The sequence below is a fragment of the Salvelinus fontinalis genome, chromosome 13 (assembly GCF_029448725.1).
Source record: "Salvelinus fontinalis isolate EN_2023a chromosome 13, ASM2944872v1, whole genome shotgun sequence".
In the NCBI taxonomy this organism is placed as follows: domain Eukaryota; kingdom Metazoa; phylum Chordata; class Actinopteri; order Salmoniformes; family Salmonidae; genus Salvelinus; species Salvelinus fontinalis.
In genome coordinates this window covers 27,459,555-27,747,912 of record NC_074677.1, presented here as the reverse complement: position 1 = coordinate 27,747,912, position 288,358 = coordinate 27,459,555, and the positions used below count along the sequence as shown (strand labels likewise).

Sequence of the window (288,358 nt, the reverse complement as noted above, 5' to 3'; positions counted from 1 at the left end):
CCCTTTCCTGTTTCAGCATGACAACGCCCCCTTGCACAAAGTGAGGTCCATACAGAAATGGTTTGTTGAGATCGGTGTGGTAGAACTTGACTGGCCTCCACAGAGCCCTGACCTCAACCCCATCAAACACCTTTGGGATGAATTGGAACGCAGACTGCGAGCCAGGCCTAATTGCCAAACATCAGTGCCTGACCTCACTAATGTTCTTGTGGCTTAATGGAAGCAAGTCCCCACAGACATTGTTCCAATATCTAGTGGAAAGCCTTCCCAGAAGAGTGGAAGCTGTTATAGCAGCAAAAGGGGGACCAACTCCATATTAATGCCCATGATTTTGGAATGAGATGTTCGACGAGCACGTGTCCACATACTTTTGGTCATGTAGTGTATTTGCTGAAATGCCTGATGGAAAGGACCCACGCTTCACCATCACCAGTGATGTTACGTCACATGATCTCATCCCCAGCTACATTTGAGCTTTAGCAGAAATACTCTGTTACAGTTGCTGTTGCACCATTCACGTCAATCCTGAAAACAAATAACCACGCCATTGTCATCAGTGTGAAATTGAATGTAGTGTTCAGGCTAGCCTGACTGCTGATTGTGACCAATGGTGTTATTTTAATTGTGTTCATGTGATTTTGTGGTGGCATTTTGTCTGTGTTTGGTAACATTTTGAATGTGTTGATGATTTGATTGTTGGGTGGTACAGTATTTTCATTCTGTTAGTGATTTAATTGTTTGGTGCCATTTTGATTGGGATTGATAGGATTGTGATGTTATGATGGTGATGGTTTGAAGTTGTTATGGTGTGCACTTTCTGATATTCCTCCAGATGGCGATGATGAAGGGAGCTTAGATCACAGTATGGGAACGTCCTCAACGCCAATCCCCAAAATAGTCACCACACCCATCCAGGAGGCGGAGGATGACAGCCGGAATGAGTGGGGTAAGATTAGGCAGAGTTGGGTAATACTGGGGTAAGCCTGAGGGTCTTATGAGGACTTAAATCCTTGAATTCTGTTTGATTATGTTGCTATAGGCTACTTTGTACATGGCTAATGTTAGCATTGAAAGTCATTGAGAGCACTTACTCTGTTGGATATCATTCATCCCAGACAAACAAAGACAGCGGGCACACATTCACAAGCATTTTTATTTTGTCTTAATATTAACAACATTTGAAATATACATTTTGATAGACCAAAGTATCAGCTATTACACCATGTAAAGGAACAACATCCTACTGAGTCAGGTTTGAAGTCCTCCTTGCTCGTACACGCTTTTTCAGTTCTGCCCACAAATGTTCTATGGGATTGAGGTCAGGGCTTTGTGATGGCCACTCCAATGACTTTGTTGTCATGAAGTCATTGTCCATCTGGAAGACCCATTTGTGACCAAGCTTTAACTTCCTGACTGATGTCTTGAGATGTTGCTTCAATATATCCACATCATTTTCCTGCCTCATGATGCCATCTATTTTGTGAAGTGCACCAGTTCCTCCTGCAGCAAAGCACCCCCACAACATGATGCTGCCATTCCCGTCCTTCACGGTTGGGATGGTGTTCTTGTCGCGCTCTTCATAATGAATGGACCAAGGCGCAGCGTGCGTAGAGTTCCACATATTTTAATAAATCGAAACTCGCCAAACAAGCACAAACGAAACGTGACCTTCTGGGCTGCTCACAGGCAGCTACACAAACACAAGATCCCACAAAGCACAAAGGGTAAATGGCTGCCTAAATATGATCCCCAATCAGAGACAACGATAAACAGCTGCCTCTGATTGGGAAACATACCTGGCCAACATAGATGATTAAACACCTAGATAACCCACCCTAGTCATTGTCACGCTCCAACCACCATAGAGAATAAACAGCTCTCTATGGTCAGGGCGTGACAGTTCTTCGGCTTGCATGCCTCCCTCTTTTCCCTCCAAACATAACGATGATCATTATGACCAAACAGTTATATTTTTGTTTCATCAGACCAAAGGACATTTCTCCAAAAAGCACGATCTTTGTCCCCATGTGCAGTTGTAAACCGTAGTCTGGCTTTTTTATGGCCGTTTTGAAGCGGTGGCTTCTTCCTTGCTGAGCGGCCTTTTAGGTTATTTCTATATAGGACTTGTTTTACTGTGGATATAGATACTTTTGTACTGTTGTTCTGGGATTGATTTGCACTTTTCACACCAAAGTACGTTCATCTCTATAGGAGACAGAACGCGTCTCCTTCCTGAGCGGTATGACGGCTGTGTGGTCCCATGGTGTTTATACTTACGTACTATTGTTTGTACAGATGAACATGCTACCTTCAGGCGTTTGGAAATTGCTCTCAAGGATGAACTAGACTTGTTGAGGTCTACAATTTCTTTTCTGAGGTCCTGGCTGATTTCTTTGGATTTTCCCATGATGTCAAGCATGATGAGTTTGAAGGTAGGCCTTGAAATACATCCACAGGTACACCTCCAATTGACTCAAATTATGTCAATTAGCCTATCAGAAGCTTCTAAAGCCATGACATCATTTTCCAAGCTGTTTAAAGGCACAGTCAACTTAGTGTATGCAAACTTTTGACCCACTGGAATTATGATACAGTGAATTATAACTGAAAGAATCTGTCTGTAAACAATTGCTGGAAAAAATGACTTGTGTCATGCACAAAGTAGATAACCTAACCGACTTGCCAAAACTATTGTTTGTCAACAAGAAATGTGTGGAGTGGTTGAAAAACTACTTTTAATGACTCCAACCTAAGTGTATGTACCACTTTAAGCCGTGCCCTCCACAGAGCTGGACTTTATGGAAGAGTGGTCAGAAAAAAAGCCATTGCTTAAAAAAAGAATAAACAAACATGTTTGGTGTTTGCCAAGAGCCAAGTGAGTGACTCCCCAAACATATGGAGGAAGGTACACTGGTCATATGAGACTAAAATTGAGCTTTTTGGCCATCATGTCTGGCGCAAACCCAACACCTTTCATCATCCCGAGAACACCATCCCAGTGAAGCATGGTTTTGGCTGCATCATGCTGTGGAGATGTTTTTCATCGGCAGGGACTGGGAAAGTGGTCAGAATTGAAGGAATGATGGATGGCGCTAAATACAGGGAAATACTTGAAGGAAAGCTGTTGTAGTCTTCCAGAGATTTGAGACTGGGACGGAGGTTCACCTTCCAGCAGGACAGTGACCCTAAGCATACTGCTAAAGCAACACTCGAGTGGTTTAAGGGGAAAACATTTAAATGTCTTGGAATGGCCTAGTCAAAGCTCAGACCTCAATCCAATTGAGAATCTGTGGTATACCTTAAAGATTGCTGTACACCAGCGGAACCCATCCAACTTGAATGAGCTGGAGCAGTTTTGCCTTGAAGAATGGGCAAAAATCCCAGTGGCTAGATGTGCCAAGCTAATAGAGACATATACCCCAAGATACATCAGCTGTAATTGCTGCAAAAGGTGGCTCTACAAAGTTTTTTTGTCTTATTTCTTGTTTGTTTCACAATAAAAAATATCTTGCATCTTCAAAGTGGTAGGCATGTTGTGTAAATCAAATGATACAACCCCCCCCCCCCCCCCCCCCCAAAAGAAATCGATTTTAATTCCAGGTTGTAAGGCAACAAAATAGGAAAAATGCCAAGGGGGTGCATACTTTCGCAAGCCACTGTTTACACAGTAGCAATTTAGTTTTTCCTCAGTTAATTTAGGACTCTAAAACAAAATTAAATGTAACATTTGGGGGCCTCCAAAGCTCATTGGTCCCCTGTCGTGCGTGGGCTGCGGCGGTGTGTGCTATGCCATTGACACGCATGCACACACACACAACCTGGGACTGTGTGTATTTTCCCAGGCCTAATTTGCCTTCATAGATTGCTGGGCTTCCCTTGCTCATGTCTCTAGTCCCCAGTGGCACTCTGGTACTGTGGACAGTGTTAAAGTACACCACCTGAACACCAATGAGTGTAACAGGAACACAACACAAGGGTATCACTGTGTAGGAGTCCATGTGGTGTTGTCTGAAGTTAAAGCTATGTTGTGGACCTAAGAGATCTTGGACTGTAGGTATACTGTAAGAGCATCAATAAACAGTGTGGTCTTTCTATTGCGGCAACGATGTGTAAGTGGAGTTCATAATCTGTGAACTGTGTGACTAGAATAACAGGGCATACTGATGATCTTTTGACTGTTTCGCTTTGTGTCCTATCAGGTCTTATTGATAACAAGTTTTGACTGTTATCAATAACAGTCCCCCTCCCTCTCTCTCTACCTTCCTCCCCTCCAGGTGAGCCCAAGCAACAGCCAGGCCCAGTCCAGGACTCCACCCACACCAAGCCCATTCAGAGCGTGGCACCCCAGACCCGCACAGACTCCAAACCCCCATCTTCTACCCCGGACGACTATGACCCTTTCTCCGGCTTCAGGCCCCTGCCTGCCCCCACCGCCGCAGACCCCCTGGTGGAGATATGGGACAGCAGCCCTGCAACCGGCATCGCCCCCTCTCAGGCCCCACACCCTGGAGGGCAACCCCAGCCCCTGCTGAGCTTTGACGAGATGGGGGATGTACCATTCTGCCCGGGGGGTCCTGAGGGGGTCGAGGAAGAGCCCTCCAGCCTAGTGGATGTGGCCGGGACCCACGATATGACCCTGAGCTACCAGCAAGCACTGCAGCACGCTTCAGATGATACTCAGCTGATGACCAACGGGGAGACCCTGCTCAAAGAAGGGACTCAGGTCAGGAGAGGAGCAGTAGTCATGTTATCTCATATTACAGTATATTGAGCAAAATTACTTGGCAGTACTTTACATGCATGGAGTTGCCCTTATACTTATGCCATTAAGTTGACGTTTTGCCAATACAGCAATACAGCATGTAATTTCTCAGCTGCACAACAACAAAGGTATGTTGTCTGCACTATCTGTATTGTATCATGCCTTATAAAATAATAAGTATTACATTATGTGCCACAAGATGGCAGTAAATGCATTCTACATCAGCACTAGTGGGTGCCACTGGTTACCTGGGAGAGAGAGGATGGAAGTTTGTTCTGTGTTCCTGATCTGGAACAAAGATGAACAACACATTAGCAGATAGTATAGTACTGAATGATCTATGGTACAAATTGAACCCAGATAACCTTGGCTGTACTGTACATGTAGCATTTGTTTGGACAGAGTGGCTCGGTGATATACAGTGCCTTCAGAAAGTATTCACACCCCTTGACCTTTTCCACATGTTGATGTCTTTAAAGACTGAATTTAAAATTGATCAAATTTAGATTTTTGTGATCTACACACAACACCCCATAATGTCAAATTGTAATTTTGTTTTTTGAAATGTTTACAAATTAATTAAAAATGAATGTCTTCAATCAATAAATATTAAACGCCTTTGTTATGGCAAGCTTAAATAAGTTCAGGAGTATAAATGTGCTTAACAAGTCATATACAAAGTTGCATGGAATCACTCTGTGTGCAATAATAGTGTTTAATATGATTTTTAAATGAGTACGCCATATTTGTGCCCTACACATACAAATAAAAGAAAAAATGTCACATGCGCCGAATAAAATAAAGTGTAGACCTTACAGTGAAATTCTTACTTACAAGCCCTTAACCAACAATGCAGTTCAAGAAATAGAGTTCATAAAATATTTAGTAGATATAGTAAAATAAATCAAATCAATCAAAAAGTAACACAATACATTTACATAACAATAACGAGGCTATGTACAGTGAGTACCGGAACCCAGTCAATGTGCGGGGGTGAATTATCTGTAAGGTCCCTCAGTCAAGCAGTGAATTTTAAGCAGAGATTCAACCACAAAGACCAGGGAGCTTTTCCAATGGTTCGCAAAGAGAAAGAGCACACATTGGATATCCCTTTGAGCATGGTGCCGTTAGTAATGGATGGTGTATCAATACATCCAGTCACTGCAAAGCTACAGGCGCCCTTCCCAACGCAGTTGCCGGAGAGGAAGGAAACCACTCAGGGATTTCACCATGAGGCTAATGGTGATTTTAAAACAGTTAGAGTTTAATGGCTGTGATAGGAGATAACTGGGGATGGATCAACAACATTGTAGTCACACTACAATACCAACATAAATAGAGTGAAAAGAAGGAAGCCTGTACATAATAAAAAATATTCCAAAACATGCATGCAGTTTGCAATGAGACACTAAAGTAATACTGCAAAAATGTGGCAAAGATTTTTAAAAAACAACACAATTATTGGATAAAAGGTGTTATGTTTGGGGCAAATCCAACACATCGCTGAGTACGCCTCTTCATATTTTTAAGCATGGGGATGGCTGCATCATGTTATGGGTATGCTCGTCATCGGCAAGGACTAGGGAGTTTTTTAGGATAAAAATAAACTGAATAGTGCTAAGCACAGGCAAAATACTAGAGGAAAACCTGTTTCAGTCTGCTTTCCAACAGATACTGGTAGACAAATTCAGCTTTCAGCAGGATAGTTTCCTTAAACACAAGGCCAAATATATACCGGAGTTTCTTACCAAGACGACATTGTATGTTCCCTTGTGGCTAAGTTACACTTTTGACTTAAATTGGCTTGAAAATCTATGGAAAGACTTGAAAATGGCTGTTTAGCAGTGATCAAAAACCAACTTGACAGAGCTTGAAGACATTTTTTAAGAATAATGTGCAAATATTGTACAATCCACGTGTGAAAAGCTCTTAGAGACTTACTCAGAAAGACTGTAATCAGCTGTAATCACTGCTAAAGGTGACTGTATTGACTCGGGGTTGAATACTTTTCAAATTAAGATATATTAGTATTTTTATTTTAATCAAAAGAATATATATATATATATATTCTACTTTGACATTAGAGTATTGTGTAGATTGTTGACTAAAAATGACAATTAAATAAATTGTAATCCCACTTTGTCACACAACAAAATGTGAAAAAAGTCTAAGGGTGTGATTACTTTCTGAAGGCACTGCAGCAGTAGCATAGTGTGTCTATATGTCTCCATGCATAGAAACAATACTGTTATCAACTAATGTTTCTGCCTGCCTGCCTTCCTGCCTGTCTGTCTGTGCAGGCGAACGAGGGTTACTTCAGCCAATCGCAGGAGGAGGAGAAATGCTCTGCTAAAATGACCCCAACATCAGTGTTTTATAACAAGCCACCAGGTGAGAGAAGGAGAGCAAGAGAGAGAGAGAGAAAGCGTGTCATGTCAGGATTAAACATCAAAATAACCTGTTTGCCTGAAAGCTGTGAGGATTATTCTGTTGGAAATACATCAATATTTGAAAAAGTAGTAACACTGTAAAATAAGGTACCATTTGTAAAGTGTTTGAATAGTTTATAATCACATCATTGAGGGTTATTTAATCATTTCTAAATGCATTATAAACCATTAATAAACACTTATATCGCTTTGGTCTAAATAGAGCAATTAACTGGTCAGTGCTTACCAAAAAGTGAGCCAATATTTACCTTCTGTTATTATCCGTTTACAAATGCACTTATAATATGCACCCTTGTGTATAATCATGCAACCTTATTTTCAATGGTTGCACAGTTAAACAATAGTTATTTTCTCCCTCTTGGGTGTGATGCATTAGTGCTCTCCAGGAACAGAAAAGGTTGGTTTTCAGACCAATGGTCAACATCGCACTATTTTGACCAATGCGTTATAACCCATTAATGAATGGTTTATAGTGCATTTACAAGTAATTTAATAACCATTAACGACATCATTATAAACTCTTTATAAACCCTTTACAAATGGTACCTTAACAATCACCAGCTTGGCTAATCATGTTGTTACTATTTTATTCAAGAACTGCTGTCACACTTATTTTTGAAGACAGTCTGACTTATGCTGCTGATTGTTATAGTATGTGGTTGTTTCTGCCCATTTATTTGACATATTGTAAGACACCCTAGATAAAAAGATTAAAGTTTGTGTGTGTGTTTGTTTTTTCAAACATTGACCAAGTGGATTTATGGATGTTTATCTATGCCCTGTGCGTGTGTACAGAGATTGACATCACATGCTGGGACACAGACCCTGTAATGGAAGACAGCGACTAGACCATGGCGAAGTAGTCCGGTCCGGCGGTGGAAAGCAGAAACAACGCATCATCAACAACCAAACAGACTTTTTTTTAAAGTAATAATAACAACAACAAGTCTTGCATAAAAAAAATCGGTATAATATTCTAGAAGGGGAAAAAACTGATGTTAGCCACATGAAAAGGTTTTTGAGTTATTGTTAAAGATGCTAATGCGTTAATAATGAGCTCTTGGTTTTGTGTTTTTTTCTTTTTCTTTGATTTCTCCTTTTTTTGCTATGCAGAGTAAATAGTGGGGAGTGGGGAATACTTTCTTGAGAATGTATGTGTCTTCTACAGCAGACTAAACACCCTGTACCAGACAGGTAGCCTATTAGAATGTATAGCAACCCTCCCCCTCCGTTCTCCCTCGTTCTGGGTAGCTACAGTAGTTGGGGATCAGAGAGGAGTGGTGCCTAGTGTAATCCTGTAGTCTTTGATGTTTCAGTTTGGCCATGGGGCAATGGGAGGGTGGGGGCAGATAAAGGCGTGGCGAACATCAGACTACAGGCTGGGATAGCAGTACCATTGTACTACCCCATAGTAAAACCCTGATACATTCAAGGGAGGTATAACGAAATACTTGTTTTGTGCTGTACCAAGTCACTTTGAAAAGGAATATCTATTGTAGTTTGTTATCGTTGTGTTGGTTGGCATCTCTCCCAGCAGAAAATCTGACATGGGGAAAATAAGTATGATTTTTCTACCTATTAGAAGTGTTCTATAAATTGACATTCAGGATCTTTGAATCATGGCAATAGCGGTAGTCTCTTGTTTTGTCTAGGCAATGACTGTATCTAGAGCACTCAGATGGGAATGAGGACGTTCATCACACATTGTGGCACTATGAACGGAACAGTGTGTCTTCTAGAGCTGCTGCAGTAGTCTCTGCTTTGTAACACTACACCTTCTTTGCAGTAAATGACACAAATGCACCCTTTTGCTTTCCATGTGTATTTATTTCCCTTGTCCTTCTTTTAAAATTATGTAGTTCACATGCACGTCCCTAGATGGCCTCAGCACCGTTTTGTATACTATTGTAATTCTATTGTTGGACTACCTCTGTGTTGTTTTTGCACAGATATCATTCTCTCACCCAGTTATCTCGTTTCTGATTTCACTGTTAACAGTCTAAATGAGAACCATTCCGGTGGATTAGTTTTGCCAGGTGCTCTTCTAAATGCTTTTGATCATCAAGCCTGGTTTTAAACGGTATTATTGCTCTAATGTTTAGAAACAGGTTCTAGCTTCTTGATGCATCCCTCTCCACATGGCTTATAGACCAGTCTTCCATTATTTCATCTACAGGAGGTTTCTTATCATTACTTTTCAAGGTTATAGTTTCATTCCTGAGATGCCACTCCTTAGATCTGATTCTATATTCTTACCCATAGATATAGAACACTTCTATAGCAGCTATATGTTGTTATAGCTATGTGCTCTTACCACAGAATTCTGAGTGGGAACCAACAAGCAATAAGAAAATTAACCAATCTAGTATTTTGTCCTGTAAATAGCGTTTGTTTTTTAGAAATACACAACTACAACTAATGAACGTCTAACACTTTGTCATTGTGGCCCTTATGATTATGACACTTTGAATTTAGGCTTGTTGTGGGATTGAATGAGATGTTTAAATAAAGTTTCTTTGAAGCGAAATGTGATTCCATATCCCTACCAGCCTTTTTCTGTATATGAGAATCAAAGAATGCTTAGTAAGAGCCGACCAACCTGCATCTTTAGCAATAACTGACACCCTTTCTACATGATTTCAATGTATACTTCTTCACCCTGATAACCTCCTGGGTAGTAATTATTATTCTCTCCCGATCACACTACTAGGAGACTACTACTACTACTCTACTACTACTACCCCTCTTTGCCCCAAAGCAAGGCTTAGCTGTTCCTTGTCTTATCTCTCTTTTCATTTAAAATATATTTTATTTATCTTCCCTCTTTTCCATCCGCTTCTCACACGCTCTGTTTTTTAAATAAGCACAAGATCTTTTGTGACATGCTAAGTGCTGATGTATGTTAATAAAAGACTTAAAAACCTCCAAATGATGACTTCAGAGTGTTTTTGATTTGACAGCTTTTTCTTTTGGCTGTATCACCCCAATCTAATGCATCCTTGAATACTTCAATAGTATGATGAAGTGCTAGCATCATAGAGTTAAATAGAACACTAAAATGAACATTGACATCCTGGCAACATGACTAAAATGACAGCCATCTTGGTCAGAGAATCTCATATCATTATATTGTAGGGTAGAAGTGCACTTTTTATATTGATCATATCATTTATCATCTTGAAGTACTGGATTGCTCCAGGCCGCTCACTGATGCATTTCAAAGCTTTCTCTGCAAAAAAATATCTCAGTCATTCAAAGCAGAAATGAACACAAAACATCCAACAACCTTAAAAGTCTGTCACTGCCACTTGTCATGTTTGTTTTAATCTATATTTTATTCAACTGCATTTTATTCAAGAGATGTTGGCACTGTTGACTTAGTAATAATCCAGGTATGGTCCTGTGTGGCTCAGTTGGCAGAACACGGTGCTAGCAATGCCAGGGTTGTGGGATTGATTCCCACAGGGGACCAGTATGAAATTGTATGCACTCACTACTGTACATTTCTCTGGATAAGAGCATCCGCTAAAATGTGAAATGTTCTGTAAAGACCCTTTCTCCTCACAGGTATACATGGAACACATAGGCTGCATCCCAAAGGCCCCCTATGCCTTCAAAAAGTATTCACACCCCTTGACTTCATCCACATTTTGTTGTGTTATAGCCTGAATTTAAAATGGATTCAACTGAGCTGCTGTGTCACTGGCCTACACACAATGCCCCATAATGTCAAAGTGGAATTGTGCTTTTAGAAATTCCTACAAATTAATAAAACATTTGTCAATAAATATTCAATTAATTTGTTTAACAAGTCACATAAGTTGCATGGACTCACACTGTGTGCAATAATAGTGTTTAACATGATTTTTGAATAACTACCTACATCTCTGTACCTCTGTCACGTGTGCTCCCTCTCCGGCTTCTAGGTCACCAGGCTGCTCTTTATGGCGCACACCTGTCACTATCGTTACGCGCACCTGTGCGTCGTCTGACTCACCTGGACTACATCACTTCCCTGATTACCTTCCCTTTATATGTCACTCCCTTTGGTTCTTTCCCCAGGCATCATTGTTTCTGTTTCATGTCTGTGTGCTGTTAGTGTTTCTTGTTTTGTATTATGTTACATTTATTTGATTAAAACACTCACTCCCTGAACTTGCTTCCCGACTCTCAGTGCACATCGATACAACCTCATACCTACAATTATCTGTAAGGTACCTCAGTTGAGCAGTGACTTTCAAACACAGATTCAGCTACAAAGACCAGCGAGGTTTTTCCAATGCCTGTCACGCTCGTCGTCCTCCTCATCTGAGGAGGAGAAGTTTGAAGGATCGGCGGACCAATATGCAGCGTGGTAAGTGTTCATCTTGATATTTATTAACACAGAGAATGCTTAACGAAACTATACAAAAATAACAAACAACGAACGTGAAGCTAATGAATAATAGTGCTGACACAAAAACACTACACTTAGACAATCACCCACAACCCACAATGACAAAACAGGCTACCTAAATATGGTTCCCAATCAGAGACAACGACTAACACCTGCCTCTGATTGAGAACCATATCAGGCCAAACACAGAAACAGACAAACTAGACATACAACATAGAATGCCCACTCAGATCACACCCTGATCAAACAAAACATATAAACATACAAAGCAAACTATGGTCAGGGCGTGACAATGCCACGCAAAAAAGGGCACCTATTGGTAGATGGATTTTTAAAAAGCAGACATTGAATATCACTTTGAGAATGGTGAAAAAGTTAATATACCCAGTCACTACAATGATACAGGCATCCTTCCTAACTCAGTTGCCGGGATGAAGGAAACCACTCAGTTATTTCACCATGAGGTCAATGGTGTCTTTAAAACAGTTACAGAGTTTCACGGCTGTGATAGGAGAAAACTGAGGATGGATCAACAACATTGTAGTTACTCCACAATACCAACCTAAATGACAAACTGAAAAGAAGGAAGCCTGTACAGAATAAAAATATTACAAAATATGCATCTTGTTTGCAAGGCACTAAAGTAAAACAATATAAATGTGGCAAAGAAATGAACTTTATGTCCTGAATACAAAGCATTATGTTTGGAGCAAATCCAACACAACACATCACTGAGTACCAGTCTTCATATTTTCAAGCATGGTGGTTGCATCATGTTATGGGTATGCTTGTCAATGGCAATGACTAGGGAGTTTTTCAAAAATAAAAATTAACTAAATAGAGCTAAGCACAGGCAAAATCCTAGAGGAAAACCTGTCAGTCTGCTTTCCAACAGACAGTGGGAGATAAATTCACATTTTAGCGAGACAATAACCTAAAACACAAGGCCAAATAAATACCGGAGTTTCTTACCAAGACGACATTGAATGTTCCCGAGTGGTTTAGTTACACTTTTGACTTAAATCGGCTTGAAAATCTATGGAAAGACTTGAAAATGGCTGTTTAACAGTGATCAATAACCAACTTGACAGAGCTTGAAGACATGTTTATAATGTGCAAATAAAGCTGTGACTACTTTGTAGCCTACAGTAGTTACAGCGCTGACTTAAATCGGCTTGAAAAGCTATGGCAAGACTTGAAAATGGCTGTCTAGCAATGATTGACTTGAATATTTTAAGGAATAATGTGCAAATATTGTACAATCCAGGTGTGCAAAGCTCTTAGAGACTTACCCAGACAGACTCACAGCTGCAATCGATGCCAAATTTGCTTCTACAAAGTTTTGAATACTTATGTAGATTTGATATTTCTGTATTTTATTTTCAATACATTTCGAAAAACATGTCTTCACTTTGTCATTATCATGGGGTATTGTGTGTAGATGGGTGAGATTTTATTTCTTTCCTCTGTTTTGAATTAAGGCTGTAACATAACAAATTGTGGAATAAGTCAAGGGGTATGAATACTTTCGGGAGGCACCGTAATGCCTATATGGGCCCTGATCAAAAGCAGTGCACTATATTGGGAATAGAGTGCCATTATTTACACATCCATACAGTACAGTAGTAGCAACAGATGTAGGAGTGACTAACAGAGAACAGCTCCTGCAGTCAGACGTATAGCGAATACTTTGCATGCTACATGTTGTATGTACATTCATTCACAGCAAAACAGTTTGTATATTCACAGTATGTGTGGGATGTCAGTCACTGAGAGTCCATACTATAGCATGGCCATTTCCTGCTTTAGGCTACAGATTGATTTGGCCTATCTGGACAGATATGCTCCCTTGGATGGTATTTGGATATATCCTCAAATTATGGATCTCCCACAGTGATGTCAATCCAATATTGCAGGAACGGTCCACTCCATCAGGGCATTTTATCGATTTCCTCAAAATGGCTGTCACATTGACAGCTAGACAGAAAGTTCCAGTTCCAACTGTGTTTAGCGAGCCCTGGGATGGGAAACCCTGTGGATGTCAGTCGTCAGACACTACTGACAGTCCCAGCCCTACACTAGTAGATAAGGGCCATGTATCCTAGCCATGTGCACCATCCCCAATGTGCTCTGAATGAGTATGCTCTGACTGGCCACACAGCTGATGTTCCCTTGCATTCTAAACAGACTCTAGCTAGTGCTCTGGCCTGGTGGTTACCTAGCAACACGTATGCCACTGGAGGATGGAGGACAGTGGCATACACCTCTGTCTTTTCCTTCTCCTGTTGCGGGGGAGAGGAAAGACAGAACATAAAAACAGCACAAACAAAACAACCGTGGTACAATGAAATAAACTGGAATCAATGCATGACAACTCAGGGAGGCAATTGTCAGTTAATCAAGAGTACTGTATGTGACAAGTTGTGTGATTAAACAGACAAAACCTTTGTCAAAATAATATTCAACATTACTTCAAGCATGGATAGAAACACATCAAATTAAATAGTGTTCATTTTCAGTTACACTTAAAACATGAATTAGTACATTCAGGAGCCATGATAATCAGCTTCACTTGTTTGTTTTGATTGTTCTGAAAAAGAAAAGCCTGTAAGTTCTTCAAATGGTTGTCTCAATGCAATTTTCTATATAGAACCAGGGTCAGCGCAATCTCAAACGTTGTTTTTTGTCATCATTGTAAGCCTGATACACACACTATACGATACATTTATTAAACATAAGAATGAGTGTGAGTTTGTCACAACACGGCTCATAGGAAGTGACAAAGAGCTCTTATAGGACCAGGGCACAAATAATAATATAATAATAATTAATCATTTTGCTCTTTACTTAGCCATCTGACATATTCACAATTTTTTATGAACATATAAGGTTTTATAACTCACCACAGGTTAATGAGAAGGGTGTGCTTGAAAGGATGCACATAACTCTGCAATGTTGGATTGTATTGGAGAGAGTCTCAGGCTTTTTCCACACATAGTCTGTGCCTGTATTTAGTTTTCATGCTAGTGAGGGCCGAAAAGCCAATCTCACATGTACATGGTTGCAAAGGGCATTAATGTCTTAACAGTGTGATTTGCCAAGGCAGAATACTCTGAGTGCAGTCCAATCCAGAAATCTGGCAGTGGCTTCTGATTCTATTCAATTTTCACAGAACCGCTTGTTGCATTTTCGATGAGGCTCTCTTGTTCAGATATCGGTAAGTGGACTGGAGGCAGGGCATGAAAGGGATAATGAATCTAGTTGTTTGTGTCATCCATTTCGGGAAAGTACCTGCGTAATTGTGCACCTAACTCACTCAGGTGCTTCGCTATATCAAATTTGACATTGTCTGTAAACTTGAGTTCATTTGCACACAAAAAATCATACAATGATGGAAAGACCTGTGTGTTGTCCTTGTTAATGCAGACAGAGAAGAGCTCCAACTTCTTAATCATAGCCTCAATTTTGTCCCGCACATTGATTATAGTTGCGGAAAGTTCCTGTAATCCTAGATTCAGATCATTCAGGCGAGAAAAAACATCACCTAGATAGGCCAGTCCTGTGAGAATGCAAGTGGTCAGACAAGTGAAAATTATGGTCAGTAAAGAAAACTTTAAGCTTGTCTCTCAATTCAAAAAAACGTGTCAATAGTTTGCCCCTTGATAACCAGTGCACTTCTGTATGTTGTAAAAGCGTTATATGGTCGCTGCCCATATAATTGCAGAAAATACATAAGAGTTCAGGGGCCTTGCTTAAACAAAGTTAACCATTTTCACTGTAGTGTCCAAAACGTATTTCAAGCTGTCAGGCATTCCCTTGGCAGCAAGAGCCTCTCGGTGGATGCTGCATTGTATCCAAGTGGCGATGGGAGCCACTGTTTGCACGCGCATTACCACTCCACTATGTCTCCCTGTCATAGCTTTTGCGCCATCATTACAGATACACATCTCGACCACCAAAGTCCATTTGTGTCACAAAGCTGTCCAGTACTTTAAGAATATCCTCTCCTGTTGTCCTGATTTACAGTGGTTGGCAGAAGAGGATATCTTCCTTTATTGAACCCCCATAAACGTAACGGACACATACCAGGAGCTGTGCCAGGCCCGCCACGTCTGTTGACTCATCCAGCTGTAATGCATAGAATTCACTGGTTTGTATGCAAAGCAGTAATTATTTCAGAACATCTCCTGCCATGTCACTGATGTGTCGTGAAACAGTGTTGTTTGATGAAGACCTTGTCTCTATAGTTTTTTGGGCCTTTTCCCCCAGAATTGTCCCAGCCATATCTGCGGCAGCAGGAAGAATTAAGTCTTCCACAATAGTATGGGGCTTGCCTGTCCTAGCCACTCGGTAGCTCACCATTTAAGATGCTTCTAGCCCCTTCTTATTAATGGTATCTGTTGCTTTTATACATGTCTTACTACTTAAAAGTCATCTTAATTCTCGCTCAAAAAACTCCTGTGGCTTATTTTTAAAATTGGCATGTTTTGTTTCTTAATGTCTGCGCAAGAGTGAAGGTTTAATCGAGTTGTGAGATAGTACTTTTGCACATATAACCCACTGTGGCTACTCTCAATATAAGTGAACCCCAAATCAATGTAGTTCTCATCATATTTGCACCTCTTTGATGGTCCAACGTCCAACTGTTGTTCGGTGCTTTCCCGGGTAAGGGGACAGTAGCTCTTCGGCTGCATCAGATTCACAACTGTCAGTGTCCATGCTAGATGGGCTAACAACAAAATGTAGAATGACTGACGCTAGCATTGGATGTGCTTGTGGAAGCCTTACTTTTTTTAACCATTTATACATTTTCGAGCAAACGGAATGAGCAGCAGCTACGTTTGGCTACATACGGACTGTTAGTGGAATTTCCGGGAGAGAGTAATGGTTAATGTGATTAGATGTTAATTATTTGACTAGGCTACCTGTATTTGACATTGTGTTGTTATTTCGCTTAACACTAGATGGTTAAATTTTATTTTTGACAGTGTAACGAGGCTACTCAGGCGATAAAAAAAATAAAAAAACTCACCCAAATATATAGCCAAGTTGGAAAATATAAATGGACTGTTTGAAAATGTGAAGAAAATTGTCTTTTTTAAATGTATTTAAATAGAATGCGAATCACATTTTTATTTGGCGTACCCCCGACAACATTGCCCCAGTTTGGGAATACCTGCTGTAGACTATACTTTTGGTAAAAAATATCTTAAATATCAGCATCCGAAATAAACTTAATGGACCGTCTCAATGCTATGTTACACAGAACAACAAACTACCATAATATTGCAATAGAACCAAGGACAAACTGTGACATTGTCTGTATAGATTCAAACTGAAAAACTTTTTACCTCTCAGTAATAACATTATCTCTATCTGCAGGAATAGCCTCAAGTAGTTCTCTCATTCTCTCTCTCCCTCTCATCTCTCTCTCTCCTGGCATTGGGTACTGTATGTTCCCTATCTCTACATTTATATAAGCTCCTTGAGGACAGCACCTCAGCTTTGCACTGACAAGCTTCCTAATTTGTCCAAGTATCTCAGTACTGCCAAGTAAGCCCAGGCCATCAAATACTCCATTAATTTCAGTGGATTATGTAATGTGATTGAATTGGGTTACATAACAGCTAATAACAATGCGGTGGACCTTGGTGGTAACACTGTTCCTAATAGGCTTACCGGGGTAGTAAGGGAGGTCAGGATTGGATAGATTAATTTCCCTCTGCAAAAGTATTTCATAGCTGAATAAACTTTTTTTTAAATCAGGAAAAGGAACAGAAATCCCATCTCTGCAATTGCTTGGTGCATGGTGATAGCTTTGTTTTTCTACCATGACAGATTACATTTTTTGTGATGGTGTCTGCTATATGTATTGTAGCACCCCCATGGCAATGTGAAGGAGAGTGTCTCACAGTCACATCTAGCCTGATGAGTAGCTTGAGAGGAAGACAGAGGGATAATGACGGAGGGAGAGAAAGAAAGAAATGGATTCACAATCACAATCTTGATAAAACACTTCCCTCGTGGAAAGATAGCAACCACATACACACACACACACAGACAGACACACGCAGGCACACACATATGCACACACGCAGTCGCTGTACACTGAGGAGCAACAATACCCAGCTGGGGGTTATCAAATTGATATTCATAGTCCACTTCATAACATCTTGAAGATATGACAGTAATGCTGAAGAAGAGCTTTTTCAATACAAAACAAAGTTTCCATTGCACATTGCAATGCTCCGAGCAGGGCGATAGTTACTTGGGCTGAATGCACCAACATGTCTTTCTTGGTCCTTCACTATACATACTATACATCAAGAGAAACAGCAACACAGAGCTTGGCATGTTTTCCCCCTCTTTCAACCTGCAGTCATACAAAGAAAGCCTATGAAAATGTCTTTAGAAACTCGACGAGGAGGAGAGGTCACTAGGGGCCCAAGGTGTCATGGGCAACAGACAGTTCCAGGGAGCTATGGCAACAGCAGACTCATATAATAGCTGCTCTGCATCAGGCTGCAATGCTGCAGAGAATAGAGAGATCAATCCAACTAAAGAGATAAAGAGAATAGAAAGAATTGGAGGTAGAGAGAGAGCCAGATAATGGAGGGAGGATGAGAGGAAGGCTGGGAAGAGGGACCATCTTTAGAAAGGGTGTCCCATCTCACTCTGTCAACACCTCTGGCTGCTGGGAGTCTGAAGGATATTTCTCGTCTATCCCCTTCATCATCAGTCCAACTCTACCACCCAGATGCAACTCCTCAAACCCAACCCAACGCTTCTCCACCTCAACCAAGTGTCCTTAGCTCCAGTCTGACCCCCACCTCCAGGAGGGTTAGTCAGGCCTACACGGCTGTACTGCGACCCAGCAGAGGGAAGGCTGTGGGAAAGCCACAGCTCTGCTCTAGCCCCCTGAGCCCATGGATACTTCTCAGCCCCAGCTCTGGGTGTGTGTGAGTCCGGCCTTCGCGGGGTATGGTGACGGTAGCCTGGGCCTGCAGAGAGAGGGGCTCCGTGGGGAGGGTGTTGTGGTTGAGGTCCATTGTGGAGAGCAGGTGACCCAGGGAGTCCCAGCGTCGGGCGGTGGGCAGGCGGATCAAGGAGGAGTAGCCCCGCTCAGAGAACACTGTGACAGGGGGAGTCTTGGAGGTCTCAGGCTCCTGCTGCTCCAGCCTGGAGGTCTGGGGGGTGGGCTTGGTGTAGGTGCCCCCCCGGCTGTCAGCCAGCACCTCACAGTAGGGGGGAGGGGGGTCCTCCATCAGAACAGCCTCCTCGTAGCAGGGGGGCTTCCCAAACACGTCCGTCTCTGGGGAGAAACAGACACTCGTATGTTAGTTCCCCCTTTCCCATCGACACAGTAGACCTAAGGGTTCCTGTGGACAGGGTTGTGTGGGAGATCATCATTGGTAAACTGACCGGCTATTACATAATGTTAATGTAACTCCTTTGACGCCTCAGCCAGCTCAAATGACTGACTTTACATCTGGAGTTACTGATACCATTGCCAAGTCCTACACTTACAGCTTTGCCTTTAAACTGTGAATCAACATAGGTTGAGCGGTGAGCGTTCCATTGATTACTACAGTGGCCTACAGTAAAGGCTTCTTTGATGACTCAATTCGGACAGTTTTTTTATAGTGCTAAATGGCTTCACACACAAGCGTGCACGCGCGCACACACACACACACACGGTGTGAAGAGATTAATGGGATATTTGTCTGACAGGAACACTCAAGCCACAAGTGGGAGGCTAATTTACTGATGTATTAAAACACAATCATCTGTCTTCAATCCCTTTACAGCTCACAGAGAGAAAGCCCAGAGGAACAGAAAAGGTGGGAGTAGAGGAGATTACAAGAGAGCGGGTAGATGGGTAGTGGACGTGCCTGATTCACAATGTAGTGCCGAAGTGAATCAGCCAATACTGTTCGGGGTGCCCCTGCCCTAGAGTGAATCAGACAATACTGTTCGGGGTGCCCCTGCCCTAGAGTGAATCAGACAATACTGTTCGGGGTGCCCCTGCCCTAGAGTGAATCAGACAATACTGTTCGGGGTGCCCCTGCCCTAGAGTGAATCAGCCAATACTGTTCGGGGTGCCCCTGCCCTAGAGTGAATCAGCCAATACTGTTCGGGGTGCCCCTGCCCTAGAGTGAATCAGCCAATACTGTTCGGGGTGCCCCTGCCCTAGAGTGAATCAGACAATACTGTTCGGGGGGTGCCCCTGCCCTAGAGTGAATCAGACAATACTGTTCGGGGGGTGCCCCTGCCCTAGAGTGAATCAGACATTTCTCTTCAGGGGAAACAAATCATGTCGATTGTAATGAATATATCATCAAGAGATGATCTCATTGTTTTGGGCTATTGATCATCTCATATACAGTGCATTTGGAAAGTATTCAGACCCTTTCCCTTTTTCCATATTTTTTTACGTTACAGCCTTATTCTAAAAATGATTAAATTAAATATGTTCCTCATCAATCTACACGCAATACCCCATAATGACTAAGTGAAAACAGGTTTTTAGAAATGTTGGCAAATGTATTACAAATAAAAAACAGATACCTTATTTACATAAGTATTCAGACCCTTTGCTTTCAGACTCTACATTTTGCTCAGGTGCATCCTGTTTCCATTGCTCATCCTTGAGATGTTTCTACAACTTAATTGGAGTCCACCTGTGGTAAATTCAATTGATTGTACATGATTTGGAAAGGCACACACCTGTCTATATAAGGTCCCACAATTGACAGTGCATGTCAGAGCAAAAACCAAGTCATGAGGTCGAAGGAATTTTCCGTAGACAAGCATTTCGCTACACCCACAATAACATCTGCTAAACACGTGTATGAGACAAATAAAATGTGATTTGATTTAGAGCTCCGAGACATGATTGTCTCAGAGCCTCTGACCACACCTGGTACTTCCTCTAGTGTTATCATTTCTCTAGTAATGTGTGAAAACCCAGCCTGGTGTGCGCTTAGACATGGTCATAACATGGATAACACGGTTAATCATAAACTCCATTTCCCAGCCTACATTTCTTTCAAAGCACACCCACAGTCTGTCTATACTACTATTTATTCCAGGCAGTGAGCCATACCACTTTGCACTTGAGTGTTTTTCCACTGGAAGAAATGTTGCTGCTCACTAAAAACACAACAACCAATTGATGTTGAGGATATAGAACATCTGATATGGAAATCCTCCACAGCATGTGTTGGAAGTGTCATCATGGTGGCACTAATGTTAAGATCTGCTGTATGTACATGTCTGCGTATGTCTACATCTCCACAACCAATTACATTAATGTTATGATCCCTTTTTCCACCACATGTTCATAACTCCCTGCTCTGGCCCCCTTTGTAATTTTAGCCCCAGCCTCTATATGGAGAAATAAACACTAAGCAAGCTTCCATACAGTAACAATAGAGGCCCAGAGCACTGGAGCTATTTCCACTGGGAGATGAAAGGAATGTTTCATGAGCCAGGTGGTCATGTTCGTTTCCCGTGTCAGCAATGCCTCTGGACAAAGAGAGGGCCAACAAGTGCAGAGGGGTGGCAGGGCTGTGGAGGGTGGTGGAAGGGGGGACACGGCTCAGGGACAGCCCAGAGCGGAGCCACCTCCCCTAGGGACATGATTGCTAATCTCAGCCTCAGTGGCCCTGGGGCCCACCACTGTCGCCATGGACAGCCCCTATGACGTAAGCACAGCAGCAGCTGCAGGGTGCAGGGTGGGAGGTATTATTGGAACAAGCCCTCTCCAATGCTGGAGGCCGATGGATCTCAGCATGAGAAAATGGCAATTAAAAATGTAAATGAAGCTTGTTCAATTACATTTCTGAACACAAGCTGTGCCTTGAATATCAATCATTTTGTGGCCATTTTATGTCTTGGCGCTATGTCATTTGGGGGAGGGGATCCCAAGTGGCGGAGCGGTCTAAGGCACTGCATCTCAGTGCTAGAGGCATTACTAGAGACCCTGGTTTGATTCCAGACTGTATCACAACCAGCTGTGATTGGGAGTCCCATAGGGGGGCACACAATTGTCCCAGCGTCGTCTGGGTTAGGGTTTGGCTGGGGTAGGCCGTCATTGTAGATAACAATTTGTTCTTAACTTACTTGCCTGGATAAATAAAAATCTACATTTTCTTTCCCTTTATAAGCGGCTGTCTTCCCAATGAGCAGATTCCTCCTACTTTGAGGTGTTCACCTTAACCACCCTGTCCTGCTGCTCTGGTACTGAGTTCCTCTATCTGGCTTTTGTGCTTGCTCGCTCTCTGTCTATTTCAATGGTTGCTTACCTTGCTTACCTTGCTTACCTTTCACTCCACTGACTGACTGCTATGCTGTTGGCGCCTACTAAATGTCGAGCTGCTAGCAGTCTGTCATTGCGCTGGCTGCTGTGCTGCTAACTCTGTCACTGCTCTGCCCACGCACTGCCTATGCTACAGCGCTAACTGTCACCATGTCACCCACAAAGGAACGCAGAAAGCTACAATGAAAGCCTACAGAAAAAAGCGTTTAGAGTCCCTGCTGTCACTGCTGTAGCTTGTAATGTACAGAAAACTGCAGGTGTCTCCTGAGTTATGCTCTTTGTATATTTATGTTGCTTTCATATTGAACTGGAAAGGGACAATATGTGAAAGCTGTAAAGAGTTGCATACACTCTTAGAGAAAAAGGTTCCTTATAGAACCAAAAAGGCTTCTATTGCTTGCTTCATATATGGAACCCATAAAAGTTCTATATTGAACCCTTTAATCTTTGATCAGAACCCTAGAGGTTCTTCTTGACTGAACTAAAATGGTTACATATTGAACCCTGCATGGTGCCCTTTATGAATGACCACTACTATTGAATAGTAATATTTTGAGCTAAGAATATAATTGAATTAACTATTAAATAATGGACAAAAGAGTACCAACATAGTTTTTGGAATTTATTGTCAATATATAGTAGCATAGTTTGGACATATGCACTGGTGGCCAGGGAGGTCTCTGTTTGTTTGAATGATGGCCCACGTCAACTCTGGCTGACTTCTCTACAATACAATGCAATACAATATACTTTGTCCATTAGTTACAGTGAACAACAAAAATGTGTCTCCTGCTCCCATCTCACCCCCCCCAGCAGACCTCAAACATACAGTTGAGATGAGCACAGGTTCAAGCCTTGGATGGAGAGCATGTTGTGGGGTTAAGGGCCTTGCTCAAGGGCCCAATGGTAGGGGAATATTTTGAGGATGTGAACCCAGCAGCCCCTTAGTTGTCAGATCAATTTCTCCTGTTTCTTTCCATCGCCCAGCCCGGGATTCAAACCGGCCACCTTTCGGCAACAGGTCCAACTTCTGCCACAGGTCCAACTCCTTAGCCGCTGGGCTACCTGCTTGGCTGGTTCCATAAATAAGCATGAGTTAATCTGACAAAATGAAGACAAAATGCTATGCAGCCATATAATTATTATGATGTAGAACAGGGGTGTCAAACTCATTCCACGGAGGGCCTTGTGTCTGCAGGTTTTTGGTTTTTCCTTTCAATAAAGCCCTAGACAACCAGGTGTGGGGAGTTCCTAACTAATTAGTGATGTTAATTCATCAATCAAGTACAAGGGAGGAACGAAAACCCGCAGACACTCGGCCCTCCGTGGAATGAGTTTGACACCTGTGATGTAGAAGAACAACTGCCTTTGTTGTCAGCAGCAGCCGAAAGAGAGATCCTCTGCCTCCAATAGTTCTGGGTTACTGCCAGACTGAGAAAAACAGTGTGTTAAATGTCGTGTCCATAGATACAGAACAAAAAGACTGAACGGTTGACAACCGAACCGATAGAACGAACGACCAGCCTTGGGTAGCAACCCTACAGTTGTGCCGGGACTATATCATGTGGTAGGATGAAATAGTGTGAATAAATTAATCAAAATGAAGTTTTAAATTAAAATATGTAAATCATTATTTGAATATGTTGGTAACCTGTTGTGTAAAAGTGATAATGCCCTGGAAGCCGGTGTTTGGACGATATATTGGCACGGTTTGCTAACAACACCAGTGCCAATATACAGTAGCTTCCAAACACCGGCTTCGAGTGCATTATCACTTAAGTGTATGCTTTTATTAAACACATGATTTCCTCTTGCGTTTAGCTAGCAGTTAGTTTGCAACAGCACAGATTTGTATGAACTTTGATGTTTGCCACTCAGACTTCAGCAACAATGTTGTTTATCTTCACCTTGCCATAGAGAGCTAACAGTGTCGGACGTCAGCTAGCCATTCTTCTGACCAGGTGAAATCATGCAACAACATCATTAATATGGATATATACTCACCATCCAGTTTAATAGGTACACCCATCTAGTACCGGGTCGGACCCCCTTTTGCCTCCAGAACCGACTAAATTCTTCAGGTCATTCTACAAAGTGTAGGAAATGTTCCACAGGGATGTTGGTCCATGCTGACGCGATGGCATAATGCAGTTGCTGCAGATTGGAGGGCAGTACATTCATGTTGTGAATAGCCCGTTCCATCTCATATTGGGTTGAGATCTGGGGACTGACCAGGACACTCAAGTAAACTGAACTCGCTGTCATGTTCCAGACAATGTTTTTCCACTCCTCAATTGTCCAGTGTTGGTGATCGCAGGCCCACTGGAGCCGCTTCTTCTTTTTTTTAGCTGATAGGAGTGGAACCCGGTGTGGTCGTCTGCTGCAATAGCCCATCTGTGAAAAGGAGCGACATTCATAGATGCCATTCTGCACACCACTGGAGGTTGGCCGTTTCTGAGATACTGGATCCAGCTCGCCTGGCACCGACGATCATACCACACTCAAAGTAGCGTAGGTCACTCCTTTTCTATATAGAACCTTTTTTTAGTAAAGGGTTTCTTTAATCTTATCCAATATAAAGAACCCCTTTTTTTTAATAAGAGTGTAGGTACACATAAGCAAGAACGAGCCAAAGAATTGAAGGTACTGTAGTCTAATAGCGATCTTACTTTGTCATAGTGTGTGTGTGTGTGTGTGTGTGTGCGTGCGTTCGTGTGATAGAACATTCAAGTAAAAAAGTAGTGTTACAGAATGAGTACCTTACCTTGTGGGGACGCCCAGCTGCCCTCGGGGAGGGATCGGGGAATGTGCAGCGGTGGGGAGAGGGTCAGCGGGGGGCAGAACTGGAGGGGCTCTCTGGATGGAGGGTACCCAGCCAACCCCGCTGTGCCCAGGCACTCCAGTGACTCCATCTCCAGGGCCCTTAGACACTGCTCCCTCAGCCTCTCCTCCCTCCTCCTCTTCAGACGACGCTGGACAAAGCTACAGAAGCAGCACAGCATGACGATGAGAGCCCACACCAACCAGAACCCAGCGAAACAGGCCAGGAAGGTGTACGTGCCCTGGGACATCACCATGGTGATGAGGAACTAGTTGACTTGGAACTACCGAGGTGCGTGAAATGAGGAGCCAACTGGACCTGGGAAGATACGTTAAATCAAATAGCACTGGCTGCCACTGAGGAGACAAGGGAAAACATTCAAGAGAAAGATAGGGCTCCAGTCTCCAGAAGAGTTTGGTTGAATGTGTAGTCTTCTGTTGAGTTGTAATCCTCTTATATCAGTGTGACAGAACAGCCCTGATTCTGTTAAGAGGACCGGGTGTCTAGTGTGCTTACACACACACACAACAACAGCACTGTCTCAGAGGCTCTTCTCTAGTCCAAAGGCCAGGTATGATCAGTTGTTTTCCAGCCTGCAGGTCACTTCAAATCAGATGTCCTGTGGTTCTTCAGAGGTAAAACAAGGTGATCTTCTACATTCTCACTCCAGTCTCACTGCAAAACTCATAGTCTAAATCACATCCACCGTCCAGGTATCCTGAAAAATCACCACTTAAGAAAACTCTGATCACAAAAAAACACAGAGCACTACTCCTCCTTCCCACTGAGGTTGAGGGCCTGCTCCTCTCCCCGCCAGGCAGACTGAGTGGGCCCTCTGAGGGGTGAGGCCTGGATAGGGGTCAGGCAGAGCAGCGCCACGTGACGCGCCAGTCTGTCCCACAGCTGCCTCCTCCAGGACACAGGGCCAGACCCAGGGGTTCCACACACTCAGGCTGAGTTCCGCGAGGTTCCGAGTCCCCCCTCTGGTGCGCTGAACCCCAGATGATGGATTCTAGCACCTTTATGGGGTACTACCGACGTTACGCTGCTCAACAAACAGAGAGAGGAGAGAGGGTGGAGGTGACCATCATTATCAATTATGAAAGAGGCAATATTTTCAAAACACGATATCAGATATCAGCTGCAATATCAGAAACATGGACACGGGCCTGTCTAGTAAGTGATCTCAGCTGTTCAAGCATCATTATGATGGTGACCTCAAGGGGTGAGTATCAGTTTCACACTTCAGAGAGGATGGATCAGAACAGTACATAGATCTCTTTGGGAAAACAGGGCCCTTTATATGGGTGCTAAATGGGACCCAATCCTGCTAATCCTTCACAGATAGCTAGTGCTGAGCGATTAACCAAAATGTTGGTTATTTTTTGTTTAAAAAAAAAAAACGAATTAACCAATGTCGGTTCAATTATTTGAATTCCATTTCATTTAGTCATTTTCTGTGAGCTCGATGCGCACATCGCACAGTTTTTATAGAGATAAAGCAGATCTAGCCTGAACTGTGCGATGTAGTAGAGGGTGTTTTAGTTTCCAACAGGCCAATATTCTTGATAGTTTAGTGCATAAAACGTGGTAATTAACTACAATGACCATAATCCATTGTGCATGTACTTGTCCGGTCTGTGTTTCTTTTATGCCTTCTACTGAAGAGAGAAGAATGCTTGATCATGAGGTGATATAGAAAGGAGCTGTTGCTTCGCGAGATGGCTCTACCTGAAAATACATGATCTAAGTGATTGATAGTTGGTATTCAGCAGTCATAAAACTATGCGTTATTTACTTTAAAGAACTATTAAAATAGTGATTTTGTCAGACAGCATTGGCAGCAGCTCTATAGCGCTGATATGATGACTTGAAATGAAATAAAAGTCATAAAATAAAACAAATGTAATATACACAACAACTTAAATATTTTATTAAAGTAAAATAATGTGAATAAATTATGGTTAAGTGATAAGCAGTAATGGGCAGTCACTACCATCACGGGACTTTTGTTTTATTCTGTGTTTTTACAGCATTCAAACAACATAATGCATAGTCTACTTAATGTTAAAAAAAATATGATATTTCAAAAAATAATCAAACAGAAACTGAACCGACCTCAAAAATCACGAATTGCTCAGCACTTCAGCTAGCACATAACATTTTGAGAACCATATGGTTCTTAGAGCTTGGTGAGAGAGTGGTTGTCCTATGCTTATTTTGCATACAACCTTCCCAAACCTGTTAGCAACGGGTGTGACTGAAATAGCCAAATCCACTCATTTGAAGGTATGTATATATAGTGTAGGTTCCCAATCTCCCAACCCCATAATTGTTATCAAGCCATTTCAGGCTATCAATCCAGTTAGAGTAGCTTGTCCTACTATCTTAGCTAAGATAACCTGTTGAAAAATAGACATAGCTTTTACATAGAATTAGGAACAATGATTGTGGCTCTAGATGGCAGGAAAAAATGTGTTTCGGGTGTTTGAAAAATGCAAAATTCTTCTTATGTGCCCCCACACACACCATCTTCATGTAGCCTTACTACAAGCCCCCTCTAAAATAATGGGTGCATGACGCCCCTGAAACAATACTTATTTCGCATGCGCACCTGATGAATGTCAGGTTGTGAGATACAGCTTCCATTTCCATAACATCTGATCATGAAAATGTGAATGCAACTCGTTGTTTACCTTTGTTGCCAGTGCGTCTCCTTGCGTCCTGATAGGTTATCCTGATGGACTGAACTCAGAGACACGACTCGCTCCGTTCCATTGAAATGGCCTGAAATGGAGCTCACAGTTTATGACAGCAAGAGAAACCGGTGAACCAAGGTGTTTCGGATGTATTTATCAATAAAGTAAATACAGATATCATAAAGTATTTGTTATTTTGCCTTAAGCGCAAATGACTTCCTCTCCATCCCCACAGCATGCAGTCATTCAGTGAGAGATGCTACGCCTCCGTTCCACCCGAACTTCCTCAGGTTCCTTTTTGGTAATGAGTGCTAGAATAATGTAGTCTACGTTCACCTTGGCAACCTGGCTCCTCCCTTTCTAGCTATCATATATTCAATCAATATCCTCCTTTCGCTCCATCGTAATCATCCGCTCCATCGTAATCATCGTGACATTCAAGCGGTGTAGTTTATACGGACACACAATCAATGCAGATAGGGGTTTTCCAAGGACGTTAACTGAGAGGAGCGCAAATACTGTAGCCTGCTCTTGAAAAGGTTGGAATTTCTTTGATAGCAGGGCATGATTATCTCTCTTTTTTGCTTTCTCACATTTTCTTGAATATTATATGCTGTGTCATTATCCAGACTTGCAAATGGTATACATGATATTATATATATTCGAATAGCATGCATCATAATAATTCAAAATATATGAAATGTAATCGATTTACATCCAGGTTCAACTGATCCTGTAACAGGCTGACTACACCGCAGACTTTGCAAAATACCTTTTGAAATCAATATTAATGAATTAATTGCACTCACACTGCGCAAACGAGCGTCTGCGTTGCCAGGGGCTAACATGCTGACCAGACCGGACACGTCTCGTGCGTGAGCGTCGCAAAATAAATTTAGAAATCCACGTTATTCAATTATTGCACCCACACTGCTCTCGCCGCCAACGAGCGTCTGCGACGCCGCAGATCGCGCTGCAAGTCCTGCCTCTCCCATCTCCTCATTGGTTTATAGAAGCAGGTACCCACGTGCCATCTCCTCATTGGTTATACCCACATGGGTGATTGAAAGACGAACTGTTTTGCCGGTAGTCGTGGTAATACAATGAAAGTTTAGATGCGATCACCATATAAGTTAAACTTGACTTTATATAGCGATTGGCAACTTTCATAACTTAGATGCATTACCGCCACTGACCTTGTTCGTCTTTCAGTCACCCACGTGGGTATAACCAATGAGGAGATGGCACGTGGGTACCTGCTTCTATAAACCAATGAGGAGATGGGAGAGGCAGGACTTGCAGCGGGATCTGCGTCAGAAATAGAACTGATTCTATTTCTATTTTAGCCCTTGGCAACGCACATGCTCGTTGGCGCGCACGAGCAGTGTGGGTGCAATAATTGAATAACATAGATTTCTACATTTATTTTGTAACGCGAGCGGTGTGGTCAGCCTGTAAAATAGAAGTCACGCAGATCGCGCTGCAAGTCCTGCATGAAAGATGAATTAGCGGAGTAGAGGACCTTGTGCATTTCAGGTAAAATAACAACTCAATGTTTATGTCCCAGGACAAATTAGCTAGCAACAGCAAGCTAGGTAAATAGGACAAATTAGCTAGCAAATGCAAGCTAGCTAGCTAAATTGCCATAAATGTTTAATGCTTTTCGACCTGTACCCAAATTAATATTTACATTTACATTTTAGTCATTTAGCAGACGCTCTTATCCAGAGCGACTTACAGTAGAGTGCATACATTTTTATTACATTGTTACATACTGAGACAAGGATATCCCTACCGGCCAAACCCTCCCTAACCCGGACGACGCTATGCCAATTGTGCGTCGCCCCACGGACCTACCGGTTGCGGCCGGCTGCGACAGAGCCTGGGCGCGAACCCAGCCCAGCCTGGGCGCGAACCCAGAGACTCTGGTGGCGCAGCTAGCACTGCGATGCAGTGCCCTAGACCACTGCGCCACCCGGGAGGCCCACCCAGGAGGCCCAATATAATTGGTTCAGAGTTTGTTTTGATATTTTAACCTGCGTGTCGTGATCGCGTTTGGTGTAGGGGGACAAAATACATTTATGCACGATGGCGCACGCGCACAGCCGGCTTAGGTTCTGTGTAAGACAAGGTCCCATTTGGGTAATGACACTGTAGCAAGTCCTCAGATCCGCTTGTTCAGAAGAGAGCAGGAAACGCTTGACGACCAATTAGACATAATTTTTACTCCTTTTTCACCTCATTAACACCTGGTTTACTTGACAAAAGACATCTCGATGGGGGGTCCAGGTTAGTCATATAGTACAAGTGTGTGGGGGGGGGGCTTGCCTCTTTTGTTCTCTATTGCTCCTCAAGTTGTTCATCAAGCAAGGAGGGAGGCCGATGACATCACAGATTCCCATCAGAACAACTCCTTTTTTATTTAACTTGGCAAGTCAATTAAAAACAAATTGTTATTTAAAATGACCGCCTACCCCGGCCAAACCCAGACAACACTGGGCCAATTGTGCGTCACCCTATGGGACTCCCAATCACAGCCGGATGTGATTCAGCCTGGATTCAAACCAGGGACTGTAGTGACACCTCAAGCACTGAGATGCAGTGCCTTAGACTGCTGCACCATTCGGGAGCCCACCCTTGAATGTCCTACACCTTGAAATTTGCAGTTGTGTCTAAAAAACACTATTTTAGCTGAAAGTGTGTGTGTAGGCTACTTTACAGTATTTATACAGTAAAAGTAAAAAATATTAGCTGGAGGATGTTTCCCTATTAGGAAAGAGAAGGTAGTAAGTAGCCAACACATGCTCTGTCCAATGACTGTATGGCTTTGTTTTAGGATTGTGTACTTTAGGGAGTTTAAAGACAAAGTTGTGAGCCCAATAAAAAAATAACTTGATATTGCTCATCTGCAATAATGGCACTGCTAACCTGCGTAATTAGCCATTGGAGATTTCCACCTTTGCTCACTGACAGAGAGCCAGCCTGTCACATTGCTCACCATATCCACTCTCTCACAGTACAGCTATTGTGTGTTTATTGATCATTGTTTGACAAGTGAGGGTTAGATTGAGAGATAGACCACACAATACAGCCTCAATAGCCTCAGAACAATACAAAGAATCATCCTTCAATTGTTATTCTTTGTCAATCGTGTTGCCGTAAACTTCTGGCAAAGGGCGGAGGGGAGAGGAGGGTTTGACACGTTGTAGATGGCTCTCTTTCAGAGAGCTGTCTTTTCCTGTGGTCCTGTCAGAAACCAACCTCTGTGGCCTCTTTTCCTTCTTCCCCCCCCCCCCTCCAATCTTGGCAATCCAACATTTGATTTCCTAATAGTCTCCAGCTGTTCTACAGTCCAAAGAGATACTATACACTAGAACTTTTGGCTTCTCCATCATTTGATGCATTTGTTTCCCAAGAAGTGGACTCTTTTCCTAGCTCAATTGGACTATTTTCCTTGCCCCTGGCTACGTTCATTTGAGAAATGCTCACCCATATTTCAATGGGTCGTGTAGCGCTGGCTCTGAAACCTACATGTCAGAAAAGTCTCCAAGACTGTGTTACTGGGTAATTGATTATTAAGGTAATGAGAGAGAGATCATTCTACACAGCCTGCTAAACATTTGAGGCTGACTAAGATTGAACATTGAATGCCAAACGTTGAATCTTCAAAACGGTGAAAATCTTGACTGAAAACAGCATTTTGTCAGATGGTCTGCTGTGCAAACTCAACTTTAAAAGCCACTACACTCTTAGAAGAAAAGGTTCCAAAAGGGATCTTCGGCTCTCCAATGGAATTGACAACTTTTATTCATTTAGCAAATACAGTGTCCATATAAGGACACCCTCAGACACCATACAGATTATATTTCATGCTGTAGCATGTAAAGGATTTATGCATTTCTTACAGGTACAGCTAGGATCTCTCCCCTGTTTAGTGTTCCGTGACTTATGTGTCAGACGAGATCTGTCTGTCACCTAGGCTGCCAAAGCACTGGACGACATATAATGAATATTAATTTACTTAGTGTCCTCTACCACATGTACTGTTGAATGGAATGACTAAGGCCAGAATTCAATCCAGTCATGCTTTGTGGGCAATTCAGCTTTTAAAGGCAATGTCCCCGCGTTCACAGAGACTGTATTCACGGTAAATGCTGCATATGTCGACTCAATTGGAAAATACCTTTTATGTGGTGTATTGTCGACAAAGCGTGATCGTATTGAATCCCTAAATCATTTTGGTCAGAAAGAGACATGTGTTGTTGTTGTTTGAAATGTACCTGGAGTAGACCGCTAGATTCCATTCCAGACCGTTTTATTCCAAAGTTGGGGAAACTGGCTACTATAGCAGTTCTAAACATGGTCAAACAGTTGTCTAGCTCAAGACTAGCATTCTATGATTGGGTGACCTATCACTCGATATTTGGAATCTGTACAACATTATCACCATGAAACAATACAGACATTGCTATGACAACACTCACAGCGGAGGAATATTGTAAAAAATGTAAAATGTATGCAAATGCACTGAATGTAAAATGTATGCACACATGACTAAGTCACTTTGGACAAAAGTGTCTGCTAAATGGCATATAGTATTATATACACTGCTCAAAAAAATAAAGGGGACACTAAAATAACACATGCTAGATCTGAATGAATGAAATATTATTATTAAATACTTTTTTCTTTACATAGTTGAATGTGCTGACAACAAAATCACACAAAAATTATCAATGGAAATCAAATTTATCAACCCATGGAGGTCTGGATTTGGAGTCACACTCAAAATTAAAGTGGAAAACCACACTACAGGCTGATCCAACTTTGATGTAATGTCCTTAAAACAAGTCAAAATGAGGCTCAGTAGTGTGTGTGGCCCCCACGTGCCTGTATGACCTCCCTACAACGCCTGGGCATGCTCCTGATGAGGTGGCGGATGGTCTCCTGAGGGATCTCCTCCCAGACCTGGACTAAAGCAGACATGATGTCCCAGATGTGCTCAATTGGATTCAGGTCTGGGGAACGGGCGGGCCAGTCCATAGCATCAATGCCTTCCTCTTGCAGGAACTGCTGACACACTCCAGCCACATGAGGTCTAGCATTGTCTTGCATTAGGAGGAACCCAGGGCCAACCGCACCAGCATATGGTCTCACAAGGGGTCTGAGGATCTCATCTCGGTACCTAATGGCAGTCAGGCTACCTCTGGCGAGCACATGGAGGGCTGTGCGGCCCCCCAAAGAAATGCCACCCCACACCATGACTGACCCACCGCCAAACCGGTCATGTTGGAGGATGTTGCAGGCAGCAGAACGTTCTCCACGGCGTCTCCAGACTCTGTCACATGTGCTCATGTGCTCAGTGTGAACCTGCTTTCATCTGTGAAGAGCACAGGGCGCCAGTGGCAAATTTTCTAATCTTGGTGTTCTCTGGCAAATGCCAAACGTCCTGCACGGTGTTGGGCTGTAAGCACAACCCCCACCTGTGGACGTCGGGCCCTCATACCACCCTCATGGAGTCTGTTTCTGACCGTTTGAGCAGACACATGCACATTTGTGGCCTGCTGGAGGTCATTTTGCAGGGCTCTGGCAGTGCTCCTCCTTGCACAAAGGCGGAGGTAGCGGTCCTGCTGCTGGGTTGTTGCCCTCCTACGGCCTCCTCCACGTCTCCTGATGTACTGGCCTGTCTCCTGGTAGCGCCTCCATGCTCTGGACACTACGCTGACAGACACAGCAAACCTTCTTGCCACAGCTCGCATTGATGTGCCATCCTGGATGAGTTGCACTCCCTGAGCCACTTGTGTGGGTTGTAGACTCCGTCTCATGCTACCACTAGAGTGAAAGCACCGCCAGCATTCAAAAGTGACCAAAACATCAGTCAGGAAGCATAGGAACTGAGAAGTGGTCTGTGGTCACCACCTGCAGAACCACTCCTTTATTGGGGGTGTCTTGCCAATTGCCTATCATTTCCACCTGTTGTCTATTCCATTTGCACAACAGCATGTGAAATTTATTGTCAATCAGTGTTGCTTCCTAAGTGGACAGTTTGATTTCACAGAAGTGTGATTGACTTGGAGTTACATTGTGTTGTTTAAGTGTTCCCTTTATTTTTTTGAGCAGTGTATATTATATATTCCAGTAAAAAAGGCTGTGAACGATCTCTATCACTTCGCATTTGTTTTTGTGCAATAAGAGATAACAAACATATCAGAGAGCACAAGGGTAGCTAAATATAAACCCTGGCACTCTAACATACTATTGTTCTGTGTTAGTGTTCATCTGAGAAGAAAGCACTGTCTCTTTTCCAAGTTGTGAAGTAAGCCAAGACACATCTTGTTTCTAACAGTTTCTTCAGACAATTTGTTCCATATGCGAGCTGACTTTGTGTTTATAGGTCCCATGCCTAATTTGAACACACACACACAGGTGCGGGAACACACATACACACAGGAACATGCACACACTGGCTCTTACTTAGCTCCTCTGTTGTTCACTTGGGAGGTGCATTGTGCTTGGCGTACATCAATGCCTCTCTTGTTTTTTAGGACACTGGGCTCCTTGAAATTGTATTTTTGTTCTGAGCTGAAAACATGTATTCTTCTTGTCGGCTCTGAGCATCGCATTGCTGAGGGAAACCAGAGTTCACAGGAGAGGCTTGACACTTTCATAAGAGAGGCCTCATTATAAGAGGATACTAAAACAATATAAGCAGTTCATAGATACTTTTGACAAGGCTTATAATGCATTAGGAACACATCATAATGCTTTTTACTGTAACTGTATGCCTTAAATCAAGTGTTATCCAGTATTTTGTTAACACAAACATCTAAATCAGTACAGCACGTTCACAAGGAATCACGACCATCAGCTGCTGAGAGCTATAATTTGTTGCTTCATTCCCATGGGTTTGATAAAGGTGGGTAGTAAGCACGAATCATGGTATAGTGCAACCGAGATAATTCAAAAACACATTTAATCAAAAATAATGATAGTGTCCCATCTCATGTAGAATTACTAGAACAAATCATTAGAAGCTATCATTTGTTCCCTCATCATTCCCTGTGGTGTACTCAAGACCACGAACAAGATGTCGCCGAAAGACATGGTTGCCTTGTTTCTGTAAGGTACTGGGTGTCGGGAGTGTGAAGTCAGGCGCAGGAAAACACAGAGTTCAATATAATGCTCTTTTAATGCATTCACGGTGAACCACGGCCACCCCACTAAACACTGGGTGCTCAAAATAAACTGCCCCAGACACGGGGAACGAAAACAGTCCAGCACTATACACGAACATAAACAAACATGTACGTCTGAAACAAACACCAGGCTTACAATAATCAATCCAGCACAAAGAAACGGGCGGGCCGGCTGACTAATAAAGCCCAACTAATTACAATAAACTCAAAACAGGTGTAATCAATAAACACATAAGGAGGGGGAGAAAAGAATCAGTGGCAGCTACCCTTTCTAAAACAAGCCATACAAAGCTGGTTGCAATTCCAGTTTGATCCTCCAGAAAAGACAGAACAAATATTACAACAAATAATGTTTACATTCAAATATACTAATTGATTAAAAAAAATAAAAATAAAATCTTTGTTAATGAAATTATGAATATGAAAGGTGGAGTTATGCGGTGGTGGAAAAAGTACTAAATTGTCCTACTTGAGTAAAAGTAAAGATACCTTAACAGAAAATGACTCAACTAAAAGTGAAAGTCAACCAATAAAATCCTACTTGAGTAAAAGTCAAAAAGTATTTGGTTTTAAATATACTTAAGTATCAAAAGTAAATGTAATTGCAAGAATATACTTATGTATCAAAAGTAAAAGTAAATGTATAAATCATTTCAAATTCCTTATATTAAGCAAACCAGACAGCACGATTTTCTTGTTTTTTAAATTTACAGATAGCCAAGAGCACACTCCAACATAATTTACAAACAAAGAATTTGTGTTTAGTGAGTCCGCCAGATCAGATACAGTAGGGATGACCAGGAATTTTCTCTTTAAGTGCGTGAATTAGACCATTTTCCTGTCCTGCTAAGCACTCAAAATGTAACGAGTGTTTTGGGTGTCAGGGAAAATGTATGGAGTAGAATTTACATTATTTTCTTTAGGAATGTAGTGGAGTAAAAGTAAAAGTTGTCAAATATATAAATAGTAAAGTAAAGATACCCCAAAAAACTACTTTAAAGTATTTTTACTTAAGTACTTTACACCATTGGAGTTATGTCACATGTGCAGTTAACAATATGTGTCACGTTCTGACCATAGTTCTTTTTGTGTTTTCCTTGTTTTAGTGTTGGTCAGGACGTGAGCTGGATGGGCATTCTATGTTGTGTGTCTAGTTTGTCCGTTTCTATGTATGGCCTGATATGGTTCTCAATCAGAGGCAGGTGTTAGTCATTGTCTCTGATTGGGAACCATATTTAGGTAGCTTGTTTTGTGTTGGGGTTTGTGGGTGGTTGTCTTCTGTCTTTGTGTTCATTGCACCAGATAGGACTGTTTCGGTTTTGCCACATTTGTTATTGTGTATTTGTGTAGTGTTCACGTTATCGTCTTTTATTAAACATGTTGAACACGAACTACGCTGCGTCTTGGTCCGATCCCTGCTACAGGCTGCCGTTACAATATGGAAATATGGCTCTATCCAAAATTACAACCAACTGATTGCAGGATTACCGCAAAAATGTAGGAGGCAAGTGGAAGGGGGAGAAGGTAGGGAACTTGATTGCCTGCCTTTTATTAAAGACCAAAATTGGCATAAATAAAAAATATATATACAGTATATCAGTTTTACTTGAGGACCAAAATGTTGTCTGCGGCGCCATTCAGGTTGCAAAATAGTTGGGAAGAGATTTTCAATATGCTGATTCCGCAAAACAACGCTTGATTCAACACTTACAGCTTTTTTATTTAAATGATTATGCAAAATTCTTGCCACAAACAGATTGTTATGTATATGGGGTATGCAATCATCTCAGCTCTGCAGATTTAGCTAAGATGAGACAGAATCATTAGATCCCTTATTATTATTTTGTAGCTTGTTTCTGGTCACAGGTTCATGAAGGGCTGAAAAATCACATTTATCTAACATTAACCCTACATATAGCACTGTTGGGAGATTTGGAAAACCATTGTCAATCCATTGTCATGGATCCCTCCGGAACTTTCATTACGCACACCTGGCCCCTATTCCCAGTGATTATTAAATGTATAAGTGTGTCCTTGGTTTACCATTGTCCAGTCGATTATTGTTCCCATGTTCGTTGGTGGTGTGAGTATGCGTTGGTGCAGCTGTTATGCTGTGTGCTATATATATATTGTGTATTATGGGTATCGTCCGATGGTGTTCAAAGAGGTTTACCATCGATATTTTGTTGGGTACTGTCACGATCGTGTGGGGGAGAGACGGACCAAAACGCAGCATGTGGAAAATAAGCCATCTTCTTTTTATTATGAAGAAGGAAAAACGAAACAAAACACTTACAAACTAACAAAACAATAAACGACCGTGAAGCTATAAACGTAGTACACACACACAGGCTACAAACGTTCAGCATAGACAATTACCCACAACAAACTAAAGCCTATGGCTACCTTAAATATGGCTCCCAATTAGAGACAACAGAAACCAGCTGTCTCTAATTGGGAACCCATTCAGGCAACCATAGACTTTCCTAGACAACTACACACAACCTTAAACCATCTATACACCTAAACCCTCTAAACCATACAACACCCTATACAATACAAAAACACACAAACTTCCCCATGTCACATCCTGACCTAACTAAAATAATAATGAACACAAAGATATTAAGGCCAGGGTGTGACATAACCCCCCCCTTAAGGTGCGAACTCCGGGCGCACCAGCACACAGTCTAGGGGAGGGTCTGGGTGGGCCTCCGTCCATGGTGGCGGCTCCGGCACTGGTCGTGGTCCCCACCCCACCACAGTCACTACCCGCCTCCGTAGCTTCCTCCAAATGGCCACCCTCCACATTAACCCCACTGGATTAAGGGGCAGTTCCGGACTAAGGGGCAGCTCCGGACTAAGGGGCAGCTCCGGACTAAGGGGCAGCTCCGGACTAAGGGGCAGTACCAGGATAAGGGGCAGCACCAGGATAAGGGGCAGCTCCGGACTGAGGGACGGCAGCTCCGGACTGAGGGACGGCAGCTCCGGACTGAGGGACGGCAGCTCCGGACTGAGGGACGGCAGCTCCGGACTGAGGGACGGCAGCTCCGGACTGAGGGACGGCAGCTCCGGACTGAATGACGGCAGCTCCGGACTGAATGACGGCTCTGGCGGAACCTGGCTGGACGGCTCTGGCAGATCCTGGTTGGATGGCTCATGGTTGGCTGACGGATCTGGCTGCTCATGGCTGGCTGACGGATCTGGCTGCTCATGGCTGGCTGATGGATCTGGCTGCTCATGGCTGGCTGACGGATCTGGCTGCTCATGGCTGGCTGACGGATCTGGCTGCTCATGGCTGGCTGACGGATCTGGCTGCTCATGGCTGGCTGACGGATCTGGCTGCTCATGGCTGGCTGACGGATCTGGCTGCTCATGGCTGGCTGACGGATCTGGCTGCTCATGGCTGGCTGACGGATCTGGCTGCACATGGCTGGCTGGCGGATCTGGCTGCACATGGCTGGCTGGCGGATCTGGCAGATCCTGTCTGGTTGGCGGCTCTGGCAGATCCTGTCTGGTTGGCGGCTCTGGCAGATCCTGTCTGGTTGGCGGCTCTGGCAGATCCTGTCTGACGAATGGCTCTAGCGGCTCCTGACTGACGAACGGCTCTGACGGCTCGGGACAGACGGGCGGCTCTAATGGCTCGGGGCAGACGGATGGCTCAGATGGCGCTGGGTAGACGGATGGCTCAGATGGCGCTGGGTAGACGGATGGCTCAGATGGCGCTTGGCAGACGGGCAGTTCAGGCATCGCTGTGCAGACGGCAGACTCTGGCCGGCTGAGGCGCACTGTAGGCCTGGTGCGTGGTGCCGGAACTGGTGTTACCGGGCTGGGGACACGCATCTCAGGGCTAGTGCGGGGAGAAGGAACAGGGCATACTGGACCCTGGGGACGCACATTAGGCCTAGTGCGTGGTGCCGGAACTGGTGGTACCGGGCTGGGGACACGCATCTCAGGGCTAGTGCGGGGATAAGGAACAGGGCATACTGGACCCTGGGAGCGCACATTAGGCCTAGTGCGTAGTGCCGGAACTGGTGGTACCGGACTGGGGACACGCATCTCAGGGCTAGTGCGGGGAGCAGCAACAGGACGCACAGGACTCTGGGGACACACAGGAGGCTTGTTGCGTGGTTTAGGCACTGGTGGTAATAGGCTGGAGACATGCACCATAGGGCTAGTGCGTGGAGGAGGCACTGGTGGTACTGGGCTGGGGACTGTCACAGGAGAGTTAGTACGTGGGACTGATACAGGAGGTGCAGGACTAGGGAGGCGTACAGGAGGCCTGGTTCGTGGGACTGTCATTCCCAGGCGGTTAGCACGCACATCAGGACGAGCATGGAGAGCTGACTCAGGTAACATCACATCCCGCACACGCTCTGTCGGGTGGATCTTGTGCCTCACGCACCAACACAGCAGCTCCCTCATTTCACTCTCTTTCAACCTCCCCATTAAATCCTTAACAGTCTCTGTATCATTCCCATTGCTCACCTCCAATATCAGCCCGACTGGCTCAGGTTCCTTCTTAGAGTCCTCACGGGTAGCACGGGAAGTTGACGCAGATCTCCCATCTGGACTCGCCACACTCCCCATGAGCCCCTCCCCAAGAAATTTTTGGGTATTACTCACGGGTTTCCAGCCTTGCTTCCGTGCTGCCTCCTCATATCGCCTCCTCTCGGCTTTCGCTGCCTCCAGCTCTTCACGAGGGAGGCGATATTCTCCCGGTTGTGCCCAAGGCCCCTTACCATCCAGTATCTCCTCCCATGTCCATGAATCCTGTGTAGGTGGATCCTGTTGCTGCTTTACATGCCGCTTGGTCCTGCATTGGTGGGTAATTCTGTCACGATCGTGTGGGGGAGAGACGGACCAAAACGCAGCATGTGGAAAATAAGCCATCTTCTTTTTATTATGAAGAAGGAAAAACGAAACAAAACACTTACAAACTAACAAAACAATAAACGACCGTGAAGCTATAAACGTAGTGCACACACACAGGCTACAAACGTTCACCATAGACAATTACCCACAACAAACTAAAGCCTATGGCTACCTTAAATATGGCTCCCAATTAGAGACAACAGAAACCAGCTGTCTCTAATTGGGAACCCATTCAGGCAACCATAGACTTTCCTAGACAACAACACACAACCTTAAACCATCTATACACCTAAACCCTCTAAACCATACAACACCCTATACAATACAAAAACACACAAACTTCCCCATGTCACACCCTGACCTAACTAAAATAATAATGAACACAAAGATATTAAGGCCAGGGTGTGACAGGTACAGCCCAGTGTTTTTGTATACGTGTTTGTTTTGGGTGTATTAAAACCCCTATTGTGTATTCCCGTGCCTATCTCCAAAATCCTTTATACCAGCGTGACATCCATCAACAATATAATACTTTTAGTAAAAATATGTATCTTTAACTTACAATCTGTAGATACTATGCTATTAGACAGGCTCAGAATTTATATGAAACATCACAGCACAGAAAAAAATATATGGCACATGGAAATCATAAGAGGGCAGTTTACGGAGATACTGTAGGTGGGATGGACAGAGAGTAGCTGAGGGGTGGGTTTAAAAGTGCATGTTCTATAATAGTTATGACTGAAATCACAATGTATAATGTATAAGTACTATCTATCTAGATGTAATGTACAGTGCATTCGGAAAGTATTCAGACCCCTTGACTTTTTCCACATTTTGTTAAGTTAAAGCCGTATTCTAAAATTGATTAAATAGTTTTCTTACCTCAATCTTTTTTATTTAATTTGTACATTTATTTTTTATTTAACCAGGTAAGCTAGTTGAGAACAAGTTCTCATTTACAACTGCGACCTGGCCAAGATAAAGCAAAGCAGTGCGACAGAAACAACAACACAGAGTTACAGTTGGAATAAACAACCGTACAGTCAATAACACAATAGAAACAAAGAAAGTCTATATACAGTGTGTGCAAATGGCATTAGGAAGTAAGGCAATAAATAGGCCATAGTAGCTAAGTAATTACAATTTAGCAGATTAACACTAGAGTGATAGATGAGCAGATGATGAGCAGATGATGGTGTGTAAGTAGTGATACTGGTGTGCAAAAGAGCAGCAAAGTAAATAAAAACAATATGGGGATGAGGTAGGTAAATTGGGTGGGCTATTTACAGATGGAATATACAGCTGCAGCGATCAGTTAGCTGCTCAGATAGCTGATGTTTAAAGTTAGTGAGGGAAATGTAAATCTCCAGCTTCAGCGATTTTTGCAATTCGTTCCAGTCACTGGCAGCAGAGAACTGGAAGGAAGGCGGCCAAAGGAGGTGTTGGCTTTGGGATGACCAGTGAGATATACATAACATACCCCATAATAATTTATTTAAAAATAAAAAACTGAAATGTCACATTTACATAAGTATTCAGACCCTTTACTCAGTACTTTGTTGATGCACCTTTGACTTCGATTACAGCCGCGAGTCTTCTTGGGTATGACGCTACAAGCTTGGCATACCTGTATTTGGGGAGTTTCTCCAATTTTTCTCTGCAGATCTTATCAAGAGCTCATCCCTCAAGGACACTCAGAGTCCCGAAGCCACTCATGCGTTGTCTTGGCTGTGTGCTTAGGGTCATTGACCTGTTGGAAGGTGAACCTTCGCCCCAGTCTGAGGTTCTGAGCGCTCTGGAGCAGGTTTTCATCAAGGATCTCTCTGTACTTTGCTCCGTTCATCTTTCCCTCGATTCTGACTAGTCTCCCAGTCCCTGCCGTTGAAAAACATCCCCGGAGCATGATGCTGCCACCACCATGCTTCACTGTAGGGATAGAGCCAGGTTTCCTCCAGATGTGACGCTTGGGATTCAGGACAAAGAGTTCAATCTTGGTTTCATCAGACAAGAGAATCTTGATTCTCGTAGTCTAAGAGTCCTTTAGGTGCCTTTTGGCCATAAAACTCCAAGCAAATTGTCATGTGCCTTTTACTGAGGAGTGGCTTCCGTCTGGCCACTCTTCCATAAAGGCCTGATTGGTGGTGTTGCAGAGATGGTTGTCCTTCTGGAATGTTCTCCCATCTCCTCAGAGGAACTCTGGAGCTCTCTGAATGACCATCGGGTTCTTGGTCACCTCCCTGACCAAGGCCCTTCTCCCCTGATTGCACAGTTTGGCTGGGTGGCCAGCTCTAGGAAGAGTCTTGGTGGTTCCAAACTTCTTCCATTTAAGAATACTGGAGGCCACTGTGTTCTTTGGGACCTTCAATGCTGCAGAAATGTTTTGGTACCCTTCCCCAGATCTGTGCCTCGACACAATTATGTCTCGGAGCTCTACACGAAACTGTCTCGGAGCTCTACGGACAATTCCTTTGACCTCATGGTTTGGTTTTTGCTCTGACATGTAGACCTTATGTAGACAGGTGTGTGCATTTCCAAATCATGTCCAATCAATTGAATTTACCACAGGTGGACTCCAATCAAGTTGTAGAAACATCTCAAGGATGATCAATGGAAACAGGATGCAACTGAGCTCAATTTCGAGTCTCATAGCAAAGGGTCTGAATACTTATGTAAATAAGGTATTTCTGTTTTTTATTGTTAATACATTTGCAAAAATGTCAATAAAACTGTTCACTTTGTCAGTGTGGGTTATTGTCAGGAGATTTATGAGGAAATGATTTAATACATTTTAGAATAATGCTGTAATGTAACAACATGTGGAAAAAGTCAAAGGGTCTGAATGCTTTCCGAATGCACTGTACATTTTAAGAATATATTGGAATTTAACAGACCATTTTTGTTTTTCTTAGAATAAAAACCGTACAGTGTAACAACAGTTTTAGTAAGTAATAAGCTACGGTCCAGTTACAGCTTCTTCTGACAAAGTAGAAACAAAAAAAAGTGTACTTTTTTGAGAGTGCCCACAGAACAGAGGAAGAGCAATTCTTACATTATTGTTCTAAATTCAATCACTCTCTTCTTCATCATCCTCATCATTCAAATTCAATTGTAATATATTTTGTCACTCCCGTTTAACAACTCCAAATCTCTTTTGCATGTGCTGCAAAGGGAACACATGAAATAACATGATAAAGGTTCATTTAATAATCGAAAGGGAAAATGTGATTATTTATTAGCCTAGTGGATATAAGTATTTTAGGCATATCATATGAATTAGGCCTCATGTAAAATCATTGTCAAAAGCGCAAGAGGTACTGTTGCATGACAAACAGGTGCAATAATATTTTTCTGCCCGTTTGGAAGGGTGAACAAAACTAAATACATTTTAGGTAATACAAGAGAGTCTGTTCTAATGGATTTTTTTTAGCCTTTCATGCAGCATACCAAAGTTTAAAAACAGCCCGATTTGTGAAATTGATTTATCTGACATTTTGCGGTTGCATGAGGCTTGGTGATAACAGAATCTGTAGGATATTAAACATACACTCAAATAAAATAAAATAAAATCGTATTTGTCACATGCGCCGAATACAACAGGACCTTACCGTGAAATGTTTACTTACAAGCCCTTAACCAACAATGCAATTTAAGAAATCGACTTATTTATATTTACTAAATAAACTAAAGTAAAAAAAAAAAATCAATCAAAACGTAACACAATAAATGTACATAACAATAACGATAATAAATAGCAAGTAGCATCAGTGTAAAAACAAAAGAGTGGCAATTTGATTATTTGTTCAGCAGTCTTATGGTTTGGCGGTAGAAGCTGTTAAGGAGCCTTTTGAACCTAGACTTGGCGCTCTGGTACCGCTTGCTGTACAGTAGCAAAGAGAACGGTCTATGACTTGGGTGACTGGAATCTTTGACAATTTTTGGGGTCTTCCTCTAAAACCGCCTAGTATATAGGTCCTGGATGTCAGGAAGCTTTGCCCCAGCCTTATGGTCAGATGCCGAGCAGTTGCCATACCAGGCAGTGATGCAACCGGTCAGGATGCTCTCGATGGTGCAGCTGAATAACTTTTTGAGGATCTGGGGACCCATGCCAAATCTTTTCCGTCTCCTGAGGGGGAAAAGGTGTTGTCATGCCCTCTTCTCAACTGTCTTAGTGTGTTTGGATCATGATAGTTTGTTGGTGATGTGGACACCAAGGAACTTAACTCTCGACCCGCTCCACTTCAGTCCCATCGATGTTAATGGGGGCCTGTTCGGCCCTCCTTTTCCTATAGTCCACGATCAGTTCCTTTGTCTTGCTAACATTGAGGGAGAGGTTGTTGTCCTGGCATTACACTGCCAGGTCTCTGACCTCCTCCCTGTAGACTGTCTCATCATTGTCAGTGATCAGACCTACCACTGTTGTGTCATCAGTGGTGTTGGAGTCATTCTTGGACACACAGTCATGGGTGAACAGGGAGTACAGGAGGGGACTAAGCACACACCCTTGAGGATCAGCGTGGCAGATGTGTTGTTGCCTACCCTTACCATCCGGGGGTGGCCCGTAAGGAAGTCCAGAATCCAGTTTCAGAGGGAGGTGTTCAGTCCTAGGGTCCTTAGTTTAGTGGTGAGCTTTGCGGGCGCTATGGTGTTGACCGCTGAGCTGTCGTCAATGAACAGCATTCTCACATAGGTGTTCCTTTTGTCCAGGTGGGAAAGAGCAATGTGGAGTGCGATTGAGAGTGGGTTTATGGTTTCTGGCATGATGGCGTTGATGTGAGCCATGGCCAGCCTCTCAAAGCACTTCATGGCTACCGACGTGAGGGCTACGGGGCGGAAATCATTTAGGTAATAATCTAGGCAGGTTACCTTCACACAGGGACTATGGTGGTCTTTGTGAAACATGTAGGTATTACAGTGTCGGCCAGGGAGAGGTAGAAAATGTCAGTGAAGACACTTGTCAGTTGTTCCGCGCATGCTTTGAGTACACGTCCTGGTAATCCGTCTGGCCCCGCGGCTATGCAGAGTGTGATCACACAGTCGTCCGGAACAGCTGGTGCTCTCATGAATGCTTCAGTGTTGCTTGCCTCGAAGTGAGCATAAAAGGCATTTTGCTCGTTTGGTAGGCTTGCGTCACTGAGCAGCTCGCTGCTGGGTTTCCCTTTATAGTCTGTAATAGTTTTCAAGCCCTGCCACATCTGAAGAGCATCAGAGCCGGTGTAGTAGGATTCAATCTTAGTCTTCTTTTGATGCTTTGCCTGTTTAATGGTTTGTCTGAGGGCATAGCAGGATTTCTTATAAGTGTCCGGATTAGTGTCCCGCTCCCTGAAAGCAGCAACTCTAGCCTTTAGCTCCGTGCGGATGTTGCCAGTAATCCATGGCTTTTGATTGGGAAATGTACTTACGGTCACTGTGGGGATGAAGTCGTTGATGAACTTATTGATGAAGCCAGTGACTGAGGTGGTATACTCCTCAATGCCATTTGATGAATCCCGGAACATATTCCAGTCTGTGCTAGCAAAACTTCCTACTTTAGTTTTTGCTTGTCAGGAGAATATAATTATGGTCAGATTTGCCAAATGGAGGGCGAGGTAGAGCTTTGTATGCGTCTCTGTGTGTGGAGTAAAGGTGGTCTAGAGTTTTGTTTTTTGGTTGCATGTGACATTCTGGCAAAAATTAGGTAAAACGGATTTAAGTTTGCCTGCATTAAAGTCCCCGGCCACTTGGAATGCCGCTTCTGGATGAGCATTTTCTTGTTTGTTTATGGCCTTATACAGCTCGTTGAGTGCAGTCTTAGTGCCAGCATCGGTTTGTGGTGGTAAATAGACTGCTATGAATAATATAAGTGAGAACTTTCTTGGTAGATAGTGTGGTATACAGCTTATCATGAGGAATTATACCTCAGTCGAGCAATACCTTGAGACTTCTTCAATATTAGACATCCCGCACCAGCAGTTGTACAAATATACACACACCCCCGCTCCTCGTCTTACCAGACGTAGCTGCTCTGTCCTGCTGAAACACGGAGAAGCCAGCCAGCTCTATATTATCTGTGTCGTCGTTCAGCCAAGTCTTGGTGAAACAACAGTTTTTAATATCCCGTTGGTAGGATAGTCTTAATCACAGATTGTCCAGTTTATTTTCCAATAATACAAAGGGTAGTGGTGGTTTTCCTTCTCGTCGGCAAATTCTTACAATGCACCACGCCCTCCTCCCCCTTTTTCTCCGTATTTTCTTCACACTGATGATGGGGATTTGGGCCTTGTCTCGACAAAGCAGTATACCCTTCGCGTCGGACTCATTAAAGAAAAAATCTTCATCCAGTTCGAGGTGAGTAATGTTCTGTTCTGATGTCCAGAAGCTATTTTCGGTCAAAAGAGATTGTAGCAGCAACATTATGTACAAAATGAGTTACAAACAATGTGAAAAAATGAGCAAAATAGCACAGTTGGTTAGGAGCCGTAAAACGGCAGCCCTCCCATCTGGCGCCATTACATCTGCATTAAAGGAGCGCCGCTTCTGGATGAAAATGTTCTTGTTCGCCTATGGCCAAATACAGCTCGCTTATGGCCTTATACAGCTTTTTGCTTAAGAAAATGCTCATCAGGAAGCGGCGCTCCTAGTGGCCGGGTTCTTTAATCCGCACGCTTATAAGAATATAGGCAACAGAAGCAAGAACAGAAGTATAAGGCTGAGTGACTCACTCATTCCTGGCTTTCATTCAAAATAAGTTATATTATAATGCAGGGTTAAAGACATGCAGTCTCTCCTCTAGCTACAGCTAATGTCATTTGAATTATTATGTAAATTAATATATTTGTAAGGGTTGATGCATTTTCTGTTAGGGCAAGTCTGGTCTGTGATATTGAGTTAGAAATGTAAAACTTTAGAGTACTTAAGCCTTGAATACATTGCACGTTTGCTCTTTTATGGCCATTAGGCTACAATAGGACTCAACTCTGACTGACCGCAGCATCTATCAGTAGTCTAAACTATGACACGAATTGTGGGATTTTAGGATACTAGGAAAAATAGGATACTTTGAATACTTATGTAAATGTGATGTGTGTGTATATATATATATATATATATACATATATATATGTTTTATACATTTACAAAAAATATAAAAATCTGTTTTTGCTTTGTCATTATGGGGTATTGTGAGTATATTGATGAGGGAATAAAATAAAAAATAAAAAAAGAAGAAGAAGGCTGTAACGTAACAAAATGTCGAAAAAGTCAAGCGGTTTGAATACTTTCCGAATGCGCTGTAAATTAATATCACCCTGTAGCACTCACTCCTGAGCAAGGCAGTTAAGCCACTGTTCCCCGGGCGCCAAAGACGTGGATGTCGATTAAGCCCCCCACACCTCTCTGATTCAGAGGAGTTGGGTTAAATGTGGAAGACACATTTCAGTTCAAGGCATTCAGTTGTACAACTGACTAGGTGTGCCCCTTTTCCTTTCTATCATCATGAAGTGCTTTGAGAGGCTAGTTAAGGATCATATCTCTTACATCTTACCCGATAACTTAGACCCACTACAATTTGCATACCGCCCCAACAGATCAACGGATGAAGCAGATGCAATCGCCATCACGCTGTTCACTGCCCTATCCCATCTGGAGAAGAGGAATACCTATCATAGTGCCCTCCAAGCTCATCACTTAACTTGGGGCCCTGGGTCTGAACCCCGCCCTGTGAAACTGGGTCCTGGACTTCCTGACGGGCCGACCCCAAGTGGCGAAGGTAGGCAACAACACCACCGCCACACTGATCCTCAACACAGGAGCCCCACAAGGGTGCGTGTACAGCCCCCTCCTGTACTCCCTGTTCACCCATGACTGTGTGGCCACGCACGTCTCCAACTCAATCATCAAGTTTGAAGATGACACAACAGTGGTAGGTCTGATTACCTGCAATGACGAGGCCGCCTATAGGGAGGAGGTGAGAGCCCTGGTAGAGTGGTGCCAGGAAAATAGCCAGTCACTCAATGTCAACAAAACGAAGGAGCTGATCGTGGACTTCAGTAGACAGCAGAGAGAGCACGCCCCCATCCACATCGACGGGGCCGCAGTGGAGAGGGTGAAAAGCTTCAAGTTCCTCGGTGTGCACATCACTGACAACAGGAAATGGTCCATTCACACAGACAGTGTGGTGAAGAAAGGGAAAGGGGGATACCTAGTCAGTTATACAACTAAATGCCTTCAACTGAAATGTGTCTTCGGCATTTAACCCAACCCCTCTGAATCAAAAAGGCACAATAGCGCCACTTCAACCTTAGGAGGCGGAATTTTTTGGGGCTTGGCCCCTAAGACCCTCACAAAATTCTACAGATGCTCAACTGTATCACTGCCTGATACGGCAATTGCACTGTCCTCAACCTCAGAGCTCTCCAGAGGGTGGAACAGTCAGACCAACGCATCACCGGGGGCACACTGCCTGCCCTCCAGGACATCTACAGCACCCGGTGTCATAGAAAGGCAAGAAGATCATCAAGGACCTCAGCCACCCGAGCCACGGCCTTTTCAACCCCCCACATCTAGAAGCCGGAGACAGTACAGATGCATCAAAGCTGGGACCGAGAGACTGAAAAATAGCTTCCATCTCCAGGCCATCAGACTATTAAATAGTCACCACTAGCCTGCCTCTGCCCAGTACCCTGCCCTGAACCTTAGTCACTGTTTCTAGCCGGCTACCACCCAGTACTCTACCCTACACTTTATAGACTTTAGTAATGTTTGCATACTGTTTAACCCACTTCATATGTATATACTGTATACTTCTAGTCAAGGCTGATCCTATATAACTACTGCTGTACACACCTTTTCTATTCATATACTGTCCATACTGTCTATTTCACACCATTATACACATATGCTGCATATTTATATTCCGGACTCTGACATAGCTCCTTCTGATATTTCTGATATTTGTGTGTAATGTTTTGTATTGTTAGGTATTACTGCACTGTTGGAGCTAGAAACGTAAGCATTTCGCTGCACCTGCGATAACATCTACAAAATATGTGTACACAACCAATATAATTTGATTTATGTCTATTATTGAGGGGACTGTACAAATCATCAAGGACCCCCCCCCCCCCCCCCCACCCCCCCACATGGATTGTGTTTTGCTAGGCTGACTTACACTGTGGCCTTAGTGGTCGGACGCAGTGTCAGGCTGAGATGAAGGAAACCCATTTCCCACATATTGAGGAGGAGTTATATTTTCATTTCACAGCAGGGGTTAACCATTATGTGTGTGGGAAATCACAGTGCTATGGGACCTAAGCCTGACTAAACATCCATAAAGTGTCCACGCAGCAAACTAGCGACACAGGATATTTCCGGTATCGTCCTATGGGGAATAGGAGAATGTGGCTTGTATGTGTGTGTGTGTGTGACTAACGTGACCTAGTGAGTGAGAGCAATAAAAAAAGTAACTTCCCAGTCAGAGACGCTGATCATGTGCTCACTGGCGTGACATCAAAGTCATTATAACTGTCCATTGTGATTGGTTGTTGTGACTGAGTGTGACTGTGACACGTGGCACATGGAGGTGTAATTCAGATAGATACTATCAGTTTCACAGCAGCATCAGGGAGGCCAGGCTGGGGCACAATGGAAAGCATTGTGTCGTGACGTTGGGTCCTGCTCACTCTCTCCTCCTGAACTTTATTCATGGGTATTTCCTTGGAAGTTGGCTTAGGTGAAGTTCTAATTTCCCAGTAAATGGAGAATACCTCAGGGCACAACATGCGGTCTTCCCGAATGGCACCCTATTACCTATTTAGTGCATTACTTTTGACCAGGGCCCACAGGGTAGGGGCCACTTGGGACGCAGTCATAGAGAGTGACTCAGAAGGCTAATGAAATGTAGTGTCTCTTCCATAGAAATGAAACACTCAGTAGTTTTAGTTTCTTATTATTTATTGGTTGCAAAGAGACTTGATGCACACTAAGTAAATCACACTAAGTGTAATAGTCTGAAGAAGAGTCGCCACCTAGATGCATAGATCTCTAAGACAATCCCTAGCCTTGCCCCGTCCACATGATGGAACACTGTTGGTTTCGGACCGTGCTACCACCCATCCAGGAAGGCAGCATCATCAAGGACCCCACACACCCGCGCCATGAGCTGTTTTCTCCCTTATTGTAGGGCAGACGGTATTGGAGAAGTCTGATACCAACAGGCTCAGAGACCATTTCTATCTACAAGTCATCAAACTGCTGAAGACTTGAACTGGACTGACCACCTGCTTGGATTCTGTGCACCTTAGCACACATGCACTCACTCAAGCACACACCCACACAGACATAGAGATATACAATACATGATCAAAAGTATGTGGACACCTGCTCGTCGAACATCTCATTCCAGTTGTAGATAGCAGATAGCACAATGCAGATTGGTGAAACATTTAAGTGTAAGGAAGGGGGAAAATACTTTTTCACAGCACTGTAGGTGATACAGATGAATGTGATTGAATGGAGACAAAGTTTTGAATTAAAAGGGTTTGTTCAAAAACTTTGTTCAAATGCTGTAAAATCTTTAAGGTCTCTATACCTGAAGGGACCGCAGCTGTGCCTAAATATGGGTTTTGCTGTGCTCAATCACACACTCCCAATAAGCTAATGTCTAAGTAAAAACAATACATTCAACGTCCTTGGTGATCCACAACTGGGAGAGAAAAAGACAAAAACATTGTGTTGCATAGGATCTCTCTCTCTCTCTCTTTCTCTCTCATTCTTTCTTTCTCTCCTGATGCGTACAACACCAGCAACACCCCAGCCTACCCTGATGATACATTCATGCCATAAAGACAGTCTGCACCAGGCCTCCTATTCAACTCTGTGACTCCTTTCAATATTAAAAAACAGAAGTCTATTTCAAGCATTTATTTATTTATTTTAAATCCCTCTTAAAGAGGGTTGCCTGGCAACGGTGGGGAGGCTGATGAGGAGTGAGAGAGAGGAAAAAGAGAGAGGTGTGAGGGAGGGAGGGGCACAGATGATGGTTTGGAGAAGAGGAGAGCCAGACAGATGAAGGCTTTATTAGTACTGTATTGGTGAAAATAAGTGCTGGAACAGAGAAGCTCTCTGGTAGAATAGCATGCAGTGATGTGGGAGCTACACAATACACATCATGATCCTACGTGGAGAAATAGTTCAAATGGACGGTGGGTACCAACACCTGAGCAGCCTGACACTTATAATGTCAGGTGATGCACCTGCTGCACCAATGAAGTGCAGCTTTCCTCCAAATTAATTATCCCTCCAACTTTTCAAGAAAATCTGATGCCCAAAGGAATGCAGGTGCAGCGGAGGTAATTTGCAATCACGCTCTCGTGATTGGTAGCCCTACCTGAGACTCATAAGCCCAATAGTTGCCCTCGGATCAGAGGAATTTTCCTTTGGTCTAATGGTTAAAACTTAATTTTGGTTCTCGAACGAGAGCTACTGGTCACAAATCCCACCTGTTACACAGGCAACTGTCATCTACACTGAACAAAAATATAAACGAAACATGTAAAGTGTTGGCCCCATGTTTCATGTGCTGAAATAAAAGATCACAGAAATTGTTCATATGCACAAAAAGCTTATTACTTTCAAATTTTGTGCAGAAATGTGTTTACACGACTGTTAGTGAGCATTTCTCCTTTGCCAAGATAATCCATCCACTTGACAGGTGTGGCATATCAAGAAGCTGATTAAACAGCATGATCATTACACAGGTGCACCTTGTGCTGGGTACAATACTACTCTAAAATGTGCTGTTTTGTCATACAACAGATGCCTGAAGTTGAGGAAGCGTGCAATTGGCATGCTGTCCAGCCATGATTGCGCCCCTGCCCAGTCATGTGAAATCCATAGATTAGGGCCTAATGAATGTATTTGAATAGACAGATTTTCTTATGAGCTGTAATTGAGTAAAATCGTTGAAATTGTTGCATGTTGCGTTAATATTTTTGTTCGTTTACAAGATTGAATTACACAAGACACGCCAAAGCTAAACAAAAAAAGTTTTATTGAAGTAAAATACTTTGAAACATGGTTTGATTGGCCATGAATAATGTACATTTTCACAGGCACCTACGGAGACAGGTTAGAGGCAGACAGTACGAGTTGATAGAAGGAAAGAAAGAACAAAAGAGCTCAAACAAACATCACATCAGAGTGATACATAGCATGTACATGGCACATGTTCACATCTTCATCATCCTCATTATTATCATCATCATCGAGTCCACTTTCATCATTGTCAACATATGATCATTATCATCACTATCCTCTCGGTTGCTTCCATTTGGCATGTAAACACAGTAGGACAACAGAGACCTACGTAATAGTCTCTAGTGACACACAGCATGACATTTGGCCTTGCAGAAGACAGTGTGGGAAGGCAATGGAGTCAGAGGAAGTTAACATGAATAAAGTCTCCAACCTTCCAGGCTCAGGGAGGTATCACACATGCAACGTAACAAAAGTGGGGACGTGGACTTAGTATTCTTTGTCTGATAAATTGTATCTAAGTGCTTGATTTAATATGGTATTTAAGGGATATATGGACTTTCAGATACTTTTTTCCCCACCTCATTCTCAAACATGTTCTCCAAGTGAAGTGTAACACAAAGTGTGCCTCCAAGGTGTGAGGGCTTAGTGCAGTCTGAACATAGTTGGCAAAATGTCAATGGCAACACACCAAAAACATTTACAGAACACAGAAAGCAGTTAGGAGCGAACACATAGGTAAAAACATTGAGCACATGACAAAAATAAATAACTGAAATAAAATGTAGAACTATTGTACAGGTAGATAAAGATGGCAGGATAATGTTAGGAAAGAAGCACCTTAAAGACACATCCAGTTTGACTGCCTAGCATTAGCATAGCCTAGCATTTCAGTTCAGCACATGGTGCACCAAATAGCTTTTTACAGCTGCTGTAGCTCACCAGAAAGGCTTGTAGAATCACAGAAGGTGTGTAATACAATATAACATAAACGCAGATAAATATTAAAAGCGTAAGTAAATGTCCCTGAACCCTTTAAAGTCAAAGTAAGGTATGTGACACATGAACTGGACAAGGCCATGACTTGACTGTCTGGCACTAACAGACGCTAACTGCCATTTTCACTTCACAGATCGTCTTTTCACATAGGGAACAGCGCTATAGTATTTAACTGACATTCCAAACTTTGAACAAGCATATCTCCTGTCCCGTTTGAGCTTGAATTGTTGTTACTAATTGGCTCAAGGGGGTGCAGCATCATTCGTGGGGAACATGTTTACTGTTGTTTTGATTTACATTTGATTGAGTTGTCAAATAACACAAATTCAATTATAAATCAAAAAATGTAATTTAGGTTAAAACTTGGGTGAAAAAAAATACAGAATTTCAACATTACTGACTTCTTGCAAATCCAATCAGTTTCCACGTTGATTCAACGTCATCACATAGATGTCTTTGTTGTTGTTGAATTCAGTTATTGCCCAGTGGGTCTATTCCATTCTTTACTGAGTTAAAAATTAAGTATATGTTTGGTAAATTGAACTGTTCTCATACCCACTGTCAAAACCTGTTGCTTTGTGCTCTCCTGTTGGGCTTGGAATACTAACAGAGATTTAGACATCCTCCTGATGTTCCCGAGAACATTCCAAGAACTCCCTTGTACAGTAGCACGTTCACTCATCATGACCAGGACAGAGAGTCTAGTACAGGGTTTCTCAAGCTAGGTCCTGGGGATCCCAAGGCATTCTCGTATGGGTTTTTTCCCTTACACTACACAGCTGATTCAAATAATCAACTAATCATCAAGCTTTGATTATTTGAATCAGCTGTGTAATGCTAGGGCAAAAACCAAAACATGTAACCCCGCGGGTCCCCAGGACAGAGTTTGTGAAACACTGGTCTAGTGGTTATGGTAAAATATGGACACACACAAAACATCAGTGCATTGCAAGAAGACCATCCTCTCTCAATGTGTAAGCCTGGCTCAGGAGCACATTGTAAAGACAAGTCATAATAATCAGACTAGAAGTCCTGCTCTAGTATCACGGTGGAGCTGTTGATGTTGTGGTTTTAACTTTACACCGGTTAAAAAAAGTAATATTGCTAAATAAACAAAAGTAGCATAACTTTACACAGTACAGTACGGTATTGACTGGAATGCAGGCAAGTTCATCTGAGAATCACACACAATAAAACACAATTCAATGAGAGATGGGGATGGTAAGAGGAGTTTTGGAAGTCTCTTTCACTTCCGTTGGAGTGCCGAGGTTTTCATGAAGATGGCTTAACCTCTCCGTAACCCCTCCCTTCCCCTTTGACCCCTCTTCCTCAGTCTGATAGAGTCTCTGGTAAGGAGGGTTCAGTGGGGGATACCATAGTCCCATTGTCTGTCAGGGAGCTCAGTCCTATTATAGTCCCACATCCACAAGGAGAATCCCACTGAGTTACATAATGCACAGACACACATCAGCATAGCAAAGGAACACATGAGGTACAACAGCGGCAGAGGAGACAGGAGAGAGAGAGAGGCAGCATGGTCTGAAGCACCTTGAATGGGAAGGACTTAATTATTCAAATATTTTGAGGATTAAAACAAACCAGTTTGGTCATAAATGCACCGCTAAATTAAACTCAGGAGCTGTGACAAAAGTGTAGCAATCTAGAGGATGCCATGGTAGAGGAAACTCCAAGGCCATTCTCGGCTATCCACGTGTTACAAAAAGGTCCCTTTTGGCAATTGAATTACTGTACAATAACGCAGGGCGTTTTTAAAAAATTCCCTTCTCTAGCTCATAATGTGGTTGGGAACTAACATGCTTTTTTACCTAAACCCAGATTCTTAGGAAGACACATTTAGGACTTTAGAGGTCACATATATGATACACTTGTTTGCACTTGTGCACTTACATATGCATCGTTCAGTCATATCTATTTGGCTTACATCAAATTTCTCTAGATAGAACCCTAAAATGTGCATATACCTCATACTAAGAGTTCACCTCAGTCTTCAATTTCCTTTTAAGCCTACACTTCAAACAAATATCCTAATTTGATTGTCTAGAATTGCACAAAGTAAATATTAATAATATATATTTTGAATATACATTTAGAAAAAAAAAAAATTGTAAGCAATCTGAGCCCAGACGGCACTTTTTATAAGACAAAGAAAAGGAGAAAGAGAAAGAAAAGAGGCGTGCGATATTGGCTGAGAACATCAACAGATGAGATGTGGGGGTGACAGTATGGTCACAGCTGTTGTTGCCATGCATGAAAATGTGGACGGATTCTGAATCATGATTACATTTAAATAACATGGACTTTATGGCTATATATTGAAAATATACATTCCAATATTTATATAGAACTATCTTAAAAATACAAATGTGCAAAATTTGTAAACAAATGAGATCCTCAGTGAGGCTGGGAGGAGGGTGCTCAGTCACAGCCTGGTGGGCTCCTCATCGCTGTCGCTGCAGTTCCCACAGCAGTCCTGACAGAGGGCGACAGAGAGCAGGCAATTATCAGGAGGCCCAAAGAGAAGTTCATGAGTACAAGTATTGATAAGGAGACAGGAAACCATTATGTAAGCTTCAGGAGCATGATCTGACAATTCATCTCGATGGTTGACAGTCATCTCAAATAAAACTGTTACTCTGGACCCTGATCACTCTTGACGAACATATCAAGAATATTTCCATATTCCTAACATTGCAAAAATCTGAAACTTTTTGTCCAAAAATAATGCAGAAAAGCTAAGCCATGCTTCTGTCACTTATAGATTAGACTACTGCAATGCTCTACTCTCCAGGCTACCCGGATAAAGCACTAAATAAACTTCAGTTAGTGCTAAACACGGATGCTAGAATCTTGACTAGAACCAAACATTAGCTCATACTACTCCAGTGCTAGCCTCTCTACACTGGCTTCCTGTTAAGGCTAGGGTTGATTTCAAGGTTTTACTGCTAACCTACAAAGCATTACATGGACTGGCTCCTACCCATCTCTCCAATTTGGTCCTGCCATACATACCTACACGTACGCTACGGTCACAAGACGCAGGCCTCATTGTCCCTAGAATTTCTAAGCAAACAGCTGGAGGCAAGGTTCTCCTATAGAGCTCAATTGTTATGGAATGATCTGCCTATCCATGTGAGAGATGCAGACCCGTTCTCGACCTTTCAGTCTTTACTGAATACTCATCTCTTCAGTAGGTCCTTTGATTGAGTGTAATCTGTCCCAGGTGTGCAAAGTTGAGCGGTAAGGCTCTGGAGTGACGAACCGCCCTGCTGTCTCTGCCTTGCCAGCTCCCCTCTCTCCACTGGGATTCTCTGCCTCTGACCTATTACGGGGGCTGCGTCACTGGCTTACTAGTGCTCTTCCATGCCGTCCCTAGGAGTGGTGCATCACGTCGTGCCAGGCTTTTTTCGCTATTCTCGACTTGAGTGGTTGAATCACTGACGTGATCTTCCCGTCGGGTTTTGCGCCCCCTCGGGCTCGTGCGGTGGAGAAGATCTTCGTGGGCTATACTCAGCCTTGTCTCAGGGTAATAAGTTGGTGATCTGTTGATATCCCTCTAGTGGTGTGGGGGCTGTGCTTCGGCAAAGTTGGTGGGGTTATATCCTGCCTGGTTGGCCTTGTCCGAAGGTATCTTCGGAAAGGGACACAGTGACCCCGGAACCCGCCTGTCTCAGCCTCCAGTATCTATGCTACAATAGTCTATGTGCCGGGGGGCTAGGGTCAGTCTGTCCTATTTGGTGAAATGTTCCTGTCTTATCAGGTGTCCTGTGTGAATGTATGTACGCTCTCTCCCTCTTCTCTTCTCTTCTCCTCTCCACCCTTCCACCCCAACTGACATTTACTCCTGAGGTGCTAACCTGTTGCACCCTCTACAACCACTGTGATTATTATTTGACCCTGCTGTTCATCTATGAATGTTTGAACGTCTTGAAGAATGATCTGGCCTTAATGGCCATGTACTCTTATAATTTCCACCCGGCACATCCAGAAGAGGCTTGGCCAACCTTCAGAGCCTGGTTCCTCTAGGTTTCTTCCTAGGTTCCTGCCTTTCTAGGGAGTTTTTCCTAGCCACTGTGCTTCTATATCTGCATTGCTTGCTGTTTGGGGTTTTAGGTTGGGTTTCTGTATAAGCACTTTGTGACATCTGCTGAGGTAAAAAGGGCTATATTTGATATGATGTACTGCAGTACCCATACTGCTCGTTGTGAGATCTTACACAGAGCATTATGGGTGATGTAGTACATCATGCTACAATAGGTGCATTCTGGTGTATCAAAACATACCCATAGTCAATAAGAATCCATACACCTACAGCCCAAAACATACAGAGACCTAACAAATCAAGTATAAAATATAATGTAGAATCTCTGACACACACAACACTGAGGTTTTAGGTTTAATAAGGTTGAGGATCTAACCTGTCTCCCAAAAAGCCTCTGCAGCAGCCCCTGTTTAGGAGCAGGCGAGGGCTGTCCTCTCCAGTCCAGGTCCGGGGGAACTGTCCCATCCGTATGAAACACGTTGAGCTCCTGAAAGCACTCGGACTCAATCATCTGGAACCAGAAAAAAACAATCCGATCACAACCTCAAACCCCAAATCAATAGTTTAACAGCTTCACTGATAAAGAGACATGTCAGGGCAAATAACAGCTTCACTGATAAAGAGACATGTCAGGGCAAATAACAGCTTCACTGATAAAGAGACATGTCAGGGTAAATAACAGCTTCACTGATAAAGAGACATGTCAGGATAAATAACAGCTTCACTGATAAAGAGACATGTCAGGGTAAATAACAGCTTCACTGATAAAGGGACATGTCAGGATAAATAACAGCTTCACTGATAAAGGGACATGTCAGGGTAAAAGACTTTGAGACGGCGTACTAAACGGCACCCTATTACCTACATAGTGCACTACTTGGGCCCTGGTCAAAAGTACTGGACTACATAGGGAATAGGGTGCTTTTTGGGAAGCACACTGAGTATTTTTTGCCAGGATTTTGATCAGAACATCAGTATGATGAAAGTGAAGGCCATCTTGATAGGAAGGGGAAGAGAATGCACTAAAATAGGAGTAATTTGGCCAGTGTCTCTGTCGGCCATAGCTGATGGCAAAATAACTGACTGACACTTTTTGTCTTTGAAATTACTCAAAGTAAATGTGTTTTTTTAAATGGGCTGATGTCAAATCTAACCACATCAGTGATTCAGAAGACTTAATTTGATACTTTCTAAGCCTGTGTCCCAAATGGCCCTATACAGTGCACTACTTTTAACCAGAGCCCTGTGTCTTCTTGGTGCCAAAGCAGCTGTTTTGATACAAATCACAAGTTGCTTTTATAACCCACTGCTATCTCAATTGACCCGGTGTCCGTCTGTCTGTCTGAACTGCTACAGACAGTCGTAGCCTGCAGTATTCTCTGGACTACGACCCCATTAGCCTACAAAAACATACTTTCTGACCTCCTTAGTAAATATGGGTCTTTGTGGCTTGACCTAGTGGCTCTATATTGGGACTTTCCTAAATATTGCTCGGTTGTATGCCTGGGGGATAGTGTCTAGCGTCTGCATACTGAGTGTCTTCATATTGCATGAGACAAGTTACAATTAGTTGACTTGTCCAGGACGTTACGTGATGTGAAACAGGTTCATAGATGAAAAGATTGAGTACAGGTTGCTTCCTTTTGGTGCGTGTGTTATTGTGTGACCTCTGACCTCCATTTGCCAGGGGATGGACACGCTGCCTGTGGACACTTTACAGTAGAATGAGTCATCTTTTGGCTCCAACTCCACCCCCTTGACCGTGGAGAACTGCTCGATGTCCAGCACGTCCTTACAGTAAATGGCCTGGGGCTGGGGAAGCAAACAACAATGTATGTCTGCTGTACATCCTGTGTTGCATGCACTGTACATTTATGTAATCATGTGCTTGTGCTCTGACAATGCCTTCTTAACAACTCTCGAGGGGATTAATCAGGACATATGGCATATAAACACATCCGTGCACATACACTATAACATCAACAAGTGTTTGCAGCTGATTCATCCTATACGAGAAGACTACCATAGAAAGACCAACACGCTAGATGTTTCATGTCATGACAGCGTCACTACACAGTGATATTCTTGGATGTGTCACTCTTGGAATCTATCCAAATGATGCATTAGGGATGATGACATCTGTACAGTAAACAAATTGGATCACACAGTGTGTGTCCTTACATCAGGGGTGAAGGGGGCCTTCAGCCTGCCAGCTTTCAGCCTCTTGAAGTTGATGGATCGGAAGATGGGGTGGGCCTTCACCTCCGTAGCCCCCTCCCCCTGGCAGCCCAGCCTCTCACTGGGCTCTTTGGCCAGCAGCTGGGCAGAGACATGAGAGAGTGACAGCAGTGTTACTAAGCAACAAAGTAAATATGTTATGCTGTTATACTGTTGAATTATGCACTGATCTGCTGTATGTGTTTGGAGTTAGTTTTAAAATCATGACAGATAACCTTCTTTGCTTATGATATAACAAGCCATAGAAAACCTGAATAAAAGCGTCCTTCATGCATGTACGTCATGAATGCAAATCTCTTGAAAACATGACGCTGCCTTCACAAATAAATTATTACCCTAAAGATATATTTTGATATGTAAAGCAAATGCCTGTGCTAATCGACAACAAAGCATGATCCCATGTTGTGTACAATATGAGGAGGTACTGTAGTCAGGTACCATTTTGCAGAGGGACTTGGCGTCCTCTGAGAACTTGTCTGAGTACTCCTCCTCCACGTCTCTGACCAGCCTCTCCACGTCCTCACGTTTGATCTTCTTCTTGCGCTGCTGGAAGGGAGACTGGCCCTCGATCATCTCATACAGCAGACAGCCCAGCGCCCACCAGTCTGGGCTGAATGTGTAGCGCTCATTCTTCACCACCTCTGGAGCTGACACACACATTAGGATGACCGGCACACAGACACACATGCACGTGTATACACACGTAGACACATGTACACCCAGAGACATGATTACAAATAATGAAAGTACCATTTACATTTGTACTGTTCATTATACAGTACAGTAACAGTATTTGAAAAAAAGTGTTGAATATCTTTTGCTGAATGGTGCTTACCCATGTACCCTACAGTGCCCACCCGACCCTTGATGGTCTCTTCCTCGGGAACGTGGACTGCCAAGCCCAGGTCTGATATCCGGATATGACCTAAAGGAACACGGCACAACACGCACCGTTACAGTACACCACGACCTAATGCTGAAACAGTTAACCTTATGTTATATCACATGCTATCCTCACAAAAGATGCATCTCAATCGAGATATCCGAATATGACATGAAACATACATACAGTATCACAAACACATTACATATAACACACCTCAACGCTGTGACACTTAACCTTTTGTCATATGACATGCTATCCCCACAGATTATGCATATCAATGGATATGGCCAATCACGATGCAACAAAACAAGACATAGAGTATTACATATAACACACCTCAACGCTGTGACATTCAACCATATGTCATATAACATGCTATCTCCAGTCTGGAGTCTGGACCACAGACTATGTATATCATGGCATCCTTGAGTAAAGCAGATCTTATGAAAGCCAGATACCTTGGAAACCTTATGTTGTTTGCTAAAGAGCACTACTCAGTGGCCGCAGGCAACACTGACAACTTTGAAAGAAAGCAGGAGCCCTCCGGTCTTGAGAGAGGTCTTTTGATAGACAATGTACTCCCTCTATTGGTGAATTACAGAACAACAGCCTCGGTTCACACATGCAGTAAGGCAGTAGTTACTGTACCAACTCTGGTTACAGAGAGCTATAGTGTGTGTAGGCTTTTGTTCCAGCCCATCACTAACACACCTGATATATTTTTCAATTAATCATCAAGAACTTGATTAGTTTAATCAAGTGTTTTAAAGTAGTGATCGATTGGACCAATAGCATTGTTCCAGGACCATGGGGTGGTCTCCAGGACCAGGGATGGTCCATAAAACATTTATTTACTTGTATAGTGGGCATTCATATTATTTCCATCTCTATCTTTACTCACCATGGTCATCCAATAGTATGTTTTCAGGCTTCAGGTCCCTGGAAAAAAGACAGCAACACCAGGAGTTATAAAACCAATAACTAACTTCTATCTCTTCCATCAGCCTTGTGAGCAGCTGACAGACAGATTTACAAAACTTTGAAAGCTCTCTGCTCTTTGTCTCTCTTTCTCTCTCCCAACGTCTTGCCATCTATCGTTCTCCCAATCACTCACTCCCTCCTATCTATCTCTCTCTCCATCCACTCTGTAAGCTGATAATTGTGTAAACACTAAATATGCTCCATAAAGTTCCTGTAGCCTTGTACGCAGGAAGTCGAGTACCCGCTGAACCAATCAGAACAGCCTTGTGTGTGTGTGTGTGTGCATTTCTGTGTGCGTGTTTGTTCCTGTATGTGTGTGTGTGTGTATTTCTGTGTATGTGTCTGTTCCTGTGTGTGAGTGTGTGTGTGTATGTGTCTGTTCCTGTGTGTGAGTGTGCCTGTGTGTAGCCTCACCTGTAGACGATCCTCTCTCTGTGCAGGTCCTCCAGGCCACAGGCCAGCTCTGCAGAGTAGAACACAGCCCTCTTCTCCTCGAAGCCGGCCTCTCCCATGTGGTAGATGTGGAACTTGAGGTCTCCCCCGTTCATCAGAGTCAGCACTAGACAAAGAGCGTCCTTTGTCTCATACGCGTACGCTAGACTCACCTTCAAGACACAGACAACATGGTCGTATTCATTAGGCACCAAACAGATGAAAACAAAACAAAACTGACTAAAATGTGGAGGGATTACCTGAACTTGTTCAATAAGAAGTGTTTTTTTTTGTATTTCGTTGCGAAATGTTTAGCTCATTCTGCTATGGTGTGCGCTAATGAATAGGACACTTGCCTAAGAGACCAGTTTGAAAATCATATTTCTACTACTTCTAATATACACAATTAACAAAGCTATGAGGTAGGAGAAGGAGAGTAGCATTTGTGGGAAACAGAATTAACATTTGGCCACTTTTGGCTAGCACATTGGACCATTTATTTGAACAACTAAAATATGTCGAAATTATGTGTGGGGTCACTTGAAATGAAAACAAACCCAACTGAATCAAACCCTGATGTTATCTTTTAATTAATAGTGTTCTTCTTATTATTATTATTATTATGATCTGATCTGAGTTATTAGACAGTAGTCTGGAAGAGCCATCTAGACTCAAATGGTCAACATTTTTATTGTTGCAGTCAAAAGCTGAGTTGGGTCAACAGTTTAGTTGTGGTCGACAGTTGAATTCATTGAGTTCAGTCAACTTTACATGTATATAAGGAAAAATGAGTAAGTGGTGCATCATATATGAATGTAGTTCAGTTGAATTACAATACAAAACATTAATAACACCTGCTCTTTCCAAGACAGACTGACCATGTGAATCCAGGGAAAAGCTATGGTCCCTTATTGATGTCACTTGTTAAATCTACTTCAATCAGTGTAGACGAAGAGGAGGAGACGGGTTAAAGAAAGATTTTTAAGCCATGAGACAATTGAGACATGGATTGTGTGTGTGCCATCCAGAGGATGACTGGGCAAGGCAAAAGATTTTAAGTGCCTTTGAACAGGGTATGGTAGCAACTCAATATTAGGAAGGTGTTCTTAATGTTTTGTGCAATCAGTGTATATTACATACAGTACCAGTCAAAAGTTTGGACACACCTACTCATTCAAGGGTTGCTACTTTGAAGAATCTTAAATATCAAATATATTTTGATTTGTTTAACACTTTTTTGGTTACTACATGAATCCAATGTGTTATTTCATAGTTTTGAAATCTTCACTATTATTCTACAATGTAGAAAATTGTAAAAAATAAAGAAAAACCCTTGATTGAGTAGGTGTGTCCAAACTTTTGACTGGTACAGTATACATACAGCTGAAGTCAGAAGTTTACATACACCTTAGACAAATACATTTTTTCACAATTCCTGACATTTAATCCGAGTAAATATTCCCTGTCTGAGGTCAGTAAAATCACCACTTTATGTTAAGAATGTGAAATGTCAGAATAAAAGTAGAGAGAATTATTTATTTCAGCTTTTATTTCTTTCATCACATTCCCAGTGGGTCAGAAGTTTACATACACGCAATTAGTATTTGGTAGCATTGCCTTATAATTGTTTAACTTGGGTCAAACGTTTCAGGTAGCCTTCCACAAGCTTCCCACAATAAGTTGGGTGAATTTTGGCTCATTCCTCCTGACAGAGCTGGTGTAACTAAGTCAGGTTTGTAGGCCTCCTTGCTCGCACACGCTTTTCAGTTCTGCCCACAAACTTTCTATAGGATTGAGGTCAGGGCTTTGTGATGGCCACTCCAATACCTTGACTTTGTTGTCCTTAAGCCATTTTGCCAACTTTAAGCCAACTTTGAAAGTATGCTCGTGGTCATTGTTCTTCGGAAGACCCATTTGCGACCAAGCTTTAACTTCCTGACTGATGTCTTGAGATGTTGATTCAATATATCCACATCATTTTCCTGCCTCATGATGCCATCTATTTTGTGAAGTGCACCAGTCCCTCCTGCAGCAAAGCACCCCCACAACATGATGTTGCCACCCCCGTGCTTCACGGTTGGGATGGTGTTCTTCGGCTTGCAAGCCTCCCCCTTTTTCCTCCAAGCATAACAATGGTCATTATGGCCAAACAGTTCTATTTTTGTTTCATCAGACCAGAGGACATTTCTCCAAAAAGTACGATCTTTGTCCCCATGTGGAGTTGCAAACCGTAGTCTGGCTTTTTTTAATGGCGGTTTTGGAGCAGTGGCTTCTTCCTTGCTGAGCGGCCTTTCAGGTTATGTCGATATAGGACTCGTTTTACTGTGGATATAGATACTTTTGCACCTGTTTCTTCCAGCATCCTCACAAGGTCCTTTGCTGTTGTTCTGGGATTGATTTGCACTTTTCTTACCAAAGTATGTTTATCTCTATGAGACAGAACGCGTCTCCTTCCTGAGCGGTATGACGGCTGCGTGGTCCCATGGTGTTTATACTTGCGTACTATTGTTTGTACAGATGAACGTGGTACCTTCAGGCATTTGGAAATTGCTCCCAAGGATGAACCAGACTTGTGGAGGTCTACATTTAGACTTGTGGATGTCTTGGCTGATTTCTTTTGATTTTCCCATGATGTCAAGCAAAGAGGCACTGAGTTTGAAGGTAGGCCTTGAAATACATCCACAGTTAAACCTCTAATTGACTCAAATGATGTCAATTAGCCTATCAGAAGCTTCTAAAGCCATGACATAATTTTCTGGAATTTTCCAAGCTGTTTAAAGGCACTGTCAACTTAGTGTATGTAAACTTCTGACCCACTGGAATTATGATACAGTGAATTATAAATTAAATAATCTGTCTGTAAACAATTGTTGGAAAAATTACTTTTGTCATGCACAAAGTAGATGTTTGTTAACAAGAAATGTATGGAGTGGTTGAAAAACAAGTTAATGACTCCAACCTAAGTGTATGTAAACTCCCGACTTCAGCTGTACATATAGTATACATAATGTGACACATAGTAGGAGGTAAGTGGGTAGCTCATATACTTACTACAAACCTACTGTTGACTTTCTCTAGAATCTGCTTCTCGTTCAAGGCCATGGACTCTCCTTTCCTCTTCTTGATCCTCTTCTTCTCCAACTTCTTACATGCGTACATCTTCCCTGTGGCACGCACCTGGCACGCACACACCTGACATGAAGAGTGGATGAAAGAGAGACAGAGAGAGAGGGAGAAGATAAATAGAGAAGGCAAGTTAACTGCATATTGTAGGTTTTTCATAGTTGAACACCACAATGTCTACTCTCGCCCAGTAAATACACTGTAATGGAGGCATGACCATGGCTCAGGCCATTTCACATGAGGAGAGCTCAAGAGGACACCAGTTAATGGCACTTGTATTCCAGAAACACACAAAGACACAGTTGATAATTACGTTATGGGCCCATCAAATCACATCCACACTGAGTTCTTTGTTGGTCCTCGTTGATCATTTATAAATTCATCCCTTTAAGGGTCTGATGAGGAAGATTATAAGAGACCACTATCTTTATTTCTTATTATTCACTTGTAAAATATAATTCTAAATGAAAGGAAGCTTTAGTTAAGGAGACATTGAGACAGAGACAGACCTTACCTCACCGAAGCCTCCCTTCCCTAATACCCTGTACTGTCGGAATGTGTTCTTAGTGACTGGCTGCCTGTGAGAACACAGAAAAAGGGTCAACACAATACAAAACAACAACTTTATTGTCCCTTGTGGGAAAATGTGCTCAACTTTATCGACATACATTGATTGTACCGCAGCAATGCATCTGAACATACACATTTGACTTTGTAAGTCACTTTTACAAAATGTTTGCTTTAAAAACACTATTCTGTCAAAGGACAGCAATAGGGAGAATAAAACCCTCTTGTTTAATACGTTCTGTCTTATCTTGTAAATTGACTTGAGTTCGGCCCAACACCAAAGACCAGATAGGACTAGTTTCTTAAGGCCTTTAACAAAGTGTTGGCATATTTACTGTGAGTCAAAGTTACATCCCAAATGGGACACTATTCCCTATATAGTGCACTTCGTTTGACCAGAGCCCTATGGGCCCTGGTCAAAAGTTGCGCACTATAAAAAGGGAATAGGGTGCCATTTGGGATACACACCTTGATGAAAGAGTAAGGTTAAACTTATCTCTTTAGTCACACCGATGACTCTTATAGGAAGACCATTGCATAAGCCTTGCCTCTGCCAGGCTGGAGAGTGGAGACATGTTCTGTTTGCTAATGTATTAAATATAGAGACCAGGACTCATGTATTCACATAAATAAATCTGTTCCCCAAAGGACTTATTTGCATACCATGCATGATAGGCCTGCTGGGATAAAGGTCTTTAAATGACCCATATAGGACACAGCAATGACTATGGATATGAACAAAACCAAAACTGGAATGCGCAATAATGACTGTATAAAATAAATAATTTAAATACTGAGCTATATAGTATGCTCAAAACAATTGGGAAGTTATGCTATTTTATAATAATACAATTTGCTCAGAATTTTTTTTTTTGTGAATTTGTTTAATTAGTCATATTTTTTTCTCAAAAGGTAGGGTTAAAAATGATTGACACCCATAAAGATTCTTATAAATAAAGTAGTCAAAAGTTTAGTATTTGTTCCCATATTCCAAGCACGCAATAACTACATAAAGGTTGCGACTCTACAATCTTGCTGAATGCATTTGCAGTTTGTTTTGGTTGTGTTTCAGATTATGTTGGCCAACAGAAATGAATGGTAAATAATGTAGTGTCATTTTGGAGTCACTTTTATTATAAATAAGAATAGAATATGTTTCTCAACACTTTACATTAATGTGGACACTACCATGATTACGGATATCATGATCAAAGATCATAGCCCCAAGACATACTAACCTCCCAGTTATTGGTAAGCATTGGCGTCAACATGGGCCAGCATCCCTATGGAACGCTTTTGGCACCTTGTAGAGTCCATGCCCCAACACATTTCTTCATGTTTTGTACACTAAGCAGAGTGACCAAAGACACAGCCCCACTAAGTTGTAGAGGGTACAGTGCCTTCGGAAAGTATTCAGACCCCTTGACTTTTTCCACATTTTGTTACGTTACAGCCTTATTCTAAAATTGATTAAATATTATTTTCTCAGCAAATCAAATCAAATGTCATTTGTCACATACCCCGAATACAACAGGTGTAGACCTTACAGTGAAATGCTTACTTACAAGCCCTTAACCAACAATGTTGTTTTAAGAAAAATAAGTGTTAAGAAAGTATTTACAAAAATAAACAGAAGTAATTAAAAAAAATTTTTTTTAATAATGATTAAAGAGCAACAATAATGCTAATAATCCAGGCAGCCATTTGATTAGCCATTCAGGAGTCTTATGGCTTGGGGTAGAAGCTGTTAAGAAGCCTTTTGGACCTCGACTTGGCACTCCGGTACCGCTTGCCGTGCGGTAGCAGAGAGAACAGTCTATTACTAGGGTGGCTGGAGTCTTTGGCAATTTTTAGGGCCTTCCTCTGACACCACCTGATATAGATGTCCTGGATGGCAGAATGCTTATCCCCAGTGATGTACTGGGCCGTACGCACTACCCTCTGTAATCGGAGGCCGAACAGTTGCCATATCAGGCGGTGATGCAACCAGTCAGGATGCTCTCGATGGTGCAGTTGAAGAACTGTTTGAGGATCTGAGGACCCATGCTAAATCGTTTCAGTCTCCTGAGGGGGAATAGGTTTTGTCGTGCCCTCTTCACAACTGTCTTGGTGTGTGTGTGGACCATGATAATTAATTGGTGATGTGGAAACCAAGGAACTTGAAGCTCTCAACCTGCTCCACAACAGCCCCGTCGATGAGAATGGGGGCGTGCTCGGCCCTCCTTTTCCTGTAGTCCACAATCATCTCCTTTGTCTTGATCACATTGAGGGAGAGGTTGTTATCCTGGCACCACACTGCCAGGTCTCTGACCTCCTCCCTATAGCCTGTCTCATCGTTGCCGTGATCAGGCCTACCACTGTTGTGTTGTCGGCAAACTTAATGATGGTGTTGGAGTCATGCTTGACCATGCAGTCATGGGTGAACAGGGAGTATAGGAGGGGACTGAGCACGAACCTCTGAGGGGCCCCCATGTTGAGGATCAGCGTGGCATATTTGTTGTTACCTACCCTTATCACCTGGAGACAGCCCGTCAGGAAGTCCAGGATCCAGTTTCAGAGGGAGGTGTTTAGTCCCAGGGTCCTTAGCTTAGCGATGAGCTTTGAGGGCACTATGATGTTGAACGCTGAACTGTAGTCAATGAAAAGCATTCTCACGTAGGTGTTCCTTTTGTCCAGGTGGGAAAGGGCAGTGTGAAGTACAACAGAGATTGCGTCGTCTGTGGATCTGTTGGGGTGGTATGCAAATTGGAGCGGGTCTAGGGTTTCTGGGATAATGGTGTTGATGTGAGCCATGACCAGCCTTTCAAAGCACTTCATGGCTACAGACGTGAGTGCTATAGGTCAGGATTCATTTAGGCAGATTACCTTAGAGTTCATGGGCACAGGGACTATGGTGGTCTGCTTGAAACATGCTGGTTTTACAGACTCGGTCAGGGACAGGTTGAAAATGTCAGTGAAGACACTTGCCAGTTGGTCACAGTCGTCTGGAACATATTCCAGTCTGTGCTAGCGAAACAGTTCTGTAGCTTAGAATCTGCATCATCTGACCACTTCCGTATTGAGCGGAATCTACACACAATACCCCATAATGACAAAGGGAAAACAGGTTTTTAGAAATGTTTGCAAATGTATTAAAAAAAAACTAAATAGAAATAGCTTATTTACAAAAGTATTCAGACCCTTTGCTATGAGACTCGAAATTGAGCTCAGGTGCATCCTGTTTCCATTGATCATCCTTGAGATATTTCTAGAACTTGATTGGAGTCCACCTGTGGTAAATTCAATTGATTGGACATGATTTTCAAAGGCACACACCTGTCTATATAAGGACCCACAGTTGACAGTGCATGTCAGAGCAAAAACCAAGCCATGAGATCGAAGGAATTGTTTGTAGAGCCCCGCGACATGATTTTGTCGAGGAACAGATCTGAGGAAGGGTACCAAAACATGTCTGCGGCATTGAAGGTCCCCAAGACACAGTGGCCTCCATCATTCTGAAATGGAAGAAGTTTGGAACCACCAAGACTCTTCCTAGAGCTGGCCGCATGGGCAAACTGAGCAATCGGGGGAGAAAGGCCTTGGTCAGGGAGGTGACCAAGAACCCGATGGTCACTGATAGAGCTATAGAGTTCCTCTGTGGAGATGGGAGATTCTTCCAGAATGATAACCATCTCTGCAGCACTCCACCAATCAGGCCTTTATGGTAGTGTCCAGATGGAAGCCACTCATCAGAAAGGCACATGACAGCCCGCTTGGAGTTTGCCAAAAGGCACCTAAAGACTCTCAGACCATGAGAAACAGATTCTCTGGTCTGATGAAACCAAGATTGAACACTTTGGTCTGAATGCCAAACGTCACATCTGGAGGAAACCTGGCACCATCTCTACGGTGAAGCATGGTGGTGGAAGCATCATGCTGTGGGAATGCTTTTCAGCGGCAGGGACTGGGAGACTAGTCAGGATCGAGGGAAAGATGAACGGAGCAAAGTACAGAGAGATCCTTGATGAAAACCTGCTCCAGAGTGCTCAGGACCTCAGACTGGGGTGAAGGTTCACCTTCCAACATGACAAGGACCCTAAGCACACAGCCAAGACAACACAGGAGTGGCTTCGGGACAAGTCTCTGAATGTCCTTGAGGGGCCCAGCCAGAGCTTGGACTTGCACCTGATCGAACATCTCTGGAGAGACCTGAAAATAGCTGTGCAGCAACACTCCCCATCCAACCTGACCGAGCTTGAGAGGATCTGCAGAGAAGAATGGGAGAAACTCCCCAAATACAGGTGTGCCAAGCTTGTAGCGTCATACCCACAAAGACTCAATGCTGTAATCACTGCCAAAGGTGCTTCAACAAAGTACTGAGTAAAGGGTCTGAATACTTATGTAAATGTGATATTTCTGTTTTCAATTTTTTATAAATTAGAAAAACTTTCTACAAACCTGTTTTAGTTCTGTCATTTTGGGGTATTGTGTGTAGATTGATGAGGAGAAAAAACGATTTAGTCAATTTTAGAATAAGACTAACATAACAAAATGTGGAAAAAGTCAAGGGGTCTGACTACTTTCTGAAGGCACTGTATATGGAGGCGGTGTGAAGTAACAGTAACATTTAATCACTTGCGCTGTGTAGGGGTTCTCAGTCTTATCTGTCTGTGTGTCTGTGTGTCTGTGTGTCTGTGTGTCTGTGTGTCTGTGTGTCTGTGTGTCTGTGTGTCTGTGTGTCTGTGTGTCTGTGTGTCTGTGTGTCTGTGTGTCTGTGTGTCTGTGTGTCTGTGTGTCTGTGTGTCTGTGTGTCTGTGTGTCTGTGTGTCTGTGTGTCTGTGTGTCTGTGTGTCTGTGTGTCTGTGTGTCTGTCTGTACCTCTCCAGCCACTTCCACTGCAGGAATCGGTTATAGTACATGCTGTCGATGTAGTCTGCGAAGGGAGCCACACTCAGGTAGTCATGGATCAGTCTAAAACAGAGGACAGAGAGACAGAAGGCAGTCAGAAAACAGACAGCCCACTAAGTGGGCCTCCTTAAGGCCCAGAGTTTTTCCTGGTCAGGTCACATGGTCAAGAAGACCCCCATGCCCTACACATATACCATGCTGCTACGCCATGGGCCCATCTCTGACTACTATACCCCAAACATCAGTTCACATCTAAACATTAATTAACCACAACCAGAGGCAGCAATGACACAAAGGGTCTGTTCAGGGTCGTAGTGTTGTTGGAACAGTTGTGAGAATGTTCCAAAATAGAAACAATGCTGAACGGAATGGCGGGTGATTGAAGTGGCTAAGGGTGATTAATTAGAACAATATTCATCAGCAGCCACATACCCTCAACATGCTATTGACACACCTAGTGTGGACAACTGTTCAGAGGATGTTGCACAATGCAGTAGGCAGTTTATAGGAAATCTCACTGAAAATGACCCTTTATTCTTAACTGACTTCCTTTGTTGAATAATGGTGAAATTATCTTAAAATATCGACCTTTTCTGATCTTGAATACATCCCATATGCTGAGTAAGTACTGTACGTTAGTGTATTCTCTGTTACTGTGTTTCTGTGTTGAGAGACACTCACCTGGTGCACTCATTGAAGAGTTCTTTACAGGGCTCCTGCTCCAGCCTCTCTGTAAACTGACCCACCATGTCCTCCCCCAACTCAGGAATGTGATCCTCTGACTACAGGGCGATGGAACCCAATACAACGTGAATTACGTATATATGACATCATAGGCCCAGATTAAGCCCACTCCTGGATTAAAAAGCATGCTCGATGGAGTATCTCAATTGAAAGTGATTTTTAGTCCAGGAATAGGTTTAGTCTGGTTCTGGGAAACCACACATCAACATTATTGAATATTTGACATCAAATCACTCATTGCCTGAGAATAGGTTATTCTACTGTACCTTTGGGCTGAAGTACTTGTCTAGGAGCTCCTGAGCACACTCCCTCCTCTTCTCATCTGGACTGACCTCATACTCTGCCTGGTGGGGGGAAGAAACAGTAACATACATTATTCAAACAGATGCACAAGCACACACCTGTACAGTGATATCTGCTCCAATAGGTCAGTTCTACCTTTTCCACTATAGCTAGTAGCCTACAATCACAGTACTTTCTGTACAACCTCTAATGGTACTAGGACCACGTTACCAAATCACTGTAGTAGGCATGAAATAGAAAAATACTTTTTGAATCAAAAGAGGTATTACCAATAAGAACATTGTTTATTTCATCATAACATGTTTTGGTTTCATGCCTACTGAATACGACCCAGGCCTACTGTAAGTACCTCCCTAGTACACTACAGCACAGCTCTACAGAGTCACTCACCTGGGTCCCACTCCTAACCACCATTTTGATTCATAGTTCTCTCTGGGTTGTTGATTCCTAAATCTCGCCAAGTACAACAGCATCAGGCCCTTGTGTCATGCCATCCTCCATCAAGCAGCATGAGTTACAGTACGCTAAGAGCCTCACTCTAAAGTGCGTCCGCTGGACTCAGCACAACTTGTCCATAATGGTTAGTGACAGTTCAGACGGTTCAAATCTCATTTGCTCTCTCTCATGTAGCCCAGGCTCTGTGAGAGGCAGGAAGGAGACAGTGCAGTAAAAGGACGTGCTCACTACTTATGAAGTCGGAGAAGACTGTCTGCTATCTCTTATTTCACAAAGTCAGCCATCTATTCATCATTCTACTTCCATTGACTATTTTCGCTGTGCTAGTAGCATCCTCCTATTAAGCCTTTTTCTACTTGTAGGCTTTTGCATTTGTTAATAAACCAGAGGATCTAGCTACAACAACACTCATCAGATCAACATACACGTGTGCCAGTTATAATGTGTTAGAGGGAAGGAGGTAAAGTGGATAGGTCATGACTGAGTGTGTGTGAATGCGTGCATGCAGGAGTGAGTGTGGTGTATGTGTGTATATGTGTGCTCCAGAACAATATATTAGAAGAATGCCACGGTGGTCAGCCAGGGTGGAGATAGGAAGTTCAGGTTTATCATTGAGCCATTAGGAGGGGGCTCTGAACAACAAACACCCTGGTAGGCTACCCCACTCCCCCCTCACCCTCCAACACTGCCCTCCCCTCTACCCCCCCAGGGACTGGGTAGGAAAAACACCACAAATGTGACCTAAACATTCTTCCACAAGAGCGTAGTGCGGGGCACATTCACTGAGAAAGAAGAGGGGGGAGGGGCAGCGGAGGGTGGTATAATGACTTTCTCCCAGAAGTCACGAGTTCCTGTATTCCATTAGCTACTAACCTCCCCTCCGACCCTCCCCTTCTACCCTTCTTTTCAACCCTTCACCTCCCCTCCGACTCTTCCCTCCCCTCCTACCCTTCACCTCCCCTCCGACCCTTCCCTCCCCTTTAACCCTTCACCTCCCCTTTAACCCTTCACCTCCCCTTTAACCCTTCACCTCCCCTTTAACCCTTCACCTCCCCTCCTACCCTTCCCTCCCCTCCTACCCTTCCCTCCTACCCTTCCCTCCCCTCCTACCCTTCCCTCCCCTCCTACCCTTCCCTCCGCTCCTACCCTTCCCTCCGCTCCTACCCTTCCCTTCACCTCCCCTCCTTTCCTTTCCTACCCTTCCCTCCTACACTTTCCCCTAATACTTGAGAACTTGAGATACATCTAGATAAGCCAATTCAGAGTCCTTCTGAAGATGTGCATCTCGAGGAAAAACAAACACAAGCGTTTTAATCCTGCCTGCCTGTCTTTCTTACCACAGCGTCCAGAAATTTGACACAGCGTCTCAGCTCAGCCCGGGTTTCACAGAACTGCCGAAAGAGCGTGCGTCCGATTGGCTGCCGCTCACAAAGGCTGATGTAGTCTTTCTCTGTTGAAGGACACAAGACAAGACATAGAGGGAGTCAATGAGTGCCTCTCTCAAGGTAGAATGAAAACACTCAAGCACAAAAACACACATTAGAAGTCGGGCTGATGTATAGAAATATATACTGTGCATAATACACGTGCTCACGCCTACTCAAATGCATTTGTGCACTTAAACACATTGTATACACACACTCAGAGCATATTAGCAAATGTATGAGTACTATGGTATCAAACTATTCCCATACACCTCTGCCTAACCACTCTCTGTAGGTGGAGAAATGGTAATGAATGAGGCCTAAACATACCCAACACACAGAACAATCTCATCTTCAACTACTTAAACTAAACAGAAATGGTCCATCATCTCCTCACACGTGTAAACAGTAATATATAGAGGTATTGTAACGGCTGTCAATGTCGTTCTCCTCCTCAGACGAGGAGGAGCATGGATCGGACCAAGATGCGGATTGGTAAGAGTTCATATTTTAATGAAACATCAACAAGACACTACAAATTACCAAAACAACAAACGTGACTAACCTGCAACAGTCCTGTGTGGCCCAAACGCTAACACAGGAAACAAACACCCACAAAACACCAGTGAAACCCTGGCTGCCTTAGTATGACTCTCAATCAGAGACAAATGATACACACCTGTCTCTAATTGAGAATCATACCAGGCCGAACACAAAACCCCACATAGAAATAGAAAACATAGACTAACCCACCCAATTCACGCCCTGACCAACTAAAACAAATACATAACAAAGGAAAACAGGTCAGGAACGTGACAGGTATTCTACATGTATGCACGTATCCAAGTTATTAGGCCCCATTTCCTCTTTACCCTATGTGTGTGTGTGTGTGTGTGTGTGTGTGTGTGTGTGTGTGTGTGTGTGTGTGTGTGTGTGTGTGTGTGTGTGTGTGTGTGTGTGTGTGTGTGTGTGTGTGCGTGCGTGTGCGTGCGCGTGCGTGAGTGTCTGGTGAATAACAAATTGCCAGAGGGAAACGGCGATTTGCATCTGTGGCTCAGGTAGACACAAATGATATCCAGGAGGCTGTATGATGGATCCAGGAGGACGTGTGCAGGTGGCCGTTATTGATAGCAACCGTGACTAAATACATTGAGAGCTACTCCAAGCTCGTCTCGGTAACCAGAGAGCAGCTGTAGACACATACCAGCACACGTGCACATGCACACCGCTATAGCTAGCTGTTCATAAAGACGACGGCAGAGAATGTTCCTTTTTCATTCTCTGAATACGCAAAAGGAGAACATCCTTAGATGTTTTTCAGGAGCATACATTGTTTTGGAAGTGTTAGGCCTATATGTGCCGTAAGTTACCTTACATGCTCTCTACTCAAACACAAAAGCTCTACTGTGCCTTAATGAAATTCATTTAAGTTTATTTATAACTTAATTCATTTAGTTTTGTTAGAAGTTAATTCTGTTATGCGATAATACTGTAGAGATGTCCAGTGATGCACCCTAAGGTTTAAATCATGTTGCAGACTAATTTAGCAACACACTTTTCTTATTTGGGTCTACAATGTCTTATTTGTCATCGATCAAATTACAGATTTGCCCTTTAATGCCACTACAACAATAGAACTACCCATGTCTTTCCACTAAATCATTCTGATACATGCTTATGAGCTGTCGGTTGTTGTGGTTCTGTTGTGTATCTATAGGGCCCTATGTGCTCTGTCAGTGTATGCGGTCTCTGATTGGGTTCTGCAATGGAACGGTGAGGAGGACAAAACAAGATTTGACCTCCTAATGGCTGTTTCATAGAGATAATCGCATTAGCCACAATGCAATTTCATTCAGTCCTTGACAGAGGCTCTATTGACAGTAAGATAGTTGGAAGAGATCATGCAGATCCCCCTCTGAACCCTGGACTTTCTCACATCTATTGTTGCTTTCAATGGATGGATGATTTTTGGCCCTGTTACAAGACCACCTGACTCAACCAAAATGTGAGTCAGAAGATTGAGAGGAGAATTGAAGTCAGACAATAAATTCCTCACTGCATTTGATGTCATTTAATAAATTCAACGACTATAAACTTGATTCCACAGGCTTCATGTTTACGTCAATGATGGGCTCTTAAAAACCGTGTAGTGATGTTCCAATTGTGAAATTCATCCCACAAGATCACAGCCATTAAAACAGTAAGCTATTTGGATTCTGCGACATATTGCATTGGGGCTGATAACCTGATACTGCACTCTGCCTTGTTCCATCTTCTCTCTCTGCTTGCTGCTCTGACTATCAATTAGGGGCAATTCTCTGATAACAGAGTAAAATGTATGGAGAGAGGAGGGAGGCAGAGAGTGTGAGCAGCAGTGTGGTAAACCTGAAGCCAGTGCTCATTAACAGTTACAGAGAGTGCACAATGCTTTATTGACTGCCGGACGATTGGATGGTTACTCCAGGCCACCCATGGAGAATAGAGGGTCCCTTATTAGGGCTGAAGCCTGGGAGGAGGAGGGGAGAGGAAGAGGAGCGGAAATGAGAAACGTGATTTCAGTCAGTGTCTCTCGTGTCTCTCTGCCCCGTTGGGTGGTAAAGTGGAAGGACACAAAAATAAACTGGAGATGTGCATGTGTTTTCTCCTGAGGGCATCAGACTCTTTTTCTCTGTCAAGCCTCGCCGGTAAACATGGACGTTGAGGGTTTCCTGAGCCCCTCTCTTGCTCTCTTTCTCTACACTCTGTGCAAACTGCATTGGTAATTGGCCGCCTGTCTGTGTTTATCCCGCACAATCTCAGGGGGAGGTGGCTTTCTCTCTGTCGCTGTGTATCAGACAGCATCTGGTGAGGGTAAACACCAGGGAACAATGAGAGAAATCCACATGTCATCCACTCAGGCCTGTAATTATGCCCTATGCTGTACTGTATGTATTGTGCCTTCAGAAAGTATTCACACGCCTCGACTTTTTCCACATTTTGTTGTGTTACAGACTGAATTTTAAACGGATTAAATTGAGATTTTGTGTTACTGGCCTACACACTATACCCCGTAATGTCAAAGTGGAATTATGTAGATTATTTATTTTTTGACCAATTTATTCTCAATGAAAAGCTAAAATGTCTTGAGTCAATAAGTATTCAACCCCTTTGTTATGGCAAGCCTAAATAAGTTTAGGAGTAAAAATGTGCTTAACAATTCACATAAGAAGCTGCATGGACTCACTCTGTGTGCAATAATAGTGTTTAACTGTACCCCACATATACAATTATCTGTACAATTACCCCACATATACAATTACCCCACATATACACATTTCAAACAAAGATTCAACCACAACGACCACAGAGGTTTTCCAATGCCTCGCATAGAAGGGCTTTGGTATATAGGTAACATGTTTTCACTTTCAAAAATCTATTTAGGCTGTAACACAACAAAATGTGGAATACGTCAAGGGGTATGAATACTTTCTGAGGGCACTGTATGTCTGCAAAGCAACAGTAAATACTACAGTATTCAGTGTAGTGTTTTTGCAGACTTTAGCTGGCAAAAACAATATAGTGAATTAAACAGTAAAGTCTGCAAAAACACTACAGTAAATACTATAGTATTTAACCATCGTATATCATAGTATTTTTTTAATGTGGGTAATCTCTACATTAAAATGGATACTTTGCGATTTTGGCAATGAATCTACTTTCCCAGAGTCTGATGAACTTGTGGATACCATTTTTACGTTCTGCGTGCAGTTTGAAGGAAGTTGCTAACTAGCGTTAGCGCAATTGCTAATTAGCATTAGTGCAATGACTGGAAGTCTATGGTGACTGCTAGCAAGCTAAAAACGACCTTCAACTTCATACTAGATGCAGAGACATAAAAGTGGTATCCATGAGTTCATCTGACTCTGGGGAAGTAGATAAAGGGATTTAAGTGAAACCAAATATTCAGAAATATCCTAAATGCACCATAGAAGAACTTGCATGAAGTGCTGATTTTACTTCCTGATTGAAGGAAGTTGAGCGTCAGCTGAAGTGCTGTACCACTGTACTCCAGTGGAGCACCAAGAGCGTAAGTGAACAATAGACCACTACAGACTCAAGACTACTTCACCCGCATGTTTTCTACCACCACCATTCCCACAATTCAGCACAGCATGGCAAAACTGTCTGACAGCGATGAGATGTAGGCCTAGAAGCCAGCTTGGCCCTGTAGATCTAGCTGCTGTAGCTTGAAAGCACAGCAAAAAAATATATAATAATAATAATTTTTCATGGCCTCAGGGTGACAATATATTTTTTTAAATATTTGAGAACAATCAATGTGTCTATTGTATGTATGGAAGGCCACACTAGGAGCTGGAGTCATAACCTAAAAGGCCCTTGGCCAGGAGCCTCAGCCTAGTGATATGCATCTCAACCTAATCTCCTGCCTTATGGAGGTAAATGACAATAATGAGGAAATCATATGATTTCCTTTAACCTTAATATTTTTTTTCTTTCTTTGTTCACCACCACCTCCCAACCTACTGTTTGACCCTGACCAATGGAGGAAAGTAGCCTATTTTCAGAAATTGGGCTCAAATCCATACAATTGTTCTGCTCTTATGAACAAAATAGGTAAGAACTAGGAAGAGGAGCCACAATCCCACTGTTTGCCCCTAGTTTGACACAGTGAGATTTTGCAGTGAGTCAATAGTGTCAACCTGGTGTTGTAACAATGCCCCAAACTGGGTGTAGGCTAAATACTGTAACGACAGCCTTGAAAACAAGTTTGGGCTTTGAGCTTCCACTTATATTTAATCGTGTTACTTTAATTTAGACTGCATTAGTTTCATACAAAACACAATCTCTTAGAACTGCTGCAGAACAAACACTCAAATATGCAACACTTTTTCCCCTACCATCTACATATTGTAAGACGTTTCAATTATCATTAGTGAGATCTCACAGCAAAACTGTGTGTGTTCTGTGTCTACTTTGTGTTCCAAACCAGTGACCTATAAACATTTGCAGCATGGTTACAATATGTCTGCCTCTGCTTCATGGCTGAAGCCAATGATAAAATGCACTCAGCATTTACAGGTTAAACAGGATTCACTTCATAATCATCCATCTGAAAGAGCGATGGATGAGAGGGATTTATAAACCCTCTCTGTGCCGCTTTAGAGAAGCTGCCGACAATGCCTCTAAACTATCGGAAAAGAGAAAAACTAAAGTTACCACAGCAGCCTATCTTCATCATTCACGTGTTCCACAGGATACAATGCAAGCCCCATGATTACAAAATCCTGTGCAGTTAGCTGATCTGCGTTGGTGTGAATCCATGTTCAGCAACTCCTGACCACCACCAGCAGCACCAGCCACAAATATAAGATTGTCAATCGCCATAAACACAACGCCAATATACTGTATGTTTCTTTGTGCACAAAATAGCCAATAACTAATGTACTTCCTAACAAAATAATGGGATGATTGAATAATGACTCCTGATTACATAATAGGATAACTGACGCATATTATACAGGCCTGCATTCCAACTGTACTAAATTATACATACAGTATGCTTCTTGTCTTGAGGGGATGAGGTGGGGATTTCCTCCACCATTGAAAGTACTGTATGGCCAAGTGCCATCAGACTACTTCATAACATAACACAGTCCGTCATCACCAACCCCAACTTGACTTCTGTCAGACCCAGTGTATGGGCGGCAGGTAGCCTAGCGGTTAAGGGTCATTAACTAAATCCCTGTGCTGGCAAGCTGTAAAAATCTGCCATCCTGCACCTGGGCAAGGCAGTTAACTCCCAACAACTACTGCTCCCTGGGCGCTGATGACGTTGATTAAGGCAGCCCCCCTCACCTCTCTGATTCAGAGGGGTTGGGTTAAAGGCGGAAGAAACTTTTTGGGTTGAATGCAGTCAGTTGTGCAACTGACTTAGTATCCCCCTTCTCAGATCTACAGTGGACAAACTTCAATCTCAGCCTCTAGTTATTGTTTTGTGAGACTTTTCCACCTCTTACAGTGCCCTCATCAAGTATTCATACCCCTTGACCCCTTGGAATATTTGTATTCTGTACAGACTTCCTTCTTTTCACTCTGTCAATTAGGTTAATATTGTGGAGTAACTACAATGATGTTGATCCATCCTCAGTTTTCTCTTGTCACAGCCATTAAACTATGTAACTGTTTTAAAGTCACTGTTGGCCGCATGGTTTGCTTCCTCTCTATCAACTGAGTTAGGAAGGGATGTCTGTATCTTTGTAGTGACTGGGTGTATTGATATGCCATCCAAAGTGTAATTAATAACTTCACCATGCTCAAAGGGATATTCAATTTTTTTTTTTACCCATCTACCAATAGTGATCATTGCTAGCCAACCATTTTCAGGTCTTGCCATAGATTTTCAAGCAGATTTAAGTCAAAACTGTAACTCGGCCACTTGGGAACATTAACTGTCTTCTTGGTAAGCAACTCCACTGTACAGTTGGCCTTGTTTTAGGCCGTGTTTTAGGTTATTGTACTGCTGAAAGGTGAATTAATCTCCCAGTGTCTGGTGGAAAGCAGATTGAACCAGGTTTTCTTCTAGGATTTTGCCTGTGCTAAGCTCCATTTTTGTTAATTTTTTAACCTGAAAACTCCCCAGTCCTTAACGATTAGAATGACATGAATGACCCATAACATGATCCAGCCACTACTGTTCTTGAAAATATGGAGACTCAGTAATGGTACTCAGTAATGTGTTGTATTGGATTTTCCCCAAAGACAACACATTTTTTCAGGACAAAAATGTAATTGCTTTGCCACATTTTTTTACAGTATTACTTTAGTGCCTTGTTGCAAACAAGATGCATGTTTTGGAATATTTTTTTATGTATAGGCTTCCTTCTTTTCACTCTGTCAACTACGTTAGTATTGTGGAGTAACTACAATGTTTTTGATCCATCCTTAATATTCTCCTACACAGCCATTAAACTCTGTAACTGTCTTTAAGTCACCATTGGTCTCATGATGAAATCCCTGAGTGGTTTTCTTCCTCTCCGGCAACTGAGTTAGGAAGGACGCCTGTATCTTTGTAGTGACTGGGTGTATCCAAAGTGTAATCAACTGCTCAAAGTGATATTTCCTGTCTGCTTTTTTCTTTTTTTTAACCTATATACCAATATATACCCTTCTATGCCAGGCATTAGAAAACCTCTATGGTCTTTGTGGTTGAATCTGTGTTTTAAATTCACTGCTCGACTGAGGGACCTTACAATTATCTGTATGTGTGGGGTACAGAGATGAAGTAGTCATTCAAAAATCACGCTAAAAACTATTATTGCACACAGAGTCCATGTAACTTTTTATGTGAGTTGTTTTTACTCCTGAATTTATCTAGGCTTGCCGTAACAATCCATTTTAAATTCAGGCTATAACACAACAAAATGTGAAAAAAGTCAATGGGTGTGAATACTTTCTGAAGGGACTGTATTTGAGTGTGGAATGCAGCTTTTCCCTCTTGTGTTTGGGACTTTTACTAGGAATTTACACTGAACAAAAATATAAACGCAACATGTAAAGTGTTGATCCCATGTTTCATGAGCTGAAATAAAAGATCCCAGAAATGTTCCAAACACGAAAGAAGTTGTGCACTAATTTCTTTACATCCCTGTTAGCGAGAATTTCTCCATTGCAAATATAATCCATCCACCTGAGAGGTGTGGCATATCAAGAAGCTGATTAAACAGCACGGTCATTACACAGGTGCACCTTGTGCTTGGGTCAATAAAAGAATAAAAAGGCCGCTCTAAAATGTTCAGTGTTGTCACACAACACAATGCAACAGATGTCTCAAGTTGAGGGAGCGTGCAATTTGTATTTATATTTGCATTTATTAGGGGTCCCCATTAGCTGCCACGGCAGCAGCTACTCTTCCTGAGGTCCAAACACATTAAGGCACTTACATCACACATAAAACAAAAGATAAAACAGTACATCATTTAAAATCAAATCTTATTTGTCACATGCACAGAATACAACAGGTGTATGTATACCTTACAGTGAAATGCTTACTTACAAGCCCTTAACCAACAATTCTTTAAGAAGTTGAGAAAAAAAAATAGATAAGTAAAAACGAGAAAATAAAAGTAACAAATAATTAAGCAGCAGCAGTAAAATAACAAGCGAGGCTATATGCAGGGGGTACCGGTATAGAGTCAATGTGTGGGGGCACCGGTTAGTCGAGGTAATTGAGGTAATATGTATATGTAGGTAGAGTTAAAGTGACTATGCATAGATTATAAACAGAGAGTAGCAGCAGCGTAAAAGAGGGGTCTGGGTAGCCCTTTGATTAGCTGTTCAGGCTTGGGGGTAGAAGCTGTTAAGGACCTCGACTTGGCGCTCCGGTACCGCTTGCCGTGTGGTAGCAGAGAGAACAGTCTATGACTAGGGTGGCTGGATTCTTTGACAATTTTTAGGGCCTTCCTCTGACACCGCCTGATATAGAGGTCCTGGATGGAGGCCGAGCAGTTGCCATATCAGGCAGGGATGCAACTAGTCAGGATGCTCTCGATGGTGCAGCTGTAGAACCTTTTGAGGATCTGAGGATCCATGCCAAATCAATTCAGTCTCCTGAGGGAGAATAGGCTTTGTCGTGCCCTCTTCACTACTGTCTTAGTGTGTTCGGAACATGATAGTTTGTTGGTGATGTGGACACCAAGGAACTTGAAGCTCTCAACCTGTTCCACTACAGCCCTGTCGCTGAGAATGGGGGTGTGCTCGGTCCTCCTTTTCCTGTAGTCCACAATCATCTCCTTTGTCTTGATCACGTTGAGCATGAGGTTGTTGTCCTGGCACCACACGACCAGGTCTCTGACCTCCTCCCTATAGGCTGTCTCATCGTTGTTGGTGATCAGGCCTACCACTGTTGTGTCATCGGCAAACTTGATGTTGTTGGAGTCGTGCCTGGACATGCAGTCATGAGTGGCGACTGCAGTCATGAGGAGGCGACTGAGCACGCACCCCTGAGGGGCCCCTGTGTTAAGGATCAGTGAAGTGGATGTATTGTTCTCTACCCTTACCACTTGGGGCCCGTCAGGAAGTCCACATCTATAATGCAAAGTAATACAAAAGGGCCTGTAGGACCTGCCTTGTTGATAGTGTTGTTAAGAAGGCAGAGCAGCGCTTTACTATGGACATACTTCTCCCCATCTTAGCTACTGTTAAATCAATATGTTTTGACCATGACAGTTTACGATCCAGGGTTACTCCAAACAGTTTAGTCACCTCAACTTGATCAATTTCCACATTCATTACAAGATTTAGTTGAGGTTTAGTGAATTATTTGTCCCGAATACCAATGCGTTTAGTTTTTGAAACATTTAGGACTAACTTATTCCTTGCCACCCGTTCTGAAACTAACTGCAGCTCTTTGATAAGTGTTGCAGTCATTTCAGTTGCATGCTGACTGCAGGAATGTCCACCAGCCTGTTGCATTTCTTACATTTACATTACATTTAAGTCATTTAGCAGACGCTCTTATCCAGAGCGACTTACAAGTACATACATTCATACTTTTTTGTACTGGTCCCCCGTGGGAATCGAACCCACAGCCCTGGCGTTGCAAGCGCCATGCTCTACCAACTGAGCCACACGGGATCGAGCCGCCTCCAACATCTTTTTAGAGAACTTGGCAGTATGTCCAACAGGCCTCACAACCGCAGACCACATGTATGGCGTTGTTTGGGCGAGTGGTTTGCTGATGGCAACGCTGTGAACAGTGAGTCCCATGGTGGCGACGGGATTATGGTATGGGCAGGCATAAGCTACGAACAAGGAACAAGATTGCATTTTATTGATGGCAATTTGTATGCACAGAGATACCGTGACGAGATCCTGAGGCCCATTGGCGTGCCTTTCATCCTCCGCCATCACCTCTTGTTTTAGCATGATAATGCACAGCCCCATGTCGCATGGATTTGTACACAATTTCTAGAAGCTGAAAATGTCCCAGTTCTTCCATGGCCTGCACACTCACCAGCCATGTCACCCATTGAGCAAGTTTGGGATGCTCTCGATTGGTGTGTATGACAGCGTGTTCCAGTTCCCGCCAATATCCAGCAACTTCACACAGCCATTGAAGAGTGGGACAACATTTCACATGTCACAATCAACAGCCTGATCAACTCTAAGTGAAGGAGATGTGTTGCGCTGCATGAGGCAAATGGTGGTCACACCAGATACTGACCGGTTTTCTGATCCATGCCCCTACCTTTTTTAAGACGCATATCTCTATTCCCAGTCATGTGAAATCCATAGATTAGGGCCTAATGAATTTATTTCAATTGACTGATTTCCTTATATGAACTGTAACTCAGTAAAATTGTTGCATGTTGCGTTTATATTTTTGTTCAGTATATCTATTGTGGCGGGTCAGCCACAATAGATATAATACACAATAATAGATATAGTAAAATTGTTGCATGTTGCGTTTATATTTTTGTTCAGTATATCTATTGTGGCGGGTCAGCCACCAGGGGGAGACTCGTCGAGGCCTGGTAACAGATGGAGTTTATATCACGAGGCAGTGGCTCTATCTGCTGCACGTGCCAGGTCTCGACGGGCTCTCCGAACAGGACTAATTGGGAGCTGGTGAGTAATCAAGGGCAGATTGCTCACCAGCTGTGCAAGGCCCATAAAGCTGCCAGAAGGGCAGCACACAGGGAGAGGACTAGGGGAAGTGAGGTGACTTCCATGTGGTTGGATACGGTTACCCAAGCTAAGCCGAGGGAGTTGAGTTTGTGTGCCCGACAGGATACAGGAAGACCAGGGGCCCAGGAGACGGTATCCCAGAGAGGGTCTCATGAGGGAGACCTGTTCTTTGCTTTTTGACTTATTATTTAATAAACACCCTTGAAACCGAGCTAATCATACTCTGTCTGTGTTTGATCTATGTAAACGTCTTGACCAAAACCCCTGGTCTGCCACAAGTGGTAGAGAATGCGGGCACTCTGATAATGTGGTCAGATCAGGGTTGACGTTTACACAGTACCAGCATGGACGAGTTGATAGCTCAATTCGTCCGGGCCCAACAAGCACAACAGGTGGTTCAGGAACGAACGCTGGAGGAACAGTGACTACAAAAGGTCTGCCTCGTTGAGGAAGTCAGGAAGCTGCAAGGAGGAGCGTCTCCTGGATCACATCCCAACCAGTTTTTAATCAAGCTAACGGAAGACAATGACCTCGAAACCTACCTCTGTATATTTGAACGGACAGCACGACGGGAAGGATGGCCAAGGCTGCAGTGGGCAAGTCTGCTGGCCCCGTTCCTCTCTGGGAATGCCCAAAAGGCGTATTGGGACCTGAATGACGTACAGGCGGATAACTACGACAGACTCAAACGGGAGATACTCAGCCGCTACGGGTACAGTCTGGCCCATCGGGCTCAACGGTTCCACGACTGGAGGTTCATACCCGACACCTCCCCCCCGAGCCCAGATGAGCGACCTACTGCGCGTCACCAGGGCATGGCTCCTCACCGACGTATCCACCCTCGACAAAGTGGTCCTGGATCGCTTCTTACGGGCGCTACCCCATGACATGAAGAGTGCAGCGAGTTTATGCGCACCCCAGACCTTGGAGGGCCTCCTGAAAGCAGTGGAGACGCAGAAGAACACTCGAGTCGGCGACCCGTCCGAAGGGACGGAAGGACAGCCCCACCGCAGTGTACCCCGAACCGACAGTAGGCAGGGCCAAAGGACCGCAAACCGGTGGATAGACGGCGGGGGTAGGGCCGACCCGACACCGACGACCCCAGGTAGAGGGAGACCAAAGTAGGTGTTTTGACTGTGGCGCCCGGAGGCACATTGCCTGGAATTGCCCGGCTCAATTGCCCGGCTCGAGAGGAGTCGATGCCATCAGCTAGCCCCAGAGGCGAGGTGGGTCACGCTGTGAACTATGTCACCTTCTGTTGGGCGCACCACGAGTCAACTGCACCCATGGTCCCGGTGAAGGTTGACGGACACGACACAGAAGAGCTATTAACCACGAGCCTCGTAACCACGAGCCTGCTGAACCAGGAGCATGAACGGGGTAGGGAGATGTCCATTTCCTGTGTTCACGGTGACACAAAACGGTATCCCACCGTATGGACCAACATCTTGACGCCACAAGGGAGCTGTCGGATGATGGTGGGTGCAGTACCAGAGCTGCCGGTACCTCTCCTAGTGGGACGGGATTGTACGCTGTTCGCGGCCCTATGGGGACACGAGTTGAGGAAGAAAGTACGGGCCAGCTGAAGAAGAGAGCGGGGACGACCCATTGCCTGTGCGGCCCGGAAGCCGCCGGTTAACCAACTTGACTCTACGGGTCTGGAGTCGGAGCCGGAACCCGAACCCCCTGGGGAACCACTAGAAGAGGAGCCCAGCCTCCCCCTCCTCAATTTCGAGGAGCCAGTCGAGACCCCCATGGGGGGCCAACTGAGGGGACAATTCGGGACGGCCCAGTGGGAGGATCCAAATTTGAAAGCTGCCACCGCCCAAGTGATAGCGGTGGATGGACAGCTACTTCCGGGGGTGAGTGACTGGCAATACCCCCATTTACAAATTAAGAATAACCTTTTGTATCAGGTGTCGCGCCAACAGGGGGAACTTCGAGGGGTATTGTTGCTTCCCCGACGGTACGTAGGAACCGTTCTTCAGCTGGCCCAAACGCACCTTTTGGGGGTGCACCTGGGAAAGGAGAAGACCTGGGAACGGATCGCCGCCCGGTTCCACTGGCCCGGGATGAGGAGGGCCGTGGAAGACTACTTTTGCAGCTGCCCGGAGTGTCAACTCACTGCCCCAAAAGCACACTTCCGAAACCCTCTGGTCCCCCTGCCAATAATCAGGGTGCCCTTTGAACGCATCGCCATGGACATAGTGGGACCCCTGGTAAAGTCTGCACGAGGACACAGGTACATCTTGGTAATAGTGGACTATGCCACCCGGTATCCCGAGGAATTCCCCTAGGGGCGGCGGTGTCCAAGGGAATCGCCCGGGCGCTGTTCCACCTCTTTAGCCGGGTGGGCAACCAGAACGAGATCCTGACAGACCAAGGTACGGAGTTTATGTCCCGCCTCATGAAAGAGTTGTGTGCCCTCCTGTAGATCAAGCAGATCTGGACCTCCGTTTTTCAAACTCAGATGGATGGGCTCGTCGAGCGCTTTAATAAAACGCTCAAACAGATGCTGCGGAAGGTCATCGAGCAGGACGGGAAGAACTGGGACCAGCTACTACCCCACCTAATGTTCTCAATCCGAGAAGTACCCCAATCCTCCACTGGGTTTCCCCGTTCAAACTCCTCTATGGGAGGAGAACACGCTGCCTACTGGACCTCGCCAAGGAGGTGTGGGAAGCCCAACTGACCCCCTTACGCAGCGTGGTAGAGCACGTGGAGACAATGCGAGAGCGGATGACAGCCATATGGCCAGTCGTGAGGGAACATATGGAGAAGGCCCAACGCGCCCAAGCCCAGGTCTACAATCGGGAGCCCAGCCCTGAGAATTCCAGGTGGGAGAAAGGGTGCTGGTCTTGATCCCCACGGCCGAAAGTAAGTTCCTGGCAACATGGCACAGACCATACGAGGTGATCGAGAAGCTGGGACCTGTCAATTACCGCGTACGGCAACCGGGGAGGCGGAAACCCCAACAGATTTACCACGTGAACCTGTTGAAGAAGTTGCACGAGAGGACAGCCTTGGCCGTGTTATGGTCGGGACAAAGGACGCCAACGGTACCAGTGGAGGTCCAGATTAATGAGGACCTCGACCCGGCCCAGAAGCAAGGGCTCAGGGAGCTCGTCGATCGGAAAACGGCGGTTTTCTCCGAGAAGCCGGGCCGCACGACCCTCATTGAACACCACATCCGTACCCGGCCTGGGGAAACAGTACGAAAGAGGCTATATCGGATTACGGAGGCCCGAAGGAGGCCGTGAAACAGGAAGTGGAGGCTATGCTGAGGATGAAGGTCGTGGAAGAGTCCCACAGTGCATGGTGCAGCCCCATCGTGTTGGTGCCAAAACCGGACCGTAGCCTCCGCTTCTGTAACGATTTCCAGGGGGTGAACGACATCAGCTTGTTCGACGCATATCCCATGCCGAGGGTGGACGAGCTCATCGACCGATTGGGAAAGGCCCGGTACATCAGCACCCTTGACCTGACCAAAGATTATTGGCAGGTACCGTTGGCAGCCTCCTCCCGGGAGAAGACGTCGTTTTCGACACCAGATAGGTTGTATCAGTACCGGGTGCTCCCGTTCGGTCTCCACGGAGCACCGCCCACATTCCAACGGCTGATGAACAGAGTGCTTCGACCCCACCAGCAGTACGCAGCGGCATATCTGGATAATATCCTCATCCACAGCCAAGGTTGGGAAGAGCACCTGACGCGCCTCCAGGCCATGCTGGATGCGCTCAGACAAGCCGGGTTGACCGCAAACCCCAAGAAATGCAAGCTGGGGTTCGAGGAGGTGGAGTACCTGGGGTATTTGATCGGACGGGGGAAGGTCAAGCCCCAGGAGAGGATGGTTCATGCGGTGCGTGACTGGCCCGTTCCACGCACCAAGACACAGGTCAAGTCCATCCTGGGACTGGCAGGATACTATAGCCGGCTATAGGCTCCATCTGCTGGACGTGCCAGGTCTCAACGGGTTCTTCGGACAGGACTAATTGGGGCTGATTGGGAGCTGGTGAGTAATCAAGGGCAGATTGCTCACCAGCTGTGCGAGGCCCATAAAGCTGCCAGAGGGGCAGCACACTGGGAGAGGACTAGGGGAAGTGAGGTGACTTCCATGTGGTTGGATACAGTTACCCGAGCTAAGCCGAGGGAGTTGAGTTTGTGTGCCCGACAGGATACAGGAAGACACGGAGCCCAGGAGACGGTATCCCGGTCTCATGGGGGAAACCTGTTCTTTTCTTTTTGGGTTTATTATTTAATAAACACCCTTGAAACTGAGCTAATCATACTCTGTCCGTGTCTGATCTATGTAAACGTCTTGACCAAACCGCCTGGTCTGCTATCAGTGGGCTAGCAAGTAGAGGAGAGGAGAGGAAGCGTACCTGTAGTTTGCCGGAGCTCCTCACACAGGCTGATGTGGGGAAACTGAAGCATCTGTTTCCATTTCTTGCTTTTTCCTTTTCTGTTTCCACCACCTCCTGCAAAAGAACAGTGGTTGATTAATCAAACAAAGGAAAAATATAACACATGGGAAAACACTAAGTAGCCTTGAGCGGCACATAGAAATACATACAGTCCCTAAAAACACTCAGAATAAAAGTGCTGTTGTAGATTCGTCAAGATAAAGAAGAGGGTCAGGGTGATTAATATAATGGCTGTCCTGGAGTGTGTGTCAAGAAGACAGAGAGGTTATTAAATTGTAGACATAGAAAAAGCAATGTTACTGTATTTTAGTCTACCTCTTTAAATAAAATAAAATAGTTTTGGTCGTGTACACATATTATGCAGATGTTATCGTGAGTTTAGAGAAATGCTTATGTTCCTAGCTCCAACAGTGCAATAATATCTAACAATACACGCAAATCCAAAGAATTTAAAGAAAGGAACTAAGAAATATAGAAATACTAGAACGAGCAGTGTCAAAGTCCACAATATAAATATATATGTATATGATGGTTTTTTATAGACATCATGGACAATATATTAATATAAAAGGTGTACAACAGTAGTTATATAGGATGATCCTTGACTAGAATACAGTATATACATATGAAGTGGATAAAACAGTATGTAAACATTATTAAAGTGACCAGTGTTCAATGATTATGTACATAGGACAGCAATGTCTAAGGTGCAGGGTTGAGTAACCGGGTGGTAGCCGGCTTGTAACAGTGATGAAAGTTCAGGGCAGGGCACTGAGCGGAGGCCGGCTAGTGGTGACTATTTAACCAAAAAAGCCGATACCGATTAATCGGCCGATTTTTGTAAATTGACAATTACAATAATGACAATTACAACAATACTGAATGAACACTTATTTTAACTTAATATAATACATCAATAAAATCAATTTAGCCTCAAATAAATAATGAAACATGTTCAATTTGGTTTAAATAATGCAAAAACAAAGTGTTGGCGAAGAAAGTAAAAGTGCAATATGTGCCATGTAAGAAAGCTAACGTTTAAGTTCCTTGCTCAGAACATGAGAACATATGAAAGCTGGTGGTTCCTTTTAACATGAGTCTTCAATATTCCCAGGTAAGAAGTTTTAGGTTGTAGTTATTATAGGAATTATAGGACTATTTCTCTCTATACCATTTGTATTTCATATACCTTTGACTATTGGATGTTCTTATAGGCACTTTAGTATTGCCAGTGTAACAGTATAGCTTCCATCCCTCTCCTCGCCGCTACCTGGGCTCGAACCAGGAACACATTGACAACAGCCACCCTCGAAGCAGCGTTACCCATGCAGAGCAAGGGGAACAACTACTCCAAGTCTCAGAGCGAGTGGCGTTTGAAACGGTATTAGCGCGCACCCCGCTAACTAGCTAGCCATTTCACATCGGTTACACCAGCCTAATCTCGGGAGTTGATAGGCTTGAATTCATAAACAGCAGAGCTGCTGGCAAAACGCACGAAAGTGCTGTTTGAATGAATGCTTACGAGCCTGCTGCTGCCCACCATCGCTCAGTCAGACTGCTCTATCAAATCATAGACTTAATTATAACATAATAACACACAGAGATATGAGCCTTAGGTCTTTAATATGGTCGAATCCGGAAACTATCATCTCGAAAACAAAACATTCATTCTTTCAGTGAAATACGGAACCGTTCCGTATTTCATCTAACGGGTGGCATCCATCAGTCTAAATATCCCTGTTACATTGCAAAACCTTCAATGTCATGTCATAATTACGTAAAATTCTGGCAAATTAGTTCGCAATGAGCCAGGCGGCCCAAACTGTTGCATATACCCTGACTCTGCGTGCAATGAACGCAAGAGAAGTGACACAATTACACCTGGTTAATATTGCCTGCTAACCTGGATTTCTTTTAGCTAAATATGCAGGTTTAAAAATATATACTTCTGTGAATTGATTTCAAGAAAGGCATGATGTTTATGGTTAGGTACACGTTGGAGCAACGACAGTCCTTTTTCGCGAATGCGCACTGCATCGATTATATGCAACGCAGGACACGCTAGATAAACTAGTAATATCATCAACCATGTGTAGTTATAACTAGTGATTATGATTGATTGATTGTTTTTTATAAGATAAGTTTAATGCTAGCTAGCAACTTACCTTGGCTTCTTACTGCCGTCGCGTAACAGGCGCGTAACAGGCGGGGTCCTCGTGAGGCAGGTGGTTAGAGCGTTGGACTAGTTAACCGTAAGGTTGCAAGATTGAATCCCTGAGCTGACAAGGTAAAAATCTGATGTTCTGCCCCTGAACAAGGCAGTTAACCCACCGTTCCTAGGCCGTCATTGAAAATAAGAATGTGTTCTTAACTGACTTGCCTAGTTAAAAACCTCTACCGAATCACCCTCCCGGATCCGGGATCTTCCTCATCAGAAACGCTGACTAGCATAGCCTAGCCTAGCGCCACAGGGAATATCATATAATATAATTTCATGAAATCACAAGTCGAATACAGCAAATGAAAGATAAACATCTTGTGAATCCAGCCAACATGTCCGATTCTTAAAATGTTTTACAGCGAAAACACAACATATATTTATGTTAGCTCACCACAATAGCGCAACACACAACGGCATTTTTGCACCGCAAAGATAGCTTTCACAAAACCCACAAATAGAGATAAAATTAATCACTAACCTTTGAACAACTTCATCAGATGACAGTCTTATGACATTATGTTATACAATACATTTATGTTTTGTTCGAAAATGTGCATATTAATAGCTATAAATCCTGGTTTTACATTGCAGCCATAGTCACAAATGGCACCAAAACAGCCAGAATAATTACAGAGAGCAACGTGAAATACAGAAATACTCATCATAAGAATCAGAATCATAAAACACGGGACGAGATGTTGAAACTGTCCATTGTGCCAATAGATGGTATGCACTCACATGAGATTTGCCGTGATGTTGACAGAGTGGCATGGGAGGTTTATTTCTTAGACTGGGTTAAGATGTCAATTTTGGGACACATCCTCAGTAGTGTGCCTTCGAATCAGTGGGTGTTTCGGCCTTTAATCACTAAACACCCTCATCAAAGGTGGCCAGCTAAAGGGTGATCAAGCCTTAGCTTGTGTCCCATGCCCAAATAAGATTTCCCATGGGACTATGCAAGGCAGGGGCGTCCTCTTCCCTGAGCCAGCCCTATAGCTGACCGCATACCTCATATGCCCTCCTCAAGTTGGATGGATCTGAATTGGGTTCTCAGGTGGGGGTGGGGGGGGGTCATGAAATTATAGCCCAGCAAGGGTCCTTCCGTTTGATCCAGATCCACTGGCTGCCTCTTTCAGCTGCTTGAGAAACTGCTCTGACGGTCTGCCGCAGAGCCTGTCCATGGATTCCAAGTTCTTTCAGCAACCTGATGGTGGAAGAAGCCACGAATCCTCTGCATCCCACTTCAACTGGCCAGACTTTTGCATTCCAGCCACGCTGAGTTGCGTCTGCTGCCAACTCTGTGTAACGCAGTTTCTTACGCTCGTAGGCCTCTTCAACAGAGTTTTCCCACGGGACTGTGAGCTCTATGATGTACACAGCCTTTCGTGAAGGGGACCAGAGTACCATGTCTGGCCTAAGGTTGGTAGAAGCAATCTCAGGTGGAAAAATGAGTTGCTGGCCAATATCGACAAGCATCTTCCAGTCCCGGGCCATGCCTAGGTGTCCAGTTTCTGGCTTTGTAGGAGGATGCTTGGGCCTTTTCTGTCCCTCCCGGATGAATGTTGTTGTTTTGACGGGATTGCTTGTTTTTGGAGGTAATGAATTGGTTGCACTCCTCTTGGTCAAGTGCTGCAGCCAGGCTCTTGAGGACCTGATTGTGCCTCCAGGTGTAGCGGCCTTGTGAGAGGCTGGTCTTGCAACCTGTCATTATATGCCTGAGAGTCGCTGGAGCTGGGCAGAGGGGGCAGGTCGGGTCCTCGCCATACCATTGATGTAGGTTTTTTGGTGATGGAAGCACATCATAAACAGCTCTTATGATGAAGCTGATGTTGCTTGCCTCCATTTGCCAAAGCTCACTCCAGTTGATCTTTCTCCTCTCCAGGCCTTCCCACCACGTCCATTGCCATTGTTTAGCAAGAGAGACAGCCTTTGCACTTCTTGCAGTCTCCTCCTGTCTGCGCACCTCCTCGACCACCAGCTTCCTGCGTTCAGATGTTGTTGCCTTATGGAACGTTGGTTTGCTTGCTGCCAGGCCAAAGCCTCCTCTTCCATGCTGGATATTCCCCACAATGTCTTGGTGTCTCAGGGCTGATATTGCTTGCTGCACAGCCTTGGATGATGTCCATTTCCGTCCAGTTTGTAGGGGAGGTGCAGCCTTGCTGATGGTCTGGTCTTTGGAGTCCTTCAATGTCATCTGAAGTCTTACTTTAGAGCACTTGTACTCCTCCGTTAGACTTGTAAGAGGTAGTTCAAGGACCCCTTTGCCATAGAGGCCGATGTTACTCAGGCATCGTGGGACACCCAGCCATTTCTTCACGTATGAGGTAATGGTTCGCTCCATCTTCTCCACTGTTGTTATTGGGACCTCATAGACGGTGAGTGGCCACATTACCCGGGGGAGAAGTCCAAACTGTAGGCACCAAAGCTTGAGCTTCCCAGGCAGTAGGGTCTTGTTGATGTTCTCAAGTCCGTCTGCGATGTCCTGTCTTACTTGCTGCACTTGATCTTTATCTCGGAGGCTTTCGTTGTACCATCTACCCAGGCTCTTGACGGGTTGCTCAGACACCGTTGGTATCGGGTCATCTCCAATGCAGAACCTCACATCTTTAAGCTGTCCCTTGACTATGGAGATGCTTCGAGATTTGCTTGGCTTGATTTTCATCCGGGCCCATTTGATGTTATCCTGCAGTTTTGCAAGTAGCCGCCTGGTGCATGCTGCAGTGGTGGTCAGTGTAGTCATGTATGCTCGGATAGGTGGGAGACGGAGCCCTTCCTTAGTTCTCTCACCGCCGACCACCCATCTCGATGCCCTGATGATGACTTCCATGGCCATAGTGAAGGCCAGAGGTGAAATTGTACAGCCTGCCATTATGCCCACTTCCAAGCGCTGCCATGTTGTTGTGAAGTCAGGTGTTGTGAAACACAATTGCAGGTCTTGGAAATAGGCCTTTACCAGCGTAGTGATGGGTTCTGGTATGTGGAAAAAGTTGAAGGATTCCCAGAGGAGTTCATGGGGAACTGAGCCAAAGGCATTGGCCAGGTCGAGGAAGATGACATAGAGGTCTCTCTTGTCTTTCTTAGCTGTTTGGATCTGGTGCCAAATCATACTCGTATGTTCCAGGCAACCAGAGAAACCAGGAATGCCTGCTTTCTGTACAGATGTATCAATGTACTTGTTCCTTTCCAGGTAAGTGGACAGCCTCTGTGCTATTATACTGAAAAAATCTTCCCTTCGACGTTGAGAAGGGAGATTGGTCGGAATTGACTGATGTCTGTCGCATCCTTCTCTTTCGGGATTAGCACACCACCAGCCCTTCGCCATGCCTTGGTATAATTTCCTTCTGCCACACTATCCTCATGAGCCTCCAAAGAAAGGGTAGAACATCCGGGGCGTTCTTGTAGAGCTTATATGGTACTCCATTAGGCCCAGGAGCCGAGGCCGCTCTTGCTCGTCGGACAACGTTCTCTACTTCCTTCCATTTTGGAGGGTCAGTGTCCAGATTGAATTCTGGTGGTTGAATAGGTGGGATGTCATGTGGGATGATTATCTGCTCATGCCTTTTCGTGTCCTGGTGGACCTTTTCCAGATGGTCTTCCAGTTCTGGCTTTGGAGTTTTTAGGATTCCGCACTTTTCCTTTGCGAAGAGGTCTTTGACAAACTTAAAGTTTTTTTTATAGAACCGTGTTCTTGAGTGTTCCTTCTTCCTACGAAGTTTCCTTAAGTTTTCCGCTCTTCGCAAGGTTGCCAGCCGACATTTGATGTCTACTTGGAGTAGCATGAGACCTTCTCTCTCTGCATCAGAGGCCTTCTTCCACTGCTTTCTCAGCTGCCTTCTCTCTCTGACAAGTATCTCGATCTCTTGCTGCCTCCTAGATTTGGCTGGCGCGGGTGGTGTCTTGCCACTTCTCCTTTCGTTTACTCCAAAGCGCTCTTCTCCGTAGTGGTAGATAATGTCTCCCATCCTTTCAAGCTTTTTCTCTGCTGTTCCTACCTGTTGTTCCAAGATTTTTGTCAGGTCGTTGTTGATTGTTTCCCACTCTCTCTTTTCAACAGCTTGGGGCCACTTCACACTCGGTCTGTGCCCTTTGACCTTTTCCTCTTTTAGAGGTCTCTGTGGTTGGGTGAGTTCATCCACCGGCATTTCTGTGCTTGTGTTATCCTCCTCCGTTACAGGGGTGCTGATGCTCTGCGAACTTTGGTTTGCGTCCCATCGCTGTGCTTCATTTGACTGATTTGACTGGCTGCTTCGTAAGAAGTACTGGTCAATGCGAGGTCCCTGTCTCTGCTCTACCAAGCACCTTTTCCTCCCTTGATGGATCCTTAACCCCCTTGCCGATGTTACTCTCTCCCAACCACAGCTGCACACCTGAAGTGTGTGTCCTGCTGCTGTTATGGTTGTCTCATGTGCTGTGTTCCTACTCGTAGTTGTTTCCATTCCTGGGTCCGTAGCCGTGTGATCAGTCGTTGAGCCATCTTGAGCCCCAGCTCTCGCAGGCTCTAGGGGTATGTTCCTTTGTTGACTTTCAGTAGCACTTAGCGGGTGTCTCCAACATACTGAAGCAGCGTCGGAGACTGCCAACATGGGTAGCTAGCCCATTACAGCCCCATTGGGGTCTATTCCCTCCGGTCAGCTGTCTCTCCAAGCTGTCACACACACTTTCCTATGTTGTCAGCTGTCCTTTCACAGCAGTCACTGGACAAGTCCAGATAAAACTTTTATGAAAAATACATGTTGTACAGCAAATGAAAGATAAAAATCTTGTGAATCCAGCCAACATGTCACACCCTGGCCTTTGTTATATTGATTTTCTTTATTAGTTTAGTTAGGTCAGGGTGTGACATGGGGGATGTTTGTGTGTTTTGTCTAGTTTAGGGTGTGTGTATTGTTTAGGGGGTTTTGTAGAATGTATGGGGTTGTGTTCAGTGTAGGTGTTTAGGAAAGTCTATGGTTGCCTGGTTTGGTTCTCAATCAGAGACAGCTGTTTATTGTTGTCTCTGATTGGGAGCCATATTTAAGGCAGCCATAGGCTTTAGGTGTTTGTGGGTAATTGTCTATGTTCTATGTTGCATGTGTGCACTTAGTTCGTTTTAGCTTCACGTTTGTTTTTTGTTCATTTAGTAACTGTTTGTTTTTTCTTCATTAAAAGAAGATGTCTTTTTTCCACGCTGCGCCTTGGTCCACTCATTCGTCTCATAATAATCGTGACAGAATTTCCCACCAACCCAGGACCAAGCAGCGTGATAAGCAGCAACAGGAGCAGCGCATACAGGATTCTTGGACTTGGGAGGAGATACTGGATGGTAAGGGACCTTGGGCACAACCAGGAGAATATCGCCTCCCTCGTGAAGAGCTGGAGGCAGCTAAAGCCAAGAGGAGGCGATATGAGGAGGCAGCACGGAAGCAAGGCTGGAAGCCCGTGAGTAAAACCCAAAAATGTCTTGGGGGAGGCTACAAGGGAGTGTGGCGAAGTCAGGTAGGAGACCTGCGCCAACTCCCTATGCTTACCATGGAGTGCGAGAGTACGGGCAGACACCGTGTTATGCGGTAGAGCGCATGGTGTCTCCTGTACGTGTGCATAGCCCGGTGCGGGTTATTCCACCTCCCCGCACTAGCAGGGCCAGATTGAGTATTGAGCCAGGTGCCATGAAGCCAGCTCAACGCGTCTGGTCTCCAGTGCGTCTCCTCGGGCCGGCATACATGGCACCAGCCTTACGCATGGTGTCCCCGGTTCGCCTACACAGCCCAGTGCGGGTTATTTAACCTCCCCGCATTCGTCGGGCGACGGGGAGCATACAACCAGGTAAGGTTGGGCAGGCTCAGTGCTCAAGGGAGCCAGTACGCCTGCATGGTCCGGTATATCCGGCGCCAACTTCCCGCCCCAGCCCAGTACCACCAGTGCCAACACCACGCACCAGGCTTCCAGTGTGTCTCCAGAGCCCGGTTCCTCCTCCACGCACTCGCCCTATGGTGCGTGTCTCCAGCCCGGTACCACCAGTTCCGGCACCACGCACCAAGCCTCCTGTGCGTCTCCAGAGTCCTGTGCGTCCTGTTGCTGCTCCCCGCACTAGCCTTGAGGTGTTTAGGAAAGTCTATGGTTGCCTGGTTTGGTTCTCAATCAGACAGCTGTTTATTGTTGTCTCTGATTGGGAGCCATATTTAAGGCAGCCATAGGCTTTAGGTGTTTGTGGGTAATTGTCTATGTTCTATGTTGCATGTGTGCACTTAGTTCGTTTTAGCTTCACGTTTGTTTTTTGTTCGTTTAGTAAGTGTTTGTTTTTTCTTCATTAAAAGACGATGTCTCTTTTCCACGCTGCGCCTTGGTCCACTCATTTGTCTCATAATGATCGTGACACAACATGTCCGATTCTTAAAATGTTTTACAGCGAAAACACAACATATATTTATGTTAGCTCACCACAATAGCCCAAAACACAACGCCATTTTTTCACCGCAAAGATAGCTTTCACAAAACCCACAAATAGAGATAAAATTAATCACTAACCTTTGAACAACTTCATCAGATGACAGTCTTATAACATCATGTTATACAATACATTGTATTTATAGCTACAAATCCTCGTTTTACATTGTGAACATGGCGCAAAAATGCTCCAAATTGTCCGGAGAAATTTTGGAGAGTCACGTAATCTAACAGAAACTCATCATAAACTTTGCTGAAAAATACATGTTGGACATATAATTAAAGATACACTGGTTCTTAATGCAACCGCTGTGTTAGATTTAAAAAAATAACTTTAGTAAAAAGCACAGCATACAATAATCTGAGACAGCGCTCAGCCATTCTCCGCCATGTTGGAGTCAACATATTCAACATCATAAATATTCTCTTACCTTTGAACTTTCATCAGAATGCAGTGCCAGGAGTCCTTGTTCCACAATAAATCGTTGTTTTGTTTTAGAATGTCCATTTCTTCTGTCAAATTAGCAACTTTGGCTAGCATAGTGGCGCTCACGTGTCCATGAAAGTTTGACGCATGGAACGAAAAATTCCAAAAGTCATAATAAAAGTTGAATAAACTGGTCAAACTCAGTTGAAAATCCATCTTTAGGATGTTTTTCTCATATGTATCCAATAACGTCCCAGACGGAGCATTTCTTCGTGTCTACCTAACGCATTGCAGAAAACGATATGGTGCTCCCAGGTGCGCAGCAAAATACTGCCAATATGGCTGACCTGTCACTCCAAGCTCTCATTCGGTCCCACATCAGGCTAGACACCTCATTCAACGTTCTACTGCCTGTTGACATCTAGTGGAAGGCGTATGAAGTGCATACATATCCATAAATACAAGGCAATTGAATAGGAGCAGCCCTTCACAGAGACCCATTTCAGAATTTTCACTTCCTGTTTGGAAGTTTGCCTGCCAACTGAGTTCTGTTTTACTCACAGATATAATTCAAACAGTTTTAGAAACATCAGTGTTTTCTATCCAATAGTAATAATAATATGCATATCTATTGATCTAGAACAGAAACTATACTGATTTCCGATTGTTATGGAAACTTGAAATCGGCCCTAATTAATCGGCCATTCTGATTAATCGGTCGACCTCTAGCAACATTGGACCAACACCTTACATGTTGCATTGATATTTTTGTTCAGTATAGTTACAGTACGTTAACAAACAAATTAGCAAGCAGAATAGGCCTAGGCCTGCTACCTACACTGTAAAGTTGCCCATCTTGGTTGGGTGGTGAAACCAATTCTATAAGTGGCATGTGCATGAACTGGATGCCATGCCCAGTAACATTTGCTGTTCAAATAGTGGTTGGAAGTGAACATATTGACAGTATGTCTGGCTAACAATGTTTTATCACAATGGGAAGCGGACAAGATGCAAATGAGACGCTGAGAACATTGTTTATGCCTGGCAAAGAGATGTACAAGTATGACAAATTTGTCATACTTGTACATAGAACTTGTACTAGAAGACTAACTTGTGTTGAAGCCACTGTGCCTCAATCTTGACAATCCCACACTATTGTAAAAAATACTTTGGAAGCTATAGAACATAATTTATTAATGTCTAGATTTGTTTTTGCCACATGCATTCTATTACAAACACCTTTAATGCATACTTTTAAATTATATTATGTGAGCTAAACATACAAATAAAAAAAGATATAAAAACATATTCCTGAAAGTATAATTTTACTAATGTTACTGTTCCTAATACAACAAGAAAATAATTAAATACATGTAATTTTGTATTTGAAACATCGAATTCCATTCATTCCTATGGAGGACTGCTTCTACTGGGGAGTACCAATATGACCGACCCGTGGCTTAAAAGCCTCTCAAATGACAAATATATAGCATCAGCAATCCAGGGTTTATATACTGTACATCACTGCAAATGACAGTGTTATCACTAACTTAGTATTGTTCGATGGAGATATACTCACTGGTGTTGAAAGAATGAGATTACATCCTGCATTAGTGCAAATGCAAAGATAGACAAACCATAAGGAAATAATAGCGCAAACCAGAGAAAGAGACAGCCTCTTATTCTTTCACTCCGCCACCGTTTTCCATCTTGAACTGTTGTTTGTGAGAGAAAGTATTAATGCATTATTACTATTTGATAATAACAGAATTACAGTGTTATTACCACCACCAACAACAAGAGTGGAAACAAATTAGAGGTGCTTAATGTGGATTTCAATGGCAAACAATGTGACCAGAGAGAGGCGACGCGAAAACAGAAGTCTGTGTAATGCCTATGGCAGATTCAATACTTTTCCTCTATCAAACAGAGACACTACACTGAGACTAGATAGAGAGTACAGTATTGATCCTAGCAGAGATGACAATACCATTTTGAACACTGTGTTTTGCTGTAGGCTACCTCTGACATACAGTACAATTGTTTTGGTTAGTTTTCCATTACAACGCATTTCACAAATAAACATCTGATTGGTTGATGGGAAATATACATATTTACAGATCAGTATAATGTTATTTGATGATGATACCGATGTTCCCTCTGGGAAAAATAAAAGTTGTTCTATACTAATTCTCTTTTACTGTATATATCCATAATATGCCATGTGACTGATATGGCCAGAGTGAGGTTCATCAGACTGGGGTCAACCACCCTGTGAATGGAATGAGTCTGTAAACAGTTTGGAGGAAAAACATTCCTGAGTTTTAAAACAAGACCTTTGTTCATTGTGTTAGCACCAATTGATTTAGTATGAAAGAGGTATAACAAATAGATAGATCAAATGTCTTACTTATGTCCCACATGATAGGCGACTTTTACTGTAGTTAGTTCAATACTGTCATTGCTTCCAATGTATCTGATAGTAGGACCACTATCAGATAATCTGTGACTGGGGGATAAAATGATATATACCATGATGCCATTTCTGTTTCAGATGGATACATTATCGGTCTACAGTAATTAGAAAAAAATATCTCGGCTTGTTACATTATCTGCAACAGCTAGATACACCAGCTAGAGTCTATAGCGCTGCATACTCCGTGATCATCTTTATGTTGTTATTTCACAAATTGACATAGGCCTAATGTTGACACCCTACCAACACCACTACAATCCGCTAACATGGAGCGCACTGACATACGCTGTCATTGCCAACTAAAGGTCCACAAATTAATGTCTACTGGCGTTAATTTTGTATGTGTGTAGCTAGCTCTCCATTGCAAATTGAATACGGAATTATGTTCAACATGCTGTTTCGACAACGACAGAAGGATGCTGTAGAATAGAAAGTCGGAAAATCTAATGTCACGCAATTTGATTAACAGTCACATCTTTTCTGTAGCCTACCAATGTCCAAGGTTAAGCTCGAGTAAATATTATGTATTTAGAGAGCATATGGGATGTTAATATAGTTATCTTAACGCTTCAGAGGCTTTGCAAATAATAAAGAGGTCCAGCTCCTATCTCTTATGGCCTGCGCTTCCTGGGGGAATCCCCAGGTTCTGAGCTTGTTCTGGCGGTGAAGAGAGAGGAGCTGTCAAGCTTGTCACCCGTTCCTGCGCTCCGACATCTCTTACCTTCTCTTGCTTTCAACAGGACGGTGTTGGCCACGATATTCTCGAGCTCCATGTTTTCCTGGGTTGCAGGCACCACAGGCCCAATCTCGTCGCCGGGTTGGCAGTAGTATGTCCTCCCCCCCCCCCCCCCCCCCCACCCCCAAGGCAGAATATTTTAACCCTGATGACTCTCCGTACCGTCGTTCGCTCCCGCTCTCCGCCCCGAAGGTTGAGCTGCGTCGATTCTAACCCCACCCGCACGTCAACTATTGATGTATTCTGACATCGCAGGATAGTTTTAGTTTTGTCTTCACCATAACCACGCCCCTTTAACACAAATATGGATCACCATTAATATTCACATTCAATTAGTTATTCAAAATGATGACCTAATTTGGCTCTGTTCACGTAAAAGAGCCGGTATATTTGGTTCCCAAACGGTTCGTCGTTCAAAATGCTTAAAAATCTCCAATGTAAAGACCAAAATGTAGGCTGCCATTATGACCGATCGTGAAATCCGCGTTCAAATACATTTTTACCTGGCCAAATTATTAGATGGCCTGCAAAAAAAATATGGTTATTTTTTTTACGCACTGAAAAAAATCAGCGTGGACCAGATTGACGTGCTCTCCCCACTTTTTTATTTTTACTGCAGTGACGATTCATATGAGGCATTAGACGGGTCTATAGCCCGATTGTAAAATGTAATACTAAACTAACAATTGATAACTCGATGCCGCAGTGGAGCGATTATTGGAAGACTCGAACTGCTCAAGCAACGATAACCGGAAGTGACGACTGCTAAGGAGAGTGGTCGATTGTAAATGCAAACTTCATTTCAAACTTCTTTGGGAGATTCTTGTGTTCAACTTCATCTGGAAAAATCGTACACATTATATTAGGAAATCTGTCGTTATGAACTCATATGAATATGGTGGTCTCAATTTTTTTGATTTTCCTACTTTGAATAATATGTTTAAGATAAATTGGACTAAATATTTTTTTAAGAATCAAACTTCAATTTGGAATTTCATCCCTCATTATATCTTCTCCCGTTTTGGTGGCCTCAATTTTATGTTACTCTGTAACTATAACATTGATAAGATTCCTGCTAAATTATCTGCTTTTCATAGACAAGTATTCATAGCGTGGTCGTTAATATATAAACATAATTTTTTCCCCGCATAGGTATTTCATTTGGAACAATAAAGACATTGTGTATAGAAACAAGTCTTAATTTTTAAAGAACTGGTTCAATAATCATATCCTGCTCGTGAGTCAACTTTTTAATGCAGAAGGACTGTAACTCAATTATGAGGAATTTTTATCTCGTTACAATATCAATGTAACACCTAGAGAGTTCGCCATAGTCTTTAATGCTATTCCATCTGGAACTCTCATGTTGTTTAGAGGTGTAGCCAGACCTCACCTTCTTGACCTACCCTCGCTTAATCCAGTTGACTCTCCAATAGGGAAAATATGTTTCTCCTTGCTCCCTCAGAACAACAGATCTATACGTGCTTTATTTCAAAGGGATATTATATCCATTCCTTATGTCACAAGTTACTGGAATACATTGGTCACTAATATCTGTTGGGAAAAAGTCTGGTTATTACAACACAAATACTTGCTTGTTAACAAGGTCAAAGAGGTCTCTTTCAGAATGATCCATAACTATTACCATGCAAATCATTACCTGAAGAAAAAAGACATTAACATTGATTGTACTTTTTGTGTTGAGCATCCAGAAACAGTTTTACATTTATTTTGGCATTGTCTACATGTAAAACAATTATGGAAAGGTATTCACAGTTTTATAATTGTTAATATTCTTGATGACTTTTGTTTGTTATTGGAGAATGAGCTGCTCGATTTCCTTAACCATAATAAAGAAAAAGAAAAACAATTTTACATCATAAATCTAATTGTGCTAATGGAAAAATGTCATATTCATAAATGTAAATTCACTAATAAAAAAACACACTTCCGTGTTTTCAATAAGGAATTTGAGCAGTACATTAAGACCATTCTACATTCTTCTAATAAGAAAGCTGTTAAAAATATCAATATGTATGTTTCTTTTAAAGTCTTTGTGTAATCTGTAATTTGTTCTACGCCCTAGCATATGTTATCATTGTCTATCCATGTACTTATTGTATGTATACAGACTTTTCTATGTTGGTAATACATTTAAAAAATAATAACATTTAAAAAAAGAGATTCTTGTGGAGTTATAGAATCTGCGGAAACACACACACAGTGCAGTATTTGGTGGATGCCAAGTGTAGAAAGAGAATAAAGAGGCCAAAATATATGCAGTTGAAGTCAGAAGTTTACATACACTTAGGTTGGAGTAATTAAAACTCGTTTTTCAACCACTCCACACATTTCTTGTTAACAAACTATAGTTTTGGCAAGTCGGTTAGGACATCTACTTTGTGCATGACACAAGTAATTTTTCCAACAATTGTTTACAGACAGATTATTTCACTTATAATTCACTGTATCACAATTCCAGTTGGTCAGAAGTTTACATACACTAAGTTGACTGTGCCTTTAAACAGCTTGGAAAATTCGAGAAAATGTCATGGCTTTAGAAGCTTCTGATAGGCTAATTGACATCATTTGAGTCAATTGGAGGTGTACCTGTGGATGTATTTCAAGGCCTACCTGCAAACAGTGCCTCTTTGCTTGACATCATGGGAAAATCAAAAGAAATCAGCCAAGACCTCATAAAAAAAATTGTAGACCTCCACAAGTCCGGTTCATCCTTGGGAGCAATTTCCAAACACCTGAAGGTACCACGTTCATCTGTACAAACAATAGTACGCAAGTATAAACACCATGGGACAACGCAGCCGTCATTCCGCTCAGGAAGGAGATGCGTTCTGTCTCCTAGAGATGAGCATACTTTGGTGCGGAAAGTGCAAATCCTTCCCAGAACAACAGCAAAGGACCTTGCGAAGATGCTGGAGGAAACATGTACAAAAGTATCTATATCCACAGTAAAACGAGTCCTATATCGACATAACCTGAAAGGCCGCTCAGCAAGGAAGAAGCCACTGCTCCAAAACCGCCATAAAAAAGCCAGACTACGGTTTGCAACTGCACATTGGGGACAAAGATCATACTTTTGAGGAGAAATGTCCTCTGGTCTGATGAAACAAAAATAGAGCTGTTTGGCCAGAATGACCATCGTTATGTTTGGAGGAAAAAGGGGGAGGCTTGCAAGCCGAAGAACACCATCCCAACCGTGAAGCACGGGGGTGGCAACATCATGTTGTGGGGGTGCTTTGCTGCAGGAGGGACTGGTGCATTTCACAAAATAGATGGTATCATAAGGCAGGAAAATTATGTGGATATATTGAAGCAACATCTCAAGACATCAGTCAGGAAGTTAAAGCTTGGTCGCTAATGGGTCTTCCAAAGGACAATGACTCCAATCATACTTCCAAAGTTGTGTCAAAATGGCTTAAGGACAACAAAGTCAAGGTATTGGAGTGGCCATCACAAAGCCCTGACCTCAATCCCATAGAAAATTTGCTGGCAAAACTGATCAACAGTGTGCGAGCAAAGAGGCCTACAAACCTGACTCAGTTACACCAGCTCTGTCAGAAGGAATGGGCCAAAATTCACCCAACTTATTGTGGGAAGCTTGTGGAAGGCTACCTGAAACGTTTGACCCAGGTTAAACCATTTAAAGGCAATGCTACCAAATACTAATTGAGTGTATGTAAACTTCTGACCCAATGCGAATGTGATGAAAGAAATAAAAGCTGAAATAAATAATTCTCTCTACTAATATTCTGACATTTCACATTATTAAAATAAAGTGGTGATCCTAAATATATATATATATTTAGCAAAAAAAGAAACGTCCCTTTTTCAGGACCCTGTCTTTCAAAGATTATTCGTAAAAATCCAAATAACTTCACAGATCTTCATTGTAAAGGGTTTAAACACTGTTTCCCATGCTTGTTCAATGAACCATAAACTATTAATGAACATGCACCTGTGGAACGGTTGTTAAGACACTAACAGCTTACAGATGGTAGGCAATTAAGGTCACAGTTATGAAAACGTAGGACACTAAAGAGGCCTTTCTACTGACTCTGAAAAACACTAAAAGAAAGATTCCCAGAGTCCCTGCTCATCTGCGTGAACGTGCCTTAGGCATGCTGCAAGGAGTCATGAGGACTGCAGATGTGGCCAGGGCAATACATTGCAATGTCCGTACTGTGAGACACCTAAGACAGCACTATAGGGAGACAGGATGGACAGCTGATTGTCCTCGCAGTGGCAGACCACATCTAATAACACCTGCACAGGATCAGTACATCCGAACATCACACCTGCGGGACAGGTACAGAATGGCAACAACAACTGCCCAAGTTACACCAGGAACGCACAATCCCTCCATCAGTGCTCAGACTGTCTGCAATAGGCTGAGAGAGGCTGGACAGGGCTTGTAGGCCTGTTGTAAGGCAGGTCCTCACCAGACATCACCGGCAACAACGTCGCCTATGGGCAGAAACCCACCATCGCTGGCAAGTTGTGGTTTTATCTCACCAAGGGTGATGGTCGGATTCGCATTTATTGTCAAAGGAATGAGCATTACACCGAGGCCTGTACTCTGATGCGGGATCGATTTAGAGGTTGGACTGAGGGCTTGTAGGCCTGTTGCAAGGCAGGTCCTCACCAGACATCACTGGCGACAACGTCGCCTATGGGCACAAACCCACCGTCGCTGGACCAGTCAGGACCGGCAAAAAGTGCTCTTCACTAACGAGTCGCGGTTTTGTCTCACCAGGTGTGATGGTCGCGTTTATCGTCGAAGGAATGAGCGTTACACCAAGGCCTGTACTCTGGAGCGGGAACGATTTGGAGGTGGAGGGTCCGTCATGGTCTGGGGGCGGTGTGTCACAGCATCATCGGACTGAGCTTGTTGTCATTGCAGGCAATCTCAAAGCTGTGCGTTACAGGGAATACATCCTCCTCCCTCATGTGGTACCCTTCCTGCAGGCTCATCCAGACATTACCCTCTAGCATGACAATTCCACCAGCCATACTGCTCATTCTGTGCGTGATTTCCTGCAAGACAGGAATGACAGTGTTCTGCCATGGCCAGCGAAGAGCCCGGATCTCAATCCCATTAAGCACGTCTGGGACCTGTTGGATCGGAGGGTGAGGGCTAGGGCCATTCCCCCCAGAAAAGTCTGGGAACTTGCAGATGCCTTGGTGGAAGACTGGGGTAACATCTCACAGCAAGAACTGGCAAATCTGGTGCAGTCCTTGAGGAGGAGATGCACTGCAGTACTTAATGCAGCTGGTGGCCACACCAGATACTGACTGTTACTTTTGACATTATTCAATTTCTGTTAGTCACATGTCTGTGGAACTTGTTCCGTTTATGTCTCAGTTGTTGAATCTTGTTATGTTCATACAAATATTTACACATGTTAAGTTTGCTGAAAATAAACGCAGTTGACAGTGAGAGGACATTTCTTTGTTTTGCTGAGTTTATATAGATACTGTAGCCACAATGGAGCTGAATTGAATGTAATCACTCCAGCTAACAAGTTAGTTTAACTAGCTGCTTTTAGCATACGGCTAACTTGCTAAAGTTAGCTCGTTAGCTAGCTATCTATTAATACCAACGAATTACAATGCTGAACCAATCAACCAAAACATTTAAGCATTTTTAACAGCTTGCGATCACATCAGACCTCATTCTGTCCCCTGGACTAAACTAGCTAGTCATTCCACATTACATAAGCTTCCACTCAACATTCCATTGCAGTCTGAGCCGTAGCTACACATTGTGCCCCTAGCGTCTCCCTCCCTCCACAACAGTCTTCCAAAGAAGTTTGAACTGAAGTTTTCCCTTACCATCGTCCACTCTCTTCCCTTTAGCAGTCGTCTCTTCCGGTTCTCGTTGCATGTGCAGTTTGAGTCTTCCAATAATCACTCTATTGTGGCATTAACTTATCAGTTGTTAGTTTTATATGTTTAATTTTTTTACCCCTTTTTCACCCCAATTTCGTTGTATCAAACAGTCTTGTCCCATCGCTGCAACTCCCATACGGACTCGGGAGAGGTGAAGGTCGAGAGCCGTGTGTCCTCCAAAACACGACCCCGCCAAGATGCACTGCTTCTTGACACAATGCTCGCTTAGCCCATAAGCCAGCCACACCAATATGTCGGCGGAAACGCTATACACCGGGCGACCGTGTCAGTGTGCATTGCGCCCAGCCCGCCACAGGAGTCGCTAGAGCGCGATGGGACAAGGACAGCCCGGCCAGCCAAACCCTCCCCTAACCCGGACGACGCTGGGCCAATTGTGTGCCGCCTCATGGGTCTCCCGGTCGCGGCCAGCTGTGACACAGCCTGGCATCGAACCGGGATCTGTAGTGACGCAGCTAGCACTGTGATGCAGTGCTTTAGACAGCTGCACCACTCGGGAGGCCCCTAGATAATTATTTTGTAACTTATCTGCAGAAATTTTTTATAATTTTTTAGGGAATACAACCACCAACTTTTTCCTCATTGCTCGTATACCTACATAAACTGAGATTCAATTGAGTCCATACGCCATTGAAGTTGACATTGTACATGGGTAAGGTAAGGGTAGGGGTTAGGGTAGGGAGGGACGTCCCAAGGATTCCAGATAGCACAGACTCAATTGAATCTCAGTTTACGTAGTAGCCTACAAGCAACGGGGAAAAAGTTGGTGGTTGTATTCTGTAAAAGTTTTTATTACAAAGTATGTACAGTTTAAACATAGGAACAGGTAAGAATTTTCATAATTTACATTTTTACAAGAATTGACTGATGGTGGCTCAATGTTGTTGCTAGCAAATCCTGCAACCAGTTATCAAAACTCAACTCTGCCTAGAGAATGGAGTTGAGCGTTCTTCAACTAGGTTACAGGGTCCTCTAGAGCAGTGGTTCCCAAACTTTTTTGCTTGCTATCCTAGTACCCTTGGTTGGGAACCACTAATCTAGAGCATAGATAGTGATAGTGCTGACGTCATTCACGTATTGCTCTGGAAAACTCCCAATGGCGCATAAAACCGGAGGTATTTGAATTTGAAGTGTGCCATATAGACAAAGATAGACCACGGCCAGTAGTTTCCAATGGATCACAGTGGGCAGCACAAGCAAGGTGGGTAAAGCCAAGCACGAGCTAGCGAGATCCTATTGTAGAGTTTTAGCATGTATTTGCTTATTTCCGTTTGGGAACGCCTACTCTGTGAAGTGCGCTTGTGCAATAACTAAATTTGCCCTTGCAATCTTTCTAAAGAACGCAGTTTTTAGAAACTTTGGCAAAGGGTAAAGTCTGAAAAACTTAGTCCACTCGATTCGTAACAGATTATAGTTTTGGAAATGGAAAACTGTATTGAATTCAAATGTTTAATCAATGAAAAATGTTGCAGAATGTTGGCCAAAATCCCTTTCGCTCCATCTTCTCCCACTGCCGGCAACTGGGCTTCCTCTCATCACCATATTTGGTAGTGAGTGGAAATGCCAAACCGATACTTCACATTTATACATACAATGAAATATCTGTCTCATTGCTCTATCTAGGATGTAGAGCTCGCCAGCTTGTAGTCCTAAAACCTGGAATTTAGTTACCTCTGGTTCGCTCAGCCATTCCTATGAGGAAAATGAATGGGAAAGAATAGGGTTTTGGGATAAATGCCTAAAATAAGGTCTGAGGTTAATAACACAGGCTTAGGGGATCTTAAGAGAGGATGGCTTAAGAGAGGATGGCGCCGACAGAGGGCTGCCTCGCTTCTAGTCCTTAGGACATTTTGCAGTATTTTGTTTTGTTATGTATTATTTCTTACATTGTTAGCCCATGAAATCTTATGTTATTACAGTGTTATTACATACAGCCGGGAAGAACTATTGGATATCAGAGTGACATCAATTGACCAGCACTACGACCAGGAATATGACTGTCCCGAAGAGGATCCTTTGTCCGAACCACCCAGGGCATTTGAGCTGACTGCAGAGGCTGACCCAAAACAACGCTGCCGGAGAAGAGGTAGACGGAGCGGTCTTCTGGTCAGACTTCGGAGGCGTGCACATCACCCAACGCTTCCGAGTATATTACTCGCTAATGTTCAGTCTCTAGGTAACAAGGTAGATGAAATTAGGGCAAGGGTTGCTTTCCAGAGAGACATCAGGGATTGTAACATACTCTGTTTCACGGAAACATGTCTCTCTCGGGATGTGCTGTCGGAGTCGGTACAGCCACCTGGATTCTTTGTGCATCGCGCCAACGAAAATAAACACCTCTCCGGGAAGAAGGAGGGCGGGGGTGTATGTTTCATGATTAACGACTCATGGTGTAATTGCAACAACATAGAGGAACTCAAGTCCTTTTGTTCACCTGACATAGGATTCCTCACAATCAAATACCGACCGTATTATCTCCTAAGGAAATTCTCATCGGTTATTGTCACAGCCGTGTATATCCACCGTCAAGCCGACACCACGACAGCCCTCAAGGAACTTCACTGGACTTTATGCAAACTGGAAACCATATATCCTGAGGCTGCATTTATTGTAGCTGGTAATTTTAACAAAGCAAATTTGAGAACAATGCTACCTAAATTCTATCAGCATATTGACTGTAGCACTCGTGCTGGTAAAACACTTGATCACTGCTACTCTAACTTCTGTGATGCATACAAGGCCCTCCCCCACCCTCCTTTCGGCAAATCTGACCACTACTCCATTTTGCTTCTCCCTTCCTATAGGCAGAAACTCAAACAGGAAGTACACGTGCTAAGGACTATTCAACGCTGGTCTGACCAATCGGAATCTACACTTCAAGATTGTTTTGATCACGTGGACTTGGACATGTTCCGGGTAGACTCAGAGAATAATATCGACGTATATGCTGATTCGGTGAGTGAGTTTATAAGGAAGTGTACAGGAGATGGTGTACCTATTGTGACTATTAAAACCTAACCTAACCAGAAACCGTGGATAGATGGTGGCATTCACGCAAAACTGAAAGCGTGAACCATCGCATTTAACCATGGAAAGGTGACTGGGAATGTGGCTGAATACAAATAGTGTAGTTATTCCCTCCGCAAGGCAATCAAACAAGCGAAATGTCAGTATAGGGACAAAGTGGAGTCGCAATTCAATGGCTCAGACATGAGACGTATGTGGCAGGGTCTACAGATAATCACAGACTACAAAGGGGAAACCAGCCACGTCATGGACACCGACGTCTAGCTTCCAGACAAACTAAACACCTTTTTTGCCTGCTTTGAGGATAATACAGTGCCATCGACCCGGCCCACTAACAAGGGATGTGGCCTCTCCGCCATGGCTGACGTGAGTAGGACATTTAAAAGTGTTAACCCTCGCAAGGCTGCCGGCCCAGACGCCATCCCTAGCTGTGTCCTCAGAGCATGCGCAGACCAGCTGGCTGGTGTGTTTACGGACATATTCAATCACTCCCTATCCCAGTCTGCTGTCCCAACATGCTTCCAGATGGCCACCATTGTTCCTGCACCCAAGAAAGCAAAGGTAACTGAACTAAATGACTATCGCCCCGTAGCACTCACTTCTGTCATCATGACCCACTTCAATTTGCTTACCGCCCCAATAGGTCTACAGACGATGCAATCGCCATCCCACTGCACACTGCCCTATCCCATCTAGACAAGAGGAATACCAATGTAAGATTGCTGTTCATTGACTATAGCTCAGAATTCAACACCATAGTACCCTTCAAGCTCATCACTCAAAAAACAACCTCAACAAAACAAAGGAGATGATCGTGGACTTCAGGAAACAGCAGAGGGAGCACCCCCCTATCCCCATCGACGGGACAGCGGTGGAAAGTTTTAAGTTCCTCGGCGTACACATCACGGACAAACTGAAATGGTCCACCCACACAGACAGTGCGTTGACCCTCTTCAACCTCAGGAGGCTGAAATTTGGCTTGTCACCTAAATCCCTCCCAGACTAAACCAGATGCACAATTGAGAGCATCCTGCAAGCTGTATCACCGCCTGGTACGGCAACTGCACCGCCCACAACCCCAAGGCTCTCCAGAGGGTGGTGGGGTCTGCACAATGCATCGCCGGGGGCAAACTACCTGACTTCCAAGACACCTACAGCACCCGATGACACAGGAAGACCAAACAGATCATCAAGGACAACAACCACCCGAGCCACTGCCTGTTGCCCCCTAGAAGCACAAGCATTTCGCTACACTCTCAATAACATCTGCTAACCATGTGTATGTGACCAATAAAATGTTATTTTATTTACACGTTTTGTTTTATGCGATAATATCAGTCAGTTAATGTTTAGCTGGGGTAGGCTGTCATTGTAAATAAGAATTTGTTCTTTACTGACTTTCCTTGTTAAATAATAGTTAAATAAAATAAAAGTTAACATTTCCTTTATGAATTATGATGCCTTAATGTGATTTTTTAAATTACATAACTTCTTCAAAATTCATAAAAAGTTATGTTAACTGATGAAGATTAGCTCATATAACAAAACGTATATGATCTCCTAACAGGCTGACTACACCGCTCGCGTCGCTATCGCGAGGGTTGCAAAATAAATTTAGAAATCTATGTTATTCAATTATTGCACCAACACTACTCGCGCGCGCCATTGAGTGTCTGCGTTGCCAAGGGCTAAAATAGAAGTCAGTTCTATTTCTGATGCAGATCGCGCTGCAAGTCCTGCCTCTCCCATCTCCTCATTGGTTTATCAAAGCAGCTACCCACGTGCCATAGGATTTGTAAAACGAACCATTGTAGTGCCTACAATAATAAGTCATTACTATTGCTCTCTATTGCTGAATGTGGTTGAAATGAAAAAGAAAATCGCTAAGGATCATGGTGAAATTTGCCGTAACTAGCAAAGGATCATGGTTGATGGAGTCGTTTTCATCCTGTATGAGATAGTCACCGGGGAGCCTCTTATAGCTCAGTGAAGCTTCTTCCTAGCCCAGTTTGGTCGACAAATTAATATATACCATACGAAACGAGACATATCATACTAAATTAGTTTCCCGGTTTACGTACAGAATAATAAGAAACGCTCTGAGACCAGGTTGCGTACCGTACAGGCCCGTGATTGGTCTGTTTCGGCACGTGGTCCTGTATGACGACAAAAAGTGTAGTCAGAATCGTTCACTATTTAATTAAATATCTCGATTTGTAACGAACTTTAAAATTATTCACTATGGGGATCGAACTTGATCATAATAAACACATTTTAAAGGCCAAAACGACCGTCACATTTATTCAGTTTTGGTGATCGTAATTTACATATACTTTCTAGGGCAGATGGCATCGCTTGGTTGCTACGAAGTAGCCGACCAGCAGAGCTCGTGATTTCAAGCTCCAGACCGGACACTGTAGCTTCCGCTTGAGCGCTTGTCTCTTAGAGTCTGGCACGAAATACTACTTCTCTGAGATTAAAATATAATTGCAAAATGTGTAAAAGAATACAAGAGAGACACTAGATGTGTAATATCATAAATCATGTATAGATGTGTAATATCAGAGATGGCTTACCTGTTGTCCTAGCTTTTATCCCCTGTCTAGTTCACTCTCCTGGTTAGTCTGTTATCATGTTTTGTGTTTCCCTGGTTAGTCTGTCCTTATGTTTAGTGTATGTTTTTTTATACATACTTTCTTATTTTAATGTGATTGCATTGCATTTTTTACTTGCTGATTATCTTGTATGTAAAGTGACTTTGGGTGTCTTGAAAATTGCTTAAAATAAAATGTATTATTATTATTATTATTATTAATATTATATGTGTAAAAACATTGGGTCTGGTTTCTCATATTGGCTCTTGGGTAGACATGCTTTATAAAACTAGATATTGTAGTCTATGCTGAATGGATAGAAAGGAAAAATAAATTGAAACTCTTTCTTTAACACCTGACAAAGGAAAGCACTCTTCTGGATACCTAATTGTTACAGTATATTATGGCTGTGTGTAGGCGGAAAGCCTTATCAGTGTTTGTGGGTTGTTATGGTTGACATAAGACATCTCCTCTGAGAGTAACAGCATCCTCCTCCATTAAGGTGAAGGAAATGGAAACTGAGTCATATACCGAAGTCAATAAGCAGAGTATGAAACTAATCAACACTCTTGAGAAAATACATTAACACAATTGGCAAAAAAAAGTGAGCACTCTCTTTCTCAGCACGGGAGGTGTGCTCTGCCACTCAAACATTTACATTTTAGTAATTTAGCAGACGCTCTTATCCAGAGCATCTTACAGCTAGTGCATTCATCTTAAGATAGCTAGGTGGGACAACCGCATATCTCAGTCATAGTAAGTACATTTTCCCTCAAAGCACCTATCAGCAAAGTCAGCAGAGTGTTAGTTGACGAAAGCATTATTTGTGTGATTATTTAAGATAATGTTTTTGGAATCGGAAGATGGGCAGAGACTCTGCTGTCCTATCTTCAGGGCGAGCTGGTTCCACCATTGGGGTGCCAGTCAGAGAAGAGTTTAGACTGGGCTGAGCGGGAGCTGCCCGCTCGTAGGGGTGGGCAGGCCAAGAAACCAGAGGTGGCAGAACGGTACTCGGGTTGGGGTGTAGGGTTTGAGCATGCACTGAAGGTAGGGAGGGGGCAGTTCCTCTTGCTGCAAGCACCATGGTCTTGTAGTGGATGTGAGCTTCAGCTGGAAGCCAGTGGAGTGTGCAGAGGAGCGGGTTGACATGGGAGAACTTGGGAAGGTAGAAGACCAGACGGGCTGCAGCGTTCTGGATAAGTTCCAACATTCAGCTTGATACTGTCAACTTGGTTACCATGGTTCCCACAAGACAAGGAAGAAAAAATATTGAACACTACAAGCCTCCTTATTTGCCCTGTTCCCCCTCAGAGTGAGATGTAGAAATCCTCTCAGATGTTCATATTTTTTAGGCTATTGTCAACAGGAATAGATTTTGAACAGAGCTGGAGAGCTCTCTCCTCTTCCCATCTCTCTCTTTCTCCCATGCTTCCTGTACATTTTCCTTTCTAATAAAAAATATCTTCTAATGGAAAATAACAAAAACAACCAATTTCAACCTAATTGTTGCTAAAAGTTATTATTGCTATGTTTGTCATTGTCAATCTACAGAAATTAACAGTTTGTGTTTTCATGCAATTCTGGGCTCATGGTTTATAAGGCTTTCAGATTGTTTTTCTTTTTAAGACAAATCATTGCAGCCAGGGATTCCTGACTCATCATCATCCTCGTTCTCATCATCATCATTACCCTTTACCAGTGGCAGCTGCATCAGCATCGCGAGAACCAGAATAAGTGATTATCACACCTTCCCTGTTATCAAATGATGACCCATAATTGAATGTATTTTAATTAGTTCATGATAGTAATGTTATCTGTGATAATTTTACGCTACTACTATAATAATAATAATAAAAAATACTACATAAAGGTCAAAGGTAAATGGGCGTTTATTTAACCCAAGTGACGTCCCCACCGAATTACTTCCTTATTCCTGCATACGTTCCACACGTTTTTCAGAAATAAAAGTTAGCTCGATTTTCAAACAATGCCGAAAGCCAAAAAGAAAAGTAAAATAAACACGTTTGATTACAGTAAAGATAGAAAGAAACTGAAAAAGCAGTTTAAGAAAAGAGAAGCCCCTAGAATTGAGTGGTAAGTCGAATATTGATGATGAATAGCAGTCGATGTTAGCAATGCTAACCTCGTTCTAGTAAGCTGTGATGCTAACGTTAACTCATCTATGTAGTTTTGTCTGTGTGGTTGAACTAGTTAGCCAACCTAGTCATCTAACGTGAGCTAGCTAATGTAACCGATGTGAAATGGCTAGCTAGGTAGCGGTGGTGCGCGCTAGCAGCCTTTCAGTCGGCTTGCTCTGAAACCTTGAAGTAGGTGTTCCCCTTGCTCTGCAAGGGCCGTGGCTTTTGTGGAGCGATGGGTAACGATGCTGCGTGGGTGACTGTTGTTGATGTGTGCAGAGGGTTCCTGGTTCGCGCCCGGGTCGGGGCGAGGGGACGGACTAAAGTTATACTGTTACACTAACTTTACAAGAAAATGTTATCTGGTCTATTCCCGGGTTTATTATCAATGGTTGTCAAACTGGTGAAATAACATAAACTAGTTTGCTAGCTAAAGTTACTTGGTCTGGTCCAGCCAGTGCGTCGTTTGGCTGAACAGCTTTGATTCGTAACATTAATTATTCGGCGTAACATTAATTATTCGGCGTAGTGACAGGCAGCTTCAATATACTTATCTCACCAAAGCAAACATATTGGTAGAGACAGTACTGAAGACCACTTGTCTGTATACGCAAGTTGGCATTTTTTCTTTGTTAACCGCCAGACTAGTTATGGTTGAATTTTTATTTTACCAGGTAAGTTGACTGAAAACATTCTCATTTACAACAACGACCTGGGGAATAGTTAAAAGGGAGAAGCAGGGGGATGAAGCATGCATCTTGGCTGAGCATGTTGCCAGAAGATACCAACCCTACCTTTACACTGAGCTGCACTGGGGTCAGAACGCAATCATGGTTACATTCATATCCCATTTCTGCTTCTCCGATAGAAATCCCTGATCACACTTATATGGGATGTCATGTCGAAGTTGTCTAGCAAAGCTCATGCATAGAAACACGCTGTTGGGTCTAACACTGACCTGCGCATGTGCAGACCGACACTCCTTTAATATAACGTTGTGTTTGACATTTAATTTGACATTTAAACGTGTCACTTTCACGAGGCTGCCTTAATTGACATCCATGCCATCGGCGCCTGGGAAACAGTGGGTTTACTACCTTGATCAGGGGCAGAATGGCTTATTGTTTAACCTTGTCAGCTAGGGAATTCGATCCAGCAACCTTTCGGTTACTGGCCCAACACTCCTATCCGCCAGGCAACCTGCCGCCCCTTTGGAGCAGTGTGGATAAAGGTACATTTTGGAGTACAGTGTAGAGGTTGACCGATTATGATTTTTCAACGGCGATACCGATTATTGGAGGACCAAAAAAAGCCGGTACCGATTAATCGGCGGTTTTATATTTATTTATTTGTAATAATGACAATTACAACAATACTGAATGAACACTTTTATTTTAACTTAATGTAATACATCAATAAAATCAATTTAGCCTCAAATAAATAATAGTGTTCAATTTGGTTTAAATAATGCAAAAACAAAGTGTTGGAGAAGAAAGTAAAAGTGCAATATGTGCCATGTAAAAAAGCTAACGTTTAAGTTCTTTGCTCAGAACATGAGAACATATGAAAGCTGGTGGTTCCTTTTAACATGAGTCTTCAATATTCCCAGGTAAGAAATTTTAGGTTGTAGTTATTATAGGACTATTTCTCTCTATACCATTTGTATTTCATATACCTTTGACTATTGGATGTTCTTATAGGCACTTTAGTATTGCCAGTGTAAAAGTATAGCTTCCGTCCCTCTCCTCGCCCCTACCTGGGCTCGGACCAGGGACACATCGACAACAGCCACCCTCGAAGAATCGTTACCCATTGCTCCACAAAAGCCGCGGCCCTTGCAGAGCAAGGGGAACAACTACTTCAAGGTCTCAGAGCGAGTGACGTCACCGATTGAAACGCTATTAGCGCGCACCCCGCTAACTAGCTAGCCATTTCACATCGGTTACACCAGCCTAATCTCGGGAGTTGATAGGCTTGAAAGCCATAAACAGCTCAATGCTTGAAGCACAGAGAAGAGCTGCTGGCAAACGCACAAAAGTGCTGTTTGAGTGAATGCTTACGAGCCTGCTGCTGCCTACCACCGCTCAGTCAGACTGCTCTATCAAATATTAAATCATAGACTTAATTATAACATAATAACACACAGAAATATGAGCCTTTGGTCATTGTTATGGTCAAATCTGGAAACTATAATTTAGAAAACAAAATGTGTATTCAGTGAAATACGGAACCGTTCTGTATTTTATCTAACGGGTGGCATCCCTAAGTCTAAACATTGCTGTTACATTGCACAACCTTCAATATTATGTCATAGTTATGTACAATTCTGGCAAATGAATTACTGTCTTTGTTAGGAAGAAATGGTCTTCACACAGTTCGCAACGAGCCAGGTGGCCCAAACTGCTGCATATACCCTGACTTTGCTTGCACGGAACGCAAGAGAAGGGACACAATTTCCCTAGTTAAAAGAAATTCATGTTAGCAGGCAATATTAACTAAATATGCAGGTTTAAAAATATGTACTTGTATTGATTTTAAAGAAAGTCATTGCTGTTTATGGTTAGGTACACATTGGTACGACAGTGCTTTTTTCGTGAATGCGCTTGTTAAATCATCACCCGTTTGGCGAAGTAGGCTATGATTCGATGAGAAATGAACAAGCACCGATTCGATTATATGCAACGCAGGACAAGCTAGATAAACTAGTAATATTGTCAACCATGTGTAGTTAACTAGTGATTATGTTAAGATTGATTGTTTTTTATAAGGTAAGTTTAATGCTAGCTAGCAACTTACCTTGGCTTCTTGTTGCACTCGCGTAACAGGTAGTCAGCCTGCCACGCAGTCTCCTCATGGAGTGCAATGTAATCGGCCACAATCGGTGTCTATAACAATCGGTAATCTGCATTTTTGAAAACTTGAAATCGGCCCTAATTGATCGCCGTTCCGATCAATCAGCCGACCTCTAGTACAGTGGCGTATCCCCATCTCTGCATTGAGGTACATTTTCAACTCATATCTCGCACCGGCTCCACAGTGTCTTATTAATGTAACCATTGCATTGTGACCCCAGTGCAGTTCAGTGTAAACAAGCGTAACTATAGGGTCGGTATCTTCTTGCAAATTAGCATGCAGCTCATAGTACAGATCTGACGTGTGTGTGTGTGGAACAAATCAAGTCTTGGCTTAACAAAGTCCTCATGGCATACTTAATAAATACAACACCCACTTATCAGAAATGTATGATCTAGCATGAGTAAATGGCTGTAGTTGTGTAACTGTTTATTTCAAGTCCTCAGATCCGAAATGCCTGGAGTGACAAGAAGTCTGTGGCAAGGAACTTGCGAGACATGGGTCTGGCATTTGACCCTAACCGTGCCCTCCCAATTAAGACACTGACTGTGAGTTTATGCTGTCCATCATGGTGATATACTATACATTCACAAGTTATGGCCTAATCTCTTAGAGTGAATTGTGATTTATAATTGACATGTCTGCAGTTTGCTGCTGTGGAGAGAACTGAAGAAGCTCCCACCCTCAAATTTGTAAGGAAGCCATACGTTCTCAATGGTAAGGAACCATTAATAATTTCTTGTTGGACCTAAATCAACATTTGTTCTTTGTTATTTATAAATATTTTTAAAATGGAACCTTTTTATTTTTCTAGGCAAGTCATTCTTATTTTACAATGACCGCCTTACCTGGGTGACGCTGGGCCAATTGTGTGCCACCCTATGGGACTCCTGATCACGGCCGGTTGTGATACAGCCCGGGATAGAACCAGGGTCTGAAGTGATGCAGTGCCTTAGACCGTTGTGCAACTCGGGTGGCCCTATTAGATTTTATTAGAAGATCTTATCACGTAGACTCATGCATGATGACTTGTTTTCAACAGAACTTGTGGCAGAGGCCAATCTCCCAGAGAAAGACAAAAAGACCTTATCCACAGACTTGATCGAGTACGTGCAGTACGTGATCAGGGAACACAGCGAGAACTACAAGGTAAGTACAGCTGATGAGGAATTTCACCTCGCCTAACTTGATTCTCTGTACAGTAGTATTTCACAAAGGATGGGCTCATATTCCTGTAGTTGCAGTGTATTGCCTTTGGGTCATAGCAATAACTACTGTATGTTCTTATGGTATTGTGAGACCTCGTTTTTTTATTACATTTTTATCCCAACCTAATTTCTGCTTCTGTAGGCTATGGCCAGAGATGAGAAGAACTATTACCAGGACACACCCTCACAGATCAGGAGGAAAGTGGACCAGTATAAATGCTGCCATCCAGAGGAATACTACACCTTTGTGGAGTTTCTCAAAGGTGGGAAACCTGTTTCCATATAACTGGGCCTGTCTGTGGTGATCAAAGATGTTCAATATAGAGAGAGATCATTACTCTTCATCAGTGGAGGCAGTCTGGGAGAGCTGACTCAGAAGTATTTTGTTACTTTGATGGACAGAGGGAGTCATGGTGCACTCAGCAACTCTCCTTCAATCAGAATGGATGGTAAATTGGGATTCTAGAAACTGTAAACATTTTAGAAAAAGACCAGACATTTTCAACATGCATAAAATCAAACACTTTATTATATTTGTTCTTACTTTCCATATGTATCCCAAAAATACAGTTATACAAATTCCATACAGTAAGAACATTTAAGACTGCTTTTGTAATGAAGTGAACATGTATATTTGTAATGAGACTAAGATTTTTCACTTTAAAAAATGCATTCCAAACATAAACCAATGATTGAAAAGTTAAACAAACCATACAACTGTGGAAATTGTTAGAGATACTTTGGGATTTGGGCAATGAGGCCTGTCATACTTCTCCAGAGTCGGATGAATTCGTGAATAACATTGGTGTCTCTGCGTGCGGTTTAAAGGAAGTTGCTAACTAACGCAATTGCAAAGACTTCCATTAATTGCGCTAACGGTAGTTAGCATTGGCTTGTGAAACTACCTCAAATCAAAGTTTATTTGTCACGGGCGCCGAATACAACAGGTGTAGACCTTGCAGTGAAATGCTTACAGGCTCCAACCAATAGTGCAAAAAAAGGTATTAGGTGAACAATGGGTAGACACAGATAAATAAATGGTATCCACAAGTTCATTTGACTCTGGGGAAGTATATAACGGGCCTCACTGCCTAAATCCCTAAATATCCCTAACAATTCACTGGGAATTTTATAAAAACACATTTACTTGAACAGTGCAGATGCAAAGTTTGATAACAGAAGTTTTTGTTAACTTTTCTGTGGAAATTGTTTAAAGTAGTCCTTGTGTATGTACGGTTTAACTTTGCAGTAATTTTTGTTTGGCATGCATTTTAAAGTGGAAATCTTAGTCTCGGCATCACTCTTTTAACGTGGAATTTCCCTAAGCTGTTATCAATGCATTTCCTTTTTTGGATAACATAAGATATATAAACATAGCATCGTTTGTGCAAAAGGTTGCAATGTCACTGCAAAAACAAAATGAAAAATAAGACATTGGAGTTAGTTAAATCTTTAAAGCAGCATAAATATTACAACTGAACACAAAACAGAAATATGAAACATGCTCTAGATTATCAAGAAACAATAGCGATATGAAGGAGTAGGGATGAGCACGGTTAATTGAATATCAGAACGGAAATTAGTATTCTATTTGTGTGTACATTTTTGAAGAGGGGGAAAATAATGACATTAACAAGCTTTGTCAAAATGTAATTATCCATGGGACATTGTTACACAAGGACATACCATGACATTTGAATTTTTTTATTTAATATAACTAAACTTCTGAATGCAGTTTGACAGTGTGAGCTACTGCTGCTTCAAACATATTGTGGCTGACAGAACATTGTAGCTTAGTTTGTTGTGCACTGTAAACGTAGCCTACAGTTGACGCACAAAGTAGTTGTTTAATTTAAGCTCATTTTCTCTCATGTTGCATTTGACATGAAAAAGCATTTTATTTTCATAGCGCATTTAGCTTTCTAGTCAGCCATGACATCGGTAGCCTATGCTATTTTCCCCACTTCAAATAGTGATAACAGGTATGCACCTCCTTGAAGTTCCACAAGGCCTGACACAGATCAATGCAAAACACTCACCAGAACCTTTTTTTTAACAATCTATTCTATCATGGTGAACATCACTTATTTCACTGTTAGACAAAAAACAAAGGACCACTGTCAGCTGTTGTGGTACCTGCATTTGCTTCATTCTGATTGGTCCAGAGATTCAAGAGCAACTTTTGGGGGCGAGGGGAATTTTCAATCCAGAGATCTGGAAAAAAATGCACGATTATTCAAATAGTGAAATAATATCATATGCCCATCCCTATCAAGGAGGGGTTTTCCTCATCTAAAGATACATTTGTTTATGTGCACATCAGGTTTGAATACACAAGTTGGAAATATCGTACATTTATAAGATTATACAATGTACAACATTGTATTGTGACTAGATTTACTGTCCCGGTAAACACAATGTTTTCCACAAATGGGAAATGTCTCCAATAAATCTAGCACTTGGTACATTGGATATTTTTGGTGAGATGTTGGACATGATATTCCATTAGGCTGACCAATAACCCTGAGCATTGCAGTTAAAACACTCCATTTTGAAAGGTTCTTATCAAGACAGTCAGGAAACTGCATTCAGATGTCTTAAGTTCGCCTGTAGTGAAAATACCAACACATTAGCTGACCTATTTCAGTATGCTAGTCCTATCTGTTCTCATCAATTATTTACAATCTCATTTTGGGGAGCAACCAAGTACTTAATTGATGACTATTAAAGCATCTGGAATGCTTCACTGAGTACATACTATTGCCACTATTACGTTACTGTATCTGCTAAACTGAGCAGGTTGTGTTCAAACTAACCTACATTGGCACCTAGTTGGGGAAAAAACATGTCAGATAATGACTGCTCAGCAAAACGACTTCTTGTTTAACCACAATACAAGGTTATATAAGCCTACCTATAGATTTGTTTCCCCCTTAATTGTTTTTGTATCGATTTGTTTGGTCAGAGATGGCTGCAAAATTGTCCTTTTTTCCCCCACCACTGGGTCCTTAAATGGCCTGATTTCTTTAAATCGTAGGTAACGTTATAATTTGAACCACATTTCAGTTTAACAGTCAAACAAAACATCAGGTGGTGCCACTGCAGTAGAAACATGGAGTTACTGGTCATTGATGAGAACGTTGAAGATAAGATTAAAAGGTATGTTTTGAATAAAAGCTGGCTACAAAACTGCCTCCTAAAAGTGAAAACATGCAAATCTTTAAAAATTCCAACGTAGAGCATGAATTTCTCAAAGAACAAGTAATCTTAAAAACTGCACTCAATTTACACCTATTAACATGGACTTGATTACATCTTACCTACAATGGAATGTAACATTCAATCAAATGTCTCCTTTAAAGAGGATAAAATGCCATTTCATTATTGACTGAATTGACACTAGCTGACATTGCCACAATGAGGAGCATTGAAGCTGTATTGTATTGACACTTATGCTACAATAAATGTAACAAGCTTCATGATTGGTAGTTAGATGCATGATCTACACTGAGTATACAAACCATTAAGAAAACCTTTTTCCATGACAGACTGTCACCTGTTAAATCCACTTCGATCAAAGTAGACGAAGGGGAGGAGACGGGTTAAATGATTTTTAAGCCTTGAGACAATTGAGACATAGATTGTGTATGTGTGCCATTCAGAGGATGAATGGGCAAGACAAAATATTTAAGTGCCTTTTGAACAGGGTAAGTAGTAAGTACCACAAGCACCGGTTTGAGTGTCAAGAACTGCAACATTGGGTTTTTCACGCTCAAGTTTGCCATGTTGATGGTGTTCCTAATGTTTGGTATACTTAGTGTATATTGTTACTATTTAAGTGATTCAGTGAAGACTATTTTTGGTCCCTGACTCCCAGAGGGCCCTGAAGGATCTTCTCTAGTTCAAAAGTATTCACACGCAGTCATTGCTACTTGCCACTTGTCCTTACACACGGGCTTACCCATGGGCCTCTCCCCATCCCACCTGCATGGTCAACCCCCCGTTCAACTCATCCTGTCCTAGGGAATCAAACGAGCTGTAGGATCAGGTCCTGGAAGGCCTGCAGATTGCGGGAGACAATCAGGCCATCTGAGCCCAGCTGGGCAGCCAGGAGGAACAGCCTCCTATCGTCAGCCACCGCCCCCAGAGACAGGGCCTCATGAAGCTCCGACACACTCATGGCATTGTGCTTGTCCTGGCGGGGAAGAAGACACACAGGACGGACAGTGAAGTCTACTGCCGAGTCACTCTGGGTTTGATGAGCCTCTGTTGAAATGCCAAATTCTTATTTACAATTTATTTAATCTAAGCATTGATGTATCGCAACATTTGTCATGACAGGTGTAATATCACATTTATAACAGTATGACACATTCTTTATAAACACGGCTCAAGTGAGGTGTTACTAACATTTACTCACTGGAGAACATACATTTATCCATGTCCAAGACACGTTGCCCACAGTATGAACAACAAACGTGTTTCTATAGCAATGGAATAAGATTCCATTCGTTAGGTTTTCTATTTCCAATGTATCTGCCCAAAGACAGTATACGACAGCTCAATAGTCAAGGTCACCTGTTTGTTTCCCAGGACCACCACAGGAAGTTGGGAATCCAGTCTGAGAAGGCGATGCAGCTCAGCCTTGGCCTGTGGGAGACGTTTTCTGTCAGAGGAGTCAACCACGTACACCAGGACATGCGTCTTCCTCATGTACTCGGTCCAGTACGTACGCAAATCCTCACCCCCTCCAACTAGAATACAGCAGACAGAGGTAGGCTGGTTATTTGAGTGTTGCTAGGCAAAAAGGTAGATGTATGAACTTGTGTTGTATACCTTGTTTGTCACAGTACAAAAGGGCTCAATTAATTATTACACTGAAGAAAAAGTAAATGGTGTGTGTTGTTGTCCAAACATGTATGACTGAGTCTAAGCAAAGTCACATGATTATAATGCTTTTGGTAAGGCCACTGGTATTTCAAGGGCCAAACTGATAGCTTACAACGTGACATATTTTAAGGTCATAGAACAGCCTTAAAGCACTCTGCATGGAGTCTTACAGGCCAGTTGAATTGCCCTGCAAGCATTTGCAGAATTCTGGTGGTGTGCAAACTGCACAGCTTACTCTCAAGGAAATCCAGCTGACAGGCAGGGGCACTGAGGCTCATAAAGTTGAAGCCCCTGGTGGGGCGGCAGTTCCCTCTCTTGCCCCCGTCTCCAGCTGTTAGCCCCTGCAGGATACTGCTCTTCCCAGCACCGTCTAGGCCAAGGACGAGCACCTGGCGCTTTCCACGCTCCTCCTGCTCCTGCTCAACACACACAGCAGGAGGTCATCAGAACACCTGTTCTCTCAACATCAGCAACATGAAATTATCTTATCCTATTTTACATTTTTCTCAAGTTACAGGTATAGATAATTGTTACTCCTGTAAAGTGACGAACTGCAATATGTTTTGTTTACATACAACAGCATTTTCACCATCTATCCCTGTAGGATTAACAGTGCACTATAGATAATGCTGCAGTATTTCACAATCACTTGCATTTTTGTGTGTAAAGCAGCTAGCAGCCTCTGTGACCCCCAAATCCCCAATAAGCTGTCTACTTGGCCCACTAACTGCATAAGCTCTTTGACCACTATGTAATGTTGTAATGAAACAATCTTAGTTTCTACAAATGTTAGTTAAATCAGCTCAAAACCATCTCATTGGTTTGTGAGTGGCACTCTATAGGCGAGTGACACAGTAACTGTAGCCTTATATTGTCTCCTTGATTTAATCAATACCTTTGAAGCTCCTGAAAATCTTATTAATCAATTTCAGGTAATGTCCTATGGCCCTATAGGCAATTATTATTATGATAGTGATACTACTTTGGAATGATTTGAATATATAAAACAACAATTTCCTTCAACCATGAAAATGACTATATTTTCTTGTTGCTCTCTTGAACCCTAAACCTGTATGATTCCCATTATGTGCGTCAATCTTTATCACAACCCATCATCATCACCACCATGCAGTCAGATTGTCAGTTTGTGATCAACATGATCTGGGATGAAGGCTCAGCATTCATGTCATATGTATTGTATGGTCTGGAAGACCACATCCACGTCCAGACAGAAGTGATTCGTGAAGTCCTCTCTTTGCGTTCGATGCCACTGGCGTCTATAGAACTTTCACAGCTCTGGCACATAAAAAATCCGGCGATAAACCGTGAAAACTGCGTCTGGCCCACCGATTGCAACAGAGTCATAAACTTATGCCGACGGAACATTCCTAGATGGCAGAGAATAACAGTGTACCTCTTTTATCATGTAATATTCCGCTTCGGGAGACCATATTCGCCTTCTGTATAAATAATTCAGGGCGATAAACAGCGCGGACCCGAAGGCAGCCACCGCGGCGGTTAGGGCGATGGATATGTGCCGAAGCAGAACCATGTGGCACTGCTGGAACGCCGTATAATGTCGTCTTCCTGGACACAGCAACCAAGCGCCAACGATGAACTGACCGAATGATTTCCACTGTAACCAGTGCACGTGATATCTCTTCCTTGTTTGTGTTGAAAAGAGCCCCGCCAGCGCCTTGTACCCTTCAATCCGTTGGATTCGTGACGGCAGTGTATGGGCTGGGCAACAGCTACTTGTGTGATGTGGATGAAGCCTCTGAGTTTCAATGTAATTGCAAAAGGGTATGTCGGTTCCCTTAAAAAAAATTGTTGCTATATAATTGTGCCTAAATATTTCGCATAAAGTGCAATGTACTACACAGATTCTGTTTTACTTTGGACTGGGATGTATCATATTTAACGGCCTATAATGAATAAGACATTTCCAGTTGTGTTTAAAATGATCAAATAAATATTTGTAACCTAGAGTGAACAGTGTCAAAAACTGTCCATGGGAGGGCGTCGTGCACTTGTCTCAGAAGTTTGCCTCATGAAGTAGAACCAACAACACAGAGGAACATTTATCATTTTTCACCAAGCAAAGTATTTAATTGTCTCGTGTGTGTCCGTCATGTTATGACGTAAGAGTTACACATTATTCCACATTTAAAACCAGAAAAAAACATTAATATTGTAGGAAACATTTGGTAGAATAAATGTATGGCACAGGGCAGAGAAGCACCTGTATGACGTCATTCAACAGCATCGCGAGCCTTCACGACCGACCGCGGCAAGCAGTACTATGTAGGAGAGACTGCTGCCCCTTTAAGTAACAAACGATTATAAGTAAACAACTTCAATAAGGATTTATTGGAATTTTGCAGTAACATTTACCGTGAATGTGAAGATAACTGCATCTCAATTCTGTGGAACGGGGTAATTTTTGGATAGCGCACGAGAGGGTTACTTGCTAGCTGACTGGTTAGCATCGTTCTCGCTAACTAAACATGGTGGCCAGTGAACGAAAAGAGCTCTAAAATATTTAAGAAAGCTTATTGTTGAATGGTGAGACATTGTTGTAACCTTTTTACACATACTAAAAACCTTGGCTGGATTTGCAGACTTCAAATGCACTTTTCGGTTAATCTGAATATCCAGAAAGGAGGCAAGCTGCCCCGACTCAATTACCATGCCTTGGACAACCCGCTTGAAAAGTTATAATTAACGTTACGTTTTCGTTATGTTCTACAATATATTCTATATAGACGAACACAAACCTTGAACAACGATTTCAAATGCACATTAGGATTTCTCTCGTGGAACACCACTCTCAATTCCAATGTGACCATGGTTGTAACATTGTTACTGAGCTGAGATAAACGGCTACAGAATACAAAACATTTTTATTCTGCAGAGAAATCATTTGCTCATCTGTGCTGGAAAGATTGTTTCATTAAGGAAATAACCACTGTTTGGCAAACATTTCTACTCGTACTGAGAACATGCACTGCGAGACGTTATGGATTATCACATAGTGCAACACGCACACAAACCAGAATTTGGGAATTGGAACCTAGTGATGGTTTTCAGATTTGGGATTTTAAGATGCTTCAGACAAGACATTGTTTACCTTCAATAGATTTTAGAGGACTTGCAGAGAAAATTACATGGAGACTCGTCTGACATGCCAAGGAAGGAGTTACCACTACCAGAGGGTTGGGAAGAATCCCGGGATTTTGACGGGAAAGTCTACTTCATCGACCACATCAAACACGCTACTAGTTGGATTGATCCAAGAGACAGGTATGGTATTACATTGGGGGGGGATACATTTTTTACAGTTTATTTCTTTGTGAGTTTATCCACTGTTGCTTGATGGAACAGAGATGGACAGTATTTATGTTACATGTTTTTGAACTAAGTTTTTCAATTACTTTAGAGTATTTTGTGTCATTTCTATTTCACTGGCCTGAATGCAATGCATTTTGTAATAAGTTACACAATTTCAAAATGCTTTTCTATACCATTTTTATAGCCGCTATCACCCCAAATTTACTCCATTGGTGTCAGAAGTGTGATGGCACTATGTTGTGATAACATTTGTCATTTAGCAGATGCTTTTATGTTAACATGAACACTTGCAAAGCACACTGGGTATTATTCTAATGATCTTTGTCCCCAAACAAGGTCAAATTTTATTACAATACAAATTATTCGGACAATAAGCATTTGTGCCAATTTTGATTACATTTGGTTCAGTGGGTAGGGAACATAGGGTGGACACCATTTACAGTACAAAGCATGCAGTGCTTAGAAGGGTGTCATGAGAGAGAGATTCATTTGTACAGAAACACACTGTCAACCATAGACTGGAACTAATATCGTTTTAGCAGTTACTTGAGTCTGCCCAGACTTTGACACAATATCTCTTTAAAAGCTTAAATCTGGAATGCTTGAGATTATGGGAGTTTTTATATTTTTATTCTGCTTTGTTTTAGGATAAGGATAGGCTTTAATATTATATTGCAAGATTTGAAAATAGGCTTTGTGTCAAACGCCAGTCCCGTTTTCCCTTGGTGGCTGTCATTATTGCAGTCCTCATTATAAGACCAAGAACATGACAGACACAAAGCCACCAATCTGCCCACCTACCTGGTGAATTGCCACAGGTTGGCTTGGTAGAAGCAAGAACAAGATGGAAAGAACAAGAACAAACCTTAACAGACATTCCTAAAACGCACAGCTGAGGAGGGTTGAGCACAGAGGCTGGTAAAGTAAAGACTGATGATTTAAAATCCCTTTCACTGCTTGCCAAGGTGCACAGGGTCAAAGTGCAGCATGAGGCCCTGAAAACTTGTAACTAGCATGTGGAAACCAGTGTCAGTCAGTACCGGAAGGGATTCATGTATAACCTTTCCATTTCTGGAATCATGCATGCATTTCTTTACAACAACAATGGGAGGTGAGGGGTTAAGTCAAGTGAGGAACATAGACCCTTTACAGTGACAGGCTGTCTTCTGTACTTCATAGGCCCATCTCCTAAACTGTTCACTGGTCTGTTGGGGCACAGTAGAATGAAGCCAGCCCAGAATACTAAATCTGAGATGAGCCAGTCATTCTCAAATTAGTGGACTCGGACTGAAATAACCTTACATCCATACTGGCCCAAAACTGTCATTGGACTTTCACATCTCTTTCCACTGCAGTTAAGCACTGGGACATTACTGTGGCCTTGCTGAGGAACAGCTGATGCAGAGGTCTGATTTCTTATTATTTTTCACCTTTATTTAACTAGGCAAGTCAGTTAAGAACAAATTCTTATTTTCAATGATGGCCTAGGATCCACGGCCTAGGATGACAGCCTAGGATCCTAGGAACAGTGGGTTAACTACCTTGTTCAGGGGCAGAACAACATATTTGTTATACCTTGTCAGCTCAGGGATTCGATCTTGCAATCTTTCAGTTACTAGTCCAACGCTCTAACCAATAGGCTACCTGCCGTCTCCTGATCATGACAATGAATTCCTGTTATACTGGGCAGCCCTATTGGTGAAAAATGTGCTGCCTCAAACTCATTTTGATTGGCTGGGCCTATGAACTGTAACTCAGTGAAATCTTTCTAAATGTTCTATGTTGCGTTTTATATATTTTTTCAGTATGCATGTATACATGCATCTAATGAGCCCCTGCCCTGTCAGTATCTCTTGGCTGCATTCGCATACCTCAGCCAGCCATATTGTTCGTCCACCCTCATGGTGACGCACCCAACCCATTCTGTCAGGTGAATGGAATGTTATCTCCCAGATACTGAGCCGTTGCCAGGGGGGAGCTGAAGCAGCTAGCAGCTCTACTTTATTGTTGGACCTTGAGCGCTATGAAATGTAGGTTGGAGCCTCATAAATTTGACTTGAGGAATGTGTAATGCTTTGACTGAAAGTCTCTGACTCAGTTATGCTCCCGCATGTTTGCATTCGGCTGCCCGCTTTGTCGCTTTGCGTTAGAGCATGGGCCAGGGTGTTTGACTTTGTTTGCGAACCTGCCTATTGTTTTTCACCACCGACATTCACTCAACTAACTTGTAATGCTGCTGCTCACCAGGAAATGCCAGACCCCCGGTCTTTGTGTGAAACACTTAGCTAGAGGTTAAACCTGTAGAATCATCAACTAGGGCCTCAGAAAGCTCTCGCTATATAGGCCCACAACCAGTATTGTAAGGATCTCACACAGTTCAACAAAAACAGAATGTTGATCAACCCTGTCCTCCAGGGGAGTGCTTTCCTAATGTGTGGTTATGGCTGGTCTTTCCTGGATCACACAGTTTATGGAGAAGTCTGTAAAGAAACAGGATTTATTCTATCTTGTGGGTCACAAAAGACAATTATAGCAGTCTTAGGTGGGTCACTCAATACCCAAAAATGTGTTATTTAAGATTCATCACCGGATGAAGAGATGTCTAGCCTGGTGTTGTATTCTTCAGACAGACTGGAAGAGGTCTTTCATTCCAATGAACAACCAGTGAGTGCCTCACGCTATGCTCTGGGCCTATTTAAAGCCCTTTGGTTGGTCGAATGAGACAGTGAGTCAGCACTACTCGGAGGGAAATGATGATGAGTTGGGCCATCAGCTCAGAGTGACTTAAGGGTTGGATTTGTAGGGATGAGAGGACAGCTACAGTGGAATTAATCAAATAATATGATGTCCACACGGTCACTCAAAGGACCCTGCAGCAGCAGCCAGCTTTTGGGGGATATGTGTTTGTTTTCCAAAAAGCCTTTTCCTCTGAGAGATACATTTAGAACGGGGCTAAGGGGGTCTTTGCTGGCCCTTTTAATTATTCATAAAGTGAAAAAGGAACCTGTTCGGTTTCACCCTGAACCAAAGGCTCTGTGAGGATGGTAATATCTTCAGTCTGCAGAACAGAGTTTGAGCAAAAGACTAAGACAAGTTTTCCTACACTCTTAGAAAAAAGGCCTACAAAAGGTGGGTAGAACCCTTCCCTCTGTGGTAGAACCCTTCCCTCTGTGGAAGGGTTCTACCTTGAACCAAAAGGGTTCTACCTAAGGGGACAGCCGAATAACCACTTTAGGTTCTAGATAACACCTATTTTCCTAAAAGTGGACATGTCGGCTGTGCCGCTGATAACTGTCAAAAATGTTAACATTGGCATCATTTGTATTCTGTCCTTTAGCACAGGGTTTTATGACATAGGAGCTATGCTAAGAATTAGGATTCAATTGTGATCCTGGTTGTGCCAAATTAGAGCAGCATGGAAAAGACAACAGTAGCCTATCGAAATCAGCTAATGTAAATACCAGAGAGGCTGATTTTTGGACCGTTACTCAGCAAATAGGCCCCTTCACTTTTTCCGTTGGCACATTGGTCCTGTTGGTGAGTGCTTTGAGGTGCTTAGTGTGTGGTGGCCACTGAGATCCTCCTGGGTCTCCTGTGATCCAGAACTCTGGCCTTGTGTTGGAAGGCCTGGATTGGTTGCCTCAGAAACCTCCAGGCGATGTGTTAACGCTACTTGTGGAATGCCAGGCCCCAGCTTCCGGCTATTGTGCTTTGCAAGCCAGAGGTGAATAGAGACCCATTCTAACTGGACCCCCCCTATTAGAGAGAGAGAGACACACACACACAGACACAGCAATGGTGGTAGCCCTCCGTGACAAATAAATTATCTATCTTGGCATAGACTCTGGATGGCCCACTATCTTGGCATGGTCATCCTGATTTACTTTTAATGTGACACCTCTCCAATTCTTACCATCAATTGGCTGTTTCTTGTGTGTGATTTTCAGGCAGACTAAACCTCTGACATTTGCTGACTGCATTGGCGATGAGCTGCCTGTGGGTTGGGAGGAGGCCTACGACCCCAATGTCGGGGCCTACTATGTGGATCATAACACAAGTGAGTCCAGATATGCAATACTCCATAACTAAAGCTTCCAGCACCCATATTCATCACACATTTGTGGGAAAAACATGGCCGGTCAAATCATGATCCAAAATTGTGATTAGTAAAAAATATTATCGCATCCTTTTCTTATGTTCTGTCTCCCTGTCCTCTCCAGTTGATCTCTGTCTTTCCTCATCTCCCTCTCTTCCCCCATCAGAGAGCACTCAGCTGGAGGACCCGCGGGCCCAGTGGCAGCGGGAGCAGGAGGTCATGCTGCGGGAGTACCTGGACGTGGCCAAGGACGCGCTGAGCGCTCAGAAGGAGATCTACCAGGTGAAGGAGCAGCGCCTGCGCCTGGCCCAGCAAGAGTACCTCCAGCTCAACAACGCCTGGAGGGACAGGTCCACCTCCCAGACCAGCTGTAAGGACCGGGACAAGCCAGGGGAGACAGGGTTATTGGGTGACCGAAGGGGCTAGGTGGCAATGGGGTAGAGGTGGCAATGGGGAAGAGAGGTGCATATAAATTTGATCATAGAATTGCAGCTCATCATAGTTTACTCAAGTTGTCAGTTATAAAACATTTAAAATAAAGTTTTAATACACGCTACAACACTTAACTTGACTTCATTCCTAAGCGTAATCCTCTGTTGTTCCTTAGACTTGAAGTGGTGATTTAAAGTACTTTGATAATACGCAGGGGATTGATGAGAAGGGCCTTGAAGTTGAATAAAGCGATGTAGAGGATTAGATAACGCACCGGCTCACCCTCTCATCTTATCTCCCGCAGTGAATTCCAGATCATCCTCCAGCAGTAAATATGACCCAGAAATCCTCAAAGCCGAGATAGTCACTTCCAAAAGTAGGGTAAGAAACCACTCTTTCAAGTTTGTCACGTTCCACAAGTACAATGAAATGCCTTTCTTGCATGCGCTTTCCCAACAATGCAGTAATCAATATCAGTAGTACTATATAAAAAAAAAAATGTTTTTTACACCGTCTCTGTACTTTATTTATGGCCTGCATTACTTGTGTTCAGACACATTAGGAATGGATGTGTATACCCATATGTTCTTAAGTATTATGTTGGGGCTTAATTCTCATCCCTAAGCAGACATTAGTGCATGAAATAGGCTTAGTCCAACGGGCTGTTGCTAAGTGACTGAGTGTCCAACTCTCTTTCTCATTGTAAAGGAGGAATGTGTGTAAGTGACATCTTTGTCTGAGGACTGCACCCAGGGTTGCGTCCCAAATGGCACCTTATTCCCTATATAGTGTACTACTTTTGACCAGGGACCATAGGACTGGTCAAAAGCAGTGTACTACATAGGGTACCATTTTGGGACACATCCCAGAGCTGCCAGTTGGTGTTGCGTAACAGTAATACACTGTTGGATTATTTGTCGATGTTCCCCCCCCTCCCTCCACATTTCATAAAAGTACAATAAGCAAATGTTTTAATCATATATTTAATCATGTTAGATACGATCATGTGCATTATCAGTTATATCCTCATTCTTTTTCTGCAAGGAGAAAACACGATCGGTTCTATTTGAATCAGCTGTTCCCAAATATAGCCAAATAATAATTTTCTCCGTAATCAATTGTATTGCAACTGGACATTTTTTATTTCAGTAAATGTATACTGTGTGTTTCTCTCGGGTGAATATGCTGAATATTATCATATTCCCAGTAATCAATAGTATTTTTACCTGGACATTTTTCATTTCAGTGAAATAACTATAGTCCTGTGTGTTTGTCTCCTTTAGGTGAATAAGCTGAAGAGAGACCTAGCCTGCATGAAACAAGAGTTGCAGTATAAAGAGCAGGGCTTTGAAACGCTGAAAGAGTAAGTGCAACCCAACCTCGTTACACAATCACACTTCATCGTAGTAGTAGGCTTCTGCTTTTTCCATACAGTTGCAGAAAGATTCCAGTTGTCAACACATCAACAACCTCGAGGCCCTCAACTCTCACTATAGTCAAAATGGCAACTCCCTGCCATTTACATAGACAGTGATTTCAACTGTAATTTCAAGCGTGACCTTCAAAAGGGTCAAATATCCCTGTTTTTGCCTGCGAAACACAATTCTCTTGGAGTGCCTGATGTGCTGCTTCTACAATGCGTGTTGTGGAAAAAGCTGTGTCCTGGCTCATTTCTGTGATGTTTGTTTTTGTAAATGAACGACAAGATACATACTGGTTCTATTGGATTCCAATCCATTCTTCCGTGACCTTCATTTGATATCAAAGACATTTACCAACCCTCATGAAACAATAATAATGTACTAACACAGTAACATCCTATGTCGGTCCTAAACTCTCCTTTCCCAAAGAAAATACCTTAGGGTCTTTATAACATAAGACTGAAATAGAATAAGAGTATCTATTCTAACAGCCAGGTGGAAAAGGCTTACAGAGGCTTCATTTGTTCTAGTTCTCCTTGGCCTCTAATGGAGGAGTGCTGCTCCCCTCCCTCGCATGCACCCTCCCGCCCTCCTTTGCTCTTGGAAGAATGTGGAAAGACCTGTTGTTCCGCTGCACGCATGACTTGCTGATGACTGGCTTTACATATTTTCTGCTGAAGCCACGAATGGATGGTCTCTCTCCCTGTGTCGCTGACAGGCTCTTTCCTCTCTCTACACCTGTGGCCCTTTAAATCCAGTTTGACTCCTGTAATGGATCCATAGTTTCTTATTGTTCACTCCTGTCTTAGATCAGGATGGTTTGAAAGTGGCACAGTAGGATTATCATAGTGGAAATGAAATGTGTTTTTGTAAACAACATCCCTCTTCAACAAACTATAGAATAATAATCTGAGAGCAAAAATGTACAACTCAGATAGCACATCTTCAGGTGCACTATTTAAAGACTGTTTAATAACTCACTCTCTGATTTGTTTCCACCGTGTGCCTCCCTCCAGGATTGACCACAAGGTGTCCAGCGCGCCTTACGGTGTCAAGCTTCACGATGAGCAGGCCATCCTGAACGAGGTCAAGTCCATCCGGGACTCCATCAGCTCCGGGGAGAAGGAGAAACAGGAGCTCATGCAGGTAAGCAGGGACTGTACCACCTGTATATAGCCTCGCTACTGTTATTTTCCCTTTTTTTCCCTTTACCTATCTATTGTTTACCTAATACCTATTTTTTTACTTAAAAATGTAACTGTTGGTTAGGGCTTGTAATTAAGAATTGGCGCACGTGACAAATAAACATTGATTTGATGGGAATAGCGGGGGATGAGGGAGGGAGAGGGGTTGGTGAATGGATAAGATGGGATGGCGGTCAGGTGTTGTGTGCAGAGAGAAACTCAGCAAAAAATGAAACGGGCCCTTTTCAGGACCCTGGCCAAAGATAATTCGTAAAGATCCAAATAACTTCACAATTTCCCATGCTTGTTCAATGAACCATAAACAATGAATGAACATGCACCTGTGGAACGGTCGTTTAGACACTAACAGCTTACAGACGGTAGGCAATTAAGGTCACAGTTATGAAAACTTAGGACACTAAAGAGGCCTTTCTACTCACTCTGAAAAACACCAAAAGAAAGATGCCCAGTGTCCCTGCTCATCTGCGTGAACGTGTCTTAGGCATGTTGCAAGGAGGCATGAGGACTGCAATTGTGGCCAGGGCAATACATTGCAATGTACGTACTGTGAGATGCCTAAGACAGTGCTACAGTGAGGCAGTACGGACAGCTGATCGTCCTCTCTGTGGCAGACCACGTGTAACAACACCTGCACAGGATCGGTACATCTAAACATCACACCTGCGGAACGGGTACAGGATGGCAGCAACAACTGCCCGAGTTACACCAGGAACGCACAATCCCTCGGTCTCTGGTAGACGGGTACTTCTTCGTCTCACACGGCTCAGTTTTCCCTCCGCTGGGGCATCACCCTCCCTCTTTTCCTCTGTCCCCTGCAACCTCTCCGTCTCCCCTCATGTCCCTGCGTCCCCTCGGCTGAGTGACAGACAGACAAACATACTCGTACATATTCCTGCCATGACTTTGCTGCTCAGTCAATGATGCACCAGCAGGCTGAGACTTAGAAGCTGAGACAGAGGAGTGCGTGGGTGGTATTCGCCTGCCTACTCCGCTGAGGAAATGTGGGGTGGGACATGTGTGTGTATATATATATATATATATATATATATATATATATATATACACACACATGCCCCACTTTTAATCTTGGTGGCAGCAGCTGTAGAAAACAACAAACGTGTTTGTTAGTAGGGGCTGGGTTGTGTTTAATAATGCATAGCCCCCATGATTATCTTCCCCCCCACTGGGATGCCTTCCCAGCCTTCTGCCACTGACAGTTCAGTTGTATGTGTGTTGGCTTTGTAGTGTATGTCTGACTGCAGTGTATGAGTACGTTTACATGATCACAAATAATTAGATATTAAACTGATTGTGGCAGTAGACCAATTATTCCATTAGTCATGTAAACACCTTACTTTGCTTATCTTAATCTCGGCGTAAGGTCATATTTTAAGTAAGCATACGCAGATTAAAATACCTGATTTTCTGAGCAGTCTTTCAAATTATTAGGACCTTCAAACGCCTTAATCAGCGTGATAGCGGTGTATTTGATCCGCACGTGTTCTAGCACGAACTTCTTCCTTTTGCGCGACCGAAGTGATTTCAGAAGAACAAAGTGTGCATCTTCGAAATTGGTTTCACATATAAACTTTACACTACATGACCTAAAGTATGTGGAAACCCTTCAAATGAGTGGATTCTGTTATTTCAGCCACATCCCTTACTGACAAGTGTAAAAAGATCGAGCACACAGCCATGCAATCTCCATAGACAAACATTGTCAGTAGAATGGCCTGTACTGAAGAGCTCAGTGGCTTTCAACGTGGCATGGTCATAGGATGCCACCTTTCCAACAAGTCATTTGGTCAAATTTCTGCCCAGCTAGAGCTACCCTGGTCAACTGTAAGTGCTGTTACTGTGAAGTGGAAACGGCTAGGAGTGGGACATCCGAGTGCTGAAGCACAAAGCGTGTAAAAAATCTTCTGTCCTCTGCAACACTCCCTACTGAGTTCCAAACTGCATCTGGAAGCAACGTCAGCACAATAACTTCGTCGGGAGCTTTGTGAAATGGGTTTCCATGCGAAATGCCAAGTGTCGGCTGGAATTGTGTAAAGCTCGCCGCCATTGGCCTCTGGAGCAGTGGAAACACGTTCTCTGAAGTGATTAATTACGGTTCACCATCTGCCAGTCCGACGGACGAATCTGGGTTTGGCGGATGCCAGGAGAACACTACCTGCCCGAAATGCATAGTGCCAACTGTAAAGTTTGGTGAAGGAGGAATAATGCTCTGGGGCTGTTTTTCATGCTTTGGGCTAGGCCCCTTAGTTCCAGTGAAGGGAAATCTAGACGATTCTGTGCTTCCAACTTTGTGGCAATAGTTTAGGGAAGGCCCTTTCCTGTTTCAGCATGACAGTACCCCTGTGCACAAAGCGAGGTACATAAAGAAATGGTTTGTCGAGATCTGTGTGGAAGAACTTGACTGGCCTGCACAGAGCCCTGACCTCAACCCCATCAAACACCTTTGGGATGAAATGGAATTCCGACTGCGAGCCAGGCCTAATCGCCCAACATCAGTGCCCGACCTCACTATGCTTTTGTGGCTGTGTGGAAGCAAGTCCCCACAGCAATGTTCCAACATCTAGTGGAAAGCCTTCCTAGAAGAGTGGAGGCTGTTATGCAGCAAATGGGGGACCAACTACATATTAATGTCCATGATTTTGGATTGAGATGTTCGTCGAGCAGGTGTCCACATACTTCTGGCGATGTAGGGTATACGTTACCTTCGGAAAGTATTCAGACCCCTTTTTCCACATTTTGTTTACGTTACAGCCTTATTCTAAAATGGATTTACATGTTTTTCCTCAGCAATCTACACACAATACCCCATAATGACTAAGCAAAAACTGGTTTGTAGATTTGGAAAGGCACACACCTGTCTAGGTAAGGTCCCACAGTTGACAGTGCATGTCAGAGCAAAAATCAAGCCATGAGGTCAAAGGAATTGTCCGTAGAGCTCTGAGACAAGATTGTGTCGAGGCACAGATCTGGGGAAGGGTACCAAAACATGTCTGCAGCGTTGAAGGTCCCCAAGAACACAGTGGCCTCCATCATTCTTAAATGAAAGTCGTTTGGAACCACCAAGACTCTTCCCAGAGCTGTCTGCCTGGCCAAACTGAGCAATTGGGGGAGAAGGGCCTTGGTCAGGGAGGTGACCAAGAATCTGATGGTCACTGACAGAGCTCTAGAGTTCCTCCTGTGGAGATGGTTGTCCTTCTGGAAGTTTCTCCCATCTCTTCAGCACTCTACCAATCAGGCCTTTAAGGTAGAGTGGCCAGATGGAAGCCACCTCCTCAGTAAAAGACAGCCCGCTTGGAGTTTGCCAAAAAGGCACCTAAAGACTCTCAGACCATGAGAAACAAGATTCTTTAGTCTGATGAAACCAATATTGAACTCTTTGGCCTGTATTCTATGCGTCACATCTGGAGGAAACCAGGCATTATCCCTACGGTGAAGCATGGTGGTGGCAGCATCATGCTGTGGGGATGTTTTTCATCGGCAGGGACTGGGAGACTAGTCCAGGATCGAGGGTAAGTTGAACTGCGCAAAGTACAGAGAGATCCTCGATGAAAACCTGCTCCAGAGCGCTCAGGACCTCCGACTGGAGTGAAGGTTTACGTTCCAACAGGACAACGACCCTAAGCACACAGCCAAGACAACACAGGAGTGGCTTCGGGGCAAGTCTCTGAATGTCCTTGAGTGGCCCAACCAGGGCCCGGACTTGAACCCGATCGAACATCTCTGGAGAGACCTGACAAGTGCTTCAACAAAGTACTGAGTAAAGGGTCTGAATACTTACGCAAATTTGTTATTTCAGTTTTAAATTTGTAATAAATTAGCAAAATGTTCTAAACCTGTTTTTGCTTGTCATTATGGGGTATTGTGTACATTTAATGAGGGGGAAAAAAACAATACATTTTAGAATAAGGCTGTTACAAAATGTGGAAAAGGTTAAGCGGTCTGAATACTTTCCAATGGCACTGTATGTCCAAACTCAGAATGAAAAATACGCGTCACAAACAAACCATGGTCACTGTGGTAGAACGTTTATTTTGATTGGCTATTTTCTGCATTTATCAAAGTCCCGTAAGGTAGACTGATGTTGTGTGTGTATAAATCGATCTATATGGAACAAAAACGCAACATGCAACAATTTAGATTTTTTTTTCTGGGTTACAGTTCATATAAGGAAATCAGACAATTGAAATAAATTTCACATGATTGGGCCGGGGTGCAGCCATGGGTGGGCCTGGGAGGACTGGGGAGCCAGGACCTGCCAATCAAAATGACTTTTTCCCCACAAAAGGGCTTTATTACAGACAGAAATACTCCCTGAGTTTCGTCAGCTGTCTGGGTGACTGGTCTCAGACGATCTTGCCGGTGAAGAAGCCGGCTGTGGAGGTCCTGGGCTGGCGAGGTGGTCTGCGGTTGTGAGGCCGGTTGGACTTTATGCCAAATTCTCTAAATGACGGAGGCAGCTTATGGTAGAGCAACGAACATTCAATTCTCTGGCAACAGCTGTAGTGAACATTCCTGCAGTCAGCATGCCAATTGCACACTCCCTCAACTTGAGTTGTCTGTGGCATTGTATTGTGTGACAAATTTGTACATTTTAGAGTGGCCTTTTCTTGTCCCCAGCACAAGGTTCACCTGTGTAATGATCATGCTGTTTAATCAGCTTCTTGATATGCCACACCTGTCAGGTGGCTGGATTATCTTGACAAAGAAGAAATGCTCACTAAAAGGGATGTAAACAAATTTGTGCACAACCTTTTTTGAGAAATAAGCTTTTTGTGAGTATGGACAAGTTCTGGGATCTTTAATTTTAGCTCATGAGACTAACACTGTTGCATACATGTTGCTTATATTTTTGTTCAGTGTATTATTCTGACCATTCACAATCATATCATTGTGCATGTAACTGTACTGTATGAAGCCTGCCCTACTCAGTCAGCATTGTGTCCAAGGGGAGCCTCAGTGGCCGTCTTCTTTGCTGTTTCTACTTTAAGTGTTTACAATAGTCAAGATGAGGTTTATTCCACTCCATGCTTCAGTGCTGAGCCATGTATGATATCTATCAACAACCTTGAAGATCAGCACAGATTTAACAGTAGGTTACTGTTTTTGGCCACTGTTGCGAAAAGGTTTCACATTTCAAAAACACATCTTCATACAATGTACAGTACTCGTCTACAAGTATCTGCCAAAATATTGAAACGCTTGAGTATTTGGGGGAAACAAAGTATATTGAAAGCAGGTGCTTCCACACAGGTATGGTTCCTGAAATAATAAAGAAATTAACATCCCCTCATGCTTAGGGTCATGTATAAAAATATAGGGCAGGCCATTCTTTTGGGTACCATGGTTATGCCCACATAGCATGACAATGCCCCCATCCACAGGGCACGAGTGGTCACTGAATGGTTTGATAAATATGAAAATGATATATGCCATGTCAGTCACCAGGCTTCAACCCAATCGAACATTTTGAAGTGGCGACTGAGACAGTGTTTTGCACCACCATTAACAAAACACCAAGTTATGGAATGTATTGTGAAAGAATGGTGTCGCATTCCTACAATAGAGTTCCAGACCCTTGTAGAATCTATACCACGGTGCATTGAAACTGTTCTGGTTCATGGTGGCCCAACACCATATTAACCTTTCTAGCGCAGGCGTACTGCTAGCAGAACCCCTCGCCAACATTCTGCTGAAAAGGCAGCGCGGGAAATTAAAAAATATTTTTTTGAGATATGTAACTTTCACACATTAACAAGTCCAATACAGCAAATGGAAGATAAACATCTTGTTTATCTTCCATTTGTCCGATTTCAAAAAGGCTTTACAGCGAAAGCACAACATATGATTATGTTAGTTCAGAGCCAAGTCAAAAAACAGACATTTTCCAGCCAAAGACAGGAGTCACAAAAAGCAGAAATATAGATACAATGAATCACTAACCTTTGATGATCTTCATCAGATGACACTCATAGGACATCATGTTACACAATACATGTATGTTTTGTTCGATAATGTGCATATTTATATCCAAAAATCTCAGTTTACATTGGCGCGTTACGTGCAGTAATGTTTTGATTCCAAAACATCTGGTGATCTTGCAGATAGCCACAGAAATCCCAGAAATACTCATAATAAAAATTGATAAAAGATACAAGTGTTATTCACAGAATTAAAGATAGACTTCTCCTTAATGCAACCGCTGTGTCAGATAAAAAAAATAAAATAAAAAAAACCTTACGGAAAAATCATAATCTGAGTACGGCGCTCAGAGCCCAATCCAGCCAAAGAAATTTCCGCCATGTTGGAGTCAACAGAAGTTAGAAATAACATGATAAATATTCACTTACCTTTGATCTTCATCAGAATGCACTCCCAGGAATCCCAGTTTGACAATAAATGACTGATTTGTTCCATAAAGTCCATCATTTATGTCCAAATAGCCACTAGTTGTTAGCGTGTTCAGCCCAGTAATCCATCTTCATGAGCACTAGGTCCAGAAAAAAACTCAAAGTTCCGTTACAGGTCGTAGAAACATATCAAACGATGTATGGAATCAATCTTTAGGATGTTTTTAACATAAATCATCAATAATGTTCCAACCGGAGAATTCCATCGTCTGTAGCAAAGCATTGGAACGAGAGCTAACTCTGTCGGGAGAGTGCGTCACGAGCCTGAGACACTCTGCCAGACCACTGACTCATTTAGCTCCCATTCCCCCCTTTATAGCAGAAGTCTGAAACAAGTTTCTAAAGACGGTTGACATCGAGTGGAAGCCTTAGGAAGTGCAACTTAACCCCATAGACCCTGTGTATTCGGTAGGCCAAGCTTTGCAAAACTACAAACCTCAGATTTCCCATTTCCTGGTTGGATTTTTCTCAGGTTTTCGCCTGCCATATGAGTTCTGTTATACTCACAGACATCATTCAAACAGTTTTAGAATCTTCAGAGTGTTTTTCTTATCCAATACTACTAATAATATGCATATATTAGCATCTGGGACAGAGTAGCAGGCAGTTTACTCTGGGCACGCATTTCATGCAAAAGTGAAAATGCTGCCCCCTATCCCAAACAGGTTTTAGGACACTTTATGTTGGTGTTTCCTTTTTAGACAGAGACACAGGTAACTGCTTATCTCTGATGATGATATGTGTTATAGATTTAAACCATAGGATAGGAGCTTTGTGAATGTAAGACACACAGCAAAGGTCATAAAACATACTATGCGTGATTCCATTTTGATTTCACTATCTCTGATTTTGTTAAGTCTGTATGTGTTGGTCTCCTCTCCCTGTAGAAACTAGCGGTGCTTAAGGATGGCTTCCAGTTGGACTCAGTGGGTTCTCAGTCTGACCTGTGGGGCAGTAGCCCCTCCCTGGCCAACTCTGAGCTGTCCATCCCTCGCCTCTACTCCGAAACCGGATCCCAGACCAACATACCTGCTGAGGTGAGCGGGGGGGGGGGGGGGTCTGTTCATTTGGCACGGAAGTTAATAGACTGAAATTGTGAGCGAATACCTGGACTTGTCCAATAGGAAATGCTTTGTTTTAATTTTCCGTCTCAAAATGTTTTCCTTTGGTGTGCCCCAATGAACAGGAACAAGGTTACAATGCACAGATACTGGTTGCGTCACTAATTGATCAGAATGTAGCGTTGTCACACACCTTGATTTTTGTTTGATATAGTTTGTGACCAACACCAACAACTTGGCAGAGAAGGTGCGACTGAGCCTGAAGTATGAAGAAGCAAATAGAAGGTAACTTGTGTAACCCAGATGACCCATTCCCATCATTCCCAACCCATCAGTCTATATATAAACTCAGCAAAAAAAGTGACGTCCTCTTACTGTCAGCTGTGTTTATTTTCAGCAAACTTAACATGTGTAAATATTTGTATGAAAATAAGATTCAACAACTGAGACAAATGGAACAAGTTCCAGACATGTGACTAACAGGAATGGAATAATGTGTCCATGACCAAATGGGGGGGGTTAATCAAAAGTAACAGTCAGTATCTGGTGTGGCCACCAGCTGCATTAACTTCTTATGGCTGCGATCCCGTTAACGAGATCGATATGACAACAGCCAGTGAAAAGTGCAGGGCGCCAAATTCAAACAGAAATCTCATAATTAAAATTCCTCAAACATACAAGTATCTTATACCATTTTAAAGGTAATCTTGTTGTTAATCCCACCACAGTGTCCGATTTCAAAAAGGCTTTACAGCGAAAGCACCACAAACGATTATGTTAGGTCACCGCCAAGTCACAGAAAAACACTGCCATTTTTCCAGCCAACGACAGGAGTCACAAAAAGCAGAAATAGAGATAAAATGAATCACTAACCTTTGAGGATCTTCATCAGATGACAGTCATAGGACTTCATGTTACACAATACATGTATGTTTGTTTTGTTCGGTAAAGTTCATATTTATATAAAAAAATCTCATTATACATTGGCACGTTATGTTCAGTAGTTCCAAAAACATCCGGTGATTTTGCAGAAAGCCACATCTTTCCAGAAATACTCATAATAAACGTTGATCAAAGATACAAGTGTTATACATGGAATTTTAGATCCACTTCTTAATGCAACCGCTGTGTCAGATATATATTTTTTAAAAGCTTTACGGAAAAGCAAACCATGCAATAATCTGAGTACGGCGCTCAGAGCCCAAACAAGACAAAGATATCCGCCATATTGTGCAGTCAGAAATAACATTATAAACATTCACTTACTTTTGATGATCTTCATCAGAATGCACTCCCAGGAATCCCAGTTCCACAATAAATGTTTGTTTTGTTCGATAATGTCCATCATTTATGTCTAAATAGCTACTTTTGTTAGCGCGTTTTGTGAACAAATCCAAAGTCACGAAGCGCGTTCACTAGGAGCAGACGAAATGTCAAAAAGTTCCGTTACAGTCCGTAGAAACATGTCAAACGATGTATAGAATCCACCTTTAGGATGTTTTTAACATGCATCTTCAATAATGTTCCAACCGGAGAATTCCTTTGTCTTCAGAAAAGCAAATGGAACAGAGCTCGCTCTCACATGAACGAGTTCAAAGCATTCTGCCAGACCTCTGACTCATACCCCTCTCATTCAGCCCCACCTCACAGTAGAAGCCTCAAACAAGTTTCTAAAGACGTTTGACATCTAGTGGAAGCCTTAGGAAGTGCAACATGACCAATATCCCACTGTATCTTCAGTAGGGGCTGAGTTAAATTGACCAACCTCAGATTTCCCACTTCCTGGTTGGATTTTTTCTCAGGTTTTTGCCTGCCATATGAGTTCTGTTATACTCACAGACATCATTCAAACAGTTTCAGAAACTTCAGAGTGTTTTCTATCCAAATATACTAATAATATGCATATATTAGCAACTGGGACTGAGGAGTAGGCAGTTTACTCTGGGGACCTTATTCATCCAAGCTACTCAATACTGCCCTCAGCCATAAGAAGTTAAGTACTGCAGTGCATCTCCTCCTCATGGACTGCACCAGATTTGCCAGTTCTTGCTGTGAGATGTTACCCCACTTTTACACCAAGGCACCTGCAAGTTCCCAGACTTTTCTGGGTGGAATGGCCCTAGCCCTTACCCTCCGATCCAACAGGTCCCAGACGTGCTCAATGGGATTGAGATCCGGGCTCTTCGCTGGCCATGGCAGAACACTGACATCTCATCCCACATGAGGGAGGAGGATGTCTTCCCTGTAACGCATAGCGTTGAGATTTCCTGCAATGACAACAAGCTCAGTCCGATGATGCTGTGACACACCGCCCCCAGACCATGACGGACCCTCCACCTCCAAATCGTTCCCGCTCCAGAGTACAGGCCTCGGTGTAACGCTCATTCCTTCGACGATAAACGCGACCATCACACCTGGTGAGACAAAACCGCGACTCGTCGGTGAAGAGCACTTTTTGCCGGTCCTGACTGGTCCAGCGACGGTGGGTTTGTGCCCATAGGCGATGTTGTCGCCAGTGATGTCTGGTGAGGACCTGCCTTGCAACAGGCCTACAAGCCCTCAGTCCAGCCTCTCTCAGCTTATTGCGGACAGTCTGAGCATTGGAGGGATTGTGCGTTCCTGGTGTAACCCGGGCAGTTGTTGCCATCCTGTACCTGTCCCGCAGGTGTGATGTTCGGATGTACTGATCCTGTGCAGGTGTTGTTAGATGTAGTCTGTCACTGCGATGACGATCAGCTGTCCATCCTGTCTCCCTATAGTGCTGTCTTAGGTGTCTCACAGTACGGACATTGCAATGTATTGCCCTGGCCACATCTGCAGTCCTCATGCCTCCTTGCAGCATGCCTAAGGCACATTCACACAGATAAGCAGGGACCCTTTCTTTTTGTGTTTTTCAGAGTCAGTAGAAAGGCCTCTTTAGTGTCCTAAGTTTTCACAACTGTTTTTTAAATTTTTATTTCACCTTTATTTAACCAGGTAGGCTAGTTGAGAACAAGTTCTTATTTACAACTGCGACCTGGCCAAGATAAAGCAAAGCAGTGCGACACAAACAACAACACAGAGGTACACATGGAATTAACAAACATTCAGTCAATAACACAATAGAAAAGTCTATACAATGTGTGCAAATAAGGTAAGGCAATTAATAAGCCATAGTGTGGAAATAATTACAATTTAGCAATTTAACACTGGGGTGATAGATGTGCAGAAGATGAATGTGCAAGTAGAGACACTGGGGTGCAAAGGAGCAAAAAAATAAACAACTGTATGGGGATGAGGTAGTTGGATGGGCTATTTGCAGATAGGCTATGTGCAGTGATCTGTGAGCTGCTCTGACAGCTGGTGCTTAAAGTTAGTGAGGGAGATATAAGTCTCCAGTTTCAGGGATTTTTGTAATTCGTTCCAGTCATTGGCAGCAGAGAATTGGAAGGAAAGGCAGCCAAAGGAGGTGTTATGTTTGGGGATGAGCAGTGAAATATACCTGCTGGAGCGCGTGCAACGGGTGGGTGCTGCTATGATGACCAGTGAGCTGAGATAAGGTGGGGCTTTACCTAGCAAAGACTTATAGATGACCTGGAGCCAGTGGGTTTGGCAACGAATATGAAGCGAGGGCCAGCCAACGAGAGCATACAGGTCACAGTGGTGGGTAGTATATGGGGCTTTGGTAACAGATGGCACTGTGATGGACTGCATCAAATTTGCTGAGTAGAGTGTTGGATGTTATTTTGTAAATGACATCGCCGAAATGAAGGATCGGTAGTATAGTCAGTTTTACGGGGGTATGTTTGGCAGCATGAGTGAAGGATGCTTTGTTGCGAAATAGGAAGCCGATTCTTGATTTCATTTTGGATTGGAGATGCTTAATGTGAGTCTGGAAGGAGAGTTTACAATCTAACCAGACACCTAGGTATTTGTAGTAGCCCACATATTCTTAGTCAGAACCGTCCAGAGTAGTGATGCTGGACGGGCGGGCAGGTACGGGCAGCGAACGGTTGAAGAGCATGCATTTAGTTTTACTTGCATTTAAGAGCAGTTGGAGGCCACAGAAGGAGAGTTGTATGGCGTTGAAGATCGTCTGGAAGTTTGTTAACACAGTGTCCGTGCTTCTACACCTGCATTCTAGCTGTTTGGGGTTTTAGGCTGGGTCTCTGTACAGCACTTCGAGATATTAGCTGATGTACGAAGGGCTATATAAAATAAACTTGATTGATTGAGTGTCCGAGGAAGGGCCAGAAGTTTACAGAATGGTGTCGTCTGTGTAGAGGTGGATCAGAGAATCACCAGCAGCAAGAGTGACATCATTGATGTATACAGAGAAAAGAGTCGGCCCGAGAATTGAACCCTGTGGCATCCCCATAGAGACTGCCAGAGGTCCGGACAACAGGCCCTCCGATTTGACACACTGACCTCTATCAGAGAAGTAGTTGGTGAACCAGGCGAGGCAGTAATTTGAGAAACCAAGGCTGTTGAGTCTGCCGATAAGAATGTGGTGATTGACAGAGTCAAGCCTTGGCCAGGTCGATGAATACAGCTGCACAGTATTGTCTCTTATCGATGGGGGTTTTGATATCGTTTAGGACCTTGACCGTGGCTGAGTTGCACCCATGACCCGCTCAGAAACCAGATGGCATAGCGGAGAAGGTACGGTGGGATTCGAAATGGTCGGTGATCTGTTTGGTAACTTGGCTTTCGAAGATTTTAGAAAGGCAGGGTAGGATAGATATAGGTCTGTAACAGTTTGGGTCTAGAGTGTCTCCCCCTTTGAAGAGGGTGATGACCGTGGCAGCTTTCCAATCTTTAGGGATCTCAGATGATACGAAAGAAAGGTTGAACAGGTTAGTAATAAGGGTTGCAACAATTGTGGCGGATAATTTTAGAAAGAGAGGGTCCAGATTGTCTAGCCCAGCTGATTTGTAGGGATCCAGATTTTGCAGCTCTTTCAGAACATCAGCTATGTGGATTTGGGTGAAGGAGAAATGGGGGAGGCTTGGGCAAGTTGCTGTGGGGGGTGCAGAGCTGTTGACCGGGGTAGGGGTAGCCAGGTGGAAAGCATGGCCAGCCGTAGAAAAATGCTTATTGAAATTCTCAATTATTGTGGATTTATCAGTGGTAAGTGTTTCCTTGCCTCAGTGCAGTGGGCAGCTGGGAGGAGGTGCTCTTATTCTCCATGGACTTTAGTGTCCCAGAACTTTTTGTAGTTTGTGCTACAGGATGCACATTTCTGTTTGAAAAAGCTAGCCTTTGCTTTCCTAACTGCCTGTGTATATTGGTTCGTAACTTCCCTGAAAAGTGTGACCTTAATTGCCTACCGTCTGTAAGCTGTTAGTGTCTTAAAGACCGTTCCACAGGTGCATGTTCATGAATTGTTTATGGTTCATTGAATAAGCATGGGAAACAGTGTTGAAACCCTTTACAATGAAGATCTGTGAAGTTATTTGGATCATTACAAATTTTCTTTGAAAGACAGGGTCCTGAAAAAGGTACGTTTCTTTTTTTGCTGAGTTATATAAGTAACAAGTAATTAAAGAGCAGCAGTAAAATAACAATAGCGAGACTATGTACAGTCAATGTGCGGGGGCACCGGTTAGTCGAGGTATTGTGTACATGTAGGTAGAGTTATTAAAGTGACTATGCATAGATAATAACAGAGAGTAGCAGTGGTGTAAAAGAGTAGGGGTGAAATGCAAATAGTGTTGGTAGCCATTTGATTAGCTCATGAGCCCTTATAATGACTTAGAAGCCTAATAAGTCATATGTCTTTTAAACCTTCCCTCCTCCACACAATTAAATAGAACTTAAGTAGCCTTACAAGAAGCCTTGGCTTGTGTGAGCTGGAACGGCTCGTAGGAGCCTGTTTCCTGTTTTTGTAGCATCAGGCAGCTTGATGTACAAGTACACCCCCTGGACTCAAGTCTATTGCAGGGCCTTAGAAAAGGAGAACATATAAATACAACATAATAGAACATTAAATATACACTCTCTGTGCTCTCCTCCCTCCACCTCCAGGATTGCCACCATCGAGGTGCAGATAGCCAAGCTGGACAGTGAGGCATGGCCAGGGCTGCTGGACCCAGAGCGTGACCGCCTCATCCTCATCAATGAGAAGGAGGAGCTACTCAAGGAGCTGCAATACATCAAGCCTTGCAAGAAAGTGCCTGATGACCAGGAGAAGATAGAGACACAGAAGAAAAGGCTTGAGAGAGACCTGCAGGCTGCCAGGGACAACCAGAGCAAGGCCCTGACCGAGAGGTGAGGGGAGAGGATTTATAGCTACTTGGCGGGGTGCAAAGTCGCTGCAAACATTGTGGGCAGCAAACACAAAATTGTTTAATTAGAACAGTGTGAGGCTAAATTGTTTGGGCAGTAAAGGTGGGGGAAACCTTGGTCAACATGGGGCTTGCAGACATATTGAGTGATCATGGCCAGGGAAAGAGGGATAAATGAGAAAGGGAACAGAGCTGCACACCAGGAAAGCATCATGGTCACATACAATAATACAGGAGATGAAATTAGTCACTCTCTCTTCTCAGTGAACTTTTGCCACTTTTTGGAGTTTGTGTTCCATTAGTCAGCACCTCGCAAAAAGAGTGCATTTTTAAATTTGTTTTATACAGCACCTGTTAATGCTAGTGAGGGAACGGGTCAGCGGGGCTGTTGCGTGAAGGAGAGAGGAGGCCATTGAAACCCCGCTGGAACTAGGCTACAGTATATTCACTGACAGGGAATAGATAGGCAGAGCAAGGCCCACTGCCCTGCTGATAACAACCTACTCTACTGTACTTTAACTGCAGTGAAAAGACATGGTGTAAGTAATATGACTGTTACATAAACCCAGAAGGTCTACTCCCTGATGGGGACCTGTTGTTAGATGGGACCCCTTGGCTCTGGGCCTACAGAGAGCTAAACAAATAGTGTTCATTCTGGTTTCTAACTATGGAAAACACATTGACCTCTTGCAGGGTTCAATCAACATTACTGTCAACCAGGTTGAAAAGCACTGCACTCTGTTTACAAAATGTTAGTCTGTCAACCCTGTAAGAGTTAACTCCAAGACACACAACACACGGTTGGTTACCTCTGCTCTTTTTGTTGTGTTGGATGCTTTGATCCGCATAGCCCTTTTTCATGACATTCCTGGTTCATGGTTGTGATTGGATCACAGACCATAGACATTGATAGTGTAGTGTAGAAGTCCCTCCCCCTAGCCTCTTACCTGGAACTAGCCTTCTCTAAGGTCCATACTTAATGTTTAGTTGTTGGAAATCTGCACTCTGGATGGGGTAACCAAGGGGACTACACCAATTAGGCCTATTTTCGCTCTTTCTCTTCTATTTCTCTCTTACTTTCCCATATATCCTCTTTCCTGCTCTAATTTTCTTTCACTCTCCCCCACTCATCTCTCTCTCCCATATGTAACCCAAGCATCACAAACAGGGGATGTAGGGTGGACGCAAAATAGCCTTTTTTAACAAGCTGGTTTAATATCTAAAGTCAGAAGTATCTGCTCGTTGAGGAAGAAAATAACCTTTAGCTCTTATAACTGTTTATAATTCTGTAATTATTTTGTTTGTAAGAACATTGTATTAAGATGTTGTAATTGTATGGTCATGTAGTTGATTGTTTCTTCTGCTTGCTACTACATTATCATTTTTTTTACCTAACATTTCTGGTGTTTTGTCTTTTCTATCAGATTGAGATTGCACTGTAAGAGGAACAAGCTGGTGAGAGAGCTGGAGGAGATGGTTCGCCTGGCCTCATCACTACACACTCAGCTCAAGAGGTACATTTACTCGCCTAAACAACACATTCAGCAACTGTCACCCAGCTGTAACACACCACTACCACGCTGCCAGTTCAGGAGGTACAATCACTTAAATGTATCGACTTAAAATGTAAACTCCTATTGCACAACTGAACTGAATGCGCATATTCCAAATAAATAAGAAGACCTTGGAGACATGGGCAACATTTTAACTGTGGAGGGCTTGGCATTTTAGATTTACCTCACAACCCTGCCTGGTGCCTTGAGCCTACCCACAACCCTTTGAGGGGAAGGAGTGAAACTTCAATCCAGGGTCTTCAAAGGTCTACATTCACCTCATCTTAAACGAATGTCTTTCATTTATAGAGCTCCATAAATTCACATAAGATTCTAGACTACAGTATTTTATCTTCTGAGTGGCTCGTATGATTCATTCAGTTCTATGAGGGACTGTTGGTCTTAAAAGAGAATGAGAGAGGGATATGACATTGCGAATTTAACCTTTACCCTAAAAGCTTAAGATGTGTCCTATACCTATACTATACTGTTTTTGTAAAGTCAATTTGAATTTCAGCTCTGAAACAGGAGTGTGTTTCAAAAATGGACTCTGAAACTGAAGCTGTGTTTTATAAGATGTGATATCTCTGTAAGAGAGTCATATATGTATTAAAGCTTTTTTCAAAAGGTGCTCTTCATACTCTCGTTTAATCAAACAAATAACTTCAACAATAGTGTTAGTCTCTTTCTCTCTCTGTTTTTGTTCCTATCATGTATAATTCATCCTGTTTCTAGCTGATATACATCAAAGGGCTGAGATGCAGAGAAAAACTCCCCTGTGTCTTTCCTAATGAGCTTGCCAAGCTTTAATTACTATGTTTTCTGTCGAGTAGACACTGCATTTGAAGTTACTGAGGGCCAAAAGATGGGGGAACAGAGGAGAACAAAATGAGGAAAATTTGGTTGGAGTACGCTCCTAGCTCTTCTAACACTGTGGTCCTCTCTCTCCCTTTATCCCCCGTCCACTCCGCTTTTCGCTCCCTCCTTTTTGCTGCCCCCAATTTTCTCTCTCTCGCTGCCCTCTTTCTGTATTGTTCTCTCCTCCTCCCCATCCTCTCCTCTGATTTTCTCTCTCCTCTCCATCTCCCCTCTCTATGCCTTCTTTCTGTCAAATTTTCTTTCCATCTTCCTCCTCATCCAACCCTCTCCTCTCTGTCCCTCCCTCCCTCCCTCCCTCCCTCCCTCCCTCCCTGCCTCCCTGCCTCCCTGCCTCCCTGCCTCCCTGCCTCCCTGCCTCTCTGCCTCTCTCTCCTCCCCATCTCTCTTCTTGCAGTCTTTCGGCCAGCACACTGTCGTGTTCCTCAGGCAGCAGCCGTGGCTCTCTGACCTCCAGCCGGGGCTCTTTGGCCACAACGTCATCCCTGGGCTCCACCTCCTCCCTGAGCTTCACAGATATCTACCTGGAGCAGCCTGAGCTGAGAGACCCAGACTTCCAGAACAAATTGGACTCCCTACTGCAGGAGGGTGGCCCAGGGGTCAGCTACCGGCCCTCCAGCTCCATCACCACCATCCACGAACACGAGGTGGTCGCTGGGGGAGAGAGAGCGGGTGACAAGGGGGGTGTTGTCGGTGGGGGAGCAGAGGCCAGAACCAGGCTACAGGCGCTGAGACTATCAGAGACGCCAAGGTCGATCAGTTCACTGTCGCCGAGGTCTTCAATGTCGTCGCTCTCGCCGCCCTGCTCGCCGCTGGTCACGGACTCTATATTCCTCTCCGGGGAGAGGTTTGCGGGACCAGGGGGCCCAGGTGGGGGGCTGGACATGGAGCTGCATAGCAGGCTGACTGAGCTAGGGCTGGGGTTGGACAAGGAGGAGCAGCAGCACCCTGGAGGGGTGGAGCAGGATGCCAATACCATAGCTGGAGAGATGTTTAAAGGTACAGTCACTTTCTGTCTATCTGATATTATTTAAGCTCTCTTTTAATGTCAGGAGAGCGATTGTTTTACCTGCTACTGTAGACTTGTGTAGTGTTGGTGTATAGTGGACTGTATGGTCCTCATGTCCATTGTGAACCGTAAAGAATGAATATGTTTAAGATCCACACAAAACGCATTACAAGTCATAGAAATATCAGTGTCAGCAACACACTAAGATATGAACGTAAATATACACTGAGTGTACAGAACATGCTCTTTCCAAGACATAGACTGACCAGGTGAAAGCTACGATTCCTTATTAATGTCACCTATTAAATACACTTAAATCAGTGTAGATGGAAGGGAGGAGACAGGTTAAAAAATGAGTTTTAAGACTTGATAGTTGAGACATGGATTGTGTGTGTGCCATTCAGAGGGTGAATGGGCAAGACAAGATTTAAGTGCCTTTGAACGGGGTATAGTAGTAAGTGCCAGGTGCACCAATTTTAGTGTCAAGAACTGCAACTCAGCTGGGTTTTTCACACTCAACAGTTTCCCATGTGTATCAAGAACGGTCCACCACCCAAAGGACATCCAGCCAACTTGACACAACTGTGGGAAGCATTGGAGTCAACATCCCAGCATCCCTATTGAATACTTTCGACACCTTGCAGAGTCCATGCCCCGACTAATTGAGACTTCTCTGAGGGCAAAAGGGGGTGCAACTCAATATTAGGAAGGTGTCCCTAATGTTTTGTACACTCAGTGTATATGGGTGTTTCAGTTTACGTCAGGGAGCAGGATATAGGTTTCCTGTAGTAGTAGATGTTTAGTTGCATAATGGCAAGCCTGCACAGTGTGACCTAGAGAGAGAGCTGTATTAGCCTGCACAGTGTGACCCAGAGAGAGAGACAGGGCTGTATTAGCCTGCACAGTGTGACCCAGAGGGGGAGCTGTATTAGCCTGCACAGTGTGACCTAGAGAGAGAGACAGGGCTGTATTAGCCTGCACAGTGTGACCCAGAGAGAGAGACAGGGCTGTATTAGCCTGCACAGTGTGACCCAGAGAGGGAGCTGTATTAGCCTGCACAGTGTGACCTAGAGAGAGAGACAGGGCTGTATTAGCCTGCACAGTGTGACCCAGAGAGAGAGACAGGGCTGTATTAGCCTGCACAGTGTGACCCAGAGCGAGAGACAGGGCTGTATTAGCCTGCACAGTGTGACCCAGAGAGAGAGACAGGGCTGTATTAGCCTGCACAGTGTGACCCAGAGAGGGAGCTGTATTAGCCTGCACAGTGTGACCTAGAGAGAGAGAAATAGCTGTATTAGCCTGCACAGTGTGACCCAGAGAGAGAGACAGGGCTGTATTAGCCTGCACAGTGTGACCCAGAGAGAGAGAGCTGTATTAGCAGGCGCTTGTGATGTAACGCACACCTCCATTCAAGACTAACTTTATTGGACTGAAAGGTCAGGCTTCCACCTCATCCACTGTAGTACAGTGGGGCAAAAAAGTATTTAGTCAGCCACCAGTTGTGCAAGTTCTCCGACTTAAAAAGATGAGAGAGGCCTGTAATGTTCATCCTAGGTACACTTCAACTATGACAGACAAAATGAGAAAAAAAAATCCAGAAAATCACATTGTAGGATTTTTAATGAATTTATTTGCAAATTATGGTGGAAAATAAGTATTTGGTCAATAACAAAAGTTTATCTCAATACTTTGTCATATACCCTTTGTTGGCAATGACAGAGGTCAAACGTTTTCTGTAAGTCTTCACAAGGTTTTCACACACTTGCTGATATTTTGGCCCATTCCTCCATGCAGATCTCCTCTAGAGCAGTGATGTTTTGGGGCTGTTGCTGGGCAACACGGACTTTCATCGCCCTCCAAAGATTTTCTATGGGGTTGAGATCTGGAGACTGGCTAGGCCACTCCAGGACCTTGAAATGCTTCTTACGAAGCCACTCCTTCGTTGGCTGGCGGTGTGTTTGGGATCATTGTCATGCTGAAAGACCCAGCCACGTTTCATCTTCAATGCCCGTGCTGATGGAAGGAGGTTTTCACTCAAAATCTCACGATACATGGCCCCATTCATTCTGTCCTTTACACGGATCAGTCGTCCTGGTCCCTTTGCAGAAAAACAGCCCCAAAGCATGATGTTTCCACCCCCATGCTTCACAGTAAGTATGGTGTTCTTTGGATGCAACTCAGCATTCTTGGTCCTCCAAACACGACGAGTTGAGTTTTTACCAAAAAGTTCTATTTTGGTTTCATCTGACCATATGACATTCTCCCAATCTTCTTCTGGATCATCCAAATGCTCTCTAGCAAACTTCAGACGGGCCTGGACATGTACTGGCTTAAGCAGGGGGCACTGCAGGATTTGAGTCCCTGGCGGCGTAGTGTGTTACTGATGGTAGGCTTTGTTACTTTGGTCCCAGCTCTCTGCAGGTCATTCACTAGGTCCCCCTGTGTGGTTCTGGGATTTTTGCTCACCGTTCTTGTGATCATTTTGACCCCACGGGGTGAGATCTTGCGTGGAGCCCCAGATCGAGGGGGATTATCAGTGGTCTTGTATGTCTTCCATTTCCTAAGGACAGAGGAGCCTCTTAAAGAAGAAGTTACAGGTCTGTGAGAGCCAGAAATCTTGCTTGTTTGTAGGTGACCAAATACGTATTTTCCACCATAATTTGCAAATAAATTCATTAAAAATCCTACAATGTGATTTTCTGGATTTTTTTCTCTCATTTTGTCTGTCATAGTTGAAGTGTACCTATGATGAAAATTACAGGCCTCTCTCATCTTTTTAAGTCGGAGAACTTGCACAACTGGTGGCTGACTAAATACTTTTTTGCCCCACTGTAGGTGTGGGTGTGCACCTCATGTGGAATTCAAGATTGCACCTGAAACCTGATTGCGAGTGGGGGCACACCGGGGTGAGGAGGGAGAGAGAGGGGGTTAAGTTACAGCGCACTGTTAACTGTATGGTTTACTCCAGCTATGCAACTCTGCACCGGTTCCCATGGCCGCCATGGGGGAAAGGTTGTGACAAGGTGTTTCTCTACACTCCTCTTGTCCTCCCTGTTTTCCTCTCCTCCTCCAACCCCCTCTCCCCCTAGATGCCATAGTGCACGCCAGAGGGACGGTGGGGGCGGGGCCTAAGAAGATGGGCGTGACATCAGCAGTGTCTGATGAGTCGGTGGCGGGTGACAGCGGGGTGTACGAGCCCTCAGAGACGAGGTGGGTACTGTAGAAGTCCATTGGGTCACCTGGAGTAGAGGTGTCTACCTAATTGCTTTACTCTGGAGCAAGACTTAAGACCATGTTCAGTAGCCTGAACCTTCACGGATAGTAATGAAAGATGGTGCTTCATTAACACCTCTATCTGATCCACTTAGCATTGCACTAATGTTAGGAGGGCGTGCAGTATATACAGTAATTAAGGTCAAACACGATGTTCTATTTTTGGGGGGATTAGGTCAGGGTACCCAGTAACTTCTAGATGTGTATATAAATGAAGTTATTCAGAAAAGTAGAACTCAAATTGGAGATGTATGATCTAATGGTTTATCTATTCATGTATCTATTACTATTAGAAAGAGACAAGCTGTCTGCAGTACTATGTTTTGTTTGAACTGTTTGACCCTAGAACCTGAGGGCCATAACTGATGGCAACATACATGTCCCTCTCATAACTTACTGTGGTGTTTGAAGTCTGGTAGCCAGATCTGTTCAGACTGATGTCCCCACTAGAATATCAGTGACATGACTTCAAATGGAAGGTTGGTGGCTAATGCACAAACCGGGTTTTGCTTCATGGTACTGTATTTGATAGCAGCTTTGTGGATCTAACCCTGTATGTGTCACTTTTCCCAGGTCAGTCCTCCCTGCAGAGCTGCTGCTGGGCTATGAGGAGAGAGGAGGACCACTAGGCTGTGCCCAGGTCAGACTGGGCCTGAAGTACGAGGTGAAAGACAAGCGCTTCACCGTGTTCGTCACGCAGCTCTCCAATTGCAGCGTCCTCGTACTGCCACCAGACCACAAAATGTATATAGCAAAGTTGCCATTTCTCTTTGCTTTAGGAGTGAATGACTGTCATTACTTGGTTATTTGAAACACCTTTTCACTGACTGTGTGCATATGCTGTGTGTAGATGTCTTTGTTCCCACTTCTCATCAATTAGGTTTGTTTGTATTGAAAGTACTGTATGTTTATTCTGTCCTCAACTGTACACACATCTGTGTGTACATTGTCTTGAGGTGTTTAACTGTGTGTGTTTCCTCCATAGATACATCCGTGTGGCGGTGCTCCCGTGCTCAGAGTCCACCTGCTGCCTCTTCCGGACGCGCGGCTCTCTCCCCCAGGACATTGTGGAGGTCAACGAAGTCTTCGGTGTCCAGATGGCCCACAATGCCCTGCGGCAGAAGACCCTGAGGGTGGACATATGCCACACCAGCCTGTCCGGCCGTGAGGAGTGTCTTGTGAGTGTAACGACTGTCGCTGGTCTGTCACTCATCTCTCAATTCAGTATCAACATAACAAACAGTCCACACCCAGACAGTGCAAACACTTGTATGTGGTGTATTTGCTAAGTATACATTGAAATTCCAATGTATACCTTTTAGCTTTCCATTGTGTTGTCAATGAGTCATATAACAGTGGTTTATTGCTGTTAGTGGATAAGAGCTTTTTGTCCTTCCTAACACTCCGTACTGTCTCAAGCATGAAGTCGGTTACAACAGTGTGTAACATCGTTCAGTACACTGCTTTTTAACTCTTGTACTGCTTCCTGTCCTATGGGCAGGCTGGTGCTCAGATAAGCCTGGCTGATGTCAACACCTCTGGGGAGAGATGTGTCAAGAGCTACAACCTCCTCAGCTACTCCTTCATGCCCCAGATCAATAACAAGGACAAGACTGGGACGACTCTGCAGTCTGAAAGGGTAACATAGACATTCATTCATCATCTATAGCAATGGCCTGCATTTCAAAAGGAAATTGATCTGTTAAGGTGAATCTGTATGGAAGTGTTATGAATGTGTAAACATACTGTATGTAATGAATGCATGTAACAGATGAGTAACAATGTGTGTTCCAGAGCTCTGTCCCCATCACAGAGAGAGTAGCAGGCAGTCTGGAGGGTGCACCAGAGGAGGATGAATGGTGAGCGCTCCCTTCACTAACAGAACCTTTATCCTGTTATTCTCCTCCCCATTATGACCTCTACAGAGGATAGGCCCTTCTTCTGTACTCGTCACGGTCAATGAGGGAGATCTTGTGTCTCACACAGACTCACCTCCCCCAGTTGAATAATTGTTCCCTCCCTTCCCCCTCTCCCACGGGAATAAGCTCAGACATTGAGTGTAGATGTTGAAAGCCCAGAGGCACACTAACCACCCCTCCTCCCCCACAGCCCCTCGCATGTAGAATGGGGAAGGTGAATAACTGACAGGTTGCTCCCTCCCTCTCTCTCCTTACCTCCCTCCCTCTGTCGGTCTGATAGTGTTTCAACCCTCTACAGGCACAGTGAAGAGCTGGAAGGTGAAGTGTTTGAAGACGAGGAAGATGACCACGTAGAGGGGGCGGGACCTCTAGAGGAAGAGGAGGAGCTATATCCTGACGGCAGCCAATGGGAGGGAGAGGTGACAACCAAACCGACTGGAATAGGAACCATGGCTGAGAGGGTATGTGGAGAATCCATTAACTGTTATAAATACTACTGTATATGAATATTATTTTATTTGATATTATTTGACCTATTTCCAGATGATGTTCATGGGAAGTATTTGAGTAAAAACATGTGTGTTCAGTTGATTCAAACTCAACAGTTCTGCAAACTCATTGATATGCAGACTAACAAATGTGCTGTATGACTTGACTATGAATGACTTGATCAGAGTTGGAATTGAACATAACAGTACATTTGTAAGCCCAGATTGACTATGTAAAACATAGCCTTCATTGTAAACTGTTCTCCTGCTCCGTCCCTAGGTGAACAAGGAGACCAGTACCGGCCACCACCACCATGTCTCCTCCTCGGTGGTCCGGCCAAAGGAGCGTCGGCCCCACCATGTTCCCCAGCAGAATGCCTTCTTCCAGGGCAACACCATCATCCGCTCCAAGACCTTCTCCCCTGGGCCCCAGAGCCAGTACATCTGCCGGGTGAGGGCAGCCGCTCTAGTGCATACAATACATAGACATATTTAGTACATATCTAATATATAGTAGTACATATCTATGCTAGATATACATTTATATTTGTACATATCTACTCAAAAACACATTCAGACAAAAACACATTCAGACAAACTGAATTATTTATATAGGCTCTAACTATAGCCTCGTTTTTTTTATGTTATCTGTTACATGACTGAAATGTTAAATACAGTTCACTTTGACTACTGTTTTCAGTTGTGCTTAGCTTTGGAAAGCATCCCAAACCCAACGGAAGCTGTCGTTCATGCCCTTTTTGTTCCAACTTTGTTTTCTTTCTGTTTGTTTTTGTCGTTCTACTGTGTGATGATCAGATCAACCGCAGTGACAGTGACAGCTCCACTCTGTCAAAGAAGTCTCCTTTCGTCAGGAACGCATCAGAGAGACGCAGCATGCGCATGAAGAAGGTAGAAACTACCCACTTAGTATCCATCCCACAAAAGTACATAGATCAGGGGTTGGCAACAGGCGGCTCGTGGGCCAAAACTGGCTTGCGAGTGATTTAATTTTTTTTTATTAGGTGGGAGGCATCCCAAAGTTTAGTGTTTGGTCAGGATTTTCTCTTTTTGTTTTAAAAGAAATCCTGCAAAATCACCAGGAATTCAGCTAAAAAAATGTAATTTAGGAAATCTGTCCCTAAGTATCCCCACAAATAAAAAGAGATGTGATCATGTCTCAATGTAATCAATGATTGAAATTATTGATATTTTCAAATACGTTCTCTTTTTGAGATTAATTGTGGTCAATTTGCAGTGTGCCCCCTGTCCACCCGCTCCGACAAAAATCGACCCGCGGCTGAATCTAGTTCCCTTCCCCTGCTGTAGATCCTATCTATCATTCTTTATTTTTATGCTGCATAAATACCCACTTTGTATTTATCATTTTACACACAATAGAGATCCTGTCTATCGTTCTATGTTTCTATGATATAAATACCAATTTAACTTTCCATTTCTGTCTTGTTAGCCAAGGTTCTTAGTATAACAAGCACTTTTTCTTCCTGTTCTGTCTGTCCCTGTCTGTCTGTCTCTGTCTGTCTTTCTCTCGATCTGTTCCTGTCTGTATGTCTCTTTGTCTCTCTCTCTGTGTTTCTCCGTGTTTCTGTTTCTCTGTGTCTCTCTGTGTGTCTGTCTCTCTGTGTGTCTGTCTCTCTGTGTCTTTCTTGCTCTCTTTCTGTCTGTCTCTCGCTCTCTTTCTTTCTGTCTCTCTGTGTGTCTGTCTCTCTCTCTCTGTGTGTCTGTCTCTCTCTCTCTGTGTCTGTCTCTCTCTCTGTCTCTCTCTCTGTCTGTCTCTCTGTGTCTGTTACTCTCTGTCTCTTTCTGTCTTTGTTTCTCTCACTCTTTGTGTGTGTATGTTCAAACTGACAGTCTAATAGTGCAGTCGAGTCTCAGGCTGTGGCCACATGAGTTATTCTCAAAGGGATACATTTACATTTTTGCTTTCCCAGACCTAGCGAGGCCCGGCCTTCAGTAAAAGTGAGTCTTAATATTTAATGGCTGGTTTAATTTTTAATGCAGCTTGACATTCCCTGGCCTCTAATGCTGGGCCCAGGAGTGAACTCTGTCCAGGACAGGGAGGACTACTGGGAGGAGAGGCCACTGGGGATAAGAATTTGTTCTTAACTGCTTTGTCTCCCTGTACCTCCTTATGTGTGTGAGGAAGAGAGATGTGTGAGAGATCACTAACCCACCATTTCCCCCCAGCCCTCGGTGCCGGTGCGGAGCCTAGACGGGCTGCTGCGGACCAGTCTGGACCTAGAGCTGGACCTGCAGGTGTCCAGGACACGCCACACGCGACTGGCTCAGGAGCTGCGTGTCCTCAGGGAGCTGAAGGAGCAACTGGAGAGGGCACGGCAGCAGGGAACCAGAGATCTCCCCACCTGGGTGCAGGACGACGAGCGCTTTCGTTTGCTTCTCAGACAGGCCGAGAAACAGGTGGGAGAGGGAGATTATTATTTATTTACCTTTATTTAACTTCTTATGGCTGTAATCCCGTTAACGGGCTGATATGACAACAGTCAGTGAAAGTGCAGGGCGCCAAATTCAAACAACAGAAATCTCATTATTAAAATTCCTCAAACATACATGTATCTTATACCATTTTAAAGGTAATCTTGTTGTTAATCCCACCAGTGTCCAATTTCAAATAGGCTTTACAGCGAAAGCACCACAAACGATTATGTTAGGTCACCGCAAAATCACAGACAAACAGTCATTTTTCCAGGCAAAGACAGGAGTCACAAAAAGCAGAAATAGAGATAAAATGAATCACTAACCTTTGATGATCTTCATCAGATGACACTCATAGGACATCATGTTACACAATGCATGTATGTTCGATAATGTGCATATTTATATAAAAAAATCTCAGTTTACATTGGCGCCATGTTCAGAAATGCCTCCAAAATATCCGGAGAAATTGCAGAGCCACATCAAATAACAGAAATACTCATCATAAACTTTGATGAAAGAGATACATGTTTTACATAGAATTAAAGATACACTTGTTCTTAATGCAACCGCTGTGTCAGATTTAAAAAAAACTTTACGGAAAAAGCACACCATGCAATAATCTGAGAAGGCGCTCAGATAGAAATAACATTTCTCCGCAATGTTGGAGTCAACAAATACGAAATTACATCATAAATATTCCCTTACCTTTGATGATCTTCATCAGAATGCACTCCCAGGAATCCTAGTTCCACATTAAATTGTTGTTTTGTTCGATAATGTCCATTATTTATGTCCAAGTAGCTACTTTCGTTAGCACGTTTAGTACACATATCCAAACGCTCGCGCAGATCCATGCGAAAGTCGGATGAAAACTTCAACAAGTTATATTACAAGTCGAATAAACTTGTCAAACTAAGTAGAGAATCAATCTTTAGGATGTTATCATAAATATTCAATAACGTTCCAACCGGAGAATTCCTTTGTGTCTATAGAAGTAATGGAATGCAAGTCGATATCATGTGGAATGCGCGTGACCAGGACCTGGCACTCTGCCAGACCACTGACTCAAACAGTTCCCATCCGGCTCAACATCACAGTATAAGCTTCATTCAACGTTCTACAGACTGTTGACATCTAGTGGAATGCATAGGAATTGCAAACAGATCCATAGCCCACTGGGATTTCAATAGGCGATGAGTTGAAAATCGACCAGCCTCAGAATTCTCACTTCCTGTTTGGATTTTTTCTCAGGTTTTTGCCTGCCATATGAGTTCTGTTATACTCACAGACATCATTCAAACAGTTTTAGAAACTTCAGAGTGTTTTCTATCCAATACGAATAATAATATGCATATGGGACTGAGGGGCAGGCAGTTTACTATGGGCACCTCTGGGCACCTTTCATCCAAGCTACTCAATACTGCCCCTGCAGCCATAAGAAGTTAACTAGGCAAGTCAGTTATGAACAAATTCTTATTCTCAATGACAGCCTAGGAACAGTGAGTTAACTGCCTTGTTCAGGGGCAGAACGGCCAGCTCGGGGATTCGATCTTGCAACCTTTCGGTTACTAGTCCAACACTCTAACCACTAGGCTACCTGCCCAGATGCAATGATCCTCGTGACACTATCACTAATACGTGGTCTATATAGGGAATTGGCTGCAATTTCAATCAAAATAAAACTTTATTTTATTTGTCACGTGCCGAATATCTTGAAATGCTTTCAGATGGAGACTTTATGAGACAGAAGAGTCTCTCACCCAGTAGATACAGTTGAAGTCGGAAGTTTACATACACCTTAGCCAAATACATTTAAACTCAGTTTTTCACAATTCCTGACATTTCATCCTAGTAAACATTCCCTGTCTTAGGTCAGTTATGATCACCACTTTATTTTAAGAATGTGAAATGTCAGAATAATAGTAGAGCGAATTATTTATTTCAGCTTTTATTTCTTTCATCACATTCCCAGTGGGTCAGAAGTTTACATACACTCAATTAGTATTTGGTAGCATTGCCTTTAAATTGTTTCACTTGGGTCAAACGTTTCAGGTAGCCTTCCACAAGCTTCCCACAAGTTGGGTGAATTTTGTCCCATTCCTCCTGACAGAGCTGGTGTAACTGAGTCAGGTTTGTAGGCCTCCTTGCTCGCACAAGCTTTTTCAGTTCTGCCCACAATTTTTCTATAGGATTGAGGTCAGGGCTTTGTGATGGCCACTACAATACCTTGACTTTGTTGTTCTAAAGGCATTTTGCCACAACTTTGGAAGTATGATTGGGGTCATTGTCCATTTGGGAGACCCATTTGCGACCAAGCTTTAACTTCCTGACTGATGTCTTGAGATGTTGATTCAATATATCCACATCATTTTCCTGCCTCATGATGCCATCTATTTTGTGAAGTGCACCAGTCCCTCCTGCAGCAAAGCACCCCCACAACATGTTGCCACCCCCGTGCTTCATGGTTAGGGGGTGGTGTCTTCAGCTTGCAAGCCTCCCCCTTTTTCCTCCAAACATAACAATGGTCATTATGGCCAAACAGTTCTAATTTTGTTTCATCAGACCAGAGGACATTTCTCCAAAAAGTACGATCTTTGGCCCCATGTGCAGTTGCAAACCGTAGTCTGGCTTTTTTATGGCGGTTTTGGAGCAGTGGCTTCTTCCTTGCTGAGCGGCCTTTCAGGTTATGTTGATATAGGACTCGTTTTAGTGTAGATATAGATACTTTTGTACCTGTTTCCTCCAGCATCTTCACAAGGTCCTTTGCTGTTGTTCTGGGATTGATTTGCACTTTTCGCACCAAAGTACATTCATCTTTAGGAGACAGAACACGTCTTCTTTCTGAGCGCTATGACGGCTGCGTGGTCCCATGGTGTTTGTACTTGCGTACTATTGTTTGTTCAGATGAACGTGGTACCTTCAGGCGTTTGGAAATTGCTCCCAAGGATGAACCAGACTTGTGGAGGTCTACAAATGTTTTTCTGAGGTCTTGGCTGATTTCTTTTGATTTTCCCATGATGTCAAGCAAAGAGGCACTGAGTTTGAAGGTAGGCCTTGAAATACATCCACAGGTACACTTGTAATTGACTCAAATGATGTCAATTAGCCTATCAGAAGCATCTAACGCCATGACATCATTTTCTGGAATTTTCCAATCTGTTTAAAGGCATAGTCAACTTAGTGTATGTAAACTTCTGACCCACTGGAATTGTGATACAGTGAAATAATCTGTCTGTAAACAATTGTTGGAAAAATTACTTGTGTCATGCACAAAGTAGATGTCCTAACCAACTTGCCAAAACTATAGTTTGTTAACAAGAAATTTGTGGAGTGGTTGAAAAACTAGTTTTAATGTCTCCAACCTAAGTGTATGTAAACTTCCGACTTCAACTGTATACCTTTTTTTATTATAAATCATTGTTCTAATACACACCTGTGAAATATGAAGTGAGGGGTTAGATGCTGTTCTAGCTGTTGATTGGCCAGGATTTGTTGTTTAGGCCTATTCTCCAACTTCTCTCTGAGCGTCTCTGTGGTGATGTTGTCTGCAGACCCGTGAGGAGCAGCTGCAGGAGCAGAGGGTGGAGAAGATGATGCGTGCTGCGGCCAAGGACGTCCACAAGCTCCGAGGCCAGAGCAGGAAAGAGGTGCCTGAGGTCCAGTCCTTCAGGTCAGTACTGTAGAATACATTACATTACAGGGTACAGCAACAGTATAGTATAACAGACCTCTTGTAAGAGGAGTATGTCCATTAATCCTTGTCTCTTTCACCATGTATTAGATGAATGACAATGTTTAAATTGTATTTAGCTTCTCTCACCCAGGTCTCCAAGCATTAGGTTCAGTTGGATGGACTACGATTTGTCATCCATTCCGTTTGTATACCTGTTAGTCTAGGAATATGAGATTATATGGAATTTTAAATTGGGGAAAATGGCTACGATATGTATTGGATGTTTCTCCATTTTAAATTTCATGACCAATGCTAGTCCTTAGTTGACTGGGATTGAGTAATTGACGCTGGCTCTGGAGCAACTGAAAGACGTTCGCCTCAGTGAACACACATCCTAGCAATGAAAAATAAAGATTTGCTCTGTTCACTGTAGAAAAGTTGTTAGTTGTGTTTTTACGCTCGTGAAGATAAGACTTTTCTCTTCTGATTTCAGAGAGAAGATGGCCTTCTTCACTCGAGCAAAGACCAACATCCCTGATCTGCCTGTCGACGATGTGTAGCGCATTTCAAGTATTCCAGTCTTACCTGCTGTTTCCAAGCAGATGACTCTGACGCAGACTTCTGGTGGTATTATGAAGAATGGAGAATAATAAAATAATAATGTATAGGAAAAAATACCGTCACATTTTTCAGAGTTGCTAATCTGTATAGTTTTTTTTGTGCTAGCAACTAGAGCATTGTTTTCTTCCACTCTCTGTAGCATTATTGTTACTGTTACTAATAAGTGGATGTTGGAAGAGACCGTTAGATGTGTTATGGTAAAACCGTAACTCCAATACACACCAGCCCTTTCTGTGTGGAATTTGAAAAGATAAAAGAGAAATGCTGTTCTGTTCTTTAGCCAGGACCACTTATTTGCTGTAGTCTTAAGATGTGAATATTGACCCCCAGAGGTACTTTACATTATTTATAGCACAACACATCTACAAAATCAATACTGTTATTGTATGATGGTGTACTATGACTGAATGTGTGGTTGTATAGTATACTGAAACCGGCTGTCTGTCCCTAGTCACACTGCACATGGTTCTCATAGTAACCCTCACTGGTGCACACACCATCTCTCAGCATTGTGTAGGAACTGCACTAACTCTCACCTATACTCAGGTAGTTTATTGGATAGTTTGTGCACTTTTAAAATGGTAATCTATAAAAGAGGATGGAGGCGTTGAAGAGGTGGGAGGAGTGCTCCACTTCAGGCTGGAATGATTGTTGAATCACTGCCTAACAAAGCACATGCTTGTGAAAGACAAAAGAAGTGGAGGAGATAACTCTTGTATTTTATGAAGATCATTGGTGGGGATAAACTCCCCATTGACTGTATGATTTAAAACGTTAGTGAAGTGATCCAAAAAACATGGAATAACTGAGGACTAAAGTATATCTTAGCTTAAAGTCTAATCACTTTTCCTGCTCTCATCCCTTTTACCCCCTCCCTTAAATTCCTTGTAACTGGACATTTTGAAGAACCATACAAACAGTATCCCAATTGTTCTTCTGCTATCTTTTTTTGCATCTCTCAACTGGACGTTCTATATGTAAACCTTACCTTATCACACTAACTGGGATATTTGTCGATGAGCCCCCTTCCAAAGAGGATCTTCCCTTCCAGTCTGGGGCAGTACTAGGGACCCCTGTTACACTGGCAAAGCTTTAGTACATACAGAGATTAATAAGATCAGGTCTGTCTCTGTATCCATCCTGCATGGAGCATTGTCACATCAATGACCACAGGAATTGGCGAGACCGCACAAACAGATCTGGGACGAGGCTACACTTCTAGTCTAGCAGCCAAGTTTCCCAATATATCTCTCTGTAAGCAAACATAACAAAGTCCTTCTGAGGATGTAATTTTATCTCTGCATGGTGCTCTCTATGTGCCAGAGGTATCGTTGAACAGGCTTACTGTTGCAAGTACATATCTGGCTCTGATTGATCACGTCTGTGATCTTCACAGGCGACTAGTGGTGTCTGTGTTAATGAAATGTGATAAAGTGAAATGTGTAAGTGGATCAACTGGCAGTACAGGGAGAAATCAGAGGGCTTTAACTAGGCTACTGGAAACAGTACAGGGAGAAAGCTGTAGACTAGATCAGAACAGTCAGCTTGCTACTCTCTCTGTAAACACTTAATAATGGATGGCATTTCAGATGATAGAGATGTCTTGGATGTTGGTTTGAAGGGGTGGTCATAAGGGGATATGTACAAGGGCCCCTGTTCACATGCTGAACCGCGATGCAAATGTCTCTGGAGTGTTTTGGTGATTTTAGATGTTTGAGATTAGATTGGCTTTTCATCAAATCCTACTCTCCCACACCCTTTTTTGTGTTGACCAAACATGATTGTGTGATGCCAATTCTATTAGGCCTGAATTACAATCTACTGATATTGGAGTAGCCAGAAATGTAACCTACTTTTCAACAGAAACATAGCTAGCTTCTTTCCCTCAATAGAGCACTTTTTAGCACCATATGTAGAGAGCACCCCAAGATCTGCTGTACAGTCAGAGACCACTTAAAGCTCAATACAACATTAGGCTAGTTCTAACTCTGTGGTGCTGTAGTGATTTGTCCAATCCACAACAGCCAGGATGACATTGAAACAAGTTCATGCTTCATGAGTTTTCCATAGAATGTTGAGCATAATGACTCTGAATATGGAGAGGAGTCAGAGTGGAATGAAATCACATGCCCAGTATCTCAATTTGTATATTAGCACAAGACCTTAGTCAGATTTTTTTGATGGTCATGAATTCGCACTAATGTTCTGCAAATGATGAGTAGAGATTCACTGGTGTCCAGTGTCTCACCCCAATGGACATTGCTCTGTAGTTTGAATACATTCCATGTTTCATACCCTTTACAGATAGAATAATACCCCAAATTGAATATCAGATATTATTTTCTACTCCACCCCATACTAATAATGTTAGATCAGACAATTGAATTCCTTCACGGCTTTTTTCTTTACTGATAGCATGTGAAGTTCACATGCCATTCCATAATGCACTGGTTGTCTTTGCCGTATCATGGCGTTCGCACATTTTGTTTGCATGCTGCCACATAGTGTGTGGTTAATCACGTTACATGTTTAAAAAAAAAAAAAAAAAAAAAAAAAAGAGAAGGGGGGAAAAGGAACATATTGCACCACCAACTAAAAGGCGCTGCGTGGTCAATCCGATGTCTGCATTGTCCGTGCAGCATTTATGGTGATACGGCCTCTGCAGAAGTCGGGGCATTCATGCTTCGCGGAGCAGTGCAGAGCTGTTGTGAAGGATGTTGTCAAGGAAGTGAGTTTGTGTTTATACAGGACCTCCCGCCATCACCTACCATCAACCAATCATGTCAATGTGGAGCAATACGGAGCCCTCCGCATTGTTACAAAATTGCGTCACACCCTCCGCAATTGCGTCTCACCCTCCATATGAAGCCTCCAACCACATTTTCGGATCAAGCATAAATTGTCTTTAACCCTACATCTATATTCCACAATTTCATAAAAATCATCACCCCATTCCACTACTTTCACCCTAACTGATCCTACACTAGGCCTGGGAGGACGGGACTCTTTTTGCTGCCTCAGCATATGACACCTTCTGTTCTACTTTGACCCTGGCAACCTCAACCGGTCTTTCTTGCACTGGGCAATTCTGATCCCCAGCAACATGGGCACCTCCACAATGGACACTTTTTTTCTCCACTGATACTACACATTCCTTTTGTTACTTGCCCTCCTGCACACTTCTCACATCTCAGAATCTCCCTCCAACACACTGCTGCAATATGACCATAAGCTTGGCATCTGAAACACCTTAATGGGTTCTGCACAAAGGCTCTCACGGGATAGCTGACATATCCTAACATTACTTTATCAGGTGAAAAGGATAGACAGCATCTTCTGAGTTTCACCACGCTCGCTACTGGGTCTGTGTCGCACCAAATGGCGGGCATCACAGACACAGGGAATCTTACATTTCAGTTGCTCCACCTCTAAACTTAACACCACTCTTGTAATCGCTCCACCACGTGTGTTCTGGCTTTGGCCCAACCCATCGGTTTCTAGACCAATCAGACGGCCCCGAAATATGTTGCATTTGGTGAAGTGTCAGGAACGTACTCCGATCCAGACCATAGAGATAGAGGAATCATCTTTATATCTGTGCCATTATAGCGTGTGACAGCATGGGTAGCGCCATTGAGGCGATTTCCATTTTGAAGTAATCGATTTTCTTCTTCATGATTTTGCTGATCTCTCCTGATGACCCGGTTGGACATGGAAGTCCCACCCAGCTGACTACATTAAAATGGTAGAAGTCCTCAATGGCGCTGTCCATGCTAATGCGGCCTTTAGACCACTAGAGGCCTCTATCATTCTCTATGATCCAGACTCATTGCAGAGAATAATCTAATGTCTGTGGTCGTGGCGTAGTGTTTGACTGGAGCAGGTGCCTGGGTAGCCAGGCAAATCAGAGGACACCATCAGACCAACTCCTTGAATACCCTACTCTTAGAAGTTTGCTCAACAAATTGTTTTACCCTTTAGTGTGTGTACTTTAATGTATTTATACTTGGGATATTGCTTTTTAATAGGAAAAGTTACAAAATCGCTGCTGGAGGACGTCTTTAAAATGCACTACATGACCAAAAGTATGTGGACAACTGCTTGTCAAACATCTCATTCCAAAATCATGGACATTAGTATGTAGTTGGTCCCCCCTTTGCTGCTATAATAGCCTCCACTCTTCTGGGAAGGCTCTCCACTAGATATTGGAACATTGCTGCATGGACTAGCTTCCATTCCATTCAGCCATAAGCATTAGGCAATTATGTTGACCGATTGTCATGCTGAAACAGGAAAGGGCCTTCCCCAAACTGTTGGGCACAGAATCGTCTAGAATTCCATTGTATGCTGTAGCATTAAGATTTCCCTTCACTGGAACTAAAGGGCCTAGCACAAACCATGAAAAACAGCCCCAGACTATTATTCCTCCCCCACCAAACTTTAGTTAGATTTTTTTACCTTTTATTTAACTAGGCAAGTCAGTTAAGAACAAATTCTTATTTTCAATGACTGTCTACAAACAGTGGGTTAACTTCCTTGTTCAGGGGCAGAACGACAGCTTTTTACCTTGTCTGCTTGGGGATTCGATCTTGCAACCTTTTGGTTACAAGTCCAACGCTCTAACCACTAGGCTACCTGCCGCATAGTTGTCACTATGCATTGGGGCAGATGGCGTTCTTCTGGCATCTGCCAAACCCAGATTCGTCCATCAGACTGCCAGATGGGGCGGCAAGGTAGCCTAGTGGTTAGAGCATTGGACTTGTAACCGAAAGGTTGCAAGATCGAATCCCTGAGCTGACAAGGTAAAATCTGTTGTTCTGCCCCTGAACAAGGCAGTTAACCCACTGTTCCTAGGCCGTCATTGAAAATAATAATAAGTCCAATGGCGATGAGCTTTACACCACTCCAGCCGACGCTTGACATTGCGCATGGTGATCTTAGGCTGCTCGGCCATGGAGACCCATTTCATAAAGCTCCCGACTAACAGTTCTTGTGCTGACGTTACTTTGAGGCAGTTTGGAACTCTGTAGTGAGTGTTGCATCTGAGAACAAGATTTTCTGTTCTGTGAGCTTGTATTCTACCACTTGGCGGCTTAGCCGTTTTTGCTCTTAGATGTATCCACTTCTCAATAACGGCACTTATAGTTGACTGGGGCAGCTCTAGCAGGGCAGACGTGACAAACTGAGCTGTTTTTCTATGTAGACTGCATGGCTGTGTGCTCAATTTTATACGCCTGTCAGCAACGGGTATGGCTGAAATAGCCGAATTCACTAATTTGAAGGGGTGTCCACATACTTTTGTGTATGTATAAGGTGTTACAAAAAGTTTAGTTTGGACCATTTCTATCCTTTCACATTTTTACAAACTACAATGTTGCACTTCACCACTGTAAAGGAAAGTCACTATTCATGGCACAGCAATTTATTCTACATGAACTGCGTACTGTGAATGGATCCTTTGGAGAGTGTGCCTTTTTAGATTTAAATATGATTTTAACCTGAGGCGAAAATGTGGTCACCATCCAAAAACAGATAACACTACTTTTTGTTGCCTCAAATAACGTGTACTGTTTGCATTTGAATGTGAACTGTTTACTTAAAAAAGTTATCATGATTTACTCCAGTGTAGAGAGAGTAAACCAATCTGAGGTCTTATATTAGGACTTCTTATTGGATTTCAGTGTGGATGGAACAGTGCTATCTATATGTGATTAACTGAAGTTAGCCACGATTGACTAGATGGTTTGTAACTTGGATCTAAAGGCTTAAATGTACTTCTATAACACCACCCAGCATGTATATTGTTGACAGAAGTGGTCAATATAATCAGAAACTAACGATTAAGTATGTCTTACTTCAAGTAATCAAAAACCATCACTGTCAGAAACTTGAGCTGGTAGCATTGAATGATTTGTCGTCATGTAGGATGTGATATAATTCTTGTTTTGAAGTTCAAGTGCATTTTTGTCTTATAAAGTTTTAATCTGTTGTATTAAGGATAGCAAAGAACCTGGTATGTTTATGGAAATAGTTTGAGAAATGTATTTATTGCACTTTCTGATTTGGGTGTGTGATGTTTGTTTCCTTTCTCGTGAGACTCCTGAAAGCTGTGAATTTTATCATGGACACTGTACCATCAACCAGAATTGTAAATATTTCACCAGCACAAAAATGTTTTGTAGTTTCACAACAAGTAAAACAAGTTTTTTTTGTTCTACTCTTGCCTGTGCCTTCTCCTCTGTTTTGTTTATCTGTGGCGTATTCAATGTCAATTTTGAAAGTAATTTGCAGAGCATTGCATTTTTGACAAAAGCTTTGACCAAAAAATGCTTAAAGTAACTTAACATTGTTGACGGTGGTGGAAAAAGTAAAGATACCTTCATAGAAAAATGTCTCAAGTAAAACTGAGTCACCCAGAAGAATACTACTTGAGTAAAAATCTAAAAGTATTTGCTTTTAATTATACTTAAGTATCAAAAGTAAATGTCATTGCAAAATATACTTAAATATCAAAAGTAAATAATTTCAAATTGCTTATAATAAGATCAGATGGTACATTTTTAAAATTTATTTACTGATAGCCAGGGGCACACTACAACACGCAGACATAATTTACAAACAAAGCATTTGTGTTTAGTGAGTCCTCCAGATCAGAGGCAGTAGGGATGACCAGGGATGTTCTCTTGATAAGTGAGTGAATTGGACCACTTTCCTGTACTTTTGGGTGTGAGGGAAATTGTATGGAGTAAAAAGTAGATTATTTTCTTTAGGAATGTAGTGGAGTAAAAGTAGTCAAAAATATGAATAGTGAAGTACAGATACCTAAAAAACGACTTAAGTAGTACTTTAAAGTATTTTTACCTAAGTACTTTACACCACTTTTTGTTGCTTTGTTTTATGAAAGTTAAAGCATAACTTTGTCTGTAGTCCCTGTCGTCAGTGGTAGTACCTTGGGCACCCCAACTAGGGCGGTAAATGGAATTTCCGAAATGTTACGTCATTGCGCCTCCGCCTCATCTAGGTTCAGAAACTCATTTAGTTAGAAACACGCTAATGTACTGTTCTAACGTTATTTTTTTAAACCGAAAATGGGAGCTCCTGTGAGTGAATACTCGTCCCGACTTCAAAAGCAGGTCAGCTCTGACACTTTATAAAGACCTCTTGGTTTGCAATAATGTACTGAAATTAAGAAAATGTTGGTAGCTACGCTAACGTTACTAGCTTACGCGAACGTGGACTCGTTTGACGTAATGTGGCAACTGGTAAGCCAGCTAGCTAGCTAAAGATTGCAGCAGCTTACTAGCTGCCTTGAAATGTGCTACAAAACGTGTGAAGTCTGATGCCAGCTAAGTGTTATCTTTGTTGTATTCTAGCTAGCAGTATTCAGGTTAATTGTTACTGCAAAGACTGACAGGTCTGCTGTCACTCTTGTTGATAATGCAGAAACGGATTCATTGTACGGCCTTTCCCATCTAGACATTTCCTGATAACTATCAATCATAACATACTCTAACGTTAAGGGACAGGTATTAGCTAATTTAGCTAGCTAGCTGAAGCTTTCAGTTTTTTTTCTGACGGGTGTGGCATCATGTGATTTCCTCAATCTGTGCTGATGTCAGTAGCTATGTTTATGAGTTTGAGTCAAAGTCCTGAATGTCATTGCACACTGTATTTCAACCAATCCTGCATTTGTGCTGTTTTCGTGTAGAGGCAGGACATTTTCTTGACCGTGAACCCTTCGTCTGTCTAGGAGCAGGAGATCCATTCCCTGACTGCTGAGATCGAGAGCCTGAAGAACCCACAGAGCCTGGGCTTGTCCTCACACTTGGATGGGCTGAGAGAGGAGAATGCCAAGCTCAAATACCGCCTCAACATCCTCAAAAGGGTGAGTGATCACTTGCATAGGTATTTCCACACTCCCCTCTGGGTACATTAATGTTAGGAGATTGAGCTATCTTATTCACATACAGGAGGTGACTAGATGCTTTGTTTCACATGTTATGTCCGCTTGAGAGAGAGCGAGAGACTTGTTACGGAGTCTAGTTGATAGGTATTCGACTAGCCGGACTGGTCCCCGGGACTCCACGTGTAGGGATTTGTACAATGCTTAACAAGGCTATTGAACTTGACATTGGTGTCTGTCTTTATTCCTTTATCCAACATATCATACTGAAACAAGACTCTCTATAAGTTGTTCCAAGTTTCCCCCAAAGAGCAAGTAGGAGGAGTGAGACCTGAGTAGCTATTTATAGGTTGTCCCCTTTACGTTGTATTGAAGTGCTCTTTGTCTATCCTCCCTCCCCAGAGTCTACAGGAAGAGAGGAGCTAGTGCAGTAAGACCATGATGAACATCAACCAGCGTCTTCAGGAGATCTTTGGTGAGGCCATCCGGGAGGCCTGGCCTGACCTGGAGAACCCTCCCCTGGCCGTCACCCCCAACCAGCAGGCCAAATTTGGGGACTACCAGTGTAACAGCGCTATGGCCATGGCCCAGGTGGTACAATAACACTGATGGATTTTATTCTCTTTGAAGGTTGTTTCTCAGTCTCAAAATGCACATCAGCCGATTCAAATCATGGATGTAGTTGCATGTGATAAAACTCTACATGTTAGCTGTTCCTATTAGATATGCTAACCTAACCAGCTGGGAGTGATTGTTTCCTGTAACAAATTCCACAGCAGCCTATCAAAGATCTTAAACTTTATATCCAATGGTATTTAAAAAAATATATAGGTTTACTTGGATACCAGAAATATGCATTAAACCTCCACCTGACTTTTTTGTTCCACTTGGTCTGTCATATGTCAAGTGTGCCAATATTTCATGACACGTCCTTGACCAGGCTACTAGCTACTAACATTAGACAAAAGGCATGTTTTTGCATTAATGACAAAATCCCACGTTTCACACAACCATGTGTTTTTACGGGAAAAAGATATTCAACATTTGTGACCGATCGCCTTGATTCGGTCTTATGTAGCAACATTTTAAATTGTTTTTACATGGGATAAAATTAGACACTCGGAGCTAGGAAATTGCATATCATTGCATATCATACACTGCAGTTGAGGAACAATGGGAAAGTAATATCTGTTTTGAATGTTGATAAACTTGTAACCCCACTTTTGAGAAAATGGCCCTTGAACATTTTGGTACACCTACTGGAGAGCTTGTCTACACCCATTCAGCATTGTTCACACCCTCTTAAGTCTTAGCCAAACCATCTCTTTAAAACTTCTTCGGGATCGGTGTCCCATCCACAGGATGGTTGCGCTAACGTAGGCTAATGCGATTAGCATGAGGTTGTAAGTAACAAGAAAATTTAGACACATCTGATATTGGCAGAAAGCTTAAATTATTGTTAATATAACTGCACTGTCCAATTTACAGTAGCTATTACAGTGAAATAATATCATGCTATTGTTTGAGGAGTGCACAGTTTTGAACATGGAAAGTTATTAATAAAACAAATTAGGCGCATTTGGGCAGTCTTGATACAAAATGTTGAAAAGAAATGCCTTGGTTCATTGGATCAGTCTAAAATGTTGCACAATTACTGCCACCACCTAGTGGCCAAAATCTAAATTGCAGCTGGGCTGGAATAAGACATTATGGCCTGTCTCTTACATTTCAAAGATGATCGTACAAAAAAATACAAAATATTATTTTTCGTAATACCTTTTACCAGATATATTGTGTTATATTCTCTGAAAGTGTTTCCTTTCAAATGGTACCAAGAATATGCATATCCTTGCTTCAGGGCCTGAGCTACAGGCAGTTAGATATGTCATTTTAGGTGAAATTTGTGGGTTCGATTACAGACTCACTCACTCAGCCTTCATTTCAGAGAACAAGAATAGACTGACGAGTTTCAGAATAAAGTTATTTGTTTCTGGCCATTTTGAGCCTGTAATCGAACCCACAAATGCACCAGATACTCAACTAGTCTAAAGAAGGCCAGTTTTATTTCCTCTTTTTTTTTAACTAGGCAGGTCAGTTAAGAATTCTTAGTATATATATTATATTATATATAATATATATATATATTTATTATTATTATTATTATTTATATATATATATATATATATATATATAATATAAATATAAGAATTCAAATTCTTATTTTCAATGATGGCCTAGGAACAGTGGGTTAACTGCCTTGTTCAGGGGCAGAACGACAGATTTTTACCTTGTCAGCTCGGGGATTCGATCTTGCAACCTTTCGGTTACAAGTCCAACGCTCTAACCACTAGGCTACCTGTTGACCCTTTAATCAGCACAACAGTTTTCAGCTGTGCTAACATAATTGCAAAAGGGTTTTCGAATGATCATTTAGTCTTTTCAAAGGATACATTTGGATTAGCTAACACGACGTGCCATTGGAACACAGGAGTGACGGTTGCTGATAATGGGCCTGTGTACGCCTATGTAGATATTCCATAAGAAATTCTGCCGTTTCCAGCTACAATAGTCAGTCATTTACAACATTTAACAATGTATTTCTGATCAATTTGATATTCTTTTAATGGACAAAAAAAGGAAATTTCTAAGTGACCCCAAACTTTTGAATGGTAGTTTACATCTTGTTTGGCCAGCTTTGTGTCAAGTCATTCTGGTTCACACTGACCGTGGCGCGTGCAGAAAGTAGCCCATCACTTGTTCTTACTGATCTGTCGATAGCGCCTGCTAAATTCAGGACATTAATGTTGTTGAGAAAAGTAGCAACCTTTGTAGTTCTCGATGGCTAACGTTATATCTTTCAAAAACGGTGCTGTAGAAAGGACTGTCAAAACATACTGAACAGCTCACGTTATAGACAGTAGAAAGCTACGTGGCATACCAATCTAAACTAATCTCCTGGCATGTCCAGCCCTTACGTTATCTCGGGCAATCATCGTTATTCAGAACGTTCCTGTATTTTTACATGGCTAAACCAACTAGGCTCTTAATTTAACAATTTTATTTATGGATGTAATACAAATTTGTTATTAAGGCACATGAAAGTTCACATGTTGCAGAAAGCATTTCTGCCCAAAAATATGCATTTTGATTTAAAAAATGATGTTCTAGTGCTGCCCCTGTGAAGTAGTGACGTGCGACATATGCCAAATTTCCTGAAACAAGTCACATTTTAAGGTCATCGTACACCCCCCCCCCCCCCCCAAAATGCCTAATGGTCTTGTCAAGTAGCTGTCATGTAGGTCAATAACTATTGCTGCCAGGTGGCATACTCCGCTAAACCGGTTAACTATGAATCTATGGGGCACGGTAACCTCTTGTTCGAAGCCCCCTCGCATTAACTTTTTTTGTTAAGGATTTTTTTTTCACTGCTTGTCTCGATGCTCAATACAAATAACGCATAACGCCAGCAGCATACCACCCTGCATACAACTACTGGCTTGCTTCTGAAGCTAAGCAGGGTTGGTCCTGGTCAGTCCCTGGATGGGAGACCAGATGCTGCTGGAAGTGGTGTTGGAGGGCCAGTAGGAGGCACTCTTTCCTCTGGTCTAAAAAAATATCCCAATGCCCCAGGGCAGTGATTGGGGACACTCCCCTGTGTAGGGTGCCGTCTTTCGGATGGGACGTTAAACGGGTGTCCTGACTCTCTGAGGTCATTAAAGATCCCATGGCACTTATCGTAAGAGTAGGGGTGTTAACCCCGGTGTCCTGGCTAAATTCCCAATCTGGCCCTCAAACCATCATGGTCACCTAATAATCCCCAGTTTACAATTGGCTCATTCATCCCCCTCCTCTCCCCTGTAACTATTCCCCAGGTCGTTGCTGCAAATGAGAACGTGTTCTCAGTCAACTTACCTGGTAAAATAACGGTAAAAAAAATATATATGTGAGAGTGGATCATTCTAATAGTGCATATAAAACATTGTTACACCTTTGATGGGATATCAAATTCTGTGGCACCTAAAATGTCCCTATTAATTTACCTAGTGGTAATGACCTCCATCTCATCTGGTCCATACTGCAAATCATCTATTTTCTGTGACAAACTTTCTTTATAGATTTAAATAGGGTTTATTTGGAATATTTATGGTTAATTGATGGTTAATTTGGGGACATGGTCAGGCAGTTTGGGAATTTGTCCTGATTCAGCCTGGGGAATTATGGGGTCATGATAGGTGCTGCACCAAATGTTTGATGTATTATAATAATTGATTATGCTTATGTTGTATTAATAGAAGGGGAAGGGCAATAATACCCCTCCTCCACTACATTTATAGGGTCATGGACTACAGATTAGCAATATATATATATATATATATATATATATATATATATATATATATATATATTCATTATAAGGTTTAATATTGTTCCACAGTTCTTTTCTTGTCTCTGCCTCTTATAAGAAACGGTCTGAGAGATGTGTGAGTTATTGCAGTCAAAACAGGAGGTCTGTGAGAAAGCACTTCAAGGCTAAAAGAGATTCATAGACACAGAACCCTGCAGGGGAGTGAAAGAGATAAGAGGCTAGTCAGACATACCAATATAAAGCAACTTGGGGAGTGGAAGATTACTGCTGAGCCCTTAAAACACTGGAACTATTGTCTCTCCTGCAAGTTTGTAAAACTGTATATGCATGGACTTGGTCTCAAGAGTAGGTGTTGACGTAGGCAGTTACATCACTAGGGGTTGACTGCAAGCATATTAAAAGCAACTTGGACTTTTCCTATTTTGCAGAACTCAAGAGACATCGGTTGTATGTTTGATGTTTGACTTCTTTCTACAGCTGTATTTTGATTCAAATTGTTATGATTTATAAGTGCACATTTTTGAGTATTCCTTATTTGTTAAGTAAAAAGCAGAGCCAAGAAAAGTGGAACCAACAGGAACACAAAACATGCACAGTGATGACATGGTTAACAAACAAACACATAAACTAACAGGATATACTGCAGGGCAGGGTGTCAAATAAACGAACTGAAATGTAGGGGTGTGTCTTGATTTAAACCAACTTTTTTCTAATGTTCTAGTGTGGTCTTTTGTTACCTGTTTTGTTATGTGTTGTCTCTGTCCCTGCAAACTCTTTCCCACTAACTCTTTGTCTTTCTGAGTTGGTTTTGCATATAGCCTAAATATCAACAGCTCAACTTTAATTTGAGCAGTTAGGGGGTGAATGAAATGGGTGTCATTGTTTTGGATTTATTGTGTTTCAGATGATGAAATCAAAGGGCCTGAAAGTGAACCCCAGGGAGATCGCTGAGAAGATTCAGCAGAACATTCCAGACAATGAGCTCATTGAGAAGACCGAAATTGCTGGACCAGGTTTGTGAAAATTCACCAACCAAGGAGGTGGGCAGAGCCAAGCACGAGCTAGCAAGATCTTACGTGATGTCCGCCATTGTGCGCACGTTGATTTTGTTTACCCACACCAGAAGCGATCAGGACACACAGGTTGAAATATAAAAACAAACTGAACCAATTATATTAATTTGGGGACAGGTCAAAAAGCGTTAAACATTTATGGCAAGTTAGCTAGCTAGCTTGCTGTTGCTAGCTAATTTGTCCTGGTATATAAACATTGGGTTGTTATTTTACCTGAAATGCACAAGTTCCTCTACTCCAACAATTAATCCACAGATTAAACGGTAAACCTAATTAGTTTCTCATCATCGCTCCTTCCTTCAGGCTTCTTTTTCTTCTTTGGACTTTATATGGCTGTTGGCAACCAACTTTAGAGCATTACTACAACCGACCGGAGAGTGGACCTAAGTTCATCTTTCAATCGTCCACGTGGGTATATGCTCCTAAAAACCAATGAGGAGATGGGAGAGGCCGGACTTTCAATTTTAGTGCTTGGCTACGCAGACGCTCGAGCAGTGTGGGTGCAATGATTGAATAACGTATGTGTAAATTTATTTTGCAAGGCTCGTGCACGTGAAGCGAGCGGTGTGGTCAGCATGTTATTGGTGTGTTTTAGCATGTATTTGCATATTTCTGTTAGGGAATGCCTACTCTGAAGTGCCCATGTGCAAGAATCCATTTGCCCTTGCACTCCTTCTAAACAATGCAAAAGTCTACAAAACTTAGTCTACTGTTCGCAACAGATTATTGTTTTGGGAACAAAACTTGATTGATATTAAATGTTTCATCGATGAGAACATGTGCAGAATGTCGGCCCAGTTCCATCTCGCTCCATACTCCACCACCGGTGGCCACTGGGCTTCCTCTCCTCACAATATTTATTGGCGAGTGAAATTCCAACCGGATACTTTAGATTGATACATCCAGTTAAACTAAGTTGACCACGTGTTCAGGATTATGCGGGACTGTCCCGCATTTTGGCCCTTTGTCCTGCAACCAAACAATCATGTCCCGCATGTTGTCAATAAATTCAAACCCCACTAATATTTTTTGGGGGTTGATTTGTCCCGTGTTTCAAACACTTCTCCAGTCGTTGTTGAGATCTGATATTATATCGTCAACCAGTCACATTTCTCAAATCTTTTCTGATTTAAATTCCAGTTAAACTTGGGGAGGACAGTTAGATCTAATTACTTACAAAATGCAAGTTTCTGAAGAGCTACAAAAGTTAATAGCCATATTAGACAGAAGGATCTAAGGTAATTCTGTAAAACTTAAGGCTGTCCATGCGCATTCAACTCAATCACATTTTAAAAGTATGGATTCCTAACTGTTTTACATTCCCTGAGACCAACCAGAAATGTTTCCTTTGGAAAAATATTCCCAGATTTATGAAACAGCCAACCATGTGGTATCTCGTGTCTGCATCACCAAATTTTTCGCAAGGAATTAGAGTAGGCTACGTGCACAACTAGCTCATTCTGTGTAGGCGTGTAGTGCTGCCGGAGCGTCTCTCTGCCGCTTCTCACAATGTTGCTTGTTTAGTAAAGTTACAACCAAATGTAATAGCATAGTATAACATTACTCTTACACCAAAAACACCACCTAATTTCTTATGAGATTTTAGGATTGTTAGCGGAAATGCCTGGGGTTTTTTCCTCAAGTGGCCAAAATGCAACAGTGTGCGCCACTAGGCAGAATGTGTTTGGTTTGAAACAAAATATAGGAAGGCTATATAGTTTAACAGAAGTTAGGAATGTAACTATGGTTATTCGAATACCTGGAAGACTGTAGGTACAGTTAAAAGTATGGATTATATCCCTTGCGCTCCGCGCAGGTTCAAGCAATAATAATAACAACAAAGTCACGCCGGTTACGTCACAGCGTGGGAGGATGTGTCCCCGCGGTTCATATGAAACAGTGCGTCGTCTGGCGTACGGTCTCAGAATCTTCTCGCCAAAAGATTCAGTGACAGGAAAGTATTGACAGTCTTCCAGATGTTTGTAGAATCATAGTTCAAATTGTATTTGTCACAGGCGCCGAATACAGCAGGTGTAGACCTTACTGTGAAATGCTTACTTACAAGCACATAACCAACAATGCAGTTTAAAAAAAATACCTTAAAGTAACTTTGGTTCTACTTCATACCTTTCAGACGTCAGTACGTTTGAAAGTGTGGATGACCAACAAAGTCACGAGGAATAGCACTACTAACCTAATGCACCAGTGCCACTGGAAGAATGGCAGAGCCCATGGTGTGGCAGGATGCGACGTGATTTGGACAAGAGATTTGCTCGCTCCTCCTCCGCAATCAGGAGGGGAGCAGTAGGCCGCCAGCTCGATGGCTTGATTGATATAAACCTCAGGCAAAAAGGCTGGATTGGGCCATAAGGTCACGCCTAGGTTAATCTGCCTTTCACCGTAGGCAGACCAGGCTCATAGAGAGCGTGTAGTGCTCACTCACACATTTCGCTGATGAAATGGCTAAGAGGAACGCCGTTTTCAGACAACCATTTTATGTCCGGCATCTCTGTAAGCTTGAAAGGAGGTTTCGTCAAAGCCTCCAGTACTAGTGGCAGGTCCCAGGATGCCACGCAGAAGGTCCTGGGGGGATGCAGCTGGCGGACACTTTGCAAGAATTGGCAGATGAGGTAGTGGGCCCCTGCTGATTTTCCATCGATGCATAAATGGTTAGCCGATATGGCTGAGGCGTACACCTTCAAGGTAGAGGCAGAGCGACTGAGTCCAATAGTTTCTGAAGGAAGCTCAGTATAACAGGTACAGAGCAGGACACCGAATCCTCCGCCCTGGTAGAGCACCATTTGGTAAACAGCTTCCAGCGTACATCATCCTGGTCGATGGGGCTCTGGCGTTCTGTAACGTCTCGATAAAAGCAGGATTGCAGCTGGTCAGTAGAGGGTCGGGCTCTTCAGAGGTCACACACATAGCTGTAGTTGGTCTGAGATGCCATATCCTGCCGTCCAACTGTGAGAGCAGGTCCTGTCTGTCAGGGAGCTGCCATGGTTCTCCCTCCAGAAGACTGAGTAGGGTTGGAAACTAGGGTCTCGTTGGCCATCTGGGAGCTACAAGCAGCAGCCTGTGCTGAGCCTGAGATGCAATGTTGCTAAGATCAGTGGGTTGGAAGGAAAGCATACGGTAGGCCCTCTGGCCATGTGTGAGCTAAGGCGTCCATGCCCAGGGGGCTCTTGGACTCTGGTTCTTTCTGGTAGAGGGAGCAGTGGGATGTTCGATCTGAGGTGAACAGTTCCACGTGTGCTGTTCCGAACCGCTGCCATATCTTCGGTACTTCTGGGTGAAGCCTCCATTTCCCCCAGGGGCGGTTTCTGTTGCGACAAATCTGCCACCTCGTTTACCTTGCCTGGGAGATGAAAGGCTCGTTGGGATGCCAGATGTGGTAGGGCCCAAACCAAGAGTTGTTGGGCCACCTGTAGGGACAGTACAGACCTCGTTCCCTCTTGATGGTTGATGTGGAACACTGTCAATGAATTGTCTGATCGTATCAGAATATGTTTGAGAACAGGTAGAAAGGGATTCAGGGTTAGGTCTGAAGTTCTAGCACATTGATGTACGCTTTCCTCTGTCTGGGGCACCACTTCCCCCATACAGACCTGTGTTGCCACTCTGCTCCACCGCCTGTTAGTGAAGCGTCGGTCGTCACTACTTCCCTCCTTTTCGGAATTGATCCGAGAGCGACACCTGTAGTTAGGTAGGCTCTCTTCCTCCACAGCCGCAGAGCAGATTAGCGTTCCCTTGTCACCTGTGTTTTGGTGTTTCTGTCCTCCTTGGGGTCCAAGCAGAGCTCGTTGACCCACACTTGTAGTGGCCTTAAAGAAAGCAGGCCTAATGGTGTCACTGCGGAGGCCACCGCGAGCATGCCCATCAGTTGTTGGAACGTTCGTACCTTCACCAATGCATTCAACTGGAATTGTTTTAGAAGAAGAAGAATGCTGTCCATGCGCTGAGGTGGTATACATGTCCTCATAGTGCGGGAGTTCAGAGCCATACCAATAAAGGTGACCTTTTGGCTTGGCGTTAAGTTACCGTTTGTTCATGGTAAAACCCAGTGCGCTGACATGGGTCAGTGTCAGCGCTGTGCCCTCGGCCGCACACTTGCGAGTGGGGGCATAGATGAGCCAGTCGTCGAGGTAAGGAAGGGGAGAGGGAGAGCCTAAAGGCTAATACCACAAACTGGTATGCATGGCCTTGGAAGGCGAACACAGGAATGTGAAAGTAAGCATCTTTTAAGTCCAAGGACGTGAACCATTCCCCTGCGGCTACGGTTTGGAGAAAGTTGACTGTCCACAACATGTGAAAGGAGGTAACTTTTAGGAAAACATTGAACCGTTTTAAATCCATAACTGGACAGAAGCCTTTCTTCGGAAGCATGAAATAGGTTGCAGACATTCCATTTACTCAATACATTTTTATTTTGTTCGATAAAGTCTCTTTATATCCAAAAACCTCAGTTTTGTTTTGCGCCTTTTCTTCAGTAATCCACAGGCTCAAACGCAGTCAAAACAGGAAGACAAAAAAATTCAAATTGTATCCGTAAAGTTCATAGAAACATGTTAAACGCTGTTTATATTCAACCCTCAGGTTGTTTTTAGCCTAAATAATCGATAATATTTCAACCGAACAATAACGTCGTCAATTTAAAAGGAAAGCAAGAATTGCTCTCTGTCGAGCGCATGAAAAAGCTCTGCGACACTTTAGCGTCCAGTCATTCCGAATGCTCTTATTCCCTCATTTTTCAGAATACAAGCCTGAAACTATTTCTAAAGACTGTTGACATCTAGTGGAAGGCATAGAAACTGCAGTTTGAGTCCTAAGTCAATGGATGCTGTTATGGCATTGAATAGAAAACTACAAAACCAAAAATAAAACTACTTCCTGAATGGATTTTTCTCAGGTTTTTGCCTGCCACATCAGTTCTGTTATACACAGACACTATTTTAACCGTTTTGGAAACTTTAGAGTGTTTTCTATCCAAATCTACCACTTCTATGCAAATCATATCTTCTGGGCCCGAGAAGCAGGCAGTTTAAATTGGGCATGCATTTCATCCAAAATTCCAAATGCTGCCCCCTACCCTAGTGAAGTTAACTGGATGTATCAATCTAAAGCATCCGGTTGGAATTTCAATCGCCACTAAATATTGTGAGGAGAGGAAGCCCAGTGGCCACCGGTGGTAGAGTATGGAGCGAGATGGAACTGGGCCGACATTCTGCACATGTTCTCATCGATGAAACATTTAATATCAATACATTTTTATTGCGCTGTTTTCTACGCTCAATGGCCCGCTCAGCCGCGGGGTCGAAGAGCAGTCCGGGGACCACTGGGAGATTGCTCAGCGCCCCTCTGGAGTCATCGAACATTGGGGCTTGGGCGAGCCAGACCTGGCAACGAGTCACAACAAGGGCGGATATCAGTCTGCCTAGCTCTCTGGTCATGAACGCAAATGCGTCATTCAGGTTGCAGACGTCCAGGTCTGCGTGCTCTGACTGGAGCACCCTGTTCTGTGCTTGCATGAGCACTGAGAGGGAGGTCCCAATGCGGGCCATGTGGGCCGTTAAGTCGTAGGCCCGTGACAGTAGCTCATCTGTGGCCCTGCACTGAGGTCTGGGGCAGCGGGCATCATCCTTCAGTGCTTCATCTGGGAAGAGCATTAGCTCTGCTATGCATTCATCCCATGTTGTTTTGCGTCGTGCATGGCAGATAGCGTCCCACTGTCCTTGCTGTGGTGGGCAAGAGCCCGCGGGTGAGCCCAGCATCTCTGAAGCGCCATAAGAAAAGCTGGTGAAGGTGGCACACTGAACGGTGTAGCTGCCGGGCCTTCTTTTTTTTAAACATTTTTTTTAACATGTTTTTTTTTACGAAAGGATAGATTTGGAGTTAAACTTAGCTTTTTCGGCAGGTACATATGCAGGATGCTACCCTCTACAGCATGGCCTTCGCTCAAACTCCAAACCTACAACCTAATTTTGACCAAAATTAACTGGAGAGATTACTGCTTTCAAGGTAATTTATTTTTCCAAGCTGTGGAGGGTGCTCTAGCCAACAAATAGCAGAGACCTGAGGACACCATTCCAACCTGGAACTGAGTGAGTAGTGTTTGGTCTGATGCTATTTTGAAAGCCATGAAGAAAAATAAATAAATAATAAACTACATTACAATGATATATTTTACTTTATGGGGACTGAATGCTGAGTTAAGGCTCCCAGGCTTGCAAGGACAGGCCAGATACAAATTCAATTAGCACTAAGGTGTGAAATAAAAGGCCTTTGGGCCCAACAAGTGTCAGGAGTCTTTGAAGCGTCCTCTGAAGCCCCCTCCTGCTGTTTAAAGACCAGTCACTGGCATTTTCTACAAGAAATCTGCCTCCAGAAATAAAAGCTTATCCCAAGTGGGTGTGACACCTACTCCCATTGCCTGCTGCACTGCTGCTTGGATTCCAACTGACGATCTGTTCACCATCTGCCCTGGCCTGTCTCCCCCTGTCTGGTCCAGGTACCTCCACCACACTCACCCCTCTCTCCCGATCTTTCGCTCACCTCCAGCACACACGCACTGTTGGGGCGAGTGACTCGGAACTTACAATGGCTAGCCCAAAGTCGTTATATATTTAAAAACATTATTGTCCATTTTGCAATTTGCCTCATGACTCCTGCATACTTTGTTGACTACCAACTTTCTTTACCCAACCGTGGGTCAGACTGTTTGTTCTCGGACTCGGGACTTTGACTCTATTGGTTACACTGACTTTTGGCCTCCCATCTTATTCTAACCACCTCTCGCCGGCTTTGTATTCATGTTACCTGATGAAATTGCTGTACAATATGATCTTGTTGCCATCTGATGCACATTCAGATGTCATAAATCATCACTGCAGAGCTCTCCATGTCCTATGCCGTGCCTTGATTGTATTACTGTTGATGATTTCTGGAAATGTGCATGTACACCCTGGCACACCTCCTGTTGCTAGCCCCAATTCTGACTTGTGCACTGATATCTGCTTCACTGATTTCTGCTCTTGTAAAAGCCTGGGTTTTCTGCATGTTAACACTAGAAGCTTATTACCTAAAATGGATCAGTTGAAAGTGTGGATTCACAGCTCCAGTCCAGATGTGTTGGTCATTACTGAGACGTGGTTAAGAGTGTTTTGAATACTGATGTTGACCTTTCTGGTTATTACCTTTTTCGGCAAGACAGATCTTCCAAAGGTGGGGGAGTGGCAATCTTTACCAAGGATCACCTTCAGTGCTCGGTTGTCTCCAAGTCTGTCCCCAAAGAATTTGAATTGCTGTTTTTAAGCATTAAACTTTCAAATAGCTCTTGACTGTTGCTGGGTGCTATCGTCCTCCATCAACACCGACCTGTACCCTACCTGCCCTAAGCTCTCTCCTGGCCCCTTACACTAAGTCTGAATTTGTCCTGCTAGGTGACCTATACTGGGACATGCTTACACCACCTGACCAGGTTCTAAAGAAATGGGACTCCCTAAATCTTTCTCAGATTATCACCAATCCCACAAGGTATGACTCCAAACACCCAGAAAAGGCTACTCCTCAATGTTATCCTCACAAATAATCCTGATAGGTATCAGTCTGGTGTTTTCTGTAATGATCTTAGTGATCACTGTTTTACAGCCTGTGTTCGTAATGCCTGCTCATGTGAAATGACCTGTCCTGATTTGTCATAGACGCTTGCTAAAAAACTTTAATGACCAAGCCTTCCTTCATGAACTAGCCTCTGTAAAATGGTAAAGAATCAGCTTTATCCCTCTGTCGAAGGCGCTTGGACCTTCTTTTTTAATATTTTCAGTGGTATTGTTAACAAACGCACCCCCATAAAGAAGCCCCTAGTTTCAGCCCTTAGTTCGACCGTGATCTTAGAGTTACTCCACCTCAAGAATTGCATTTGGCGATAGGCTCGGCACACGCATACTCAAGCTGACTGGCTATCGTTCGGGCAAATGAGAAATAAGTGTGCTCAGGCTATCCGGAAGGCCAAAGTTATTTACTTTAAGGAGCAGCTCGCTCTCTCACACTCTCGCTCACACTCTCGCTCGCACTCTCGCTCACACTCTCGCTCACACTCTCGCTCACACTCTCGCTCACACTCTCGCTCACACTCTCGCTCACACTCTCGCTCACACTCTCTCTCACACTCTCTCTCACACTCTCTCTCACACTCTCTCTCACACTCTCTCTCACACTCTCTCTCACTCACTCACTCTCACTCACTCTCTCTCACTCTCTCTCACTCTCTCACTCACTCTCTCACTCGCGCTCTCTCACACTCGCTCGCTCTCGCTCGCTCTCGCTCGCTCACTCGCTCACTCACTCACTCTCGCTCGCTCACTCACTCACTCACTCACTCACGCTCGCTCGCTCACTCACTCACTCGCTCGCTCGCTCACTCGCTCACTCGCTCGCTCACTCACTCACTCACTCACTCACTCACTCACTCACTCACTCACTCTCGCTCGCTCGCTCGCTCGCTCACTCTCTCGCTCGCTCGCTCTCTCTCTCACTCGGTCACTCACTCGCTCTCTCTCGCTCGCTCTCTCTCACACTCGCTCATGCTCTCTCTCACACTCGCTCATTCTCTCTCTCACACTCGCTCACTCTCTCTCTCACACTCGCTCACTCTCTCTCACACTCGCTCACTCTCTCTCACACTCGCTCACTCTCTCTCTCACACTCGCTCACTCTCTCTCTCACACTCGCTCACTCTCTCTCTCACACTCGCTCACTCTCTCTCTCACACTCGCTCACTCTCTCTCACACTCGCTCACTCTCTCTCACACTCGCTCACTCTCTCTCACACTCGCTCACTCTCTCTCACACTCGCTCACTCTCTCTCACACTCGCTCACTCTCTCTCACACTCGCTCACTCTCTCTCACACTCGCTCACTCTCTCTCACACTCGCTCACTCTCTCTCACACTCGCTCACTCTCTCTCACACTCGCTCACTCTCTCTCACACTCGCTCACTCTCTCTCTCACTCTCTCTCTCACACTCGCTCATTCTCTTGCTCACTCGCGCTCTCTCTCTCTCTCTCGCGCTCACTCGCTCTCTCTCTCACTCGCTCTCACTCGCTCACTCACTCACTCTCTCTCGCTCGCTCACTCACTCACTCACTCACTCTCTCTCGCTCGCTCACTCACTCGCTCACTCACTCTCGCTCGCTCGCTCACTCACTCGCTCACTCTCTCACTCGCTCTCGCTCACTCACTCGCTCACTCTCTCTCTCACACTCGCTCACTCTCTCTCACACTCGCTCACACTCGCTCACTCTCTCTCTCACACTCGCTCACTCTCTCTCTCACACTCGCTCACTCTCTCTCTCACACTCGCTCACTCTCTCTCTCACACTCGCTCACTCTCTCTCTCACACTCGCTCACTCTCTCTCTCACACTCGCTCACTCTCTCTCTCACACTCGCTCACTCTCTCTCTCACACTCGCTCACTCTCTCTCTCACACTCGCTCACTCTCTCTCTCACACTCGCTCACTCTCTCTCTCACACTCGCTCACTCTCTCTCTCACACTCGCTCACTCTCTCTCTCACACTCGCTCACTCTCTCTCTCACACTCGCTCACTCTCTCTCTCACACTCGCTCACTCTCTCTCTCACACTCGCTCACTCTCTCTCTCACACTCGCTCACTCTCTCTCTCACACTCGCTCACTCTCTCTCACACTCGCTCACTCTCTCTCACACTCGCTCTCTCTCTCTCTCACACTCGCTCGCTCTCTCTCACACTCGCTCGCTCTCTCTCACACTCGCTCGCTCTCTCTCACACTCGCTCGCTCTCTCTCACACTCGCTCGCTCTCTCGTTCTCGCTCTCTCGTTCTCGCTCTCTCGTTCTCGCTCTCTCGTTCTCGCTCTCTCGTTCTCGCTCTCTCGTTCTCGCTCTCTCGTTCTCACTCTCTCGTTCTCGCTCTCTCGTTCTCACTCTCTCTCTCTCACTTTCTCTCACTCGCTCGCTCTCTCTCGCTCACTCTCTCGCTCACACTCGCTCACTCTCTCGCTCACACTCGCTCACTCTCTCGCTCACACTCGCTCACTCTCTCGCTCACACTCGCTCACTCTCTCGCTCACACTCGCTCACTCTCTCGCTCACACTCGCTCACTCTCTCGCTCACACTCGCTCACTCTCTCGCTCACACTCGCTCACTCTCTCGCTCACACTCGCTCACACTCGCTCACTCTCTCGCTCACACTCGCTCACTCTCTCGCTCACACTCGCTCACTCTCTCGCTCACTCTCTCGCTCACACTCGCTCACTCTCTCGCTCGCTCACTCTCTCGCTCACTCTCTCGCTCACTCTCTCGCTCACTCTCTCGCTCACTCTCTCGCTCACACTCGCTCACTCTCTCGCTCACACTCGCTCACTCTTACTCTTACTCTTACTCTCACACTCACTCAGCGGTCCATGGCTGAGCTCTTTAATCACCACTTCATTAAGTCAGGATTCCTATTTGATTCAGCCATGCCTCCTTGCCCGTCCAACATTTCTAATGCGTCTATCCCTGATGTTTCTCCCTCTTTTTCTCCTCCCCCGCTACGAAGTTTCTCCCTGCAGGCAGTCACTGAGTCCGAGGTGCTAAAGGAGCTCCTTAAACTTGACCCCCAATAAACGTCTGGGTCCAAAGGTTTTAGACCCTTTCTTTTTTAAGGTTGCTGCCCCTATCATCGCTAAGCCTATCTCCAACCTTTTTAACCTGTCTCTCCTTTTTGGGGAGGTTTCCATTGCAGCCACAGTTTGTCCTTTATTTAAAGAGAGAGATCAAACTGATCCTAACTGTTCTAGGCCTATTTCTATTTTGCCCTGTTTATCAAAAGTGTTGGAGAAACTTTCTTGATGTCTAGTATTCTCTCGGGTATGCAATCTGGTTTCCGCTCAGGTTATGGATGTGTCACTGCAACCTTAAAGGTCCTCAATGATGTCACCATTGCCCTTGATTCTAATCAATATTGTGCTGCTATTTTTATTGACTTGGACAAAACTTTTGATACGGTAGACCGTTCCATTCTTGTGGGCCGGTTAAGGAGTATTATTGTCTCTGAGGGTCTTTGGCCTGGTTTGCTAGCTACCTCTCTCAAAGAGTGCAGTGTATAAAGTCAGAAAATCTGCTGTCTCAGCCACTGCCTGTCACTAAGGGAGTACCCCAAGGCTCAATCCTAGGCCCCACGCTTTTCTCAATTTACACCAACAACATAGCTCATGCAGTAGGAAGCTCTCTCATCCATTTTATATGCAGATGATAGTCTTATACTCAGCTGGCCCCTCACCGGATGTTGTGTTAAATGCTCCACAACAAAGCTTTCTTAGTGTCCAACAAGCTTTCTCTACCCTTAACCTTGTTCTGAACACCTCCAAAACAAAGGTCATGTGGTTTGGTAAGAAGAATGTCCGTCTTCCCACAGGTGTTATTACTACCTCTGAGCGTTTAGAGCTTGAGGTAGTCACCTCATACAAGTACTTGGGAGTATGGCTAGACGGTGCACTGTCCTTCTCTCAGCACATATCAAAGCTGCAGGCTAAAGTTAAATCTAGACTTGGTTTCCTCTATTGTAATCACTCCTCTTTCACCCCAGCTGCCAAACTAACCCTGATTCAGATGGCCATCCTACCCATGCTAGATTACAGAGCCATAATTTATAGAGTGCTCTCGAGCGGCTAGATGTTCTTTACCATTCGGTCCATCAGATTTGCCACCAATGCTCCACATCACTGCACTCTATACTCCTCTGTAAACTGTCCATCTCTGTTTACCCATCGCAAGACCCACTGGTTGATGCTTCTTTATAAAACCCTCTTAGTCCTCACTCCCCTCTATCTGAGAGATCTGCTGCAGCCCTCATCCTCCACATACAACACCCGTTCTGCCAGTCACATTCTGTTAAAGGTCTGCAAAGCTCACACATCCCTGGGTTGCTCCTCTTTTCAGTTCGCTGCAGCTTGCGACTGGACAAACACTCAAACTGGACAGTTTTATCGCAATCTCTTCATTCAAAGACTGTCATGGACACTCTTACTGAGAGTGATGGCTGCTTTGTGTGACGTATTGTTGTCTACCTTCTTGACCTTTGTGCTGTTGACTGTGCCCAATAATGTTTGTACCATGTTTTGTGCTGCTACCACGTTATGTTGCTACCATGCTGTGTTGTCATGTGTCGCTGTCTTGCTATGTTGTCTTAGGTCTCTCTTTATGTATTGTTGTTGTCTCGTTGTGATGTGTGTTTTGTCCAATATTTATACTGTATTTTTTTTTTAAATCCCAGGCCCCCGTCCCCGCAGGAGGCCTTTTGGTAGGCCGTCATTGTAAATACGAATTTGTTCTCAACTGACTTGCCTAGTTAATTGAAGGTTAAATAAAAAATACATTCTTAAAGAATGGGTTAGCTGCAGGGGCTGTGGCTTGAGAATTATCAAGCTCTAGCCTAGCTAAGGCCGCGTGCATGACCGCACGTAGTGAGGCAGAGCTTTCTTCAGAGCCTCGGAATGACTCCTCTGACCCATCTTTAGCGTTGAGACTGGATGGATCCACAACAGTGGTTGGCACCTCCTTCACCATATTGGGCGTGTCGTCTTCCTGGTCACTAAAGTGCCGGTTGGATGCCCGAGTGAACAGCAGGTCATCATCCTGACTGAGTCCTCTGTTGCGTCCCACATTCTGTGCTAGAGAGTCCCGACTCAGGGGGCTTGAATCAACGCAAAAGCGTTTTTAGCTGCTCTATTTCAGAAGATAAGGAATTGACCTTTTACCGGGGGGGCGCCATCGGTTTTGTGGGCTTTCCCTCTTTTGGTGGCCCTAGGTGGGTCCTGGCGAACAGCAAAATTATCTGTGAAAACCAGGCCCTCAACTCTGCTAGCTGCACTTCCTTCACAGGCTGGATGGCACAGTTATTGCAGGGGTCAGAAAGGGCCTCACGCTGGTGGCCAATGCCTAGGCAGACGGGGCACCGGTCATGACCATCTTCTACTTGTAGTTCAGCTCCACAAGAGGAGCAGCCATGCATGCACAGCATCAAGGTGATGCGGTGTTCTCTCGTGAAGAAAGTAAATGATAAAATATAAATATAAAACATTTCTTATGCAGTACACTGATTCGTCAATTAACTAATTTAATGATGACTGGAGACTGTATACAACAGCTACCACAATACACAGTAAGGGTAGAGATCTACAATAATGTGTCGGGAGCTGTACAGCACCTGCAAAATAATTTTAGAGCTATGACCACAGGGCTGGAGCAGGAGGCTTATTTATGCAAAACACGCACAAATGCCCGTCGTTTGGTAAGCCATACTGACAACACATTGGCAGCTAGGTGGAGTGGGTAAACTAGCTAGCTTGTAGCATGCTAGTAATACCAATGGATAGGGAATACCAGGGGGAAGTAATCCGAATTCACATTTTATAAGCTGGCTAGGCTAACAATCTTCCTAGATGTGGTTATCTAGGGGATTGACCCGCTCAAGTTTTATATAGTCGAAGGATGACTAGTGCCTGGTGGCCTCGAAAACAAGCACAGCAGTGGAGGATATCTTGACAAGGTTAGCATCGGAGTACGGTGGCCAACACACACTAGCTGGTGGGCATAAGACAAGGAAGCCCGATATCCTCAGATCAAAGGGATAGGTAGGGAAGAGCTGTCACACAGCATTGGAGGGTGAATTTCACACTCTGACCCACAGGTCACAGGCTGTTGGTGACAGACTGACAGTAAACACAACTCAGAGTTTAGCTTACACTACCGGGACTTGGGAAGATGCGATCTGAAAAACGGGAGCCGCGGAGCAGTCAACTTTGCGAGAAGAAATAAGAGGCAATGTGTGGTCTGACGTACAGTTGTATATGAACCGCAGGGCACGTCCTCCCACGTCACGTCACCAGCGTGACTTTTTGGATTTGACTGGTACTGTAAATTCTATAATGATATTCAATAGGCCATATCACAACTGGTACTGACTTTGAGACATGTACATTTACAATTTTATTGCGCTCTGGCACCTAAAAAGTTAGCACTACACCATGAGCGGGAAGATGATTCTTCTTTTGGGGGGGGTTGCCAATATATTTCATTCATATAGGCAAGCTACACTGTCTCGCGGATGTCCTGCAAAATCATTCTCTTGTCCCGCACTTTAAATGTGATCACTCTACGTGAAACGTCTGGCTCCTGTCTTTTGTGTTACATAACTCTTTGTGCTCTCAGGGTTCATCAATGTTCACCTTAAGAGATCGTTTGTGTCCAAACTGCTGACCAACCTGCTACTCAGCGGTGTCCAACCTCCTCCCTTAGAGAGCAAGAAGAAGGTAGGCTAATATCCTGCTTTTATGGACCCAACCGTTGCCCTTTTCCCTTTCTAAATGTGCTTGAATCTGATATGTCCCATGAAAACTATTGGATGAATCTTATGTGGATGTGTGTGTTTTCTAGGTGGTTGTGGATTTCTCATCTCCAAATATGGCTAAGGAGATGCACGTAGGTCACCTGCGCTCCACCATAATCGGGGACAGCATGTGTCGCCTGTTTGAGTTCCTAGGCTACGACGTGTTGAGGTCAGTAAATCAGTCAAAATGTAACAGACATAAATTCAGTTGATTTTTTTTTAATGTGTACTGGTATCACTTTATTTTATGGTACAGAAATGACCAGGTATTTACTTAAAATGTAGTAATTAAACAATAATAACCTATGAATGTATGTAGAGTTTCTGTGTTACCTTATCAAACAGCTGTACCAGTTGTCAGTCAGTAATATACCACGACTAAGCCAAATGAATACCAACAGAGGCAGAGCAACCCCTACATTTCAGTTAGTTTATTTGACTCCCTGCCCTGCAGTATATCCTGTTGTTATATTTTTTGGGGTGTGTGTGTTTGTTTGTTTACCATGTCGTCACTGCATGTGTTTGTGTTGTGTTCCCTAGGCTGAATCACGTGGGGGACTGGGGCACCCAGTTTGGCATGCTTATCGCTCACCTGCAGGACAAGTTCCCAAACTACCTGACCGTGTCCCCTCCCATTGGAGATCTGCAGGCATTCTACAAAGTGAGTCCACCCAAAAAATTGAATAAAATTGACCACTACAGATGAAGGTGGTGGGTTTATAAAAACTTAAAGGGCATGACATCAGAAATGGCATGTCCTTTCCTCTGGGCAAATGTTGAGTTGTGTAGACTGTCCTAGGCATACACTACGTACTGTTCCTCACTAACTGTCATCAAATATGTTACCTATTGTCTCCCCTGATGATATGAGTGATTCCTCCCTGTCTGTCTGTGCCAGGAGTCTAAGAAGCGTTTTGACGAGGAGGAGGACTTTAAGAAGAGGGCCTACCAGTGTGTGGTCAAGCTGCAGAACAAAGACCCAGCCTTCATCAAAGGATGGAACCTCATCTGTGACGTTTCCAGGAATGGTGGGTGCGAGGAATGGATAGATGAAGGGGTGATGAAAGTAAGAAATTATAGTAAAGGCTACGTTTTGTTCAAGGGTTAGTTAGACCTAATGCCAATTACTGTGAAGAGTCGAAAGTAACTAGAGTCCTAAAGACAACATTATCAGAAGTAAATTCACAAAAATATAGGCCTAGTACAGTAGTTCAGCTTTTAATGATAGGTCACAATCAGACAGACAGATGAAGTTGTGGCGTTTGCCATATTAGAGTTATTGACATCGTCAAAATGGGGGGTTCACATGGGGTGATGAGTTTTCATGGTGACTGCTCTATTGTCAGTTCGGTTTCATTGGTGTGTGTGTGTGTGTGTGAGAACGCGTGTGTGGGCGTGTATGATAAGGGCATGGCAGGCCTGAGGTGTCACAGTGCTCCATATTGTGTGATCTCTGGGAGGATTTAAAGCTTGATGTGGCAGACGGGGAGAGCGGGATGAATGAAGGGAGAGAAACTCAATGCCTTCATTAGCCAGCAGTCTTGTCCCCACTGAGACCCAGCTGAGGAAGGGCATTTGGGTTGCTCCATCCTTTTCTTTCTCCTTCATTTCCTCAACGCGTGACTTTACTTTCTCGTGTCTCATCCAAAGACATACGATGTAGTTGGTGTTGATTTCCCCCTAGTGTTGCTACTGAACTCCAACACAGATCCAACTCTTGTCTTTTTGTCTCGTAGAATTGCAGAAGGTCTACAACTGTCTGGACATCCAGATCATCGAGAGAGGAGAGTCCTTCTATCAGGAGAAAATGATCGCCGTGGTCAAAGAGTTTGAGGCCAAAGGTCATAAAGTTTAAATCAAGCAAAACAAAGATAGCTTTACGTTGTCATTCAGTTGATATTAATGTTGTTCATATTAAGATTGTACTCTTCACCTCAGGTGGGTTGCTGTACTGCAGGGATTCCGAGCCAAGGGGGCACAACCCCCATAGGGGGAGACAACTTTTCGTGGGGGGGGGTATGGGACCTTTCTTGGTTTGAGGGGTAAAAAAAGTAAATAAGATTCAGTTGTTTATACCGATCTAAAACAGCACATACATCCGCAAAGCTTTAGGCTAGAAACAAGGTAAAATGCCAGAGGAAGATGCAGCCCTGATGCACATAGGAATATCTTTGGATTGTTTCTCTGACATTCAGAAGTTGAGCTATGACCTTCTAAAGTTGAGGAGTCAAAGAAATGTGACTTTGCTTGGGAAGTCTCATATAATGTCTGACTCTGTCGCTATCAATTGATCTATTCACTTTCTGTATTTAAAAAAAGAAACATTTTACCTTTATTTAACTAGGCAAGTCATAACAAATTCTTATTTGCAATGACGGCCTACCCCGGCCAAACCTGGACGACGCTGGGCCAATTGTGAGCTGCCCTATGGGACTCCCAATCACGGCCGGATGTGATACAACCTGGATTCGAACCAAGGACTCTAGTGACGCCTCTTGCACTGAGATGAGGTGCCTTAGACCGCTGCTCCTCTTGGGAGCCCTAAAAGAAAATATGTATAGCCTACCTAAAATATATCCTGAGTTTTGCTAAACTATGTAGAATTGCAGGAAATTAGCTTCAAAGCAAAACATTTCTAGGTCCCTCAAATTAAACTGGGGAAAAAGGTTGGGAACTCCTGCTGTGTACTGTACAGTGTTTGCTGTAGTGTGTACGTGTCCAGAAGGGGGCACTGTTGACTCAACAATTATTTTTTCTCTCTTTCTCCCTCTCCAGGCCTGGTGGAGATGGACGAGGGACGTAAGATAGTGTTTGCCCCGGGCCAACAGATCCCCCTGACGGTGGTGAAGTCTGACGGGGGCTACACATACGACACTTCAGACCTGGCCGCCCTGCGCCAGCGGCTCTTTGACGAGAAGGCAGACATCATCATCTACGTGACGGACAGCGGCCAGGTGAGGAGGGGGTTGAGGGAGGGAGAGTGCCAATATTATTGCCTGAGTGCTAGTCTGTTTTTTTGCTGTCATGCCAAACATGTTTGGCTTTTACAATGACAGCATTGGAGTTGGCAAGAGTACAAACAGATCTGAGACCAGGCTAGCTCTGTTGTGCCTCTGAGGTCCTCGCTGTGTGACGCCACCGGTGTCACCTGCTGAAAAGGGTCACTCAGGGTCAGTTGTCTGTGTCTTGGTTTCTCTGAGCCGGAGCCGGAGAAGTAAGATACTGTCAGTGACAGGCATGAGTAGAGGACTCCAGAGTACTGCCCTCTCACTGCAGTTCAACACCACAATGATTGGCTTGTCTGTGTGTTCACTCTCATTTTTTGGCTGTAAAATGTTCTACTGGAGTGGATCGTACATGTGAAGTCATTAGGTTCATTTGCAATGTTTTGCAACCATCCTTATTAGCCTGTCAAACTCGGTCTAAACATTTAACTGGTGCCCAATTCATGACTGTAGTTAATTATGCGTATGTTTTTTTTTTCACTACAGGGCACCCACTTCCAGGTGGTGTTTGCAGCGGCTCAGATGATTGGCTGGTACGACCCCAAGGTGACACGAGTGGAGCATGCTGGCTTTGGAGTGGTGCTGGGAGAGGATAAGTGAGTGTCTACAAATTACAGAATTTCTTTTCAGGGTCGTATTCATTAGCGCACAAAAACAAACAAAAGTTTACAGAAAACTAAAATGAGTGCTTCTTATTGGACAAGTCAAATGAGCCCTTCCTGTTTTAGTACGTTTTCTTCCATTTGGTGTCTAATGAACGTGCTCCAGATTCACATACGCCAACAATCACGTAATGGCAACAGACACATGCCTAATTAAGCATTCATAGCGCTGTATACTGTATTGGGCCATTCAAGAGACCACCGATCCACCTGCTGCGTGAGCCTATCAGCATATTGAATTAGCACTCTTAGGTTTTATTTGTCCATTCATTTGCTCTATTGGCCCATTGGTCACACATGATCTAGTTGTGTGTATGACTACTAGGAGTCTAATTACCGAGCAGACAATATCACCCAGTGCATTAATAAAGCATCAAACACAGTCAGAATGGGTTGTGTTGGTCGTAAGAGGCTGGAGGGGTGGTGAGAGGAGCAAGCTAAGTGGTGGTTTGTGGTTAGAGCCTGGTACTCCACTGTTGGGCTGAGAGGGAGCTGAAGCCCTGTTCAAATACTGTTCACTCAGTCAAATACTGGAAAGTGGAATAGCACACATCGTTTCTCATAATAATTAATTGAACATGATTTTACTCATTGAACATGATTGGATAGAGCGATGTAAGACCACCACTTTTTTCACAGATCCAGTTATGTTGGATTAATGGTGAAGGATTGGAAGAGTTCCTGAAGTGTTGAGTGAGTATTGTCCTTCCGTCTGTCTCTTCAGGAAGAAGTTTAAGACTCGGTCTGGGGACACGGTGAGGCTGATGGACCTGCTGGACGAAGGCCTGAAGAGGTCCATGGACAAACTCAAGGAGAAAGACAGAGACAAGGTGAGATAGATGCTGCCTGCGTTTCCATCAATACTGTGTAGCCATTTGTTTCATCCTAGTACCCTCCTGATTCTACTAGTCAACTCTTCTTCAAGGCCTTAATAATCAAAATAAATCCTGCAGGACACACACACATTGTGAGTAGAGTGTAAACACATCATTACTACAGCCTGAACGATGTCTCTATCTAGTCTTTATGTTCCAAAGGCAGAAACGCACGCTGCTTCCACCTGGCATAGCTGTCTGCCTACGTGCCAACTGCAGCCGCCTCTTCTTTTCTTTCAGTCTATGACGCAAGAGGAGGTCTTCTGAATCAGGGTTTCGCTAAGCCTATAATTGTCAAGGATATCGAAAGTTACACATGCTGCATTAAATTATGCAGAAAAGTAAGTAGGCGTATAATCGTCCTGCTCCCTGGGGCGTAATCAATTTAGCAAATGCTGGCGGATGGAGCCAATTCAGATCTATTCTGAGATCTTTGTTTTGTTAGTGCAGTAAGCGTACCCCCGCCCATGCCCTATGTAGTTGGCATCAGTGGCACCACGGGGCAGGCCACCTTCTCGTCCCAACCTAATTTAAATACACCTGCCCGCACTGCACAAAACACACTAATGCACATAAACCCTATACACACACTTACTAAAGAACATAATCCACACACATCCCCACTCTCTCTAGGTGTGAGCCTGTCCATACCTAAGAGGGTATTGGACTCGACGTGGATGTTGGAAGAATTAGACTGTGTCCAGTGGGGAATGTGGGGTTTAAGGCATGAATGACAGGTCAGACTCATAGCAGTACAGTACTTCAACCTGTCCCAGATGCGTTGTGACACACAGAAACAAGTTGTGATCTGTGTCAGATGCCCAGTGGATTGAACACATGCCTGATTGCCTGGAACTCTGATCATGTCTAACTCAGGTGCTGAGCACAGAGGAGCTGACCAAGGCCCAGCACTCGGTGGCGTTCGGCTGCATCAAGTACGCCGACCTGTCTCACAACCGCATCAACGACTACGTGTTCTCCTTCGACAAGATGCTGGATGACCGGGGCAACACGGCCGCCTACCTGCTCTACGCCTTCACCCGCATCAGGTGATCCTTCGCTGGGCCGTTGGGAGCGACAACCAGCCCCTCCCTTTGTTTTCTCTCCCCTCCCCTGAATGTACTATGGGCTCAGTGGCATTGCGCCCAGTCTGTCTCCATTGATCTGCACACAGAGAAGGAGGGGAAAGAGGCGTTTCGCCCAGGATGGTCGATGGTAACACACTGAGTCAATAAAGCACTCACAGGTGGCGGCAGACCCACACTTGGGGGGGACTGGGGTTATACACGTACACACTAGGGGAGTACTTGTTCACCGAACTCTTGGTTCGGTACGTATTGTGGTTTTGGAGTCACGGTTCAGTTTTCGGTACAGTGGGAAAATTAAATGCCAACAGTTACTGTAGTTAATTAAGTTAAAAAAATTATAGACCCGTTCTGAAAGGACCCGAGCACAACAAGACCCGTTTCGTATTGACCTGGTTCGATCCAGACCCGGTCTGATCTGATCCCAGTAAGGGAAGCAGTAGAAAAGTCAATTTGTAAGTTACTTTATTAACCAGAGCTGATAAAGCGCGAGGGAGGGAGCGGTGCCGCTCTAGCAGGCAGAGGGGCCTTGCGGTGTGTGTACTGTGAGCGAGTGACACGGGCAAGGAGGGCTGGAGAGACGGCAACCAACCAAGCCGATTCGCACTAGTAGACTAATTTCTAGCTTGTCGTAGCGAGATTATTTATCATCCATTATGATTACGACTGCAGCAAACCTAGAGAAGCTAGTTAACTAAACTAGCTAGGCTATTTGAGGGTACATGCGGTTTCTCCCTGCCCTACAGTTACAAATAACAACACCACCACCTCCATTCAGATTATTAACTGGCAGCCTACCTGTTAGCTCTTGGTCTTTGTAGCATGTCATATTTAACCTTTAATTACATAATTTTTTTACTTTTTACTGTTTTTATTTCTTACCTTTTGTTCACCTAATACCTCTTTTGCACTGTTGGTTAGAGCCTGTAAGTAAGCATTTCACTGTCAGGTCTACACCTGTTGTAGTCGGCGCACGTGACAAAAAACTTTGATTTGATTTGCCACACATGGCAGTTCTATGACTGTAGTGCTGCTCTGATGATTTGCGATTGACCGACAACAACAAGCTACAGACATGCAGCATCATCCTTTTTTCTCTCTCAGAATCAGCTGCGAAGGGCTGCTTGAATTCAGAGCAGAGACTAAGTTGTTGTCTTTGCGTTTCCATCTTGCTCCGGTGGTAGGAATACTGGCGTAAATATGCCAACATGATTGAGGTGTTGGCAGCTGCATATGCTATTCTCGTTGAGCAGTGGCGAAATACTGTTAACGTTTTGTCCACAACTCTGTCAATCGCCGTTGTAATCTACTGGGAAGCCAAAATGTTCATCAACTGGAGATTTAAACGAGGATGGAAGATCCCCCAATCCTGGTTTATCCACTCCACCACTCCCCATTTTACAGAACTACACAGAACAAAAATATAAATGCAGCATGTAAAGTGTTGGTCCCACATTTCATGAGCTGACATAAAAGATTCCAGACAGTTTCCATCTAGACAAAAAGCTTATTTCTCTAACATAGTGTGCATTTCTCCTTTGACAAGATAATCCATCCACCTGACAGGTGTGGCATATCAATAAGCTAATTAAACAGCATGATCATTACACAGGTGCACCTTATGCTGGTGACCATAAAAGGCGCCACTAAAATGTGCAATTTTGTCTCACAACAGTGCCACAGATGTTTGACGTTTTGAGGGAGCATGCAATTGGCATGCTGACTGCAGGAATGTACACCAGAGCTGTTGCCAGAGAATTGAATGATCATTTCTCAACCATAAGTCGCCTCCAACGTCGTTTTACAGAATTTGGCAGGACGTCCAATTGCCCTCACAACCACAGACCACGTGTATTGCGTCGTATGGGCGAGCGGTTTGCGGATGTCAACATTGTGAACAGCGTGCTCCATGGTGACGGTGGGGTTATGGTATGGGCAGACATAAGCTACGGACAACAAACTCAATTGCATTTTATCGATGGCAATTTGAATTCACAAAAATACCGTGACGAGATACTGAGGCCCATTGTTTTTTTGTTTAAAAAAAAAATAAAGTTATCTGTGACCAATAATCATATCTGTATTCCCAGTCATCTGAAAATCATAGTTTAGGGCCTAAATACACTTATTTCAATTAACTGATTTCCTCATATTAACTGTAACTCAGTAAAATCTATGAAATTGTTGCATGTTGCATTTATATTTTTGTTCAGTATATTTCCCCGCTGCGCCTCACAAAAGGATAGTTTGAAATGTGCCAGTTAAGATATACATTTTTATTACAACGTGCGCATAGGCTGTAGTTGTTTTTATCAGAATAGCATACAATGTTTTTTCAGATCGGTAAGTAAGCATTTCAAATAGTCCACACGAAGCATGTGAGAAATAGAAGTTGATTTGATTTACTCAAGGCGATGGCATACAACACACCGTAGGCTTAAGCCTATAGGCCTAGTGTATATTTTTTATGTATTCATTCAGGTTCACAGAGAGGACTGAACCGAGGTTCCCGTACCGAAAGGTTCGGTACGTGTACTGTTGTTACACCCCTAGTGATTTTTATTTATGTATTTATTATTTTGCTTGATTGAGCATTGTTTGAAACCCCAGGATGCTGCTCATCTTGTAAATCTGTGGTTGTAGATGGCTAATTAGATAACACAAAGGCATTGTTCTGGGATCATTTGATTATACAGATATAGTCTCTTTTGATAGCCATTGATGCTCCAACAGAGCTGAGCTGTCTGGACCAGCAGCATCACCTATTATCTTGTCCATTGTGGTTCCACCTAACAAGTGTTGTTATTATCATGTATTTATATGATAACTGCATAGGCAGGCTATCACAATATACAGTATGCACGTTGTCTGACATTAATATCCTACTAATATCCTACTCAACTTAATATCCCTTCCCCTCCTGTATCTATATCTGAAGGTCCATAGCCCGGCTGGCTAACATCGACGAGGTGGCGCTCCGTAAAGCAGCAGAGACCACGGATGTGCTCCTGCAGCACGACAAGGAGTGGAAGCTGGGCAAGTGTCTCATCCGCTTCCCTGAGATCCTGCAGAAGATCCTGGATGACCTCCTGCTCCACACGCTGTGTGACTACCTGTACGAGCTGGCCACCACCTTCACAGAATTCTACGACAGCTGCTACTGCATCGAGAAGGACCGCCAGACCGGTAGGGAAGAGACCCTGGGGTGGTAGAGAATGAATGTTGTCCATCTTTCTATCAGTCTATTTGTCTGTCTCAATTCATCTATTCATCCATCCATCCAATGATCCATACTAAATGCTGGTTCTATATCTTTGCTGGTTCTAAATCTGAGATATTTCTTGGCTTTGCCAGTTGGTAATTGCTTTCATGCACTGCCCCAGACTTCTGCTATTCTCATATAATCCTAAATAGCCCACCGAGAGGGACAAACACCAGTCAGAGGGGTGGCGTCAGAGAGCAAGCATCGTTGTTAACCGATCCACTAGCATCTGTTAGCATTTACCCTACTGTGGGCCACATCGCTAATGCTAAGTCCTATTACCCAGGGTTTAGTAGATAAAAGTGTATTAGTTTAACATGCTGCTCTCAAGTTAGCGCCCAGGCTAGCCCTCCTCGCCACCAAACTGTGTGAATTCTAGGCCACATTAGCCAAAGCATCACATTAAGTGCTTAAAGTGTATTATAGAACTATACAATTCCGAATTGATCTATGATTTCCCATAACTGTTCTAAATGATCCCAGACAGCCGCTGTAATTACTATTTACAGTAGTATTTTACCCTTTACCTTGTACCCATATCCCGGTTGAAAATGGCAGATTTGAGCACTGATACGCGCCTAAATTGGAGTGCAGTGGCTGTACAGTAACATTATATAAATGATGTCATAGCTCAGGGTCTCCGCTTCACAGCTCTGTATGGGTTTTGACTGACAGCCGTTCTGAACTTGAGCACTGCATGCAACAAGAAGTTGCCCCCATCCTCCCGCTAATTGGGAAACTTTAGCATATTGTTTGTCTGAGTGAGGGAAATGCTGTACATTAAGAGGACTCCAAATGTGCACTTCACATCTCCATATCATAAAACTCATGTCATATACAGTGTCAGTGTTCATGATCACTATGTTTGATGTACAGTTACAAGATGACATGGTGTCATACCTTAGGCTCATTTTGTTCAGAACAACCCATGTTTGTCAATTCTGAAGAAAATTCACAGCGGAAACACGCACCTGAATGCACTCATGACTAGGGTTGCAAAGGAAGGGTATATTATTGGAAACTTTCAAAGTTGACCAGTAATCTTCCAGAAATGATGTATCTTTCAAGGATTTAGTGGCCTTTTGGGGCACTTCAAATTACCACAGGTGTCTGTTATTATCACATGTAAAATAATCAAATAAAAGTATTTTAATATAGAATGACATAGCTTTAAACCTGATCCTAAATATAAACATTCAACTTAGTGAATACCATTTTGTTTATTTTGAGGGTTTCAGCATGACAATTCCATATACATTTGTATACTTATTTTACTATGTCAATATGTAAACTATATATATACGCACGCACGCACGCACGCACGCACGCACGCACGCACGCACGCACGCACGCACGTACAGTACCAGTCAAAAGTTTGTACACACCTACTCATTCCAGGGTTTTTCTTTATTTGTACTAGAATAATAGTGAAGACAACTATGAAATAACACATGGAGTCATGTAGTAACCAATTATTTTATTTTTTTACAAATTAAAATATATTTGAAATTCTTCAAGGTAGCCACCATTTGCCTTGATGACAGCTTTGCACACGCTTGGCATTCTCTCAACCAGCTTCATGAGGATACCTGGAAGGCATTTCAATTTACAGGTGTGCCTTGTTAAAATTGAATTTGTGGAATTTCTTTTTCTTAATGCGTTTCAGCCAATGAGTTGTGTTTTGATTTCCCTTACTCCCAGTGGGAGGGGAAATCATCACGCTACAGCATAAAATGACATTCTGGATTATGCTGTGCTTCCAACTTTGTGGCAACAGTTTGGGGAAAGCCCTTTCCTGTTTCAAATGACAATGCCCCCGTGCCCAAAAACTAGGTCCGTACAGAAAAGGATTGTCTCGATCGGTATGGAAGAACTTGACTGGCCTACACAGAGCCCTGACCTTAATCCCATCGAACACCTTTGGGATGAATTGGAACGCCAGCTGCAAGCCAGGCCTAATTGGCCAACATAATTGTCCGACCTCACTAATGCTCTTGTGGCTGAATGGAAGTCCCAGCAGCAATGTTCCAACATCTTGTGGAAAGCCTTCCCAGAAGAGTGGAGGCTGTTATAGCAGCAAAGGGGGGATCAACTCCATAAGAATGCCCATCATTTTGGAATGAGATGTTAGATGATCAGGTGTCCACATACTGTTGGTCATGTACAGTCATGGCCAAAAGTTGAGAGTGACACAAATATTAATTTTCACAAAGTCTGCTGCCTCAGTGTCTTTAGATATTTGTCAGATGTTACTATGGAATACTGAAGTATAATTACAAGCATTTCATAAGTGTCAATGGCTTTTGACAATTACATTAAGTTGATGCAAAGAGTCAATATTTGTAGAGTTGACCCTTCTTTTTCAAGACCTCTGCAATCTGCCCTGGCATGCTGTCAATTAACTTCTGGGCCACATCCTAACGGATGGCAGCCTATTCTTGCATGATCAATGCTTGGAGTTTGTCAGAATTTGTGGCTTTTTGTTTGTCCACCCGCCTCTTGAGGATTGACCACAAGTTCTCAATGGGATTAAGGTCTGGGGAGTTTCCTACCCGTGGACCCAAAACATCGATGTTTTGTTCCTTGAGCCACTTAGTTATCACTTTTGCCTTATGGCAAGGTGCTCCATCATGCTGGAAAAGGCATTGTTCGTCACCAAACTGTTCCTGGATGGTTGGGAGAAGTTGCTCTCGGAGGATACGTTGGTACCATTCCTTATTCATGGATGTGTTCTTAGGCAAAATTGTGAGTGAGCCCACTCCCTTGGCTGAGAAGCAACCCCACACATGAATGGTCTCAGGATGCTTTACTTGTGGCATGACACAGGACTGATGGTAGCGCTCACCTTGTCTTTTCCGGACAAGCTTTTTTCCGGATGCCCCAAACAATCGGAAAGGGGATTCATCAGAGAAAATTACTTTACCCCAGTCCTCAGCAGTCCAATCCCTGTACCTTTTGCAGAATATCATTCTGTCCCTGATGTTTTTCCTGGAGAGAAGTGGCTTCTTTGCTGCCCTTCTCGACACCAGGCCATCCTCCAAAAGTATTCGCCTCACTGTGTGTGCAGCTGCACTCACACCTGCCTGCTGCCATTCCTGAGCAAGTTCTGTACTGGTGGTGCCCCGATCCCGCAGCTGAATCAACTTTAGGAGACGGTGCTGGCGCTTGCTGAACTTTCTTGGATGCCCTGAAGTCTTCTTCACAACAATTGAACCGCTCTCCTTGAAGTTCTTGATTTAGTTTAGATCCGATAAATGGTTGATTTAGTTGCAATCTTACTGCCACAATATCCTTGCCTGTGAAGCTCTTTTTGTGCAAAGCAATGATGACGGCACGTGTTTCCTTGCAGCTAACCATGGTTGACAGAGGAAGAACAATGATTCCAAGCACTGCCCTCCTTTTGAAGCTTCCAGTCTGCTATTCGAACTCAATCAGCATGACAGAGTGATCTCCAGCCTTGTCCTCGTCAACACTCACACCCATGTTAACGAGAGAATCACTGACATGATGTCAGCTGGTCCTTTTGTGGCAGGGCTGAAATGTAGTGGAAATGTTTTTGGGGGATTCAGTTCACTTGCATGGCAAAGAGGGACTTTGCAATTAATTGCAATTCATCTGATCACTCTTAAAACATTCTGGAGTATATGCAAATTGCCATCATACAAACTGAGGCAGCAGTCTTTGTGAAAATTTATATTTGTGTCATTCTCAACTTTTGGCCACGACTAGTATATTTGTTGTCAAACTGGTGGCAGTTGTGAAAAGTTAATAGTTGGAAGAGTTGTAGAGTTAATTGAACATAATTACACTGATGATTTCATGCTTTTTTTCATTAATTCTGCAATTTTCTCTTGAACCATATGGTCTAGAACAGGGATGGGCAATTGGTGGTCTCAGTCGGGGTCTCAACTTACTGTTGCAAGTTAGAATAGGATAATACACATGGTGCAGTTTTTCTCAGTCACTGATAGTCACTCTGTTAGCCCATGTCAGCTAAAATGTTTAAGATTGGTCAATTTGTCTAGTGGCCAGCTATCTAAACGTATTAATCATGGTCGAATTACCGGCTGGGGTGCCTCCATTGATTTTCTTATTCTGTCACATTCTCCCTATGGAAAAATGTGACATTTGCATGAAATTTGTAGAACTTTGTTAAATCTTCTCTCTGCCCCATGGCAAAATGTGTAGAATTGCAGCAAACTTCCTTTAAAACAGCAACAGATTTTCAGATTTTTATGGCCCCCAACCCCATCAAATTGGACACAGCTATAATAAATGAATAATATATAAGAATACACTTTTTTAAGTTATTGAAGTATAAATTACCAAAGTTACGATAGATTGCCGTAGATTTTCTTTTAATTACCAAAATTAGTGAATATTCCAGTAACGTTGGTAAATTACTAGTAGCTTTGCAACCCAATTCATGACTCCTTTCTATTCGCACCAAAATTACAATCTATTTAATTGAATTGCTTTGTGAAAACACTAATTTCATATTTTATAACTTAGCTAGTCATCTAGGCAATAGAACAAGCTTTCAAATTATGCCAACCTGACCCAGATTGCGAAAAAAAATTGGCAGTTTTGGGATTGCGTAAACAACAATCGTAATTATGATTGCAGGGTTGTGTTCCAAACAAAGTGTGCTTGCTCTAGTTCCTCAGAGGCACAGCTTGGAGAGCTAAAAATAAAAAGGCACCTTATAGTTGACTCATTGACTCATAAAAGCGCATTGAAATTACTTATGAACTGTGTACACTTTATAGTGTTGTGTATGGCCACTTCGAGACACCAGTTAGTCATTTCACTCAAACCCTTGTCATTTTTTTTGTCTTAATGTATGTTGCAGCTACTCCACATTTTACAGGAATATTCTTATGTTACTGAATATATCCAGAGTATTTTCACATTTTTGGGCCAGCAAAAAGTACAGTAAATGTAAAATGCACAAAATCAAAAGTGATGTTTGGATTCAGTCTTGTCAGGTGAACTGTTGTGTTCTCAATTTTGGTTGAATAATTTGCCCATAATATCCGAACTCAAATCACATTGTATTTGTCACATTTGCCGAATACAACAGGTGTCGACCTTACAGTGAAATGCTTTCTTACAAGCTCTTAAATTAACCAACAATGCAGTTTTAAGAAAATAGTAGATAATAAACTGTTCCCTTTTTACTTTTTTATTTATTTATTTATTTAACCTTTATTTAACCAGGTAGGCAAATTGAGAACACGTTCTCATTTACAATTGCGACCTGGCCAAGATAAAGCAAAGCAGTTCGACACATACAACAACACATAGTTACACATGGAGTATAACAAACATACAGTCAATAATACAGTGAAAAATAAGTCTATATACAATGTGAGGTGAGATAAGGGAGGTGAAGGCAAATAAAATATATTAATAAATAAAAATATAAAAAAGGCCATGGTGGCGAAGTAAATACAATATAGCAAGTAAAAAAAGACTGGAATGGTTGGTTTGCAGTGGAAGAAGGTGCAAAGTAGAGATAGAAATAATGGGGTGCAAAGGAGCAAAATAAATAAATACAGTAGGTAAAGAGGTAGTTGTTTGGGCTAAATTATAGATGGGCTATGTACAGGTGCAGTAATCTATGAGCTGCTCTGACAGCTGGTGCTTAAAGCTAGTGAGGGAGATAAGTGTTTCCAGTTTCAGAGATTTTTGTAGTTCGTTCCAGTCATTGGCAGCAGAGAACTGGAAAGAGAGGCGGCCAAAGGAAGAATTGGTTTTGGGGGTGACCAGAGAGATATATATACCTGCTGGAGCGCGTGCTACAGGTAGGTGCTGCTATGGTGACCAGCGAGCTGAGATAAGGGGGGACTTTACCTAGCAGGGTTTTGTAGATGACCTGGAGCCAGTGGGTTTGGCGACGAGTATGAAGCGAGGGCCAGCCAACGAGAGCGTACAGGTCGCAGTGGTGGGTAGTATATGGGGCTTTGGTGACAACCTATGGCACTGTGATAGACTGCATCCAATTTATTGAGTAGGGTTTTGGAGGCTATTTTGTAAATGACATCACCGAAGTCGAGGATTGGTAGGATGGTCAGTTTTACAAGGGTATGTTTGGCAGCATGAGTGAAGGATGCTTTGTTGCGGAATAGGAAGCCGATTCTAGATTTAACTTTGGATTGGAGATGTTTGATGTGAGTCTGGAAGGAGAGTTTACAGTCTAACCAGACACCTAGGTATTTGTAGTTGTCCACATATTCTAAGTCAGAGCCGTCCAGAGTAGTGATGTTGGACAGGCGGGCAGGTGCAGGCAGCGATCGGTTGAAGAGCATGCATTTAGTTTTACTTGTATTTAAGAGCAATTGGAGGCCACGGAAGGAGAGTTGTATGGCATTGAAGCTCGCCTGGAGGGTTGTTAACAGTGTCAAAAGAAGGGCCAGAAGTATACAGAATAGTGTCGTCTGCGTAGAGGTGGATCAGAGACTCACCAGCAGCAAGAGCGACATCATTGATGTATACAGAGAAGAGAGTCGGTCCAAGAATTGAACCCTGTGGCACCCCCATAGAGACTGCCAGAGGTCCGGACAACAGACCCTCCGATTTGACACACTGAACTCGATCAGAGAAGTAGTTGGTGAACCAGGCGAGGCAATCATTAGAGAAACCAAGGCTGTCTAGTCTGCCGATGAGGATGTGGTGATTGACAGAGTCAAAAGCCTTGGCCAGGTCAATGAATATGGCTGCACAGTACTGTTTCCTATCGATAGCGGTTAAGATATCGTTTATGACCTTGAGCGTGGCTGAGGTGCACCCATGACCAGCTCTGAAATCAGATTGCATAGCGGAGAAGGTATGGTGGGATTCGAAATGGTCGGTAATCTGTTTGTTGACTTGGCTTTCGAAGACCTTAGAAAGGCAGGGTAGGATAGATATAGGTCTGTAGCTGTTTGGGTCAAGAGTGTCCCCCCCTTTGAAGAGGGGGATAACCGCAGCTGCTTTCCAATCTTTGGGAATCTCAGACAACACGAAAGAGAGGTTGAAAAGGCTGGTAATAGGGGTGGCAACAATTTCAGCAGATAGTTTTAGAAAGAAAGGGTCCAGATTATCTAGCCCGGCTGATTTGTAAGGGTCCAGATTTTGCAGCTCTTTCAGAACATCAGCTGACTGTATTTGGGAGAAAGAGAAATGGGGAAGGCGTGGGCGAGTAGCAGAGGGGAGGGCAGTGCTGTTGACCGGGGTAGGGGTAGCCAGGTGGAAAGCATGGCCAGCCGTAGAAAAATGCTTGTTGAAATTCTCAATTATAGTGGATTTGTCGGTAGTGACAGTGTTTCCTATCTTCAGTGGAGTTGGAAGCTGGGTGGAGGTGTTCTTATTCTCCATGGACTTTACAGTGTCCCAGAACTTTTTTGAGTTTGTGTTGCAGGAAGCAAATTTCTGCTTGAAAAAGCTAGCCTTGGCTTTTCTAACTGCCTGTGTATACTGGTTTATACTGGTTTCTAGCTTCCCTGAAAAGTTGCATATCACGGGGGCTGTTCGATGCTAATGCAGAACGCCATAGGATGTTTTTCTGTTGGTTAAGGGCAGTCAGGTCAGGAGAGAACCAAGGGCTATATCTGTTCCTGGTTCTAAATTTCTTGAATGGGGCATGCTTATTCAAGATGGTGAGGAAGGCATTTAAAAAAAAATATCCAGGCATCCTCTACTGACGGGATGAGATCAATATCCTTCCAGGATACCTCGGCCAGGTCGATTAGAAAGGCCTGCTCGCTGAAGTGTTTCAGGGAGCGTTTGACAGTGATGAGTGGAGGTCGTTTGATCGCTGACCCATTACGGATACAGGCAATGAGGCAGTGATCGCTGAGATCTTGGTTGAAAACAGCAGAGGTGTATTTGGAGGGCAAGTTGGTTAGGATGATATCTATGAGGGTACCCGTGTTTACGGAATTGGGGTGGTACCTGGTAGGTTCATTGATAATTTGTGTGAGATTGAGGGCATCAAGCTTAGATTGTAGGATGGCTGGGGTGTTAAGCATGTTCCAATTTAGGTCGCCTAGCAGCACAAGCTCTGAAGATAGATGGGGGGCAATCAGTTCACATATGGTGTCCAGAGCACAGCTGGGGGCAGAGGGTGGTCTATAGCAGGCGGCAACAGTGAGAGACTTGTTTTTAGAGAGGTGGATTTTTAAAAGTAGAAGTTCAAATTGTTTGGGAACAGACCTGGATAGTAAAACAGAACTCTGCAGGCAATCCTTGCAGTAGATTGCAACACCGCCCCCTTTGGCCGTTCTATCTTGTCTGAAAATCTTGTAGTTAGGGATGAAAATGTCAGAATTTTTGGTGGTCTTTCTAAGCCACGATTCAGACACGGCTAAAACATCTGGGTTGGCACAGTGTGCTAAAGCAGTGAACAAAACAAACTTAGGGAGGAGGCTTCTAATGTTAACATGCATGAAACCAAGGCTATTACGGTTACAGAAGTCATCAAAAGAGAGCGCCTGGGGAATAGGAGTGGAGCTAGGTACTGCAGGGCCTGGATTCACCTCTACATCACCTGAGGAACAGAGGAGGAGGAGGATAAGGGTACGGCTAAAAGCTATGAGAATTGGTCGTCTAGAACAGAGAGTAAAAGGACGTTTCTGGGGGCGATAAAATAGCTTCAAGGAATAATGTACAGACAAAGGTATGGTAGGATGTGAATACAGTGGAGGTAAACCTAGGTAATGAGTGATGATGAGAGAGATATTGTCTCTAGAAACATCATTGAAACCAGATGATGTCATCGCATATGTGGGTGGTGGAACTGAAAGGTTGGATATATAGTGAGCAGGGCTAGAGGCTCTACAGTGAAATAAGCCAATAAACACTAACCAGAACAGCAATGGACAAGGCATATTTACATTAACCTTTCACGAGCCTCTACCCCGGGTCCGGGAGCACCCCCCCCCCCCCCCCCCCCCCCCACACTGATTAGCATCGCTAGCATAGCGTCACAATTAAACAGTAGCATCTAAATATCATTAAATCACATGTCCAAGACACCTAATGAAAGATACAGATCCTGTGAATAAAGCCACCATTTCAGATTTTTTAAATGTTTTACAGGGAAGACACTATGTAAATCTATTAGCTAAACACGTTAGCAAAAGACACCATTTTTCTTTGTCCACCATTTTCTCTCAACACCAGTAGCTATCACCAATTCGGCTAAAATAAGATATTGATAGGCACTAACCAAGAAAAAAAACCTCATCAGATGACAGTCTGATAACATATTTATGGTATAGGATAGGTTTTGTTAGAAAAATGTGCATATTTCAGGTATAAATCATAGTTTGCCATTGCAGCCACCATCACAAATCTCACCAAAGCTCCTAGAATTACTACAGAGAACAACTTGTATTACCAATTTACTCATCATAAAACATTTCTTAAATACACAGCACATAGCAATGGAAAGACACAGATCTTGTGAATTCAGACAACATTTCAGATTTTCTAAGTGTTTTACGGCGAAAACACAATAAATCGTTATATTAGCATACCACATATGCAAACGTTACCCGAGCACTGATTCAAGCCAAAGAGAGCGATAATATATACATTTTTTCACTAACCTTCTCAGAATTCTTCAGATGACACTCCTGTAACATCATATTACAACATACATATAGAGTTTGTTCGAAAATGTGCATATTTAGCCACCAAAATCATGGTTAGACAATGACAAAAGTAGCCCAGCTGGTCAGAAAATGTCGTGCACCATATTAGACAGTGATCTAGTCTTATACATAAATACTCATAAACTTGACTAAAAAATACAGGGTGGACAGCGATTGATAGACAATTTAATTCTTAATACAATCGCGGAATTACATTTTTTTTAATTATCCTTACTTTTCAATACAGGTTGCGCCAAGCGAAGCTATAGCAAACAAAATGGCGGCATAAGCGTTTAATCATTTTTCGACAAACATGATTTATCATCATAAATTGTTCTTACTATGAGCTGTTCTCTCATCAGAATATTGGGCAATGAATCCTTTCTTGAATCTTCTTTTGGTCGAAAGATGTCCACTTGTCCGTCGAAATGCCCACTAACGTACGACCGGGACCCCGAAACGTGCCCGGAGCTTCAAAGTGTATTACAAAGCAATGCCTCAAAATCGCACTAAACGGATATAAATTGCTATAAAACGGTTTAAATTAACTACCTTATGATGTTTCTAACACCTATAACGAGTAAAAACATGACCGTCGCTATATTACTGGCTAAACCAAGGCTTGGAAAAAGGCCAGTCAGATATCCTTCTTGCGTTGAGCGCAGAGTCCAAAAGAACGGTACTTCCGGTATTTTGTCATTTATAGAGGCCATGATTGCGCAATCGACTCCATTCAAATTGTCACCACTTACTGACATCTAGAGGAAGGCGTGGGCAGTGTTTGTATCCTCATAGGATCTACAGTGGCTTTAAAACTGATCTGGAACCAGAGGCCAAGAGTTCTGAAAACTCACTCACTGGGAGGAAAAGTGCTGTAGAATGAGTTCTGTTCCACTCAGAGACATAATTCAAACGGCTATAGAAACTAGAGTGTTTTCTATCCAATAATAACAACAATATGCATATTGTACGAGCAAGAATTGAGTACTAGGCAGTTTAATCTGTAGAGCAAATTATGCTAATGCGAAACAGCACCCCCTATAGTTGCAAGAAGTTAAGGAGAAGCATGCTTAATCGAGTGATCATAAGGGTCCAGTGATTAGAGGTTGGTTGGGGTCACGGCGATCCAGACAGCTGGCCGGGTAGCTGGCTATCGGTAGCAAGATAACATAGGATGGAGGTCTTTTTTTTGTTTTGTCACCTCGTGCGTTTCTGTCGGTAGATTAGTGGGGTTCCGTGTGGTAGAGGGGATCAATCCAATTGGCAAAATAGATATAGTGACCCAAGAAAAAAAAAAAGAAAAAAAATTGTCCGGTATACTTATTTAGATAGCAGATGGGTATTCAGAAACGTCGCAATGGAAAAGCCTGTTGAAACCACCTCGGACAATTACGTCGGCAGACCAGTCGTGGGGGGGGGGGGGCTCCGTGTCGGCAATAAAGGGTCCAGTCCAATTGGCAAAAGAGGTATTGTAGCCCAAGAATTCGCTTGTAGACCTCTTCGGCTAGCCGGCAGATGGGCCTAGCTCGAGGCTAGCTCAAGGCTAACTGGTGCTTGTTTCGAGACAGAGGTGTTAGCCAGTAGTAGCCACTCGGTTGCAGCTAGCTAGCTACGATGATCCGGTGTAATTGTCCAGAGCTTGCGTCAGGAATCTGGTGATGTGGTAGAGAAGAAGCAGTCCTATATGCTCTGGGTTGATATCGCGCCTGCAGACTGGCAGGTATTGGCCCGAGCTGAAGCTGGCTGGTGTCCGAGTTAAGGGTGAAGACCGCAGCAGTGGCTAACTGACTACTAGCTAGTAGCTAGTTATCTGGCTAGCTTCTGATTGGGGTTACGGTTCTAAAGTATAAAAAATAGCAGATCCGTACCACATTGGGTGAGGCGGGTTGCAGGAATGTATATTCAGTTCCTAGATGGAAAGTGAAATTAAAATATATACGAAATGTATACGAAAAATACGAGGACTATCTACGCGGGACAAGACAAACACACTACTGACTGCTACGCCATCTTGGATATTACTTGCTACCATGTTTATGAATTTCTTCTCTTAGAAACATTTCAATTTAGCCCAATCCATATAGACCAATTCACACAAGTGTTAAGTTAACCTTTTTCGTTTAACATCGTCTTTTGTTATGAATATGGCAGCTTGTTTTCCACCCTTCAGTTAGTAAGTTACAGTACAATGAAGGGCAATTGGGTTTTAGCCATACAAATGTTAGTCTACAGACCAATAGAAATCTTTCATGACTAGTCTATGGGTGGTTCTCAATAACACCCTATATCTTTGCCTTTGTCTACCTTTGCTAAACAGGGTTTAAAAGAGCCAACTGACGGCACTGACCCAATTCCGACAAAACTTGGGTGAATGATACGTCTTTCCGTAGAAAATGTACAAAATGACACTGATTGGCCCAAGGCGGGAGCAATTAGCTGAAATGTGTGAGTCACACCAGAGAGGAAGAGGCAAAGCGAGAGGGGTAACTCTGCCCAAAATCTGTGTTCTCCAGCAGGTGGCTTTTTTTCTGTTTTCACAAAACAAGCATTTTTGGAATGGAGTTCAATGAGAAGTGTTGAATTTGGTTAACAAAATGTAATGGCTTATTTGCTACCCTTGGCTTATTTGATCAAGTAGAAGTTTTGTAATGCTGAGGTGGTTATGAGTGTACTGAAAAGTAGGACATGTGACATCCTGCCAACTGAGAAAAACAACTTTGCGCCTGTTGTTCACAAGAATATCTGGCCTCTCATTGGCTAGAATGGTCCCACCTTATCTTGCCTCCTCCCGACTGCCTTCTAGTCTGAGTACCAGTCTCTTTTTAGCTAACATTCCACTCCTTGTCTTTGCAAAAGAGTCTTTGGCACATGACAGGGAGTGGATTGGCTAAAGAGACTGGTACCTAGGCACTTACATCTATTGTCTTGCCCATTTACCCTCTGAATGGCACACATACACAATCCGTGTCTCAAGGCTTAAAAATCCTTCTTTAACCAGTGTCCTCCCCTTCATCTACACTGATTTGAAGTGGATTTAACAAGTGACATCAATAAGGGATCATATTTTTCAACTGGTCAGTTTGTCATGGAAAGAAGTGTTCATAATGTTTTGTACACTCAGTATGTATTACTTTAACTGACATTTGTTATTCGCACCCGATATCTCATTTGGCCCAAGGGGGGGGGGGGGGGTGCTGCATCATTCGTGGGGGAGGACATGATGCCTTGTTTGATGCCTTGTTTGTTAGTGTAAATAAATGTGGCAATGGTATTGTTTATCAATTACAATGACGTCCATGTCCTTAATGTCCCGTCTGTGTAATTTGCCCTCCCGCTCATTACTATCTTAATTAGGGGTTTAGCAGCAATGCTGGTGAAACCATATTGTATTTGTTGGCTTTCATTATTATTATACCGGGTTCTTCCCCCAAGGAAAATAACATGCAAATTCCCATGATATGGTAAGGCCTAGGACGGCCCAACTTGGCGTGATGATAAAAGCCCATGGGCTACACCCTCTCATGCATTGCCATGCCAATGGTGGCGCTATAAGAAGTGATTGAAAATGGCAACTTTGAAAGCTCACACCCTTCACCCCATTTGAACTAGAGTCCTGAAATGTAGTATGTAGATCTTTCTGCTCACAAGGAACACATTTACCTTAAGGACCCATAAAGTCCGTCATGATGGATTTTCTGCCATTTGGAATTTTTTGAAAAACGCTTAAAACGCTGCTACTCTAGCACAAATGACCGATCTGCACGAAACTTGATATCTGGCATCTATGGACCAAGGTGTCTCAAAGTACTTTTTTCCAGGCTAGTATGTCAAATAACATGGCCTCTATTGACCAATAAACATTCAAATGGGTGTGGTCTCGCCTATAAATCAGTCATGGATATTTGTAGTGTAATTAAACTTGGTACATGTGGCAAACACTGTCAAGATTCAGCATAACTGGGGCCTCGCGGGTGGCGCAGCGGTCTAAGGCACTGCATCGCAGTGAAACCCATGAGGCACAATTGGCCCAGCGTTGTCCGGGTCAGTGGAGGGTTTGGCCTGCCGGGATGTCCTTGTCCCACAAATTGGTGCGGCTGGCTTCCGGGTTAAGCGAGCAGTGTGTCAAGAAGCAGTGCGGCATGGCAGGGTTTTGTTTTGGAGGATGCATGGCTCTCGACCTTCACCTCTCCCGAGTCCGTACGGGAGTTGCAGCGATGGGACAACACTGTAAACACCAATTGGATATCACGAAAAAGGGGTAAAAAAACAACAACAAAGCACCTTTTATATTGACCACACGGTGGCACTATAATGGACACATTTTGATATCTCTTGATCTGTTTGACAGTAATGAAATTCGGAAATTCATGCTCAAGGTTATGAGTCTAGCTAACCTGTAAAGTATGGTTCAGTTTGGCCACATTGTGGAATTGTTGTACAGGGAAAAAAAACAAAAAAAACATGCAAGCTCATTGTCTCATAGCGGCCATATTATTTCAGTTGGCATCTTGGAAACTCGTGTTTTTTTTTGAAGATGTGCATCCATAGATGCTATATTCCAAATATGTTGCCGATCAGTCCAGCGGTTCTGGAGAAGAAGACGTTTAAAGAAGTCAACATCATTGAAACTGGTCCAAAATACATCAAAAGCGTATTCTATTGCATGATCAGTTTGATTTTGAGTTCTGATTTGGTAAGTGTGGTAAACAGTAAAGAAGTTGGTCATCCCAGGGCAATGTGTTCAATTTGTCCTGGCACAATGGGCACAGAGCTGAACTCCATCAACACTGCTTGCAGCTTTAATTTCTATTGGATCTTCTCATCGTGTAGCAATATGCCCCATGGATCGTTGAGTTGTGAATATTGCATAGCATCACATCTATTTAGTGACTGTTCTGTTATTAAGCAATGTTATGTGATTTTAGTGGAATTTGATTGGATGAAATGACCTAAGATCTATGTGTTTACCCATCTCTCTCACTCAACAGGTGAGGTGGTGAAAGTGAACATGTGGAGGATGCTCCTGTGCGATGCCACTGCCGCCATCATGGCTAAAGGCTTCGACATCCTGGGCATCAACCCGGTTTCCAGGATGTGACTTCAGTGACATCACCATGCCCTCCTCCCAACTCCTCAGACTACAAGGGGTGGGGACTCTTCAACCCATTGTCACCTGGGATTTTACTGTATACTAATTAAAATAAACTGCTTGTAAAAAGTTTTTAAAAAATGCACTGGCAACATGCTCATCTTTCTCCATATAAATGTCAGAATACCTACCAAGAGATTGAGGAATGGCTGGAGAGGCTGCCAAAACAGCAATACTGACCTGGGCTACAGCTCAATCATTGCACATGGGGTCCAAGATAGCTGTGTTACATTTTATCTTGGTTTATTGTAGTAAATCAATAAACACTATTTCAGATGAAATACAAGAGAAACATCCAGCACACTGTAGATCGCGAAGGGACATGTCCAAAAAAGAAGCTTAAGTAGCTAAACGTATACATTCGTTCTTGAAGCGTGGCGCTTAAATAGAGCACATTATTTTGACTTTGAGTATCATTTTTGGGACGTTTGCCTTTTGAAGTCGACAGTGAGAAGGTTTTCTGTCGTCTTTGTCCAGCTATCCCATCTGTCATCCAAGTCTATATATTTGAAACCCAGGCACCTGTGTTATTGGTCACTTGAGGACAGAGAGCCAAGTGAAGACTCTTGCTTGTCCTGAAAAAGATTGCGAATCAATGGTGTTTGAATTATACTTTTCAATCCACTTTCATGTCAATACTTAATGCTATATATTTTTGTTAGACTCCATAATTTTCATACAATGGAGATTTAAATGCCTGATTCACACTATATGGCTGACCCAAACCATACTGTGCTGGCTCTATTTTATTTTCAAATTGTCCTTTTCAGCATGGTTCCAACAACAATGGTGTATCCATAACCAGGCCAGCCCAGTACAGCTTGGCTAGGCTCAGTTTTCCCTATAGTGTTTATCCGGCAACAGAGAGACTTGGGGACAACCGCTGTTCTCCCCGGCGACAGTGGTAGTAGCTCCTCACCCTGGTTATTTCCATACATGCCAAGGTTAAATGAACACCAGTGATGTGAATGCCTTGTCCCATCCTGATAATCAGCTGTGTGATTAATGGAATTGATTAGCCCAGCTAAGTGGACCATTGCATATTATTTACTCATTTCACAGGTAGCCGTGGACCCACAGGTATCGATTACACCAGACTGAAGTTCTAAATTACACATGATAACAAGGGGAAGGAGAAATAGCAAGAAGACTTAATTGGTTTGTCTTTCGATGCCAAATAGCCCATGCTGTTATGGTTGGAGCTACATTGTTGGCTAAAATACCATATTTTCTGTGCAGGTTCGATTAACAAGGTGCATCTAAGACTTCGCACAGCTTGTGCCTTAACTGGCTTTACATAGTTGGTACTTTCAGATCCATTGGAGCATAAGGTGTCCATGGCTTTCCACTTCACTCATTACTGTGTGAGGACTTTTGCCCCATGCCAGGGTTTCATTGAGTTTGACACAGCATGTGGTTGCATACTTATTAGACTTGTGGCCTTCAACTATTCTCATTAGCCTCTCAAATGAAGTTGGACTAGCCTGAATAACCCCAAAACCAACTGTTTTCTCTGTCGTCTCTTTCAACTAAGTGTTCTGTGTTAGCAGGCGCACTAAATTAGAGAACAAACTCTTTATAGATGATAAATTATAGATCTCACACTGAGGCAGCCCTCAAGACTTTAATTGTAAGGATGTGTATGCCCATGGGAAAGTTATGCACTGTTGTAGATGAACTTATGCTGTAAAGGATGCCGCGAGGCGAGCAATATAATATTGTTCCAACTCGAGTTGAGCTCATAAACTGCCAAGAGGAAGTCTCTGTGTATGATCCATCACCAGAACGTATTAAATATCCATACTTTATTTGTATTCATCTTTTATCATTTCACTGCATGACTTTATAGCCGCTCCTCAGTGATTCCCAGTGCCTTTATTAAAAATGTATGTCTTCCACAAAATGGGTACTTTGGTGTGCAGGTCCCCGGTTGAAGGACAATATGCTAAAGGAGTTTTGACAGAGGCTTCAGGAGGAAAATGGTTTGCCACGTTGTTTTGGCAACAAGCTTCAATAGCACGTGCATTAACAATAGGAATATAGATCCCTCAGCAGTAGTCTATGGTTTCATCTTATTCTGCCCCTCTGGGTCAGCCAGCCAGGTGACTTCACTACACAAAATTAATGTGTTTTTCCTCAAGTGTCTACTTCAATTTCCATGGACTGTAGTAACATCCCAGTCTTTCGTGCTATACTACTAGGTTACCAAGTGTTAGGTGGTGAGAGGTTAGGCGTCAAGGATCTGTTGTAATATTTCTGGCCTGGTTCCATCATGACCTCTTTTGACCTTTGAGTTAGTCATCAAGTTGTCAAGACACTTCCTGATTGCGCAACCTTATGGAATGGATTTACCCGAACCCAATCTGAAATCTTCGCCACAGTCACTAGCGCTGTTATATGCTATACGTTGCTGTTATTAAAGAATGTTATAGGAATTCCAACAGTCATCTTTTATATCCAGCCTGATTGCCTAACCATGTGAGGTATTTTTACTTCCCATTCTCATGCAGTTATTCAGCATATTCCTGATCTTAGGGGAATGCCTCAGTACTAAGTGTTTTAAAGGGGATTGAATTGTCATCTTGGAGATGACTCAATACGATATGCAAATGAAAATTATGCAAATATGACGCGAGTGGGCAGTTTGACAGCATACATAATTTCCTAAGTGTATTGTAACAGGGAGAGAATGTTTGTCTTTGGAAATGTACATAAGTCCAGACCTGTAAATCTTCTCTGATGGAAGCAGTGTGACACATCTTCCTCTGGCTGTTCGCTATTTCAGGGTCTTCAGAGGGAACAATCAGTGTGACTGGCTGGGATTCAAGCAGGCCATCATCACGACACACACAAAAGCGAGAAGGCTATAGAGAAATCAACATTTTAATCAATTGTCATTATTGATGTATCATTTCAATTCAGCACACTTATTACAAAAAAGGTACGCTGCCATTTTTTTATCTTAAAAAACAATATTTAAATAAATCTCTTACTATTGCTAAATACATATTTTGTTTAATTTTAAGAAATATAAGCCATTTAATAATACATTTAATAAGATAAAGCACACATTTATGAATATGTACATGTATAAACATACTGCGTCATACATTTAAGTTTACAACATTAGACACACTTTAAAACCAGAGCAACACTGAAGTGTCAAGTCAAATACACACATACAAGTAAAATTAAGTAATGATATTTTTTTGACAGTAAAATAATTTACAGAGTACAGTGTCGAGGACCGCAACCTGCCTCGCTGGATATCTGTCACAATGGCACATGTACAAGAGAATCTCCTCAGTTCTCAACTGCAAGACAAGGCTTTCCTAAATCCTTGACTTTGCCCTGCTTGAAAGTGTGACCAACCGAGGGTTTTATTCGCAAAAAGGTATATTTTCTACTGAACTGTCACACAAGGCCCTGTTCCAACTCTCTGCCGGAGGCCCCCCTGCCATGCATTAGGCCTGAAACAGTCACTTAAATGGGATGAGACATTTCATTACGGTGACAGGCTCCCGAGTCACTCTTGATAACGCAAAGCTCTGCCGCCTCCGCCTGAACACTTCATCAGACGACCCCTGCTGTGAGTCCGCTTCTGGAATTCACATCAGGTCTCGGGTTTAAGACAACTTCTCAGCTCCCCCTCCTCTCTTGCCTTCTACTCCCTCTTTCATTTCCTCTGCTACAGCGGTATGCCTGGAGGCTTCTGTCTCTGTTTGTTTGTGTTGTTCTCCTCTTTCGGCTCGACGGCCTGGGCTCTGTCTCGGGACTATGACTCAGATCTTGGTCTCTCTATGGTCAGATCTGAAGGAGTCCCTGATAGCCAACAGGTTGGAAGCCAGTAGGTGTCCACTCACTCTGTTGTGCCACTCCTGGGACCGGCCCCTGGAAACCACACAGGAAAAGGAAGTTAGTACACAGGAAGCATCACCAGGGTTCAGATGAGACAGTCAGAGAAACACAAGGGCCGCATTTCAGGCAGACTACACTGCAGTTGCCTGCCAGACCTAACCATATCAGTCAGTTGGCAGGTTTCCATCGACCCACGTTTATTTTACAAAAGCAATGTAACAAATTATTGCAACATGTGTAATGGAAACGGCAGATGTAGGATACATTTGACATTTTTGTCATTTAGCAGACGCTCTTATACATAACCCTAATTGCTCCTGTAAGTTGCTAAGTGCCTTGCTTGAGCACATCGACAGATTTTTCACCTAGTCGGCTCGGGGATTCGAAACAGCGACCTGGTTACTGGCCCAACGCTTTTAACCTCTAGAAATGTTCTAAAGATCGACAACATTTTTATCTGTTCAACGGGTGTATTTTTTCTTTAGTCTTAAGTGTGTTTTTCGAATAAATTATGATTGTTGAATAATTTTGAAGGTACGCAGGGCACGATGTCATCACGTAACTAACGTAGCTCCACTCCACATGTAATTCTGAAGGTCTACTGCTTGCTAAATATTTTTTTTCAACTATTGAAATGATGTTTCTTTGCAGGACAAGGATTGTCCTGACTCAAGAATTCTTGAATTGTTTCACCTTGCTTTTTGGTTTTGTTGGAAAGTTTCACTATCCAATTATTTCTAATCTACAGGAATGCAAGTTTCACCATGGCATGGACTGTGGCGATATGTTGCCACGTAAGAATGATTATAATTATGGCAAATATTAGTCAATTATTGCAGTCTATCCATGCTGGCTTTCGCAGGCTACCTGAGACATGAAACAGATAGGTGGGAGGGAATAGCCTGTCACCAATTTATTAGGCCTAATGCGCAATTTGCCTAAATAGATCATGGAAACTTCAACCACTTTTTATTTATGGTGGGACGTCATTACGTTCAGCTGTTTTTATCGACACAAAATGGCTAAATGGAAACGCACTGTAGCATGCAATTAACTCATCTATTTTAAAGGCAACCTTTCTAAATATCAACAAAAACTATCGCTGGACAAGTTAATGGATAACTAGTGATGTGACAAGCAACCATTGCTGCATGTAGCAATATAGTCTGCCTGGAACGCAACCAAACCTTGCTGCATGAGACACAGTGACAGACCCTTTCACTTTCAATTTCCTCTATATCCTCTGATTGGATCAGTTTAATTGGCCTTCGCTATTAAGCTTAGCAGACTGAAGACCAGTTCATTTATTATCGATAATAGGAAAACATTTCACTGCACTTATCGGGTGTATGTGACAATTTAAAAAATGGTCTAATGCCACTGGCACTACAAATAAGGCCAATACATTTTAAGCCTGCCAAGCTCTTTTCTATGAGTATTTAAAGAGAGTAGAACAAGGCAGAGATGTTCTCCATTGTTGCTCAGTTCTGATGTAATGAAGTGAAAAAAAACCTGCAGAGATAATCGTGTGAATCTGTCTTGTTGGCAAACCGTCTCGTTCAAATCTCACTATGCTGCCTTACTGAAACTCCTAGTGTGATGAAAGTGTGGCTAAGTGAGTAGTCAACTACTTCCACTGATGCTGGTCTATTGGAGCAGTACAATATATTTCAGTATAAGACACACACTCCCTCTACTTTCCCCTCATTCTCTTTCACAGTCTCTCTTTTGACTTCCCTCTGTCATTCTCTATCTTTTCATTTAATCTCTCTCTCTCTCTGTCTCGGTGTGCTTCTAGACACCTGTTTTCCATTGCCTGGCTTGGTTCATTAAATCAGCTGAAACAAATGGAAACAGCGGGGGTCTACAGAATAACCCAGCAGAAACACGCAGGGAATAAATTGAACATGTAAGAAGCAGAAAATCTAGAGAGAACTTTGAAGAGAGCTAAATCAAGTGTACACGAGGGGTCCCTTCTTTCTGTTCATTTCTTTATTTTCTCTATTTGAGTGTCTATTTTGAGAAGCTGTGATTGCACTTGAGATACTGCAGAGAATACCTCATTACTGAAGGTAAAGAATAAGCTAGTCTCTGGATATCTTTTTTAAAGGCTCTGCATTTTCTAAAGTCTTTCATATTCTCTCACATCCTCCCTCACTTCCTCCTCCCCTCTTACCCTCCCTTCCTCCCTCCCTCCCTTCCTCAGTCTTTCCTACCTTGTATCTGTACGACAGAGGTGTGTAAGTCGGGACCTCTTGGCCCCCAGGGGTTCTACCAGGTAGAGACAAGAGCGGACCTGGGCTCTCACCCCCTCCATGGGTGCCTCACGGTGCTCTGTAGACACAGCCGACACATAAGCAGGGCCAGCCGACAGGTCTGACTGCCAGGTCCTGCATAGGGAAATGATAGGAGATTAAAACAGACTTCAGACTCAAGTGGAGTGAGAAATAGACCCTCAGATATTCAGCTACCATTTGACTGGGTGTTTGAGTAAACAGTCAACAATTCTTTGACCCCAACACTTTAATGTAACTAAACTAAACTAGCTTTTTCATTTTTCATTCACTGTAATGCCAAAATGTAGCACTAGTACAACAACAACAACAGGCACCATGTCAAAACAACTTTAGCCAGAGTGTTCAAGTCCAAGCTAAACTCTGTTTGTCCCTGACTCCTCTGTCCCTTATACTCTTAAGCAGCAGAGTCAGCAGCCTGCCTAAAGACCAATGCAGCGTCGCCCTGGTAACACCTCATTACCTCAGCAGCAGGTGCTCCTGTGGTGGCCGGGATCCCAGGCCTTGCAGGAGGTAGCGGTAGACCTCGGTGTCCTTGGTCAGGGTCTGGACTACTGCAGACTGTTTGAGGGTCTTCTCCCAGTGCCCATGCTCCCTCAGGACCCGCTGGAGGGCCTCTTTCTGGGGAGCATCTACCTCAACAGAGCCCTTCCACAACCGCAGGGGCCAGCCATCATCGACCTGGTATGGGGGGGGGGGGGGGGGGGGGGGGGCGCGGCGCAAGGGGGTGAGACCCAGTGTGAGAACATGATTTTGACCTTTGATAACCCCTCTTACTCGACAAACATCTCAGCTCAAGCTCTGTGTGCTAATGTGTCTGACTCACTGGAGAATGTTTTTATGTTGACTCATACATAATTAACCTTTCATTAGTATGGGCTGTTCTTTATAGGTGTTGTTTTGGTAGTGGCTTGCTGTCAAAAACATTTATTGGTCACTGTATTCATTCATTTTATTTTATTCATGAATTAATTCATTCATTCCATCAGATTCCACCACACACCTTCTTAAAAACCAGGTCCACATTGTCTGGTCCAGAGCAGGACTCCCAGCCTCTACTCTTCTCCCTGGCCTCTCTCAACAGGTGCTGGGTGGTCTGGACCAGTCTGGCCCTCTCATCCTGCTCCTCCTCCCCACCCTGAGAGGGCGAACTCCGACCCCCATCCACCCAGACAGTCTCCTCACTGGGGTTGCTCACACTCTGGCCCGGCCAGAACTCTGGAAGCTGGAAGGATCAGAGAAAGAGAGAGGAAGAGTTAGCTTGACGTTTTCACAAATAGGGCCACATATGACTTCATTTCGACAACCAGAACCAAATATTGCGTGTTAACGTCTGTCACAAGAAACTACATATGACTTCTTGACCATTTGATATACTATTGCATTAAGCGAGGCTATGGTGATTAATAGCCTGTTGGCATTCATGTTCTCATTTTCTGATATTCTTATTCGGTATAATCAAGTCAATAAAATGAACTGACTGAACTGAATAACATAGATGAAGTGCCTCATTTAATTGCCCCTGCAGATGGGTTATGGCTATGAACAATAGGAAAAGTGCCTGTTTGATTTTTGTAACGTACTTTACGTACTACTGCACAGAGAGAGTACACTCAAGAGAGAATGGTGTGTGCGCTGCTGGGTCTTGGCAGTAACACCTACACGCTGTGCATACATGTGATGTGGATTAGTGTGGCTAGAACAGGCTGTACCCTAACTTTACTGTAGTGTGTACCTTGAAGAGGCACAGGGACTCCATCACCATGTGGGCCAGGCCTTGAGTGGCAGCCAGGTTCTCACTAAGGTCCCTTTGGTCAGGCCTACCCAGGCTGTACTTCCTTTGGCTTGACCTAGGTCAGAGAAACAGGAAATGTCATTACATCAGAGTTGAAAATGTATGGAGTAGTTTCTATTGCTACGCTAGGCTTCCATAGACTCATACTATGCAGTTTATTTGTGACCCTTACAAGCAGAAACTGAGAAAAGGGACTGTTATTCAATATAAAAAGCAACGTCAGCATCGACTTCCAAACTAATTAAAATATGTAGCAAAGGAAAACAGCAAAAGATTTACTAACGCCACTGTATCCTAGAAGCACAATGTGCCACAACACAACAGTCCATTGGAGTGGAGTTGATTTGTTCTGGTCATTGTTTCCAGTGTGAGAGTGTGACGTGTATCAAGGCAGAACTCTGTTTCCAGTGATGGGAGACACAGTGCTCTGCTCTTACAGGCTGTGGGGTAATGGCTGAGCCCGCTGGCTCCCCTGGACTGCTGGCCTGGCACAAGGAAGAGGAGGAGGAGGAGGGGGGTGGCCTATTGTCTCTGACCGGCTACATCAGACACAATCAGGCCTGTGCGATATGACATCACTGGGTCCACCACGTGACTTTTCGACGTGAAGTTGGAACTTCTAGACATGCTGTCAGAATACCGGGTAACAGCAGAGTGTGTGCAGCTGAGCTGTGTGTGTGTTTGTGTGTCTATCTTTGCCAACAACTACAGATAACTAGTCTTGTGAGCTGAGCGCCAGACTCAAAAACTAAGTTCATAGACAGATGTGTTTTGAAAAATGAATCATGTACAAATGTGTCTCCCTGTTTCTCACCTGGACCGTCTCTCTCTCTCCCCTCTCTTTCCCTCCACCCCTCTCCCCCCTCTCTTTCCCTCCACCCCTCTCTCCCCTTTTTATCTTTCTCTTGCAGTAACCAGCTGAACAGTATTAAATATATAATATCTTCTCTATCTAAGAGAAATTATGTCCAGATGGGCGATTCATGCAGGGTTACATAAGTCTCTCTCTCTCTGCCTTTAAACTAAACCCATCCGACAGCTATTCATTACCGCACAGGGAAATAGGGTTTTGGCTACATTACTACAGTTGATGTAATCTCTGGGAACTCAAAGAACCAAACTCCACACTTTAACATGAATCTGATGCTGCGTAAGAAGAAGGAAAAACAAACACAACATTTCAAACAGACAAATTAAAACCTGCAGTTGTAGCGATGAATGCAAAGCAATGTGCTCCGGAGTAATCTTATGCAACAAAGTAAGAGGGAGTTCTAACTAGGAATGTGGGACCCAGACCCCCAGACCTCTGCTCGTCTAGAAGTTGCTCTTACGCACAGATCCAGGATCATCTTACACCCCAATCCTAACCTCAACCATTATGGTTGAAAACCCCAAAAGTGATCTTATATCAGCATCTAGGGGTTAACTTTGTCCAGGAGGCAGTGGACTGTACTTGGCTACATTGACCAGCACCCCCCCCCCCCCCAATCCTAAGCTCAACCACTATGGTTAAAATTCTCAAACTGCATAGATCAGCATCTAGAGTAAGACCCTAGAGTCTAGGGGCAACTTGACGTCATCCTCCTCCTCAGGAGACAGAGCACCGTACCTTGCTGTGTTGTCCTCTCTCTTCAGGGTGTTGAGATGGAAGAGGGAGGGGGCCAGACACACAGCGATGTTGGTGGGGGTCATCTGGTTTTCGTCCACGCAGCCCACCACATCTCGGAGGAAGAGGAGGAGTGTCTGCAGGGCCTCACGATTCTCATCAGGCAGGAGGAAGATGGCTGCTTGGGCCGCACAGAACTGCTGCTCTTTGGGGAAGTCTGTGGATGTGGGAGCAAGACATGTAAGTATGTGGATAGAATTGCTTTGTGATTCTCTCATTGTGCTTATACTATAAAAATGTCCAAAACTGGTTTCAATCTGCCTACTTAGCCAGCATTTTAACCTTTCTTGCATGTTTAGCCAATCCAGTCTTTACTGTACTGGCCCAAGCAGTGTTGTAAGTTCTATCCTCTTACATTGGTAGATATGCAGAAAGGACTTGCAGAGCTTGCTGGAGAACACAGGTTCTGGTAGGTCTCTGAAGTACTGCTTCACCAAATCAGCCACGTCAAAAGCTGATTGGCCCTCGTAGGACACGGCCTCTGGGTCCGCCTCCACCATGTCGCGCAGGTACTGGATACGAGACTTCACCCCCGACTTTCGAAACAGACCCACCTGAGAGAACGAGAGGGTTAGGAGTGTGTGCGTGTGGTGTGGATGGCAGGTCAGACTCATGTAGGAGGCTATCCTAAGGCCTGTCGAACTAGGATAACTTCCATTCATCTTTGTAAGTAGGAGATCCCTCTAAAGCACCTCATAACCCACCCTCAACATGGAAGATAAATGAAAGCGGACCTCCCATTCCTCATGCTCATCTGTCTCTGTTCTCAGTATAGGACCCTCCACTGTGTTTAACCATGACTCCAATTTACAGTAGGTCAAGGTGTCAGGGGGGTGTAATTCAACCCAGGTGTTGCGTACGCCATAGTATCAGTGCATGACACCGATGTTAATAGGTTGGAGAGGAATAGCTGATGGCCCAGACCTGGGTGTCCTTCGCAATCTTAAAAGGACAGTTCACCCCATGAATCTAAGTGCCTTGTAAACTGTAGTCCATATTCCATGACATTATGTAGAGAGCCCACTGTAGATGACATGGAATCGGGACTGTAAACTTGACTTTAGACCATTTTCGAGGTATGAAAACATCTAACCAACTTTGATATTGGGTGAACTGTCCCTATAAAGCTAGAATCCTTAGCTGCTACATATATTTACAAATTATTGATATATTGATTCTTGAAGAATATAACTTATCAATGTCTCATGAGCTAAGTTCAACTGTCGTACTCCATCAGAACCCAAAATATAAGCTTGTTTTACACCAATGTTTGTAAACAATATAAATGTAAACACACAACATTGTTAAAACTATAATGTTAATATAATGGATGAATTTGAGAGTGGTTACATTTCCCTCAGCTTTTATCCAAAACGGCTATGTTATTGTTTGTTTCAATTAAGGACTCTGGCTTTAATAATGCATGAGCAGTAATGTATACAGTTGAAGTCGGAAGTTACACTTAGGTTGGAGTCATTAAAACTCGTTTTTCAACCACTCCACAAATTTCTTTTTAACAAACTATAGTTTTGGCAAGTCGGTTAGGACATCTACTTTGTGCATGATACGTCATTTTTCCAACAATTGTTTACAGACAGATTATTTCACTTATACTTCGCTATATCACAATTCCAGTGGGCCAGAAGTTTACATACACTAAGTTGACTCTGCCTTTAAACAGCTTGGAAAATTCCAGAAAATTATGTCCTGGCTTTAGAAGCTTCTGATAGGCGAATTGACGTCATTTGAGTCAATTGGAGGTGTACCTGTGGATGTATTTCAAGGCCTACCTTTAAACTCAGTGCCTCTTTGCTTGACATCAAGGGGAAATCAAAAGAAATCATCCAGGACCTCAGAAGAAAAATTGTAGACCTCCACAAGTCTGATTCATCCCTGGGAGCAATTTCCAAACGCCTGAAGGTACCACATTCATCTGTACAAACAATAGTACGCAAGTATAAACACCATGGGACCACGCAGTCGTCATTCCGCTCAGGAAGGAGATGCGTTCTGTCTCCTGGAGATGAATGTACTTTGGTGCGAAAAGTGCAAATCAATCCCAGAACAACAGCAATGAACCTTGTGAAGATGCTGGAGGAAACGGCTACAAAACTATCTATATCCACAGTTAAACGAGTCCTATATCGACATAACCTGAAAGGCCGCTCAGGGACTGGTGCACTTCACAAAATAGATGGCATCATGAGGCAGGAAAATTATGTGGATATATTGAAGCAACATCTGAAGACATCAGTCAGGAAGTTAAAGATTGTTCGCAAATGCGTTTTCCAAATGGACAATGACCCCAAGCATACCTCCAAAGTTGTGGCAAAATGGCTTAAGGACAACAAAGTCAAGGTATTGGAGTGGCCATCACAAAGCCCTGACCTCAATCCTATAGAACATTTGTGGGCAGAACTGAAAAAGCTTGTGCGAGCAAGGAGGCCTACAAACCTGACTCAGTTACATCAGCTCTGTCAGGAGGAATGGGCCAAAATTCACCCAACTTATTGTGGGAAGCTTGTGGAAGGCTACCTGAAATGTTTTACCCAAGTGAAACAATTTAAAGTCAATGCTACCAAATACTAATTGAGTGAATGTAAACTTCTGATCCACTGGGAATGTGATGAAAGAAATAAAAGCTGAAATAAATCATTCTCTCGACTATTATTCTCGCTACTATTATTCTGTAAACTCCCGACTTCAACTGTATATTGGTGGTACAGGAGGTTAGAGTCCAGTACCTGATCGAGACACTCTGTCCTCAGAAAAATGATGGCCTTGAGGATGCTGGGGGGTAGTGGTTCCCCTGTCTGCTGCACACCGTGGAGGAGGGGTACACCAAACACCCTCCTGCCCTTCAGCTCTGGGGCTTTGGTCTTCCTCGGAGGCTTGGGGAATGTCCTGAGGGGAGACACAAACAATTCAAGATGGAATTCTAGTGTTGCTTTTGAAGGTAAAAATGTTTTTGAAATAGAAGTTATATGAAGAAAGGGCAACTTTATAGAAGTATGACTAAGTTGTTGCATTGTATTTTATTCCTTCTGGATATGTTCTACTTCAAACAACACTGCATTGTATTTTATTCCTTCTGGATATGTTCTACTTCAAACAACACTGCATTGTATTTTATTCCTTCTGGATATGTTCTACTTCAAACAACACTGCATTGTATTTTATTCCTTCTGGATATGTTCTACTTCAAACAACACTGCATTGTATTTTATTCCTTCTGGATATGTTCTACTTCAAACAACACTGCATTGTATTTTATTCCTTCTGGATATGTTCTACTTCAAACAACACTGCATTGTATTTTATTCCTTCTGGATATGTTCTACTTCAAACAACACTGCATTGTATTTTATTCCTTCTGGATATGTTCTACTTCAAACAACACTGCATTGTATTTTATTCCTTCTGGATATGTTCTACTTCAAACAACACTGCATTGTATTTTATTCCTTCTGGATATGTTCTACTTCAAACAACACTGCATTGTATTTTATTCCTTCTGGATATGTTCTACTTCAAACAACACTGCATTGTATTTTATTCCTTCTGGATATGTTCTACTTCAAACAACACTGCATTGTATTTTATTCCTTCTGGATATGTTCTACTTCAAACAACACTGCATTGTATTTTTGTACAATATGTAAGAACCCACTACACACAAACTGGTTGAATCAACATTGTTTCCATGTCATCTCAGAAACAAAATGATATGTAATGACGGTGAATCAATGTGGCAAACTGATTGTATTAGCAAAAAGTCATCAATGTAAGGGAATCTTTTTCACACAACTTTTAACCTAAATCCAATGTTTTGTAGATTTTGATTTGTTGAATTCGCCTTAGTTGACAACTCAACCAAATGTAAATCAAAAATAGACGTTGATCTCACATCTGTGTCCAGTGGGAGCCTACATAGGGATCTGACCAAGACTCACACATGCACTTAGCAGAGGGCTTTGTGTACGACTCTGACGGGATATTTCTTTTAAAGCCCAGCAAGTGTTTTCATAAGCCAGCAAGTGAGTGCCATGGTAACGGCCAGTGTAGCCAAGAAGATAACACGAAGACAATTTAAATCCTCCCTCTCAAAGTTCAGGCACCTTGAGATAGCTAGCTTCAGAGCCAATCAAATGTATGATGAGTCGACTGGAATTAGATTCACAAATGTTCATACAGCATGCTTCTCTTTGATAGTGCTCTCTCCCATTACGGACTGCATTTCCATTCTAGTCTTCAGCTGTTCAATTAAAACATATCTTCTGCGTCCACCTCATTTCATTAGCTTAATGGTGTTCTGCTCAGGATTTCATGTAATTGTGTGAATGAGTGAGTGAGGGAGAGAGGTAATAACCACATGTAGATATTGTTCATTAGAGACAAAGCCAAGGGGAAAGGTGTTTGGCCACAGCAAATAAGACAACAGTTATCTGGAATGAAACTTGTACAGAATACTGAAGCTCAGGATCAATGGGAAAGCGATGAGAGGCAGAAGTAGGTTATTTATTTTGTAGTTAGCTCAATGATTGTTAAAACAAATAGCCCAATTACTCTGCTCTCAAAAAGTCAATTACCCTGTCCGTTTGCCTTAAAGGGGAACTCAGCAGATGCTACATCAATTGCTACATCAAAATTAATTATATGTAGAAATTGATTCTTGAAGAATATTTACATTTACATTTAAGTCATTTAGCAGACGCTCTTATCCAGAGCGACTTACAAATTGTATAATAATAAATATAACTTATAAATACCTTCTTGAGCTTATTTGAACTGTCGTACCCCAACACTCCAATGTTTGTCAACAAAGTAAATGTAAACAAACACTATATAGCCTCAAAGCATGGTTATAATTTTGATATAATGGATGGCCAGTCCTTGCATCCATAGCCCTGTCTAGGAATTTGAGAGTGGTTCCATTTCTCCAGCCCCATCCCTAAGCTTTTTACCGAAACATGGCTGGGGAGACTCTTTGTTATTGATTCTACTGCTGATTGCCGCTTTAAGCAATCACTCTTACTCCAGTTCACTACACAAATGAATAATGTCAAACACTTTATTAATTGATCCGTGGGGGATCCAAAGTTAGGAGATCAGATTTCGAAACACGGGTGAGGAAATAGCTACAAACAATGAAAGCAAAATCTCATTCTGACAGATTAGGATGTGTTGACTTCCCATCATAGAGATAGATAGAGGACTCATCATGGATATAACCCATTTTAGTATGGACGTTGCCATTGAGGGCTTCCGCCATTTTAAAGTAGTCAACTGGGTGGGGATTCCTATGAGTTGGGAGCAATCAGCCAATGAAAAATAAGAAAATGGACCACTTTAAAATGGAGATAACCTCAATGGCGCTGTCAGGGACGCTATAATGGGAGAGATATGAAGATGTGTCCTCTATCAAATCTAATTTTATTTGTCACATGCACCGAATACAACAGGTGTAGACCTTACAGTGAAATACTTACTGTAAGGTCTACAGCTGTTGTATTCGGGCGCATGTTACATCTATGGTTCCCATGCATCATTACGTGTTTCCTGTGTAACGCTATTTGAGGTCACTGCCGTTAACCACCAAGAGGAAAGGTTCCTAGCCACTATGTTTGAGTTAACATTCCACTATATCTTTCATTAATGTACTCTATAGGCCATAGGTCTTCACCCTGCACTGGAAATACTTCAACCAATTCTAGCAGATGGTGAGCACATGCCTGCCTCTTTCAAATCAATAACAAACTAAAAACGCAGAGAAACTTTGGGATGTGTAAGCACTTCACTTTTCCCAAATGTAAACCCATGTTTTGCCAGAAAGTAAAATTGTTTGGGATCCAAGCTCCCTTTAATTAAATAAGAGAGAGAGGCCTGGCCAATGCCAGAAAAGTTACCTAGACACACCCCTCTAAGAGCCAGATGGGAGTGTACACCACAGACCTTAACCAAAAAGGAATAAAGAGAAGCTGTCTATAATTTCCCCACAAATCTAAGCTGAAGGTTATACTTTGTCATTTCTTTCAGACGCTGATTTTTTTAAATATTCTTTTTTGGCAGGGGGGTTTATTGCTCTTGAAGCATTCTGTGTTTTGTCTTGTGAGAGGCACAGCAAGGTTGCAGCTTCACATAAATAATAAATGAACCTCTGAACAAGCTGCCTCTAATCTTCCTTCTCCCCCTCTTCCCCACCTCTCCCTCATTGCTCTCCTCCTCATTTTTGTCATTCATCCCCTCCCTCCTTCTTTCTCCACAGCCTTCCCAATACCATTCCATCTCTCCCTCTCCCCCTCCCTCTCCCCTTCCCATTCCTTACCAGTTCCAGCCCTGCTTGCTAGATGGGGAGTACTTGTCCATGAGAGCAGTGAGTTTAAGCAGGGAGAGTTTCTGCAGAAGGTGAAGTTGAGAAACAGACTGGGCCTCGACTCCTGAGCTGCTGGGGGTAACTGATGGAAGACTCTGCTCGCTGGACCAGTGGTGCTGGCTCCGTCTGCATACATACACAATAGACAACAGAATGGCAGCCATATTAATGTGGGCTCAGAGAGGGGGTGATAGAGTAATAAAGACTTTTTAATGAGTACTCAGACCAGCTGACATTGCTCTCACCTGATACTACATGGTGGTGACTGTGCCTCAGGATCATCTCCATCCGCAGACTCCTTCTCTAGGCTCTCCTCGTCCCCTTCACCCTCCCCCTCCATGTCTCCTGGCCCCAAATCCTCTGCCTCCTCGACCTCCAGGTGGATGTGATTGGAGGAGGATGAGGGGCAGGGCGAGGGTGTGGAGCGGCGGTTAGACTCCGATTCACCGTTCTCCAACAGTTTGTCTGTCCAGGTGTTGACGAGCTGCTGCAGGCCGATGATACGCTCCATCACGCTGTCCAGCGCGGAGAAGACATCATCGTTTTCACTGATCTCCCCCGTCTCCGCCTCCCCGTGATGCTCCACCTCCTGGCCAATCACCTGGCCTATCGGTACGTTGTCATAGATACTGGCCCGGTGGTCCAATGAGGCTAGGGAGATGCAGCAGGTGGAATCCTTGTCCTTGGCCGCTGCACATCCCCTGCTCCGTCTCCCGCGGTACCCGTGGAAACTCCCAGTCCTCCAGTTGATGGAGGTGTTGTCTATGGGCAACAGGAAGTTGTTGTGGGTGAGGGCTGTGGGGAATGTGCCTGGCTTGTGCCCCTGGGGGATCTGGAAGACCAGGCTCTCATGGTTATTTCTGTCGTTCGTGTAGTCCTGGTGCTCTCGGACGGGGTTTCTGTGGAGTCCCCCCTGGTGCTGTTCTCGGACCCGGCAGTTGCTGCGTACTCTGGTGATGGGGCTGGGGGTGCTGACAGTACTGCTGCTCTCTGAAGGGCTGGGGCTGCTGCTGCCTGAGTGGGGGGAGGAAGGTGAGGAGGAGGCCTGGCTGCCTGGACGGTCCCTATCCCTGTGTTGCAGGGTGGAGATGTCCAGACACTGAAGCCGTCTCAGCCTGTGTTCAACATCCAGGCTATCCTGGAGCATGGGGCCAGAGATGACCAGCCTGGCCCTGCTGAGGCAACTGTGGGCGGGGGAGTGGAGGTTGGATGTGCCCCTCAGACGCAGTTTTTCCATCTTCTTCAGCAAACTGGGGCCATTCTTCCTGGGGGGCTTGTCAAGGAAGCGCTCCTCAGCGCTGCTAAAACTGGGCGTCTCACCCCCTGGGGAGGGGGGCCCACTAAATGAAGTGTCTAGGGATGGGATCTTGTTGATGGAGCAGCGAGAAGAGCTCCCGCTGGTCTCCTGGTCGTCAATGGCGGTCTTGGGGCTCTCACAGCCCTCGCTCTCTGTGCTGCTGGTGCTATGAAGGGAGTAGACCTCGTGGCGGTCGTTGGCGTCACACAGGGACATGCCCTGGCTGTCCGGTGAATGGAGGAAGCCCATTCCCTCCAGGCGACGCCAGCGCCTTGTCCGCCTCTCATAGGCCCATTTTGTGCTGATGGCACAGGGCTCCTCGTCCTCTGACCCCTCCCCCTGAGAATCACAAGCAGACAATCAAGATGCTGTATAAGAAGCCATGTAGCAACAAAAAAACAAGGCCATCTATTTCTTGACATCGTGTAACTCTTTGGAGACGTCTTTCACAAAGACAACTACATTCTGAGATAACTAGACTGAGAAAATTATTATGCAACATTATTAATTCTAGATGAGTTTTTGCCCTAATTCTTTTCGCTTTCGCCTCACTTTCTCAAACAGAGACTAATGAAGTTAGCTCCACCAACCCTCAAAACTCCTCTATCTATCCAGCCATCAATATCAGTGGAAATCAAAGCGATAAATGCTAACGAGGAGCTTTTCCTCTGGGACCTGCGGTGGCTCTGACAGAGTTGCCATGTTGGTGTTCCATGGCGTTCACTCTCACTCACCCGTCTTTTTGATCTGCCCAGCTCCAGCCTCAGCTCCACACATTTGTTTAAAGTGTTTAATCTCCTGGAAGCAGAGAAGCATGGCGGTTAAACAAACACAGCAGCATGGGACCCACTGCCAACACTGACTCTCTCTCTCTCTCTTTCTATTTTTCTCCCACACACTCTCTCTCTATGAGGAGGTGAGGAGAGAGTGGATGGAAAGTCTAGCTTCTCACCTGCAGAGGGAATCTAGCGCGTCCTTATCCAGGAAACCATGATCACTCTTTACCCAGTCTATAGCAATGGGGAACCTGCAATCTGAAAGGTAAACAAGGCAAATGAATGTGTGATATGACACTGTTTGCTATGGATGAGCAAACATGTGGATGTGGTTTGTACTGTAATAGATTGTGCTTGATGGCTTGAGAGAATTCATATTTAGTATTTACCTTTGTATAATTGCACGTACTGGGGGAAGCCGGCCGCTCTCAGCCAATCGCAAGCCTCCTTTGCTTCGATCTCTGCAAACAAAAACAATATTCAAATTAAATTAAAGTTATTAGTCTCCCAAGTGGCGCAGCGGTCTAAGGCACTGATCAGTGCTAGAGATGTCACTACAGATCCAGGTTCGATCCCGGGCTGTGTTGCAGTGTCGCAGCCGGCCACGATGGCGAACAATTGGCCCAGCGTCGTCAGGGTTAGGGGAGGGTTTGGCCGGCTAGGATGTCCTTGTCCCATCGCGCTCTAGTGACTCGTTATGGCGGCTGGGTGCATGCACGCTGGCTTCGGTCGCCAGCTGTACGCTGTTTCCTCCGACAAATTTGTGCGGCTGGCTTCCGGGTTAAGCGAGCAGTGTGTCAAGAAGCAGTGCTGCTTGGCACAGTCGTGTTTTGGAAGACGCATGGCTCTCGACCTTCGCCTCTCCCGATTCCGCACAGGAGTTGCAGCGATGGGACAAGACTGTAACTACCAATTGGATATCACGAACATTGGGGAGAAAAAGGGGTAAAAAAAAATATATATATATAGTCATTTCTGGTCGGTCCATTTTAATAAGAGGGCAAATATATTAAGCAAGCTGTTTTGCACTTTACTTACATTCGCAAAAATATTGCGGACAAAAATAGAAGCAACACTCATGTTGCTCTCATCTCTGAGAGGGTATTCATTAAAGCTGGAATCCTTAATAGTGAAACTGCCATACCCGTTTGAGATATTACAACAACAAAGAAGTTACTGCAAGCAACAAATACTGTTTTCCTTCTGACATAATTGCACGCACAATTTCTTCCCTTGATGCGCAGAGCTCCCCCAAAGCTCCCCACCTCTGCTTGTCAAAAAAACAAAACAATAACAACGGCGTGGAGCGGACAGTGGTGCAGTTTTGCCCTACTGCGGATTCCATATTTAAGTGGCTTTTTGGGAGAGGCCAGCCTAGTTGCTCCTAACGGTGGTGTATGCGTGTCAAACACAGAAACGGCAGGTAAGCATTCGTCAGAAGTGGCTTAAGTACCTTCTGCCCCACACAGCCTTTCATGCCCCCCTGTTCAGGTTCCAACCATCTGCTAACTCCCACCATTAACACATCATCTGCTAACACAGCATCTGCTAACTCCCACCATTAACACAGCATTTGCTAACTCCTACCATTAACACAGCACCTGCTAACTCCCACCATTAACACAGCATCTGCCTACACAGCATCTGCTAACTCCCACCATTAACACATCATCTGCTAACACAGCATCTGCTAACTCCCACCATTAACACAGCATTTGCTAACTCCTACCATTAACACAGCACCTGCTAACTCCCACCATTAACACAGCATCTGCCTACACAGCATCTGCTAATTCCCACCATTAACACATCATCTGCTAACACAGCATCTGCTAACTCCCACCATTAACACAGCATCTGCTAACTCCTACCATTAACACAGCACCTGCTAACTCCCACCATTAACACAGCATCTGCCTACACAGCATCTGCTAACTCCCACCATTAACACATCATCTGCTAACACAGCATCTGCTGACTCCTACCATTAACACAGCATCTGCTAACTCCTACCATTAACACAGCACCTGCTAACTCCCACCATTAACACAGCATCTGCTAACACAGCATCAGCTAACTCCCACCATTAACACAGCACCTGCTAACTCCCACCATTAACACAGCATCTGCTAACACAGCATCAGCTAACTCCCACCATTAACACAGCACCTGCTAACTCCCACCATTAACACAGCATCTGCTAACACAGCATCTGCTAACTCCCACCATTAACACAGCATCTGCTAACACAGCATCTGCTAACTCCCACCATTAACACAGCACCTGCTAACTCCCACCATTAACACAGCATCTGCTAACACAGCATCAGCTAACTCCCACCATTAACACAGCACCTGCTAACTCCCACCATTAACACAGCATCTGCTAACACAGCATCTGCTAACTCCCACCATTAACACAGCATCTGCTAACACAGCATCTGCTAACTCCCACCATTAACACAGCATTGTCAGCGACAGATGAAGGAACGAAGCACACTCTTTCTTTGAACTCGCTGGTATTCCATGAAACCCAGAGAGCGAATGAGAAAATTAAAGAGAACAAGAGAGAATGATAAAGAGAGTGATAAAACGAAAATAAAGAACAAGAGAGAGTTCTTGGAATAAGGTGTCTTTTTCCCAGGCCGTGGGGGTCAGGGGAAGACAGCTGGAGGTTGAGCTACACAGAGCAGATGGCTGAGATATGTAAACAGGGGGAAAATGAACTGCGAACATCAGTCATCACAAGACCCCTCTGACGCAGGGAATAAGAACTCTACTGGTCGGACTAGGGTTCATCATATCAACAGCTAGGACAGATCACTAACTGTTAGTGTTAGAGGATGATGACTTCTGTTCCTGTCTCAGTGTGGGGTTGGAAGGGGATGAGGTGGGGTGACTTTTGCGAGGGGATCAGCTGTACCTGCTGAAGTATCACATAGTTTCAAATAACTGACTGAGGCTCTAAATCCAGGGGTATCTGAATGTGCCTGTCAGGCAGGTCAAATTAAGCCTATGGTGGGATATGTTGTTACCTCCCTATTCATAACATCCTGCACTGAAATGTAACTATACTGTTAGCTACCCAAACAAGTGGTCAGAATGACATCACAGGGCTGAAAAAGGCCTAAGACTGTTGGCCAAAAAGTTAAATTATGGCCAAAAAGAGTGTTTTGGCGTACGGGATTTTACCAGGGAATTCATGCACTCATCACCGTTCCACCACTGTATGCGCTGTGCATGACTGTTATACAATCATGGTTATATCAGACTTCCAATTTTAATAAGGCCAAGCAGACAAATACCTCAGGCCGCGTTGGAGGAAGTTGTGCTTTTGGGCTCTGGGTTCTGATAAGAGATGTATGCTCTCAATTAGACCCCTCCCTCCCTCGCAGTGCCAGTAAGTCGGAGGAACATGTTTCAGGGGTCTGAGAGGACCGGGATAATGGTGCTACGTTCTCTGCAGGTGTGTGTGTGCACAAGTGCGACGTGTGTGTGATGTGTGCAGGTAGCAACGGCTGCAGTATAGTGATTAAGGGGTCTTCACCTCAGGCCAGCCTTGACTCAGCCTTCAAGCTGCCTCCCAGAGTGGCGTCCCAGCACACACCCAACACACACTACACACAGTCACTCAATGCCTGGAGTCACCTTATAAAGTGCTACTACTGTGTGGCCCTCCAGGCCTAGAGGCCTAGCTGTCCTTCTCCAGAATCCCAACGCCTATATGAATTGATAGACACAAGAAAAGCATCTCGAAGCCGTTGTGTGGTATGAGAACATCTCTCTGCTCTGACAGCTTACATGGTTCTGATCTTCAATGTCCCTCCAGAGATCGTAGACTTAGATTCGACAGTCTCAGTGGAATGCAAATACAGCAGTCCTCTGCTTTTAACTGGGATGGCAAGTGGCAAGTGAGGCGTAAAAGTGTTTTGAAAACCTCAAATGTCTATGAACTTGAGTTGAGATCTGTAACTTTGAGTGCTAGGGATGTGGCCTGGTTAGATTTTTAACCATGTCAGAGATGAATGTACAGTATGTATATGTTCTGATATATGACCAACATTTGACCTTTGAATGTAAACCGGAAGCTTGTTTGCTGAAGACCTCATAAGTCATGGAACAGATAGAAAATAACAAAACAAAACAGAATGGACAGACGCTGGCTATTTTACGTAAATTCTCAGAACCTTTGTCGTTAGTTCTAACCAGCAACGTAAATTCTCTTTTTAATTCTCCTTTGTTGTTATGACGCAACCAGCAGTCTGGTCTCAGAGAAAGTAGTATAATAATGTAAGCCCTCCAGGATGTTTGATAGGTTACGTCTTCCAATTCGTATGATATTGTACAACTGGGTAAGATGTATGATACTATACGTCCTCTAATTCGTGTGATATTGTACAACCCACTCTGTAAATTTGATGCACTTTTAGAGTATATTATTCCAAACAATGTCTTAAAATGAACAAAATCAAAAAGGGTATGCATATGAATATTTTTAGGGTTTCATAAATTAATGTAAAAATGTGTATTTCAGAATCCAGACATACTCCATATGTTAGAGCACACTATAAGGAGTATAATGACATCAAGATGCTGTCTGTATCATGTGCACAGATCATAGAGTCTTACAGGAGACATGTATAGGTCTAAAAAAGGGCCTACAATTGCCACTTTCATTATGACTTTCTCAAAAATGGTTTGTGATATAAATGTAAAAAGCATGTCAAACATCCTTCCTCCCAATGAAGTTTCTATATGAGAATTGTAGGAACAATCTGAGATACCAAAAATAATTTCTGCTTTTGCTGGAGTGGAATCGCCCATAGATTCACAAATTCCCACAAATTCACTTAGCAGTTATATCCAACCGTTGATCATTCCCATCATGTTTGGGTCCAGTTAGCTCTCCCATGTACTGTATGACACAAACTGAGTGTATGACACAAAATCTGAGTTCATATGGAAAAAGTAACAATGACTTTAATGTAAAAAATGGCTAGTGATTGTCACACAATAACTAATCCCACTTAACATTTTGAGTGAGCAAAACAGCTAGAGTGTCAAGTTAGTCACACAGCTCCACAGTGCTGCCTAATCATTCCATCCACACCAGCCCTGGCTAGGCTTAGCTCGTTGCATTACTCCCCTGCCAAAGTTGGTATAATTGTCCCTGCGCTCGCCTATGCTCTGTTGCTTCTGGTTGCTAACAACAGTCCATGTGATCCACTCATGCCAATGGAAAGAGAGTCCGAGGGATTTTCACTGCTAAAGTTAGAGAACTGTAACTACTCAGAATACAGAAAATATAATTAGTGGAAAAAAGTATTCTAAGAAATACTAGACACAAATGAACAGGTAAATCTCAACGGAACCTTTCCAGAGGACCATCTGCAAATGAGCCAAACTTATGTCTGAGTCTGCCTTCCATCACTATGAATCATGTTGACTGGGTGGAAATACTTGGCTTCTAATCGTCAAGTAGAACTATGCAAATGACAAGAAGACAAATCTTAAATGGTGAAATACAACAGTTACTTGATTTAGAGACCAAATACTCTAATCCATTGTAATGACTGAATGTCTGGTTCCTCTGAAAAGCTAACACCATGGGAAAAAACAGAGGTGCTAAGCCTTTTATCTCTGATTTCAAAGTAGCTGGTTTTCTATCATATCTCCTAGTTCATCAAATGTATTAACTACAATTTGTACGCAGATAATGTGATATAACAAAAGATTTGTTGGTGTCCATTACTGGGCGTTACAGGGAAGCCACATACAAACCGCCGCCGTAGATGTTTTAACTAACCTGTTCTTGGCAATACTTTCTTCATTCTCGATTCTGTGAAAAAGTATCTTAGAAATGTCATTTTTCAGTTGCAGGTGGGTCTATAACAACCATTGAAAATTCAGGAAGATATTAAATTCATGTTTTGGTAACACTGTGTGATGCTCTGTCATCTACTTCTACAGATGGCCATGGCCGCGTCGCATAGAAACGACTAGTTCCTGGTAAAATGCTGGGAAATGCTAGATGTGCGGCAGCTAAGAGGGAGAGGAACCTCCTGGGGCGGTACAAAACATGGATTTAATATCTTTCTGAATTTTCGCTGGTGTTTGTAGAACCACCTGCAACTGACATTACTATAATACGAAGAAAGTATTGCCAAGAACAGGTTAGATGAATAATCTATGGCGGCGGTGTGTGTGGTGCTTTCCTGTAACGCCCAGTAACAGACACCAACAAATCTTTGGTTATATCACATTATCTGGCGTACAATCTGTATCTACTAATTTTGCAGCCTGAACCATTTAGACCTTAGTGCTAGGAATATGTATGCAGCAGGCAACAAATCCATTATATTTCATACTCTAACATTATAACTGACATTAATTTAAACAATTTATAGGCACCTGCATGAAGAATACAATAAAACACTCTCCCACATAACATTTAAACCTTCAGGCCAGAAATAAAATATTACATTTGTACTCTGTAGGTCTACATTCTTAAGATGTCATTTGAATATTTTATGTTGACCTTCTTTATAGTATACATTTTCTTAATTTTAGAGTAAACAGAAACATACGTTTTGAATCTATGCCAAAACAGTCAACATTTTTCATTTAAATAAGTATATTTCAAAAGCCTGTTGCAAAACTATATAGGCTTCCATATGTATTAGACGAGACGGATGCTCATGTGGTGGTCCGTTACGCCTCATATCATCTAACTCCTTACCTCATCTTGAGCATCAGCCTCATGAACCTCACAGCTGACATCCTATTAGGCTAGTGGCTCTCTGAATATGTTAATACATCTACATTGATATTTGTCACTGTCCTAGAATTTGTTATGCTATTACTGAAGTAAACACAATAAAAGTTGTTACTTACTTGTAATCAACATGGTGCTGTAATGTTGTATTTAACTCTTTTAAAGAATGAGGAAACTACTCACTCAAAAATAAATACAAAATATACAAATCAAATCTTAAACCAATATTGAAGATAAGTCCAGTTCTCTTGGTCATTTAGGGCATCATAGTGAAATCAGTAAAGCGTTTCAACTTTCCAGCCGCCTTTTCCCTTCCCTGCCTGGACCATACCAACTCCACTTAACGCTCACCCGAGGGGGAAGGTTTCAAAATTATATCATGGATGACCAAGGCTGTTGACTTTGAAGCATGCCATGGTATTCATAATTTATTTAACACACTGTGACAACTAGTAGAAATGTAACATCTGATATAAAATATTCATTTTAAATTAGCTAAAGTATCCCCTCCCCCTTAAGAGAGTGTGGTTGATCCCATGACGTTGCCCTGTAGGTACTAAGCTAGAGTGACCCTGGTTTTAATCTCTATGGAGTGACCAGACAGAGTTTTCCAAACCTCAGACTCCGGTCATGAGGGGATATTTTCCCTGTATAGTCAGACTTGATAGTTAAAATTAGATGTAGCAGACATTAATCAGCCCATCAAGGTAAACAATGAAAAACTCTAAGACAGTTAGGCCTCAACCAAGAACATGGTGAATTTCCCTCCCCGCAGGCTACATATGAGCATGTATTTTTATGTAATACTGAACAATGTGTGCTTTATGCTATTCCCTCCAATATCCAGATGCCGCATTTCCTACACATTAATGCCCTCACTTTCCTTGACAAAATTATTAATATTGATACTGTATTTTCTGATCCTACTACAAAAACAATCAACCCATTTTTGTCATTAGAGCTCACTCAGGCACACATTCAGACATTTTACAATAAATGTACCTTGAAAGTCTAATTATTCCCTTATGGTACCTATCTCTAAAACACCAACAAACACCATGTGGTCCGACCCTCTCCTGAAGCTCCTATCACATCATCTTGTAAAAGGCGGCCATTGTTTCAAAGCAGCAATGGAACAATGAGAACTCTAAAGATGACCCTTAAAGCACCATGGAGGATGACAGGAACCTGCGGTGCTAATAGTACTCCACTCCAAGGCTTCATCAGGATTCATTCCTAGGTAAGTCATTAGTAGTAATAGGTTCCATTTACAGTGTAGGTGTTTGATTAGGATCTTTTCAATGTGAAAACCCTTGGAGAGGTCCACCGCTTCGCTGCATTAATTCACAGTTGAACGAAAGATGGAAAGAAATGTCAACAGCTAATGACTTTCACACAAGAGCGAAGATACAGGACTCATGGTCCCCTTAGCAACCTTCCTGGAGCGCTTAGCTTTATAATAAAACCTGGGTCCTGAGGGTACTGCAGCACCCCCTGTAAAATCGGACTTAATAAAAAATGATTCACAAAGGTAGTGCACTGGGCCTTTACAAGTCCTGCATTAGTGGGCCGATATAGCCTTCGGCAAACCCCCCACCCCCAACTATCTTAAAGCGGCTATGTGTCATAGTCTATCACAACGCAGACTTAAGTTTAGTTTTAGTTTTAAAGGGTAACACTTTACTTGACACCCAGTGTCCTAAGACGTTATGACACGGTTATAACCATGTCATATGTCATAACAGCTGACATAACATGTCAATCTGTTATAAAATGGCCATAACACTGTCATAACACATATTTACACCTGTTGTGACATATGTTGTGTTATTTTAGGGCTGGTTATGATGCCTACATAAGAGTGTCAAAACCAACAAAACCTACCACAGGAGACAAAACCTTCCATTACACCATAGCCTACCTGGGAAAAAAATATTTGAATAAATGTGGCGTTTGACACGCTTATGTAGTTGTCATAACCAGCCATAAAATAACACAATATATGTCACAACAGGTGTAAATATGTGTCATGTGTCAATATGTGTCATAACCTGATCATATTATGTCCAGGTTATGACAAGTTACATCAGCTAAAGTGTTATGACACTAGGTGTCAAGTGAAGTGTTACCTAATAAAGTAATTGCATGGAAGTACCATTCATAATACATGATTGGGGTGTGCACTGCAGCCCTTCTCCCATCACACAATCTGTTTTAATTCTACACCTAATACACTATATTAAACCTATTTGCTGCTCTTGAATAGTTTGAGTTCTGTGGATGTTTTGAAGCTTGCTGTTATGTAAGAGATATTATGACATCTGGCCTTTCTTCCTGATGACCACAACTCCTACATACTGAAGTGATAGGGATTAACAAGGATGAAAGGATTGCTGCTGCTGATATTAAAGTCTCTCTCTCTCCCATCAAATCAAACATAACCATGACGACAGTCTGATCTTACTGAAGTCAAGTAGCACCTTGACAACGCAGATCTTTTTCTAAATACACTATGTACAGTCAGCTTGCCTTACAATAAATGCACATCACAGAGGAATTGGCATATTGAGACATGGAACCAGTCTGGAACTAAAGAAACCACACTGAATACTACTACAAAGAAGATCATTCCACATCTTCTCACTTTACGATATGAGCTTGGACAGGTTGGGTGAAAATGACCAGGCTACAACCATTATGGGTCTATACTGTATATCAAAGACACACATCCAGAGGTCCAATAGCATCTTTCTCCAAGCCATCATTCCTAGAAATGACGTACTCAGCATTAGAATCTTTGGGTTGATGAAATTATGTTACTCCAACAGCTGTGGCAGACCGGCCAGCAGCCAAACCGCTCTGTTCTGTTGTCTGGTTTTTATTACAGCTCTGAAGTATTTACAATGACTGTGATTATGGATAATAGCTCAGCCTCTGTATTGGAAACTGTTAGATCCATCCATGAGACTGCTCTAAAGCAACACTAGTGACATGTAGGTAGGTTTAATACAAAGTGACATACAGTATGTCCTAGTGTCCTCTGTGAGAAGGACAAAAGGACGTGTGTGTGTGTGGTTACTGCATGTGAAAGTTAGAGGACAAGTTACCCTGTCCTCTTTTGTGTGCCTGGCCATAAAACTGAGAGGCTCAGTAGGCCTGACGTCTGCGTTTGGCAGCTGCTCAACTGTTTACCCCTGGTCACTGTTTTCTAAGATTACACAAGAACACACTTCCTTTTCCCAAGCAAGTTGAGGAGGGCGTCAGAATAGGAAGAATTCAGCCCCGCTCCCAGGGGAGTGTGTGTGTGTGTGTGTGTGGTTATGAGAGTGTTTACTCTCATGAGCTTTGTTTTTTATTTGTGTTTACTGTGTGCACTTTTGATTGATGTGTTTTGATTTGTGTGTGTGTGAGTCTGCATGTGTGTATTTCTGTCTGTAATCTGAGTTGAGCCTCTGATCTTAAGGCTGGTATTTCCGATGCTGCAGGAAGCGCTCTCTCTGTCTGTAGAACTGTGTCCCCTTCCACTCACCACCCTCTTCACTGACTGTACGGCAGCTCCAGTGGTGCCCAGGTCCCTATTTCTTCATCTAGCCTCTGTGTACAAATCAACTTATCCTGAACACACTGGGCGCCTCTTCACTGGAACCAGCAAGCACGGAGCACACTCACTGACAACCCCCTCCTTTCTAAAAATAACTTCTAACTTTAGCAGAAATGTTTTATCAAAAGCTTTGATAATAATAATAAAAATACAATATTTTTGCCTCTTTGTATACCCTTCAGGGACAGGGGTGGCGGTGTGGAATGAAGCCTGTGAAAAGAATTATAGCATTTGACATGGAAACTGGAAACTGCATAGATGACCTCCATAAAGGTAATACCAAACTCATGAAAGGCCCTGGTCTACCCTGCATTGCCCTGCCATGGTCTGAATGTTATTGTATAATAGTGGTGAGTTTTCAGGGCCTGTTTGTCTCTAACTGTACTAAATATAATTGCCAGAGCTCAGAGCTTTGGCTACAGTAGGCCAGACTCTGTCACAGGCTAAGCAACAGGGCCAGTCCCCGAAATGAGCCTCCGACGAGCTACAGAATCAATTAAGTGGGGACATAATTAGAGCTGTGCTTTATTAGTACTTAGGGATGATCTGCAGCGCAGAGTAATGGAGCATCCATGTACAGTTCATTTGGAAGGAATCTTTATCAGGACACTGTAGAGCCTATAGCTGCTATGTTGTCTGACTACAGATCTGTGTTTAGTTGTCTTTGCATAACTCGGCCATTGAACATAATTAAATGGAACAGTTCAGCGAACACGGTTGAGTTGGTCTATGTCTATCTGTTTAATATTTTTATATCCGTCAAATGTTTATATTAGATGATGTTGATCTTGACTATTGGATTTGGTGGTGTCTTGTTCAAATTGTATTGTTTTATTTAGAGTTATATTCCGGTCCTGTTCTGAGGAGATCTGTACAGTAATATTTAAAACAGAGGACGTGTCAGAAAGATTTTCCTGTAATAGAAAACCCAACGTTGTTTATTTAAGTTGATAATTGCCCTGAGGGCAGGAATCTCCCCCCAATCTCCTCCATCTTAAACACAGGCTGAAACAAATGGGGGAATAAGGTACATTCCATGGTTGGGTAAAAAATGATCAACAGACTAGCAGTGTACCCCACTTAACTTTGATGTTAAGGTATTCACACGCGTGTGTGTTTAGCATGTGTACTTGTTTTGGTAACCTATATGAAGTGTGCACTTGTTACATGACGTGTGTAAATGTTGACATACATTATGAAGTGTGTACAGTACTTGTTGATGCAGTGGAAAGCCAGGGCGTCATGCAGGCTAAAGGTCACAACAGTCCCTAGTGGGGTTCTTAGTGTTCCGGAGCCTTCCCATCAGAATATCCCAGTCCCACGCCATCCCACATTCTGTCTCCCAGCCACCGACCTAAAATAGCATCTCTGATCCGTCCAGCTTGTTGTCCATCCATCCAGGAAATGTCCAAGCTGTGATGTACATTGGCCTGTTCTCTCTGATACCATTGCCTTCCTCTGTGTTTCACATGGATTTAGCTAAAGCCATCACATGGAATTACGCTCTATTGACATGGTCTTTAGTGTCTAAATCCAGAGCTCTGACATTTATTCAAATGGAGTTTGTCTATATCCACTGACTGTACCACGAAACTAGATATTCAAGCAGCTGCTTGTTGTTGCTGATGACTCCAATTTGAACCCTAACTTCGGTTTGAACCCTAAAACAGTAAAGTAGGCTATATACAGTAAAGTAGGCTATATACAGTAAAGTAGGCTGTATACAGTAAAGCATGTGCTAAAGTATGTCAACAAATAAAAAGGCAGTATTGCTTTACCTAGGTAAAGGAGCAAAGGAATGCTGGATTAAAATTTAATTTTGACACAATTCTTTGAGTCTATGACGTTGAATGTCCAATAGAAATCAGTCTCAAAGTGCTTTCTTAATTACAGCTGGAGAAGCCCATTCAATCATGCAGGTGTGGAGATTGTTACGCCCGCCAATGTCAGTGTTCATCTGCTTTGCTTGGTTAAAGAAAGACGTCTCCAAGATGTCTGGCAGAGGCCCAGAGATTACCCATTCAACTCAGAGACAGGAGGGAGCCTGTCCGATTTAGGCAATACCTGGACTGAATACGTGTGTGTGTATGTGTGTGTGTGTGTGTGTGTGTGTGTGTGTGTGTGTGTGTGTGTTTGACTGTACACAATAAGAAGAAAGGAGTGTTTGCCTCTCCTCTTCCCCATGCGATGTCAGCTGTTCTGCACACACAGCTATGAGCCAGAGCATATTGTTTAATTATCCCCCTAGCCCACTACATAAGGGATAGATGGGTCTACACATTTGCAACCACATGTGTACACCTGCAGAAGAAATAGGACACACACACACACACACACACACACACACACAACAATGCTTAACATACTCAAATGCACATAAGCGTGAGACAGGTGTGTGTGTGTGTGTGTGTGTGTGTGTGTGTGTGTGTGTGTGTGTGTGTGTGCGTGCGTGTGTGTGTGTGTGTGTGTGTGTGTGTGCGTGCGTGCATGCGTGCGTGCGTGCGTGCAGTATGAGATGAGTGAAATAATGCTTGTAAAAGGGGGAGTGAAATAACGATAATGACATAAGAGGGAGAGTAAACTGGGTAGTGTTATGTCTGGAAGTCCCACAGTGAGTTGCTCCACAGGAATGCAGGGAAACAGACCAGTCTTCAAAGTCCTGCCACAACAGCACCCAAAACTCCCCAAGACACGTAAGAAATGGTTAGATGTCTCACCTCGCGGGCTTTCCTGTGTTTCAACAACATGGGCTCTTAAACTATCTGGTACCAGTTACAGGCACTCTGCTCTAATGGTAACAGTCATTGGCTCATAGTCTTAGAGCCAGGTGACTGGATAGGCCAGTCCAGTAAATGACATGTCCTGCCAGAGGAAGTGGAGAGAGAGAAGGAAAAAAAGAAAAGAGAGAGAGAGGGAAGTGAAAGAGCGAGTGTGTGTGAACGAGCGCAAGAGAGAGACTTAGTGAGAGAGGTACAGAGCAAGGAGAGAGATGGAGGGAGGAAGAGTCAAACCACTAATTGTCCTTGTAAGCGACCTTCACCGCATCTGATCCCTCTCCCCTCAAATGAAGCAGGTCCCATTCTAATTAGCGACTCTCTCTCTCACTTAGCGCCACACTAACTCAACACCCTAACACAACGTCCATGACAGGACCCACACTGCTCCCCTCCATCCCCTTATGGGCCTAATAAACCTTTGATGGCAACGATGACTGATATTCCCCACCCAAAATTACAGTGCTTAGTTATTGGTGATTCATAATCCAGTTTTGAAGTGTTAATGGGGAGCCCTATTTAAGATGCCAGCGTTTAATATACACTTCCTCCAGTTACTGTACACTAAATCTTCAACACCTTTTTTCAGAGCTATTACAATTGGCTGGTTTCCCAGGACAGGAGAGGAGCTTTTGGGTCTTAATGCTCTGATGTGACCTCTCTCTCTCTCTCTCTCGCTGTGCATGCTGGGAGTTTTTTGGAGTTTGAGTGTTTGGTGTGGAGGGCTCTGTCCTAACATTTTTCTTAAATGTTTTATTTCTATGGTGGAGGGTTAATGTTTGTTTTAGCGGTACCCACAGTTTTTTTTCAAAGTTAGGGTGGAAGAGGACAGAGTTTTAGTTTCCTGGGGTTTGAACGGGGTGGTGTATGCAATGGCTTCGCAGCCTAGTGCGGAGGAGACGCTGTCGTTACGGAATGGATTCAGGTGTGTTCTTTCAGGTGTGTTCCTTCAGGTGTGTTCCTGAGAATAGAATTAAGGTGGAGGAGATTCTGCTCATGGTCGGTGAACAGGTAGGAGCTGAATTTATACATTCCGCTTCCAGAATTAACAAAGCTGTGGTTGTGTTAATGAAAAGAGCAAATTTGGTGGGTAGGCTCATTGCTAGTGGAATATTTGTAAGAGGTGTGTTGGGGCCAATTTCTCCTCGTTCTACCCCTTCAACCAGGGTGGTAGCAAATGTACCTCTGTTTATTACGAATGATCAAATCAGGTTTTGGTAAGTTTGGTTTCGTGTACTGTTGGCAGGTTTTCAGGCAGATGCCGTCAGGCATGTTGTTTTGTTCCGGATGCAAGTGTTCATGTTTCTGAGTAACAATGAGCAACAGTTAAATGTGCATTTTAAAGTTAGGCATGGGGAGGGGCTCTCGCAGGGTTTGCCAGCACAGATAGTCTACGGTGCTTTGAGTGTGGGGATTTGGGGCATAAGAGCTTTGCGTGCCCACATAAAGGCCGTAGTTAAGGTGAGGGTACAAGTGACTGTGGGGGAAATCGAGGTCAAAGTGCAGGGGGCCATGAGACGCAGGCAGCAGAGGCTCGGCCTAGTCATGGTACAGATGGTGGTGTAGCTGAGGCTAGGCCTAGTTATGTTACAGATGGTGTAGATGAGGCTGGGTCTAGTCATGCTACGGATGGTGGTGTAGATGAGGCTGGGCTTAGTCAGGTTATACTAGTGGATGAGGAGAGTATAGTGGGGAAGGGGAAGTGGCTAGCGGGGGTGGAGGACGTTGTCATGCGGAAGAGGAAAAAGGGGGAGAAGAAAGGAGGGGAGACGCTGGTTTGGTCAAAGGCACTACGGAATCATTGCCTGGTGCTGGGGGGAGGCCCTGACTAGATAGAAAGGGCAGTTGGTCAGGATGGGAGATGGAGATGAGGGGGGCATGGTGTCATCTCACCCAGGAAACGGTTTAGGTTGAGGAAGTGGGTCACAACAATGCGTAAAGGTCTACCTTCAGACACCGTTTAGATGAATAATTTCTTTCTGGCACTGGGGCTTTTTAAGCTTTGCTTTTGGTCTTTTTCTTTGCTGGCTTTTCTCCCACTTTGGGTAGGCTCGCTTAATATAAATGGTGCAAAAGATGCGAGAAAGAGGAGTGTGTTTGGTGAATATGTAAAACAATAAAAAGTACAGGTGTTGTTTCTGCCGGAGACCCATAGTGATTTGGTGAATGAAGTCGATTGGGGGCTGTTGTGGAAAGGGGCAAGTGTGCTGAGTCATGGGACAAATGTTAGTGCAGGGGTGACAGTCCTTTTTGTACCTGGTCTGTCTGTAAAAATGTGCTCCTCAAAGGAGGTGTAGGGGTAGACTGCTTGCAGTAAAAGCAGAAATTAACAAAAGGGGTTTTGCCTTTATAAATGTGTATGCGCCCAACACAGGGAGAGAGAGGGGAGTTCTATTTGGATGTCTTAGACAGGAACTCTCACAGATAGCGCCTGAGGAGACGCTGGTGGTTGGCGGGGACTGGAACTGCACAATGGATTTTACGAAAGACAGAAATGGGGAGGAGCCTCATTCAGGCTCAGACATTGTTCAGCAGTTTGACCTAGTGGATTTTGGAGAACAAGACATCCCAACACAAGACAGTATACATGGGTGAAGTCTTTGGAGCTAGGGTGAGTGCAGCCTGGCATGATCCATTTTACATGTCCAGGAATCAGAGCAATAGGCTCTTGGGCGCTACCATTCTCCCGGTGGGTATATCAGATCATCACATCACCATGGCTCAGCTGTCTATTTAACCAGGGCCTTGGCAGGCATCCTATTGGAAGTTTAATGTAAAGCTCTTACAAGATGCCACTTTTTGCTCAGGTTTCCAGACTTTCTGGGAAAGGTGGGGGCAGTGATGGGAGGAGTATAGGTCTCTGAGTCAATGGTGGGATGTGGGAAAAGTCCAAATTCTGCTTTTCTGTCAACAGTATACAGCTCTCTCATCCTCACAGGCTAGGAGAGTTTTGGGGGAATTTGAGTGTAGTATTAGTGAGATGGAGCTAATTCTGGTGAGGCAAGACAATGTAGGCCTCCAGGCTAATTTAGCTGAATTATGTAGGGACCTGGGCAGTTTTTTCCAGGTTAAAGCAAAGGGAGAACCTGTAAGAGCTAGGTTCTCCATGCTCAAGGAGATGGATGCTCCTGGCTCCTTCTTCTTTGGTTTGGAAAGACAGAGTGGTGAAGCCAAGGGTATGCATTGTCTACGACTTTCTGATGGGTGGGTGACCTATGTGGTGGGGGAGATGCAGGAGCGGACTGTGGAGTTTTATAGGGCAGAAGTGTGTGATCCTATGTGGTGGGGGAGATGCAGGAGCGGACTGTGGAGTTTTATAGGGCAGAAGTGTGTGATCCTCTGTGGTGGGGGAGATGCGGGAGCGGACTGTGGAGTTTTATACTGAGTTGTACAGGGCAGAAGTGTGTGATCCTCTGTGGTGGGGGAGATGAGGGAGCGGACTATGGAGTTGTATACTGAGTTGTACAGGGCAGAACTGTGTGATCCTCTGTGGTGGGGGAGATGCGGGAGCGGACTGTGGAGTTGTATATTGAGTTGTACAGGGCAGAACTGTGTGATCCTCTGTGGTGGGGGAGATGCGGGAGCGGACTGTGGAGTTGTATACTGAGTTGTACAGGGCAGAACTGTGTGATCCTCTGTGGTGGGGGAGATGCTGGAGCGGACTGTGGAGTTGTATACTGAGTTGTACAGGGCAGAACTGTGTGATCCTCTGTGGTGGGGGAGATGCGGGAGCGGACTGTGGAGTTTTATACTGAGTTGTACAGGGCAGAACTGTGTGATCCTCTGTGGTGGGGGAGATGCGGGAGCGGACTGTGGAGTTTTATACTGAGTTGTACAGGGCAGAACTGTGTGATCCTCTGTGGTGGGGGAGATGCGGGAGCGGACTGTGGAGTTGTATACTGAGTTGTACACGGCAGAACTGTGTGATCCTCTGTGGTGGGGGAGATGCGGGAGCGGACTGTGGAGTTTTCTACTGAGTTGTACAGGGCAGAACTGTGTGATCCTATGTGTGCTCAGGTCTTGTTTGCTGAACTCCCTAAGCTCTCTCTGGCACAGAGGAATGAAATGGACATTCCATGAACTGGCAGAGGCCGTAACCCAGATGTCACCCGGCTGTGCACCGGAGGTCGATAGACTCCCAGTGGAGTTTATTAAAAATTCTGGGGAACAATTGGACTGGATTTCTTTTGCATGTTGCGTGAGTGCGTCGGGGTAGGAGAGTTGCTGATGAGCTGCCATCGTGCAGCTCTGACTCTCCTGCCCAAAAAGGGGACTTGTGTAAACTTAAGAACTGGAGGCCTGTGGCATTGCTCTGTGCGGACTACAAGATATAGACTGAAGTCCCATCTGTACTCTATAGTACACAAGGACCAGACATATTGCGTACCGGGACGCACAATCACAGACAACTTGTTCTTAATCAGGGACATGTTGTTTGGCGTCATTTCCGGTCACAACTTGTAGACTTGTTTACGTGCTGCTGTGAGGTTTGTTTCTAACCTTACTTTGCTACCTGTCAATTTTATGGTTTTACTTTTTAATGACCTTTTAATTGTTTTATTTTTTCCCTCGCTCAACTTTTTTCATTCAACTTTTTCACCCTGGACGCTTTATCTGGACGTGGTGCGTCAGTACCTCGACCAGCCGATGCTAAGTAGTAACATTAACATTATGCCTTCTAATTGCAGTCGCTGTACTCATAATATACAGGAGAACGATCGCCTTGCGGCGAGGATATCTGTGCTGCAAGCCCAGCTTCAGACGCAATCGTTAGGCAAGGGTAATTTAAGTGTAGGAAAGGATGAAACAGCGTATGTGCCACCAATAAGTACAGATAGTAGTATAAATCCCCTCGCACAGTCCCCGCAGCCGAACAATTTTCTCATGGCTTCTGGAAGGAAATGCTGTAGGAATGCTCAACGGATGTCGCTCATTCAGCCAACAAACTTTCAACCGGTTCTCCCCATTAAGCAGCGGGTCAGAGTCAGAGGCCGAGCCTTCTCTGTTCTCTCCTCCTCCTGTTACGGGGTCTGAGACGCCCACCAGTAGGAAAACCCTAGTCATTGGCGACTCCATTACCCTCAGTATTAGACCTAAAACGAATCATCCAGCGATCATACACTGTTTACCAGGCGGCAGGGCTACCGATGTTAAGGCTAATCTGAAGATGGTGCTGGCTTAAGCTAAAACTGGCAAGTGTAGAGAGTATAGGGATATTGTTATTCACGTCAGCACCAACGATGTTAGGATGAAACAGTCAGAGGTCACCAAGCGCAACTATGCTTCAGCATGTAAATCAGCTAGAAAGATATTCGGCACAGAGTAATTGTCTCTGGCCCCCTCCCAGTTAGGGGGATTGATGAGCTCTACAGCAGAGTCTCACAAATCAATCGCTGGTTGAAAACTGTTTTCTGCCCCTCCCAAAAGATAGAATTTGCAGATAATTGGCTCTCTTTCTGGGACTCGCCAGCAAACAGGACCAAGCCTGGCCTGTTGAGGAGTGACGGACTCCATCCTAGCTGGAGGGGTGCTCTCATCTTATCTACAAACATAGACAGGGCTCTAACTCCCCTAGCTCCACAATGAGATAGGGTGCAGGCCAGACGGCAGGCTGTTAGCCAGCTTAGTGGAGTCTGCCACTAGCACAGTCAGTTTAGTCAGCTCAGCTATCCCTATTGAGACCGTGTCTGTGTCTCGATCTAGGTTGGGCAAAACTAAACATGGCGGTGTTTGCCTTAGCAATCTCACTGGAATAAAGGCCTCTCTCTCTCTCTCTCTCTCTCTCTCTCTCGCTCTCTCTCTCTCGCTCTCTCTCGCTCTCTCTCGCTCTCTCTCGCTCTCTCTCGCTCTCTCTCTCTCTCTCTCTCTCTCTCTCTCTCTCTCTCTCTCTCTCTCTCTCTCTCTCTCTCTCTGGAATAAAGGACCTGAGCCCTAGGACCATGCCTCAGGACTACCTGGCCTGATGACTCCTTGCTGTCCCCAGTCCACCTGGTCGTGCTGCTGCTCCCGTTTCAACTGTTCTGGCTGCGGCTATGGAATCCTGTTTTCAACTCTCTAGAGACAGCAGGAGCGGTAGAGATACTCTGAATGATTGGCTATGAAAAGCCAATTGACATTTACTCCTGAGGTGCTGACCTGTTGCACCCTCTACAACCACTGTGATGATTATTATTTGACCCTACTGGTCATCTATGAACATTTGAACATCTTGGCCATGTTCTGTTATAATCTCCACCCGGCACAGCCAGAAGAGGACTGGCCATCCCTCATAGTCTGGTTCCTCTCTAGGGAGTTTTTCCTAGCCACCGTGCTTCTACGCCTGCATTGCTTGCTGTTTGGGGTTTTAGGCTGGGTTTCTGTACAGCACTTTGTGACATCCGCTGATGTAAGAAGGGCTTTATAAATACATTTGATTGATTGATTGATGTTGGACTTGTCAAGAGGTTCTAATGTGAACTTTGGACTGGTCTCTAGATCAAGAGAAGGCTTTTGATAGAGTGGACCATGTGTATCTGTTTAATGTGATGTTTGGGGAAAGGTTTTTGACTTGTGAGAAGATGTTGTATGCTGGGGTGTTATGTATGGTCAAGATGGGAGGGGGGCTAGAGACTGTAGGGAGTGTGCTGGACAGGCATGGGTGTGTTGACAGGCATAGCAGTGTCAACGTATGCAGATGACATTTCTGTGATGGTCAGGATATGCAGGTACTAGAGACTAAGCTGACAAGGCTCCCTCGTACACCTTCAAACAAGGTAAACTGGAGCAAGAGCAAAGCTTTGTTATGTGGGGAATGGGGGGATAGGGCCCCTATCAGTGGGGTTGTGAAGGGCTTAAAATGTTGGGGGTGTACCTAGGCTCGGAGAGGTGGGTCAGGAAGATCTGGGAGGGGCTGTCACAAGCAGTGGTGTCAAGACTGTCACAAGCAGGTGGATCCTGTCCCAAGTGTCATATAGAGCGAGGGTGCTGTTGATCAACAAGACCTGCAACGCAAGCTGGTGCATTTTTTCTGGTCGGGCCATCACTGGCTGAGGGCGACAGTGTTGTACATGTCCGTTCACGGAGGAGGACATGGCCTGGTGGAACTGGAGAGCAGGGTGGCTGTACTCCAACTAAAGGCGGCGCAGAGACTGCTGTACCATACTGATGCCGGCTGGAGGGAACCAGCATGCGCTCTGCTGAGGAGAGCTGGCGGATTAGGGATGGACCAGCAGCTGTTCCTCATGAAGCTGGAGAGTCTGAGTACAGCAGATCTTTCACATTGCATTACATGGGCATATAGAGTACTTGCTTTTCAAAATGCAATGCTCAAATTACTTTTGATATGATTGGTTTCTCATATGTTAAAATACAATTTACTATTACTTAATCCAACTTCTCTTAATTTATAAATACTTAACCGTTTGGTTAACCTATATATTTTAAACTGGTTTGTGTACTATATACATATTTTGAGACCTACAGAACTAATATTCATGTTTGTAAAGTATAATGATATCAAGTATGATATATATACTGCAATGTACTATTATGATTATGACTATTAAGATTTTACTTTAGAGTACTTAAAAAAAAATCTGATATTGACAGGAACAGAAATATACTGAATGTAACAAATGAATCCCATGTATCCAAAATGACGTTGCTGGGATTTTTTTGTTAAATGGTTTTCACACTGCTTTACTCAAATTACATTGGCCAATACCGTAAAATTGTCCATTTACGTAGCAGACACTTTTATCAAGTGACAACAGTTATTACATACATTTTCATATGTTATGGAATTGAACCCACAACCCTAGTGTTGCTAGTGCCATGCTCTTACCACACAGGACCACTACAATACATCATTACAATACTGTAAAATAGAATACATGATTACACTACATAATGACTACTCATTATTCAAGTGCTTGGACAATGTGGGGGAAACATCTCCATGTCGATGAGAACCTATGGCCAAATGCTCAATATAGGTTTGAAGCAAACTAGTGCCTGCTAAACGTAATGTTTGTTTAATTAATGTAACTTTTTTAATTGCATTTGTTAAATTTTATTCCAGGACACTAATGTCATAATTTTATCAACAACAACAACAACAAAAATTGCATCAATGATTGTGAAAGATGTCTTCAATGATCACACATGGGATCGAAATTATGGAGATTTCATTTTCACAACATTTGTATGGGTATTACAAGTGTATAGCCTAATGTAAAAACAGTGTACTGTTCTGTAATGTACAATACTGTACTACATTCAAAGGCACATTTTGTAACATTGCATTTAGCATTTTTTGCTATTTGATTAACTGGTTGTTAAAGCAATTAAATTGAGAAGATATAGTTATGTTTTGTTTTGGTGTTTAAATCAATGTTCTTATGGTATTTCACGGTAAACTTATATTTTGGATCAATGGTTGTGTAGTAAAAGATGTCTCCAAACAAAATGAATGCACAATTAAAGGTTTTGAACATAGGACTTGTCAGTTTGGAGTTTTGTAATAAGAGTTTTGAAAATTCACCACATGCTTGTGAAAATAGCACCAAATTGATTGAAAAAAACTGTACATCTGCAAAAGAGTAATCAGTCTCCATCCAGTGTTTGTCTACATAGAGAGTCATCCATCCACCATCTAATCTAATCCTAAACTGTGGGGCGGTTCCCAAACCTGTCACACCCTGATCTGTTTCACCTGTCTTGTGCTTGTCTCCACCCCCCACCAGGTGTCTCCCATTTTCCCCATTATCTTCTGTGAATTTATACCTGCGTTTTCTGTTTGTCTGTTGCCAGTTCGTCTTGTATTGTCAGGTCGTCCCAGCTGTTTTCCCTGCTCTCTAGTTTTTTGTTTCTAGCTTTTCCAGTTCTGATCTTTCTGCTTGCCCTGAGCGTGTCTGCCGTCCAGTACCTGTCGGACTTACAAACCTCTGCCTGTCCTTGACCTGCCCTTTGCCTGCTCTCTGTGTTATAATAAATAATCTGAGAACTGTACCATCTGCCGCCTGTGTCCGCATCTGGGCCATATCCTGAGTCGTGATAACTAAAGAAACTCAGTCCAGCTTTAAACTTACTCTTGAAAGTTGTAATAGTACGTAGAATGCAAGGTGTAATTTCGAAATTGGGAAGTGCATCATCAGTTCCTCTTGCCATCTTAGTCATTGCTTAAATTATTTATAACTTGTCAGAAATATCCAGATCAACTAGCCCATGTCAGCTAACGTTTTTTAGCTGATAGATATTGTTTACATTTTTTTTGTCTCATATCACATGAATACATATTAGACATGGCAAAATGTATAGAATTACAAGAAAAGTTGCTTCAAAATGGCTAAATGTTCTTTGCACACCATGACAAAATGTGTAGAATTGCAGGAAATAAGCTTAAAACCTGCAAAATCATTGACAGCAACAAGAAGGGTGTAAACAGTTTATTTCATGAACAGTGCTTGTGCCCATAGAAATAGATGTGGCGAGCGGGATGTTACCCAATGCTGGAAGGTGAGCCCTGAGTGAAAAAGTTTGGGAACCCCTGATCTAAAGAACTACACTGGTTTTGAAAGGCAGATAGAAATTAAGAATTACATCCTCAACCATGACATTTACAAACCCCATACTTATTAACTCTCAAACAATATTAGAGGCTTAATGCATATCTCACATCTAAGGCCTTACCATGAAGGCTGCTGTTTAACCCATAAGAGTCTAAGCCAGGAGGTTCCACTAAGCTATATGGATTTCTTTCTTTAAAAAATAAATAAAATAAAAAACTGTACATGTATTTAACCCCATATTTTTGGCACGAAACAGTCTAAGCCCTGTCCAAGCCGGTGTGGGAGGAGGGGTTCTACTAAGCTATATAGAATTGTTTTAAGAAGGTCATACCAGGGATGTTTTTTGCTATTTGATTTTCAAATTTAAGACCCCTTGAAGTATCAAAAAATAAACGTAACAAAAAATGAAACGTCCCTTTTTCAGGACCCTGTCTTTCAAAGATAATTCGTAAAATCAAAATAACTTCACAGATCTTCATTGTAAAGTGTTTAAACACTGTTTCCCATGCTTATTCAATGAACTGTAAACAATGAATGAACATGCATCTGTGGAACGGTCGTTAAGCTTACAGACGGTAGGCAATTAAGGTTACAGTTATGAAAACTTAGGACACTAAAGAGGCCTTTCTACTGACTCTGAAAAACACCAAAAGAAAGATGCCCAGGGTCCCTGCTCATCTGCGCGAACGTGCCTTAGGCATGCTGCAAGGAGGCATAAGGACTGCAGTTGTGGCCAGGGCAATACATTGCAATGTCTGTACTGTGAGACGCCTAAGACAGTGATACAGGGAGACAGGACAGACAGCTGATTGTTGTTCGCAGTGGCAGACCACGTGTAACAACACCTGCACAGGATCGGTACATCCGAACATTACACCTGCGGGACAGGTACAGGATGGCAACAATAACTGCCCAAGTTACACCGGGAACGCACGATCCCTCCATCAGTGGTCAGACTGTCCACAATAGGCTGAGAGAGGCTGGACTGAGGGCTTCTTGGCCTGTTGTAAGGCAGGTCCTCACCAGACATCACTGGCAACAACGTCGCCTATGGGCACAAATCCACCATCACTGGACCAGACAGGACTGGCAAAAAATGCTCTTCACTGACGATTCGTGGTTTTGCCTCACCAGGGGTGATGGTCGGATCCGCGTTTATCGCTGAAGGAATGAGCGTTACACCGCGGCCTGTACTCTGCAGCGGGTTCGATGTGGAGGGTCCGTGATGGTCTAGGGCAGTGTGTCACAGCATCATTGGACTGAGCTTGTTGTCATTGCAGGCAATCTCAACGCTGTGCGTTACAGGGAAGACATCTTCCTCCCTCATGTGGTACCCTTCCTGCAGACTCATCCTGACATGACCCTCCAACATGACAATGCCACCAGCCATACTGCTCATTTCCTGCAAGACAGGAATGTCAGCGTTCTGCCATGGCCAGCGAAGAGCCCGGATCTCAATCCCATTGAGCACGTCAGGTACCAGTTGGATCGGAGAGTGAGGGCTAGGGCCATTCCCCCCAGAAATGTCCGAGAACTTGCAGGTGCCTTGGTGGAAGAGTGGGGTAACATCTCAAAACAAGAACTGACAAATCTGGTGCAGTCCATGAGGAGGAGATGCACTGCAGTACTTTATGCAGCTGGTGGCCACACCAGATACTGACTGTTACTTTTGATTTTGACCCCCCCTTTGTTCAGGGCCACATTGTTCCATTTATGATAGTCACATGTCTGTGGAACTTGTTCAGTTTATGTCTCAGTTGTTGAATCTTGTTATGTTCAAACAAATATTTACACATGTTAAGTTTGCTGAAAATAAACGCAGTTGACAGTGAGAGGACGTTTCATTTTTTGCTGAGTTTATATATAAAAATTATTTGATAAAATATTTTATTTGGCCTTTTCTACTATTAGCCCATACAAATGCATTGAATAACATATTCACTACATGGAACAACAGATAGTCCCCCCAAATTTTTTTTAAAGGAAATTATACATGCATTTTTTTCAACTGGTACCGGCGGATCTTCAGACGAGTCTTGTGAGGCCTGTGGGCGTCATGTACAGTATGTGTCAGTGATAGTCTCAACTTTCCACTGAGGGGTCATAATAGTTTGTAGGCAAAACCGTTCGGACGCTACAGATAATTTTGAGATAAGACCAATTTTCGAGATGTTTCATGGTCTGACAAACAACGCTATAGCTCTGTCACCTTTCACCGCAGATGTGAAAGTGCGATTCAGGTAAATGCGGTGGATTGAGACTAATCCAATAATAAACAAATATACAATACCGGCCAAACATTTGGAAACACCAACTCATTCAAGGATTTATATTTGTAGTGAAGACATCAAAACTATTAAATAACACATATGGAATCATATAGTAAAGATTTTTTAACACTTTTTTGGGTTACTACATGATTCCATATGTGTTATTTCATAGTTCTGATGTCTTCACTATTATTATCACTATTAAAAATATCTCTGAATGAGTAGGTGTGTCCAAACTTTTGACTGGTACTGTATCTCTAGCTTTAACTGACATGTTTTTATGAGGATTTTTGTATTATGCTAATTCGATTTTATCGGGTGCGGGGGATAATCATAGGGGGATAATTAGCACAACAGGATATCTAAGGAAAATCTAACATAATTCACCTCAGTTGCACGCTCTCTGACAACACCATGAAACTTTTGGACACCAACTCCATAATTTCCCCATTCTGATTCATACTTCTCTGACCGTGTCATGATGTCACTCTGGTGGGAATACCAGCTTCATAGCCTCATACTGTGTTCTACAGTGCAATGCTGTGGTGGACTGGCAACCAAAACCAAAATGCCATATACCGTAATCATTTGGCCAGGGGGCAACATTCATCTAAAACACTGCTAGCTAATTAGCAGAGTACAGTTCTCTCCTCCATATTTCAGTGGGTTGAATAAGGCCTGGCTTTGGCCTCACACTACTGGGAGGTGATTGAGCACCGAGGCCCAGCTATGGAGGTGATGAAGGAGGAGTTATGAAGACAAAAGCTGCCAATACTCATCACCTCCTTTTCCTGGGTGGAGGAAGACAGAGGCTTTGATGAAAATGTCAGGCCGTCTTTTCATTATTGAAAATCATTAGCGGCTAAAGACCACGACAGCGGAGGAGAGCATAAACAACAGATGGTGAACAGAGGTAGGTAGAGGTAAGTAGAAGTAGGGCTGGGGTGGTTTGGGCTAACTGTGCTGTTTTTAGGTCCGGGACCGACAGATGGATGGACAGACAGACAGACGTAGATAGAGATATGAGACAGACAGACAGACAGACAGACAGACAGACAGACAGACAGACAGACAGACAGACAGACAGGTATGGAAGTGGAAGTCATCATTAGCAGAATGGACGTACTACAGGAGGCACCATTTCCCTGCACTCTGTGATGCATGTCGGTCTTTTCTCAGTACACACACACACACACACACACACACACACACACACACACACACACACACACACACACACACACCGCACCACACCACACCACACCACACCACACCACACCACACCACACACACACACACTATCCCCTGCCCAAACGCATGTGTCTGTGTGTGTACTTGTGTCTGTGACATGAAAGCTATATCCTTCATCATGGGAGAAGGATGTTCTTGGAACACATAGTGACACACGATGCTGTGTTCCACACTAGGCTAACTGTACAACACCACACAATCACTATGGTGACACACTTGGCATGCACTAATTGGAGGATAGGATTTATTGAGACTACTTGAGAGACAAGACGATGCTGTAACATTGTGTAACTGTTTAAAGAACAAGTATCGACAACAGAATGCTGTAATGTTATGTAAGTGGTAAAGAAGCGTTTTTAAAGCTTGATATTTTGTATCCTTTCACGGTTGAAGAATGACTAAGTACATAGCGCTGATGATCAGTTAACACTGCTATGGGAGTTCATCATTACAGTCTTTACATGACATGCTGCACCTGCAAGTGTGGGATTTGTAATTCCTGCATCTTGTTATACTGTAGATGTGCTCATATTTCTTTTGGATGATTACAGTTTTACACTGTATAGTACAGAAGCATCTCAGTTGGTTCACTGAGTGAAAAAAGCCCTGAAGGAGTTTAGAACTCCTTGCGGCTCTAAGAAGATTCAACATGTCCTCCATGACGCTAACATGCCACCTAGCGGCTTAACATGGCAATGAGACATCGCTGGCCAGTTTCTCTATAGCGCATTCACTAAGAATGGCCACTATGCACACCAGTGATGCTCCTTCATGAATGACATTGAGTGGAATGTGGGACAGTTACCACTTATCCTTAGAATGACACAGAATGACATTGAGTGGAATGTGGGACAGTTACCACTTATCCTTAGAATGACACAGAATGACATTGAGTGGAATGTGGGACAGTTACCACTTATCCTTAGAATGACACAGAATACAGTGCTGCAACGTTGCTTCCTTTTCTCATCTGTCTTGGCAGATCGGCCCATCATTGACAATTTAACGTCTGTTCCATGTTGGTTCAACATATTTGAGTTAAAATGATGTGGAAACAACGTTGTTTCAACCAGTGTGTGCCCAGTGGGACGTTCATAGTCTAAATGTTATTCACATGACAACACATAACATGATCACCCTAAGGGGTCAGACACACCGAGTGATATGTGTAGTAGTTGTTACCTTGGGCCCTAGTGACATGTGTCTGAGAACCTGGAGAGAAGCTGTGTGGTTTGGCTAATGTTTTCTCCATCCCAGGAGGGGGAAAGCTCGGAGGAGTGTATAGCTCCTCATCTGTAACCATCACACTTCACTGGCTTTGAAATCTTATCAGAGCGCCTGGGACCCCTGAATGAGTGTGTGTCTGTGTGGGGGGGGGGGGGGTATTTGAGTAATTGTGTAGTGTGTGTGATGTGAATTTGTGTGTGTGAATGCTTTCAAATAGTCTATGCCAAAGCACCCAGTGTCTCAACCTCAAGACTAACAAGGCAGCTCCCCCTGCCTGACTGCCCCAAAACACATGCACGCACGCACGCACGCACACACACACACACACACCCGCTGAACAGGAATAGGTGTGGAGGGCAGGTTTGACTGAAGCTCAATTAGCTGGAGCAGCCCCTCCACCTGTGGCTTCCCTCACTCTGTCTACCAAATGAACAGACAGACACACAAACGACCACACTGCGCATGACTGCAGACACCTGCACACTGACACTTCTGTGCACGTTTACAGAGTAACACATGAATTACTCGCACAGAAACTTACTCGCACGCACACACACACACACACACACACACACACACACACACACACACACACACACACACACACACACACACACACACACACACACACACACACACACACACACACACACACACACACACACACACACACACACATTGACAACTAGAGAGCCAATTTCAGTGAAGTGGCACTGTGGCAGGCAATGGAATTTATAAAGACTTCACCTTGCAAACCCATTAAACATCTAAGTTTCCTCTTTCATTATTGCATTTCCATGTTCTCTTTCAACTCACCTGCATGTTGCTATTCATGAACAACCACTCTCCACCACCAGATTATCAGGTACATCTAACTCCTGTCCCATATTGATGTGCCTTTTTGTTATCAAAACCTCACACTTCCTTGGTTCTTCTCTCTCTCTCTTTCCCCATCTCTCTCTCACTCTCTCCCCCTCTCTCCCTTCTCTCTCTCTATCCCTTTTATATCCCCTCACATCCCTCTCTCCTCCCCTCTCCCTCTCTCCAGTTTATGAAGGCCCAGTGTCTCCTTGTCGCGATCAGGAAGCTCGGTGGCGACATGATGGATTACTTTTGGGTCAGATGAGGTCCAAATCCTGCTGGATAAGCAGGTCAAAAGGAACCGGTGTTGCAGGGAAAACAGCTGACTAAAAAGCAATGAAGAGGGTAACCAGTAGACAGGATATACATCTAGTGCTGGCGAGAATAAGGGAAGGAGCCGTGGATAAACCAACCGAGAGGAAGGACGAAAGAAAATCTGATCCAATTTGTAATAGAGACAGGATGAAGACGGGCTTGTATGTAAACATGAGGGTTTTATATGTGGAGGGGAGCATATAATCGATAGATTCGCAAATAGACACCTGGGAGAGGTGGAGGAAATATAGGAGTAGAAGGGGGATGGGAAAGAGAGATTTAGTGGTATGGCTGTAGTAACTGTTATCTGGTCTCCCCAGTGCAAATGATACCTTTGGTTCTGTTCACTTGCGTATGGCAGTACTACTATTAAATCAAGATGACAGGGCCATGTAGTTCAATGGGCTTGACCAGGGATGAAGTGTTGTCCTGCATTTGATCCAGTTACTCCAGCACTGTGAACCCCTGCTGCCAGAGGAAGCCATACATCCATTGCCTTGAGGTATCCACTCGTTCTGTGTTGAGAAAACACTAATTTTGAGGAAGACGGTGACTCTATGAGACACTTTACATTGAGATCATCCAGCAACCTCAGGGCCTGTTGTTGACTTCCTTGTGAGATGCGCAGCTGTATCGCGTTCATGTTATAAGCTGACCGTGACCGTCTCTCAGGTTGGGAACCACAAAGCTATGATGACATCCTGACAGATCCCTAAGATGGGGGTAACACTTACCTAGGGGTCTAAGTGTTTTTCTCAGTCAGGTCATTTTGTTAGAAACTATAGACATCCATGACCATCCATATATATCAAATCAAATCAAAAATGATTTGTCACGTGCGCCGAATACAACAGGTGTAGTCCTTACAGTGAAATGCTTACTTAGAGGCTCTAACCAATAGTGCGAAAAAAAAAGGTATGTGTATGTGTGTGTGTAGGTAAGTAAAGAAATAAAACAACAGTAAAGAGACATTTGAAAATAAGAGTAGCAAGGCTATATACAGACACCGGTTAGTCAGGCTTATTGAGGTAGTATGTACATGTAGGTATCGTTAAAGTGACTATGCATATATGATGAACAGAGAGTAGCATTAACGTAAAAAGAGGGGTTGGCGGGTGGTGGGACACAATGCAGATAGCCCGGTTAGCCAATGTGTGGGAGCATTGGTTGGTTGGGCCAATTGAGGAAGTATGAACATGAATGTATAACCTTGTTATGTCACAAAGGACTGAGTTAACTTACCGACAGGGACCACATCTGGTCCTGGTCACACCTACCTCACCTGTAAAAACATCTACGGCTCACACATGGGCCTGAACAGCCACTTGGGATGGCACAACACATCCCTCTGATGCATGGACACATAACGCCAGCACCGTATCATTTATATAGCAACATCCTCATCAATATCCATAAACAACCAGGAGAACAGCCTGGAGAAATGTTTCAGTGCACTGTATCTGCTGCATGCATGTAGCTATGTTGTGGGGACAGTAGTGTGGAAGTAATTATATACAAGCACTGCAAAAAACAACCATCTACGGGAAATCAAGAATTACTTTCCATAGCACAGTAGTTGATACAGACTGTTCTGTACTGTATGGTAGAGAACCTTCCTGTATGTAGTGAACAGTTTCAAGTTTCAAGTTTTATTAGTTGCATGTACAGGATACACATGGTATACACTGTCCAATAAAATGCTTACTTGCAGGTTCCTTGACAATACAACAACAACAATAAGAAATAATACAAGATAAGAATGCGAACATAAGTAAATGGCTCAGTAGAATAGAAGAAACATTTAAGCATAAGTATAATACAAGAAGGCATAATTTTATGTCCATATTTACACATATATTGGGGAAGGGGGGATTGGGAGGAAAACGTTTAAATTGTGCAGTATTTAGCAATAATAAGATTCTGGTAGCATCAGTTGTGATGTGTGTGTAGCATGAATGTATATGTGTGTGTGTGTTTGTGTGGATGAGTGTATGTCTGTGTGAGTGAGTGAGTGCATTTGTGCTAAGATGAGGAGAGTCAGAGCAGGTGGTCAGTCCAGTTCATGTGTTTAGCAGTCTGATGGCTTGTAGAGAGAATCTGTCTCTGAACCTGTTGGAATCAGACCTCATACTCCAATACCGTCTGCCCAATGTTAAGGGAGTGAACAGCTTGTTGCTGGGGTGTGTGGGGTCCTTGATGATACTGTGGGCCTCCTCAGGCACCATTTCAAGTAGACTTCCTCGATGGGTGGGAGCATGGTCCCAGTGATGTACTGGGCCATGGAGGAACTTGCGTTCGTGGATGGATCAATTCCCGTATCAGGCCTTGATGTAACCGGTCAATGCACTCTTGAGGGTGCAGCGGTAGTATTTGGAGAGGACCAGGGGTGGCAAGACTAATTTCTTCAGCTGCATTAGGAAGTAGACGCTGTTACGACCTCTTGACAAAAGTGGGGGTGTTGTCGGTCCATGTCAAGTCCTGGGTGATGTGGAAGCCGAGGAACTTAAAACTGTTGACTCTCTCTACTACAGTCCTGTTGATGCTCCATGCTGTACGCTGCTGTGCTTGTTGCTCCCCAGAGTGAGGAATGAGTCTTCTCCAGGGTCATGTTAACTATAATAGAAATTATGATGTGGAATGAGCTCTATAAACCCCTACTCACCTTGAAACTTCAGTCTGCTCTGCTCCACTCTAAAATCTGTCATGGCTCATTGACTGTGAGCCTATTCTGCTCTGTGGGGTGCTCTGTGGGGTGCTTTGTGGGGTGCTCTGTGGGGTGCTCTGTGCGGTGCTCTGTGGGGTGCTCTGTGGGGTGCTCTGTGGGGTGCTCTGTGTGGTGCTCTGTGCGGTGCTCTGTGCGGTGCTCTGTGCGGTGCTCTGTGGGGTGCTCTGTGTGGTGCTCTGTGCGGTGCTCTGTGGGGTGCTCTGTGCGGTGCTCTGTGCGGTGCTCTGTGCGGTGCTCTGTGGGGTGCTCTGTGCGGTGCTCTGTGGGGTGCTCTGTGGGGTGCTCTGTGGGGTGCTCTGTGTGGTGCTCTGTGCGGTGCTCTGTGCAGTGCTCTGTGCGGTGCTCTGTGGGGTGCTCTGTGTGGTGCTCTGTGCGGTGCTCTGTGGGGTGCTCTGTGCGGTGCTCTGTGCGGTGCTCTGTGGGGTGCTCTGTGGGGTGCTCTGTGGGGTGCTCTGTGTGGTGCTCTGTGCGGTGCTCTGTGGGGTGCTCTGTGGGGTGCTCTGTGGGGTGCTCTGTGGGGTGCTCTGTGCAGTGCTCTGTGCGGTGCTCTGTGCGGTGCTCTGTGCGGTGCACAACAACAGACTGTGACATAGCCATTGAGAGGTTGTTTGATAAGGTATTTGGAACTTTTAGTGTAGTGTTTTCTGTCATTTATTTACGTCCCCAGACTAAACTACGGTATCATAGATATCGTAGTATCACACTGCAGCATCAAACCATTTCATCATCACTCATGACTTGGGACTCAAGATATGAAACTATTGCAAAACATTATTTTGCAACACTGCTACATGATTCATTAAAGGCCCAGTGCAGTCAAAAATGTGATTTCCTGTGTTTTATGTATATTTCCACACTATGATGTTGGAATAATGCAGTGAAATTGTGAAAATTATGATAATGCCCTCTTAGAGTTGGAACTGTTTGAAAAGACTGCCTGTTCCTAACCAAATGTGTATATATACAGAGCGTGCTGTACTGTATGCTACTTGAGGCCCAGTGACTGTCTGTCTACTGCTCCAAGCTGTACGCTGCTGTGCTTGTGGCTCCCCAGAGTGAGGAATGAGTCTTGAGAAATTAGTTCACAAGATCATCCTCTGCATCCCTTGGCTTCATCGCCATAACCCCACCATCTCATGGTCGAGGATGAGAATCACAGCCTGGTCACCTGAATGCCGGAGGACCTGCTTCCCATCCCCTGTGGTTCCATGTCGGTTGAGAGTCCTATGTTTGCCCTTCAGCACAACATCCTGGAGATTTACCAGGACCTGCGGGAGGTATTCTCCCAGACCCGCGCCACCTGTCTTCCTCCTCATCGTCCTTGGGACTGTGCCATCGACCTGCTGGTCCGTGCAGACGCATCTATCATCTGTTCGTGGCTGGAGGATTACATCCATGGAGGATTACATCCAATAGGCGCTCCAACAAGGTTTCATCCGCACGTCCACTTTTCCTGCATTGCCTCTTTCTTCTTAGTGGCCAAGAAGGATGGAGGGTTACGTCCATGTATAGATTACAGAGGACTCATTGAAATCACCACAAAGTATCATTACCCTCTCCCGTTGGTGCCGGCAGCCATAGAATAGCTCAGGGGGGCCGGTTCGTTACCAAACTGGACCTGCGGAGTGCATACAATCTCATCCGGATCCAGGAGGGGTATGAATGGAAAACTGCGTTTAGCACGATGTCACTGAAAAGTACTGGTGGCCCACCTTGGCGCAGGACATCACTTGTTACGTCAACTACTGTTCCATATGTGCCCAAACCAAATCCCCCCCAGAACGCTCCAACAGGGAAACTCCTTCCCCTTCCCGTGCCTCAGCTTCCCTGTCCCCATCTATCCATTGGCTTTGTTACTGATCTCCTCTGACAGTTTCACCACCATTTTGGTGGTTGTGGAAATATTTTCAAAATCCTGTCGTTTTAAGCCCTCTTTCTGGTCTCCCTACTGCTCTCCATGTTGCTGAGGCACTATTCCAGAAGGTTTTCTGGCATTATGGCCTTCCGGAGGACATTGTCTCCAACCGTGGCCTCCAATTCACATCCCAGGTATGGAGAGCCTTTATGGAGAAGCTCTGGGTCACGATCAGCCTCACTTCCGGATATAGGCCTCAGTCCAACGGGCAGGTGGACAGGATGAGCTGGGGAGTTCCTGAGGAGTCACTGTCAGGACCGGCAGGCAGAGTGGGCTCGATTATTTCCATAGGCGGAGTACGCCCAGAACTCGCTGCGTCACTCCTCCACTAGGTTGACCTCCTTCCAGTGTGTTCTGGGTTTTCAGTCGGCCCTGGCTCCGTGGACCCCGGGCCAGACCCGAAGCTCCTGCAGTTGATGAGTGGTTCAGGCGCACAGAAGTGCGGAGCGATGCTCACGTGAGACTCCAGTGCGCCGTCTACCGTCAAAAGGAGCAGGCAGACTGCCACCGCAGTGAGACCCCAGTTTACCACCCTGGGGATTGTGTCTGGCATTCTACCAGGAACCTCCCACTCCGCCTGCCCTGCCAGAAGCTGAGCCCCTGGTTTGTGGGGCCATTCAAGGTTCTCAGGAGGGTCAACGAGGTGACGTATGGGTTACAGCTTCCCAGTGACTACCGTATCTCCTCTTCTTTTCATGTCTCCCTTCTCAGGCCGGTGGTTCCTAGGCCCTTAGCTGATGCTGTCCCCCACGGCACCCCTCCACCCCTCCGGACATTGAGGGGGGTCCGGCCTATGCCTTCAGATCTCTAATGGACTCCTGACGCCATGGGGGTTGGCTCCAGTATCTGGTGGACTGGGAGGGGTATGGCCCAGAGGAGCGGTGTTGGGTTCCTGTGGAGGACATTCTGGATGCCAACATCATCTGTGATTTCCACCTTCGCCGCCCGCTCCTCGTCCTCTGGGCCGTCCCTCTGACCGGCGTCATCCTGCAGCTGGGGCTGCATGTTGGGGTGGGGTGGGGGATACTGTCACGTCTACCTCCGCTCCTTCCCTCCGGCTTTCGACATCGCTGGTATACCGGTCCTGGGATCCATCATTACACACACCTGGCATCAATCATTACGTGCACCTGCACGTCATCATCAGGCACACCTGGACTCCATTACCTCACTTATTACCTCCCCTATATCTGGCACTCCCTTAGGTTCTTTTCCCAGTCAGTATTGTTTGTTTCATGTCTACGCTTACTCATGTTTGTTATATTGTTCGATGTTCCTTTTATTATTAAACTCATCACCAGCACTTGCTTTCTGACTCCCAGCGTATACATTACAGATAGGTAGAGACCTCAGCTTTCTCCCCATATGTATATCCTTCATGTAAAAAAAGCTGTAAATTTCAGTGTTTTTGGGCCTGCTGTATCTCTGGCTCTGTAGTCACATTGTTTCTGACACCTTTATCAGAATCCCACTTACCTTTCTAACAGTATTAAGTATGTGTTTGTAGGACCTATCATTTTAAAACCGAAATGTACTTTGAGAGTAGTATACAATATTGCAATTATTATGCGTTTAGAAAATGCCACCAGAGGGTTTGGGAGTTTACCAGGTTAATTGAAAACCATCATAGTAAGGTATTGTTACCCAGATATTGGTTGATATTGAGATGAAAACAGCTACATTGGATCTCTTTGGGCTAGGTGCGGCGATAGTGACCCACCTCGACAACATCCGGTGAAATTGCAGAGAGCAAAATTCAAAATACAACAATCACAATATTAAACATTCATGAAAATACAAGTGTCTTACATGGTTTAAAAGCTTAAAGCTCCTTGTCAATCCAACCGCTTTGTCAGATTTCAAAAAGGCATAACGGCGACAGCATACCATGCGATTATCTGAGGAAACCTCCCCGCATACAAAAGCATTGAAAACATTTTCCAAACCAGCAGAGGCGCCACAAAAGTCAGAAATAGTGATAAAATAAATCACTTGCCTTTGAAGATCTTCCTCTGTTTGCAATCCCAAGGGCCCCAGCTACACAACAAAAGGTCGTTTTGTTCGATAAAGTCCTTCTTTATCAACCAAAGAAGTCAGTTTAGTTGGCGTGTTTGATTCAGTAATCGACCCGTTCTACTCGTTCAACATGCATACAAAGGAATCCCAAAAGTTACCAATAAACTTCGTCCAAACAAGTCAAACAACGTTCTAATCAATCCTCATAATATGTAAATAAATTATAAAAGTTAAGACGGAATGTAGTATGTTCAATACTGGAGATAAATAACGAAGTGCGCGCCCTCATCCACACGCGCCACAAGACTACAGTCCAAAATGAGAGCCACCTTGAAAAACTATAATTACTAACTTATTTTTCAAAAAACAAGCCCGAAACCCTTTCTAAAGACTGTTGACATCTAGTGGAAGCCATAGGAACTGCAATCTGGGAGGAATTCCTTTGAATATCCCATAGACAAGCATTTGAGTGGGTGGTGACCTCAACAACAACAACAAAATTCTGGATGGATTCTCCTCTGGTTTTTGTCTGTTACACTCACAGACATTATTTTAACAGTTTTAGAAACTTCAGAGTGTTTTCTATCCAATGCTACCAATTATATGCATATCCTGAGTAACAGGCAGTTTACTTTGGGCACGTCAGTCACCCAAACTTCCGAATACTGCCCCCTAGCCTTAACCTGTTGGGGATGGGGGCGCTGTTTAGACTATTTATGCTAATGTGGCTAATTTTTTAAACGGCTTCCCACAAAATCCTTGATCGTACAATATGCATATTATTATTATTATTGGATAGAAAACAGTCTATAGTTTCTATAGGAGTTGAAATTTTGTCTCTAAGTGGAACAGAGCCCATTCTACAGCAATTTCCCTGACATGGAGTCAGATTTGAGAAACGTTGGCCACTTTTCTGAAGTCATTTAAACGGGCACTGTCGTTGCTATGACTATACGGACACTTCTTACGTCTTCCCCTGGATGCCTTTACGTGATGACGATTCCAACGGGCTCGATTGCTCGTTCACAGGCACTACAAATGAAAAAAACCTTTAGCTAGCAAGTCTTTTCTTGCTGCGTAACGCGCGTGGAAGACACCGACCCTCTCCTGTTCCAAGCATTAGTTTAGCCTGTTATATTTCTCCGGTCATCTTTTCACTCGTTATAGGAGTTACAAACATCACAAAGTAGTTAATTTAAAGCGTTTTATAGCAATTTATATCCGTTTAGTGCGATTTTGGGACATTTATTTTTGCAACGATGTGAAAAGTTGGGAACGCTTTTCAGTTCATCCCGAACGTAGTTGACATTTCCACATGGCAAGAGGACAGCTTTCCACCAAAAGACGATTTCTCCCAAGAAAGGATCCTTTGCCCAAGATACTGATGGAAGAACAGCTCAAGGTAGGACATTTTTATTATGATAAATCGTGTTTCTGTCGAAACATTTTAGTGGCTTAGGACGCCATGTTTTTTGACGTAGCTTCGCTTGGCGCAAACTGTATTGAAAAGTAAGGATAAATTAAAAAATGTAATAACGCAATTGTATTAAGAATTAAATTGTCTATCAATCCCTGTCCACCCTATATTTTTTAGTCACGTTTATGAGTATTTATGTATAAGAGTAGATCACTGTCTAAGTGGCGCAAGGACGTTTTCTTTACCAGCTTGTCTACATTTCACATTGTCTAACCATGATTTTGGTGGCTAAATATAAACATTTTCGATCAAACTGTATATGCATGTTGTAATGTGATGTTACAGGAGTGTCATCGGAAGAATTCTGAGAAGGTTAGTGAAAAAATTAATATCTTTTGGCGATGTTGACTTTTATCGCTCACTTTGGCTAGAATCAATGCTGGGCTGCTATGTGCTATGTGCTACGCTAATATAACGATTTATTGTGTTTTCGCTGTAAGACACTTAGAAAATCTGAAATATTGTCTGTATTCACAGGATCTGTGTCTTTCGATTCGTGTATGCTGTGTATTTTTACGAAATGTTTGATGATTAGTAGTTAGGTAAACACGTTGCTCATTGTAATTATTCTAGTCCATTTGTGATGGTGGGTGCAATTGTAAACTATGCCATATACCTGAAATATGCACTTTTTTCTAACAAAACCTATCCCATACCATAAATATGTTATCAGACTGTCATCTAATGAGTTTTTTTGTTGGTTAGGGGCTATAAATATCTTAGTTTAGCCGAATTGGTGATGGCTACTGGTGTTGGTGGACAAATAAAAGATGGTGGAATATGCTAATGTGTTTTTAGGTAATAGATGTACATCTTTACATATTGTGTCTTCCCTGTAAAACATTTTAAAAATCGGAAATGTTGACTGGATTCATAAGATCTGTGTCTTTCATTAGCTGTATTGGACTTTAATGTGTGAAAGTTAAATATTTTAAAAAAATATTTTTTTTGAATTTCGCGGCACTGGTTTTTCAGTGGGGGGGGGGGGGGTGTGCCGCTAGCGCCACGCTGATCCTAGACAGGTTAAGAAGTTTTAACAGTGCATTATTCCATCAAAACGTCCCCTAATGTAAAAGTTCAAGTCAAGGACTAGACACACATTACTACCTAACTGACTAAGTCTCATCAGACCTGAGTAATAGGAGGTCATTCATATAATGATGTTTGTTAGTTCAGTTTAAGCAGACAAATGTATCCTTGGATAAATTACACCTTCAAACAGTGTGTCCAATAGTTGGCCACCGGAGAGCTGTGCCAAAGAGAGAAGAATCCCAGGACTGGGGTTATCAATCAGGCGTAATGAGTGAGGCAAAGTGACCAGACCAAATAATTTGCATAGTAATGCCTCCAACAATGTGTCTGGCAGTGGCTGGGCCTGCCATGGTTGAGAGGGCCTAGTATCGACCTTCTCTTCAAAGCCCGGGACAATACGAGTGTTCCAGGAGTCCAGAACAGCACACAGCCTTCGATCCTACACTTTTTCAACCCTCCATTAATCAATCCAAAAAAAAGGCACCCAACCAGCTAACTAATCAATCTATTTGTCTGTGATGGTGCGAGGGAGGGAAGGGTTTGGATTTGTGATGAGGTTGCTTTGAATAAAGAACGGGGAGTACAGAGGTGAGAAGACAAAGCTTTGGAAGAATCGTAGATATGGGTGGATAACTAAAGAAATACTGTTGGAAAAAGTTAACGAGAAGATGGATAACTTCAGTGGTACAATTGGAGAGGGAAGAGAAAATATTATTTTGTCCTAAATGAGCCAAGACTTTCAGTGCCTTTCTGCTTCGCTTCCATGATCCCAATCACACAAGATTGAGCTGGCCCTCCCAATGAATAACAAACACATTACCCAGCATGCCATTTGTTTGGTGTCCTTCAGCAGCTAGCTAGCTGACTCATTATTTAGCTTTTGCGGAGGACATTTGTTTCCTCTCTAAACCTACAGGTGGGACAAACACAAACAGACCCACTGACTTAGTGCGTCAAACTTATTTGTTCTTCAAACCCAGTGTTATGAGGATGGAAGAGAGAGAGAGAAATCCCGCAGGAATGATGAGAATGACTCATCCACTAGAGTATGTCTGAGTCCCATTAACTCATGTCTGCTCATTAGTATTGCTACCGAAAGATAGGGCCAATGAAGTATGAGATGAATCTCTCTACCCCCGGGGCATCTGCTTATTGTCTCCACACCAGAGGAGGCTGGTGGGAGAATCTATAGGAGGATGGGCTCATTGTAATGGCTGGATAGGAATTAATGGAACGGCATCAAACACGTTGAATATATGGAAACCACACGTTTGGCTCCATTCCACTGATTCCATTCCAGCCATTACAATGAGCCCTTCCTCCTATACATCTTCCCACCAGCCTCCACTGCTCCACACTGCAATGACACCAGTGGCGAAAGAGAGTTCATCGGAGGTGAGGGAAGCATTGTCTCTGTGTCATGTGTCTGTGTGTGTTGGCCCACGTGTGTTATTTTCCCAGTGTGTCTCCAACTCCTCCTGGCAGCCATACTTCAGTGTGTGTTGGCCTGGGATGAAGAGGAGCCTCTGTTCTCCTACACCTCTCTGTCGCTGTGTCCATCCCTGCATCATCTCACCACCTCTCCCTGCTGATCTACAGTACAGCAGGCAGGCTGGCTGTAAATGGGATCCTTTTAGAGCCACGAGGCTTTTGGCGCTTTGACGCAGGCGGGACACTTGACTTGACAAGGTTCTTCAACAACAGGAATGGCTTGCCAACCAGCCCACTCCCACAAAGTCAGATACAAAATTGTTGGACGCAGATTCTTTTGTGCCCAATAGAAATGAATGCTAAATAATGTATTGTATAATATTGGAGTCACTTTTATTGTAAATAAGAATATAATATGTTTTTATACACTTCTACATTAATGTGGATGCTACCATGATTACAGATAGTCCTGAATGAATCATGAATAATGATGAGTGAGGAAGTTACAGATGCACAAATATCATACCCCCCCCCCCACAGAAAAAAGCTAAACTCCCCTCTTATTGTAATGGTGAGAGGTAGCATGTCTTGGGGGTATGATATTTGTGCGTCTGTAACTTCCTCACTCATCATTATTCATGATTCATTCAGGACTATCTGTAATCATGGTAGCATCCACATTAATGTACACATCACTGCATTCTGTGTCAGGAAGTAGACTTGCTCTCTCTGAAGTCTCGTAGATCTTTTTTGTTTATAAAGCCATCCTGCATAAACTTCCGCTGTACCTTACTTCATTATTAAAGGACAATACCACTCAAACTATATATTGTTATTTGTTTCATTAGTCCACTGTTGATACAGTCCCAAAATGTTTTACATGTCAGCAATCACATTTTTAAAGATATAAAACTTTCAAAATACAGAAAGTGTCACAGTATAATAGGTTTTGGATCATATGCGGGCCTGATCACTGGATTGGACCTGGTCTAGAACCATGGATGGCACAACAACGTATGACAGAGTCAGATGACAAGTCACCTGGTACAGATAATCTTGATGCCAAATTGCTCAGAGTTACAGCTAACCAAATATCTATCCCAATCTCTCATATTTTAATAAGTGCTTGATGTATGGGGTGTGCCCAGAAGTCTGGAAAGAGTCCAATGTTATTCCACTACCTAAGGATAAAAAAATCTGCATTGACTGGTCCTAATAGTCATCCTATAAGCTTGCTGCCTGTGTTAAGTAAATTATTGGAAAAAATTGTATCTGTACAAATCAAGGATTATTTCTCATGTAATGATCTGATAACGGGTTTCCAGCATGCATACAAAGAAGGGCATTCTACGTGTACGGCCTCAGCACAAATGACAGATGATTGGTTAAAGAGTATGGATGGCAGGAAGTTAGTTTGATTTCAGTGCTGCTTTTGATGTAATTGATCATGAACTGTTACTAGGTAAACTCAAATGTTATGGTTTTAAGTCTGCAGCTCTATCCTGGAAGGAAAGCTATCTATCCAGGAGAAGGCACAAAGTGTTCTTTAATGGTAGCTTTTCAAACAGTAAAGATATACACTGTGGTGTTCCTTAAGGAAGTTGCCCAAGCCCACTTCTCTACTCTATCTTTTCTAATGATTTACCTTCAGTTATTAACAAAGCAAGAGTGGTCATGTATGCTGATGACTCAATGTATAGCGCAGCATCATAATGTAATGAGCTAACAGGTGTACTGAGCAGTGAACTAAGAATGGTGTCTGTCTTGATATGAACAAATTAGTGTTGAACTTTTCTTAAACGAAATGTATTGTATTTGGTTCAAGATATATGCTTGCTGATGATCCCCAATTGAATTTGTCAATGAATAGAATGCATGTAGAGCAAGTGAAAAAACAAAACTACTAGGCATCATGTTGGATGCAGCTGTATCATGGTCAGAACACATAGATAGCAGTGTTATTAAGATAGTTAAGGGAATTGCTGTTACAAGAAAATATTCAGAGTATGCAACATCTAGCACACTGAATCAGGTGATTCAATCCCTGGTCGTATCACACTTAGAGTACTGTCTGGTTATATGGTCAATCCCTGTGTCACGTTCCTGACCTATTTATGTTAGTTTTTGTGTGTTAGTTGGTCAGGACGTGAGGTTGGGTGGGCATTCTATGTTATCTGTTTCTATGTTGGTTTCGGTTTGCCTGGTATGGCTCTTGATTAGAGGCAGGTGGTTTGCGTTTGCCTCTAATTAAGAGTCATATTTAGGTAGGGCATTCTCACTGTTTGTTTGTGGGTGATTGTCTCCTGTGATGTCTTCGTCGTTGTCGATGTTATTCACTTTCGGAGCTGTTTGGCTGTTCGTGTGTTTTGATGTAACGTTCCTGTTCGTGAGTTTACGTTTGTGATGTGAGTTTATGTTCAGGTTTCGTTCTACGTCGTTTTGTTATTTTGTAAGTTTGTTAAAGTGTTTGTTTTTTTCGTATTGCCATCTTCATCAGTTCATCGTTGTTATAAAATAAAAGATGGCTTATTTCCCTGACTCCGCATTTTGGTCTGAAGATCCTTCTTTCCTCACCTCATCTGAGGATGAGGAAAGCGACAGCCTTTACAGAATCACCCACCTACACGCTAAGACCAAGCGGCAAGGGAAAACGAAATGGAGTAGGGGACAGGAGAGAAAGGAGCAATGGACATGGGACGAGGTTTTGGATGGAAAGGGTTGCTACACTTGGGAGGAGATCCTAGCTGGTAGAGATCGCCTCCCATGGGAACAGCTGGAGGCACTGAGGAGAGCGGAGGCTACCGGAGAGAGGAACCGGAGCTATGAGGGAACGCGTCTGGCACGTAAGTAATTCCCAAAAATTTCTTGGGGGGGGGGCTAGGAGGTGGTGGGCCAAGGGCAGGTAGGAGACCTGCGCCCACTTCCCAAGCTTACCGTGGAGAGCGGGAGTACGGGCAGGCGCCGTGTTACGCAGTAGAGCGCACGGTGTCTCCTGTACGAGTGCATAGCCCAGTGCGGGTTATTCCACCTCCCCGCACTGGTAGGGCTAGATTGAGTATTGAGCCAGGTGTCATGAGGCCGGCTCAACGCGTCTGGTCTCCAGTGCGTCTCCTCGGGCCGGCATACATGGCACCTGCCTTACGCATGGTTTCCCCGGTTCGCCTACATAGCCCGGTGCGGGTTATTCCACCTCCCCGCACTGGTCGGGCAACCGGGGGTATTCAACCAGGTAAGGTTGGGCAAGCTCAATGCTCAAGAGTGCCAGTACGCCTCCACGGTCCGGTATTTCCGGCACCACCTCCCCGCCCCAGCCTAGTACCTACAGTGTATACACTACGCACTAGGCTACCAGTGCGTATCCTGAGCCCTGTTCCTCCTCCAATCACTCTCCCTGTAGTGCGTGTATCTAGCCCGGTGCCTCCAGTTCCGGCCCCACGCACTAAGCTACCAGTGCGTCTCCAGAGCCCTGTACACACTGTATATTCTCCCCCTACTAATCCTGATGTGCTTGTCCTCAGCCCGGCGTCACCAGTGCCGGTACCACGCATCAGGGATAGAGTAGGCTTTGAGAATACAGTGTGCCCTGTCCCTGCTCCCCGCACTAGTAGGAAGGTGCTTGTCATTAGCACGGTGCCTCCAGTTCCGGCACCACGCACCAGGTCTACAGTGCGCCATATCCGGCCAGAGCCATCCGTCTCCCCAGCGCCATCTGAGCCATCCGTCTCCCCAGCGCCATCTGAGCCATCCGTCTCCCCAGCGTCATCTGAGCCATCCGTCTCCCCAGCGCCATCTGAGCCATCCGTCTCCCCAGCGCCATCTGAGCCATCCGTCTCCCCAGCGCCGTCTGAGCCATCCGTCTGCCAGGAGCCTGCAAAGCCGCCCGTCTGCCATGAGCCTGCAAAGCCGCCCGTCTGCCATGAGCCTACAGAGCCGTCAGCCAGACAGGAGCCGCTAGAGCCGTCAGCCAGACAGGAGCCGCTAGAGCCGTCAGCCAGACAGGATCTGCCAGAGCCGCCAACCAGACAGGATCTGCCAGAGCCGCCAACCAGACAGGATCTGCCAGAGCCGCCAACCAGACAGGATCTGCCAGAGCCGCCAACCAGACAGGATCTGCCAGAGCCGCCAGCGAGCCATGAGCAGCCAGAGCCGCCAGCGAGCCATGAGCAGCCAGAGCCGCCAGCGAGCCATGAGCAGCCAGAGCCGCCAGCGAGCCATGAGCAGCCAGAACCGTCAGAGCGCCATGAGCGTCGAGAGCCGTCAGCCTGCCATGAGCGTCGAGAGCCGTCAGCCTGCCATGAGCGTCGAGAGCCGTCAGCCTGCCATGAGCGTCGAGAGCCGTCAGCCTGCCATGAGCGTCGAGAGCCGTCAGCCTGCCATGAGCGTCGAGAGCCGTCAGCCAGCCATGAGCATCGAGAGTCGTCAGTCAGCCATGAGCTGCTCTTCAGCCTGAAAAGGCTAGATACCCAGAACTGCCCATCAGTCCAGAGCTGTCTCTCTGTCCGGAGCTGCCTTTCAGTCCGGAGTTGCCCCTCTATCCTGATCTCCCTCTCTATCTTTATCTACCTCTATAGTCTTATCTATCCCTCTGTCTTGGTTTATCTCTCTGTCCCGGTATTGTCATTATTAGATATGTTATTAGGAGGATTTTGTGGGGGAAGTAAGAGGGTGGACATTCTTGAAGGGAGGGGGCTAGGATGGATTATGGTGGGGTGGGAACCGCGCCCGGAGCCTGAGCCACCACCGTGGTTAGATGCCCACCCAGACCCTCCCCTAGACTTTGTGCTGGTGCGTCCGGAGTTCGCACCTTGTGGGGGGGGTACTGTCACGTTCCTGACCTATTTATGTTAGTTTTTGTGTGTTAGTTGGTCAGGACGTGAGGTTGGGTGGGCATTCTATGTTATCTGTTTCTATGTTGGTTTCGGTTTGCCTGGTATGGCTCTTGATTAGAGGCAGGTGGTTTGCGTTTGCCTCTAATTAAGAGTCATATTTAGGTAGGGCATTCTCACTGTTTGTTTGTGGGTGATTGTCTCCTGTGATGTCTTCGTCGTTGTCGATGTTATTCACTTTCGGAGCTGTTTGGCTGTTCGTGTGTTTTGATGTAACGTTCCTGTTCGTGAGTTTACGTTTGTGATGTGAGTTTGTTCAGGTTTCGTTCTACGTCGTTTTGTTATTTTGTAAGTTTGTTAAAGTGTTTTTTTTTTTTCGTATTGCCATCTTCATCAGTTCATCGTTGTTATAAAATAAAAGATGGCTTATTTCCCTGACTCCGCATTTTGGTCTGAAGATCCTTCTCTCCTCACCTCATCTGAGGATGAGGAAAGCGACAGCCTTTACACCCTGGTCCTATCACACTTAGAGTACTGTCCAGTTATATGGTCAAACCCTGGTCCTATCACACTTAGAGTACTGTCCAGTTATATGGTCAATCCCTGGTCCTATCACACTTAGAGTACTGTCCGGTTATATGGTCAATCCCTGGTCGTATCACACTTAGAGTACTGTCCAGTTATATGGTCAATCCCTGGTCCTATCACACTTAGAGTACTGTCCAGTTATATGGTCAATCCCTGGTCCTATCACACTTATAGTACTGTCCAGTTATATGGTCAATCCCTTGTCCTATCACACTTAGAGTACTGTCTGGTTATATGGTCAATCCCTGGTCCTATCACACTTAGAGTACTGTCCAGTTATATGGTCAATCCCTGGTCGTATCACACTTAGAGTACTGTCTGGTTATATGGTCAATCCCTGGTCCTATCACACTTAGAGTACTGTCCAGTTATATGGTCAAACCCTGGTCCTATCACATTTAGAGTACTGTCCAGTTATATGGTCAATCCCTGGTCCTATCACACTTAGAGTACTGTCCAGTTATATGGTCAATCCCTGGTCCTATCACACTTAGAGTACTGTCCAGTTATATGGGCAATCCCTTGTCCTATCACACTTAGAGTACTGTCTGGTTATATGGTCAATCACTGGTCCTATCACACTTAGAGTACTGTCCAGTTATATGGTCAATCCCTGGTCCTATCACACTTAGAGTACTGTCCGGTTATATGGTCAATCCCTGGTCGTATCACACTTAGAGTACTGTCCAGTTATATGGTCAATCCCTGGTCCTATCACACTTAGAGTACTGTCCAGTTATATGGTCAATCCCTGGTCCTATCACACTTAGAGTACTGTCCAGTTATATGGTCAATCCCTGGTCCTATCACACTTAGAGTACTGTCCAGTTATATGGTCAATCCCTGGTCCTATCACACTTATAGTACTGTCCAGTTATATGGTCAATCCCTTGTCCTATCACACTTAGAGTACTGTCTGGTTATATGGTCAATCCCTGGTCCTATCACACTTAGAGTACTGTCCAGTTATATGGTCAATCCCTGGTCGTATCACACTTAGAGTACTGTCTGGTTATATGGTCAATCCCTGGTCCTATCACACTTAGAGTACTGTCCAGTTATATGGTCAAACCCTGGTCCTATCACATTTAGAGTACTGTCCAGTTATATGGTCAATCCCTGGTCCTATCACACTTAGAGTACTGTCCAGTTATATGGTCAATCCCTGGTCCTATCACACTTAGAGTACTGTCCAGTTATATGGGCAATCCCTTGTCCTATCACACTTAGAGTACTGTCTGGTTATATGGTCAATCACTGGTCCTATCACACTTAGAGTACTGTCCAGTTATATGGTCAATCCCTGGTCCTATCACACTTAGAGTACTGTCCGGTTATATGGTCAATCCCTGGTCGTATCACACTTAGAGTACTGTCCAGTTATATGGTCAATCCCTGGTCCTATCACACTTAGAGTACTGTCCAGTTATATGGTCAATCCCTGGTCCTATCACACTTAGAGTACTGTCCAGTTATATGGTCAATCCCTTGTCCTATCACACTTAGAGTACTGTCTGGTTATATGGTCAATCCCTGGTCCTATCACACTTAGAGTACTGTCCAGTTATATGGTCAATCCCTGGTCGTATCACATTTAGAGTACTGTCTGGTTATATGGTCAATCCCTGGTCCTATCACATTTAGAGTACTGTCCAGTTATATGGTCAATCCCTGGTCGTATCACATTTACAGTACTGTCTGGTTATATGGTCAATCCCTGGTCCTATCACACTTAGAGTACTGTCTGGTTATATGGTCAATCCCTGGTCGTATCACATTTAGAGTACTGTCTGGTTATATGGTCAATCCCTGGTCGTATCACATTTAGACTACTGTCTGGTTATATGGTCAATCCCTGGTCGTATCACATTTAGAGTACTGTCTGGTTATATGGTCAATCCCTGGTCCTATCACACTTAGAGTACTGTCCAGTTACATGGTCAATCCCTGGTCCTATCACATTTAGAGTACTGTCCAGTAATATGGTCAATCCATGGTCCTATCACATTTAGAGTACTGTCTGGTTATATGGTCAATCCCTGGTCCTATCACATTTAGAGTACTGTCCAGTTATATGGTCAATCCCTGGTCCTATCACATTTAGAGTACTGTCCAGTTATATGGTCAATCCCTGGTCCCATCACACTTAGAGTACTGTCCAGTTATATGGTCAATCCCTGGTCCTATCACACTTAGAGTACTGTCTGGTTATATGGTCAATCCCTGGTCCTATCACACTTAGAGTACTGTCTGGTTATATGGTCAATCCCTGGTCCTATCACACTTAGAGTACTGTCCAGTTATATGGTCATCTGCAGCAAAGATATAAAAAAGCTCCAAATGGCTCAAAACAGGGATGCCAGATTAGCTCTTCGTTGCTCTATCTGTATGAATATTATCCAAATGCATCAGAATCTCTCATGGCTTCACGTTGAAACAAATTACTATCCAGTCTTCTGATATTCTTTAGGAATGTTATATATTCCTGAAGAATGTTATATAAAAACACAGTATTTTTCAGGCCAGTTAGTACATACTAGCAACACGCATAACCACTAAATCAGACAGGCAAATTCAGGGCAGCAAAGACAACTCACGCCAAGGACAAATCGCCTTAAATCTAAAGTTTTATATAGAGCCATAGCTGAATTGAACTCTTTACCAATCCATATTTCTCAGGCAAAAAGTAAATACAACCTCAAGAAAAAAATTCAAGAACATCTAATGCGATAGACCATATGACTGGACAGGAAATAGAAAGCATCAACTGAATGTTAAATGTGTTTCCTGTCAGGTATTTGAATTGTCTGTATTGTCTACTTGTTGAATGTTTGTGAAGTATTGATGTGTAGTTGTTTGTAATGTCTTGTTAATTGGTTTGGACCCTAGGCAGATTAGCTAGTGTTACAGCGTTAGCTGATGGGGATCCTAATAAAAATAAAAACAATTACAGAGGATAGGATAGGATCAGTATGCAGAAGTCCAGAAATCAGAATAACTGTAAATTCCTAACCTAAGATTTGGTAGATGTTCTTTTGGAATAGTCTGGAGAGATGTACCATTTTCATCTGCGGAAAAATACTCATGACAGATATTTTTGAAGTATGTTGAAGAGGAGGCATTTTATCCAGCTCAAATGTATTGGAATCAAACAATATCTGATAAAATTATTAGGTTGAATATTCATGGCATCCAAAGAAGGTGTGTAGTGGAGAAACTATCTCTAAATAGGTCATTGATTTTTCACATGCTGTTGTTAAAGCCAAGAGAAACTTCTAGTACGATGCCACTTCCTTTACTTCTTTACAGCAGTTTCTTTCTGCATTGCCACATCTGGTAAGGTTTTCTCACTGTAATCTTACAGCTCACACAGACCTGCTCTGCATCAGAATAGGACTCCTCGGATCCCCCCATACACACTACCACTCCTTCCTCTTTCTCCTATATACTACACACCGTAGGCCCTACACTTCTCCCCCATCCCCCAAACACACTACAGTACTCCATTGTGAACACACACTGATATGCAAGATCACGTCCATGCGTACACACACACTCAATACAGCACCCCCCTGAGTCTGTCATTTGAGCATAGTGTGGCAGTGACAGGCAGAGAGGAGAGCAGAGCACATGGCCCTGGTGCTCCAGAGTGAGGTAATACTGCTGATGAGACCCGGGCAGGCAAGCAGGCAGCTCAGAGAGGGGGAGAGGACTGGAGATCTGGAGCCTGCCATAGATACTACACACTGGCAATCTGCTCTATGCTTCCGTCAGAGGAACGAATGAGAGGAAAGAGAAAAAGAGAGAGAAGAAAGAGAGGCTTAGTTTGAGAGAAAGAGAATCCGAAAAGAGGGACAGCTACCGAAAGAATAGAGTGAAATAGAATAGACAGATAGGAGTTTTCTCTTTAGAAAAAGGCTCTGAAGAACAAAAGAAAGATCCTGAAGATAAAACTGTCAATTGAGAGGAAGTAAGAAGATCAAAAAGAGAAAGACAGAAAAAGAGATGGACTGAGAGAAGAAAAGAGGAATGTGAGAGATACAATAACAGAGAGATGTTCTCTGAAATGTCGAGTTCCAGCTCTGTGCTTCTCCAGGTGGCCCTCACACAACCGTGTCTTCATACCTCTGATTGGGGCTACAGCTTGACGTTGGAAAGTTATTGGGAGTTTATAGACTACATCTGGCAGAGGTACTGTTTGGATGTGAGTTGCGCCGTTTGAATGGAACACCATATTTGGCCTGAGTTATGACAACGTTTAGTGCGGGTGTAAATATTAGGACAGGTTTGTGAAGTATTCCGGACAGCGGATCCTCCCTGTGAGATGTATACTGCAGTAGGGCCCAGAGAGAAAGATAGAGAGAGAGAGAAGGGATGTTGGAGGAGGGAGGGGGGGTGTAAAGAGACAAATGAGAGATGAGTGCAAGAAAGAGAACATGATATGCATGTACAAAATAGTGAGAAGGGATAACACAGAAAGAGTGTGAAAGAGGGAGAAAGACAGAGTGAGAGAGCGAAACATAGAGCGTGAGAGGCAGAGTGAGAGAGCGAAACATAGAGCGTGAGAGGCAGAGTGAGAGAGCGAAACATAGAGCGTGAGAGGCAGAGTGAGAGAGAGAAACATAGAGGGAGGGAGACAGAGTGAGAGAGAGAAACATAGAGGGAGAGAGACAGAGTGAGAGAGAGAAACATAGAGGGAGAGAGACAGAGTGAGAGAGAGAAACATAGAGGGAGAGAGACAGAGTGAGAGAGAGAAACATAGAGGGAGAGAGACAGAGTGAGAGAGAGAAACATAGAGGGAGGGAGACAGAGTGAGAGAGAGAAACATAGAGGGAGAGAGACAGAGTGAGAGAGAGAAACATAGAGGGAGAGAGACAGAGTGAGAGAGAGAAACATAGAGGGAGAGAGACAGAGTGAGAGAGAGAAACAGAGGGAGAGAGACAGAGTGAGAGAGAAAAACATAGAGGGAGAGAGACAGAGTGAGAGAGAGAAACAGAGGGAGAGAGACAGAGTGAGAGAGAGAAACATAGAGGGAGAGAGACAGAGTGAGAGAGAGAAACATAGAGCGTGAGAGGCAGAGTGAGAGAGAGAATGCTTGCGTCCCTTGGGGGGCCTTTTTGCTGTTAGAGCTGGCAGGAAGCCGCTTCCCGGTGTCTGTGCAGTTCCAAGTTCCTTAATGATCTGCCACAGCTAACTAGCATTGTGTAATTATCTTCAGCCAATGGGTGAGCTGAACTAACCAACGTCACTATGTGGAGTCATTAATCCAACACACATGTTGAGAGGACATGAATATGAACACACAGCTGGTTCCAGGTATTATCTCTAAGCCTGAAGACACAGCTGTCATCATCAGATGCCAACTTTGAATCGGATGCATTTTTAAAAGTTGAAAACAGAGAGGTTGCTACACACGAAGAGGCAGATTTTGAACAACACCTCAGAGATGACACCAAACAGCAGAAGCTTCTAGAGCCAGATTGGACTGACAGCTTGATGAATGTGTGTGTGCTCGTGCATGTGTGCATGTGTGTTCATTTGTTGAAAAGGATTGTATAGCTCATAAGACTGTGCTGCAATGTGTGTGTGTGCATACTTCCATACGTGCACCTGTGAGTGAAAGCATAATGAATGGACACACATGGTACACACTCATAATGCATGGGCCCTGAAATTCATAAATGCCACAGAGGAATCAAGGTCATCTCAGCAGGTCTCCAGTATGAGAACCATGAAGCTCCCCCCACTGACAGCCCACCAGAGGCTAGGGCCAACTGACCCTTCTGCAGGGCACTGAGCTACACACTGGAGCTTTTTTGCATGATCATAATTCTAATCTAGAGCATGTTTTGATCAGAGGAGGCTGGTGGGAGGAACTGTAGGGGGATGGGCTCATTGTAATGGCTGGAATGGATAAAATGTAATGGAATCAAAAATGTGGTTTCCATATGTTTAATGTGTCTGATGCTGTTCCATTTATTCCATTCCAGCCATTACCATGAGCCCATCCTCCTATAGCTCCTCCCACCAGCCTCCTCTGGTTTTGATAGACACGCAATCACTGGAAAATAACTCTCTGGTATGTGGGACTGGAGATGGAGCTTGAAACGGTGAGAGGTTTAACATGATACAGCTGTGAGGTGAGCGGAGTGTCCATTTTGGTGAAAGTGAAATTATTTGGTAAGTGATTTATGGGCTAGACTGTGTGAGACAGAAAACTGTCACATCAATGCAATTATTGATGGATTTGTGAACACAACAGTCAAGCCAGTAAATCCTTTACTACACAAAGTTTGAGTCAACAAGTTAACAGACGGTCACACACTTGAAACACTTGGTCAACGTGTGAGAAAGAGTCCAGCACTTACCCCAAAGCCTTTTCTCCCTAGCACTCTTCCAGAATACATCCCAAGCTTTGTTGGTAGAGACTTTCACGTGCTCACTGAAGGACCTCCGCAGTGGAGTTTTGCCAATATGAGGCATATTCCATGTGTCCTGTTCTCTCCCTGAAAAACCTCCACACCTCTGCTAGTCACTCACTCCTCTCTGGATCCATCAGGGTGAAAAGCCCCTGCGAGTTAGTCAGTCAGTCCGTTCACCAAGTCCACCAGAGAGACGGAGCGCTCTAAGGAAAGAGAGAAGTTCCTCTTGCCAGGCTGACACTTGATGCAGAAAGTCTGCATGTAATTTGTGAACATCCTCCTCCAGTGTGGACTGAAAAGTAAATAGCATCAAATTTGGGTTAAGACCCCCCCCCTCCATTCCCCCCATGCACAGAGATGGGCAGTATTTATTTGAAATATGTATTTCAATTACTTTTGAGTATTTTGTCATTTGTATTACACTTGGCTGAACTACACTCCAGTGTATTTTGTAACAAGATACTTTTCAGAGCTGAAATTTGTATTTTCAAAATACAATATACAAAATACTTTTCTATACCGTTTTTATAGTGGTTTACAATTTTGTGGCCCCCTTTCACTCTGCATTGGTATCAGAAGTCTGATGGCACTATGGTGTGATAAGAGTGTCTGCTAATTGAACTAAATGTAAACGTACTGTATAAAGTACCAGTCAAAAGTTTGGACACACCTACCCATTCAAGGGTTTTTCTTAATTTTTGTACTATTTTCTAAACTGTAGAATAATAGTGAAGACATCAAAACTATGAAATAGTGTTAAACAAATCAAAATATATGTTATATCTCAGATTCTTCAAAATATTCACCCTTTGCCTTGATGACAGCTTTGCACACTATGGCATTCTCTCAACCAGTTTCATGAGGTAGTCACCAGGAAGGCATTTCAATTAACAGGTGTGCCTTGTTAACTTCTTTGGGCTGCAAGCCCGAAGCCGGGCACAATCTGACAACAGCCACTTCAAGTGCAGGGCGCGAAATTCAAAATATATTTTTTAGAAATATTCAACTTTCACACATTAACAAGTCCAATACAGCATATGAAAGATAAACATCTTGTGAATCCAGCCAACATGGCCGATTTTTAAAACGTTTTACAGCGAAAACAACACGTATATTTATGTTAGCTCACCACCAAATACAAAAAAGGACAGACATTTTTCACAGCACAGGTAGCATGCACAAAACCAACCTAACTAACCAAGAACCAACCAAACTAACCAAGAAACAACTTCATCAGATGACAGTCTTATAACATGTTATTCAATAAATCTGTTTTGTTTGAAAAATGTGCATATTTGAGCTATAAATCAGTTTTACATTGCAGCTACCATCACAGCTACCATCAGAAATAGCACCGAAGCAGCCAGAGTAATTACAGACACCAACGTCAAATACCTAAATACTCATCATAAAACATTTCTGAAAAATACATGGTGTACAGCAGATGAAAGACAGGCATCTTGTGATTCCAGACAATATTTCCGATTTCTTAAGTGTTTTACAGCGAAAACACAATATAGCATTATATTAGCTTACCACAATAGCCAGAAACACAAGCCATTTACCAGCAGCAAAAGTTAGAGATCGTAACAAACCAGCAAAAGATATATAATTTTTGACCAACTTGGATAAGCTTAATCAGATGACAGTCCTATAACATCAGGTTATACATACACTTATGTTTTGTTCGAAAATGTGCATATTTAGAGCTGAAATCAGTGGTTATACATTGTGCTAACGTAGCATCTTTTTCCCACAACGTCCGGATATTTTTCTGACACTCACATATTCTAACCAAATAACTATTCATAAACATTACTAAAAAATACATGTTGTATAGGAAATGATAGATACACTAGTTCTTAATGCAATCGCCGTGTTAGAATTCTAAAAATAACTTCATTATGACATCCAGCTTAGTTATAGCGAGAGAGTGCCCAAAATCTGGGCGCAAACTACTAGTACAACATGTTCGACAGATATATGAAATAGCATCATAAAATGGGTCCTACTTTTGATGATCTTCCATCAGAATGTTGTACAAGGGGTCCTTTGTCTCTCCTTCCTGAACATACGCAGACAAAGCAACACGCCTAACGTCCCGAAAAATTTCAATAATCTAATAAAACTATATTGAAAAAACATACTTTACGATGATATTGTCACATGTATCAAATAAAATCAAAGCCGGAGATATTAGTCGTCTATAACGACAGCTTTATAGAAGGCAATACCAGGTCACTTCTCGCACGTTCCAGAAAACAGGAAATTGGAGTCACGTCATGCCAAGAGCTTTTATTCGACCTCAGATCATGTTATACACTCCATTTCTTCTCTCACTGCCTCTTGACATCTAGTGGAAGGCGTATGAAGTGCATATATACTAATACATATCAAGCACATTTATAGGCAGGCCCTAGAACAGAGCATCGATTTCAGATTTTCCACTTCCCGTCAGGAAGTTTGCTGCAAAATGAGTTCTGTTTTACTCACTGATATAATTCAAACGGTTTTAGAAACTAGAGAGTGTTTTCTATCCAATAGTAATAATAATATGCATATTGTACGAGCAGGAATTGAGTACGAGGCCGTTTGAAATGGGCACCTTTTATCCAGGCTACTCAATACTGCCCCTGCAGCCCAAGACGTTAATGGGGAAATTGGAGGAAAGAGTTATGAGGGAGGTGCTGGTTTGGTGCATGAGGCACGACATCCGCCCGACTGAACGTGTCGGGGAGTTGATGTCACCGGGAACAGCTCTCCATACTCGTCCTGAGGTGCGTGCTAGCCGTCTGGTTAAGACTGTACCAGCCTCACGCACCAGGCCTCCTGTGCGCCTTCCTAGCCCTGCACGTCCTCTGCCAGCTCGACGCTACAGCTCTCCCAGCCGTGCTTCCAGTGGAGAGAGGGGGCGTCGCACCGTGCAGGCACCGTGTTATGCGGTGGAGCGCACGGTGTTCCCGGTGCGTGTGCTTAGCCCGGTGCGCAACATCCCAGCTCCCCACATCTGCCGGGCTAGGGTGAAGATCCAGCCAGGGGGGATGGTGCCAGCCCTGCTCTCAAGATCTCCAGTGCACTTTCACGGTCCGGTCTACCCAGTGCCACCTCCACGCACCAGCCCTCCGGTGGCAGCCCCCCACACCAGGCTGTCTCTCCGTCTCATCGCTACAGAGTCTCCCGCCTGTCCAGCGCTGCCAGAGCTTTCCTCCTCTCCAGCGCTGCCGGAGTCTCACGCCTGTCCGGCGCTGCCAGAGCTTCAGCCCCTCAGTCCAGAGGCGCCAGAACCAATCTGCCCAGAGCTGCCCGTCTTTCCCGAGCCGTCAGAGCTGCCCGTCTCTCCCGAGCCGTCAGAGCTGCCCGTCTGTCCCGAGCCGTCAGAGCTGCCCGTCTGTCTCGAGCCGTCAGAGCTGCCCGTCTGTCCCGAGCCGTCAGAGCTGCCCGTCTGTCTCGAGCCGTCAGAGCTGCCCGTCTGTCCCGAGCCGTCAGAGCTGCCGTCTGTTCCGAGCCGTCAGAGCTGCCCGTCTGTCCCGAGCCGTCAGAGCTGCCCGTCTGTCCCGAGCCGTCAGAGCTTCCCGTCTGTCCCGAGCCGTCAGAGCTGCACGTCTGTCCCGAGCCACCAGAGCCGCCCGCCAGCTAGGATCTGCCAGGAGCAGCCCGCCAGCCAGGATCTGCCAGAGCCGCCCGCCAGCCAGGATCTGCCACAGCCGCCCGCCAGCCAGGATCTGCCAGAGCCGCCCGCCAGCCAGGATCTGCCAGAGCCGCCTGCCAGCCAGGATCTGCCAGAGCCGCCCGCCAGCCAGGATCTGCCACAGCCGCCCGCCAGCCAGGATCTGCCAGAGCCGCCCGCCAGCCAGGATCTGCCAGAGCCGCCCGCCAGCCAGGATCTGCCAGAGCCGCCCACCAGCCAGGATCTGCCAGAGCCGCCAGTCAGCCAGGATCTGCCAGAGCCACCAAAGCGGGTATTAACTATGGTGGAGTGGGGGCCACGTCCCGCACCCGAGCAGCCACCGTAGGAAGGCCCACCCGGACCCTCCCCTTCTGTGTCAGGTTTTGCGGCCGGAGTCACGCCCTGGCCTTAGTTATCTTTGTTTTCAGTATTATTTTAGTTAGGTCAGGGTGTGACAGGGGGGGATGTTTGTGTATTTGTCTCGTCTTGGGTGGTTGTATTGTATAGGGGGTTTTGTTGAGTGTATGGGGTTGTGTTCAGTATAGATGTTTAGGAAAGTCTATGGTTGCCTGGTTTGGTTCTCAATCAGAGACAGCTGTTTATTGTTGTCTCTGATTGGGAGCCATATTTAAGGCAGCCATAGGCATTAGGCTATTGTGGGTTGCTGTCTATGTGATGTTGCATGTTTGCACTCAGTATAATAGCGGTCACGTTCGTTTTGTTATTTTGTATTGTTTGTTAATTAAGTGTTCTTCGTTATTAAAAAGAAGAATGTATTTCTCTCACGCTGCGCATTGGTCTCCTCACTACGACGATCGTGACAGTATGTTTATTTTCACATATACATTTAGATAATTTAGCAAACACTTTTATCGAGAGTAACTTACAGTCATTCAACTAAGGTACTGTAGATTAACAACAACGTATCACAGTCATAGCAATTCAAAAGTTTGTAACCGTTACTGAGGATGTTGTTGCTGTTCTTGCCGGCTACTTGCAAATGTACTTCTGCATTTTTAAATATAATATACATCTATTTTAATTAAATACATTTTAAAATATAAGTATTTTAGTCGTTTATTTTGATACACTGATCTTTATGGTATCTTTTCATTTTATTTAGTAATTGTATTTTGTAACTCTTGCCCATCCCTTCCGATGCACACGCTTGCACACACACACACTCACACACACACACTGCAACAATTCATGAACACACTCATTCCTCTCTTAGACACAAAGATAAATATTAAGTTCTGGACGGTGAGTTAAACCATAGGAAAATAGACTGAGTATTCTCCCCTCACTTCCTTCTTATTTTCATAAGATGAGTTTAAAGAGGAAGCCTTTGGTGCTTTTGAGC

General features: G+C 43.6%; 8 protein-coding genes across 16 annotated transcripts in view; 4 read left to right on the top strand and 4 right to left on the bottom strand.

The window, feature by feature from the left end:
• Nucleotides 1–10,141, top strand: part of LOC129868344 (drebrin-like) — a gene marked incomplete in the record, with an annotated part of 130,311 nt that extends 120,170 nt beyond the window's left edge. The window contains 4 exon segments of the mRNA XM_055942243.1: nucleotides 833–946; nucleotides 4,275–4,723; nucleotides 7,063–7,153; nucleotides 8,008–10,141. Coding sequence (XP_055798218.1) covers nucleotides 833–946; nucleotides 4,275–4,723; nucleotides 7,063–7,153; nucleotides 8,008–8,060 — 707 coding nt within the window.
• Nucleotides 10,142–10,520: 379 nt separating this feature from the next.
• LOC129868345 (proline-rich protein 7-like) lies at nucleotides 10,521–28,365 on the bottom strand. Its single transcript, XM_055942244.1, has 3 exons — nucleotides 27,447–28,365; nucleotides 24,694–25,795; nucleotides 10,521–18,920 (listed from the first exon to the last, which is right to left on the bottom strand). Exons 2-3 carry the CDS (start codon nucleotides 25,004–25,006, stop codon nucleotides 18,460–18,462), a joined length of 774 nt encoding a protein of 257 aa, XP_055798219.1. The 5' UTR covers nucleotides 25,007–25,795; nucleotides 27,447–28,365; the 3' UTR covers nucleotides 10,521–18,459.
• Nucleotides 28,366–51,531: 23,166 nt separating this feature from the next.
• Nucleotides 51,532–100,125, bottom strand: LOC129868343 (G protein-coupled receptor kinase 6-like). The gene is made up of 16 exons (XM_055942242.1): nucleotides 100,011–100,125; nucleotides 87,701–87,796; nucleotides 72,546–72,658; nucleotides 70,716–70,793; nucleotides 70,387–70,487; nucleotides 69,676–69,768; nucleotides 64,766–64,829; nucleotides 64,180–64,320; nucleotides 61,111–61,301; nucleotides 60,617–60,654; nucleotides 59,665–59,754; nucleotides 59,268–59,476; nucleotides 58,773–58,910; nucleotides 58,266–58,403; nucleotides 56,968–57,102; nucleotides 51,532–55,022 (listed from the first exon to the last, which is right to left on the bottom strand). The coding sequence occupies exons 1-16, from the start codon at nucleotides 100,060–100,062 to the stop codon at nucleotides 54,972–54,974; spliced, it is 1,728 nt and encodes a 575-aa protein (XP_055798217.1). The 5' UTR covers nucleotides 100,063–100,125; the 3' UTR covers nucleotides 51,532–54,971.
• A 13,361-nt stretch (nucleotides 100,126–113,486) lies between these two features.
• On the top strand, nucleotides 113,487–122,453 carry LOC129868342 (nucleolar protein 16-like). The gene is made up of 6 exons (XM_055942241.1): nucleotides 113,487–113,668; nucleotides 117,005–117,113; nucleotides 117,213–117,282; nucleotides 117,608–117,714; nucleotides 117,916–118,036; nucleotides 122,367–122,453. Exons 1-6 carry the CDS (start codon nucleotides 113,562–113,564, stop codon nucleotides 122,396–122,398), a joined length of 546 nt encoding a protein of 181 aa, XP_055798216.1. The 5' UTR covers nucleotides 113,487–113,561; the 3' UTR covers nucleotides 122,399–122,453.
• On the bottom strand, nucleotides 118,285–124,217 carry arl10 (ADP-ribosylation factor-like 10). Of its 2 annotated transcripts, XR_008761751.1 has the most exons (5): nucleotides 124,078–124,217; nucleotides 122,899–123,079; nucleotides 122,352–122,527; nucleotides 121,735–121,968; nucleotides 118,285–119,987 (listed from the first exon to the last, which is right to left on the bottom strand). XR_008761751.1 is itself a non-coding variant. In XM_055942239.1 (4 exons), exons 1-4 carry the CDS (start codon nucleotides 124,213–124,215, stop codon nucleotides 121,801–121,803), a joined length of 663 nt encoding a protein of 220 aa, XP_055798214.1. In that variant the 5' UTR covers nucleotides 124,216–124,217; the 3' UTR covers nucleotides 118,285–121,800. The 2 variants fall into 2 exon arrangements, 1 of the variants encoding a protein (XP_055798214.1); XM_055942239.1 differs by having other exon boundaries at nucleotides 118,285–121,968.
• LOC129868337 (protein KIBRA-like) lies at nucleotides 122,463–169,003 on the top strand. 2 transcript variants are annotated; one of them, XM_055942229.1, is made up of 23 exons: nucleotides 122,463–122,547; nucleotides 125,803–125,966; nucleotides 129,962–130,071; nucleotides 130,277–130,480; nucleotides 130,847–130,923; nucleotides 131,826–131,905; nucleotides 132,980–133,109; nucleotides 140,481–140,630; nucleotides 140,869–140,939; nucleotides 146,661–146,903; nucleotides 148,345–148,434; nucleotides 149,747–150,348; nucleotides 153,448–153,568; nucleotides 154,205–154,375; nucleotides 154,617–154,809; nucleotides 155,133–155,270; nucleotides 155,426–155,490; nucleotides 155,831–156,011; nucleotides 156,319–156,489; nucleotides 156,855–156,947; nucleotides 158,244–158,474; nucleotides 162,044–162,162; nucleotides 162,659–169,003. In XM_055942229.1, the coding sequence occupies exons 1-23, from the start codon at nucleotides 122,485–122,487 to the stop codon at nucleotides 162,723–162,725; spliced, it is 3,534 nt and encodes a 1,177-aa protein (XP_055798204.1). In that variant the 5' UTR covers nucleotides 122,463–122,484; the 3' UTR covers nucleotides 162,726–169,003. The 2 variants fall into 2 exon arrangements, with proteins under 2 accessions (XP_055798204.1, XP_055798205.1); XM_055942230.1 differs by lacking the exon at nucleotides 122,463–122,547 and adding an exon at nucleotides 124,932–125,228.
• Nucleotides 169,004–169,774: 771 nt separating this feature from the next.
• On the top strand, nucleotides 169,775–214,299 carry LOC129868339 (arginine--tRNA ligase, cytoplasmic-like). 6 transcript variants are annotated; one of them, XM_055942233.1, is made up of 15 exons: nucleotides 169,776–169,919; nucleotides 170,495–170,671; nucleotides 171,092–171,283; nucleotides 175,960–176,068; nucleotides 190,363–190,463; nucleotides 190,588–190,709; nucleotides 191,081–191,201; nucleotides 191,439–191,568; nucleotides 192,277–192,381; nucleotides 193,316–193,494; nucleotides 194,032–194,141; nucleotides 194,932–195,037; nucleotides 195,959–196,131; nucleotides 199,106–199,353; nucleotides 214,056–214,299. In XM_055942233.1, the coding sequence occupies exons 3-15, from the start codon at nucleotides 171,128–171,130 to the stop codon at nucleotides 214,163–214,165; spliced, it is 1,770 nt and encodes a 589-aa protein (XP_055798208.1). In that variant the 5' UTR covers nucleotides 169,776–169,919; nucleotides 170,495–170,671; nucleotides 171,092–171,127; the 3' UTR covers nucleotides 214,166–214,299. The 6 variants fall into 6 exon arrangements, with proteins under 6 accessions (XP_055798211.1, XP_055798208.1, XP_055798210.1 ...); XM_055942235.1 differs by lacking the exon at nucleotides 169,776–169,919 and adding an exon at nucleotides 169,983–170,048 and having other exon boundaries at nucleotides 170,537–170,671; XM_055942234.1 differs by lacking the exon at nucleotides 169,776–169,919 and adding an exon at nucleotides 170,057–170,400 and having other exon boundaries at nucleotides 170,537–170,671.
• A 2,783-nt stretch (nucleotides 214,300–217,082) lies between these two features.
• Nucleotides 217,083–283,614, bottom strand: LOC129868338 (rho GTPase-activating protein 7-like). 2 transcript variants are annotated; one of them, XM_055942231.1, is made up of 14 exons: nucleotides 283,275–283,614; nucleotides 232,665–232,736; nucleotides 232,452–232,533; nucleotides 232,234–232,297; nucleotides 230,448–231,838; nucleotides 230,155–230,328; nucleotides 226,574–226,733; nucleotides 224,185–224,383; nucleotides 223,773–223,986; nucleotides 222,104–222,218; nucleotides 221,372–221,593; nucleotides 220,832–221,049; nucleotides 220,291–220,464; nucleotides 217,083–218,107 (listed from the first exon to the last, which is right to left on the bottom strand). In XM_055942231.1, the coding sequence occupies exons 1-14, from the start codon at nucleotides 283,387–283,389 to the stop codon at nucleotides 217,999–218,001; spliced, it is 3,309 nt and encodes a 1,102-aa protein (XP_055798206.1). In that variant the 5' UTR covers nucleotides 283,390–283,614; the 3' UTR covers nucleotides 217,083–217,998. The 2 variants fall into 2 exon arrangements, with proteins under 2 accessions (XP_055798206.1, XP_055798207.1); XM_055942232.1 differs by lacking the exon at nucleotides 283,275–283,614 and adding an exon at nucleotides 239,169–239,359.
• Between the last annotated feature and the right edge of the window lie 4,744 nt (nucleotides 283,615–288,358).

Coding starts and splice junctions, on each gene's coding strand:
- LOC129868345 (XM_055942244.1), bottom strand. CDS start 25,006: ATGGTGATGTCCCAGGGCACGTACACCTTCCTGGCCTGTTTCGCTGGG. Junction 18,921..24,693: donor CAGCTGGGCGTCCCCACAAG/GTAAGGTACTCA, acceptor GTTTCTCCCCAG/AGACGGACGTGTTTGGGAAG.
- LOC129868343 (XM_055942242.1), bottom strand. CDS start 100,062: ATGGAGCTCGAGAATATCGTGGCCAACACCGTCCTGTTGAAAGCAAGA. Junction 87,797..100,010: donor CCTGTTGAAAGCAAGAGAAG/GTAAGAGATGTC, acceptor GTTCTTTTGCAG/GAGGTGGTGGAAACAGAAAA. Junction 59,477..59,664: donor GGGCACTGTAGGGTACATGG/GTAAGCACCATT, acceptor TGTGTGTGTCAG/CTCCAGAGGTGGTGAAGAAT.
- LOC129868342 (XM_055942241.1), top strand. CDS start 113,562: ATGCCGAAAGCCAAAAAGAAAAGTAAAATAAACACGTTTGATTACAGT. Junction 113,669..117,004: donor GAAGCCCCTAGAATTGAGTG/GTAAGTCGAATA, acceptor GTTTATTTCAAG/TCCTCAGATCCGAAATGCCT. Junction 117,114..117,212: donor TCCCAATTAAGACACTGACT/GTGAGTTTATGC, acceptor ACATGTCTGCAG/TTTGCTGCTGTGGAGAGAAC.
- LOC129868337 (XM_055942229.1), top strand. CDS start 122,485: ATGTACTCGGTCCAGTACGTACGCAAATCCTCACCCCCTCCAACTAGA. Junction 131,906..132,979: donor GGCTTTGAAACGCTGAAAGA/GTAAGTGCAACC, acceptor GCCTCCCTCCAG/GATTGACCACAAGGTGTCCA. Junction 153,569..154,204: donor TACGAGCCCTCAGAGACGAG/GTGGGTACTGTA, acceptor CACTTTTCCCAG/GTCAGTCCTCCCTGCAGAGC.
- arl10 (XM_055942239.1), bottom strand. CDS start 124,215: ATGGTTCTGCTTCGGCACATATCCATCGCCCTAACCGCCGCGGTGGCT. Junction 123,080..124,077: donor AATATTACATGATAAAAGAG/GTACACTGTTAT, acceptor TGTGTTGAGCAG/GAGCAGGAGGAGCGTGGAAA. Junction 122,528..122,898: donor TCAGCTGGATTTCCTTGAGA/GTAAGCTGTGCA, acceptor GCTGTATTCTAG/TTGGAGGGGGTGAGGATTTG.
- LOC129868339 (XM_055942233.1), top strand. CDS start 171,128: ATGATGAACATCAACCAGCGTCTTCAGGAGATCTTTGGTGAGGCCATC. Junction 195,038..195,958: donor AGGAGAAAGACAGAGACAAG/GTGAGATAGATG, acceptor TGTCTAACTCAG/GTGCTGAGCACAGAGGAGCT. Junction 196,132..199,105: donor TACGCCTTCACCCGCATCAG/GTGATCCTTCGC, acceptor CTATATCTGAAG/GTCCATAGCCCGGCTGGCTA.
- LOC129868338 (XM_055942231.1), bottom strand. CDS start 283,389: ATGCCTCATATTGGCAAAACTCCACTGCGGAGGTCCTTCAGTGAGCAC. Junction 232,534..232,664: donor GTACGTGCAATTATACAAAG/GTAAATACTAAA, acceptor TTTACCTTTCAG/ATTGCAGGTTCCCCATTGCT. Junction 226,734..230,154: donor AGCAAGCAGGGCTGGAACTG/GTAAGGAATGGG, acceptor GTCTCCCCTCAG/GACATTCCCCAAGCCTCCGA.